The 288358-nt window shown below is 42.2% G+C and overlaps 5 protein-coding genes across 9 annotated transcripts; 2 read left to right on the top strand and 3 right to left on the bottom strand.

Annotated features, from left to right (window-relative positions):
• Nucleotides 1–85686: 85686 nt before the first annotated feature.
• Nucleotides 85687–96349, bottom strand: CDH26 (cadherin 26). The gene is made up of 16 exons (XM_066199148.1): nt 96182–96349; nt 94368–94445; nt 94159–94281; nt 93576–93737; nt 92461–92608; nt 91650–91816; nt 91357–91485; nt 90011–90196; nt 89531–89793; nt 89261–89403; nt 88791–89024; nt 88061–88288; nt 87373–87497; nt 86888–86962; nt 86533–86616; nt 85687–85897 (listed from the first exon to the last, which is right to left on the bottom strand). Exons 1-16 carry the CDS (start codon nt 96347–96349, stop codon nt 85706–85708), a joined length of 2505 nt encoding a protein of 834 aa, XP_066055245.1. The 3' UTR covers nt 85687–85705.
• Nucleotides 96350–98673: 2324 nt separating this feature from the next.
• On the bottom strand, nt 98674–106347 carry FAM217B (family with sequence similarity 217 member B). Of its 2 annotated transcripts, XM_066199098.1 has the most exons (5): nt 106286–106347; nt 105040–105291; nt 103763–103868; nt 103591–103676; nt 98674–103191 (listed from the first exon to the last, which is right to left on the bottom strand). In XM_066199098.1, exons 2-5 carry the CDS (start codon nt 105138–105140, stop codon nt 101748–101750), a joined length of 1737 nt encoding a protein of 578 aa, XP_066055195.1. In that variant the 5' UTR covers nt 105141–105291; nt 106286–106347; the 3' UTR covers nt 98674–101747. The 2 variants fall into 2 exon arrangements, with proteins under 2 accessions (XP_066055195.1, XP_066055196.1); XM_066199099.1 differs by lacking the exon at nt 106286–106347 and having other exon boundaries at nt 105045–105151.
• Nucleotides 106348–106957: 610 nt separating this feature from the next.
• Nucleotides 106958–111013, top strand: PPP1R3D (protein phosphatase 1 regulatory subunit 3D). Its single transcript, XM_066199013.1, has one exon. It carries the CDS (start codon nt 107214–107216, stop codon nt 108132–108134), a length of 921 nt encoding a protein of 306 aa, XP_066055110.1. The 5' UTR covers nt 106958–107213; the 3' UTR covers nt 108135–111013.
• Nucleotides 111014–113884: 2871 nt separating this feature from the next.
• On the top strand, nt 113885–136886 carry SYCP2 (synaptonemal complex protein 2). Its single transcript, XM_066198837.1, has 45 exons — nt 113885–113965; nt 114720–114764; nt 115346–115486; nt 115731–115861; nt 117090–117192; nt 117747–117771; nt 118418–118503; nt 119338–119426; nt 119954–119988; nt 120555–120697; nt 120777–120829; nt 121050–121095; nt 121282–121377; nt 121764–121824; nt 122369–122517; nt 123311–123385; nt 123836–123994; nt 124698–124797; nt 125344–125462; nt 126431–126491; nt 126590–126647; nt 126839–126975; nt 127263–127360; nt 127591–127709; nt 127950–127980; nt 128248–128312; nt 128418–128475; nt 129127–129182; nt 129665–129713; nt 129820–129994; nt 130381–130451; nt 130809–130988; nt 131714–131897; nt 132308–132555; nt 132667–132837; nt 132959–133135; nt 133512–133602; nt 134120–134281; nt 134553–134680; nt 134878–134972; nt 135047–135146; nt 135571–135629; nt 135926–136004; nt 136420–136476; nt 136799–136886. The coding sequence occupies exons 2-45, from the start codon at nt 114741–114743 to the stop codon at nt 136865–136867; spliced, it is 4413 nt and encodes a 1470-aa protein (XP_066054934.1). The 5' UTR covers nt 113885–113965; nt 114720–114740; the 3' UTR covers nt 136868–136886.
• A 2497-nt stretch (nt 136887–139383) lies between these two features.
• On the bottom strand, nt 139384–240296 carry PHACTR3 (phosphatase and actin regulator 3). Of its 4 annotated transcripts, none has more exons than XM_066199023.1 (13): nt 239964–240296; nt 188188–188349; nt 187254–187331; nt 182299–182481; nt 177627–177830; nt 173622–173886; nt 172408–172655; nt 168609–168762; nt 148558–148613; nt 144463–144524; nt 143473–143613; nt 142131–142207; nt 139384–140631 (listed from the first exon to the last, which is right to left on the bottom strand). In XM_066199023.1, the coding sequence occupies exons 1-13, from the start codon at nt 240064–240066 to the stop codon at nt 140616–140618; spliced, it is 1749 nt and encodes a 582-aa protein (XP_066055120.1). In that variant the 5' UTR covers nt 240067–240296; the 3' UTR covers nt 139384–140615. The 4 variants fall into 4 exon arrangements, with proteins under 4 accessions (XP_066055120.1, XP_066055121.1, XP_066055123.1 ...); XM_066199024.1 differs by having other exon boundaries at nt 173622–173883; nt 239964–240295; XM_066199026.1 differs by lacking the exon at nt 239964–240296 and adding an exon at nt 239219–239645.
• Between the last annotated feature and the right edge of the window lie 48062 nt (nt 240297–288358).

Here is a 288358-nt window from a genome sequence, read left to right as displayed (position 1 = left end):
TGTGTCCCACTCAACTCCAGTACAGATAACCAGTATTTCCATGGCTTTGAAGTGACCTTCTGGCCACCTTTTGGTGGCACTGGCCCTATGTGTTGATAAATCCCTCCCAAAAGTCTCCTGTAAAGCAGCAGGTCCAGCGTGAGAGATCAGCTCAGGTCTCTGGTGCTGGTGTCAGATCCATCCAGAGGCGTCACCCACTGCCCTGCCCATGGTGACATCCTGCCCTGGTGTCAGATCCATCCAGAGGTGTCAGCCACTGTCCTGCCCACGGGGACATCCTGCCCTGGTGTCAGATCCATCCAGAGGCGTCACCCACTGCCCTGCCCACGGGGACATCCTGCCCTGGTGTCAGATCCATCCAGAGGCGTCACCCACTGCCCTGCCCACGGTGGCATCCGGCCCTGGTGTCAGATCCATCCAGAGGTGTCACCCACTGCCCTGCCCACGGGGACATCCTGCCCTGGTGTCAGATCCATCCAGAGGTGTCAGCCACTGCCCTGCCCACGGGGACATCCTGCCCTGGTGTCAGATCCATCCAGAGGTGTCAGCCACTGCCCTGCCCACGGGGACATCCTGCCCTTCCTTTGGCACCCTCACCCCTGGGCAAGGGCAGCACTCGCATTTGTCACTGCATTTGTCACTGCATTTGTCACTGCATTTGTCACTGCATTCGCAGCCCAGGCCCGGGCAAACAGAGCGGTTCTCACCCAGCGCTGAGCGTCTGCAGTTACCTGGAGTGCAAATGGGCAGTTAATTAAACCGCCCTCACGGAGCTCTGTAAGGGCTTTGTGAGAAATCTATTAAACAAAGCATTGCTGCTATAAACAAACAAACCCGGGGCACAGCTTCAGCTCTCTGACCCCTTCAGTGGATTTTCTGGTTTTATCTGGAGAGCTTCTTTACATTTTTCCTAATTTGCCACCAATATTTTAAAAGTTGTTTAAAGAAAAAAAAAAAAGAATAATAAAAAAAAAAAAAAGAATAAAGAAGGATAAGATTTGGCACTGATAATTGTAAGTCTGTTCAGAATACAGGAGGAAGGTTAATTAGCTTTTCTGACCTGAAGAGTCTAGGAAAGTATCCCTGGTGACTCACTAATTGCTGCTCAATGCATAATAGTGTCTGTGAAGCAAGGTGCATGAAGGCAGACACTGATAATAATGTTACTTTGATTTAAAATTCTCTACCTGCAAGGACATAATGCTGTTTCAGTACAGCAGGCACTCCACTGATGGATCTAAATATTCCCCAACTATTCATTTATTTTATTGGCAATTCTGGTCACTAATCTTGATTTGGATTTATACCGGGAACCGCTGTGTTTCTCAGATTGAAAGTAAAATGCTGTTTAGGGTATCATTAGAACGTATTCTGGAAGTGTTTTCCCATGTGTGGTAAACAATTCTATTGAGACAGCTATATGTGCTGGAGTTGACTTATTTATTTCATTATGAGGATGTGTCACACAAAGAATTCCATTTTTATAAATATAAACAAAGAATTAGTCCCTGCTCGGAAAAATATTCCTCAACTGTGAGAAACAGAGACATCATGTTATCTTTTATAATTGTGTGTGACAAATAAAGAAGGAGGAATTTTGGGAAACCTATGGAATCGAGCTCTCAGAGTGTCAGAAAGATGTTCAGTGTACACGTCCTTCTTTTGGTATCCATCAACTGACACTCAGTTATAAGGACTTAATAGCGAAATAAGTGTGATTCAGTCAATCAGTAGCTCTCAGCTCTGTGTTTTAAAAGTCCTCCAGAAAACAAAATGCAAAATTTGCCCTTGTTAGGTCTTGTAGTGTTGGTTCCTTGACACCCTTTTGTTAAGAACTAATTTTAAAAGTTTGTTTAGTAACTGCAAACACATTTTTCGTGTTTTTCTCTCTGCTAGTGGTGCAACCTTCTTTAAATAGGTATTCTACAGATCCTCACTGGATCAGTTATAAAACACTTCTTCAGCAATCTGTCCTCCCATTATAGATTCCTGCAGGAACATCATCATCCAAGTCTCATCTGCATTGAGCCTATTGCTCCCAGGACAGTGTTGGGAAAGCAGGAGTGTCATTCACAGCTTTGACTGCAGAAATCTGCTACATCAACAAGCACCATGCACCCAGCCACAAGCCATTGATAACCTTCTAACATATAACCCATATTTTCCTTCTCAGAAGCTTACAGCATAATTTAAGGTTTTGGCTTTTGGGTTTGGTTGTTGTTGTTGTTTTTTTTGTAGTCCTCCTGATGCATCTGGTCAGTTTATTCACCACATTCCTTCCTTGCATCTCTTCTGTCCTGAGCTAGGTGATAAAACTGAAGCAGAGCTGTACTTGATGAGGATGCTGACCCAAAGGTACCCTCAGGCATTGCCAGCACCTCTCCACAGGGGCAGCTGGCAGCAGGGACAGGCCCGCAGATGAAGCAGGAGAGAGGGAATGTCAGTGTTCAGACATTTGTTCTGCTACTTGTCCTATTACTGTTCTACTTGGGAGCTGTAATGATATCAAATCTCTGGGAGGATGGATCTGCCCACTATTGGGTTGCTCACCGTGCCTCTGGCAGGGAGACACTGCAGGGTTTCAGTTTCCTCAGAAGCTCCATCTCTGTCACACAACAAAATACCCACTCTGGGAAGTTTTCTGCTCTGCCTGGGCAGGCTGTGAGCCTCTTGCTGCTGCAAGGACACACATCCCACCACTAACACTCCTGTTCTGCAAGGAGCAGCGCATACTGTGTGCAAGGGAATGGGATGGTGTAGGGTGGGACAAAAGGGGAGCAAACAGCAGGTCAGGGCCCCTCTCCTTTCTGTTCTCTGTGTGTCTGTACCTCGATTCCAGACACAGCCCCTGATGCTGTCTGTCAGCTCCTGACAGCAACAGGAGCAGCACAGGTTTTCTTCTGTGCTTTGGCAGACTTCACCTGCACTCCCACTGCCTTTGCCTGAGCAATCTGCAGGTTGATATTTACTAAATCAGCATTATGGAACTCATATCTTTGTCCTACCCTCCCCTTTTCCCTTTCCTTTCTCTTTCAGCTCAAATATCCAGCAGCTTGACAGATAAGACATTGCCCAAATCACAAAAGACCTTACGTATATCTTGAATTTCCTGATTTAGCTTATTAAGCTGCAATCTGTTGCACAGAATCACACAATAGATGTGTTGGAATGTAACCTGGCATAATAAGTTACTCCCATGATAAAGGACAGAAGACATGCAAAAAGTGGCTGTTTTTCTTATCAGTGGAGCAGCTCCCAAAGCAAACAGATCAAGTCCGTTACATCCAGCATGTGTTTAATTTAACAAAATTTATAGCAGATGTCTACTAATGTATGGGGTATTCTTTTCCTAAAAAGCATTCTTATATGTGTAATATAACCCTTTGTTCATTGCATAATCTTGCTGCTCATTGAATGTGAGGTCCTTTTTTTGCCTAAAATGAAATCCTGAATTCCTGTCCAGGACAAGTTTTCTTTGCTCCTATTCACCTCCTAAACATTGTGCATGATTTGGCACAGCATGACTCTCCTGCCCCTCTGTGTAGGACCTTCACATACACCAGTAAAAGAGCCAAAAAGAAAGAAAATAAGAAAACTTCTTACTGCTGGGGCACTCTGGGCAGGGGCTGAAATCAAAAGTCCCTTTTCTCTGTATCATTTTGGACACATACACTTTATCTACACCCTGTATTTCACTACAGCTTAAATAGTTCGCTAACTGTAACAACTGAACCAAGACTCAAGTCACCAGGAATAAAAGGTAGTGGGTTTTGTGAGATAAATCCTTGTCAGCTCTCAGAGGAGAAGCGTTCTGCTGCTTTGCTGCTGCCAATTTGCCCAGTGCCATTATGGAAATAATGAGGTAAAGAGGTTAAAATAATATTGGCCTGAGACTGCCAGCAATCTCTGTGTTCAAAGGATTTATTTGCCAGTCCTGTCCTGGGAATGTGCTGCATGGATTCCTTGAGATGGAGAGAGAAGTTGGAAGGATGAGGTGGAGCAAGGAGGGTTCCAGCACAGCTTAGGCTCAGGGTGGTTCTGCATCAGCCACGTTGTGAAGGATCCAGCAGCTGCAGCAAAATCCAGAGGTCAGGAGGAGAAAGAACAGGGGAAGCTGCTCTTCCTCACCACTTTCCTATACTGGGGTTTTGAGTCACACGTCGAATCTTCTCTCCCACTCCCGCTGTGAGTGTCCTCGGTGTGTGCCTTGATCCTGGAGTCTCTGGAGCGGACAGATCCTGGATGTGAAACACTGACACAGCTGGAGCTTTTGCCGTGAGCCTCAGCGGGAGTGAATCAAGCTGGGGCAGGAGGAGCTCCGAGCTGCCACCTCGCAGGGATGTTTTAGATTCACTTTCAGAGCTTCTCCAGCCCCACAGGAACTCTGCCCAGACTTCCAGCGGTGCAGGCAACCCAGCAATTCTGGAGGACAAACACAGACTAACAAAAATATATCTTCATAAATATCACTTCATTGTCCACTCCAGTGCGTGAGAAGGGTGGGGGTTGAATTTGCTGGCAGGGTCCTCAAGGGAATGCTGGCCTTCCCTAGAGGAAATTGCGAAGTTTTATCTGCAGTTTATGTGAAATTTCATTTGTTCTCAATCCAGCGTGAGTTGCTTAAATCTGTAAAGCTGGAGCTTTCAGAACTATTCTGTGTCAAGGGCACCTGGGGGAGGCAATTTGGTTCTCTCAGGTTCACTGGGTGGGGGCTCGTGCCAAAGTTGTTTAAATTTTCCAGCTGGAGCCTGTGGGCAACTGTGGGCAACTGAACCTGACAACACCTGGCACAAGGGTTCCACCGGGCATCTCATTCATGGTGGGGAGGCATTTTCATGTCACCTCTCATCACAATGGCTGAGTAATGAGGACACATATCTTCTTTGGGGTTTCTTTTTTGTCTCCTATCGGCCCAAAACACCACCATAATCCTGAGGTAACAACACGGCAGAGGCAAAAGATATGCACTAAAATGAGGTTCTTATCTGCAGTTTTATTATCCCATGCAATATTCTTGCAGAAAATTACTTTCTGAAATGTGCTAAGCTGCTCTTAGGCTCTCCGGGGCTCTATTCACAATTTTCTGTAAGTGATTTTTGTTTAATTTGTAGCAATAGAGGGATAGATATCTTTCACCCTGACTGTTATCAACTTAATTGTAGCTATAGGAAAAGTAAAGGCTAGCTGACTTTTTATTACTGAAAGTGAAATAATGGGCATTGTTTGCTTTTCCCTTTCTGTACAGCACAGTGGCTAAACTCTTACCAAAATTCACATACCTTTGTCCCAAATAAATGCTTCATTTTAGTATAAATTAATTTTTGTCTAGAGGAGGATCATGTCACCTGTAGTTCTTGTCCCTAATTGCTAAGTTGCTGCAGGTAAACCTTTAGCAGGAGGTGAATGAAGGATCTTTGTGGCCATGGAGGCTGCATTTTGCTGCTTTGCTGCCTTTTTAACAAAAATCACAGGGACGGAAAGTGCTCCAGCCCACTCTGAGCTTCTGATGTAGAGACATCCTGTTCTGCTGTGGACAAATGCAGGGTTTTCCCTTGCCTGCTGCATCCTCAAGCCTCTGCTCACAGAGAGGGGAAAAAAAAAATGTTTGTGTGCTCCCAAAAGTGTTTTGATGGAAAGCCCAACTGATTTCACACATTGATACAGCAGCTTTTACTTTAATAAAGCCTCACCCGGGGCAATGTGTTTAACTTGGCCACATCACTTCAAAAGGTAGACAGGCCAGAGAGGAGCAGGAAAAACCAGAAGTGTACAGGAAAAGCTGAAAGGTTTAGTCCAAAAAGTGAAGTTTTAACCTTAACATGATGCCAACAGGAGATAAGTAAATTGTTTTCCAAAGGCGTGTTGGAAATGGCAAGAAATAATGGGTTTAAATTGTAGCACAGAGCAGACATTAGGAAGAACTTTTTCAGTGGTGAGAACAGATAAGCAGTGGCCTCAGTAGGGAGGTTACAAATTCTCTGTCTCTGGCTGCTATTTTTCAAAAATACACTGCACAAGTGTCTCTTGGAAATGCTGTGCCTCGTCTGTGGGAAAGGACGATGTCTGTTCGTGTTTTGCAGTTACTTCACGTCCCATTTTCTTGTCATTTTTGTCTACTCTAATAAAAGGGGAAAGCAGGCACAGAGAAGTTTGTTCTCTGACTGGCAGGCTGGGCTCCCTCCTTGAAAAATCTTCTGCTCTGACCTCCTGTGAGCAGAGCTGCTTTCCACACTTGGGCTTGGGAAAGGAAGACCCTAAAAGAAAACCCTGCTGCCTGATGAGATCCACCATTTCTTCCTTTAGGTATTTAGCAATATGTTCAGGATCTGTCAGTGTCAAAAATGTGAATTCCACTGTCTCAGGATGGTTCTGCAGAGGAAAGGGAAGATGCCTCACCTTTGCCATCTGCCTTGCGTCTGTGGCGTTTTTGGGTAGCATCTTGCAAGGTTTTAATCTCATTTCTTGTGTAGGAAGTTGCTTTTCCTTGTATTGCATCTTTAAGGGTAGATTCTCTGTCACATATAAAGAAGCAAAATCTTCCTGGCTTTTGGAAATGCTCTGCAGTATTTCAAACTAAAATGCTTTTACACAAAGATACTGGCACGTCTGTTTTTCATCAACCCCCAAAAAAAGTACATACTGATACTTCCTGGGTGGATTTTAAAACAAACCTCACTTGGAGCTCCGAAAATGTTCCCTTACATCCAATGAAAAGCTAAAAATACCTATGAATAAGTTAACACCTGAAAATGTAGGTTTCTGCACATGGCTTACATAAACCATAAAAGCAAAATTTTAACTATGTTTGAATTTCATGCATAAATCTCCTTGAGAAAAAGTTCCATCCCAGCGACAGTGAGTTTTAAGCTAAAGTAAACATTTTTTCTTCTGCAAATGGCATATAAAAACCCCAATTCAAAATTACTAGACCAATATACACAGCGGGGTTTTTTTTTTAATTTTTACTCACAGCTAATCTCTTAATTCTCAAGTAGGCCACTGCCAGAAGCTTTTTTGGCAAACAAATTATTTTCTTTGTTTACTTTCATCGTAATTACTTTCAATAAAGCAGCCTAATAGTGGTTGACATAAATGATATTTTTTCCCTCAGGTTTCTTAGTTATTCTCTGATTGATGATATCCAGGGTAAAAAATGAGTAAAATCGTAGCATTCTAAAAATTTATTAAAAGGAAAAGCGAAGGAAAACCAACAAAAAAATACAACCCTCAAACCCCAGAATGTAACGAATAGATGATTTTATTAATGCTTCTAGAATCATTTTACCAAAATCTAACATAAACCAAAACACGTTTAGATATTTTCTGCTTTTCCTCCATGGCAATTCATCATAATGTATTAATATATATCAGCTTTTATACTCTTAAGGCTCCACACTGTGACAAATCTTATTCATTTTTGGCTCCCTGAAGGAGCCATTATATTGTCCTCTGCAAAAGAGCCTTTTATAAACATCTCCACGGGGCAGATTGGCACAAAATGCCCTGATGGCAGCTTGAAAAGTTCTGGAGGGTGCCCTGGGGCTGCGACATTTAATGGCTTATTTATTCTGGGAACCCTGCACGAAATGTGCTGTGCCAAGAATCTGGGCAGTGGCCTTTCCAGGGGACACTGGGGCAGGCTGAGCCAGGAGGTCCTTTGGGACAGCAAAGAATTTCTTTGGAAATTTCAGTGTCCTGGCCATCAGCAGAAGTGGAATGGGAGGGAAAAGGAGCCAAGGGGAAATCCTGCATTCCTCATTGGGAATGATAATGGAGGAGGAACCAGCAGATGCTCCTCTGAATCCTCTGGTGCTCCTTTCTCAGTCCTCTGTGCAAGGACAGCCCAAGTGGAGATCTGCTGGAAGAACCACTTGGGTGGAATGTCTCCCTTCCAAGGAGCTCCTACACCCCGGCACATCACAAGTTCTGAGGCTGCTTTGATCTGCACCAGCCCACGTGTTGGCAGGAAAGGGATGAGAAATTAATGAAAGCTCTCAAGCACCAGGAAATCACAAAACTGTTCCCTATTTTCATAGCTCTTCAGCCCAGAAAAACATTAATATTGACACCTGTCAAAAATGTTGTTGCAGATTTGAATTGTTGAAGACTCCTCTGGAGCATTGTTTGCAGTAAGCCTGAAAATCATCTTCTCGAGCCTGAACCACAGAAAGAAATACATGTAGGGGTCAAATGGCAAAAGGAATTTTAAAAACCCTTACAAACTTCACTAGGGTGAGATCTGTTCTTCTTCTGAATTATTGCTTTCCATTAGTTCCTCATTTTTTTTTTGATAGGTTTATTAAAAAATCCAAGACTCATCTAAGCGAATTTGATTTGGTGTCTAAGCCACTCCAAAATCACATCTTAATTTGATTCTGTTGATTTAATATCTGACCTTGCTAAAGCAGACAGCAGAGCACATAACTTCTGGCATGTTGAAAACATCATTATTTGCCTGTTAACATTATTTCTCTGCAAAGAAAAGGCAGCGGATCAGAGAGTGAAGTTTTTGAGACTGTAACAGGTGAACTTGGAAACCACCACACCTCACCTGACACTCTGGGGAAGAAAACATCAAAATCTTCCAAGTAAAGTCACATTTTCCTGAGTACTCCCATCTCCTGGCACTCTTACAGTCGTTTTTGGAGTAAATGCTCTGCACACACGGAGCACTGACTGTGGAATGAATCTCGGAATAGTCATTGAAGGCTTTTGTCTGTGTTTATGGCTCTTCAGTGAAGCTCCTATTTTTGTCTTCAGTGGTTTTGGTTTTCAGAAGTGTTTCTGCAGAGAATCAAGGGCTGAGTTTCAGACTGAGCTTCCATTTTCAGCTCCCTGTAGGACATCATTCCAAGCCCTGATGAGACTCATAAGTGGTTACATACTACACGTGGTTTTATCTCACATATATGAATCTAAACTGAAATAAGCGAAGAAGAGGAATGAAATGTTATTGCTGTCTACAGCTGCCTGGTGGGAAGGTAGAAGGCAGAATCCTTAAATTATCTTTAAGTTCTGCTGAATAACATAATCAATATTATATTATAACCTCTCCTCACTGAACACCACAGGGAATTTTGCATCCGGAAGTTCACCACCTGAAGTTATCCCAGTCACAACACTAGCAGTTGTGTGAATTCTCTCACATTCTAGCTCTATACAGGATGTGAAAACACAACCTTGCACTGTTTCTTCCGGAAAGAAAACGGATGTATAAATCTTGAAAAAGTGAAATAAGGCTTTAAAAATATTCCTGGACCTAGTCCTCCATCACTAAATTAGATTTCAGTGACTTGCTGGGAAAATGTGCTCTTTTTATGTGCTCCCATAAATTATGCATTTCAGTGCTGTATGTATTTTTTTATTATAGGGAAAGCAAAACAAAAAATAAAATTCAATAATCAGACAGCTCCTAAAAGCTAAGTCTTCCAGACACTAAGGCTGCATCAGGTGTGAAAGTGGAAACTTATTGTGAATTCATAGCTTAATTCTTGTTAAAATTGTTCCTTTACAATGGGTGTGAGCACGTATTAAGAGTATTAACAAAATCCTGATATATCATAACATTGTTTCCTGCAGAAACAAAGCATTACAAGACAAGTAATCATCTTTGACTTGTGTGGTTCTTTGCAGAGTTACTTGCCATAATTCTGAATAATCCACAGGTTTTCAAGATGACTTAGTCACAATCTTTATTTGTAAGTTTCATACCACAAAATGCCATTATTGCAAGACACTCCAGTGCCTTGAACTTACTCATAACTGTCAATGGGTTGAAATTAGGTAATTAGCTGGTTTTGTATAACTCATAGTTTTATAACTGGCTTTCAACCTTACTGGTTTTCTCTGCAGGAGCTGTGAAACTAAATACAGATGAAAATAAATCATCCCCCCACGGCTCCACACAGCAATTCCTCCCAGCACAACGAGCAGGAGCTCTGAACTTTGGGTGACCAACTTTGTCCTTCAGGGGTTTACTCTCATGCAGAAACATCCAGCACCAGGCAGGTCCGATTGGAACTGCCTGTTCCCAAGGAAAGGGCTAAAGTCACTGCCTGGAGGGAAGCGTGTGAAGGGGCTTCCTTTAATCCAGGTACTTCACAGCATCAGAAGGCAGAGGTTCACACGACATCCTGAAATATTTCATCTCATGCCTGCAAGTGCAGTGATGGGTGAGAAGCAGGAGATGAGTCTCAGAGTGGTAGATGAAAGAAGTGGGCAGCAAATTTGAGTGGAATTGTTTGGTAACTGCACTGCAGTCATGGCTGGAAAGTAGGCTGAAATCCTGTTGCTTATTAGGATTTTAAAACTTCGTTGGACAGTTTCTGACGGACTCATATAAAAGTGCAGTCTTTTATCTTTTCCAGCCTCACAACGTTTTCGTGCATAGCAGAACTGTGTGAACAGAAATGCACTTCAAATATTGCACAGGTGAAATGCCTTTTTGGTACTTACACCTCTGTGGAAATGTTAAAATTTTTAATGATGGCACTCACAGAAGTGGTGGTTTGGGAGTTAAATGTGTGAGCAGAGGGGGTGAAGTATTGATAGCTCAGAGTTTTCCGCATGCAGTGATTTGTTCTAGAAGGCCACGTTCCTGTGACAGGTTGTATGGCTCAGTACCTTTTGGTAGCAAAACTATTAAACTTTGCTTTTTTCCCCTGTTGTTCTGTGGTTAAACAAATTACAGTTAAACTATTAATTATGGTAGCTATTTAAGTGTGACAAATTAAGTTGACTCTATGGCAAAGTCACTGAGTACCCTTGAGAAGCCCAGCCTTGATTTCAAGATATTGCTCTGAAAATGGAATGTTTAACAACAAGCTCCATCCCCTGCTTAAACTGTGAATAACCAAATCAGTGCTTCACACAGCGCAGGGCCTGCACATCACCTCTGCCTCCTCTCTGCTCTTCTCACCTCTCCTGGTCCGCATCTTGATGAAGGTTTTGTAAACCTTTCACACTAATGTCTTACGGCTATTTTAAAGGCACAATCATGAGTTCTAATTCTAATCTCAAAGGTTAGCGTACTGAGAAGGTGACAGCCACATGAAAATTACTGGTTTTTAGAACAAAAGCATAATTTCCACATGTGGACAACAGCCGTTTTTCATGTTTTCTTTGCAGGCATTCTGACAATGTTGACAGGTCTCTTCTGTGTTAAGAGCAAAATTGGTAAAAATGGCAAAATGTAACGTTATCAAAGAAACTTTAAAAAATTAGATTTATCTTCATAGCCTTCTAATTAGCTTTTTTAAATAGCCCTTTTCATTTCTGCCTCATTTAAAGTTCAATAAAGCTGTTAAAATAATTTGATTTTGAACCGAAAGCAGGCAGAAGGCTCATACTAGGACAACCATACATCATTCACTAATTGTTACTTTAGTAAAGATGGTGTTTATATGGAACTATGTTACACATTAAAGTCACAGGGAAAAGCAATCTCTTCATAAGTTTGTGAAGAGCTCAAAAAGAAGTCTAATAGACAGCTACAATGTATGTCACATTAGAAATCTGATTTCTTTCTAGAAAATATCTCCTGCAACCATCCTGCTCAAAGTGGGTCAGTTAAGGCCACTCAGAACTGGTGATTCAGTATCCAGGATGGAGACTTCACGACCTCTCCAGGGAAAAATAGGTTTTCCTGTGTTTAAATGGAATTCCCTGCCCTTCAGCTGTGCTCTTGTCCTTGGTGAGGTGAGGGCCAATATTCCCTCTGATCCTTCTCCTTGTACTTCTTGCTTTCTTCCCACCCTCAGCAATCTCCCCTGATCTCCGGAGTTCCATGTCTTCTCTCCTTTGTATCGGCAGCCAGCTTCAGTGTGAGACAATTTCTCCTGATTGATTAAAGCCCTCTGGCACTCCGGGTACTCATCCCTTGCAATCAGGCGGACACTTTGAAATCATAGTTTCGAATTTCAGGAAAATTCATTCTCTCCCTGAACAAGTTGGTCTCGTGTTAGTCTAAATTTGGATTTTGACATCAAAATCTGTTTTCTTTCCTCATCCTTTTGAGGAACTTTGTTCTGAACCCAGAACCGGGGAGATGTTAATGCTGCATTCAGCCAACCATTGTGATTACAAGTGTAATAATGGTTCATCATCCCTCGGAAACCTCTAATACAAACATCTGTCTGCTAATGAATTGTTTGGCTGTGTCACAATGATGTGGAGCCTTTAGTGGTTAGCTGAATAATTCATTCCTTTGTTCACTGCCCATCCCTCACTTAGTTTCTTCACATCCCAAGTCTAAGAAATTCCTGCAAAGAAATGACCTCTCAGAGAATGAGAGGCCTGGTACAAGATGGGAGTGGGATGCAGTATTTGTTGAACCCTGCATAATATTCACAGAAAAAGCAACTAAATAATTAGAGAAAACATTTCCATAAAATAAAAGCAGGAAAGGACGCAGTTTGAGGAGCTGATTGATTGGTGCATGCTTGGGGCAGAGAGGGTGGAGTGACCTGTTCCTTCCCATGGTGGGAGCCACCGTGTGATATGGATTGCAGCAAAACAAAGAAATGCCATCATCTCTTTCTAGACAGTGTTTAGGACTCTTTCTTCAACCCCCCGTAAGAGCAGAGTTTTGGAGGTTTTGGTAACAACAGGGTAGAATCCTTTGTTGGGGTTTCAACAGAATACCCAGAAATGGGTGTAAGGGGGCAGGAGACCATGATGAGATGAAAACAAACACAAAGCGTGTTTGGAAAACAATCAAACAGCAAGTGTGTGATCCTCTGAACGGCAAGGGCTGTGGGAGGCTGTCTGGCAGAGGAATCGTGGCTGGAGCCACACAACGACACATTTCCTGACCCTGTTGGGAAGAAGTGAAGCTTGCCCTGGGTGAAGCTCTGCCTGCCCACACAGCTGGCGCTCGTGCTGCTGCCCTTCACACGAGTGGCACCTTTGATTTACGTGGCACTTTCTGCTTGTACATTCAGCTGAGCCAGGAATAAAGAGTCTGTGTGGCCAGGTTGGGTGTTTACTTCACCTTTCAGGAAACCCCTCTTTACCACCACAGCGTGACAGCCATAACTGCAGTCTTATTCAAAATGCTGCACTGATGAACTTCCGTTGAATAAAATGCTGTTAAACTGAATTTACTTAAATTTGTGAAATAAGTTATTTCAATCAGGTATACATTACTTACTTACTCATCCGTGTGGTTTCATTGAATAACAGTGGATCAAATTATCTTCTTAGAGAAGCAGTAGCAAGTTACAATAACTCCCCTTAAAGCCTAGGAATAAATAAATTTAACATAAATAAATCCCTAGGCCAGAAACACATCTGTGAAACCTGAGCTCATTCTTTCTTTCCCTTGTTCAAAGTAAAATTAAGCAAATGGTTGAATGCCTTTCTAAATCAGGGGAGAAGATTGAAGTCTGATCCGTTTAAGCTACTTCCTTAAGCTGGGGTAGAAGCTTCTTTTTCAAACTGATAACTCTATTAGAAAAGGGAACAAGAGCTTTTTCTTCCTTCTTTTTCCTTCTTAATTCACTGTAGACATTTCCACATAATATATTTTTAGCATAGGTGTATGTACAGAAGTGAATGTTTATATCTGTTTTATCCTGCTTGGTAAGAACGAGCTTTTATTCCTAACCGTGAATTATTCTTGAGGGAACCTGGCATCTTCTAGGAAACCTGACTGGCAAAAGTAATAAGTAGTAATAAAACAGAAGCAATCTTTGTAATCTCAAGATTAATGGATAAAATGTTTATGCTGAGGGGTCTCTTCATCAACAAACTGCTGTTTGCACCTATTTGCATTTTAATGGTTACCCTAGTTCTGAAGTTAAAATTACAGACTTTTCCCAGCTGCTCTTTAAATGCTACATTATAATTTTGAGGAAGCATCATACGTAATTATATTTAATAGACACAGAATTGATTGAAACACTTAACAAAAACAAAAAGCCCAGACCTGATTTTGTAAACATGTTATTGTACAGTAACCCCCAATGATTTTGTTCTTAAATCTCCTAATTAATTTTTAATTAAAAAGCTCAAAGATGCTATTATACTTCTTGTTGTAAATGGCAGCCTTATGTAAGCATAAACGACTTAGCTGCTCAGACAAATATCTCCCATTAAAATCCATGTTAATGAGAACTCCTGAACACAGTATTTCAGAGATTTAAGCGGTGGCAGCACTAAAATAGTCTAAATATCACATAGGAGGTTGTTGTTTTTCATTCCCCCTCTCTATTTTTGTTTTGTGCAGAACACAGTAGGTTTGCAGCTCTCTGAATTTCCACTCAGGTGCATCAACCTCCTCCATTGCTGTTACCAGACTGTTCATAGCATTTCCTAATTAATTATAGGGATGGTCCGGCTCACCTTTACTTATCTGAGGGCCAATGGGCCCAAATTACCAAACTCTGGTGCAGATTTGCTGCATTAAATAGGTGAGCATTCCTCTTGTTAATGAAAAAAGTGACCTACTGAGGAAAAACAACCACGAGCCAGATTTCCAGCCTTACACAGAGGCGCCATCCAGCTCTCCATGGTTTTTAGTCCATCTTCTGGGTAGAAGCAGCCAGAGGATCTGAGGCAGTAGCTGAACACAGCGTGTTGCTGTGGGGATGGGCTGATGTCACACATCGAGGATTATTAATAGCAGAAAAACAGCAAGTGCTCCTTTCAGAGAAGCATCTTTAATAGCAGGGGAAAAACACTTGAGACAAAATCTCATTTGCTGTGTTTTTCTCACATTTTTAACCAAGAAGGGATGGGAGGTGGAAATGCAGTGATTTCTATGGTTTAATTATCTGTCTTCTTTCTGGTTATTAACGCTGCAAGGAGAAGCTGCAGAATTTAGAAGGCTGGAAGTCGTAAGCTCAGTTTTGCAAAGCGGCAGTTTTCATTTTCAAAGATGCAAAGTTTTGGGGTTAAGGTGAAGGATTAAAAATAGTGACGTTTCTTTTTAAAACAAATTTACAGTAGTTTCCCTCTCATAACTTTATCAAGTCCTTGATATTTTAGAAATGGAGGCTGGTACAAAAATCACTCAGCCTATTTAGAACTGTATTTCTTTAACCATACCAGGAATAAATGACAATACATAGCTTCAAACCAAGGTTTGCCTTGAAGAGAGGTTGGCTATGAGACTGTATAGCTCACCACACCCCAAAGTAAAATTTGTCCTCTCTTTTTTCAGAAGTTGCTGCAACAAATGCAAGAAAAGCAGTAGCAACAGTATGCTGGAGCTTGACTACATTTGATATATTCACAAAATAAAATTGAGTTACATAAGACTATTGAAATTTTATCACTTCTTTTTTTATCCTGAGCTTCTACAGTTCTGGAGATTTGTAATTCCCTTCCTTCACAGACCACAGACAAAACTTTTTCTGTCGGCAGAGAGGTGGAACAGGAGTCTCACAGATGCCATGGTCTGTGCTTTCCAAATGTGATGAAATCCATGTTTCCCTTAACACTTCAGTATTATTTAAATGCAGTTTCTCATAGTTCTGCTCTTTCCAGACCACTGACAGCTCTGAAAAAATCAAGGGGGATCTGGGTGGTGTGTTTGGTTTTAGGTGTTTCTGGAGATTTTCTCCTATTTCTTCCAAAAGACAGACTTGTGTCCTTTTCTCAGAAAACCCTTGAATTCCACAGCAAGCCAGTTCCAAAGGCTGCAGTGCCATTGTGTTTTCGATGGTCCCAGGTGAACCTCGTGCACCGTTGTTGTTTGCAGAAGGGATATTGAAGTGTCCAAGGGAAGGCTCTTGTACCTTTGCTGACCGGGAAAAGTTCATCCCATCTTCCCATCAGGGAGGCCAGAAGATGTTGGTGAAAATCACAGCACAGGAGCAGCCAAAATACTTGGACTGTTGTGCATTCACTTGAGAATCTCTTCCTTGCCAGGGCTCAGAGTCTCCCACAAGAACACCAGCTGTGCATCTTGTCCACCCAGCTGATAGCACTTCAAATCTGCTTAGCTTCAGAAATTACTTGCCTGTGTAATCTAATTTTACCCAATGTTCTGTTTAGAAATAAGTCCATTTACCACTCACAGATTGTTAGTTTCCTGATTTAATAGTGAAATGTTGAAGAAAAAGCAGTGTTTCTCCCTCATAACTCATGCTTTCATCCCACTTGTTCATACTCCAGTAATTGAAATTACAGTTTTATAATTGCGCAGACATTGATGATTTTGCAAATGGAGGATTATTAATAGCATAAAAACAAGAAGGACCTCTTCTCAAAATGTTATTCCAGCAAAAAAGAACTAGAAAAATATGCTTGATTATTTCTTCACTTTTTTTGTGCATTCTTCACATTTTAATTTGGCAGAAAAAGTAGATAAGATTTTCTTTCATCAGCATGAATATTGGTGAATCATAGCAGAAAAGAAACTTATGAAACATATTAGAAGTCATAAACTTAGGGAGGGGTTTTTTTTTAATTCTATGGACTTTAAGTTTCAAAAAAACTTTTGCAAAAAGAAGTAGAAACCGGAACTGAAACTTCACTGGTGCTTCAACGTGAATTGCTGGGGGGGAGGTTTTACATTAAGTGCATCTGCATTAAAGGTGCCTCTCCTATTCCTTTGCCAAACCTGACATTCCCTACTTTGCAGCAGACAGGATCTGTTTTGGGATGTTTTGGTCTTTTAGCAACTTACAGGTGTTGCAAACTATAACTTTACATGTAACAGCATTTCAAACTGTTGAAATATTCTGTATTTCCTAACTATTTCAAGACATACTTTCAAATGAAGAGCTGGTTGGGAAAGAACTTTGCACCTTACTTTTTTGGGAGGAGTCTGGGGAGTTTTGGAGTTCCCAGTTCCCAATGGTGCTCCCTGCTGGGGGTCCCGGGCAAGGGTCCCCCCTCTCTGTAGGGAAGAGGTGGAATCACCAAGCCTGGAAGTGTTCAAAAAATTAGTAGATGTTCAATATTCCATGATGTGGTTTGGTGGCTGTGGTTGTCCTCAGTCAAAGGTAGAGACTGATGATCTCTCAGGTCTTTTCCAACCTTTATGACTCTGTGATCTGTAGCACAGGTGATCCTGTGCTTCCTCTCCCTCCCCAGTCCCTGCCAGGGGTGAATCCCATATCCTTGTCCACAGAGGGGTTCAGAGGAGATCCTTTGTGAGAGCACAATGCCTGAAACACCCGTTAGGGGAGGGGGAATAAGGAACAATGAAAGAGACAGGGACAGTGAGATCGCCAGGGTGCAGCCTCAGCAGAAACTGTGGAAGTGTTTCTGACACATTCCATAACTACACTGTGAATTAGCGCAGGACACTTCCCTGAGGATACAGGAATGACATGGATGCAATCTGGGGCTCAGCAAGTTCTGAGCTTGCTGACTCAATTGAGAGAATATCAGGGAAATTACCACTTTTCATACTTGCCACATTTCTTATAATCTTTTCCAGAATATTCATTTGGTTGGGTACCCGATATAGGGAGAAATGAAATCTTTGGCCTCAGTAATTCCATTCTTAGGAATGCAATTTTACTTCTCCATTGTGCTCAGGGTGGTTTTATCTTAGTTTTGTATGTGTATATTTAGCAAAAGCTTTTAAAAAAAACCCAACCGTGCTATGAGCATCTCATTGCTAAGCAACAATGTATTCTTCCCTCCCACGTACCTTCTTGCTGTTCTGCGGAAAATAAGGATAACAAATGTGTAAAAAGCAGGGTGCTTTCCTCCTTGTGGAATAATGCAGCGAGGGGCTCAGCACTGAGCAGCTCTGGTCACTTATTTCTGAGACAAACCATTGCTGCCACCTGCTTACTGACTAAAGCAGTAATGGTCTGCATGCTGCTGCCGCATTCCTGAAAATCCCTGCTGAGATCCCTGCTTGGCACGAGTTCCGCCGCACAGAACATTTTGGTGCCTTCTGTGGTGTTGTCCATGGGCAAGTTGGGATGCTTTGGGATGACCTGATGGCACGGGGTCTGCAGGACGGGCCGCGCACCCCAGGGCAGTGGCAGGTTCTTAGTGAGTTCTTATAATGCTGTGTATTGTTCAGGGCTCTCCTCGGGGAGCGCCACTGCAGGCTGTGTTGTTTTCATGCTGATCAGAAGACAGTAACATTGTGGAGGGGGGAGAATCGTGCTCTGTCAGCTAACTGCACTTCTGGAAAATGTTTGTCAAACCATCTGTTGTTTCAGTATCATCCTGAACTTGAAGCAGTTTTAAAACTCTACAGTTCAACAGCCTTAAATGTGGTTTTTTTGTTTGTTTTCTGTGATGCTGCTCTATTGTCTCAGAGCTCTTGTGAGTGCCTTCGAAAGCTACCGGTGTGTCCCATGAATTATAATTTCACTTTGTAATACCAGCGTTGCCTGAACACCACAGAAACTGCTGCAGCAAGGTCACTTTGCAGAACTAAGTGCTGCCTAAGTGTTAAATATGATCATGCAGTTGTAGAACAGATTGAACTAGAAGTGCTCCATGGCTTACGGTTTGTGCCTGGACTCCTCTGCACATCAGCTTAGGAAAGCTGTGCAGTTCTTGTCAAGGGCCTCACAGCAAACAGGAAATCCAAACAGCCCCTGCTGGGTGACTGTCTCTCTCAGAGCATTGGGGCGCAGATTGATCTAACACCAAGACTATGTTAAGTGTAACTACTTGAATTTTCAGCAGGCACAAGCTTCTTAATTTCCCCTTTATGACAAAGCCATGTAAAGGCTGTGATGTAATTCATTACATTGCAAAGGCTATGTAATTCATTAATGAGTGAATTCTGCTTACCAGTGTGAGAAAGCTGTGAAATGAGCTCGGGTGTGAACTCTAACAAAATATTGTACGCCAAGCCTTGCTGTGGATGTCCTTATTCCTCCTTCAAGGAGAGCCTTTAGGCTGTTAATTAGTGTAGTGGAGGATGGCTATCCCAGACCTCTGTTCCTTTTTAGATTAGTTTTTATAACCTTAGTGTGCAGTTCAACAAACCATTGAAAAGCCCTGTGTTCCCAAAGATGGCAGCAGAGCTACTCTGCAGGTAAAGCTACCTTCCAGAGGATTACCATTCCAGTACTACAAAAATTACCACTGAAACATGTAATATAGAAGTCAGTGGCAAAACAGGGACCTTTTCATGCACTGGGTTCAAATCAGATTGATAAATTACTGCATGTGTGTGAAAATATTGCAATCCCCACACTGTTCTCATGTCCACCTCCTGTGGAGGATGAGGAGCAGGCAGGCAGGGAAGGAGTAGAGAGTTGTAGCTCCACCTGAAGTGCCAGATAACAACTGAGCACAGAGCGGAACTGGCTTGCAGAACAAAAGATACAAAATTCCCTTCCCCTGGAGCAAGGGAGAAGCAGCAGTGACAGTATTGATCTCCTGTTCAGAATTTATTCCCCTGTTGTTTCTCCAGTGCAACAACACGATGCACTTTAATCAGAGCAAATAGTTAAAATTCTGTTTAACCTACAGCAAAGTAAAAAAATAAAAAAAATCCACGTGCCAATGAGGATGCAGTCCATTTACCCAAAAGTCTTCTAACCACACTCTTCTCATTCATTTTTAATGATCATTTTATGTTTTCACCTTATTTCTTCTTCCTGTATTATTATATACACAAGGGGGAAGAATGAACAAAGTTAAATTGTTTCTTGGGTTTTGCTGAGCTGCCTGGTGGGTAGATAAAAATAGCAAGTGCCAGTGGCAAAGTCTCCTGAAAAGTGCTAGCACATTGTGAAAGTGCTAACACATTGTGCTATTGAATCAGCACTGAGAAATCAGATTTTCCTCACAACACTTTCTTTAAACTTAAGGTGACCTTTAGGAATGCATTTGCATCAATGTAGAGAACCTTATTACTTTGTGGTGTGGAAGACTAAGTCGTCCTGAAAAGAGTTCAGCTGTGGGTCCTGGAAATTCCCTTCGTTTTCTCCCAGGCTTGATAGGACATTATTGATTCTGGTACCAGAATAAAGCAGCCCCAAACACACAGCGCTGAGAGGTTTTGTCTTTGGGAAGATGTTATCATACAGTAATTTATAGCTCAGTACTGCAGAAAGTTTCTATTTATTAAAGACTCCATTGTATCACGTCTGAAAACCATTTCTATAGACTCGATAATCCCAGCTGTTTCCCTGAAATTCCACAGAGCCCCAGGTTATCTACAACACAGACACTGATACAGTTTTTAAGCAGGGTTTAGGGCAGCAAAGCTGCCTTGGATATGGCTGTGGTCTCCCACATTGATTATGTAGAAACATTTTGCCTTACGGGGTCAAATTCTTAAGCTCTTACTCGTGGATCAAATAAAGAGAGATTGAGAGCTGCTGTGCCACTTATTGATTTTGAAGTAAGCAAGAATTGCTCAGAACTTCTTACAGTCAGGCCTGAATTGATCAAAGTTCACATGGGTTGAAAGTTATGACTTGTTAAGTTAGTTAAATAATTTTAACCTTACATTATTTTACACATAACCCTAATCCAAAGCCTAGTGAACTCAATCAAAATATTATCTTACACCTCTGTAACTTAGACTGAGGGTTTATTTCAGCAGGTTAGACACGGAAAGGTCATGACCAGTAGAACTGGGAAAATACTTAGAAACTTGGTGCTAAACATAAGAGTATTGAGTCAAACACAGTATCAAAGAATGAAACATTCACAGCAAGATAGAGGAGGCTCTAGACGGGCAGTGACTTTGAAAACAGTGAGGCTTAAGTAGCTGCTTAAATGTGGAATTTAAAGAAGCCAGAAACAAGCTGAAAAAGTGCATTTTCCAGTGCATTGTAACTGGCTTGTCTGTGATCTCTGCAGACCGAGGGCAGCAGGAATATGATTTTCAAAAGGCCAAGACAGGTTTTCAGCACAGCAGGGAATGGTTCAATCCCTGTTGTTACCCGAGGTCTCCACTGCAAAGTACACGTGCTTACAGCATACAGGAAGAGGCACAATAGCATCAAAGATTAGCATAGAAACAGCTACAGTGAGCTGGAATAAAATTTCCTCCAACTTTTATGAGACTCTCCACACAATATTCCGTTACTCAGACTTTTTATTAATATATTTTGGGTTAATACACAGAGCAAAACTCTGCCTGAAAATTCACTGTGAGAGCTGTATATGCAAGTTACTGATTTTATCTCAGTCTGATGTATTAGTTTAAATAACCAAATAATACTTACAGAAGTTTAAAGCAGATGGCACGAACATTTCATCTAATCTGTGGCTACGAGCGACTGTATTTTTCATTCTTATTTAGAATGAAATAATACCATTACTGACTTGTAGGAAATATGGATGTCCACAAATCATTGTTCTTGTTTATCAAGGCATTCATTTGACACTGATCAGGCCTCTTGGTTGATCTTGATTATGTTCTCTCCATTTCCTTTTTTTTTTTTTTTCTTTGGTAGTTTAATTCTAACATTAAAAAATTACTATAATGCAAATCTATTAGTAAGTATTTTTCAGTATCTATAATTTACTCAGGAAAAGGCAGAGGTATTTAACAGGTACTTAGCATCTGATATTTCAAAGTAAAAGGTTTATTATAAATAAGAGTGAAAAGGTTTATTGAAGACAGAGGAGGCATGGATTTTCTGATGATCAGAGCAGGTGATGAATAATTCATTATCCCTCCCGTCTCCACAAGCCAAACTCCTGAGCAGTGGCGACTGTAATTGTGGACACCGGGTGTCACGTTGTTAGGTTATTAATCTGATTATTCAGTGTCATGCCACGTTCTATCACGGCAGCTCTCTGCGTGGCCCAGCTAAATGGGGAGTTTGAAGTGTAGGAACAGCAGGACCGGGACAGAGGTCAAACCCCAGCAGTCCAGGGGATCAGCTGCTCCCAAGGGTGTGCACAGGCTGCCACTGCAGCCACCCCCTGCAACGACACCACTACACAGGAGTGGGATGGGGAGAGCTGTCCCCAGCATCTCCACTAAACCCAGGTGCTTTAGCACATCCCTTAGTAAAGGCCCTGAGCTCCAAGTGACAGAGCACTAAATCCAGCCAACACCCTCTGGAGAGAGTGTGGAGGAGCAATACAGAGGTGTGAGCCTCGATAATTTCATGGGACATTTTCTAATTAGCTCATCCCTGAGAGGTTGACTTGCTCAAGATGATGGAAAACCAGTCAAAGAATAATGGAGTCTGCAGCACCACAAGTGCTGCTTGCCTGACCTTACATGGATTTTACGCTCCTGAAGAAGTGCAGCCTGCCAGTTAAAGAAGGATGCCTTTGCCTGCTCCCCTGGATGGATCAGGAGCTGCTGCTCCAGACACAGCAGCTGAGCAGGGAGGTTGTGCAGGTTGGTGCTGTTAAACCAGAGGAATAAGACAAAACAAAGCCCTGGTTCATCATCTAGCAGGGAAGGCAGAGAAGAGCTCAGGGTGTTATTTGGCTCTGTGCCCCCACAAGCAAAACCAAGCCATCATCAATTAGCACAGATTTGGAATGGGTGACAGGGCTCTGCAATGAGCACACACAAGCAAAACGTAGCTGAGGAGCTGGGTTTAGCTTATACAAGTATATATAATCAACAGGAATTGGAATGGCATTGCCACAGACGTATTTACCTCTAACCTAGCACAGGCCAGATATCACATGTAAATCCTACAACACGGTAAGTTGCAGGTAGGAGTTTCACCCTCAACTCAAATTTTAATGTGTTTTTTTTTTAAATTATTATTTCTTTCGAACAGTAAAGAGATAACGCGCCTTATGTAGAAAGCTTTCAGAACTGAGTGAGAAAATAAAGACTTGGAAAATTGCAAAAAAGTTGTGAGAAAAGTTTATTCATGCTAAGTTTATTGTCATGAGGGAAAGGAGACTTTATTAAAGATTTAAATTTAATAAAGTAATAACTCAAGGAAGAAATAAAAATTTTGATAAAGATGATCCAAAGGAGCCTAACAATAAGAGGACTTAATCTGAAGGCTTACAAAATCAGGAGTCAAATACAAACTCTGCAGAGCTGCTTCATGTAGCAAGTAATGAGCCTGCACCCCTGTGTAACAATGTGAGAGAATATAGTCAAAAAAGCTGAAAGAATTAGATGAGATTCTTGACACCAGGGATTAAGGGTTGTGGCATAAAAATAAGAAAAGGATCTGAATCAGTGAACACGTGTTGTATCTTGAGCCGATGGCTTTCTGTTCTTAAGATTTTATTTGGTTTTTAGTACTCCCTTTCTTGAAGGCACAACACAACTGTGGTTTGTGGCCAGGCTTACCCTGCTGCTTCTTTTGCTGTCTGTCAGTCCGTTTCCCTGATTGTCTGGGGCTGAGTTCACAATTCCGCACCGTGAGATTTCTCTGCTCTTTCAAAGTTACCATTTGGGGAGCTGTCTCTCAGCCTGAGCACACTGGATGACATTTTCATCGCGTCCGGATCCTGTAGGAGCGAGGCATCAGAGCTCCTTTTGCAAAGGAAGGCGCTGACAGCCAGAGATATCTAATTTAAATTTTTTCACACCGAAAATGGTTATTGTGCTACACATTGATGGAGCAGCCCAGGTCCCACTGAGTGTCCATTTCCCTCCTTGCATTTTTCACTGCACTCTTTACGTTTGCCTTGGGAGAGCTCAAGTGGTGAGGCTGAGCCGGCGCTGTTTTCTCCGCGTTCACCTGGGAAAGTTTACAGAAAATACTTGACCTTGAGGTAGGAACGTGTAAAGGGAGTGGATGAACATGATTCACTTTGATTTAGATTACAGTAAAAATTTCAAAGCTTCCCTGACCCTTTTGATTCCTTCTAGTGGCTCTCCCAGCTGGGAAGAGCTGGTCTGCAGGAACCACCTGAGACGTGTGCTCGCTGCTCCATCAAACCACCCTGCAGGCGTGGCAAAGGGCTGGAGCAGCCTGAACCAGGCACAGCCCTTCCTGTGCTGAGTGAGGGTGGGAGTTAATTAAAGCCTGTCTCTCAGTGGGCATCCTTTCAGCGCATTTCTGCTGTCTGTGGGGATGGTGATGGATGAGAACGTAAACCGGGCTGGTTTTACTGCAGGTCATTAACATTCCAGTCCTGGCTGCATCCCCGCTGATCCTGCTCGGCAAAGACCACTCTCCAGTGATGTCACTGCATATTTCTCTGCACAGTCAAGAGTGGTAAAGACTATGATCATTGCAATTACTGCTCTGGTTTGCCCACTCTGCTACCTGAGGTAGTAAAATATAGATGCTTCTTTCGCCTCGTGGCAAATCCTCATTGCCAGGCTGTCAGGAGCAAGGAAGCAATATTTATAGTTGTCTTTAGGGAACTCTATCCCATCGTGCAGTTAATTATGATAAACTGTTTTATTTGTATGAGCTTAAAACTGCTTTGTACGGTGGCAATGCACGGCTATAAAAGAGCTGCCTAATGAGGATGGTCAGAGCAGTAAATGTCTCCTGTAATTTGACAGGAAAAGCAGCAAGATGTGCCTGCCCTGAAAAATAAATGTGTGTTTGTAGCATTGCTCTGATAATGCAGTTGTGTAATGACAAGTGAAGATGAAGGCAGAGCTTTCAGTGTATCAGCACAGGCTCAGGTTATCTCAACACTGTAGGCAAAATTGGATTTTGAGTCCCCAGAGGAAGCAGGGCCCCAGCACGGGTGTCCCATGGGAGAATGGAACACGGGACACTCACCTGACAGGAGCAGCAGGGAGAGGGGAGCCCCATGGAAAGCTCTCTTGCTTGCTTGTGTGGAAATGGCAAGATTTCTGGTGAACTGGCTCCCAGCTCAAGTGGTTTCCCCACAGTCCATATGGACTATACCCCCATCCATTTGGGATTGCCTGGCTTTGTGGGGCTCTAACAGGTAAAATATGCAGCAGCATCCCAGGAATTTTGCTGCCTCCCAACATCCAGCTCTTGCCCTAACCTGGGGATGGCCCTGCAGCTGTGTTAGGTTGGGTGTGCACAGTCCAAGCTGAGCTCCCACCTCCATTTCACCGCAGACCCTCTGCCATTGTCCTGGGCTGGTGTAGAGCCTCACTGCAGGACCAGACACCAGCACGGACTCAGGGCAGGATGATCCAGGTGTCAAGGACTGCTACAGCACCCTCCAAAATCAGTGAGACCTGGTCTTGATTTCGGCAGACCCCAAAATGTTCCGAGATTCAGCGCAGACAAGCAACTGGATAATTTCTGGGTGCTGTGATGGGGGGTCTGGCTGAGGAAGCTGACTGGGGTCTTCCCCTGGAGGAGATTCATTAGCATTTATACAGTAATAGTCGAAAAGCCCCAGCACAGCCTCTGCTAGCCCACATCAGCGTCTTTCATCATGACACTGCAGAAAGGAGGACTAGACAGGCCATCTAAATCAAGGCTGCGTGAGCAAAAATATTCTTTATCTTGGAGAAAGAGAGAAATTATATTAATATATAATGGCCTACATTTAACATTCCCTCAGTACCCTCCCACTTCTGACTTACTGCGCTTGGAGATGTGATCATATATTAAACACTGTGAATTCAAGGCCTTCTTCTTCCTGGCAGTTTGTCTAGAGATACTCTATAGAATGTGTTCAGCTTTTATATTCGTCTCAAAACTGAAATTTATTGGAATGATACATTGGTTAGCATGTCTGGGAACATCTGACAGTATTGTACTTCTACTCTTTTGTGTTTCACACACCTGTCAGAGGAGCACATGCATTTTCCTTTGCAGTCAATAGCGAACTAATTAGAGGATAATTAGAGCAACTATTGCTTTTCATGCATAAAATCATGACGTCTCGACCGTGAGTCACAGGCTGTCTGTAGTGGGAGATGTGCAGGTAGGTTGGCCTGTGGTTACTGGTACCTTTCCTGAAGCTTTAATTAAAGCTTTTTGCTGGCTCAGGGTTTCAGAATTGGGAAAACAGAGGTGGGGGCAGAGGAAATTGTTTTTTCCTGGTCAGCTGCTACATCAGGACAGGGTCACAAACAGGGCTGTGAACTCAAGGAATTCAGCTACAGCCCAGTTTCCTGGCCCTTCAGTTACAGGCAACACAAAATTAAGGAAGTTTATAATGCTGCAAAAGAGGTTTTTTTTTTTACTCAAACAGTTACATTTTCCAAATGCTGCTTACTTCGTAATGCTGATACAAGCTGCTTTGAATCCAAAAACATTTATTAAAAAATAGCTGAAGTGTTTGATTTTAATGGAGAGGTGGATAGACAGTGAAAAGTTTGGGGCTCTTTCCTAGAGCTGTCAAAGTTTTTGAGGCTGTCTGTGTGAGCTGGATGAGATTTGAGGACATGTTACCAAGCTCTCTGTGCAGGACAAAACCTAAAAAAATCCACAGCCAGAACACATTTAGAGGACGTGTCTCTTCAGGTTACAGTGCCAGTCTGGCTCATGATACAGAGGGAGGCAGTGCAAACTCAGGTTAGATCCATGTAGGACAATTTTTCACAAGGCAACCTCTTGCAGGGCTGCAGTGATACAGAAAAAAACCCCACCATGCTGAGGTAGTTCAATTAAAAATTGTCTTATTTATTGAAGACAGAAAAAAAATTATAAATCCAGGGCAAAAGAGGAAGAATAAAGAGCAATTAATTTTTTTAGCTCCATGGTGCTTGAATGTGCTTTGAAGGGCTCTGTGTGCAGAGCAAGAAATAAATCTTACCTGGCAATGAATATTTACAGTATTGGGAACTCCATGCAGGGCCCAGCTTTGCTTTCCTGTGGAGACAGGAACAGAGTTTGCTGTAACAAAATAAACAGTTAAGTTGTTCTGGAGAGGTGTTTCCTTTTGGTTTTATTAAAAGTGGTGTCAGTGAGAGCACAAAGGGGCAGTTTGGGATAAGAGGTGCAGCAGCCCAGCGCTGTGAGCAGCCTGCTGTCCCAGGGGTTTCAGGTTGAGCAGGTTTCAGTCTTTTTTCAGCAAAGATGGATGGAAGAATTTCCTTAACCAGCCGAATGTCTGGGGTTTAGTCACTTGGAATCACCCTTTCATGCAGAAAAGGTGATTTTTAAACACTTGGCTAACGGTGCCTGGGGTAAAACCTCCGTTTGCTCAGTGCTCATTCCATGTTAAATATTAACCTTTGGAAAATGGGTTTAACTTTACAAAAGGGTAAAATAGTGTGCCTTTGATTAAGCAGTGTGCTAATGCTTTTTCGCAGCAGACTTGTGCAGGACTAAAACTTAGCAGATGAGTTTTTGAGCAAAAATTAATATGCACCGAATTGTAAGAAATAAGGCTTTACTTTAGTACTTGATTAAGGAGCTGAGAAAATTATATGCCTTAACCAAATATAGGCATTTCTCTCTTTTTATATATCCCTTGATTTGGGGACAATGAAAATGCACTTATGAATCTGTCTTTTAAATTAAAACACAAATTAAATGCACCCATTAATAGCCAATGTGAAGTTGTTACCTTGTAAAAGTATCATTTGTCATTCCTGTGTCTTCTTTCTGGGTGTGCTTAAATAACCTGATATCATTTCTATGAGCTGGATTTCATTATAGCTGATTTATGGATGCTTGCACACAACCTGACGTGCCCAGGAAAATGACAGGCAAGGGAAAAGCTAGAAATAATTTTTTTTCGTGCTACTAAGCACTAAATAATATTACTTTCTTCAAATGAAGAATTCTCTCCTCCTTTGTTTGTTACCTTCAAAATACCCTCTCACACCAAAAACGTGTTTCCTAATTACAAGCAGAATCAGTTTAGTTATTCATTAACTACTCTGAATCAGCACGCTGGACCTTTCCACTGGAAAGAAAAAAAAATTCTGTTTCTGAACACCTCAAAATTTTTCTTTTCGAAGCTGAGAGATGCCTCTGCAAGGATTTAATTTTTAGAGTTATTTCCAAGACATCACTATCACGAATGCAATTGCACTTTCATGTTACTGTGTAGATCCTTAGAGACACCTCTCTGAGATAATTACAAGATCATTTAATTAACAGCATTATCATATAACCACAATTAAGAGCAAAGATTTTAATACGCAAAATTTTTATCTGGAAGTTTCCAATTCACGACATTATGGGCATGAGCAGCTCTGCAAATTTATTACTTAAACATAAGATTTCTCATTTAATTTTATTTTTATTTTACATGTTTATCAGACGCTGTCTTGACCAGAGTACTTACCACTTTCTGGTAAATCTGGCTCTTTGTTTATTTTAGGATTTCTGCTGATATCTTGTATTTGAACAGTTGTGCAGGTCATGGAATCTTTAGATTCTTTTTATGAGTTACAGAAAGCTCCATTATAGCCCCATAAACCAATGCAGGGTATGCTTCCCCCTCAACTTGCCACGATGAACCCTCACAAAAATTATTATTGCAATCCTTTCAGGCTACAGATAATGAGAAAAGATGCAAAGAGCTCAGCTGGCTGCATCATCTGGGATTCTCAGTCTCCTGGTTTTGGTTCATTTTCTTGTACTTGTTGAAGATGCTTTTGAACCACCCTGAGCTCCAGCCTGCCCAGCTTGCACAGGGGAAGGAGCTGGAGCAAAGGGCACGGCTTTGGGGATGTGCATGGGGCTGAAGCCTCCTCTGGAAATCCCTAATTCCCTTCGCTCTTAGCAGCACAGAAATCCAGTTGGAGAACATGATCTTGGAATGCAGATGTGTTTTTTCCTTTCCATCTTCTTCCAGAGGGATGGATCACATGGTGGGAACCTTTAGAAAAGAGAAGTAAGGATGGAAACAGTGATGCCAAGGCGGGGTCTGGTAGCACGATGCAGTCACCTGAAAACTGTGAGTGTTTCTCTCAGAACTCGTTCTCTCCCAGCTTTTTGTGTGTCATTTCTCAGAGTCTTCTGGAAGGAAAGCTCAGGAGTTTAAATGCTCAGAAACTAAAGCTGGCAGAGGCCAACGTTAAATCCTGCCCCATGCAGGGCACCCTTGGTGCTGCAGAGCAGGACGTGGCTGATTGACCAGCACAGCCGCCAGTGGCTACAGCCAGAGGGCCAGGGAAAGCCCATTTTTGGAACAGCAGTGTTCTAACTGCATACGAGAACAGGAAAACAGTTTGACAAACCAAATGGCACATGGGATGCACCTGGGCTGAAGTCCTGAGCCAGGCTGCCACTGCAGACATGGGAACTGAAAGCATTCTCTGCTTTACAGAACTAGAAGCTGTAGATGGAAATAGCCGCCTTTATGAATAGATGTGTTTTCCTTGGAAACATTTGCTTTTCTACCTGTGCAATCTATGTGCAGCCAAGGCATTTTTGTATGTGTATACCCCCTTCTCACAATGAAAAGACACTCCCTTTTCTTTAAAATCATCTTTACATCTTTCTCTGTTAAAATAATACATCGCTATTCATGTTCAGTTTAATTCTAGAACTGTCTGTTCAGGCTGAATGTGTGTGTCTGGGTATGTATAAGCATATAAATGTACATAAAATTCAGTTTTAGACATTAGGAGAATAAACACAAAATTGGACCACACATTAATCTTTTTTTTTTTTTTTTTTGGTACCCAGTGACTATTTCCGCCTTCATAATCCTCAGTGTAAAGTGTAAGTAAGAGTTTTTCTATCTGTTGTAGCAACCCATAAGCACAAAAGGATTCAGAAAGTAATAACAAAGATAAATAACTTTGCAATAAAATTTCAGCTCCAGTAATTTCCCATTTATATTTTCTCACTGAATCATGTAGTCCCAAGCAATGCACTTTTTTACTTCTGGGCTGCATCATACAAAGTAATTTTATATCTAATACTTCCCAGTGTGTCCAAAATATAACATCACATGCACAATGCATGACAGAGTGGTCGATGAATTATACAGAGCCTTCAAATAACATCACTGGGAATGTGATTTCATGGGCTTTCTAAGGCAATCAATCTTACCATATTACGAGGAATGAATTGTCAGTGAGGGTATTTTTTTATTCTACCAAGAATGTTTCAGAAGCTGTTACTTAGGGCTCTTTATTGTTGAAGGCTGCCTGCTGAAGACGTTTTTCCTGGGTGAAATTACTGGTGTGTTCTGTGTGTCTTAAGAGCCAGATCTCAGTTAGCACAGCATTTTGCCAGAGTGCATTACCTGAGGCTGTAGGAAATGTTATCAAGTGAAAGGAAGTGAAAACTTCAATGCAGGAGAAGGTGGGAATAGTAGGAGCAACAAAAGAATAGCTTTTGTGTATGAAGAGCTTGTCTTTGTCTTATCTAAGTGTAAGCTCTCTCATCTTCCCTCCGTCTCACACGTACTCCCACACACTTATTTAAAACATGATTTGCAATGACAGCTTCGCCATGTCTTCCAAGAGCAAACAGATGAACTTCCCTCTTCTTTCCAAGAGAGTGACTGGGATGTTTCTCCATATTTTAATTTTTTTTTTAAACAGCTGCAGCAAAGAGAAAAAACCACCCTGGCAGAGGAGACGGGGTTTAGTCTTAGTTGGGTTTTTCTCTGGTGTTGCTGCAGCAGGTCCAAGTCATCTGAGTAACTGGTAAGGTACCTGTGGATTCCTGGCAGCCAGGAAGCCTTTTGGGGTTACAACAGCCTCGTTTTCCTTCCCAGAAGTTTTCTGTAGGTGTTTCGAGCTGGGCTTCTCCACTGAGTCACTCCCGACAGACAGCGGAGCAGATGGCTCCGTGTGCCTGGTTATTAACGTGAGCTCAGATCCCCTCGCACGGCTCCGAAGGCAGCCAGACAAACGTGCCAGCCTTCAGATCTTACTGCTCCTACCTCTGCGCATTGACCATCTAAGTCACTTCTCATTCCCCGGCAGTTTTTCACCTGGGAAGGCACCGGGGGCTTCACTGCCCACTGCAAACCCGACAGGCTCGCAGGGAGATGGGAGGGTTCGCTCACCACCGGCTGATTTCAAAACAAGGAGTAAAAGTGACGGAGACGAACCAGCCGGTTCTCTCCCTCATGCCATCCCCTGGAAGCTGATGTTCCAATCTTCCTTTAGATTCTTTCCCTCAATTTAAAATTGATTAGTTAAAGTGGCGTGGGAGAGAGAAAGAGATTGCACAAACAGTCAGGAAACGCTTTAATAAGAATTTTTTTTTCCCAGTGGGGTAAATACAATCTTTAGTTGTATTAACAACCAAATAAGTAAGCTTACAGATTACTAAAACAGATGAATCCTGAGTGTGAAATTCTGCTGAGTATTTACCTAGATGCTGTCATCTTCCTTTTTCTCTAGAGACAAATGCAAATGCGTGCCACAGATTTTAAATATGCCATTAATTACTGCGCACTGCCTCCCCTGCACACAGTCAGTGAATTCCATAAGTTGCTTTCAGTGTAAGGGATATAGAGAAATTGTGCCAGCATTTTTCAGTTTGCAACTTACTGTCATTTCTGGAATCAGCTTGTGACAGCAGATGTTAATTCTCTGCTCAGTAGAAGCCTCAGCACTGGTAAGCAGCAAAGTTAGCAAGAACAGCTGTCACAGTCCAGTGCGATCTTAATGTTTCCTGGACTTTTATATTCCTACTCTACTGTACAGAGGGAAATTTAACCTTGGAAATGGAAAACATGTTGCATCAGCACCAGAGAAACAAAGATAATGTTAATACTGGTGGATGTGTGGCATGCATATGGAATCCAACAAACTGGAATGAATTTTTTTTTAAAAAAGGAAAAGGCCATTCACAAATTCATTTTCTTACATAAAAAACAGGGAGTGCTTCAGATCAGCATACTACTGTAGTATTTATACGTAACATCTTTCAGAAATGCTTTCCCAGCTGCTTTTTATTCTGTTTTAAAGACTTCTCTCTCATCTGCTTCCAAATGTTTGTCTCAAGCTCACAGCATAACACTGTTCAATCACCAAGTATCTCCTATTTCCTGCCAGAGGAATGAACCTTTCCACATGAGGGCTTTGCTTTCAGCTTGCATCTTCTTGGTTGTCACTTCCCCAAACTGGAATTGCCCCAGTGGTTTCAGTCCTTGCACCACATAAGTTGCTTCACTGAACTGGCTGCTGCTGACAATAAAATACGGAATTTGAGATAGGTTCAGAATTTTCCCAGCCTCCAAAGAATGATGTGTTTCACACGAATGGGCCACATCCACGAATCTGTTCAGAAGTGCGGTTCATAAATGAATTCTGCTGTCCCCACCTGCCACATGTTGGTGCAGTTGCAGAGGGGTTCTGAATTCAGAGCAGATTCTTTCCTGAGAAAAATCGATTAGGATCTCTGCCCCTGATGTCCTCAGGCCACCCAGCAGTGAGTGGGGATGCTGAGCCCAAACCAGCACTGGCTCCTCTAGGCAGCTTTGGTGTGTGTGTGTGATGGGCAGGATCCGAAATTCAGACTAAATCCAGTCCAAAGGAAAACCCCAAATTACATGAAACTTCAACAAATCAACCTGGACACTGCCGGCTTCATCCTGCTGATCATTTCCTTCTGTGAGCAGTTTTATTTGTCTAGACCCTTGTAACCAAATAACCTTTAGTGGTGCTAAAGGGGAGGGGATGGGGAATTGCTGCAGGAAATTTGGATTTGCAGCCTGGTCTGCAGAGTCTTGGACCTGAAAAAAATGTCACCCCCTCTAAAAGCTCAGGGGATCCCTCTGATTCCAGGGCAGCAAATGGAAGCCAGGGGAGTTTTCTCCTTTACAGCTGAGATGCAAATGTTCCTCTCTGCAGTGCTTTTTGACATATATGTTGTCATATAAAAAGCTATGTAATGGTATAAAATTGGACGGTATTTTTTCTTTCTTCATGCATTTCCTTTAATCTGATTTATGCAGTTTACTGGCAAGTGTGCATTTTCCCTGGAAAAATGGCACACGGTAGCTCAGCAGGTTTATGTTTAAGACTCCTTGTTAAATAGCCAATATTTGTGAGTGATGTTCTGCCCCTGAAATAATGTTATTTTCCAATGCTTGAGAACAGTACATTTTGCCTTTAGAGTGCACTGTGTGCAAGAGACTTCTGTTTGTGAAGCAAACCAAAAAAAGAAAGAGATCGGATTATTTTGTGCAGAATTAATTTCAGTGGCTGGAAATTGGGACCTCTTTTTTCTCAAAAAGCAGAAATTGTTGTTCATTTCCAGCAGTTACACTGTACACACAAACAGCCAGGAAAACATGCTGTCTGTCATTTGAATTATTTTTCTGCCTCCTCTTGTTAAATAATCTTGCAGATGTGCATACATTGAATTAACACTTGGCTGCTAGAACACAATGAGGAAATATTTAGTGTACGATCTAGTTAGAATTACATAGACTTGAAGCTTTTAATCTTGTGCTATGAATTTATCTCAGGTTTGTAGACTGTATTTTTAAATGCTTAATCTTCTGTGAGGATACATATATTTCCAGGCTTTTTTAAGAGTGGTTCTGATTTTTTTTAATTTTCTTGATCTTTCTTCAAACATTTTGTATTGATCTAACACATTTCTAAATAATTTGCAGTAATCATAGGAACAAATTCACAGTCATGATGTAAGAATATTTACATAAACATCCAGTATATTCCAGTAGCCTATTTCATACTCTTATTATTGGAATAATATTTCCTTCATAGAAATGACCATTCATAACATTTATTTTATAATATATTTTAAGAAATTTTAATATGCACTGGTTTTCTTAAAGCATAAAATAACTTAAAAAATTACTAATTTGAATATCTGGTATGGGAATGAGTACATTCCAAATAATTTAAATTCACTTATTAGAGTAAATATTTAAGTTTTCTTTAGGGAAAAGGGGAGAAAAGGGAGAAAAGGCAACTGTACACCTACAATTAACTATACGTACAACAGTGGTTAATCTTTCCAAAAGAGAGACTATCCATGGCTCAGACACCATTTAGCCCTTTAATAGATATTTTTAAATTTCCATTCCTGCTAAGGGATTACAAATAAAACACCAGAAATCATCTTTGCACGGTGCAGTGGGAGCTTGCATCTCCAAAACCGAGCCCAAGATCCACAAACCGAGACCTGGACTGATCAGATTTGCTCTCACACCCCGGTGGTAACTGGGATTCTCCGACCATCCTTTGTGCAGTTGGGAATGTCCTGGACACCTGGGGGTGTTTTGAAACAGTTGTGCCCAAGCACTGACTCCATCAGCCACCCGACTTTTTCATCAAAAATTGGTCTTTCCTTCTTTGCAGCCATAAAAGAGCCCAGCTCACTGAGCCAGCTGACACTCCATCAGCTGCAATCCATTTTGCTGGAGCTGTTTGCTTGTCAGATTTATTTGTGGCACTATCTCAGGCAGACACCTCGTACAACTGCAGTTTCTTACAGGGACTTTTCAGGAGAGGATGATGAATCTTCACGGCGATTTATATGGATCCAGCTGCTGGGGATTTGCACAGCATGAGGGACAAAGCAGTTCTTCATGGCAACACCTTTTTTAAGAGCACAACTTGTGTGGTTTTTTTCACTGGAGGATGGGGGGGGGGGGGCATTTCTATTTGTCCATTTGCATTGTGGTTTCTCCTCATAAAGTTAGGGAATCCTGAGCTTGCTCCCCATTAGATTGGAATTATTTCTCGATTTCAAACAAAATTCATTACCAGAGATTCCATATGCTAAGACTGATAAAAATGTCAGCAAAGGATACTTACCACTGGATTTTTAAAGTGATGAGCACCACTGAAAATCCGGGGCAAAGTATTTCCTACAGAAACCCCTGCAGACTGCACTGGAGAAAGAGCCCATTTATAAACTACTTCCACTGCAACATCCAGAATTTCACCTTAGTTAATCAAGAATACTTTATACACCTTTGCCCACATGGAAAAATTTGTGTTTATCACCACTTTTTAGACAAAAAGAGATTGGAGTACATGAAGTACATTGGACTTTTATTCCCATTCCGTTATTTACCTCAATTCCAGAGGTGAATCCTAAACTCCAGAAACTGCAGGCTTTGCCCTTCCCAGTCTGCACTGACCAGGCATTCCCTGAGAGCTGGGCATGGCTGCAGGGCCATGGTGTCTCTGGAATATTTGTCTGCACACTGTTGCGATTACTGAACAAACTCATGTCACTTGTGTTCCCTGGATTCCTCGCTCCAAAACCGGAGGTATGGAGTGCAGGATTTGTCAATACTGTGCAAAGCCTTGCTGTCTCACTGTTCTCCAAATTAACTTAAGCACCAGGAGCCTGGTACTTGATGGAGGCTTTGATAAGACAAATTATCCTGCTCCTGACACCAGGAGTTCATGGCTGAGCTGCACTGCTTTTGTAGCTACACCACAATATTCTGCAGGGCAGAGGTTTGTTCTCAGTCCTAATAAAATCAGGTGAGGCTTCACGGGATCTTGCACAAGATGGTGGTTTTGCCAGCACAAAGCATCTTATAACAACCCTTCATTAGTTCAGCAATGAGTCTATTTCAGTTCAAACCCCCAGCTCCTGTCCTGCCCTCTGCCCCCACTCCAGGTTGCTGGGGCTGAGTGGCACAAGCAGTGCCCAGCTCTCTAAGGGTCACTCAGTCCGGAGGAGTGCTGCCCAGCCAATTTATCAACACTTCTTTGCCAGATTATGACAATGCAGACACTTTTGTCCGTTTTTTTTTTTTTTTCCCTAACAAAAAAACATTTTAACCTGAGTCCTGAATACAAAACGTGTTGAAAATGTTTCACCTCCATTACACACAATACCTTCTAAATAATAGTGCCTAGACAGATATTTTTAATGTGATTTTAACTCTGTCCAGCAATTTTACTAGCAGGTATGGTGCAAGAAGGAAACCAGACTAGTTAAAACTACTTCTAAGTAAAAAAAGAGTGGGAAATAGATAAAGCATATTAGAATAGAATTGCTGTTTCCTGCCCTACAAGGAGCGCCAATACACATCATTAACATGAACTGGCAGGACCTTTGCATTGTTTTTATACAATTTTTTTCCTAGATACAGATGAGGCAAGGAGGCACTGAGTAACTATTATGGCATCATTACTGGATTTGCACCAGTTCTGAACTCAGCTTGAAAACACCCCCTATTATGTTTTGGGTTTGCACAGCTCCTAATCAAAACACCCCTGGTATCCCTGTGGACTGTGGTAAACTCCATGGAAACCATATGGATAACACCTGAAGTCCTGGGGCTAATAATTAATAACTTGTGCTACCAAACTAGAATAGTTTATCCTGTGTCCAAAGCAGGTGCTCAGGCATTTACCTTAGGGGCTCTGAGAGAACTGTTTCCCAAAATTTTACATCCCAGGCTACCCTGAGACAGCTCTAGTTTTAGCACTTTCAAGAATCTCTTCAATATTAAGAAGAGAGAAAAAAATTACGCGGTCACTACAGTCCATCAGATTTCACTCTAACTTCATTCGTTTTTAGACTGTTAAAAATTTTGTTCTTCAAGCAGCAGCACGTGGGTGGTATAAAACCACACAGTTTGAGCACTTGAGTGAATTGCTGAAGTGCCCAGAGGTATGTGCATCCAATGTTGAGAACCCAGGAGCAATTCTGACCTTTTTGCCTGGAATTGGGTATTTCTCCAGTAATGGATTTTCCCCCTACTGTTCTTCTCGGCTTTTTATGATAAAGGGAATTCTTTGGCCACACTGGCAAACATTAGTTGCTATAGAAATGTGTAAGTGTTTACAGGTGCAATATTGAATTGCGCTCCCTTCCTGGGACTAACAAGTGACTCGTTTTTATTTGTTATGGCCACAACAGCCTTCAACAGTGAGGGGAACAGGGGCACACAGGTTAGAGGGGCAGAACACCCCAAATCCATTCGCCTGCCTTTGTCTTTAAAGAGAATTCTGTCAGCTGCAGGGTCTCAGACAATTCATTATGAAACTCGGGCTGTAAGCTCTGCTAAAACGAGGGCATTGCACTCATTGATCTGCAGATATGAAGGGAAGAGCACAAACCTTTCTAACATAGATGATATTTGCTGCGTTCCCTGCTCCGCCCATAAGGAGAGTGGGAAGGCTCTGTATGCCGTGGCACATGGGATTGCTGTTCCTTCTGATGTGCACATGTACTCCCGACAGGACACACTGCTCAGACAGATCTTGTGAACAGAATATTCCGAATTTTGTTATAATGGTACCTAAAACATATTCAAAAACCTGTTAGAGTTATGCTTTAAGGCCCAATAATCTGTTTCAGGGGCCCTCATTTGATAGCGAATGCAGTTTTCCGACATGAACACAGGATAAAGGGCACAGAAGGACCTGTTACTTCTGTCTGCCAGAAAACGCAGATTGTTTTCCCACACCTGCCTACTCCATGATGCATTTCAGCTTTAATGACAGTAGCTCACTCTCAAATAAAAAATTACTTTTTTATACACTCATTCTTCTAAGTCCTTAGGCAAAAAAAGGCATTGTTAATTGGCAAAGCCATCCCTTTTACAACACTCTATTTAATATCTTAGGTATATGTTAAAATTATCCAAACCAATCATGTCTAATTCTAGCACAGCGATTTTATAACCAGATTTTTAATAACTTAAATTTTATAAAACTTTGAATTAATCTTTTTACTCCACGGGAGCTGCTTCTTTAAAATAGTATGAAATGAGGCTCCGGTCCTGCAGAGCACTTAATCAGGTATTTAATTTTTGTACACTGAGTTGTAACAAAGAGCTGCTCTCAGCCTGTAAATGCCCCATTAAATCATATTTAGGACAAAAGTAAGAATATGTGAGCAGGAACAATTGTGTCCTCCAAGGATTTCAATACTCTTAACAGATTTATGTGCTTGACTTGGCTGTACAAGGTCACCTCATCACTGAATTCCTTTTTAGGCACAGGCCTCCAACGGTACCTTTTATTGAAAGAGGGATGTCGCAGTAGCTGTACCTGTTCAGGCAGCTTGGCTGAGGTGAGGCGGTTGTGCTGATCAATTCATGCCCACAATTCATCTTTTCTTCTTGGCAAACGAACCCAGCTCGATCAAGGTAACTTCCAGGCAAGGCGCAAGGTCAGATGTTGCCTTCTCAACAAGGAGACAAAGGCGAGGTTTCCCAGGATCTGCTCTGTTTGTTTGCTGTGCCGCTTTTATTCCTGCAAGCCACGGGGCAGAGGGCTGGGTTTGAGCCTTCCTCTTTCTGAGGGAGCAGTTTGGGTTTGGGGACTTTCCCCACCATTGTTATTATCCATCTCTGGCACCTTTCCTTGCCTTCACTGAGCCCGTGAAGGAAATCTGGGAATGAGCAGGGCACTTCCTGGGAATGCCTTGGTCCCACCTCACTCTGAGCAAGGACTTTGCTTTGTAACCGCCTGAGGAGGTGTCAGAGGAGAGTTTCCCACTTTGGGGCAGCTCACAGAACAGGAACCCTCTCTGTTAAGTTTGGGATTTAGGGGTTTTAAGGGCTGAAGTTCTAAGTCTTATTTCTGCATGGCTTTACATCTTCTTCTGTCAGGCACTAAATGACACCACCAAGGTGGGAAGCTTCAGCTCCTGGTGCTCCTGGGTGTCTCATCCTTCGTGTGCTCAGTTGGTGTTGCTCCCAGAATGTAACACTTACATGTCCACTCCCACACATGCACAAAAATAAAATGGAATGTCTAAAGCAGGAGAACAAATGTAACTGGAGTTCTTGGTATTTAAATTCGTCTTTCGAAGTTTTTCTTCCATATAAAAATTAAGGTAGTCATTTTCTAGAAATTCGGTTTCCAAAGAGCCAAATGCCATCGTTTGTTACGCAGACAAATAGAATCTCCTGCTTTTATCTTGGTTTAGGTAGACCAACAGAATTATCTGAGTTTGACAGGAAAAAAAGGTGAGAAGATTTTTAACTTTGGGAGCAAGTTAACATTAAAAATGCTGTAACAGGACAGCTGATGCATAGGTTGATTCCCTTTTTCCCCAGTTAGGAGCTCTGCACTGCCAATCCCCCAGTAAGGACAGAAATGCAACAGTGCCATCTCTAGGACAGACTGACTCCCCTTCCTTGTGGGATGTGTGCAGGAAGTTCAGAACAGGCGATGAGGGTGGATGGGATCCACCCCTGGATGCTCGAGAAAACGGAGGTGACTGCAGCCCAGAAAGGCTCACGTGCTTGGGGGCTCCCCCCGGTTCTGGGATCTGATCAAACTGCTCCAGGCTCCCAAAGCTGGTCTCCCCAGCCCTCTGGGTGAGCCCTCTGCATTCCCTGGGTGTTTTCAGCCGGGAAGAACAGAGCTGCAGCTTCCAGAGCAAATCCTTCCGAGCGTTTCAGGATGCAGCCATGGATGACAAGGAGAGGAAAGCCCAGGGTTATTTTTCACATTCAAATACTTCTAAATCACCACAAATAATGTCTGACTGACATGACTGTATGTCCTTCCCATCCCAGTTTTAGTTTCATTAACCATTCCACACCATTATTTTCTTTGTTCAATTGGAAAAGCCAAATGTTTGCATTATAACATCACAGTATTTGATCAGTTTTGCTAGATTTTTTCAGTTCATTGAATTCTAGTGTGTTTTTAAATTTTTTTTTTACTATTAGTCAAATGTTCTTTTTAAAATCTGAAAAAAAAACCAACAAAATTTAGAGTTATGTAATGATAATTTTTATTAAATTGATGTTTGTAAGTATAATCTAGGACTTGACATATGAAACAGAAATGTTTAAAGAAAAAATAACCCATAAAATTTACTTTAATTCAGTGAATGGAAATATCTGCACCAACTTGATTAGGTTTGGATTTACAGTTTTCTATGGTGTGTACTATACTTCGGGACTTCTGTCAGAGATTTGGGAAATTTTGGACCTTAATTTTCAATGTATGTCCTCAAGTATACTCTCGAAATGCCCTGCCATGTTCTTTATTTAGGAATGGTGTGGATTTCTGCTCGATTCAAAAGGTGCATTTGCTTGAAGATGCAAATGCATACAAAAAGGAGAATTTGTCCCCAGGAAATGTTTTCTACAGAGCAGGCAGATGACAATCCAAATAACCTCTCATTTAATGTTTTTGGGAAGAAACAATCTTTGAGGGAATCCTCTTTGAGTAAGATCATTTCTTACTTGACTCTGTGGGTGAAGAAGTTGCTCTTGGCAGCTTTGCAGACAGTGTGCCCAATGAAATCCTGGAATTCCTCTTTCCCTGCTCTAATCCACATCCAAGAACAATATGTATTCCTCACTGTGCCTCATCTTGTTGTTTTTATTTCCAGAAAGGTCAGGAGAGAAAGATTAATGAGAGGAGTGTTGTCCCAGAGACCCCACAGAGAGAGTGTAGAGTGAGGCAATAGAGGGTGAATCAAAGGGTGAGACCAAAGAATTATTTCATAGCTTCTTTTAAGCTGCAAAATGTCTTAAGAAACAATGAACAGTAAATGTTGCATGAGACATCTGCTATAGTCTTAACATATACAAAATGTGCTTCTGGATCACTCCCATTTCCCTTTCAAATCATGCCAAAGCAACATTTGCTGCCTCTGCTCTTTACAGAAAATTCTGTTAATTTTTTTGAGGAGTAAATATTTTTTACAAATTGAATACGTTTGTTATATAATACTTGGAAAATTTGAGGGCCAAAAGCCTTCCTATTTGAAAGCAAATACTACCACAGTTTATCTGCCTTAATTTCAAACATTTCCTGTTTTAAAAAGAAAACATCTTGGTCATTTCAGCTCATCAGTCCATTATAATTATTTCTCGGTTAAACAAGGACTGTGGAATATTCTTGTAGCTTTTCCTTGAAAATAAGAAGAGATGGAATTGTTAATGCTTCCACCTGAATTTTTCCCGCCCTTTTCCTTTAAAAAACTACAGTATATTGTTTTATCTTCCAAAGTTTCTGATTTTCCTCCCTCCTGTTAAGACTCTCTTCAGTGAAAAGATTTTTTGTTTTCTCCCATCAGCTGACCCAAAGACTACTTCAGTCTTCATTTACCCTTTCATACTGAGCCTAGGGGGTCACACTCCCTTCTCTTTTCTTTTTTCTTTATTTTTTTTCCCCATACAATCCAAAGGGAATACATTGTATTCCTGGTCACTACCAATACCAGATTGTTGGATCAGAGAGCTGAAGCCCCTCATTGACCCATCCCTTGTTTAAAAACACCATAAATGAAAGACGAGGCAGGAAAAGTGCAGTCTTTAATCTTGGATCTTCTTAAGAAGATAGGGAAAGATAATTCAGTGTTATTTTGTTCTAGAGAGTCCTTGTTTCTGGTGTGGTGACTGATGACCACAGCTCAGTGTGACAGAGTTGAGCTACCCAGACAAATCCTGTCTTGTGCCTTCAGCCAGACCTTGATACAGGTCCAGGAGTTTATTGTGGATGTGGAGAACTTGGAGGACTTCAGGCATCAGAAAAGGACAACGCTGATTTCCTCTGCCTGAAGGATTGCATTAATATCTTCTGGCAGGAACAGATTAAAGTGTTGGGAATACAGATGTGCCGTAATGAGCTCAGTAAAACAGAATTATTCTATGCTGTGTTAATATATTAGAATCACTCCTAACTACCATTTTAGTGTTACTCAGGCAATGTGCTGACAAGACTCTTCCACAAAATGGATGAGTTAATTGTTCTTCTAATTGTTTTATTTCTGAGCTGGAGCTCCTTCCAGCCTTCACCACTCTGCCATGACTTTGCTCACAGCCTCGTGCTGACCGATGTGTGTCTTTGGAAGCCTTGTGGTTGATCTCTGTCTGCAATCTCACATCCTTGCAAGCTGACAGCTCTGCTTCCGCTGTGACACTCTGTCCCTTTATTTAAAATCTTTCTGCACAACATCTGTCCCCGTTTTTTTCTTCCATCTTTTACTGCAAACCAAAAGTGCTCGTTTGTCACTTGGTTACGTGCCGTGTTTTCCTATGCATCACAGTGATTAGTGGCGCGTGCAGAGGCAGGAGCACTCAAGTTGTACCTGAAGGAAACATTTGTCCATGTTATTGATGGTGAAATGCTGTTTGGACAGCTCTCCAAATATATTTGTGCTTAATTGCCTTGAGAATTCTATTTGTTCTGTCAGTGGGCACTGGAGGAGCTGCTCAGGGTGGTGGAGCCACCTGAGATTGCAGGTGGGGAGGTGATGTGATGCCTTGGGAAGGCTGACCTGGAAGAGAGACTGGACAGAGCTGGAGAATAAAGTAGATATTTATTGAAAGGCCTCTAGGATCCACCTTGGGCAGGACAGAGCCTGGCCAGGGCTACACCCAAGGTGGATCCAAAATAGTCATGAAATGGCTGACCAGTCATGAAATCTTGTATTTTTATAAGTTTTGGTCCGTTTGCATACTGGGGTTTATTGTCCAGGTACAGCTTCAGGTTGTGAGGTCTCATCCTTCTTATTCCCCCCTTCAGCCCACCCTTGTTTGTGCTTTAGGGCCTGAAAGTTGTCCTTGGTCTCCAGCAGGAAAAGGATTTGTTTTGTCTCCCTGCTCTGTGAACAGAGCTCACCAGCACATAATGTGAAGCTCAGAACTACACCCCTAGGCAGCAGAGAATCTGAAAAACGTGAAAGTTAAAACTTAAGGCCTGAGATGAAGTGAGGGGTGCTGTGCTGAGGGGTTCAGGCTCTGAGCTCTGCACACACCTGGAGCCCCCGAGCTGCCACCTCTGCCCTGGAGGGACTCTGTGTGACACCACAGCACAGTGAGCTCCCTTGCCTTCCCTGGGGACACAGGATTTACAGGGATTTGGGGGCAGGATGGTGCAGGTCCTTTCTGGCTCTGTTGCAGACTGGAGGTATGAACTATGATTTTTAAATATTTTGGTCGTCCACATAGTCTTGAACCTCAGGAAAAGCAGTCAGTGACTGTGACATGTTTGTATAGCATCTGTGGGATGATCCTTTTAAAATTTGTATTTTCATTATCTCCCTCTTCTCCAGGGCTTCCAGGAACTGGTTTGAAGGGCAGTGTACCAATTTAAGGACCTAAACAGTGTCATGTGACAGTTAATTAAAAATTAGCCGTAAATGTTAAGTAGAACACAGAGGAAACGGTGAATTCTGTTCAAATCTCTTATCTCTGTGTGATATTTACAGTATAATATTTGCAAATCTATGTAGTGCTTATCACCCTGCTGTGTCCAGTCAGTCTCTTCTACACAGGAATTTATAGGTTTTTAGCGTATAAAATATTTCTTCGACATCAGGATGTTCTGCTGACATAATGCTGATACTTTCAGGTGAAATACTCATATTCTGTTAGTAATTTGAAAGTATAAAAGAAACACATCTAAAGCATTGCAAATAAAGCTATACCAGTGCATTCTGCTGACATAGATGAATGCAAAACTCAATTTCTTACTCCTTGTCTTGCATGCAGCACATCCTACACTGAATTCCACTATAATATTTCTTGTTGTCAAGTTCTCCCAAGGTCTTGCAGGCCCTTCAAAAAGGAGAGGGAAACATTCTGTACTTGCATTTATATTTTACATGTGGAATATGCCTTCAAAACCTCTACCCTTTAATTCTACAATTTCAATACACATAAGAGACGTCATCCATGAAGGGTATTACGTGTCTTTCAAAAGTGTGAAGGACCCATAACTCCAAAGACCCTCAGGAATAAATGAATTATGAAGGACTTTCTCATGAGTGAAAGAAATGTAATCACTCTTCAGGGATGAGCTATTTTATTAACTCCACAGATATCCATTTTAGTCTCTTTAAAAAACATCAAAAATAATATCTATTTAAATCCTGGTGTGTGTCCTAAGGGGGAAAGGTGAAAAATATGTTAGAATCACCAAAATATCTCTTGGTCCCTTTATTTAATTTTCACTTTCCTGAGCAGCATGATGGAAAGAGTGGATTAACTGTGCTTCTCTACTGAACTGCTAAAAGCCTGGGATGGGCCACTGAGTGACACGGAAAAGAGGAGCTGTGTTTTAAAAATAGCTCTCTGTACCTTGTACCAGGCATGAAATTGTAAGGAAGGTATTGGGCTACTTTCTGAGATGGACTGGAAATTAGCTGTTAGTTGGTCTAGATAAATTTAGAAGCACTGATAAATTTACAATTGATTTGGTTTTATCTTGGCTTGATTGTAATTTCATTTGTTGCAATAATAGGGGGGCATTCAACTCTCTGTAGACCCAAAAAGTTCCCTGACCTTACTGCACTGAAGAGTTTAAACCATGCTTTTAAATGTCATTCTACAGACAGGGAATGTAAAGAACATTTGATTGATGGGAGGTGGATTGGTGTCAGAGTCAGAAATAGATCTCAGGTGTCATGTATCTTCATCCAGGACATCACCCACCAGGCTACACTTTTAGACCTTAAAACTGAGCTTGATTCTTGCAGATATTAAGAATTTTACATAATGTAGTGCATATCCCAGCTTTGACATTAGTAAAAGTTGCCGTTTCTCCGTAGTGGCTGGAACTGATCTTTAACTGGAAAAAAAAAAAAAAAAGAGAGAGAAACAAATGTTTTAAAAAAAAAATGAATGTACCTACAAATGATTTATGAAGGCCGTGAGCTTCATAATCAGAGTCCCAGGAAAGATCTCAAGATCTTAAGGAGTTCTGCTGTTCCACAGTACGTCATAAATCCCAAGGTGTTCTGCAGTTTTGGGAATCAGGCCCTTAAATGTGCATCCACAAGCTGGGAGTAGTTTACCGGCATTAAACTATTTCATCTACACTGTGAGGTGACATCTCCTTCAGGAGTGTTACCAGTCCCGTGAAAAAAATTCATCCTACTCCTTTTTATCCAGCACTTTGTACATCAGCACAAAATAACACAGAGGGAATGTAAATCTCTCAGGCACCTGATCTACAGCTGATTTGCAATAAAAACAAAAACACAACAGAGCAATGAAATCTATGTCAGCTTTCAAAGCTTCCATTCTTCAGCAGACTCAGTGTCCACACTGGGCAGTGCTCACACGTGTTCCTCCTGCCGAGCAGCCAGCTTCTCCTGAATGATGGGTCACAAAATTCCCAGGAAAGGCATTAAGCATCTCTAAATCATCTCTTTATTCTCAGTCTGGCCATGACTGTGCAGCAGCCGTGATTTATAACATTTCGTACAATCTGCGCGGATTAGGAAGAGGAATCTTCATAATTATACAGGCTTGCTGTTATTTAAATATTTACCAACATTAAACACCAAAGGGGCTGCGCAAATGATCCAGGGGATTCGTATTGTTCTAAGCTAATATCCGTTGTACAATATTATGCAAATTGTGTAAACTTTATTCGGTTGCCTGTGCTCTGAGCAGTGTATCCCAAGGCAGCTATTCACTAACTTGAAACAGATAAAGTTTTAATAATAAATAGTGATGATGAATAAGTTAGAAAGTTTGTGCAATGCTAATGTAGTTGTTGGCCCCAGGGTAGTTTATTAGATGAACAAGTAACATTTTATAAGTTGCCTGCACATAAGTGGCTTTTGTTTTCCAGGAAATGTTTGTATGGTAAATTATTTGGAAACATGAGGTGTTAACGAACAAATTGTATTCACTTTCAATTTGCCACCGCTTTCCTGAGACGTGATTTCAACACCAAACTTTTACTTTATCAAAATGACAGTAACTTGAGAAATTAAACTTTGCTTTGGGATGAGGGAGAAACGCTGTATTCCTAAACCAAGGGATAGAGCTGTAGCTCTTTCCATTAGTATTCAGGGCATTTCCAGGACTTCGGCCCTTACAGATGGTAAAAATGAGATAAAACAGTCCAAGTATACAGGAGTCCCAGTACGCCCATGTTATACTTCTGGCCACTTGACAGTACGAACCAGTGGTAGATCAGCTGGAAGCATTTATATGACTGGGAAAGAAATCCTGCCAAACCAAAAGGGAATGAAGCACGAGCAGGTTTATTTAACCAGCACACTGCAGTGAAAAAAACAGCCAAATCTATTAATGACTCTTTCCACTCCATGCAGTGCAGCCCTGACCCATATGAGGCTGTCTTTTTCTAAAGTACATTTGGAGCATCTGCATTGTAGTTCTGTTCAAAATCCCCCCGATGATACATCAGCTCTTAATAAACCCAAATCACCATAATTTGGATCTTTACTGATTCTTTTTTTCTTTTTTTTTTTAAAGAACGTAAATAACAAAACAATTCGATCTCCTTGCAGGGAAAGAACAGATGGTGCACTGCTGAGAAGGGTCTCTCATTACATTTCCCTGGATTTTGCAGCACTGGGCTGTGGCCCGCCTGGTTATTGCTGCACTGCTGTGAGTCACTCACAGAAACATTTGTGGCAAAGGGCATGGCTGCAAGATTTTGGGGAAAATCTGAGTTTCTCTCTGTTTGCTGTCTTGCTCAGCAGCATCAATCACAAATCCCCTTCTTTTTCTCCCATCCCATGGCTGGATGGATTCAGAGTTGCTGCAGAATTGTCAGGAATATAAAACCTCCCAAATAAATAAACAAATAAATCAAAAAACAAATGGTTTGGTATAGGGTTTAATGGTTAGAATTTCACACTACAGGAGACAAGTTTCCCATTTCTGCCTATTTCAGTTTCTTACCACTTGTTAAGATAAGTCACTGGAGTGCTGGTGGGTTCAAATAATTGGGAGTATTTTTAAGAAATATGTAGCAGAAATCACATTTCAATTTTAAAGAAAATGCTTCTAGACTCTTAGATGAGAAGTAACATTGAAAAGCTTTCCTTTGGCTGTACATCACCACACGTGTGCTCAAATTCATCTCAGAAAGAAGAATAAAGATAAGCAAAAAATAAGGTAAAAACACAGATTAAGGTTTAAACAGTCAGAAACTGTTTCAACCTCATAGACATTGGGCATAGTTTTTTAGAACAGTAAAAAGGACCATGGAAAATTTAATGAACTATCTGCTCTCTCTATCCCCAAATTAATTTGATCATTTGATATTTGTTGTATGGGATCCCACATGCAGCCTGCACTCCAACTATGGGTAAAATCTTTTCTCATGCCTCCATTCTGCCCTGAGGTAAAATCTCTGATGTTCAAATTTTTGTATAGAGAGTGATGTTTGCCTTAGAATTTAGCTGTAAGATTTCTATGAAAGTAGGAGCACAAATTGGGATTTGAGGTGGTTTTTTTTTCTTAAAAACCTAAGCAGTTGAGGAACTTCCTGTGAGGTCTTCTAGAATATCACCTGAGTCCTTGTCAGGTCATTCTTCTGTTTGAATTTTCCACGTTAGTGGTTGTTGCTATGATCCATCAAACCCACTGGTAGCAACAGGATTCATTCCATGGGCAGGAGATCACATGGCAAAGACTTATCAGAGCAGGAAATTGGAGAGATGCTGTTCCTGAAAGCCATTAGCATAAGAATGCACTTAAATATAATTTTAAATAATTTAATTTTAGAAAAAAAATAGAAAATATTTTAGATAAAAGTTTAACAAAAACATCCAACTTGTTGTGCTTTTAATATTAGTTGTGGAAACTGACTTTCACGATATTTTTGCAGCAGATGAGCATTAAAAGTTTCTTTTGAAAAGGTTACATATCCAAATTGTTTTAGCTCAGACCTTCTAGAAGCTGAGTATCTGCTCTGATGAAAATGGAAACTAATTATGCACTTCCCCCTACATTCTTGCAACATTAGTCTTTGTTGGTAAAAAACGTATCACTTTCATTCATCCATCTTCCACATCCTCCCAAACACATTAAAATACTCAATTAAAGTCCTTTATTTCTAGAGTGAAAGGTCCATTAGTTTGCAAATTTCTGCAGAACAGCTGAGCATACTTTTGCTTTGACATTTGAGAAAAAGATGTTCTTCAGGAGATAATGAACCAGATCCTCAACAGATATATGTCAAAATAATAGTTTGGGATGAGCAGAAGAGAGAGAGGAGAGGTGACATGGCTTGGCCATTAAAGTGGGGAAAACAGCATTTTTTAGCAAAATTAAAATGGAATTTAAAAGGTTAAACAAACTGAGTGATGAGGTTGCAGCAGAACGAGAAAAAGGTTACTCAAGAGAGGGCCATCCATAACAACCTGAATCTCTACCTCAGAACCCCTGAATTTTACAAAAGATTTGATATTAAGATTTTAGGATATGGTCCCAATGTTTGATTTCTGGTTTGTGATCTCAGTCCTCCACAGTAACACTGTGTGAATTGGATTTATCCAGAACTGCTGTTCTAGGAAACACATTATATGGTAATGTCTAGCAAGGAGTTGATTCATCCCTGAGTCAAACCATAAATCTCATGGTTTGGGAAGCCTTTAATTTCCCAAGAAAAAACATAATTATTTAAACTAAACATACACAGCTTATCCGGGCCATGCCATGACCAGTGTGCTTATAGACACAAGATGAAAGTAACAAAAAACTGCAGAGTTCTGTTTCACAGTAATGGTTCATTAATTCCACTTTCTTCCTGCAGACAACAAAATTGTTTGGTTTTGGGTGGGTTTGTTGGTTGGTTTGTTTGTTTTTAATGTAAAATATTGTATTCTCTCTATGGTCTCAATGGCAGGAGGTTATTCAGACAAATTCCCTGAGCCCTGGTTTGCTGGAGGCTGCTGAGCTGCACCACGAGAAAAGGGAGTTCACAATCTTCTTCAGAGGATTTACTCACTACTCCAGATTTGGGATTAAAATTTTCATTGTTTCCACCAGTGAGGTGCACTCTTGGAATGGCTGATAAAAGATCAGTTAAAGCTGTATTAGCTGTAGTATCTAAATGGAATAAATCCCTTACATAATTGCTCCCTTCTTTCAAACAAAGGGAACATGCACACCCCTCAGCACCCTACACGTGCCTCGAGGCTCTGTTCTAACAGCTTGCCTGTAATTTGCATCTAGTAAGCATCAGTTACCACAGGTTTTGTATTTGGAAATACCCCAAGCACACTGGATAAAAGATCCAAGCTAGGGTAGCACCTCTCACCAATGGCACTGCAAGAAAATCTGCACTGAGGAACTAACCTACAGCAAAAGCATTTAAAACTATTTGATCAGGTACAGATGCTTGACTTTCTGCTCAAATCCTTGTTTTCTGGGGTTTATAGATGCAATGTAACGGAATAGATCAGTGCATGAAGCTTGTTTCACAGCTGCTTTCGTAGAGTCCCTGCTGCAGAGGAAGAAATTCCGTAATTTTTGACTGGGATCTCTCTCAAAATACACTGGCCACTCCAAACATGCCTGCACGCTCATGGAGGGAGAAACTCAAAAGGCAATGTTTTGTAAGAGAGCCTGCTGAAGTTGTGTTTAGAAAGGTTGAAGAGGAAAAAAAAAAAATTGTAAACCTTACACGGAATTAAATATTGGTCATACATCTTTTATGAGTGTTTCATTAACGCTTCTTATCTACGAATAATTCTTTTTCTTCGAAAACCCCTTTTTTCCCTTTGGAAGGTACATGTGCTTTATTCTTCCTCCAATACTCATTCTTCCGCTCCCATGGTTTGCATGAGGCCAGTGGCCTGGTACTTGTAGAATGCTCTTGTGACAGCTCTGGAAAAGCCCAGAAGGGCCCCACAGCTGTATTCCCCACCAACAGATCATCCATGAGTAGATTAAAATGAAAATTAGTCCATTACGAAATTATAATGTCATGGTGGGAGCAACATCCTTTTGTGCACAATGAGCTTAGAGCGTGTATCTGATGTGGAAGCTGCCAGCCAGGGACAATCAGAGCAGAAATCTGTGGTGAATATTAACCAAGCCCAACTGCTTCCTCCTGGGCTATGTGTAAATAAATGATCACAGTATTAGGCTTCAAACAATCCGGCTTTAGAGAAGAGAAAATAAAGGCCGTGTAATGCTGACACACAAACATTACAAAAGGCTCTTGGCTCAGCTCAGATGCAGCCTTTTTGCTATTAAACCAAAATAACTCACAAAAAAAAAAATCGTTAGCGGAGCACTGGTCCCTGGTGGCTTCAGTAAGGCTCTTAGGGCTCTCTGAATAATTGATTTTTTTTTTTCTTTTTTTTCGGTTCAGCTGCCAAACTGAGGGAAAAATAAATTCTGCTTGAATTGAGCCTAAATAAAACTTTTTTTTTCAGTATTCCATGTTAACAAAAAAAAAAAAAAAGTTTTATAGTTTTATTTCCACTCGTGAATGTTCTTTCAAGACTACTTGAGCCCAGATTTTCAGTGCTTTAGTCTCTACTCTGCTTCCAGAGCTGAGAATGGGGCAGGACTCTTAAAAGTGGACAAGAGGGGGATAAGGACCATGTCAAGAGGATTCTGGAATGATGAGAAATGTGAGTGTAGGCAGGAAGATGGGAGGAGGTGACCTATGAGACTACAGACAAAGACTGAGCTGCACAGACGATCAGCTTAATATTGCACTATTTTCTTCTGTACTTTGGTGTTATTTTTTATCTTTTGAAAAGCATGAATCACCTTCAGAAGAGGCTGCTTCATTTTTCGGATGTTGTAGCAGTTTGTTCTCAATATTAACTGACTAATGCTTGCTGCTGTATTGATCCTGGACCTGAGCTGATCCTGGGCTCTAACACTCCGGCCACTAAAGAACTGTCATTGCCAAAAGTGATGCTTTTTGTGTAGTCAGAGCTAATGGCACTGATTATAACCTGAAAATGTCAGTGCAACATTGCTGTGGAGCAGAGGACTGCAATCAAGTTATTGATTAATTTGCTGTATAATTTTGAAGCCAATTCTGAATGGATTTGTTCAGTTCATTATTTCAGGTACAAACTATGACGAGAGTATCAATTAGGTCTAGATGTGATTGATTTCTGAAAACTCCTCTATTGAGCACCCAAGGTAGCCCATTACAATGACAAGCTGTTTTCTAGGGGTGTCTAAATAGCAGAAATGATGGCACTAACAGGATATCTTTATTTCTTACAATAGCTTCATGATATAACATTTGCTCCCAGATAGTTTCTTTTAAGCAGGTGATCAGAAATTCATGGCCTTTGGTGTAGATTGTGAAAATGATAATAAACACAATCACCTCTATCAGAGGATTGCATGTCCTCATGGCCATATTTTCATTTTGATGGTACTGGAACAAAGCAGAGACAGAGAGGTGACCAGAGGGAGGTTAAAGTGGCACTGGTTTGGGGCTCAGATTGATCAGAGACACGTGGCAGCTCCTACCTGCAAGGCTCTTCTGTCCCCAGCTCTTTATCCTTCAAAGTGTTGATCTTCTGAAAAAGAGACTCTGTAGGGAAAACTCTACCTTCTTGTTTGAGGAGTCCTGAAACTAGCTGAAAGGCAAAACATCTCTGTCCTTCCTTTTCAATATCAGGTTTGAGAGAACATTACGTGGGAAAATGCACATTTCTGAGCCAGCAAACAGAGAAAGGCAGATTGTCACGCTGGCCTGGTTTGATCCGAGTCATGAAACTGAGAGTTGAGAATGACTTGCTGCTCACTTGCCTGGCAGTGTTTACCTAATAATATTTGCATGGCTAGGGAGTTACAGATTAATATCAAGCCTATTAGGGGATTTTATAGCACAGCCCTGCCTCCCTCTCCCCCTCCTTACCTCCCACTGCTGACTCTTATAGTCCGGATAACTTCCAGTCACTCCTCCCTCTAGATCCAGATAGGATCCCCACTCTTATTCCCATACCTGGTGGGGCACACCCCCCTGTGTGCCTGGTTGATTCCTGGATGATTCCTGTCACGGTTTGTGTTCCTTATCCGTGCATTCCTCTGCCCTTGATCACACACACACTTTCTGCCTGCTGGGGAGCACTGTCACGTCAGTATCACCACCTGAACCAGATCAGCTGGGAGCGGCAAAATGAAAAATGGGTGGGAATGATGGAGTGGCCCCAAAAAGAAATTTAATAAGTGTGCTGGAGGTTTGTGCACAAACGGGACGGGGCCACTGTGAGACGTTCCTTGAGCCTTTATTGCGACATCAATTGCTAATTCTAAATTCTTCTGCTCTTTCTGCTCCTGGGGCCTGCTTTCACAGCTTTCTGAAAGCCTTCTTACCTTTAATATTTCCCACAAATAAGTAGCTGGAGCCAACAAAAGAACAAAATCCGAACGCAATACGGGGCGACCTCAATAGACAGAACAATGGGGCAAACATAACAATGTATGCAGTGTGATCTGAGGGCAGGGAACCAATGAACAACAAGAACTCACAGCATCGCCCGATATGTAAAGTCCTGTCAACCAATCATGAACAAGAGCTCATACCATAACCTTATTTGGCATGAATGTATTTACATAACCTTTCCCATGATTCCATTCTTCTCCCCATAACCTGACTAGACGTTTCCTTTCCTGACATCCCATTTCCCATGGCCTCAGATTGATGCTGACCTCATTGCTGGCCAAGGCCAGCTCACTGTCCACCCCAGCCAGTCCAGCTCCCACAGGGCACTGCCACAGAATGTTCTCACCAGCACCAGAATGCTCCTTCTGCGCTGTGACATTGCCTCTCCCGCCTTTCTGCCCTGCACATCCTGGGGGCTCTCACCCTCTCACCTCGGAGGCTTTGCAGGCTCTGCCCCTCTCCTGTTCCTGGGGGGAAGCCTGTACAGAGCTGGGGAATTCCATGTGCAGAGATGCATTTCTCTGGGTCGGATGCAGAGAAGCTGACAAAGTCTTACTGATACTGATTTTGGCAGACAGGGAAGAATTCTCAAGCTGGAAGAGCAAACCAGACCAACAGATCAGCAGCAGCCTCGTTCCAGATACATCAACACTCTAATTCTTTTTAGGGTTATCTGCAAGCTGGTGTTTTAAACAGCAGATAAGCCTTTCCCAAGGGGTGTGTTAGAGGGGAATCTTCCTGTGGCCAAGCACTGTCACAGTGAACACTTCCATGAATATTGCATGTTGTTGCTTTTAAATAACAACATGCAAGGTTTAAAGATTCTCCTCAGCAAAACGCTGCTGTTTCCCAACATCCTGCTCTTCCTCACTTCCCCACTCACTCTCACCTTCTTCTTTCATACAGAGAAACAAGAAAATGAGGAAAACCACAGCATTTAAGTGAGACTGAGACAAATCTTCGTACTTATTTGGCTTATTCCAGATCTCTCACGCAGACGAAACGGCTTTTTGGAAGGTATCTATAAAACAATCACTTTTTCTTCTCTTGCAAGATTTCACTTGAACAAAACTAGAACTAAACGTAACATTGAAACACAAATAAACTGGAGGGAAAGATGTAGCTGAGAACGGAAACAGGAGCTGGAGATTTAGACCAGAGTCTAAGTTTGTAAGCTGTCATTCTTTTTTTCCCAACCAGCTCAAAGTAAATGTTACAACGTTCACGTGGCTGCCCAAGAAAAGCAAATATCAAGAGAGAGTGGAGGGAAGGGAGAGGCGAAGGCAAACCCAGCCTTTGATTATGTTCAGGCTCCTTGGACATGGGTGGGTTTTTCTACACTCACACAGCAACTCGTGTGATAATGTTGGAGCTACCTAAAATGTCCCCACCCCAGCACAGCACAGATTGTAAAAAAGTATTTTCACCAAAATTTTTACCCCACGTGGGATTCTCTTTTAGTTTCCTTGAAAGCCAAATTTTACTTATCACTTCCCAGACTGTAACATCCACAGCAGGAACTGAGCATCAGCCAGTCCTAATTTCTAAATTTACTTTTCGTTCAGCTGGTATAAAGTTTTTCATGGTGGCCTTTCCGTGTCATAAATATTAAATGTTAATGTGCAAGCTCCATCTGGAAGACTCTTCATTCTCAAATTCTCAGCTCTGTTTCCTCACATAACAACCAATAACAGAGATCATTAAATAAGATTTTTATTTAGGAATGAAACCTAGAGTAGGAGCAATATGCAAAAAATTAAAAAGTAATGTTTTATTGACCATTTTTTCTTTATTGCTGCTTATCTGTGAAGAAATGAGAAGACTAAATCAGTCAAGTAGTAAAACAACTTCCACATCAAGTGTACTGCTGTAAAACAATTTACTTTTTTTGTGTGCTTAAAGTATAATAAGGAAAATATGGATATAAAACGTTTCCTACCATCTTCTCCAGAGTTGCTTACTGTAATATGGAGCTTTCCGTTTCTTATGGTGCTGTTTGACACTGATTATTCCCCTCAGAATGTTCCATTATGCTCAGTTTTCTTTACAAGCATGAAAGAGATGTAAAGTCTGTTGTTGTTCGCTGTAAATTTTATTCAAATTCAGCAGCATCCATTTATAATCACATTTACAGAATGACTTTCATTCTGGGCAATCCAAATGTGCTTTCCAGATTTTTCTGTCAAGAAATACAGAATGCAGCCACCTTCCCATGGCTTGTGGGACTGTTTGGTAACATCCAGCAGAGTCACACGTGTCCAGTGCTGTGTCCTGGGAGGTTTTGGGGGGTGGATTTGGTGCCTCATCACATCCAAGAAAATGCTTTTTCTAATAGAGGCATTAACAAATCTTTAGTTGTGATGGCACTGGGGGTGGGACTTCACAGCAAGGTCCGAGCTCCCACAAGCCACTCCCATGTAGAGATGATCATACTCTGATTATCAACGGCAATTTTTTTTTGTTTTGTTTTGTGAAGGGGTTTGGGAGATATTAACAGTGATATTGTTTCCCTATTGTCTATAAAAATATTATATCTATCATTCTAGTGGATTCCTCCAAGCGGTCTTTCAAAATATCTGAATGTACAAAATATTGGTTGCATACAAGCCTATACAATCCTTTTGAAATAATGGGGCTAAATACAGGCGTATGTTGGCTGTGGTAACTGCTGTGGTGTGGAACCCAGTCCTACCATCAGGTTTTTTTTTAATTCCTACATCTCTCATCTATTACTGGTTACATTTTTTCTAAATATTTTCTGTTCCTCCCTGGACCATCTGTTGGGTTTAAGTTAAATCCCATTTCCATTAAGCAGGACACGTAACTGTGGCAAACCACAGTGCACCCATCAAGCTGATGTTTACCTGTGAATAGATTTTGTCAAGATCCAAAGTAATTACTTTGTAAAGTCCATTTCCCACCCCGCATCTCTTTTCTGCTGAATAAATATTGCAAGAGGATGAAATATGGAGGGGTTGTTTATATCCATCACTTTTAAATATTAGTGCTGGGCTTATGCAGCTCTTTGTTGTGTAAAAAAATCATTTGGATACATTATTCCAAGTTGAATAACAGAGTATTTAAGATTAAGAACTAAAGGAAGACTCTTTTTGTCATCTTGTATTGAATAAAGCAAAGGGAAGGGACAGGGCTAATATATCTTCCCTCTAAATGGCTACACCTTGTAAACATTTTTGTTAACAAATATTATTAAATTGCATATCTGATTCAAACCCCTATTATGCTTTATTAAAGTAAATACACTAAATTACCAGCAAGAGTACATAACAACACATTATTTCAGTCAAGTCAGAGCTATTTTGAAATTACATTCCCTTCCCATTTAAAGACTACTTTGGGAATGTTACTGTCCTCCAAATTTTTCGGTGTGATTTCATTTTTGAAGGCACATGAAGGCATCTATGAGCAGTGTCCAGTGAATTTTTCTTTGTTCCATATTATGGAAAAGCAGAGAGAGAGAGGATGGGGGAAGTTTAATCACAGCAACTTCTTTCCGTCTTTTTGAAGTTTAAGTCAAGTGGAAAAGTCTCTCAAGAGGAAAATGATCAGAGATTATGTGGTAGAAAAACTTTCTCACAAAACATTAAGGATCAAATTCATTGGGCTGTTGTTTCGTTTCCTCCAACTACTCTTATTCTGGTAAGTTTGGAGTTGACCTACTCTTCTCCATGGAGTAGTGTTTTTATGCATTTGGAAAAGGAAAGTGACATATCTGCTTCTTCTTTTCTTTTTTTTTTTCTTTTTTTTTTTTTTAAGCAGAATTCCAACATGATTTCTTTTCATTTTAATTGAGCTCTAAATGAATGTGCCGCAGTAAAGCTGATCCTACAGAGCTTGTAATGAGTTGTCCTTTCTTTCCTTCCCTCCAAGCTAGATTTTGGTGTCTAGGGTAAAAACACAAATGCCATTGGGTGAGGGCCAGGAGGATCTTTTATATATGAAATTGCTTCATAAACAGTCTCAGAGATTTTCAAAAACCCCAAATCATGGAGGATTTTGCACGTGTCCTCTCTTATAACGAAAGGTTCATCCGTAACATTTGTTAACCTAGGCTGTGTGACAAATTCAAAGTGCTTGAAAGTCTCTCAGGACAGTTCTTTAAAGTGTGTTTTGCTCTCTTTTTCATTAAAGAACCAGGCTTGTGTTTGAAGATGAATCCTCAGCTGGAAAGTTGCTTTCAGTTTTAAATGGAGAATTGACACTTTTTCTACAATTAGGTTTTGGCTGCAATCCATCCTTGTCTATCAGCCTTTCCAGAACTCTGGTTGCCTCATCTCTTATCCTTTTCTTTTTGAAGACAAGGGTTTTAAATTAAATAAATAATGCATGACATTCAGGAAAAGGTAGAGTAATGTAAATTTTACAGCAAAGAGGGAGACTTTTTTAATTGGAAAGTGAAGAGTGCGGAGGAACGGTCTGTTAGAGCACTCTGTGCTTTCAGTCAAAATATCCTCGGGGAAATTTGGAGCCTTGCCACGTTAGATATCCATATCCAGAAATACAATTTTGTTTGCACAAGCATTAATTAGCAATTTTGGTAATGCTTTCAACAAGGCCAAGGATTGACTGGAGCACTGAATTTATCCCTTCCCATGAAGTGCTCTGTTTAGGGAAAGGAAGCACAATATACACACTTTTTACCAAGTCAGGCAGGAACCCAAAAAAGGCTTAGCCTTCAGTGGACCCTCAGCTCAAGGTGGGTCGGATCTGATAGGTTGTGGTGGGACTTTCCAAGAAATGAGGTATCGGGCAACAACAAACTTCCAAATTTGTAGGAATTCAGCTCAAGCTCTAAGTGCCTCAGGCAGCCATTTCCTGCAACTAAAGGTGTGGAAAGAACAGTTATCAGATTGCCAGGAGCATCTGGGTCCTTCTTCAGCAAAATTTTTGTCCTTCATTGTCTTTGTCTTTCATGTGCACAAGCACTTCTCTAGAGATTAGGAGCAGCGCAAAGCTAAAAGTGCCAACTCCATGGAATCCTCTCCTTTATTGTTAAACGATTCTGGAGCTCCTCGGATCGTGCAGTTTTGGCTGCACTCTCATTCAGAGAGTTCCTCACCTCAGCTGCCTCACTCACTGTGTATTCATCCATCACCTGCTGCGTTTTCTGCTGACATATTCATCTGTCCAGCCTCAAATGGAATGGTTTATCTTTCCTCATTACCAGGATTCTTATGGCAATAACATTCAGAGGAGTCTTTTACTGGGAAATAAAATGTAGGCTAAAATGTCACAGAACTTTATTAGACAATCTAAACTTAATTGAAGATGAGTTGATGCACTCATAAAAGGTGATGCAATGTTTCTATTAACTCCAACATATGGTAACTACTCATGGGAGGACAGCAAATAGAGATATCACTAAATGTTTCTCTAAAATGGTCAAATTAGGAAGCTGAGTATTTTTTTTAATAGTAACTTCAAATGTGCTACTAACTAGTGAGAGTTTACCTAACATTAGAAGTATTCAGAGGACATTGCTTATATAAAACTGTGGAAGGAATTTGATTATGCCCGTGAAGGGACTTTGTTATTTAGAATATTTCCCCAAGCTCTGTGATGGAAATGGACAAAGAGCTCTGCTTCCCTGAAGAGCTGCAGGTCTTGAACATATTTCCCTGCTTTCATGTGAGGTTTATTTAAATAACTAATTCTACAGTAAGTGATACTTGCTGGTAGAAGATATTGCAGATAGCACAGCTTAATTATTTGAGCCATTACCGTCCCTATCTTTAGAAATTTCAGTGATAAGCCCTAATAATTATATGATCTGTATTAATTACAGTACAAACTCTATTCCATCCTGCTCTCATGCTGAGGAGTTCTGTACCCTCCCACTTTGCCCTGATGTGCAGTTTAGACGCGCCAGGGTGCCAGGTTCACTCAGGAGCTGCTCCCAGTTAATCACAGCCTGCTGGAGACCCCTGCACACAGACACGTCCTGTGCTGCCACTTCCAACAAGGCACAGACAACTGGATTTTGTGTTTGTGTCTCTCAGCTAAGATATTGACTGAATAACAAGCACGAAAGCCAGCTCCAAAGGCTGCAATCACTAAATGGTTAAGTAATTTCAGGGTTTTTCCTTCATTGCCAAAAATCAAGATGGTTTCTGAAGACATTTGAAGTCTATAAAGACTTGGCTAAATTACAGTTGTTCTACAGCGAGTGTGACACGCAGGGGAGGACTGGAAGGGATCCAGGGAGCTTGTTTTCACACCAGAGATCCTTTCTAGGAGATGAAATCATGCTGGAAGGGCAGCGTGCCCTGGAGGATCAGACACCCTGGTGTGAGTTCATATCTGACTCTGTGATTAGTTTGACGTTGCATAACATTTACATAGGCACCTCTTTAGGAGCTCTGATTAAAGCTCTCCAAGTACATAATTGATGTATTCAGCAGAGCTGAATATCCCCAGTCTGAACAGATTGTGACCACGACACACTTCCAGTTCTCTCTTTGCTTACCCAAGTAGCCAAAGGACACCTTTAAAAGGTTTAATAGAGAACACAAGTAATGTCACTATGGAAACATAATGTTTTAGAAATTGCTGCATTAACAAAGCACCATCTTCCCTCACACAGTCAGAATTCACAAGGCTTGGCTGCAAATCTCCTGTAGTGTCAGTGAAAAGTGTAGGATTCAGGACTGTCATAACCTTACAGAGCAGGTCAAGCTCCAGAAACAGGTCATTAGTGAAAAAGAGTACTAAAGAATGTTGTTTGTAGCTGAATTACCAGGTTGGTAAAAACAATAATGACAATAACTTTTAAAAAGTGACTTACTAACGGTAGAGGAGTGGGAGTTGATACAAAACAACCATTTCAAAAAGCAAAAGATAAAAAAAAAAATACAAGTTAATGGATGGTGCAGGAAAAATATCTTGAAAACTTGTGCTGAGAAAGGGGATTGCACTCCCTGAGGCAGATGGGCAGCGCGGAGGACAAAGCCTCTGGCAGTTGCTACCTGAAAGATTTATGCCCTTCGCTCCACAGGTATCATTCTCTTGCTGCCAGGGGCCAAGAATCCAATATCCACTTCCAAAGCATGTTTGTGCTGTCCCATGTTTGTTCTAGTAGCGCTATTTATCATGTTATTTATCATGTCATCCCTCTCAAGAAATACAGTACTTGGAAAGTTGGTGTAGCTCTTGAAAAGCACTTTCTGGACTACATATTTTTTAATTACTACAAATAAACCTCCTCAGTGTTCTGTGTTGCTGTGGGAAAAGATTAGAATTTTGTAGCCACTCTTTAAAAGTATTACCTTGAAGTTTATAAAACAGTGCCCTCTGTGTAATGTATGATAAGATATTATGTGACCTGGTGTATAAAGCTTGGAGATTCTACTTTAATTCACACGTTAGGACAGGTGAGGCTGTTCCTTCTGCTTCTGACTTTGTGCAAAGGTCCTGGGAAGGAGCTCAGCTGCATTGGAATGAGCCAGGCCAGGTCTGCTCTGCTCTGTGTGAGAGGCTGGGGAGTTGTGCTTAATGAGGCTCCGCTTCATAAACCCACCTCAGGTCAATCAATGCGAGTCGAAAGCACTCAGGTTGTGTTAGCTGGGAACCACATCAGGAGCTGGAGCTGTGCTCACTTCAGTTCACTCAGCACTGCAGACAAACTCCGGAGCTCCTGTGAAAAAAAAACAGCCCAGCAACAGCAAACTCATTCAGACAGGGGAGTCACTTGAGACTGATCCTTATGAATAACAAGCAATTTTCCTCCTGGTGCAGCTGCATCCCTTCCAAGCAGTTGTTTCTTATCTCGTGTGCTCCTGGGGCGTGAAACTGTGCATCACCACCACTCAGAGCACACCAGGTTAAGCTGCTGCCCCAAATTCTCAAACAAGTACCTGCAAACAGTTTGCTTGAAACAGGGTGTTCAGCTGCTCAGAAAAAAAAACAGTGACACACATACAACTTGGTGACAAGTGATTAAAATCAGTGAAGCAAAGGAAAGGGAAGAAAAAAAAATCAAGCTGTTATTAATTTAAAGTGACTTCAAAAAGCAGTTGCTAAGTCTCTAGTGATTTTTTTTGATACCTGTCCAGGCTACAGGTGGTTGGTAAGTGCTTAATAAAGCACCTGCTCATCAACTCAGTTCCTCATGATTTTAACTAAAAAATAAATTACTGCAATAATTTAAAAATAGCAACTTACTTTGTTAAAATGTTGTCCTGGTTTCAGCTGCGATGGAGTCACTTTTCCTCCCACTGTGATTTGGATTTGGGGTGACAACAGTGTTGATAACACCCTGATGGTTGAGTGATTAATATTATTATCCCTTTCTTTTCCATTCTATTAAACTCATAGTCTCCATCTCAACCCATGAATTCTAGTTTTTTCCCCTAATTCTCTCCCCATCCCAAGAGGCAGGGAGGGAGCTGTGTGGTGTTCAGCTTTCTGTAGGTTAAACCATGACAAGTGTCCTGCCAGGTGTTGCTGCACAGTGATGCCCAACTGCACAGAGACTATAACAAGCAAATGTTCATAGTTTTCAGCCGAATTGTTTCATTAATTGATTCATCATTACAGACCTGGGGTACTGTGAGAAAGCAAAAAGAATAATGGATCTTGATGTTCCTCTGTGAGACAGGTTCAGGGCTGTCTCTGCCTGATATGCAAAGCAGTGCCAGCAGGATGAACACCTAGAAAAGTGTCTCATTAATATAAAATGTTTAATTAGAGTTGGTCCATTTATTTCAGGGGAAAAAAAAAAAAAAAACTTTGCTCCTAACAAAACCATATATTGCAGAAACATTTTTTAGTCAGATTGTTGAAATTAGCAAAATAAAGCCTAGGAAACCTCCTAATTACTTCCCGTGTTTGCCTGCTTTCCACTGTGAAAATGCATAAACCAACAATGGAACCAACAAATGGAATCAACAATTTTCATATCATCTGTAAAAATAACGTGAAGTTTCAAATGAAACAAAATCGCGGTTGTTTAAAAGATAATTACAGAGGAAAGATATTCCAGAAGTTTTTCTCAGCATTAGTGCCAGACTGCCTCTAAAATAAACCTTCTCTGATCCTGCTTTATATCCAAAGGGTAGAACACCCTGGCAGCCTCTGCTTGCTGAAGAAATAAGAGTTTACTTAGAAGAACAAGAGTTCCTCAGGAGGAAGAAAAATGGAACAAATTATGGCACAATCATTCAGTGCATTCTCCTTTTCTCCTGGGCAGAACCATCTACTTGCTGACCTGTGCTTTAGCCTTGTTTGTATTTATGCTGCAGGAGTCAGCAAAGCCTTCCTAGGGGCAGGGTCACGTCCTCAATCCAAATTCAAATGTCACTCATCAATGGAAAGGGCATTTCACTGCAATGGAACTAGGAAATGGTGGAGAAGGAGGTAAAAACAAGAGGAAAATGGAGGTCAGGAAACACCAACTATTACAGCTTTAATATTGTGCCAAGATGGGAAATCGGTGTCTACATGACTATTTAAGAAATCACCAAGTAGAGATTAATTAAGATGCCAGAGCTAAAGGCAGTAGTGAGAGTCCTGATAATTGCTTTTATTGTCCTCCTTCTCAGTCGTGCCTGAGCCAAACCTACATTCAGTAGAGCAGCAGGAGACATAACCTGGTGTGGATAAATAGACTTGCAATGAGCACACGTGCACCTGCTGAGCATTTTCCATAATTGTTTGTAAATGTTGCTAAGTCACTGTGTGTAGTTGCCAAGTGTGGCCCTTTTGTTTAATCCTGTTGTGCTCTAAAGATATCGTTATGTCGTTAAATTGACATTTCTTTGACTTACTGGTAGAACACAATGATTATACTCTTCCTTGTGAATTGGGTGTTTTCTAACTAGAGATAAAACGTAGCCTCCCATCCTGGCTCTGCAGGCAAGCACAGTGATCAAATACAGTGGATTTGAAGGTTTCGGGGAAGTGAACATTTGAGTGGAGAAGATGAGTTAGAACCTTGAGGTCCTGGTGGTTTGTGACATAGCTCCACCACCCGAACATCTTGCTCTTTCATCACCTCTCCTGTACAATGGAGTCTCTGGCATGTCTTTTATTAAGGCTTTAGAGATCTGTACAGTTTTTATTTGGTGTTGCTCTTCTGCCCTTCACTTCTGTTATCTTTTGCTGTATTTTAGAGCAGAAACATTAGACCTGTGCCACTCAAATATCCACAACTTGTAAAGGGTCCTTCACTTGCTGTTGGTAATAAAAAGGGAAGCAGTGGATATTTTGATTCTGTTCTGTCTTGATAAGGTGGCTGTGATGGGGGAGTTAATACAAAATAAGTAGAGCAGATGTAGTAATAAATTACTACCTTGGCAGATTTGACGTATCTCCACCCATGTACTGAGGATGAGTTGAGAGATGTGTGTATGATTAACGTTGCTTAAATGGGTGGTGTCTGAATTAGCATTTTGTGCTGTAGGCGCTGGAAGCTTCTATATTTTGTACCAATGCTTAGCAATTAAATTGCACTTTACATCATCAAAGTACTTGGAACACGAGAGATTATGTTCCATTAAAAGCAGGGATAGGTTTTCTTTACAAGGGAGACAGGGAAAATGCCAGATGTGACCATGAGCATGGAAGTGTCAGTGGCAGAGCTGCCAGAAAGACACTGCAGTTCAATATTTTATCATAAGGTATTTTTGATAATGAATATTGTTACCTAAGAGTTGCCCTGGCTGAGAACTTGAATGTACTGGAGGAAGAGCGGCTTATTCTGTCAAGTCCAAGGACAAGTTTCTGCAAACATTTAGGTTTGTACCTGGCTTAACTTTAAGCAGAGGACTACTTCCACTTGATTCCCACAAATATGAACATGGATCAGAGGCAGAAAAAAATGCGGGTTTTCTTTCCCCTTGATATGAGCACTAAATGTGACACATGCAACTAGTCCTAACACAGTCTGACAATAATTTTTCAGCTCATCTTGATTTTCTTTGGTATGCACTGTTCTTATTGTTTAAGTTTGTTTGGTTAGGGGTTTTTCTTTGCAAAATCTGTATTTCTTAATCATTTCTTCATGTGGTCTCACCCAGTTTATTGATCTGTGAGAACAGGACTCCGAGTGTTCTGTCAGGTTTTGCAGCAGCCATGCCCCGGGGAGGAGAAACCACATTTTGGGAAATTTAAATGGTAAATCTGAATGCAAACTGATAGACCAGGGAAGTGATAAGGAGAGAAAGCAGAAAAAGTGAGAGTGTAAAAGGGATTTCAGATCCTTTCCCTCCCTTTGGATTCCCTTTGTCTTTTTAACTGAACAACGCTGAGTGATGTGATGCTGTTGGTGTGAGGCTGTGTCTGTGCTGCTGTTCCTGTGCCAGCAGAGGGGATGTGGCAGCACAGGCCAGCACCAAGTGCTGTCAGAGGTACAGAGTCAGCTGAAAGGCACAGCAGAGAGGTTCCCCTTTTTCTCTCTCATTTAAGGTAGATACTCTTTGTTACCATATCAGATTTATTATTTTTTTAATAACTGCCACTTTAATAATTTCTGCTTGTTTTGAAATACTTCATATTGGCAAGCATAACCTCAAAACAAAATATCGTGTGACATTAACCCTGAACAAATGAATCAGTGGACAAATCTTGAGTAATTCTAAATATTTGCTAAGAATCAGCAACTCTGAGTGCACACAGTAGCATTGCAGGAGCTCAGCTCTTCATTCTGTTGAAGATCAGCTGCCTTTAAGCCAGACCTATTTCTGACACAGTTTAATAGCAATAGTTACTCTAATGGAAGAATGTGATGCATTCTTTTTTACTTTACCATTGTTTCCTCTTTTTTCTTCAAAGAAATCTTCATTTTTAGATTTACAAGAGAGAAAGTGAAGTCCTTTGATCTCTACAATGTATGTACTATTTATACCAGAGATGAGGAAACTGCTTTTGTCTAATTATTTTTGACATCTTGCAAATATTCACAAAATTCTTCATGGGGATTAAAAAGATCCACAGAGTCCAATCTCTTTCTGACAAAGAAATGTTGTTCTCAAAAGACAAAACAATTGTTTGTTTGTTTTCTCTTAGAGAGATCCTAGACATTCATCTTCCAACATGACGTATTTTATCTGAGAAAGCACAGGAACACATCCCATTTTTAGAATATCAGTAAGTTTCCAGAAATAGATCTGTACCTTAAAAAATCCAAATAAAATAGTGATAAAAATGAAGTGCATTTGAAAAGCATCAATTCCACTTTTTCTGAATGTTAGACTCCAGCTTTACAGAAACTGTTCTCTGCAGAAGCTCCCATTTTAGGGTGTGATTTCTATTAAGTTACTTATTAGAACAAAGTTTGTGATGTGGCCACTGCTGCACTTCCCTCCATTGTCTTACAGGCCATCTATTAATTTACATGTCTTTATTTATTTATTATGCAAAATAAGTGTCATGTAATTACACTTCTACTACAAAAGAACAGCCAGGGCTACCAACTCGCACAAAGACAGACTCATCATTTTGTTTCTCTGGGTTTTTACAGTGTCAAATAAATCAAATTAATAGGAGTCAAGTGAATGGGAATTGACCAATTTTCACCAGAAAATTCACAGTTTCAGAATCTGGCCCCATATTTCAAGAATATGGGAAAAAAAAAAAAAAAAAGAGAGAGAGAGAGAAGCTGAAGTTCATTATTTAAAGCTCATTTTTATTTCCTGATGGAATATGTAATATTTGGGATAAACACTAATTATGAAGTCCACAGAAATCCCCTAAGAATTAGCAGGAGGGAAGGAATCAAATGAGTGGTCCCAGTCAGGGAGCACCACCAATGCCAGCCAGCGGATTCTGTCTTGGTTGAGAAATGAGAAAAATTCAACCATTTTGGAGACTTCTGAACATTTTCTCAAGTGAAAATGGAAAATTCCTGCGTACAGCTATGCTCTTTGTTGAGTTTTCTGAGAGTTTTTGTCCACTTACACAAATGTGCACAGACAGATCAGAATAAAACTGGGGACAGAGTCTCAACCTGCATCAAGGGAAATATAGGTTGGATATTAGGGAAAAGTTTTTCACAGAAAGAGTGATAAAGTATTGGAATGATCTGCCCAGGGAGGTGGTGGAGTCACCATCCCTGGATGTGTTTAAAAAAAGCCTGGATGTGGCACTCAGTGCCATGGTTTAGTTGAGGTGTTTGGGCTGTGTTGGGCTAGATGATCTTGAAGGTCTCTTCCAACCCAATAATTCTGTGAATTCTGTGAGTTCCATGAAAATAATAACATAAAGTCTCCCATTATTGCCAAAATTTTGCTCCTTCAACAAGCGCACAAAAAGCACGGAAAAACAGAGTCATAAACTTTTTTTGTACTACAGAGCAGATATTTTGCTCCCTTTTTAAAATGTATTTTGAACATGGAACCGAGAAGGAGCGCTATAAAATTGAGATACGTAATGTCTTCAATAACACAGACACAATATTTCCTCAGTAAATCTTCTGGGTCTCTTGGAGGAGTTGTATTTCTCAGACATGACACGAGTCAGACGCCGCGAGCGCCGCGGCGAATTCCAGGCAATCCATTAAGGATGTCACACCCCGTTCTTCACTCCGTGTCCTTCCCAAGGTGAACACCAGTGTCATCAGCAAGTGGTTTGTGAAGGTGTCTGGGAGTGCTGGCAGGTAAATAATTTTTTTTAAAGCCAAGTTAACAGTCCATGTAATCATGAGCATCAATCTGACTTGTGGAGAGGCAGCTGCTCCGCTCAGCGTGCTCTGGTGAGGAGTTCAGGATGGGCAGGACAGATGGGAGCACGAGGCTGACAAAGGGGCACAGAAGCAGGAAGGAGAGTTTACAAACCCCCAAAGTGTGAGAGGCAGAGGAGCTATGCTGGCCCTGTGCAGAAGGAACGGAAGTTATCACAGGTTTGTAGGTGGCTGTTAAGATAATTCTTCTAAAATTGCTGGAAAAGCTATAACGCTCATTTCAGAGAGAAAACAAACAGCAAAATATCTGAGATGCTGAAGCTGTGTGTAAGAGATCTGTGTAGCTGCAAATGCCTTTCAACCTTCTGATGATATTTGCATCAGCTGCTTCCTCTGGGCCTGGAGAGGTGTTAGGTGCTAATGGTTGTGAGGCAAGCAGAGCCTGATCCTGCAGAACAATCTCAGTTCTTTTCTGTTTGAAAGGGTTCTTATGAGCGTCAATCACCAAAGAATGAATCTTCCTGGATGTTTCAGAAGGCCTGGCATAAACCACACAGCAAACACTGATATTTCTGTTACAGGGAGATGCTGTGCCACATCTCTCTAACAAAGGCCAGCTTGAAAAGTCCACCATCCCTCCTACAAGAGGTTCCTTGAGGACCAGACTGAGTGCTCAGCGTTATGTTCTGTGATCAGGTAGGCCCAAGTGGCAGCCCATGGCTATGGATAGGTTCATTAGGTCTTCCGGTGTGTTTTTACAATAAATAGTATTTTAAACCATCCAATTTTATATCTCCCACTGAACCCTGATACATTGCACTAGGAGCCACTCATTTAATCAAGCTCCTTTTACTCCTCTGCGCTACCTTTGAGCAGCAGAGTCCTACTGTGTCTAGGCCAAAGAAACCATGAGCTCCTCGTGTCCTTTTGGGGGACTTGGACATCCCCCACACCTTCTTCCAGCACTCTGAATGAAGACTTGAACCCCCTCACACTGCTTCGAACGTCCATCCCTCTGCACTCCAGGCGGCTTTTCACTGCTCTGCCTTCAGCAGGACTGCAGAGCTCCCATCTCCTCTTGCAGCCTGTCAGAGCTGCAGCTTGTGTGGCTTTTCCAAGCGAGTGATGGCCCAGTGCTGTCACTCTAAGGACATATTACTCACTCAGGGTATTTGCATCTTGAGCTCGACTGACAAGAAGATGAAAAGGAGGCTTGGTTGTGTGGCCAGCTTTTGTTTAATAAATTAAAAGTGGTTTTGTATTCCTGCATAGCATCCCTCTTTCAGAGTGTCTCTATTTCATCCAGAAGCTGAAAAAATTTACAGCTCCCAGGTCCAACATTTTCTTTAAAATACTGCATGATAACCACAATCGGGACACTGATGAAGAGTAATTAAAAATCTATATCTTACTGGCCGTTTGTAGTTTAAAACTATTTCAGCAGTAGGATAAACCAAGCATGTGGAAAATAGAAGACAAATTAACTTTGCCACTTCAACTGCAAGTCCTGTAGGTCAAATATTTCACAAAATGTCAGAAGGAAGTAAAATTTTTCACAGATGCTACTGTTTTCTGCTTGGAAGACAGGTACCTAAAACCAGTCCAGATTCATGTTTGGAGAAATCCAGCGACTTCAGCATCAAGAGCTTAGAGGTGATTGAGGCCATTTTGAAAGGCATTGGTTTAGTTTTAATAAACTGTGAAGAAACCCCTATAGTCAGTCTTTCCTTGTCCTGCAGAACTCCAAGGGTCTGCTAGTGCTGTGAGTACACAGGGAAAATGTGATCCATACCAAAAAAAAAAAAAAAAAAAAAAAAAAAAAAAAAAAAGGTTGATGTAAATTAAATAACAAAACTTCTCACTTTCTGCAATGTTCTATCAGCAACTTGCACATTTTTGCAGATGCTCCCCCAAAGTCTCCTTGGCACAGAGCACACAAACACAGGGAGCAGCAGACGGCACCAGCAGGTGTCTGCATGAAATCCTGCTCCTGGAGAGATTCCCAAAAGCAATTGCACCGCCATACCTTTGATCTTTTCCCCAACCAAAAGCATGTTTGTTTTGTTTTGATTTTTTTTTTTCTTTCTCTTGCAATCCATTCCACAGCCACAAATGCATTTTACAGAATTTCTGCCCTGCATGTTTTTCAGCTGCCATGAGGCATTTGAAACCTGACTGGCAAAGTTAAATATCTTCCACTTTTGTCTATACAACAATTATTTAAAGGAATCTTTCATTCTTCAAGTTGCATCGCATATCTGAGTTATAACACAAGATCTCAAACACCTCATCAGCCTCCTGTAGCAGAGTAGCAGAGTAGCAGAGCTAACTTTCATTTAAGCCTTTAAAAATCAGGTAGACATTTGGAATTTAGAAATTTTGTCTCATAAATTGACATGGATGCCATGCCAGATCATCAGTTGACCAATATAGATATGTGGGTTCTACTAATAAAAGACAAATACACATTCCTGCATACTGAAAACCCTCAAGTACTTACATAAAAACATATGTCGCGTGGTACACTTTAGGTGTGCCATCTGTACTGCTACCTTGTTAGCAAATACAAAGAAAGATGCAATATCTGCTGAAAAACATTTACCAGCTGAAGTGAATAAAGGAATTGTGGTGATACTGGGGAAGAGACGTTTGTCCACACGTAAGAAAAATCAGGTTGTGAGCACAGGGAATGACAGTGTTCCTGCTGTGTCATGCGAGGGCAACCTTCCTGCCCATGTTTCCAGAATAAACTCAGAGAGAAGAACAGGGCTTCAGTGCCCAGCACTGAGGTTTGTGTTGACATTGAGTTGTTACAGAGGTTCTTAAAGCCTTGTTCTTGGTGATGGTATTATTTCATTTGTTTCTGTGCTTTTGTATTTGTCATGGCAATGAAGAGTCCATTTTTTGAACTGGCACAACTGGATTTGAAGAGGGAACTTGTGGGCTGCCTTTTGGCTGCTGCTGTAACTGCCAGAAGGATCTGGATAATGTCTTCCCAAGAGGAAGGCACAATGCAGTCCATGATGGGATAAAGAAAGAAAGAAAGTAGTGGTCCATCAGAAGGTTTTCGAGCAAGAACAGAGCCATGGTATGAAAAATGTGACAGCACCCAGGATGGAAAGGGAGGTAACGTTCCAGATGGCAGGGCATGCAAATAAGTTTCTCATGCTTGTAGGCACCACAGTAATTCTCATTTTTTAATCCAAAAAAGAATAGTCACATCATTTCCTTCCGCGGCAAAAGGCTGACTTGACAAGGCGACCTTGAGCTGCTGCTCAGGAGGGTCACACACTCACACAGGCGTGTCTTTTGTCTCTTGTTCAGCCCTCCTGCCATGCCCTTTTCCCATCAGCAGCAGTCCAGTTCACTTTTCCAAGTCCCTTCCCTCCCCTGAGCTGCCCGGGGAGCCGTGGGCTGCTGCTCCTGCTTCCCCCAATTAGTGCCTCTCCTGCAGCATCTCCTGTCAGTCACTGCCCTGCCAGTGGTGTGCCTCCCAGCAATGCCAGCCCAACAAAGAGGAGACAAGCAGCCTAATGGTTGCCAGCAGCTGGAGTGAGGCTGAGGCAGAGCAACTCTTTCAAGTGTTTGAGGCATTTCTGAAAAATTCACACACGCAAGAACAAACGACTACACGTGTACGCGAGCGGCACGGCGACCTGTGAGCCTCCCTCTCTGGTACCAGCTGTAGTTCATCCGTGTTGCCAGTGGCAGGGATGTTCACTAATTGAATGGAAGGCTTTGGGGCTTCCCTGGGCATCCTCTCCTGCTTGGCAAGCAGTCAGCCAAGCACATTCCCACTGCACGGCCCTTCCCAGCTCCTCAGAGTCAGCACAGGAGGAGCCACCGCTGCCCGCCCAGCCCGGAGTCTGCAGGGCCCCATCCCTGCCGTGGTGTCATTGCAAAAGAGGGGAAACAGCTGGGCTTTTTTCCAGGAAAAAACCTTTTGTAAGAGGCAGGAACTTAAGAGGCAGGGGTTAATCATTCTTGGAAGGGAGGGAAAACAAAAGCGTCTCTGAAGAGCCCCACCTGCAGACTCTGCCAAGAGCTCCTCACAGGTTCTCCTCCACAGCAGCCTCTGCCACAAGGGAGATGTTCCCTCCCCGTTCCTGCTGCTGCAGCTCAACAGCATTTTTAACTTGTCAATTTACAGCTGCAGCACCGACTTTTGATTTAATTTTCTCAGAAGTGCCGGATGAGAAAAAAGTGTCTCCTACCTTACCAAGACTGACTTTGACTCTCTAACCTGATATTAAGGGCTGACACATTCATTTCTTCCTACATTGTTTAGAATTTCCTGATCATAGACTCCCTAACTAGAACATAAATTCTGGAGATGGGGTGGTGGTGTTGTACATCACACGCTGTTTAACACTGACACGAAATCCTTCATCTTCAGGAATGCAAATTTCCTGCAGATATATGATCCAGTTTATGTGTGTGCATACTAAAACCACACAAAATAGTTGAGTCGTTGCTTCTAAAATCCATTCCAAAAGTTAAAAAAATTTAATCTCTATTGCCAGTTTCCTGTCCTTACAAACATTTCCAATTCCTAATATTCATTAAATGTTATAGTTATAGTGTTATAGTACAGTGTTTTAAATGTATATGTGAATCTGTGTTCCAGTATATAAAGTTATAGTTATATAAATTTATATAGTTAGAAAAATATATCTATATATATATTATAACTATTATATATAGTTATATAATATATATTATATAATATAGAAAACTATATAAAATTTTATATAATGTTACATTATATAACTATATATATATGATATATGGTTATACATGAATTCTACTACCCATAAAAAAATCTTTGCACTAAAGGACATCAAAAAGTCCTCTTCACTCTGCGATTCCACATTTCCTTTAAGCCACTTGCAGTGGCCTTGCAGATCACAGCTGGGTGACAGTGTGGGAACCTTTATCTAGTCCGTTCTCCTCTTGATTATCAGGGATATTTTTACCAGTTTTACCACATGTGTTTTAAATTATTCAGTGATGATTCTACTGCATCCTTAGGCAATCTGATCCCTTACCAACATTACAAAACTTACTCTTTTCATTTTCACTTCATAAAGGTGAAATGCTGCATTTCTTGTCGTGGTCTCTCTACACGGGGAGAACCATTTGAGGATGACATATCTGAAGTATCTTGTAGTCCTCATTTCTCCCTCAGTGTTGTCTTTGCTTCAGCAGAGCAGTCCAGGTGTTTTGTTCACATCTGCTGCCATTTTAGTCCCTCTTCTCTGACTTCATTTTCTCAACAACTTTCCCAAAACATGAATTTCACATCCAGAGATAATTTACTTCTGCTGAAGCAAACAAAAAAATTACTGCCTGTATATTACCAAGACTGGACTTATTTTACATTTTTCTTCAATAAATGGCCTTTTTGACTGCCACAGAGTTTATGGTGACAGTCAATATACAGAGAGCATCCATTACAGCTCCCACAAAACTCCTGCATTATGATGCAAGTTACATACTTTTCTGCCTACGGTATTTAGCAATTATTCAAGTGGATTTCATCTTGAATTTGTCTTGTATCTGGTTGGCCAATCATTCACAGAAAACCTCAGCCACATGATGGAAAGGGGTAGGATATATAACATCTCCAGTGATCAGGTTTGCTGAGGAGAAGAAATGGGTTCTGGAATGCTGCACCTGACGTGAAAGGCTTTGGATTTGCATTCCAGACCTCTTAGTAGTTTCCTATTAGAATAATACTTGAAATGAAGGAAACAATAAATGTTAAATGCTAACAGAAAGTGTTGCAAATTATTTGGGGAAATGTGGCTCCTAGACCTGGTTAGATTTACAGCAATGTCAATATGTGAGGGATTTTAAAGCATCATTATATACTGTATTCCTGTTGATGCTTCTCCACTTATTGCTGTGGTAATACATTTGGCACAAGGGACATATATAATGCTAACATTTCTATGATATACATACCCAATAAAAGCTTTTTCAATTTCATTATTTTGACAGGCAGATTCCATTAATACATCCACAACAATAATGTTCCTTTTCTTCAGGATCTAAGAGAAGAGAATTATTAAAAATTACAGACAATGCCCCTATACATTTAATCTCTCCAAATTCATTTTACAATTGCTGTCAACATCAATAATATCAGCCAGTATAATCAGGTTTCTATAAAACATCAGAACTTGTATATTTTTCAAATGGGATTTGTTTCCCCATCTACCAGTGCAGGTGTCTTGGTTTGGGGCTTTTTTTGTGGTTTGTTTTTATGTCAGAGAATGATGTTCCCAAATGCTTGTGGAGAATACAAGAGACACCAAGTTGCAGCTCCTTCATCTCACCCCATTCTCCATCCTGTACCCTTGGCCCACCTTCCAATTTCAAAATCCATGTCATAAATAAGGAGAGGAGCAGGGAGAGGTGGAATCCAGGAATCCATGTCCCTTCCTCAGCTGTCCCAGGCTGCACGTGAGTAGCCAGAAGCACAAGAAATTTCCCACAAGCCAGTGGGCAAATTGCCACAGAGTTTCCTGAGAACTCATTTGTTTGTACCACTTTTTTCACTCCTCGGTGTAAAATGGAAGTTAAAATAATTTCTGTGGCCAAATAATTTTCTGTGGCCAATAATTGGCAAGCAATTTCCCCCTGGTTTAGTGTGGATTTCAAAGGATGTTTGTTGGCTTGTTAGTGGGCTTGGTATTTCCAGCGCATGAGAAAAATTCTCTTAACTGACAAGACAAGGATGCTGCAGGTCCAGCTGCTCTGGTAGAATTCTGAAACACAGCTACAGCTTGGGAAATTCAGCTCCTACTAATTCCAATACATGGAGTAATTGAATCCTTTTGAAATCCACATTTTCATTAAGACATTCTGGAAAAAAAAAATCACATTATCTTCATGTGCATTGCTCTTAAATCAAACTATGCCTAGTGATTTAATCTTTATTTCTGCTGATATTACCTTTTCAATATTAGCATCCACTCCCATTGTGACCAACCTTGTACGTAACATTTCTAAAATCAGCTTCTCTCACGCCTTTGAACAAAACAACTCTGTGCGACCCCTTTCATGCCAGACTTATCAGCTAATCTATCAAACAAAATACAATTTATTTTTTCCATTAGGTTCTTGTAAAGTCAAGCTAAGTGAGAGCAACAGGAATTTGTTGCTGGACCCTGATATGTTTTTCCAAGAATCTAGGAGTTGTCAGGCAACGATTGCTAAGATACAGGGGCATTTGTATCTTAAATCTGAAGTGGTTGGAACGTGGAAGTGTCTTACACACTGCTGAATGTTGTCTGTACAACAGGTTTCCACCAGCCTGTTGTTAATGGGGATTGCTTATCAGCACCCACTTTAGATGGAACAAAGGGCTTTTTATTCTTTTACATTCGGGTGCTGTCTAAATTTATTGCGAGTATCTCTGACCGGGAGGGAAATAACAGAGAACGACGCCAGTGTTGGGGCAATAACACGTGGATGTTTGATGGGCTTCACGGCCACGGTGAGCCCTGCTCCCAGCACAGCCAGGGCTCCACTCGCAGCCTGATTCCTCCTTTTTAACGTTTGTAAACCCAGAGACAGACCCGTCAGAGACGTGTGCGGGGATATAGATCAAGAGGGCGGCTGCACCCGATGACAGGACAGTAAGGAAATTGATCCGCGGTTAGTGATTACATATTCCGGGCGGTTAATTCTCCACGTGGTGAGCTTGGCTGCCTTCTGGCCCCTGGTTAAAGAGGCTCCATCACCTCTGCCTGCCCCAGACAACGAATGCCACCTGCTGAGCACCCACAGCTGCCAGGAATCCCTGCCTTAACGTGGGGGGCACCTCAGCAGGCACAACCAGCACCTCTAAAACATGCAGAACACCTCTCAGAATGGATGGAAAGCAGACTGAAATCTCCATGCAGGTTGTTTGGTTAAGCAGTGGTTCTTCCCTCAGCTGTCCTGCGTGGTCTTGAAATTGTTTTAATAAATAGAGGTTCAGGGAATCTAAAAGGCACTTGGTATTTTGTTAAAGGTTCCAGAGGTATTTTCTGGTCAAATCTTGATTAAGATCAGAAGCTAAAAGTAGTGAAGCGGTTGAATGTGTTGATATTTAGCAAAACAAAACCTTTTTAACTGTCTGATAATCATCTCAGTAAACCAAAGCAAGAAAAAGAGAAAAAGCACCTCAAAATTTTCTTACCGAGAGAAACTTTGTGCTCAGTTCTCTGAAAATGTGCTTTGTGGGGGTTCAGCAAACCCTTGAGTGATAAATACCAGAAGAACTCTGTCAGAAATAGCTGGATTTAATAATGTATTTAATATTCTATCATACGCCAGACAAAGCTATCATTTTGCATCCTTAGAAACTGCACCGTTCTCTCAGCGAGACAGAGAACAATACAGAAATAACAGTGAGAGGGATCCTTGACAAACTCTTACCAAAGAGGTTATGCAAATGCACAGTGTGCTGCATGCAGTTCCTTTCTTCACAGCAAAATGGCATCTCCGTGCCAAAAGGAGCTGGGCATGACCTCTCTGATGGGTGGGACAAGACAAAGAGATTCCAGTCAAAAGGTAGAAATGCTGAAGTCTCACTAAAAGCAAAACAAATTCAAGACAGGAATCCTACTCAGTCCATTGTGCTTCGAGTTTCACTCCAGCAGCAGATTAGAGGCTGAAAATGTGCTTCAAATGACTACACAGAAAACTTTGCAACTGTTCGGCAAGAGGGATTTGCCTGTAGGGAAAAAGATACGGATTTGCCCACCTTGCTGAGAGCCAGTGAACATAGAATTCATAATAGGACTTTTCTTACTTCAGAGAGCTTCGATTCAGGTAGTTGGCAACAAAAAAATTAAGCAAGTAAAATGAAGAAGTAAAAACAGTTCAAGGTCAAAAGGTTTTGCAAGTGATGGGCTGACACTGGAGTTATGTATATTGATCAGCATCTCATGAACAAAGGATTTCGGCTGGATCTATACTTTATTGCAAACCTTCCTTTCAAACTATTAGATTTTTCTGTTTATAGACCAGATTTGTAATTTAAGGGAAGGATTTAGGAGCCTAAAGGATGTAAGCACTCAGCTGTTTATGAAGTTCAATGGCATTTGAGTGTCTGACTCCCTCAGGCTCTAGCCTGAATTCGTAACTTATTGACAATAGTTTTTCAGCTCAGGAATCACAAAATGGTTGCCCTTTACAGTAACAGAATATTTGCTTCATAGCCATAACAATAACCTAGTCTGACTTCCAGGGACTGTTTTGTGGTCACAGTCAGTATGACCGACAGAAATGTTTCTCAATCGAAAATTCAGTTCTGTGGATATGGGAACGATGACTTTAATACAGATTTACAATCACAACTTTCTGCCTAAAGGACAGTATCACCCCCTCCAGCTTCTCACACCCAAAGAAACCTTTTTACTCTTGTCTGCTCCCTGGCCACATCTCTTCAGCAGACCTCCAGCCCAGGCCAGAAATGCTGCCTCAGCATCTCTAACCTGGGCCTGATCCAAGGCTTCATTCCCAGCTCTCTCTCCCCAGGAGTTGGTATGATTCCATCATCCCAGTGCTGCTGTCCAGCTGTGAGAGCCTAAATTACCCCTCAGGACATAAACCCAAGGGTTGGGCATGATGTAGAGGGATCTGCAGTGCCGGGTGAAGATTCAGTTTGATTTGTGGGCTTTACAGGCAGATGTTGCAGGAGTAAATTCCAATAAATATCTGCACGTGCACAAAAGGCTCTGTCCCTCTGCAAGGGAGCTCACTTGGTGTGAGGTCTGGAGAACAAACAAGGCTCTGAGACTCATCCTGCTGCCCTGAGAGCTGGGCTGGCCATGAGGAGGGAACTAATGCCTGGTTTATGGCTCTTCATGTTAGATAAATGATATTAAAGTTCATAGCTGTCACTGCATAACATCCCTTGACTGCTAAAATATCTGTTATTAAGTGCAAAGAGACAGCAGGGAAACGGGAAGGCTTTGCAATGGGGCCAAAATAGGGATGGATGTAGCTCTGATGAGAGCATTTAATAACGTGTCTGAGCTGCTCTTTCAACACAATGCCCACAAACATTGATTACTGCTTGTCTGAGGGTGTGAGGAGGGAAATTCTTAGGCAAAGTTAATTTACATCTTAAAACAGTTTCCTCTTTAAAGACACACCATGGTAACAAAATTTCAGTGCTGTAATGATTAATGTCGCCACATTGCACTGACTCTACTGCCTCATAATTAAATGGAAGGTATTCAGTTGTATAGCACTTGAATATGATAATGGTTTATGTATTAACTCGTTCACCTTGCAATTTCTTGACCTATTTGTCATTTTTAGAGGCAGGTAATGATGGAATGTATACAGTAGCACAAACTGAAAACAGTCCCTGAGTTGTCCTGGGGGAAGGAGAGACACTGTTGCTACTGGCTTTGCATAAACCTTTCTTGAGCCTCAAAAAAAAAAAATCCCAATAATGATGTTCCTCCGCCAGGTTAAAACCACCTACGTTGAAACATCTTGGGATTTTAAATCAGTAGACGTGTGTGTTTGGGTTTCTCACCTGTCTCTGTGAATGTCTCACTCTGATGTTTGCCAAGTATCTTGCGCAAACTATTTGAATGCCTAAAGTTACCCATCCAACTTCAACAAGATACTGAAATAAACCTCGATTTTTCAACTCCCACACTCTCCATTCAAGTCAAGCACAGGATTGTTTCACCCCCACCATGGTCTTTTTAGCAAATACCAGCAACCTCATGGCAGGGTGTCACTTTTCCTCCTCATTTCTCATAGAACTGGCTTCTCTACATGAAAGAACAGACTATAAATAATATTGGCTCTTTAGCTTAAAAAATGCATATCCTGATGAATATCCTGATGAATATTTATTCAGCACATTAAAAATACCATCCATGCCTGGCTTTCATTTGGCTCATAAACCTGAATATTGCAAAAAACCTAAAGACAATATTTATTCAGCACATCAGCACAGCATCAGCTGAGGAAACTTCCTATTTCTGTTTAGGATACCTGCACACTTCCCATTACTGCCCTGTCACAACACTTCAGAATCTCTGGAGGTGTTTCTTTGAGACAGGAAGGACGGTTCCCATTTCACAGCTGGAGAGGTGTAATAGACAGATTTATGACATTTAATTTCCACTAATTCCAGTAGAGGTAGATGCTGAATAGTTTATTTAAACCTGGCTGCACGTCACTTGCCCAGGGTCACAGAGGAGTCTCACAAAGGCTGATTTTCAGAGCTGGGGATCGGCAGTGAACCTGCTGGAACACAAACCTTCCTGATTTTCCCCTCATGCTGAGGGCACTTTATTTTAAATACCATGACCAGGTGTACACAGCAGCATTAGCTTAGGCTTTCAGTTCAGTCTTGAGTCAAACCTTGCCCAGTATCCATCATATCAGGGTGGTATTTGCTCTCTCACTCTGTTTTAGAGCCACCTGGATCTTCAAGCAAGAAAACTGAAATAATTTCGTAATTACTGGCCTTGGCAGTGCTTCCCAGCTCCTCTGATGGATGCATGCTCCACTTACCTTTTCCTGTTCTCTTGGAACAAGATGTAAACACAGTCTCCTGCACACGAGATCCTGATTTTCTTGGGAGGAGCCACTGCTGTGTCTGGAAAGAGATTCTACAGTTTTACTCTTCATGCATGAGGCAGTGATGTCTGTGTTTGCAGTTCCAGCCTGCCCATGCCAGGGCTCTGCTAACAAGCATTAACCCTCTTCAGTTTTAGTGTTGAGTCATTCCAGAATTCCTTTTCCTTGTTTTTCCTTGTTTTACCCAGATCCTGCAGTCCAGACTTTCCCATCCTCCAAGATCACTGGGAAAGATAAGCTTGTTTTTTTCTCAATTCCATGCGTCTCCTTTTGAATATAAACTTTTCAAAACATCCTCTCTTCAACAAGACGTGGTTCCTACTGTGTCCTGCAGGCATCAGTGACTAGAATGTCCTGGTCACAGTCAGGGATCCTCTGACCAAGAAACGTGTGAGGCCCCATCCCCTCCATTTGCTTTATTCCATCACTGTGGCTTTGCCAGAATCATCCCCGATTTTCCCTAAAATAACAAAAAGAAGAATCAGCCATTGGAGTGGGAAATTCTTTCCACTGTAGAGGGAAATAGGACTTCACTTGTCACTACTGCTTTCAAATGAATTTCTAGATGAAAAAGTCTTTTACACTGTCAGTACTGAAACATGGGGATGACAGGTTCTGTTGGTTTTCCATCAGTTACAGCCTGTGTCAGCAGCTTTTGCAGGATCCAGGATACACTCCAGTTTCTACACTAAAAGCCATTTCTTGATGTTGCCTTTCTGCTAGGAGCAACTGTGAGTGCCAGTGCCTTATAATATGTTTGATATTATTTCTTTCCATATAAAATTCTGCAACGCGTTCTTTACAAGATTTGTTGGTGCAGCTTCCACAATCACCTTGTATTCTTTACCTGATCTCTCCCAAATGCAACTCAATTAAGTAGTTTGATGGTGTTTGTATTAATCTAAGCAGCATTCTTGGCAAGGTGACAAGCTGAACTGGACTGAGATTTTGTGGGTTTATGGTAGTCCTGGCTATAGCTGATGGTTTTTAAACAAAATGTTTGAAAACAAAAACTCAGACGCTTTTAAACATGAGATTCCTATCTCAGTCTATTCTGGGCAAGAAGCAAATATTACAGGACAAAAAAACCCCATAAAAACCCAAAAAAAACCCCACCCCACCCTTTCACAGATATCCTGCAAAATATGTCAAAAAAAAAAAATCAAAAGCATGAGCACACATAGTTCTGTGTCTATCTGTTACTGCTTTTCTTTCAGAAGCCCTAATTCAGGACCAAAATCTCTTCTTTCAGGCTCTGCCAAGGACTAAAAGATGCCACCTGCCCACACAACCCATGGATAAGATTCTCTGATGTTTGATGGAGATCAGGAAGGCCGGTGAACTGGTGATCTACACTTCTGAAAGAAATAGGCAAGTTTAGTAATTTTTCTTCTCTTTTATATTAATGTGGTCATCGCCCCTAATCCTAGGCATGGTACCTGTATGGCTTTTCTGTAAGTAAGTCAGAATCTAGAACTGTGGTGATTGCCTTGTCAGCTGTTTACAAAACCCCCTACATGACTGAGCTGCTGCATCACTGAGCTGATTTGCAAGGGCTCCTCCAACTCAGCTCTTGCCCTTTCATCAGGGGAGGTTTCAACTGTGACATTCTGTGGCACCTGCCAAATGCCATGGGGAGAAAAGAGGAAAGTGAGTGCAGAGTCTGTTGAGATCACTTTCGGCATCTGCATATGCAGGGTTTGACCCCAGGTGCAAGGAAGAGTTTCTTGTTTGATTGCATTTCTCTGTGGTTTCACTTCTGGACAATCACCTCAGTGTGACAGGCTGCAGACTTCAAGTTAGGAAATCTCACACTAACCCCAAGTACATTTATATCATCAGGAACTGCAGTCTGACACTATCAAATGTCTCCCTGAGCCACGAATGAGGCATTTGGAAACACTGAACGGAGAGAGGGAAACTGATCTCGAATTTTTGTTTCTTTTTTCGAAGTATCCATTACCACAGTGTGCAGAGCATCCATTCTGTTTATGGGATTGATAGGTTTGAATAGTGAAAATATTGATCAGAATATGTAAAATGCTCTTATAGAAAGTTACTTATTGAAGGTCAGATGCAAACATTCATTCCTTTTCTGTGCTTAAAAGTGTTCATTTGCTGGTTTAAATGGATTCTACCACGTCCTCTATACTTCTAGAAGTTCTTTGAATAAAACCCTTAGGAAAAGCAAACAGGATGCAATGAGGTAGACAGAGGACAATGCAGATATATTTCTTACCCGTCATTGCTGCTGTCTCTTCTTCATAAAAAACCAGTGGACAAGTAGAAAGTTTTATATATAAAGGACATAGCTCAAGGGAAAAAATCAGAATATCTGCTTAAGATTTTCCTATTGGCCTCCTCACATCCCTTTTCCTCAGTGCTGCTGTAAAGCTGTTAAGTGACCCTTTCCTTGTGTGATGTTGATGAGGAAAGGGCTTTTTCTTGAGGAAAAAAACCCTCCTCTCCACCGACCATATCAAAATATACATTTTGTAAGCGTATTTGTTTTCAAATAGGGTATTAATAATCCTTCCTTGGTTTAACTCCTTGGTACTGAGAGGTCGATAACTGGCCTACTTATGCCATCTCCTGGGTAATTACAGAACTGTCTCTACACAGGGAAAGCCTCTATCAAGCAGCATTAATAATTATCAGTGCCTTGAAATAATTTGCTAATTGAATCCCTGAAGTAATTTTTTAATAGAATTTAGAACAATTCAAAAACTGCAGAATTATGATAACATATCATATTCAACTATTATAAATAATCAGTAGATTGTACCAAAAAGATCTTTATAACTGCAGTCCCCACAATACTGATATGTTTAGTAAAGATTTTATGTTTTACAAAAAGAAACTCACTTTTTTGTACTGATATTTTGCTAATGGGAGCTCCATTTGCTCAAAAGGCTCAGGTTTAATCTCTTGGGGAATGATCAGAAAGAAGGAACAGATGTTAGCTGTGTCACAAAATATTTTACTGGAGATGACTGCCGTGGGACACTCCATTTCTGATGCAAGTAGTAGAAGAACTGACAAAGAGCAGATGATGTTGTATTTGAGCTTTGCCGTTCTATCCATTTATTCCATCACTCCTGCCAAGTCTCACATTGGGCAATCACACCTGTCTAGGGGACAGGGGAAAAGGTTGAAGGGCCTTCACTTTCTTCTGAAACCACATTTTGCTGCATTTTCCATAGAACAGAACAGTTTTCTTGCAAACTGGGTTTTACTGCAGCATCCTCAGTGGGAGAGGCGGCACAGGCAGAGCAGAGAAAATCGTGGGGATTTATCCTTCAGAGTAAAAAATACTTTGTGAATCTGAGTTTCAATTCACACCTCACGGAGTTACTGGGAACAGCTGATTCCTACCACAAGTGTTAGGGAAAACAAAGTGGGCATCTGAAATACCGAATATTCACGTTTCTCCAGTGCCTTCTGTTTTTTTGAGAAATGTCCAGTCCCGAAGAACTGTGTATTCAGGATAGAATTGAGTCATTACAGTAGACATTGAGAGTTATGTTATTCCAGGCATCGAGGAGGGTCCTGGGCAGGCCCAGGTCAATGGGCCATGCTTCTCTAACAGGAGCAGATGTTTCCATTGTGAAGGTTCCTCGCCACTTTTGAAAAGTATGAAATAATGGGAGTGCAAAGAGCAGAAGCAGCACAAGGAAGGGATGCTCAGCACCTGCTTGACTGTGCTTTGCATGTGCCTTCCCTCAATTTTCCCCGATCACCAGTTTTCTGTCCAAGTGCTATTACAGGCTGAAAAGGAAAGCCATTGTCATGGCATAAATCTCTCATTTTTCTCAGCTGTCAGCATCAGCACATGTTAAAAAAGGAAAAGCCTGTTTCCAGTTTCTTTGAAGGTGCTCGTGGCCTTTGAACTCACTTGGGAAACTCTGCCACTCCCACACGTGCTGCGATGTCTGTTCCCTGCTTGCTCCCAGAAAAGCTTGAGAGAAGCGTCCCCCTTGGACTGTGGGGGTTTTTTAAACACTAATCCAACCCTCAGCTCCTAAGTGTCTAATTATTAGGACTGTGAAATACAACAACACCTAAGGCATTAATAGAAGGAACTAATTATAACCCTCTCAGCATGTGGTTTCCCCTTCACTTACAAAATCTCTTGTCATTTATCTGTCCTTTAAGTGACTTCTTGTAATGCCTTAATCAGGACAAATGGATCTTTCAGAGGGAAGAAAATGACCCCAAACTGGCACAGAAAGATTTGATTAAAACTCATACTCCTTCTGTGGCAGCCCAAAGATCCCAGGGGATCCCATCGCTCGGCAGAGTAGAGGAAAGAGCAGACAGGGAAAAGCTTTCTGTCTGAGACAAAAAGACTTTATCGCTGGCGTGTTGACATCCCCTCTCTGAAGGGCCAGCCCGCGACCAGCGTCTCTTGTTTCCTTTAAAACCCAGCGCCGGAACTTCGGTTCCAGCGTGATTAATTTCCCCTTTACTGATTGTGTGTCATTTGCTTTAAAGCGAGATCTTTATAAACGAGGCAAAACAAAGCGAGAGGTGAAGATTGTGCGGAGATAAACATTTGTGCTGCTGGGACTCCCACTGGCTTGGGCACAGCAGGGGCCGGGAGTAATGGGGGCTCGCAGGAATCCTGATTAGAGCTCTCACTGTGAACAGGTAATTGAAACACCGCAGCAGTGGGAAAACAGCAAGCCACGGAGGTTCTCGGTTTAGAGCACAGGCTGCACACACTCCCTGTGCCAGTGGGAACGAGCCGAGCCGGGGCTGAGGCCGTGGATAACACACATCTCTCTCACAGCCTTCTGACCAAGTGAAGTTCAGAATGTGTGGGGATAAACATACACGTAGCGCTTTGTCAGCCTTGCTGTGAGAACGATTATTCGCTTTTCTTCACGGTGAAGACTGCATGAAAGAAAAATTTCAGCTAAAAACTTATTTTCCCCAAGGTATTTGTCTGGAAAAAACAACAAAGCATGCCTGGCGCGACTTTTGGGGGAGTTCCTCTAACTGGTCAGCATCCTCTAGTGAGGAACATCGGTGGTTTAACTGAACCATTCTTTACAAAAGACTGAATATCAGTGATGGAGGAGGGTGGAGACACATGAATATGTGGAAATTTCGCGTTGAAACGTATTTGATGGCTGCACAGGGAGCCCTCAGGGCTGCTCCTGGCTGATCCTGGGGGCACTGCTCGAGTTCTCTGCCTGGCTTGGGGATCGAAAGCTCAAGCAGAGGGGCCTTGGGGAGAAATGTGGCACTTGCCTGTGCTAAAGGTCAAATGCACAGCCCAGGTTTGCAGGGAGGCAGTGCGGGGATGGTGTGCATCCAGCAGGAGCAGAGCCCCAACCTCCAGGTGCCGCTCTGGAAGCTCCCTCGGTCACACTGATGGCTCGGTGACACTGATGGCTAGGTGGCACTGATGGCTTTGCCTCACACCCCGTGTGTTGGATCTAATCACCACAAACAGGACAGGGCGACACAGAGGCATTCCACGAGTTTTTTATTTCATTACCAGTCTCGGTGAAGGTAGAGACATAAAAGATAGCCGAACTCACGCCATAACAACAGCAGCCCAAGTTCTCTTTGTCCCAAGGCCCTTTAAAGGTTTTTTAGCCAACAGGCTGATGCTAAAAGCTTACAAGCATCTACTTAAGCCAATCACTAAACACCACACCTACACCTTACAGCATGCAATAGGTGCTTGTTCTATATGTTTTACAGCTCAGAAACTTTCTATGCCCCAAATATTTCAAGGCCTAAAATTCAGCTGTTCCAAACCTCTATGAAAGCTTATTGCAACGCTGTGAAAGTCCTCTGCTTTTTCAGTTCCCGCACCCGTGGAGACAGCGCAGCAGCAGCTGAGAGGCCCAAACTGAGCAGCTCGGGGCACCATGGCAATGCTCAGTGTCAGGTGTGGCCAAGGAAACCTGCTGCCTCCAGCTTTGCCCTCTTGGTTTGTCTCCTGGTGTTGCCTCACGCGGTGGAGAGCTGAGCAGCTGTCGGCAATAGTGCCTTAAAGGTGTCAAAATGTGTGATGTAGAGGAGAAATGCACTGATTTTCACTTCTTAGGAATCATTGTTCCTCATGGGAGCCTCTAAATAAACCTTTTTGATTGTAGTAATTAGTTAGAGAAGCTGTTCCTCATCAGCCTGGGCCTCCCTTCTGCCAAACTCCTCTAAAAACTTACTGGTGTCTCAAGCAGAAGTTTCCAATTTTCAAAACAATGGGAGATTAATAATCTAATTTAGGTTTCCTTCACTCCCCTTTGAGGAAAAAAATGTCAACTCAAACCTAATGCACAGAAGGAGAAAGAATTGTCATATGGAGCTGACACACATACCTACAACCCAGACTTAGTGCTGGAGTTCTGCTGTGTTCCAGATCCCCCCCGTTGATGTATGACAGATTTCCTGTCCCTCTGTTGGCAACAGGATTCATAACAGCTTTCAGCAGTGCGAGTGGTTATTTGGGTGTTTGTAGCATGTTTTGTCATTCCTACATAAAAGTATCACTAACAGGAGTTCAAGTGTCAAATCACCAAATTACTGACTGCAAATGCTTAGTGAGAAAAAAGAGGAATATTTTTGGCCAGGTATAAATGACAGGGCTTGGTGGGAATTATGAGTATGATGATACTTCAGTTATTACAGCGACAAAAGAGGATTTTGAACATCTAGATCCATTCTACAAGTCTCTTCTTGATTACAGGAGCTGACTTAGAACTGCTGTGCATCTGTCCCTTATCTGTAAAATGAAGGTTTTAATTATTTGTTGGTTCCATCACCCCCAGACTGCAGAGATTTTGTACTGGTTTGATGCCACGACAGCAGAGCACATTTCCCTCAGGTTGCTCAAAAGGAATGGGCTAAAAGCTGCTGCAAAGGGCAACATCGTTGGGTGAAAGGCAAAATACTGGCGCAGCACCATTGCTAAGTGCCACTCCTTAGTTTGCCACAGCTCTCTGTGTGCCTGTGGCCACAGAGCAGCTCCTTCAGCCTAAATTTCTGCTCTTTGAAGTGCAAACGTTGCATCTTTATCTCGAAATGGTTCTGGGAAGCTGTATTAGCTTAGTCTGTGCAAGTCTTCAAATCCCCGAGGAAAATGAAATACTGAGTGTTACCACCTGTGTGGGCAATTGTGAGAACCTCCAGGGAACATTCTCATTTCCCAAAAATAGGGTTTCATTAAAACAGGTCTTTTTTGTCCCATGCAAGAGAGAACTTTACCAACGTTACCAGCCAGGGGTCTGATCACATCTCGTGTTTGGGTGACTGCAGGCATGGCGTGCTCCAAACCCACCACGAGTTTACACCAGCAATAAACACACAGGGCACTTCCATGATTATTTTCAGGAGAAACAGCAAAGCACAGCACAACTCTAATCTCCCCAATATGGTTATCATCTGCAATAAAACTGTCACCTCAGGTATTAGCAGCGTTGCTAAATCACTGGCCTGGCTTGAAGTCTTCCATCTGGAGTTGTAAGTTAAGGACAGTTTATCACAGGAGTGATTTATTGTGTAAACAGATCTTGCTGCTGGCATTTAGGAGGACGTGGCTGCCTGCCACTCAGCCAAATTCTATTATCACACTTGACTGAAGTTCCCAGCCTTGAATTATTAGTTAATAATATCCGAGCGAAAGCATAATTTATGGTTTAAGTAAACTTTGAAACACAAAAACAGTGTCTTAGCTCCCAGACATAGTGCTTGCCTTAGGCAAAGCATTTTTCTTTCAGCACAAAATTGTAATAGAACAGGAGTAAGATTTGTAACTAATTCCAACTCTTCCTGCATAACTTACCTAATGGCAGAACACAACCTCCTGAGCTGTTCTTTCCTCATTTCTGTATTGCAAGACCAACATGCCATAACTGATCAGAGGTCAATCACACACTCAGACATGTCCAAACCACAAAATTTAAAAGCAACACATCTGTGGTTTCCTGATAGGGAAATTTGATACCATCCCTTTTTTATCATTTCATCTATTTTATCAGTAGTGCTTGAGGAAACCCACGAGTTTCCCCATCAGAGGCACTTGTGGCTAATTTAGAGCAGGAAGTTATTTCATTGAAAGGAATAACCTTGTCTGACAAGAGTTTCTTAGCATTTATGGTATTATTTACAGCAGTGCCATGATACCAACAGCCAGCAGATGCCAGCACACACACGAGCACCAAAAGCGCCTCTTCCACGCTAAAGGAGGGATGGTGCAGAGCTGTCCCAGGTGGTGAACCTGGAGGAGAAGTGACCTTTCTCTTCGACGTTTCATTGTCATGTATAAAGGATGTAAAATATGGCATTGTTCTAAACTTAATCCTGGATTTAAAGAGGCCACTTACTGGAGAAAGGATTATACACTTTGTCTAGCAGGTAACTGCCTTCTCTCTTCAAAACTGGCTTATTTCTATATGGAACTCTGCCTGGAATTTCAGGCCTAGTTGATCTAGGCTTTTTTTTCCCCTTTGCATACTGAATTGAGGATCCTTAATATCAGATTGTCTGTTTGTGTCAGTGTGCACAAATATGCCAAAATCCCCCCATCACCTCTGCACAGGGAACCCTCGAGACACGCCAGGTTTTTGGCTGCCCACATGAAACAGTGCAGGCAGGAAGAACGAAAGGCCAGGTGCTCATGCTGCAAACACTGCAATGCCTTCAAGATGGTCCTTTTTTTTCTGAATTTTTTTCCTGAAATTTCTGAAAAAGGCCAGAAGCCTTTGCAGCACCACAGTCACAGCCTTCTGACATTAACTGAGTGATGGAGATCACTTCTGACAGATCTCTTCCAGAGCAGAAAACATGGGTCCCAGAGTGTTCAAAAAATCATCAGGCAAGTCCTCACTGCCAATGGAGATGGAGCAGAGGGAGTTACTGGGCTCTAATTCTCCTTCCTCAGTGTATCTGCAAGGTTCACAGATGTCCCCATAATCCTCCAGTGTGCTCTGGTTAAACACTTTCTGAAGAAGGGAAGAAACAATGCAAGTCAGCACAAAAGCTCCTACTGCCCTTTTGAAAATTAAAGGAAATTATGGCAAGCAAATGAGGCAGGATTTTACAGGGAAGAATATGAGTCTTTATCTGACAAGGAAAGGTTCTACAGAAAGTCTCAGTTGCATAACTTCCAGAGTCTGAACTTTCCCCAGGGTACAAGTAGGGCAGGAAAGGGCATTTGATCTGTCCTGGACCAGAGAGCTGGCAAGTGACCTTGCCTGGGAGGGTCTGCAGTCTGGCCAAGAAGGGCAAAGGACAGGACTGTAAACATGCAAGGTCAGACAGGGCAAGGCAAGAGGAATTTGAATTTCCCTGGCAGCACAGAAGTGCAAGAGCAGGTGACAAAACTTCAACCCTGCTCAGGCACAGAAAGAATTTCAGCCCCACTTCTCCAACCTGAAGGACAATTCAGTCAAGGAAAAAACGGTTTTTTCAAATTCTTAAATGTTTTCCCATCAAATATATCCCTTTCTTTCAACTGCAGTGCTTCTGAGATGTGGGCTCAGAGCAGCTGGAGCCAGAGCAGCTGTCCAATGTTGCAAGGCCTTTCTCCTGTGCTTACAAAACTTGGCACAGGAGGAGTTCAACACTCATTTCTTACCTGAGCCAGTGTTCTGTCCACTGTCTGTATGAAGCAATCCAGGTGTCTTGCTTGGGATGTCTTGTAACCAGTGAAACAGCCATTCTGGAAGACAGACACACTATGTCAGGTGTGACCAGCATAAAGCCACCTTCTGACATTTCTTTCACTCACCAATAACTCCAATTATCTTTCTCTCTGTTACATCCTTTTCTTTTGTGCTTCCTTCTCCAGTCACACCAACAAGTGACAGTTATTTTCTAATTGCATGATATCGCATTATTCTCCCCACTGTTATTAACACCAGACCTAATTCGCAGGATACCACTTCCCTTGGTATAAAAAAGGACATTTTCATCAAGAGCCAAGCAGTTACCTCAACAATCACTTCTTTTCCAGCTTTCACAGACACAGGTGTTGGAGTAGCACTGTGTGTAATATCCAGCCCAGCCTGCACACAGGGAGAGGGATGGCGTTAATAAGGAACTGAACTAAGTGTGAAGGATCACACCTCTGCAGACTGATCCATTTTCCACTCTCATTTACTCCCTTGTTGCACACGCCAGGATGTGTGTGCAGTAGAGTGACAGGAGCTGCTGTGCTTCCTCCCCTGTTGGATTCACCAGCAGGATGAGGCACCTTGGAAAGGTCCTGCTGATACTGAAAAAGGGTAGGAGTGATAACAGTCTGTCACCAGAGTAGCATTATCCAGCCCATGCAGAGCACAGCTCCCCAGACACGCTCAGTGGCAAACTTTGCTCAGTACCAAAACCAGAGGAAACATAATTAAAGAGATTACCAGTAGCACATTCAGCCACACAGCACTGGTGGGGTAGTGTGGATATATGCTGTCACACTCACCTCAGAAAAAGAACTTCTGCTCTCTTCATTGTAGTTGATTAAAGTCTGTTCACCTTCCTGGGGTGGAGCAACGGCTTTGCTTTTAGCCCCTGACCTGTAACACTGGCAAAGCATGATGCTGGAGACTGTAAAGGAGAAAGGGAAAGGTGAAATAGGTACTGGGAATAGCTGGGTTTGGCTCAACACAGTGAGGGGACAGGTGTCCCCAGCCCACTTCCAAAGGAGCTCCCTTGGGAAACCCCAGCAATGCAGCTGTGCAGATGGAATTCTTGGTTGGACGGGTGAGACTGAGCAGGCAGACACAACAGATCATGCACAGGTAACCACAGGAACAGTGCTCAGATTATTAATTTTTCTTCAGATAAAGAATCAGCAGTTCTCTCCAGCATTAACCAACATGAGCTTGCACAGAGGAACCGGCTCTGGAACAAGTTTAACCTCCATGGGAGAATTTCATTACTTTCAGTTTGCCAGGACACAGAAAATGCCAAAAAAGTCCAGTATCCAATTGTATTCAATGCAAATAAAAATACTTGCTATGTTGTATTAGAGTTTAGCTCAATAACAATTTACCAGTCATCCTCTAGATGCAAAAGAATCATGATTTGAGCTCAAAAACTGCAATTGCAACAAGACCCAGTGGTCAGATGACAAAGAACCTGCATGTCTAACTTAGGAGGTTGCTTACCCAGTAGTAATAAGAAAGCCACCAGTATTATCACAATAGCACCACTTCCGAGTCCCACTGCTGCTGGTAGAACTGGTGGATTTTTACATGTGTGTCCATCTGGGCAAAAGCAGAGCCTGATGTGCTGGTCCTGCCTTGTGGAAAATCCTTGCCTGTCCTGAATGATGATGGGCACCAAGTAGCTGCCTTGTGGGAGGCTTCTTAACATCAGAAGTTCAACTGACTGCCCTAGAAGGTGAAGTCAAAAAGACAAGTGAATCATTTCAAGACTCACAGAAAGAAGTCGAATATTGTCCAGTCCCTTGTGTGATAAAGGAAACTCATTTGCCCCCCAATTTCAAATATTTTTTTCCAACCTTAATGAACCATAGTAAATAGGACTAAATTCATCCCACTTCATCAGCTCACTGAGCCTTCTGGGCAGAGACCTGTCTCAGCCTGGCTGCAGTCTGGCACAGCTCTCTGAGAACTCTGGAACTCCTTAGGTAGTTAACCAAGTGAAGAAGTGGTTCCTCAGCTGTCTTATCCCCCTTTCTGCAGTTTGAGCACATTTCTGCTGGTCCTGTCCTCAGCAGAGATGAGGAGCAATGTCACTTTTCACAGATTACCGTAACTTCATATTTGGAAGGCTCTTCTTCAGTAACAAACCATAAAGGAAAGAGACAGTGAAATAACCAGAGGGGCCATAACTGACAATAAACTCAGGAGGAACACGAAAAGAAGAACTCACCAAAGTTCCTTCCTAAAGTCCAGTTGTGCTTCACATCTTCAGAGTCCTCAGCCAGCTCAAATGTAAATGGCCCTGAATGTGAATGGACCAGAGCAGACTTGGCTTCTATAACGAGAGATGTCCCTTCTTTTTTGTGGCACACATCTAAAGCAGGAGCCACCAATGATGGCATACGATCATTAATGTCAGACAAGTAAAGCAGGATGGTGCCAGTCCCAGTCTGTGGTGGCTTGCCTGGGTAGGAGCAAAAGAAACAGAAAAACACTCAAGCTGGGCATTGACAAATGCCAGTCCAGTGGCAGGATCTGTCTGGTTTATCCTCCCACTCACACATAGCACAAGTTATAAACATTAGGTGGTTTTATTATCTATTAACCACTTACATCCTCAGTCTTGCTATCTTTATATGTTCAACATGCACCTCATTTCACAGTCCAAACTGCTTGAATATTCTGTGTCTGGCTGCTTACCATGATCAGTGGCATGAACAATAATGGTGTACAGGCTGTTGTTCAAAAAGGGCGATTCTTGATCAAATTCTTTTGCCACAGTAAGAGCACCAGAGTTCTCATCCACACTCAGCCAACCATCTGGGTCGTGGGCTAGTTCATATCTGAGAAAGAAAGGGGAAAATTACAAGTTATTATTTTAAATGGATTTTGGGTACCAAACTACACTTGCAAACCTCTTAATATTCCTAAGCTATTTTTTATTCTAAGAGTTGGAGCATCACCACTTACTTTATCTTATTTGGCACATCATCTGGATATGTGGCAGGATACTTTCTAAATACACTCCCAGGCTTCATTGAATCTTCCTTTTGGACAGTAAGTACAGGAGGATGAAACCTTGGAGCACGTTGTAAGACCTTGATGTTCACAGCTGTGTTTGTGGATTCCAGATCTGAGATCATCACAATGCCATTTTTACACCAGAAGAAAGGTTCTTCATTTGCTACAGAAATGATGAGTCTCATCTCAGAATCACCTTCATAGCTGAGAGGCTGAAAACCCCGGAAAAAAAAAACCAGTTTAATTAGGATATATGCCCTTTTAACAGTTTATTAGCAGTTATGACCTTTCTTTTGGCAGTCACGCCTGTTACTTGGAAGTGAGATGAGCTCACCCAACTCAGCTGACTCTGAATCTCAGGATCAGACAGGCCATGTGACATTGCCATGCTCAGCTTATCTATTGCTCCTCTATCTATTATCTCCTCACCTTGATAACACTCAAAATGCCTTCATTTGTGGCTGGATCTGTCTCAATGGTGAACTTCTCCTTCTCATTGCCCTTTGTTATTTTGTATTTTGCTCTCCACGCTGGAGCGTTGGGAGAGTCTTTGTCTTCCACTTGGAGCCTTAGCACAGCTGGATGTTCTTCTCCTGCTGAAATCTGCAGGTGGTACTGGGAAGGAAAAGGAAGGAAATAAGGATGTTATCTATCTATCTATCTATCTATCTATCTATCTATCTATCTATCTATCTATCATCTATCTATTTTATGTAATCTCTTCACAATGGCTTTATTTTTGAGGGTGCAATGTGGCCACCAGCTTGCCTAACACTCCATAGACAGGCTGAGAAATGCCAATTAAATCACCTAAGGAGTGATGAGGTAGCAACAACATGTAATTTTTTTGCCTTTATTTCTTGTAATAATTTGGTCACTGGCTGAGAGCTGAAAATTCAGACTCTTGCCTTCTATTATGCAAACAGCACTGTCCTTGCATCATGACTTTTAAAAATGCAATAAGGGTGATACTCAGAGAGAGGGAAAAAATCATAGCTGTGAGAAGGGTCAGAATTTCACTAGACAGGAGTTGATGACAAAGCACAGGCTCCTTGTGTAAACTCGTTTTTGCAGATGATATAACATTATTCCCTCAGGTCTTTCAAACACCAGGTAGGAGACACTGGTGAAGGAGTTTGTTTTTGTAGGTGACTTTGTACACACTGTTGTAACCCTATTTTATCTCTTGCAGCTCTTTACAACCTCAAGTATTTACACAGACCAGCACCTGACATGACTCAGCACTCTGAATACATGTGCTGGGTTTGGCTGGGATGGTTTATTTCGGTGGATTGTAAAATAAAGAGCAGATTGTAGTCATAGAGTGGTTTGGGTAGGAAGGGACCCTAAAGGTCACCTAGTTCCAGCCCTTGCCATGGGCAGGGACACCTCTCACGAGGCCAGGTGGTTCAGAGCCCAGCCCAGCCTGGTCTGGAACACTTCCAGGAGTGGAACATCCACCACTTCCCTGGGCAATCAGCACCTCAGCTGCTCAGATGTCAGAATAAACTGGTCTGTCAACTTCCTTATGCTTCCAGTGACACAACTTCCTTATGCTTCCAGTGACACAAAAACCTTCTGGTGATGTACACAGAAAATTAACAAAGTTTAGCGCTTTAAGAGGTGTTTTATCTGACAGATCTCATTTGCACAGGTCTTGCCCTGATTCTGCAAGGGTCTGAGGGTTCCCATTTCCACTGCTGAGTGCATTTAGCAGTTGGAAGGACTGAACTGTGCTTAGAAAGGCTCCGTGAAGTAATAATGTTTTCCCTTACGTTATCACTAGTAAATACAGGGAGGTGGTTGTTTGCATCTTCAACAGTGACAGTCACTGTTGCAGTAGATGACAGCTGGGGACTTCCATGGTCACTGGCTTTAATCAGAAGGTTGAAAGAATTGGCAATCTGAAAAACAGAAACAAGGAAGTTCCTGAAACTTGTTTGAGAAGCGGTTCCCACACTTTGCCAGCCACAGCTGGATGTGAGACTCTCCCTCCCCTTGTACCTGGTAACGGTGTAGTGAACATGCATCATGCATTAATGATGAGAAGATGCTAAATATACCTCACCTGATAATCCAGGCATCCTGACAGGAATATTGATCCTGTGGTGGGGTCAATGTTAAATGTGAGTCCATCTGGAGAGGGCATTTGCATATGTATAGAATAGGACACCTGTGAGTTCACAGTGCCCACTTCGTCTTTGTCCAGGGCTGTGACTTGGATAACTGGCTCATCTAGGATAAAGAATTAATGAGATATTAACGGGAGTGTTTTGTTTCAGTGGGGAGTTCTCAGACCTCTCTGCAGGCTCTTAAACACACAACTCCTAAGAAAACCTGCAACTTTTCCCGTGGCCATGGTTATCCCTGCACAGACTGGCCACTAATTCATTTGGGTGCTAAATCTGCCTAAAGAACTGTCAGACTACAGAATTACCACACTCCTGGCTTTACTTCACCAAAAACATGCACTATTCTTTCATGCCAGCTCCTGAGGGGTTGACGCCACATGTGTGCACACCCAGGCTCAGTCTTGGTGTTTCTGAGTAGTGTCTAACCTTCTCCTGTGAAGCTGGGTGCACGTGCAGCTCCCAGACCCACAGCTGAGATCAGCGTGCTACAGGCTTGGCTTGTAGTTTAGAAAAAACATCTTTGAAGTTTTTCCAGAATGTCTCCAATGACACTCTAATGTACGTTGAGGTTAATCAGACAAGAGTTTGAAATGTAGGAAACAGGGAAATGTCCCTGAGCTCATGAATGTTAAGTAAAAGGTCAAGAGAGGAACAGATGTAGTAGGAAAGGGACAATTACAATGAAGGGATTAGGATGAGAACAGTCATACACAAACCAGCAGTAATGCTTGTTTGGGTGGCCCTTACCTTCACTGTGGTTCTCTCTTATTGTGGTGCCATATTCTTCCATGGAAAACTCAGGTGCGTTGTCATTGATGTCTTTAACCTTTATCTTGAAAAATATAGGGCGGTCCAACAGCTCACCAGATTTTCTGTTCTCAATATCAAAACGAATCTAAAAGAGTAGCAGCACAGGCATCAGAATGAAGTGAACAGCACCATTTAGATATCAGAATAGAACAAAAAACCTTCAGTTTGGAAGCTGCTTTAGTCAAATTTGGTTAGCATTGGCTTTCAATCACATGGTTAAGTCATTAGGTCACCTTACAAAAGTAGTAGATTTGTAATGGTCATCCTGAGCCTTAAATAGCATTTTTAAAAGTAAAAAAAAAAAAAGATTTTTACCAAAAATTGATTATTTGAAATGGCTGCCTAAAAGGCAAGATGTTGCACAGAAAACCACATGGAAAACTATAATTTGGGTACAGTTAATTCACAGAAACCCAAATAGAAATCATTACAGAATAAACATAAGGAGACCACGACTGAAAATTTTTTTTTCGGGAGGAAAACAAACCCACACTCCCATATTTCATTCATAAACTTGTTATCACATTTCTTTCATTGCACTTCCTGCTTGTGAACATTTTTCTGCTTTTTAAGGAGAAACATATGCTTCCTCTTATGTAAAGTAACAGTAATAGAGCTTTGCAGCTCCTCCAGGATTACCCAGTTTTTGTAACACATGACTATCTGCTTGCATTCTCCTGATTGGGAGGTTGTGTTTACAACTCAGCGTTCTGGCCACTAGAGCTGTAACAGATTTTGAATTTCAGGACAGCCTTTTAAGTTTCTAGGTCATGATCAGGGGTCAACCCAGAAACAAGATCTAAAAGAAGTGTGCAGATATTTGTGGAAGTTCAGACAAGCCACGGAGATTTCTAATGAATTGTGATGTAGAAGTTAATTGGTCACTGCTGAGCCAAGCAATTTAGCAGTTATTGCTAAAGATAAGAAAAGTGGGTCATGAAAATACCCATTCAACATTATTATAGGTGTGTCTCTTTCCTGTGAAGAATTTAGCCAGGAGACAACAATTAACCTTTGCAGACAGCTGGACTTGTCCTGTCCAGGTGTGTTACCTGGAAAGCTGGGGTCCTCTCCCTGTCGATGGTGCGATGGACGTACACGTGGCCATTGGCATCATCTTCAATGGAAAACAATCCCACCTCTGGAGCCTCATCCACCCCAGGTCCACTGATCAAATACTTCAGTGAGGTGTTGTATGATCTGTTATTGAACAGCTTTGGAAGAGAGAAGCAGGACAGTGCAACGTGAGCAGGGAGGATGGAACGGAAATAAAAATAATTGAGATCAGTTCTCTTCCTGCCCCTCTCCCCTTTGCAGAGGGGGCCTCTCCTGGTCTCAGCCAACCCCACAACTCCCTTCCTGCAGCACCACTGCACTCTTACCACGCCCACTCCATCATCTTTCCCCGAGTGTCCTTACAGCTTCCCACTGAAAGGACCAGTAAATGCCTCCCACCTCACAGTTCTACCCACCTCTGTGGAAATTAGACAAGTTTGGATGAGTAAGTTTTTTAAAAGTTGCTTTTAAATGCACACTTCTTGCCCTCTGCACCCTGTGGTATTTTATTGTACAGCCTGAGGTGATGAATGCCTTGCTGAGCTTCAGGCAGAACTTTTCCTGCAAGGTGGCTTGTACCTGTCCAGCATATTTGGGGAATGGTCCTTTGTCCTCCTCCTGAACATCAATGGTGGTGATAATCCAGGTCCTTTTTGTTCGCTTCAGAGGTGGCAGACTGTCTGGCTGATAAGAATCCATCCACTATTGGATAAAAAAACAGGGGTTAGTGTCACAGTTTGCACAGTTAGCTGCTGTGTATCTGTTATTGTATAATATTGACTACAAACCTGAATACTCTTCCTTCTGATGGCTTGTCTTAAACTGAAATTTTCAATTTCATGAGAAAAACTGTCAGCAGCAGCAACCTTATGAAAAGAAGAAAAGTGATTGTGACAAGTGTGGGTCACTAGAAAATCTTGATGTGTTGTCCAGGAGGAATTTGCCTTCACAGAAACATATTGATCCAGTTCTGACAGTACTGTATTGAATTGCATCTAACCCTTAACTCCACAAATATCATCACAAATATCATCCATCTCGTTCCAAATGAATGCCATGAGAACCGTGGGAGCAATTCCTGTGGTCGGGTGATACCAGACCCCATAAAAATGCTGTGTCCATGCAGATACCAGTCTTTGGCATCATCTCTATGGCTTTTCCTGAATCAAGTATCTCCAGTTTTTAAATATTCACCCCTGTCTCTCTGTGTCCAGTGCTCCTTTAGAGGTTGTCTGGTGTTGACAGGATGTAAACTGACTTTTGCAAAAAAGAGTCAACTCTTGGGAGAACTTCAGAGTCTCTGGGGCTCTGTGGCGTGACTTGAAGTGCTCCAAATACAGCCGATTTACCTAAGGTGATTGCTGGACCAAAATCTCTAACTCAGATGAGTAAAATCAATGCGAATGGTAGCTACACCCAAATTGCCACAATTTGCCTTCTCATATAAATCCAAGCTTCCTGCCCAGGCTTCAAACTCTACTCTTTACCAGAAATCATTCACCTCAAAGGATTATGACAGTGCTCAAATTAAAACATTGCCATTAGCTCACAGGTAACTTGGACACCTTTCTCCTACTTCTCAACAATTTCCTTGGGAATCTGGAGGTTTATTACAGAGAAACATTATCTAATGTTTACAAAAACGGAACAGATCTCTGCCTGCCCAGACATGACCAAAGGCTTTTACCCTGTGACTTTATTCTGAAGAAACTAAATACGTGTAAAATTGTTGTGGTTATAAACCTGCTGAGCAATGAATGGGGTTCACCAGTAATGCCTTGGAGCTGTAAAGCTGTTTACACTCAGGGAAAAGCTCTGTGACGTGGAAACAGCAAGCAAGGCTGCAATTGGGCACTTAAGAGTTGTCTTTGTTGGATTTGCTCCAGGTTCAGCCCTGCTGGACCCCCAGAACAAGCTCTTTTCCCCTTTTCTATGTGTAGCTTCTTTGGAAGCTTTAACTGTGCATTTTTTGGCTTCCCCATTCCTCTTGTTCACCTGCACGGCCATGGCTCAGGGTAGAGCTGTCTCCATTCCAGCCAGGGGCACTGCTAGAAAGGAATAACCCAGTACAGGACCATGAATCCCACAGAAACACTCCTGGAAACTCCACTGAATTCCCGGGGGGAGTGGGTGATGGTTAACGTGGCAGGGTCACCACCAGGCACCAGCGTGCTCTCCAGGTGTGAGCACTCCAGTATTCCCAGCAGGATGAGCAGAGGGTCCCCAGCCCTGCAAAGCCCTTCCCAGAGACCTGAGCCCAGGGGCTGGAGCAGAGGAACAGCCTGAGGGCTGTTCACAGAGGGGTTAAGGTGGGAAGGGACCACTGGAGATCAGCTGGTGCAGCCTCCCTGCTCCAGCAGGTTTCCTCAGGATTGTGTCCACATGGATTCTGCGTGTCTCCAGGAAGGAGACTCCATCACCTCTCCAAACAGCCTGTTCCAGGCCCCAGCCACCCACACAGAAGTTCTCCTCATGTTCAGGTAGAATGTTCTGTTGCCATCTCCTGCCCGTTGCCTCTCATCTTACTGCTCAGCACCCCGAGGAGCTTCTGGCTCCATCCTCCTGCTGTGTCCCCCCTGCCCACATCCCAGCCCACACCCACCTGCAGCAGCAGCAGCAGGATGATGAGCAGCTCCAAGGGGTGCCGTAGGACCATGGGGGACCTGAGAAGATCCTGCTGTGGGAGGTGAGAGCATCCAGGTGCAGCAGCGCCGGGTCTGCGGAACGTTGTGTGATGGCTCCCTGCAGCCCAGGGCTTTTCCTCCAGCATTTCCACCTGGGTGCAGCCCTGTGGGCAGCCCCAGAGGACCACCAGGTATTTTCACCCCCTCAGACAAAGTGAAAAAACCTGAACTGTCGTTTCTGTGAAACTGAACTGGCTCCAAGCAAAGCTGACTCCTCCTGTGGTGTTGGGTTGCTTCAGTCAGTCTGCACCTGCCACTTCCACGCACAATAAATGGGCCACGATTGCGATTTTATTGCTATTTTACAACACGTGTCTTGATGCAACAGTTCCTTGGAAATGCCGTTTCCTAATAAGTTCACCGTTGTTTGCTAAGAATAAACACACAACTTTACTTTCAATAGGAGCTGGGTTTAGCTGGGTTTATGCCCAGGAAAGCTGCTTGTCTATGATTTCAGACTTGGAAAGGAAATCAAGGTCTGTCAAAGCTTATCTGAAAGCTGATATGTCCTGTTCCACCCAAAGGCCACCAAGCAAGGATGAACTTGTATATCTGGAGATGAACGTCCCACACAGGGTGGGAAAAATACGTTTTACACAGAACTACAGCAAGGAAGCAGGAAATTAAAAATTAAGAAGCAGTGGCAGAGAGCAAGGGGAAGGTTCTGGCTTCTGTGAAAACACTTCTCACAGCATTTTCCATTCTCCGGATTTGCTCTTAACTGTGCACAAGGTCGATTCTCATTTAAATAATTTCATGTTCTGGAAGTTGTGAAAGGAAGAATTATGGAAGAACTCATCTCCTGTTCAGGTGAGAAGAAAAGCAATAGATTGTGTCAGATAGGCCACACTCAGGTAGGCAGGAAGGCAGAAGGGATCTTCCAAAACTCACAAATAACAGCAATAGGTTAAATAGCAGGGCAGGACAGGACGGCTTGGGCAGCAGGAAAACCTCAAATAGCAAGAACATTCTGACTGTAAAATTGTTGTGTGATACCTCACAAAGGAACTCTGTAAAGCTTACAATAAATATTACAGAAATAGCAAAACAAAGGCATTTGTCAGCTTGAGAAAATAAAACATTTCAATCTCCCTCACTTTATTTTCCTCTGGATTAAGCTCAGCTGAATGGATGAACATACTGTGTGTGAAACCAAGTTTAACCCATTCCCTACTGCGGGAAAAATCCAGTCCGGGTTTTGATCCATTTTGTACTCTGGAGTAAAATCCAGTCCGGGTTTTTCCTCCAACCGAGTCCATTCCAAACTCCTGGAGAAAATTAGTCCGGGTTTTCCCTCCAACCGAGTCCATTCCAGACTCCTGGAGAAATCCGGTCCCGGTTTTCACTCCAACCGAGTTCATTCCTGTGTTCTGGAGGAATCCAGTCTGGGATTTCCCTCCAACCGAGTCCATTCAGAACCCCAGGCAAAATCCGGTCCGGGTTTTCCCGCACGCCGGATCCCGGATGGAATTCCCCAAGGATGAAGGAAAATTCCGGTTTTTTATGGCTTCCCTTGGCCAGCTGGAGCCGGGATGCGCTGAGCTACCCCCTCCACCCGACACTGCAACACTGGGATTTTCTCCACGGAAATTCAGTGGTGCCATCTTGAGAAGAAAATACAACTCAGCAACAAACAGGGCGGTATCTCACTTTTATTGTAGCAAATATACGGTACCTTTGAATGACAAGATCACTTTCCCATGGAATTACTAGCAAAAATATCCACAAAAAATTCAAATAAATAAGAATACATGAATACCAACATCAAAAGCTGGGCTGCAAATCCTCAGTTCAGTCCTTACAGTGTGGTCTGTTTATTTTTCAGATGAAAAACCACTAATGCAATGGGAGCAACAAAGGCTCAATACCTTTAAAATAAGGCAAAAAATAGTACATTCTAGGCAATTTCATACTGTCGAAATTTAAAGTATCAGCTCCAAAAAAAGCCCATACCAGCTGAAAAAAACCTGTCAAAATTCTCAGAATTCTAACAGGATCCTTTAAATAGCAAATACAAAAGTTACCTCAAAGAACAATGAGAGAAACACAGAACAGACACGAACAGTGACAGGATGAGGGCAGATCTCAGAGTCTGGAGTCAAGCAGGGCAGTTTAGGCTGATGGAATCAGCACAACCCTCCCGGCAGCATTATCCTGCTGTATCCAACTGAAAACAAGGTGGGAAAACATTACCACCCTCAGTAGGAGATGCCAGCAATGGAGAAAAAAGGAACATGGCAAGAGAAGAAAAAACAGTATTGCTTTAAATATCTTCACATGATGCACTAAAAATACATTAGCATTACTAAGGAAAACAGTTTCTACATATTGGAGTGAAATTCTGTCTCTTCACATCTTCTAACAGGGTCATTTCACTGAAAAGAACTGAGTCGTTCAAAGTTTATACTCATTTAACTGAAGCAGAGTCTGGCTGTTTATTTAAAATACAACCTGAGCATATTTGTTCTGTAGGTAATACTGCAGAACACGAAACCTCTACATTCTCTAGCAAAAAAAATAAATCACTCTGTTTAAATATCTCACATCACAGTAACCTCTTCTTCAAGAAGCATCACCAGTGCTAGGCTTACATCCACATGATCATATTGCTAAACCTTGTAAAAAAAAAAAGGCTAATAGCCACACAAACACGGTGCTGTGGAAGTATCTTGGGTAATTAATTTTAAACTGAATGTGTCCGATGGCATTAATTTTTGTGTTCTGTTCAAAAGTGTTTCTAAAGACAACATCCAGCAATACAAAATGAAAGAAATATAAACCACAGTCCTCTAGATAAAAAGAGCTCTTTTCATCTGTAGGCCCAGAACATGGTGAAGTTAAAATGGAAATGGGATAAAACCCAGTCCCTGCAGGTCTGCTCAGGCCAGGAGCTGCTTGTTGAGGCAAACACAGAATTTCTGTTTCTGTGTGTGAACAAACATAAACATGTCAGAAGTATCAAACCAATGACAGAAATTAGACTGGTGTGATTATCACGCGAGACAAACTCACTTGGCCAGATCCCACACAGAGCCCAGTGGCATCACCACCTGCACCTGCTTCACTTTTTAGTCTCCAATGACAGACTGGTGTCCATAAAATGAAAAACACTACATGAAAACTTTCTCACTTCTGTGACAAAATACTTTCCCCAGTGCAAATCACCTTTGCTCTGGTCACAGCTGATTGAAGTGGAGTTTATTTATTCCTAAAGAAGTGATCATGCAAAATGATCCTGTATCTACATGCCCTCCTTACAACCCAGGAAAGCTTCCATTTAGAAAATTGAGCATCCAGCAATATTCAATGCTAGAACAACATGCTAAATTATTTACTGCATCTAACAGAATTTGTTTTTAAAAGACTGCTATTCTGATTATTGCTCGGATCCTGCTCACCTCAGGTTCGGTGCTTGTAACAGTGATTTAGAACAGTGCATTAAATCCTGATCACTGGCAAAGCAGCTCTCCAGTTTTTCATTACTATTCATGTGAATCAGGAAAACTTGGCTACGGCAGGCTTGCAGGATTTGGCCAGAGTGTGAAACACTAGCACTGGGGGCAGGAACCTTTCATCTCTAAAAGCTGAAATACATGAGGCTGGACCAAAACAAAAGGGTGAAACATCAACACTGGGATGTGCTGGTCCTCTGCAGCTGCTGGTGTTCAGTCCCATCCTGAGTGCCACCACACCTCTGACACAGCCAACTTCTCTGGTCTTCGAGCATCTCAGATTAAGTTTCACTTGAATTGCACAGAGCTGAATGTACATGCAACTACAATTCATATTAACTGTAACTTTACAAATGCCGATTCTGGAAATGTAATACTGTCTATTACATTCGTTTCCTTTACCGATTCAAAATTTCACATTTGGTCTCCAGTAGACTTAGGAAAAAAACACTAAAAATATTTCTTAGACTATTCCTGAGCAATGTTTTTATGTACTGTAAAATACTCTACTTTATTACTACATTTCTTAATATTCTCACTTTTCAAACTACAAATAAATTCATGCTTTGAAATTTTACAAAGCTGAAGATCTGGTAGGCACAATGAAAGATAGAAACAGCTAAGCATCTTAAAACCAAGATGAGCTCACCAAGAGAAGTGCAATTGAGCTATATACATAATGTACTCTTCAGTGTTTGCTACTTTTTCATCTTCTGTCACAATGTCAAGGACCCACTTGCAGAATCTGGTCCATCAGACCTCAGCTCACTTCTCATGAAGATTGGGACTGGTGGCTGAGGAGGAAAATACACTGACCAGGATTTGAAAGTGAAAGTAAAAAACATTCTTTAGCATTTCATCTTAACAAGATCCTGTCCCCAGCTGCTGTGATGGATTTGAAATTGTAACAGACCAAGTGACACTTGAATATTCTCTGAACTGTCCTTTGTATTCTCCTTTGTATTTCACAGACACAAGAGAAGACAGAAGGCCTAAGGACAGGACCCAATCCTGGTTGTACAATTTATTTCTGTAGGACATTTCCCCATCTCACCTCTCTAAACCTTAAGAAGCCAAGCTAGACTGGACCACAGGATAAATAAGAGTCATCTTAGGTGACTAAAAATAGGAATCTTCTGTATCAAAATATATCTTTACTTCAACTTACAACACCTTTTAAATTCTTCCCCTAAGAGTCTTTTTATGTTTTGAGAGACTACCAGTTCTGAAAGCCAGGCCATATAGTCTCCGCTAAAAGCCTTAGTTTGCATTACTCAAATATATCCATGTGCAATTTCAAATTTGGTCATTTCCCCTAAATGACAAAAAGCATCAAGGCCTACAAAATGAACTTCCAGGAAAGCAGTCTGTAAACACAGTGAAGATTCCAGGGTATAAAAATACACATTCCATTTTCTTGATCTGTCATTATTGAAGCTGTCTGGTCCCTAACACTTTGTCTTAAAAAGAATTCTTTCTGCATTAAAATATTTCAAAACATTATCTCCATTCTTCTTCTTCTTCTCAAAAAAATAATATCTATTTCATCAAAAGAAAAATCCAATTCATCATCTTCTGTGAAGAATTAGAGTTGACTTTGCATAGGTAACAGGCTCCATTGTTTTATAAAAACACCACAATCAAACCTGTCTTACAAAAGCACATCTGGGCAAGGAGAAAGAGCATGGACCCTATTCCCTCACACCCAGCAGGGTAAGTACAAGGAACACTCAGACCTCAGCTGGTGCAGACAGGACATTCTACACTTCTCTAAACTTCACACTGTGCTATTGTTATCTTCATTGAGCCATCATAAATATTTTTGAGGAAAGACCAATGGAAGACACTTGCCTTCAGGGAAAACATTTCCTGCTGGCTCAAGGTCACATCTATAGAAATGAACAGTGCTGACTCAGAACCATGTGCCAAGAACATTTTTCTCAGGATCTTCCTATGAAGAAAAGATTCTTCTGCACTGGCCAGATGCTTTCTAGCAGTCAAGAAGCATCAACATTCACTAATGAGTTTTCCCTCACTGAAATTTACGTGGCGTTTGCTTTGTGCCATTTGTTTTTATTTTCCTGTCCGCTGTTGGTTTTTTAGGAGGAACATAATTGCCGGCATTGCCATTTTTCTTTGGATTTGTACTCGTGTATGTTTTTAAGCCTTTGACGGGAGCAGCTGCACCGTGGAATGCTGGGGTTTGCTTAGGGGGTCTGATGTTACCAACACTTTGGATTTTAGAGCTGCTCTCGGGGGGCTGCAGACCGAGAAGCTGCTGCTTTGCAGCTGGTTTCTTCTTCAGTTCACTCCTTCCATCAGCAGCTTGCCTCTGAGAGGATGCTGCACATCCCATTCTCTCAGGAAGCTTCAGGCGACCCGGGTGGGAACGCACCTGGCGAGTCTCCTCAGAGCACGGCTCTGCCCTGTGCCCCAAACAGCTCCTGGGCAGCCTGCTGACACCTTCCTGGGGCACTGCCTGCCTGGGGGGCACAGGGCTGAGCAAGGCTTTGCCTTTCCCGGGGCTCTTGAGGGCACGGGCAGGACCGGGGGCGGTCTGGGGCCGACCTTTGGTGGCCCTGCCCTTCTCGCCCTGCACCGTCTGCATCTGCAGCCACTCCAGCTGCACCAGGCGCTCGATGTACCTCTCCAGGGACCCCGTGGGCCTGGGGCGAAAATCGCTTTTCCCTTCCACGTGCACAAACACGGCCAGCTGCTTCAAGTCCCACGAGTTGAAAGGGGGTGGGAGGAAGTCGGGGTAGTAATATTCGGATTCTTTAAATCCCATTTCAGGGATGTGTTCCAAACAAACCGGGTCGATTTCTTCAGCTCTGAGGATGAGTTCTGGTGGCGTGCAGGGAGAGGGGGGAATGGGAATCCTCTCTGAGTCAGAGAGGTCACTGGCACTATCATCTTCAGCATCTTCTTTAATAATCTGTACCGATTCAAAATCAAGAAACATTTCACCTACAGATGCTTCTTGCCATTTCGAAGAGCCTGGACTGGCTTCAGCGATGTATTCTCCGTGATTCTTTCCCAGCTGTTCCTTTTTACTGCAATAAACATGCTGCACTGGGACATCTTTAGCCCTACAGTAGTTTTCTTGTGTGCTGCCCTTTGTGCCAGGGGGACTCCTGTGCAGGAAGGATTCATTTTGCCTTCTTTCTGGAGAACTCCTGTGCAGGAAGGATTCATTTTGCCTTCTTTCTGGAGAACTCCTGTGCAGGAATGATTCATTTTGCCTTCTTTCTGGAGAACTCCTGTGCAGGAAGGATTCATTTTGCCTTCTTTCTGGAGAACTCCTGTGCAGGAAGGATTCATTTTGCCTTCTTTCTGGAGGACTCCTGTGCAGGAAGGATTCATTTTGCCTTCTTTCTGGAGGACTCCTGTGCAGGAAGGATTCATTTTGCCTTCTTTCTGGGGGACTCCTCTTTGGTCCTTGTGCACTGTGCAGTGAACTGCAGACACTTGTGATCCTAAAGGAAAAGGAAGTTCATATCCTGTTAGAATGGCCAATGCCTTTGAACAGCAGCTTACAAAAGTCTTGCCACCCCTTCAAGGACAGGGATCTCCACGACTGAAGCTAAAACTGGCACGGAAACTTGGTAATGAGGCAAGATCAATAATTGCTGATGGAGATAACATCATCCACTACTGATTTTTTGTTGGTGTTATTTTTATTATGGTTTTGCCTGAGAACTCACTGAAGCAGGGTAGAAAGTTTCCATTTTGATAACTTAAATTAGATGTTCTCAAAAATGCTGAACTCTGAGTCAGTGAAGTCAAATGCAAAACACAGCAGCTACAATTTCATTGCAAGCATTTTGTATACCAGTTTGAAATGACTACAAATTAAACAGATGACATAAAATTACCTTTTGGACTGATTACTGCTGTCCAGCTGGTTCCTTCCCTTCTTAAAAACACTTGGTTGGTGACCATCTTGAGTGTCATGGGAAATCTGAAGGGATATGAAAGTTTGTGATGTTATTGAGAAGCTGACTTAGAGCAGGTAGCCTTTTTAAGTCAGAAAAGAGGATTGTTTACCTTTTCAATGGCACTTGGTACATTTTTGCCTGATCTTCCAGGAGGAGATTTCGCATAAGAAATTGGTTTATTTAGTCCTTTGGTGCTTGGATGGCTTTTTCCATTACTGTAACCACAAAGGATTGAACACAATATCAGATATAAACAGCTGCATATATGAGTGTCAGAATGGAGGTACAATAAAAGCTTAGAGTGAAACTGAGTTTAAAAAAGGGTTGATTGCAGTTATTCCTAAAGTTCACCAGAACTATGTCATGGCCACTTTTTACTTTTTATACTACAAATGCACTGCTGTACTTTTAATATTATTAATGCAAAACCAGTAATTCTATCAGATAACATAAAAATAGAATGTAGCCCTTTTATTGAATCCTCTGTCAGAGGATCCCAAAGCTCCTTTGGAGATAATAAAAATTACAGACTAGATATATAACTACTGATTTTTCTAGTACCTGGTAGGTGCTGCAATTGCAATTTACCACAATTAATTATGAAGTACAATACGAAGGTCACTGCAAGTCAAATCTTGCTTCTCTTTCCCATTTGCATAATATCAACAAAATTTAAAGGATTGTTCCTTTGAAGATAAGGAATAGAAGTGAACAGGGAGCATAAGGTCTCTTCTGATATTAGTACAAACTATTTCACAATGAAGGCATAAGAAAATTCCCCATTTCATATTATAATGGGGTTGTGAAAACATTATCAAGAGAAAAAGCTCATATGAAAGCAAAAGGAATTACTGATCTGGGCAGCTTAGAACTAAAACATGCTGCCTTAATTAAACCAGCTACATTTCTGTGTAAGCACACAGAATAAATAAATCAGCATATTGTGCATGAATAAGAACAGTGTTTGCTCTACAAACAAGAAATATTACTGATTTCCAAATGGAAAGCTTTAAAATACCATTTCAGAACACAAATAATCAAACTGTACCCTCCTGTCTAATCTAGCATTACTGCAGGTCAGTTAAATTGCCAGGCTGTACATCTTGTTCTCAGTTTTTATGTCAGTATAGTCAGATTTTGTTTTTAAAAACACACGATTTCACAAATTCAAGAGCTTATAAAAGAATGAAACTAAGTCCTGTGCCTCCAGCATTGCTGCAGTCACCTCTGTGACCTTGTGACCTGCACGATCATCCTGCACAATCATTTCTGTGCCTGGGCTCAGGGGAGAGGATGGCAGTGGGAACAGGACAGCCAGGCACTTCATAACTAAGCGCAGTGTGTTGACATTCCAGTAACTACGAAAAGAGAAATTAATTTCCTTACTTTACCATTCCTTTGTGGTTTTCATTGGTGGGGCTGTGGCTTTCCTTCAGCTGTGTCTCTCTGTGCAGTAATAAGGGATATTCCTGAATGCCTGGTCCCATTATTCCTCTTTCCAAAGGCTATCTGCACCTTTTCTGTTACATAATTTTCAAACGGCTCCAGTCTTTCGGCTTTGCAAGACACAGCGTATCCAATGCAGACATCCCCACGTCCCGGAGATGCTGGCGATAACAAAATCCTCCCGCTGCGATTCTATTTTTAAAGCAGTAAGATAAACATAATCAGCTACCAAACTGCACAGGAAAACAGTCCCCTTCCCCAGCACTCGCTTAGTGGGAAGCAGCATCGTTCAATTTACTATTGCCAATGCATGGAAATACCTGAGGGTACGGCCGTGCTCCCAGAGCTCCCGTGCAGTGTCATGTGCTCATCCCCATCGCGCAGCCTGCGCAGTTCTAAGCCTGGGCGTCACAGCCCAACGGGGTGCCTGTTCCTGCTCCCAATTTATGGAGAGCAGATGATCAACCCCCTGCGTGCTCTGCGAGCTGAGCTGTCTTTTTTGTGTCACAAAATGCGCTCTTCCGATATGCATATATGCAAATTTTGTATCCGATACTTGTTTCTTTTTCCAAAACAAATGTCTCATCAGCTCCTACTAAAAATACTCCGAGCAAGATCCGCTGCTTTCTTTTACTTCCGAGGAACCGCAATCCCGTACCAGGGAATTGCACGGTTCCAGGGGTTCACAATGGTCTGCAAATGTGACAGGTGACAAACAGCTCTCCCGACCCACCTTTACTTCTGTTGCAGTGATGTTTATGTGTTTACAGTCATATTCACGTCCGTATCTATTTACACTTGATCCCGTCCTATCCCTCAAACGCCTTCCCGCATCCTGTCCCGGCCGCGCTCAGCAGAGCCGAGCCCCGGAGCGCCGCACCCGGACGGGGCAGAGCAGCGGCCGCGAGGGGCCAGCGCCCGGGATGGTGGCAGCGCCCGGGATGGTGGCAGCGCCCGGGGTGGTGGCAGCGCCCGGGATGGTGGCAGGCTGTGCCCGCGGCGGATGGCAGCAGTGCCAGCAGGCGCAGACGGTGCCCGCAGCGATGGCAGCTGTGCCCGCAGCGCCCGCCGAGCCGGGCCCGCTCCGCTCCCTCCCGCCGCCGCTATCACCGCGCTCCGCAAGGGCCGCTCCTTCTCCCAGGGGCTGCCCCGCATTCCCCGGCGATCCTCGCCCCCGGCCTGGTACCTGCCCTTCCTCCTCGTCCGTGGCCAGCGGCAGCGGCAGCGCCGCCCGAGCGCAGAGCGTGGGGGCCGGGCCGGGCCGGGCGGGGCGGGGGAAGGGGCCCAGCGCCTGCGCTCCGGGTGCCGAGCAGAGCGGCCGCGGTGCCGGCCGGGGAGCCGGGGCTGATCCGCGCCCGGGCTGCAGGGGACGGGCGCTGCGCCGCCCATGGGCGCTGTGGCGGCCCCGAACGCGGATCCGTCCCCCGCCAGCCACGACACCGAGCCTGGCGCCGCGGCCGCGCCCGACAGCCCTCGCCCGCCTTCCAGCCTCTGCAGCAGCCCCAGCTCTCTCCCGCCCGACAGCCTCCAAGCCTTTCCCGGCCTCGACTCGCCCAGCATCCAGTGTGACAGCCTGGAGTGTCCCCCCTGCTCGTGCTGCTGCTGCCGCCGCCGGAGCGCGGGCTCGCCCGGAGCCAGCGAGGACAGCCTGCAGGCCCCTCTCGCCCGGGGCTCCGGCACACGGTGCTTCGGCGCGCACCGCGCCTCCAGCGACCTCTCCGACAGCCTGGAGTCCTTCATCCAGCACGACAGCCTCCAGTCGCTCTCCAGCCTGGGTGTGAGCTCCTCCAGTATCAGCGGTGATAGCCTTGAATCCCTTTCCAGCCTGAGCCTGGGGACCAGCAGCCAGCACAGCGATCTCGAGTTCCTCGGCCACTGAGTCTGCCTTCAGCTTCCCGCACAACGCCTTACTGCCGGCGCTCTGCCAGCTGCCGTCAGAGCTGCCAGCCTTCTGCCCTTCGTTCGAAGGTGACGTTGTTCCAGGTGATCCCTGCTGCATCCAGTGCAGTAACCTCAGATCTTCTGTGGCTGCCATTCCCGAATTAAGTGCTTCAGCGGGGCAGTGCTCATCATTACCTGGAGTGTTAAGGCAGATTTTTTGTCACCAGTTAAGAATGGAAGTGCGTGGTCCTCAGAGGAATCCCAGCTACCTCTCAGATCTCTACGAGAACATGTTAAGGGCTGAAGGAGCAGTGGGACGAGGACAGCAGCAGCCCCCAGCAGTCCATACAAGTGGCAGCAAGACTTTTCGGAGCAGTGCCCCAGCCAAGGAGAGTCCCCAGGCAAATCATCATGCGAGCAGCACCACCTCCAGCTGTGACCCAGCCCTGCGGCCCATCATCCGCCGCCGAGCGAGGTCCCTGCCGACATCACCCGAGAGGAGGAGAGCAGCAGTGCAGTGTCAGGAGCCCGGCTGCCAGAGCCGCAGGAACCGGGTCAGGTTTGCTGATGCTTTAGGCTTGGAGCTCACTGAAGTGAAAGTCTTCCAGACCGGGGAGGATCCATCCATCCCTTTGCATGTCCTTTCCAGGCTCTCCATAAACTCAGACCTCTGGTACAGCAGCTTGAACTTGGAGTTTACTATGCAATGCTTGGTCCCTGACTTCCAGCAGCCTGCAGATTGTCTGGATTTCTCATCCCGACTCCAGGAGCAGCAGGTGTGTCTGGAACGGGTGACCAGCTCAGATCTGGGGCTCAGTGGCACCATCCACGTTCGGAATGTTGCTTTTGAGAAGCAGGTGTCCGTGCGCTACACCTTCAACCAGTGGGAAAGCGTCCACGAGGTGTGTGCTCGCTGGGACTGCAGCATCCCAGAGAAAAACGGGCAGCATCAGGTCGATGTGTTCACTTTCTTCCTTCCTGTGCCTCCTTTCCTCCTTCAGCTGAGCACTCTCGTCCAGTTTGCAGCAAGGTACCAAGTCAACGGCCAGGAGTACTGGGATAACAACAGGGGCAAGAACTACACCCTCAGGTGCTGGACTCACCCCCTGAAGCTGCCGAGGGAATGTGAGGAGAGCTGGATCCACTTCATCTGAACAAAGGGAGTGGTGCTGAGCAGCTGTCAGTGGTCTCGGTGGCACTCGGTGCCATGCCTCTCTGCTCCTATGGCAACAGTCTTTTTTTTGAAAGCTGCCAAACCAAGTGTCAAGGCCAAGTGTCCCAGGGCTGGGAAGCAGCCAGTGACCTGTACAAACTGCTCTAAACCTCTGGGAAAGTTAAAAGGGCCAAAATCTGCAGTGATACACAATCATAGAAAGGCCATGTGGGTTTTTTGAGTGCATGAGTCATTGCAGAACGGTTCCCAGGAATGCTGTGAGGCCACCAGAGAGCAAAACAACAGTTTTCTTGTTGCTAGTAATACTCTTGGTTGCATAGAATGTTTCTAACCGATCTCTCTTACCATTTTCTACTGTTTGTTTTCTAAGTGGACAGTGTGGCTTTACTGGTTTTGTTTCTAATTTTGTTTATATTACTTCGCCAGGTCAGGGCACTATTCCATTTATGCATAATTTGGATGACAGACAGTGTAAGGGAGTATTTGTATTTATGTACATGTTATTAAGGCTGTAACCATGTTAAATATTTCCATTAATATCTGAGTCGAAAATTAAATGCTACTATGAGCAAAACATACATGAAAATGTGCCATCAGCCCCTCTGTTTCCCTTGGGAAAAAAACAAAAGGTGCCTTTTCTTATCTTCTCCTTGCAGCAGGAGTGATTTTTACAAAGTGTGTGTATAAGGCAGACCTGCCTGGGGAAATTCTCACCTTGGTCAAGTGATGCCCAAGTAGGTTTGTCTTTTCCTGGTGCACCTGCTTTTACTAAGGGAAACAAGACCAATTTTGGACCTGTGTTGCAAATGCAGTTGAAGATATCAAAGCATGGATGCTCATGATTTTATCATGATTTTATCAGTGTTACTGGTAAAATTACAGATCAAGAAATGGATATGATATATATATATGAGGAAATAGTGGAGGGAGCAGTGTACAGGGGTTTGGAATAGCATTTCAGAACCCTGAATCATAGTTGTTCCCCAATGTTCCAGAACTACTGCAGAACTAGCTTTGACTTCTTTATTTAACTGCTTGCCATTGTAAAATAGTTGAACTCCCAAGACTGCAGCCTTTGTAACACAAGCAGGAACTTGAAAGCACTTAATTTGGTAAACTGCTACTTCCACAGACCCGTAAACAGAATCCCTTGTGCTGCAGGGAGAGCACAGGAAAACTGTAAGACCATCTTCTGGTGCTTCTTGCTCTGTTATTTTCATTCTGTGGTTTTAGTGTGGTTTAAGATTTGCAACAGGCTTAAATTTATTAAGTGAAAGCTTGTCCATAATCGTTCCCATACATAATCATTACTGCATGGAAAGTTTAGCTTTGTATGTGTAGCATAGACTTTGAGAGCTGGCTGGCTGGAGATACTAGAAGAGCTGTGTTTTAGGACTATGCTATGAAAGTCAGGCCACTTACTTGGGCATCTTATTTTGGATTGATGCGTATTTATCGAAATCTTAAGTTGTTTGTAAAATCACAGTTGTAAGCAACTCATCGCTAATTTTGTATATATACTAGTCTGAAAAGTCCACTGTGTAATTCTGGAAGTGCAGAAACCCCAAGGAAATTAATTTTTCTGGCAAGTTAATGCTGCTTCTTTGTTGTGATGCCCATTTAGCAAAGCTGGCCTTTCAAATGAGGAAGCTGCCTCATTCTATTGGTCTTTGGCTTTCAGAGGAGCCAAAGTCAGGAATGAGGATTCTGTGAGCTGCTGAGCACCTTTTGCAGAGTACTCAGCAAGCTCAATCCTATCTGAACATGCACACACATGCACAGAAGTACTTGTGCTGAATAAAAGGCACTATTTTCAAGCATTGTTCTCCCCTCTTTTTCCCTTCCACATTACTGTTGTTCTTCCATCAGCAAACACAGCACACCATAAAAAGCCCTGTCTTACAGAGACCATTTCACAGTGGGTGCTGGAGCTCAGAGCAATACTTGCTTTCGTGCCAGAAGGATGTTGTCTTCTGGGACGGACTGTCATGTGCTAGCAAATGTCAGACCTCAGTGTTCCCTTGGCCAGGTCAGATTTTATAAAGCTGAGGCTGTCAGGAGAAAGGTTCATGCCAGGTGTAGCACAGTGTGAGAGAGGTGAAGATAAAAATGTTTCAGCAGTCTGAGTTGGGCTTCTGTTGTCTTCCTTCCACAACCTCTCAGGGTATTGCTGTGTGCAAGGTCTTGAATACTAAATACTGAAGCATTATTCCAAGTTTCCTTTTGCTCTCTGTGCTGGTCTGCACTGCTGGAGAAGGGCTGACAGTTCAGTTCCTGCCAGTGAAGTTCTCTGGCACTGCTGGCTCAGTGGAGCTGAGAGCCATCTCCAGGTTAAGCTGCTAAACCTTCACACCAGTGCTGGCACCTGTCACAGCAGAGCTGATATTTGCACTTAGGTTTCCTTGCCACACTCAATGATGATCAAATGGCTTCTGGTTGACAAAAATGGGATTAAGCCATTTAATGCTAATATGCACTTGTCGTGAAGGTAAACTGACACCACGTTTAGATCTTCTCAGGACAACTTGACTGCTTGCACTGTGTTCAAATTGAGCACTTCCCTTATAATGAGGATTTTGTAAAAGGGAATTCTTCACAAGGATTATCACCATATGATGCACTTTTAAAACATGTATTTATTATTGTCATACAGTAAATGAAAGTCTAGTCCACAGTTTCAAGATTCTTTCAAGCATGTTTTTTAAAGAAATATGAAATCCATGTAAAGAAAAGGGGTTTGTACATTACACAGCATATCAGTGAACGCATATGCTGGGCAAAAAGTCCAGCAGTTGTACAAGCAATAATAAAAATATGGCTATTGTAATACAGAAGATTGAAATAAAAGCTTTTCACAATTTTCTGTTGTTTCTGTTCAATGATAGTCGTGTTAAGAAAGCACATGGTGAAATTGAATGTTGCGTTGTCACTTGCAGAGTAACATACTCTGGAAAGTAAAGGTGGGTTTGAGTTGCTAAACAATGAACAGCACATGATAAAGATACAGTGATCAGTGTATCTATCTGCAAAGATGATCGGGCTGCCACTTCCTACATGGGATCTGTTGTCCTTTCTCCTCAATTCTGTGCCTGCAGCACCTGCAGGATTGAAACCCAGTTTTGGAAAAAGGGGCTTGCTGCCACTTGATTCTAATACAGCTTCATGGAAGAGAAGAAGGGGCTGTTCCTCAAATTGCACTTTCCAAATCTGTGCTAGACTGTACTTAACACACTCATTTCGGGGCCTCACAACTGTGTTATTATTTGTTCTATTTCTTTTCTTTCAGTTCTCCTTGCTGTAGCCTTTCCTCCCAAACCAGGTTCTTTCCCCTGACAGGTTTCATGAGAATCTATCTATCTACCTGTGCTATGTTAAGAGTGTCCCTATGCAGTGCCTGATTTATCCTCCAGGTGAAATGCAGCTCCATTGGGGTCAGTCTTGATAGAGTTGAAGATTGGAATTATCTGTTGCCAGGTTTCTCCTAAAGCAAAATGTAGACATGTAACTAGCGAACATAATTATAAATTATAATTATAAAATTAAAAATATATATTACCAGTTACTTTTTAATCAGTGCTAATTATTGCAAATCAGCTTAAATACATGGGCATGTCTGTATTAAATTGTTCAAAAATGAAAGATTATTTAAGAAAATGATAGGTTTTTTCTGCAAATATCCAACTATGAGGTTTGTCTTACAGGTTGTTGGTGTTGCTTTTAATATAGGTGGCATTTTTACATTTAGTTTTAAATTCATAGTTTATTTGTATTTATTTTACAAAGAAAAAAATTAAATTGCAAATTGTAATCAGTAATGTGCATCTACAGTCAGTACCTACAGCACTTAATGTAGTGTATCATCAGTGCTCAGTTGTGTTTACAGCTGGTAAAGACTTAGAACTGCAAGTCTGAGTGATTATTCATTTGGCTACAGGAGTGTAACATTAGTACTGACTTCTTGGCCATCTTCTCTCTCCCTGTGATGTCAGATCTGCAAGTATTTCAGCTGACACTTGATATTCAGACTGTTGGTATCAACACTTTTGACCCTTCACAAACACCAGCTGTGCCAAAGGTTGAAAATACCTTGGCCAGCACATTGTCTTCCATCAACTGTAATAAGGATAAATATTTCTGCTACTGTAGTGAATAGGAGTCCCTACAAAGAGTGCTACTCTACCCTAAAGAGTTTTGGTCCCCTTTTTTCTGATGTTTTCACATGTGCCTGAAATTACTGTGGCCAAATAATTTCACTGTTGGTTCTGGTCTGTTTAATGCGTGACTCAGTGAAACTTCTCTGTGACTTCCTTTCTGCTAAACCAAACAAAACAGACTAATGTTACAGAATGAGGAAGTAATGCTGAAGTAATCTCAGTGTAGATTGCAGGAAGGAAAGTGTGTGATCCACTTCTGGACTTTCTCGCTTCTCTTTTGCTATAGAACGAGTAAGGCTGGACAGGCTCAGCCTCTGTGTTTGTTCATGTGACTGGTCAGGGAAAGCATCGACTTCAAACTGGCTTGGATTATTTCTGCTTCATGTGGGTAAAGTACAATTCAGGATTCGGTTTCCATGGAAAACTTCTGACGTTCCAAGTTCCTCATGCAAAGTTTTGTCTTTAGGAGGTTTCTCAGTAAAGCTGTTTTACAAATCTGCTTCAGCACTGCTCGCTCCCAGCCCCTCAGTGCAGATACTCCGCTTCTCACACCACTTGTCATTTTCTTGCATTACAGTGACATCTCGTGGTATTTAAAATACTTTCTGTGCAGGTTTTGTGTGTGTGTGTGTGTGGGGGGGGTGTTTTGTTGTTTTGGGGGGTTTTTTCCTTCTTTTATAGTATTGAGTTACCTTTCTCATTTCAGGGCATCAGCAGTATTATTTTATTTACAATTGCTGCAGGTTTACCTGCTGTGAAAGGTGACTTCTCTCCTACATACTCCACTATTGCTTCTTATTCTAGGTATGAACGGAGACACTTCTCGATACTCTTTTGGAGTACGTGAGATTCATGATCAGTTTCAACATCTGCATTCGTGAGACGGCAATAGACAGACCAGTACCACAGCAGTACAGGTAAAGCCCCCTTTTGGCACCGTGGATTCCATTTAAACACATTACCCACTACTGCAGGACTCCATTTAAGCACATTATCCCGTGCACTGCTGGATTCCACTTAAGCACATTATCCAGTTCCCCTGCATAATAAAGACCACAGACGTCGGTGGAAGCCGTTTGCCCACAGCAGGTCTGTAACCGAGCGTGCCTTTGCACCTACTCGGGCAGTGAGAGCCTTTCTAAATTAAGCACAGGAATGGATTACACTGGTTTAGCAAGTCATGCCCAGTAATTTCTGTGTGTGGTTTAGCAAGTCATGCCCAGTAATTTCTGTGTGTGCACGGATAATCGGCTCTAAACAGCAGCCGCAGAAGAAGACAACTGGCAGAGCAGCAGCCCCGCGCTGAGGGAACGCTCCCGCCGGCCGCGCTGAGGGCCCGCAGTGCCCGCCCCCCGGCCCTCGCCATTGGCCCGCGGCCGCGCTGCCGGGCGCTGATTGGCCGGCGGGGCTGGCGGGGGTGTGGGGCGGGGCTCGGCCCGCGCTGAGGGCGGGTGGCTGAGGGCGCGCGGCCAGCGCGGTGCGGCCGGCGCGGTGCGGCCGCGCCGGGCTCGAGATCCAGCGCGGCCTGGGCGTCTCCTTCATCGAAAAAGGAGTTTGGTCTCCTCCTCAGGCCTTTCTCACCGGGCCGGAGACAGGAGAGCTGTGAGGTGCCAGCCCGGGCCTCAGTGGAGGCCGTTGTGTTCATGTGGTGGAAAAAGTAATTAAAAATCACCCTGTATTTGTTATTTCTGTATTATTTAATACAGGAATAGCTAGGCTGTGTTCCCAGTTGATGTTCTACAGAAGTCATTCCCTATCTTTAATCACTATTTGTTTAGCCTGTATAAGGTGTGGGATAGGGAGACCAAAGGTGCAGGTTGTTGACTGGGCGTGGTTTGGTTGGTGTGAAATAATTTATACAAAGCATGAACAGATTCATTGCTTTACTTAAATGTTCGACAAAGGAAATATTTTGCCTGCCCTTGAGTATTAAGACATTATTTTCAGAAACCTCTGTTACCCAGATCTCACTTCTATCTGGTGGCAGTCACTTTGGAGCCCGTCACTGTATGTATAACCAAGAAGTCTTTTTCTCTGCATCATATACCATATTTGTGTTAAATGATTTAATTTCCCATTTTATGGGGAGGCCTTTATGGCTCTTTTTTTGACTCTCCTGTCCTGAATAATCTGGTATTGACCTCCTGTGCTCTTTCCTTGCTGGGAAATCCTGAGGGTCCTCTCAGGCCCCTCTGTGCCTCCAGCTACAAAACTGATCATTCCTGCTTTCCTTTACTTTAAGCAATTGTTTATCCATGCAAGAAAAGTTTCCTTATATCCCCAGGTGCTTGAATAGCATTTATATACTATTTATACACTGACAAACTTTGGAGTTTGTAATGTATTTTGACTGGTTCCCAATGTGTTTGCAAAACCTCTTTGAAGTGTGATGATTGTTTCCTTTTATGCAGCTGAGTTGGTGAATTGCAACAATGCCAGCCAGGAATGAGATGCAGGTATGTGCTGATGGAGCAGGATATGAGTATTGATTGTTTTAATTCCCAGCGTTTAATTGTAAGGGAAGTCTTCAGTGCGGTAGGAGGAAATTTTCTTTTGACGTGGCTTAGTGCAAAGTAGCTGGGTGGAGAAAGCAAGAGGAACTGGAAGTTGGTACTGATGAAAATAAATCGTATGTGTTTGGCAGAGGTTAATCAACTGAGGTGATACTTAAGATCAAAATGTTGAAATCCAGTTGTAATTGATGTAGAAATAAAGGGACAGAATGGATAAGGTGACTCAGAAGTGTAAAATACTAAATATATAAAAGTAAGGGGCATTGATACAACAAACGCTCCTGTAGGAATTTAGTTGTGAGATGAGGAAACAAAAGCCAGTTAAGGCGATAATTAAAGTCTCAGTGCATAAGTGTTTGCAGGATTAATGTATTAGATAAGGTGCTCCATACTTAAGGCTTTACACTAAATTATTTTGTGATTCAGAATATTGTGTAAAACTTGCACCAAATCTGTGTTAATTAGATGTGTTAAATCAGTGTTAAGCATACAGTAATACAGTTGCTTTGCTATTCTGCATACAGTTTGAAAAGTTAATTGATGAAGCTGCAGGAAAAAAGGATTTCCAATCCTTGGCAAAATTTCTGGCCACAGAAGAATGTGAAAATGTGTCTCACAAATGCAGCAAACAGTTTGTCAACAAGCTGGACAAGCTTCTGTGTTGGGTAATGTAATCTTTGCATCAAAATCATCTACACCATCTTTGGAAGAGGGTGAAAAAGATTTTTTTTCATTTGGCTTGGTTGACACTAGGAGTGATTTAAGAACCCAAAATAAATTTTCTGAGTGAAATTTCTCCTTCAAGCTGCAGTTAAGGTGGCTTTTGAGAACAAAAAAGGCATCTGGTTAATTAAATACGGGTTCTTGTGGGACTTCACACTAAAGCTTATTTTGTAATTTCTATTTCAGGCACTTGACAAACAAGAAGTCAAAAGCATTTCTACTTTACTAAATGCTGTCCAGAAATGTGGGAGGAAAATCAGCATAGCAGGAGAAGATGGGCTGCCAGCAATGATAAAACACGGCCTTGTTGGAAGGATAAGTAAAACCATAAAGCCTCTGTGAACTCCTAAATAAATACAGAAACATGAATAAAGTGGAAAAGCGGTGCTGAGCAGCTCAGTGTTTGATTTGGTCCTTAATTGGATCAGAATTTAGAATTTCCCATAAATTTGCAACAAATTGTTCATATTTAAATGTTCTTTGTCAAGTGACCCCTTATTAAGGGATGCTGCTCTATCCTAGTGAGAGTTTTGCAAATCATACAATATATAATTAATTTAGGTATGCTTACAGCAATTGAAACAAGATTTCCACAATATTTCCATGTGCTTTGTTCTATTGCTTTTGACTCAGGAATTAGAATTTCCTGATGCCATCTAATTTTTTTCTTTGTTTGGTGGCGTTTTTTGTTTGTTTGTTTTTTCTTTGTTTGTTTGTTTTTGGGGGGTTTTTTTGTTAATTCCCACAGCAGTGATTATGGACCTGCTCTTCCAACAGATTTTAGTGCTATTCTGATTATTTGGTGTTATTTTAACCTGCATATTAGATCCATTAATCATTTGTAACTCAGCAAAAACTGAACAGACACCACTTCCTTTCTGCTTTCACCAGAGATTTCACTCTGAAATTATTGAGTGAAAATTAATGGCAATGTCAGATAAGAGTGACTCAATTGCCTTCTCAGCTGCTTAAATAATAAACAAATAATAAATAAGCAAAATAATAATAAGAAATCTACAAATAAGAAGCAACTGTTTAACAACTGTTCCCATTAAAACTAATGTAATTTATTGAAATTGAGGATGTTTTAGTAAGATAAATGCCACCTAAAATCATATAAAAATTCTCTTTTCTTGTTTTGCAGCTACTGAAGGCTGTTGCTTTCTTCAGTGGTATGAAACACATTACAAGGGCCCAAAACAATAAACAAAATTTAATAATAAACAAAACATAACTTTATGCTTGTATTCACACCTTCAAACAACACTCTCTCATTCAGCCTTTATCAATTTTCAGCTGTTTTGTCTGTGGTGGCAGATGTCAAAGTAGATCTACAGGTTTTCTGTTAAAAAGTCCTTAGAATCACCTAATCGTGTTTAGCCTGAGTGAAGAAATCCAGTCTGGGGTAACACCTGCTCAGCAGAGTGGGGATGCTGTTGTTGTTTTAATCATTATAGAGTTTGTAGAGTTTTACTTAAGTAAAATACAAACCATTGTCCTTTTCCAGGCTATTAAAATAGATTTACCTTTGTTTTCCCTTTACATGGTCAATTGGTTTGAAAAGTTAAAAGGAATTTTGGTCCTCAGAGGAAATGAAAAGAATGAAATGCTTACAAGTCTGGCTGAAGATTTCTTCATCATGTTGCTGGTAAAAATACATCAATAATAAAATCTGTCAAAGTAATTGTTACTGGTTTAGCAATAAATGGGCTTTAAATATGTTTCTATTTAATATCTTCCTGAAGTTAACATCACAATGACTTCTGAAATAGATTATAAATCGTTTGGGTTAAACAGTTTGCTGTTTTCATACTAATTTCTGTTCATGGCTGCCATCATGAAATGAAGTTAAAAAAACCAGTGACAGTAAATGCTCAATGAACAAAAAAAAACGTTCATCCTGATCAAATTTTTATTACACTCATTACTGGTATGTTAACTCAGTTTATAAGATCTGTGAGTTTTCTTCTCTTCCTAAAAATTTTTGTCATTAGTGAAATAATTTCAGTAAATTGAACAGAAATATAAGTTTGGGAAAACACACTTGTTAGTAGAGATCTCTTAGATTCTTTGTTAAGGACAAAATAATTTCAAAATCTTAAATGCTTTTTGATTACTTCTTCAGGTACATGTTGCCTGATTTTTTTTAATGCTGTAATATTTTCTTTACTAAAATTATTTGTTTTGTTTTATTTATTGCAGGTTTTGTGTGATAGCAGACCTGAAGGTGAGCTTATAAAAGCAGAAATGAGAGTTTACAATGTCTCTTTCAGAACACACAGAGGACCCCATTTCTCATTCCTGCGATGTCAGCTTTAGTTTGAGGTTTCTTTATGGACAGATTTCCTTTTAACTTGCTGTTGTCAGTAATAAAAAAGCACAATAAGTCTCAGAGATGGCAAATGAACTGAGTTATTCCTGACAAAAGTTGTTTCTCAGCACAGCCCACGGATCCTTCCTTATTGACCTTGTCCTTGGGAATGTCTCCCTGCCCTCACCTCTCACTGTGGAATCCCTACAGACTGCTTGGTGTCATGATCAAAGTGAAGGATTCATTTCCTTGGCCCTGGGGAGATAAATTCCAGCACCTGAGTTGTATCTCAGCTGAGTTACAGGATTGACCAATCACATTTAAAAATTAATAATAAATTAAAAATTCCCAGGGAAATTGCACAGTGATGCACAGGAACAGAAATATGGTTACTATAAATTGAAGTAACTATTCTGTTTTGCATATCACTAATCCTTTATAAAAGATCAGACAGGCTGTGTTTTATTTCTAAATGAAAATGAATCCTTTCCCAAATGTTTATGAGGGGGCAGTCTAATGCACTCTTGACAACTCCTTGATTTCTTTCTTTCCTGTTTGTTAGGTAAAATGCAGATACTAGACAACTTTGTTCTGAGAACATGTTCCCTCATCACCGATGCAAGAATTAATATTTATGTTCAGCAGGAGGTAAAACATGCTTCTTTCTAAGCAGCAGTTTCCTGGGCAGGGTGTTCACAGACTTTGTGGAGACAGCTATTTAACTGTGCAGATGCTACAAAAAAGAGAATATTGTAGTGCTCTAAGATCAGAAGGATTGTGTAATGTTTCTCTGGGAAGGTTTGTTGTTGTTTATATGTTGAGGCTGTTTCACATTACTGACCTGTGGGTGGTGGGGCTTGTTTGTTTGTTTGTTTAAATTACAGAATGGTGATATTGAAGTTCTGGTGAGGAAGCTGTATTAAAGCATAGGAAAAAATGTACTCTACAAGTGCCAGAAATTGGATTAAGGTTGTTGGTTGTAAATTCTTTAGTCGCTTGCAGGAAATTTGCATTCCTGTCAGTACACTCCAAATCTCTCCTGTTTGTTTTAATAACCTCAGGTTGTCAGGGGATTTTCCCTCTAAAGAAAGGGAAAGTTACAAAAAAAAGTCTTCTATAAAGGCTGTATCCCCAAAGGAAAGGCTTTTTAATGCTAATTTAAGGTACACTTTAGCTCAGCAATCAGCTGCAGACAGAACTCTGGCTTTGGAAGATCTTCTGTATTTAAACCTGCAAATAAGAAACAAATATTGAACTACTGTTCCCATTGAGGTAATTTATTGAAGTTGAGGTTGTTTCAGTAAGATGAATATCATTTAAAGTCATGTAGAACTCATTGTCTTTTCTTGTTTTGCATTTACTTAAGCTTGTTGCTTTCTTCACTGGTATGAAATGCATTACAAGGGCCCAAAATAAGAATATCTCAAAGTTTAACAAACTTACTTTTATTTAACCTTGCTCCCTTTTTTCCACTCTTCTTAGGTAATAAAAAAACTGAATTTATTGCTTGGCAAGATCCCTCGAGATGCCAGGAGAAAGATGCTTTCTACGAAGGAGATGTTACTTGTCATGTAAATGATCTTCAGTATAGTTTTTATATCATTCCATCAATTGCAGGGTTGGGAGATGGTTTTTGCTAAGCTGTTGTGCAGATTGGTCCCTGTTTAACTCAACTCCTGCACTTGCTGTTGAATTCTCAGCTGTGGACAGGTATTCTCATGGGATATTCTCCATTAGAAGCCTGAATTTTCCTCTTTTCCAGTCTGAATCAGGCTTCTCTCTGTCCCAGTTGTCATAAAATAATGAAATTTCTATTTGTAAGGATGTGCTTGAAGCACAGTGAATCACTCACTGGAAGGTTGGGCTGCTCACACTGGAAATCATTCTACAGCACTTCAGAAAAGCAAATGAAATCAAAATTGTATCTGTCAGGTGATTCAGGTGCCCAGGCAGTGCTCCCAGAGGTATTTAACCCCTGGAAGTCTTACAGTTCCACGGAATCAGGGATTTGTCTCATACATTGAAAGTTTATAATAAACCTTGCCTCTGGGCCTTGTGTTGCTGTCACATGTTGATGAAATGTTCCTTTGTTTGGCAGGAGTGAAATGGGGAGGACAATTCTGGATGCTGGAGGTGAGCAGAGGGCTTAATTTAGTATTGAGCTTCTTAAAAATTAGATGCAGACCCATTAAGAAACCAGAGAAGCCATTTGGAAGCTGCAGAAAAATATCTGGAAACAGTCTGCAAGCTGGAATGTTTCTGTGTGTTTATAGAAAACTCATAGAAGTTTTTGGTTTTCTCTAGAATAAAAGTTTTCAAATAGGAAAAATGATAAGTCAATCTTTGAGGCTGTGAGCTATGACCATGGGTAGTAGTAGATTCCCTCAGGGATAACTTTGGTATCCAGCAATTTCCCAGCTCAGAGAGATTAAATTTGAAAACTTCTCTCTCTTGTTTAAACACCTGGTGTGTCTCTGACAGTCCTGGAAAGTTTGGTTGGTTTTTCATTTTGAAAAACACCTCATTTAGTCATCATAATTCCCATACTTTTTTTTTCTAATTACCCTTTATGGGTTACATATTTGGATCTAATGGGATCTAGGTTATGTTCAGCACTGCTTACCCGAGTTTCCTGACGATATTTTCCACCTCAGTAGTTATTTAAATCTGGTCTTGCTGTGAATTGTGTTGTGCTGCAGACTATGACACACAAGTGGCCATCACAGAAGCTCTGTGCAGGATGGTGTCAGAGAAGCAAAGGGAAGCTCTGGCCTCCCAGTGGTTTCCCATGGAGTTTGTGTCTGCTGCATTTAAAGGAATTAAAGATTCAGAGTTTGAGACAGTAAGTCACATGAAGAATATTTCCAGGGAGGGAAACTTCCATTTTACAATTCTTTTAAGAAGTTTCTATGTTTTAATAGGATTGCAGAAAATTTCTTAACCAGGTGAATGGCATGCTTGGAGACAAAAGGAGGTAAAACTGATTTTTTTTTTAATGCTAATATATTTTCTTTTTTTTGGATTAAATGTTGTGATTAAAGCTCATGTTACCTCCCTGGGGTAAAAATTGCTTTGATTGCTGGGATCTCTAAATCTCTAAAGTTTGTGAAAACAAAATCCATTTGCTATGTTCATATCTGCAAAATTTATTTACAGCATTGTAGAATACTTGAAAAAATATCCTTTTCTTACAGGGTTTTTACATTCCCATGTTTATTAGCAGCTCTTGATAAGTATGAGGTAAGGTTTTCTGCCTTCTAATTAAGAAAAAAAATAGAGATAAAATAAGATAATTACTTTTTTTGAGAAGTATACAAATAGACATGGGCTGAAAGTTTGTCAGGGTTCAGACCAGCATGAATCTTCTTAGCTGGTAGTCATCAATGTCTCTGCTCTTACTGTTTTATCTTATTCTTTTTATTTTAGCTCAAGATACCATTGGACGAAAACCTGGAAGAGTTTTGGATTGATTTCAACGTTGGCAGCAGAAGTATTTCCTTCTATGTGGCAGCAGAGGATGAAGTAAGCTGAGTTTTGTCTCCCACTGGGTTGTCCTGAGGCAGCATATCCACATTCCTTGGAGTGGGTCAGATTTTATTTCCCCACGTTTATTTCAACATGTTGAACTTAGGTGTGCATCCCAGTGTTGATGGGGCTAAAAAAAAAAAAAATCCAGGTTTTGTTGATATTTAGATCAAATAATTTCACAGTAATGACTTCCTAATGTTGTTTGGGAATAGTTTACCATGTGCATGGTGAGCAATAGTGAAGGACAAGTTCCTGTCTTACACTCTGTGTAACAGAGGTTTAAAAAGTTGGAAATCTGTCCTCACTGATTGACTTTGATCACTGGATTTCTTGTAATTGTAATCTAATTTCTGTTTTTCTAAATGTATTTTTCATGTAAGGATCATCAGTGGGAAACAGTCATTATACAAGAGGAAGATGTCAACATGTACAACCTGGAAGGTATTTGAACTCAAAAATGGGACTTTTTTATTGTATTCTAACTTGGATTTTCAGTCTAATTTCAAATTGATTCAAGTACTGAATTCTAGCAAAGCAGAATTCTCACTTAAAATATTGTAGGAACTGTTTTTATCAGGGACAAAATTGCACTGCAGTCACATCTGCACTTTGGGGATGCTGGTGTGATTTTAGGAAAAGAATTTAATAATCATGTCTTGGAGTTATTTCAATACAAAGTAAGGCATAAGACAATGACAGGTAACAATATTCCTTTTGAACTTGTTAGAACAATAAATACCTGTATTTGTTTGCAGCTATAGTAAGTAACCTTCAAAGAAAATTCTGTGGAATAATATACAGATTGTTTTTCTAAAAAATTAAAATTTGAATTGTCTTATTAATAAAATTATTGTAGATTAGGGGGAACTAAATAAAATATTAATCTTAGTACCCAAACTGAAGAATGTGTCATGTGTTGACAAAGATTATATGAGATGCTGTTGAATTGAAATGAAACTACTTTTCAAATTTTGTTTTTGCCCAGAAAAAGATTCAAAGAAATTATTAACAATAGATCTAAAAAGCCCCATGAGTGTGGGCGCTCTTGAAGGAGAGAAATTTCTTTTATGTTTTGATTCTATCTTGGAAATCAAAGAGGCGACCATAAAGATTTATGGATTTCATAAATGTAAGGTAAGATTTAAACACCTTTTTGAATAATTATTAATTGATTCAAACTCAATGTCTCATTGCCATATGAATGTGATTATTGGTATCTCTCCATACCAAGAGTTTCTCATCAACATCTCTGCTACAGAACAGCAGAAAATGTTAAGCTTTGGGAAAGATGCTTAATAAGGACAAGAGGAAATGGCCTCAAGTTGCACCAGGGGAGGTTAAGGTTGGATTTGAGGAAAATCTTTCCACTGGAAGGGTTGTCAAGGTCTGGCACAGGCAGAGCAGTGGTGGAGTCCCCATCACTGGGGTTGGGACACATGGGGATGTGGCACCTGGGGACATGGGCTAGTGATGGGCTTGGCAGTGCTGGACTCAGTCACCTGGAATGGCTCTTTCATTCCAAGATTGAAAATGAACTGCAACAAAAATGAACTGGCTGGGAAGAGAATATCGTATTTTAATGTCAAATTCTGCAGGTTTAATTTTCCAGAAACACAACCTGGTTGCTTACAAATACTTTCAGAAACTATGCACGAGCTGTCTTGTTTGCAGTGCAATTAACATTCACGAATTTACTCATTTAGTAAAACATTTTTAGCAGGCCACACCTTACTCCTTGCTGCCTGTGACAAACTGCTTTGTCCTGAAGCCTGACTGGGGAACTCGTGAGGGATGGCACTGCTGTGAATTTGTAGAATCTGTTCTCCCCTGTAATCTGTTTTCAGACACTTATGATCTATCACTTAAATATTTGGGGTTTTTGTTTAAAAAAAGAGCAAAGCGTCCATTTTGACATATCCTTTTCCAGGATTTCATCAAGAAGCAGTCTGCATCAGTAGCCAAAACAACTGTGCACATTGTCTTTGATGAAAGTGGATCACAGGTATTCTACCTCCGTGTGCTGGGAGGGTTTCTTGGGTTTGTTTAATTATTCTGATTGTTCATAATTTATTATCATTCACAGTAAAAACAAAAACTTTAAAATATCAATAAGTATAGGTAAGTCTAAATCCAGGCAAGTGGTGTCTAGTATGTATGTATGTATTGGGTTTTTTGGGGAGATATTATTATCCAAATCATAAAATAAAACTAACAAATATACACAGGATAAGTTCTTTTATGTGCATTGTTACTTGAAAACCCATCCTTGTAACAAAATTAGCAATTAAGTGGGAAGTTTTTCAAACTAAAAGTCTGTTACCTCTGAAGTTTATCAGAATCTCCAGTGGGGGATGTGTTACTTAGGGTAAAGAATTTACTCTGTGTGTTTGTGTGGAAATAAAACATAAAATCCAAATATTTAAAAATTAAAAGAAATTAAAATATCATATAGGTTCTGGTGCCAGAAAGTCAGTTGTCACCAGGTTTGAGAGAAAAAGCTGGAGGAGAGGAGGAGAAACTCAGTAAATACAAAACTCAGCAACCTCCTGGAAGTTTGAGGACTCAGGGTAAAAATAACAGTCAAGAAAAACTCAGGGATGATTCCTCCAAGGTAAGTAGGATTGTCAAAACAAAAAGGAGTAGAGAGAAAATGCAAGACAGTTTAAATATTTGTAATAGTCTAAACCCCTTCTTATTTGACAGTTGGAATACAGTTAGTACTGTAGTAAGGGTTTGATTGTTTTTCTTATGACTTGACACTAAGCTATAAAAATCCTTTTGCTAAAAAATTTGTTAGTATTTTGAAACTGCATGTAATGGGACAGAAATAAAAAGGAATTGTTAAAGATCTTTAGACCATGATGCTCTGAGAATTCTCTCTAAAGAGAAGTTTTTGAGGATATGCTCAGTTGTCCCAGTATCAAAAAGTCAAGTTTGGCCTCAGAGTCTGCTGGAGAGGGGCTAAAACCTGAAACAGTTACTGTGTCTTCATGGTGCCCCCTGGGTGTCTTGCAGTAGTAGTTTATAAACCTGTTTCTGCTTAGTTTGTAGCTTTGCAGGATCTCCAGGGAATCCCTTGGTGAGCAAGGGTCATTGAATTAATTTAGAAAACAAAACCCATGAATCTCAGTTTAAAAAATATTTTGTTGAAATATAGCTGCATAAAAATCACGTTACCTTGATGTCTGCAGCAGCAGCAATTGACCCTCCAATAATGGAAAGTGTCAAGAGGCTCTTGGCAATAAATTCTCTGAATTCCTGTGCTGTCATCCTTAAATCAGTGTATTATGGTCAAGTTCTTTCTGTTTCTCCAGATAACTCCATCCCGTAAGAGGAAAGTGTCTGAAGCATCTGTGCTTATTCCTGGAAATACAAGTGTGTCCACCAGGAGTCCCCTGTCGTTTGTCAGCACATGTAAGTCTGCAGCTGCTTTCAGGGTAAAAATACACTATAAATGGACTTTGGAACTCAGGCATGAACTGTGATCCTTGGCAGGGCTGGAAATGAAAAGGAGAAATGACAAAATCTCCTGAGCAGATGCTTTAAACTCGGGATGTTTAAGGGCTGCTTGCTCCTGGTCCATGGACAGAGTGTGGGCCAGGGGCTGCACTGCCTTCCCAGCAGCTCAGGGTCCCCTGGCACTTCTGCTGGTGCTGGAGCCAGCTGAGAGCTCTGTAAAAATATATCACAGTGAAGTATTTAAATAGAAATCAGATATTTTCTACCAAAGCCAGCCTGCAACAAGCTTTGCTTTTGCTTCTAGACATCCACTGTCTGTGGGCTTTTAATCTCCACATAACAGAGTCAGAATTAATGGAATTATTCAAGGTCCATGAGGGGCTGGTAACAAAACTGACCAGCTTTTTTGGAGTTTATGGAATAGCTGTGATCGTGGGCAAAGCTCTTCCTGTTGTAATGGGACAACTGGTAGAGTTCTAACACATCTCTCTTTTGTTTCAGCCACTCCTTTTAAAGGGAGATTTAAATTGCCTTTGGAAATGACCAGCTCTACCAAGAGATCTGACAGTGGTACAATAAATGAGAGCAGAACAAAGAATTTCTATCAGGAGCCTGCTGGAGTATGCATGTCCTCTGTAGCTAAGTCTTTTTCTTAGAATAACATTAACTTCTATTCTAATTTGTTCCTAATTCATATTTTAAAGAGCTAGAGTTTTACAGTCAGCAGGTCACTTTTAGAAAATAGTATCTTTTACTTTATTGCATTATGTTTTCTTGCCCTCTGGATTTCAGGTTTAAAATGTTTGAAATCAGACTGAACTCCAACAAAATTAGGCCCTATTTGCACTCACTCATCATTTCTGACTCCAGAATTAACTTCCTTTTTCTGGAACCTCAGTTCTTCCTTTGTCTATAGCAGGAGAAAGGTGCATGCAATAATTTCTAATTGATTTTGCAGTGGTGAAATAGTCATAAAACACAGAGTACATTCAGCTGTGCTTGTGAAATGTTGATGTCTTCAGCTTGCAGCATTTAAAGCATTGGGTTTTTTAGTGCATTTTTGATCAGGCATTCACTACTATAAAACAAAATCACATAGGCGTCACTGACCTGCAGTTTAAGTATATTTTTGAGTATTTTTTCTTCCTGTTGAACAGTGACTATAAAATAATGTTTTTATGTTCTTTCTGGTTGTGAATGTCTGCCTTGCTCAGATTCAGGTCAAGCCCCAGACTGTGGGACTCTGAAGCATTTTTTGATACAGCCATGGTTTGGAAAAGGCTTTCATGTACAGAATGTTTTGTTTAAAGCATTTCTTTGGCTTTTCTGGGCTGTAACTGGCAGTGTTACTTACTGTGCTTTTTAGAGTGGGCAGAGATGCACAGTAGACAACGAATTTTGTGAAACAGAGCAGATCAGGAAGTCAGATACCAGGAATGAGGCAAAAATACATGGGAAGGTACTGGAACAGCACTTCCATGAAATGGAAAAAGAAGTTCATGTTTTATTAGAGAAAGCACAAGTTTATGAGGTTGTACTGCTTATGGTCCTACACTAATATTTCCCTTTGGGTGTCATTCCACTATAGAAAATGTGTTCTGAAGAAGTCTCAAAAATTGCACAAGAGGCCACAGAAAAGCAAACTTTAGGCAAGTAATTTTACAAGCATTGATAGTCCTTACTTTTAAAATTATTTTATTTTTTTCTTTTGCCATAATAATTAACACCAAATTAATGTCTCATTTAGATGAAGTGTTAGATATTATTCCTGATTCTCAGACAGTTGGGAGAAGCAACAAACCTTTGTAAGTACTGGAAAAGAATTCCAAGTCATTGTTGTCACTCACTTTGAAGGGAGAATGTTCAAGCATTACCAGAATTGCTATTTTGTTCCAATGTAAAATGTTTTTTTGATATCTATAAGAAATAATAATTTTCCTATTTTATGATAATTAAGACTCAAGTTCTGACAGTAGGATGGTGTTGTCTTTGTTAGGCTGCCTGGTCTTTTGGAGACTTCTTTTGATAAAACTGAGACATGGAAAAAAAGAACATTCCATCTTCCTGAGAAGAATATAACAACTGGGGACAAGCAAAATCCAAATCCATCACTGGCACATGCATCCCATGCAGGTGATGGTCACACTTGGTCAGCTTTCAGAGAAAATTAATTTGCAGTGATGCTTGTTTTTCCCTTTATTACTCTTGGTAGTGAAAGAGCTGAGAAACAAAAAGCATTTATTCAGCTTTTTGAAGTACCTCTCCAGATAAACAAATCAATAAAACAGAACCAAGAGAATTAAATTGAGACCATCCTCATTGGGGAGTCAGTGTTGATCATTTGGAACAGAAGCTGTTAAATACAGAAGGGAAAAATACTGGAGCTCCTACTAAACCCTGGTTTAAAACATTTCTTTCAGTCAGAGTGTCTGAAACGTCTTTGCATTCTGATCCTGCACGAGAGGACCCAGATGTTCTCCTCAGAAAAGAGCCTGCAAATCCAAAACAGTCAAAGACAGTGAGAGTTTCTTACCTTTGTTTCTTCCACTTGCAATTAAGAGAATTGTCCAATTTTCAGTGTTTCAAAATTGGTGGATTTGCTGTCGTGCAAGGGAAAATGGTTCTCAAATATATGTAATTTAATCCATTAGGAGACATTTAATGAAGTTTAGCGAGTCTTAGGAACCTGAAGTTCTGTTTGCAGCTTTGTTCTTCTGTTGGGTGTTGAGTCTTGAACTGTTTTTATAGAAACCAAAGTCTAAAGAAATGGCAGACACAGCCAAATCACTGATCAGTAAAATCAGTGACAGATACAGAGACAAGAGTGATGAGAAGAGCAAGGCAAGAGATTCCCTGGGCTTTAACAGGTATGATGTGAACTCTTCCTTTTGTGCTGAGTCTTTGTGTGCCTCTGGCTGTCTCTGTGATGTGCCCATGACTGCTGATAAATGAAAGGGGCTGAACTCATTTAATCCATTTTTTAATTGATGTTGTATTTAAATGCCTGAATAAATTTACTGAGTTTGATAAGGGTTTTTTTTAATGCAGGCAGTATTCTAATGCATATATTCTAATTAGTATTTAACAAAATGTATCTTTATTTTTAGGACACATTTAAATAAATCCTGGATCTCCAAGGTAACACATTAGTGCTTTTATTGGAATTGTTTTTAATATGTGGAAGTCAGTAGGTATAAAGGGAAAGTTCATAAATGCCATTGAATATTAAGTATCTGTAGACATTGATATTAATTATGCATTGACTGCAGATATGTTTTGCCATATTGAACTGTTGCTAATCAAACTGATTATCTTCATGATGAAGAAGTTGCTTTTTGAGATGACAGTGTCTATGAATGCACAGTGCAAATTTCACAGAGGAGCTAACTTTTCATTTATTAATAGGATGAAGTTCATGACAGGACCCTAAAAACGGCATCTTTTCTCAATATAACTGCTGGTCATGTTCTGTAAGTAGTTACCACATTTTAAAACACAATTTCTGATTACCTACACTTGACTCTGAAATATTCATTAAATCAGTCATAAAATTGATCTCTGTGTCTGTTTGACAGGGATGATGTCTACAACTTTAACATCAGCGGGTTGGATGAGCCTACAATCAAGCTGGGAGTAAGAAATAACTGAAATTTATGTGTTATGAATAGAATAGAAAGGAAATCAGTCAAATATTTTCTACTGAAAGTATCATTAAGATCTGAAAATTGAAATCCTATCAGTGAACTAAGAAGGGGAGAAAGTTTGCCGTGCAAATACCTCCAGCATTCTCAAATATTGAACAATATCCTCTGTCTTAAGATTCTGGCCAGTTCAGGCTGTGATGGTGTTTTTCCTGAATTGAGAATTAAACAGTGTGTTAGGAGTATCATTATCTTAAATTATCCTGAAAATGTTATTGGCATCCTTCTAATCCCCAGTTTAAAGACATCTTTGTCCAGATGTTTGAGCAAAAAGAAAATCTGATGATGAAAGACAGTTTTGCTTCTTGTGGCTCAGAAGAGTGAATTGGGAAAGGTTGTGAAGCAGCTGGGTGGGAACTCTTGTATTGCTTTGAGATACTGGAAGCTTTAGCAGTTGTTGGTTTTAACTGTCAGCTCTAGTAAATAAATTCTAAGATAGAAATTAATTTCCCTTAATTACTGAGTGTAAAAACTAAAAAAAAACACCTCCTTAGCAGTTACTGGCTGGTGGCCTGTTTAATTTTGTACAGATTCTATAACCAAAGAGAACCTTCATTTGTCTCTTCTCTATTTGCATTTTTAGGTCCAAGAATTGCGTGTGACAGAACTGAGTGTTCACACAGAGACAAACAAAAAGGGGTAGGATGTTCTGTTTTGGTTGCTGATTATCCTGGCACAGCCTGCACTCTCCAGCAGGCAGTCAGAGTATCCCAGGGAGTGTTGCAGGACAAGAATATCTTTGCAATAAACATTGCTGTGTTCTCCTAGCTGTTCCATGATTGTCCTCTGGGAAGGTGATAAAAAGGAAAGGATGTGTTCCATGAAGGAAATAGTTCTCCTCATGGAATACTACAGGGAGAGAAACTCCTGAGTAGAGAGGATTGGTTTTAATGATCCTCCTGGAAGGAGCTGTGCTGTTACTGTGTGCTCCTACTGATAACTGGGACACAAACACAGCCTTTCAGGTTTCAAGTGACCAGGTAATTCCAGAATAATGTGGAAACAAAAGTAGGTATTTTTGTTTGAATCCTTAATCCAGATATCATGGGAATAGTAGAAAGCTTTAGAACAGCTATTTTGAAATGTATTGTTTAAAGGTGGGTTTTATTTCTCTGATTAAGGAACACAGCCATCAGTAAATCCAGCACAGAAAGGAAAGAAGGAAAAAAGGTAAGGCTCAGATTTTTATGGATCAGCACAGATGTCCTTCTGCCTTTAAATACCAATTCTGTAAGCAGACTGTATAAAAATTAATCAACTTTTCCGGGTTTTGTAGACTAGAAACAATCGAGACAAGAAGCATCTCTTTAGTGACTCAGACACAGAAAACAAAGGGGATGACAGCAAGACAGAGATTAGTTGGCTGCAGGAATCCAAGAGGAAACCTAAAGCCCAGATAATTGATTACAGTAGAAGCAAAAAATCAGGGAAACCAATGAACACAGACAAAAGTAAGAATTTTTTTTTCATATTTCTGAAGAATGCTGCAGTAAGTTTGTCCATAGATACGAAGTGCACAGCGTGGCGTGTGCTGTGTTGCAAACATTATATATTTTTGTTGCCTGGTTTCCAAGCATAAAAAAATTTCAAATTAGTTCTAATAATTTATAAAGATCAATTTACATAAATTCTATATTTTAATGTGGAAAACTATGGGAGGATGAGACAGCTACAAGTTGCTGTCAATTAAAAAAAAGTCTTTTTCAAAATAATGGGCTGAAAGCAGTTACTGACTCAATCAGTTTGTGGGTGTGAAAGTGATTCTGTTATTTTACAGCTAAAACTGATGTCAAACATCTGAATATTTTCCTGATTTTTTAACTTTTTTGTATTGTAGCAGCAGATAAATCCCCTGAACCTGCTTACCACATGGATAAAGCTAAAGGCAAAAACACAAATAAGAAAAAGGTAAATGTAAATTTGTAACTAGAATTTTAATATAGATTAAAAATCTCTTAGTTCCCCCCAGAAATTGTTTTAAAATAATTTTTCATACATATGTGACGTTTCTCCCAGATCATTTATTAAATACAAATTTATTCTTTTCAGGTACTGTATTCTTTTCATATAATATTTAGCAGGTTTTTCAGTCCTGAGTTAGGATGATTTTGTACATTGGGTGCTGTTTTTAGTAGTTGGATTCTCTGTGCTTTGGTCAAGTTAAACCTTTTTAGTTTCAAGTAATTAAACCAAGTTATCTGCCATTCTGTCTTATGTATATATTAATGATTCTTCTTAACCGAAGGTTGTTTTATTCTTCCAAAGGTAAACAAATGTAAACCCCAAAATTCAAAACCGAGTGAAATGAAAGTAAAACCCTCCAGAGAAAAACTCCCTCGAAGAGCAGCAACAACAAAAAATTACAAAGAGCCCTCCAGTTCTGAGTCTGAGAGTGAAAATCAGATTCCAACATGCACCTCTAAAGAGGAGAAATCCAAAATACAGGTGTGCAGTCCCACTAGATTATTAAAAACCCATTCCTGCCATGTTTTTCAAAGTAAACTCTTTGCTTTGTACTTGGTACTCCTGAATTATAGGTACCCAACAGAAGCAAATTGAAGTTAATTTTATTATTATTAATATTTCCCCTTTTTTAATGATGAGTATTGAGCTGCTAAGAAAATCAGTCCTAAATAATCTTCTTAGTCATAATAGATTTTGGTTTCTATTTATGAGATTTATTCTGCTGCAAAGAACTACTGTGTGCTGTATTTTGAAAATGTGACCATATTTTGAAAATGTCCTTCAACGGGAGGGTTTAGTGAGCCAAATCTTGAGTTGATGTGATGCTGGTAATGTTGTGTGCATACATTTGCTCAATATCCAAATGGAATTTTAGTAAAGGAAGACTGGCTGCTTAAACATTTTCCTTTTCTTAGCATAACATGTCAATATCTATGGAAAGGTTTCTAAACTTCATTCATTAAATCCTGAAACATCAGTAATTGCCTCCAGTAGTTAAGTAGTTCATAAGAACAGACATTTATGTGTTGAGTTAAAGAAATTCAGTGTTTATTGGAAAACCTGATCTGCTTATGAATTTAAGTACTTCTGATGATGGTCCTTGTGCTTGATCAATGGTATCTAAATAATAAATCTACATCTCTCTTTATCAGCTTTATGGACGCTGTAGTTACAAAGATGTTTACACAACTTTTATATTTTAATAGAAATATATGAATGGGGCAAACAAGGATTACAAGCAGCCAAAGGTCCTGCAGATTGTACCTGTGGAGCCAAAGAGAGTGGATAGCTATGTGCAGAAAGCTCTGCTCAAGTCCAGGAGTTCTGCAGAGCAGAAGGAAGTGGAAATGCCTTCACCTGAGAGCCCTGCCTCCCTTGAGACAATGAGGTGTAGGTATTTTCACTTTTAATTTCTAGCAGTACTGCATCAAGAGGTGGAGGTCAATTGAGGGTTATCAGAGCAGTACAATTTTACATTCATTTCATGCTTTTAAAATGAGAACTCAAAATTCCAATTGTTCCACATAATTTAAGGAATTGTATTAGTATGTCACTGACTCTTCTGTAGGTTGGTGCAGTTATTTGACATCAGGGTGATACAGAAACACATCATGTCAGTGTTAGAACAAATCTGGTACTGCTGGAACAGTGGCAGAGGGAGAAAGGGCAAGGCCTGTGCCAGATTCCACACACACCCAGGACTTGGAAATGCCCAGGGCTGGAGCAGGAGCAGTGTGGGGCTTTGGCTGGCCTCATGTAACTCCCAGTGTGGTGCTGACAGTGCAGGAACTGTTCCCCAGGTGCTGAGGGAGTGTCAGGAGGTGTCAGTCCAGAGCACAGCTCCAGTGAGAGGTCCCTTGGTCTGCAGGAGTCAACACCAGAGGACAGGGAAGTGCTAAACTCTGAGAGAGGAACCTCTCCCAGTAATTTCTGTCCACAAAACAAGAGTATGGAAAGTCTGGCTGTAGCTCGGTCCCCTGAGACAGCAGTTCCAAAGTTGACATTTGGAAGGAAAAGCTTCTCACCAGTTTTAACTGAAGCATCTTTGGTAAGAACATTAACCTTTCTATGGAGTTGTTTGAACTGAAATTGTTCCATTTGGCTGCCAACTGTTTTATGCTTCTCCTCTCAATGTTTGGGGTTTTTTGTTCGTGTGCAGCTCAGCTTAACCACATACAAAGCTGTCAGTGGTAGAAGTTCCAAGGGAGCTGCAGCCGAAACCTGGAAGAATAATGAAGATTCAAATTTCCAACATTGCTTTTTAGACACAGTTTCTGTTAAAGGAAAGCTTCAGGATATCACTAAACCTATCCCCAAAAATAAGGAAGAGGTATGTTCCTAAATTCTTTGCTCCTCAGAGACCTTTAGCTCTTTGCTTTATCAGTTCACAGGTGGTGAGCTTTAAGGGACATCTCCTTTCAGTAGTGATTTTTTTTTTCCTTCATGTGTAGATCAGCTTAACAACTGAAAAACTGTATAAAACTGACAGTGGAAAACGTGCAAAGGGAGCTGTGCTGGAAACAGGGAGTAACAATGAGGATTCAAGTCCCCAGTCTTGCTTTTCAGACACACTTTGTGCTAAAAACAAACTCCAGGACCCCACCAAACCTCTCAATAAAAGTAAAGAGGTGAGTTAGTACATGCCTGGCTCTGCAGAAGAGACCTGCAGCTTGGCATCTCTGTCATCTCCTTTCCAGGTGCTGGGGTTTAAGGGAAATACATCTCAGTATTTAACACAGATTTTGGCACCTGCTAATAGTTAATTTTCAAATACTGGAGATAAATCAGATAATTGTTTATCATATGGCTGAAATGAAAGAATTATATCCTAACAAGATCAGTTACAATTCATATTAAAAAAAAAATAACAGGGAGTAAATATTTTCTTAGTGACTTCCAATAAAAAAAATCATTTTTTACAACATAGATGTGAGTTTCTGATGGAGACTTCTAAAAGCAATTTAATTTGGAAGCCAATAAATAAATCAGTGACTTTTCTTTTAGGATTGTGTAGCACCATCCCCATTGTCTGCTTCCAGCAGGGATAGAGTACAGCCTTGGATTAGAGAACCTTTTTCCCCCATGAATGAGTCAGGTACAGACATTTCCTTTAAAGCAAAAGACTTCCTATGTGTCTCCATAAGGGTTAAGAAAAATGTTTTATTTGGCATAATAATATGGCCAAAGTTTTTAAATCTTCTTGTATTTCATATATTTTCAGTATTATTCCATTTTTTTTTCTTTTCCTCATTCTCTCTGCTGTTTTAATTATCCCAAAAAAACCTGAAAATCAGGCTCCAAAATGCAGCTTTAATAAAGAGTTAGTTGTGCTCCAAATAAAATGTTACAGGAATTCCTACTGATACTGGGAAAAAATTGGGATTGTGGTTTTATCAGAAAAATTCCCAGACTTGCTCATTAATCAAAGTTCAGTTGAATATGCCGTCTATAAATGTAATGGTCATTAATTTCTGTATAATTCTCATGTTTTAAAGCCAAGATACATCCTCCTAGAGTTTGCATCCAGCGTGTCAATAAAATCTTCTTCATCCTCCCATCTCATTGTTCTAAACAATAATAAAAATCCAGCATTGTTTCCATGTTTATTGAAGGGCCAAGTGTACAGACATTCCTCAAACGAACTTACCACAGTTCCACGGAAGGCAGCTCTGATGAGGCAGAAACAAGCAAAGATGATGAAAAGACAGGAAAGAGAAGAATAAGTTTAAAGCCCAAAAAATTATTTAAAACAGATGATGCTGCTACTTACAGAGGTTGGTCATGGACTGAAAGTGCAAAGTTTTAAAATAATGTGATAAATTCAAGTTTTAACAATGAAATAGAATATCCATAAAAAGGCATTTTACATGTTAAAGCAAAGAATAAAAAATACTAAATATTTAGAGACTGGATCCATATAAAAAGTCTGATACGCAAATAGAAACTGCCATCTGATTGGTGACATTAATATTTGTATAGAACAAAAGCTGTCCTAGGCCCTGTGCTAACTTCAGATTGGGGACTTGATGTTTTTGTTCTCTTCAGTGTCTGAAAGTGTCTCCACTCGATCTGTAAACGACCTCTCTGGTTTGGATGGGGAATTCTGGGGGCCTGATTCCTCAACCATCAGCATTTGTCAGCAGCTCCAGAAAGAATTTACCAAGAAAATTGAGGCAAGACCCTTCGTGTGTATCACTTGGGGAGTACAGGAGCACGGGGTGACAGCTTGGCTTGCACCACACAATTACATTTTTAAAAAGGGGTTTGTTGTGATATTAAGCAGTTACAGTACCGAACATATTACAGGGTTGGGTTTTTTTTCCCCCTAAAGTGCAAATAATCTGAATTTCATGTTAAAACATCCTCTCAGAACCGCTCGCGGAAAATGGATAATTTCAGTAAGCAAACACTGAGAGCTGCCCAGCAGCATTTGACAACAATGAGTTACCAGCTCCATGAGTGCAGGTCAGTAATTTCTGTTAAAACATCCTTAAAATGCAGTGAATACCTTCTGCAAGTAACCTGGTTTGTTTTGGTAGGATCAGGCAGTTGGACAAATTTCATTTTACTCTCACTGAGGAACTGGAGAAATTTGAGAAGGACTCTCAGTCCCTGAAAACCATGGAAAAAGAATTCTCGGTTTGTATTTTAGTTGTTTGATGGTGGGTAAAAGGGAATTCTCCTGGAATCTGTAGATCATTCACATCATCTTTAACTTAATATCATTAATTTTGATTTTCAAAGCCCCTACCTTTTTGCTTCTAGTTGGGTCAAATTTCAAATAATGCATTTGGGGTGTCAGGATTCTCTTAGAATCCAATGGTCACTGTGTTTTCCTGCATGTATCCACTGTATGAATTCCTGAATGTTTTTCCTCCTACAATAAACTCCTACAGGTACTTTAATGGGCTGAGTTTTTCCAGCTCCTGTGGGGGCTGAGTCAACTCCTGCCCTTTCTGTGTTGAGTCTGTGGTTGTCATTTTGTTCATATTAGAAATTAATGACTTTTAGTTTGGAAAATCAGTTCCCATTTATTAGCATCTCTTAATATTTTTGTTTCCAGACCTTTTGGAAAAAGCATTCCCACACTTACAGCACATACATGAAAAACGAGCAGCAGAGGTCAGTAGGGTTCACTAATCCTGGGATGAGGTTTGTATTCTGTTCACTTGAGGGAGATCAGCACAACTCCTTCCATAAAAGGGAGATGGTTTATGAGAAAATGAGATTAAAATGTTCCTGGAATTATTCTCCAGCTGACTTTCTCCACATACCTGAGGGGCTGTTCAGCAGTAACAAGGTGGGGATATTTATCCATGCCTGAAATGGAAATAGACTCCCAACAATGCGATATATTTGTGCTCTGTGTGGGAAGTCCTTGTGTAGCAATGCTGTTTGAACTGCCTTTATTTCTTCAGAATTCAGATTCTCAAAACTTCCTTTGAAAAGAATATCTACCATTCTGTTGGCTGTGAAGAAAATGTTTTTACTTCAGAGGTATGATGAACTTCTGTTTTGCTCATTTTAATAATTCCTTAATTGTATCCACAGATTCCAGTACTGACTTTTTTTCCCTGAAGATTTCATTCTCAACATTATATTAATGATACATAATATTTTTTTAGCTTTTGCCTTAAAATGTCCCTTAATTTCACACTATTCAGTGTTTATGCCTAGATTTCACCCATTGCAAGGTGTGTGCACTTGTCGGGACTTATTCTGGATTCTGTGACTTTGTTTATTGGTGTTACTCATCCAAGAAAGAAAAAATTTAAAACATCCTTTTCCATAGGCACGTGGCTGCATGTGCATCTGTATCTGTTGGTTGTGACACGATTAGGGATATCACTGTTTGCTTGAAAATGTGGTGGCAGTTGTGAGCAGAGGAGATGCATTCAGTGTCTTTTTGTAGATGCATCTGTTGAAAGAAGACCTAAAAAGACTCCAAGAGAAATTTCTAAAAGAAATGGTAAATAAATTTATCTTTTCCCCATTTTTTTTGTGGTTTGAACACTAAATTACTAAAATTTTGATTTCTAGCCCTCTATCAAAAATAAAAATCAGTCATAATTCAAATGTTACTACTTTATTATATTTAAAACCTTACCTGGGTGATGGGAGCCACAGGGAGATGAATGGACTCGTTTAGTTCTGAGCCTTAATGTTGAAAAGTATCAAAGATGATACAGTGCACCAGGATTGCAATACATTAAATAAAACCTGCCTTTTTTCATAAGCATGTGATAAATGTGCTCGGTGATAAAAGTGATAAATGTACGTTTTTTGTCCAGCAAGAAGAGGAGCTGTGTAACGTTCGCAGGGGATTGCAGACCTTGTTTCAATCAAAGGCAGAATTCTGAAGTGATGCTTCAGATTCCTTCCTGAAATTCAAGGTGAATATAAACACTTTTGTAATGGAAAATTTGGTAACTTTTTCTTCTTTCTCTTTTTTTTTTTTTTTTTTTTGGTCACACTCAAGGAAACTACTGTAATGAAAGCACGTTTTCCTTAAAAATACTAAAATCTGTGTGGATAGGACTTACCCACTCACCTGTGAGATTTGGAATTATTTTACTGAGTCTGCTAAAATGTAATATGCCATTTTATTTTTACCACATGCTACTTTTAAATAAGCCTTTAACAATTTTTATAGGTTACTTAACTGACTTGCAGAGAAATCACTTTGAATTGCACTTTGAATCTACATGTTGGGTCTGATCCAGAATACAAGTGAGGAATTATTTAGGCACCAAACCACTTGACTTGTTCTTAGTCCTGTTTGTCTGTGGTGTTGGACTTCAGGAGGATTTTCTGAGAGAAAACACTCTAAACACTTGTGTTGGAACTGTGTTGCAAATAGTTCTGTTAAACAAGTTAAGTCAAGAAAAACAGATTATGTCTGTTGGGGTTTTTACTCAATGCCATTGTTATTTTGCTTTAAATCAGTAAGAAGTCACATAAAGCTGCTGTGCCAATATTTTGGGTAAGAATTTTAAAACCACAAGGCTGTGTTGTCTCTGGAAATAATTACACTGAAATTTCCAGTAAATATTTTGGTCCACTCATCCCGTTTACATCAGTGTACAAATGTTTTCTGAGCTGCTGGTTTTTGTGTGGTTTGGGTTTTGTTGTTTTGGGTTTTTTTTAAGCCTGTACTCACTGTGATCTCCACTAGATGGACTCCATGAGATGTTAAACTTGTCTTTCCACTGAAATGAATTTTATCTGAATGAAACAGGACTTTTCTCTAAACTGTACAAGGTTTTAAAAGTGCGCTGCAAGGCCCAAATTCTTTCCTATAATGAGGCCACGTGTGAAAAATAATACTGCTGCCTTGTTTTAGTTAGTGACAGGACCTGTGCACTGCAGGCCTGTTTCCCTTTCCCATTGGGAGAGCCCAGCCCAGGAACAGCCTCCCTGAGCCAGATCTGCCCTCTGAGGTCTGATCCCAAATTCCAGCAGGAACTGAGACAATCCATGGCCCAGGGAGTGTCCAAACACCTCCACAGACCACCCCCCCCCAGCAGCAGGAGGGCAGGGACAGGGGACGGGGGCTCTGGATTGTCACGGGCAGTGCCAGGGGTCAGGGGCTCTGGATTGTCACAGGCAGTGCCCAGTGCCAGGGGACAGGGGCTCTGGATTGTCACAGGCAGTGCCCAGTGCCAGGGGACAGGGGCTCTGGATTGTCACAGGCAGTGCCAGGGGACAGGGGCTCTGGATTGTCACAGGCAGTGCCCAGTGCCAGGGGACAGGGGCTCTGGATTGTCACAGGCAGTGCCAGGGGACAGGGGCTCTGGATTGTCACAGGCAGTGCCCAGTGCCAGGGGACAGGGGCTCTGGATTGTCACAGGCAGTGCCCAGTGCCAGGGGACAGGGGCTCTGGATTGTCACAGGCAGTGCCCAGTGCCAGGGGACAGGGGCTCTGGATTGTCACAGGTTGTGCTCAGTGCCAGGGGACAGGGGCTCTGGATTGTCACAGGCAGTGCCAGGGGACAGGGGACGGGGGCTCTGGATTGTCACAGGCAGTGCCCAGTGCCAGGGGACAGTGGCTCTGGAATTGTCACAGGTTGTCCCTCCCCCAGGGCAGAGCAGAGGCCGGGCTGGCTGAGGAAGGATCAGAGCATGGGAAGGATGGAGCCACCCACAGCTACCCCAGGGTCCAGGTGCAGCAGTGACACAGCTCAGGGGCACTGTTTGGCATTTAAAAGCTGCTCTAAGTTACCCTAACAGTATTTTTCTTTTTATTATGTTTTTCAACATAATTTTAATGTGTTTTGTATCATATTTATTGCCAGTGGAAGTGTGCATCCCTGCTAAACAGGACATACTGTACATGGATTATGAGCCAAGTTTAGTTTACAGTGGCTCACCTGCTCTGCTCAACCTGAAAATGCTTCTTCTACTGAAGAAACTTTGCTCTCCTTTGTGTTTAGCCTTTTTGTATATTTCACCTGGACCTGTTGTTGAGGATTACTCCTATATTATTAATAATAAAATGACAGATGTATGTATGTTAAAAGGCTAGTTACAATGTTACATATTTCTGTGAAAGGCCAGCAAGTTAAAAAATAACAATAAAGATGAAAAAACACATATTTTGGATCAAGTGATGGGGTCATTCAAGTCTTCAGCTGATAGTCAAGTAAGACAAGCATTAAAATGTTGACACCACCTCTCCCAGGAGTCTTTAGTTCCTTCTCCCATTGCAGTGACACACAGTTGTGTTGCAGTGTGTGTCCTTACCTTCCATTCCTGCCTGACAGTTTTTCCAGGAGCAGCTCCAGCTCCAGCTCCTGAGGTTCCATCCCCAGCTGGGCCAGAACTGACCCCACCTCACAGCAATTCAGTAGTACTCTATACAAGCACTTTGACAGACTGCATTTTATTGTTTTCACACTTCATGGGGATCATCTCAATGAAGCTACAGGACCAAGAATGCCTTTTTCAGGTTTTTAACATTGAATGACTCCCTAGAATGGCAGCACTTCAGAGTCTTGCAGAGAAATGTTTGTTTTGGGAGTGGTTTCACCTTTTTGTTCTGTCTCATCACGTGTGGTTTCCAGCTATCAATGTGTTATTTTTCTCACAAGTATTTTTTTAGTAGTATTGAGTAAATCCTCAGGTGCTTCTTCATTTTAGGCATTATTAAAATGTCTGGCTTTACATTTTTCTCAACCAGTTCTATTTGTTTCATTATTAGCATTTACTAACTTTTTCCTTCTTACTGTCAAGAAAGCATTAAAACCGTTTGTTTGCTAAACATCAAAGTACATTGTTACATTTCTGCCTCCAGTTGTCCAATTTAGTAATTTTTAATAACAGTGAACCAAATTGTCATTTTTAGAGGGTCAGAGCCTCAAGTGGTGTAGAGTGACAATCAGCTTATGCTATTCCACAGGATGGAAGATCTTAGTTGAGATCATCCTTTTGCAGACTCTGTGTTGATGGAGAAGTCAAATGGTTTGGTGCATAATAATTATAATCTCTTCCCAACTGTCCCTGGGACAAAAAAGAGCTTTAGGAAACATGTTCATTTCCTGCAATAAGTAGTCATTTAATTAAAGAACAAAAGTAACAGGAATCAAAAATGCTTGCAGCTGTGATTCTGTTAGACAGTATATAAAAAAGAATGAAATTATAATACATTAAATTAGTTTTTAGAACATGAACTTAGGTGTTTTACAAACTAATTGTGGTAAGTTCAAAATGTCTTGTCAACATAATACTGGATGACAGAGTGTCATGTCCGTTTATGTCAGAGGCCTTGGAATGGTAAAGCCTGTACATGCACAACATCTCCTTTTCCAAGGCAGGCTGCAAACCAGTTCCACACAGCTGGGAAAGGAGAGGAGGAGGCTCTTCCAAGTGGCTTCACTTCAGTCTTTTCCAGCAGCTTGTCCCACTCCACAGGCCAGACTCTTCTGCCTCCAGAGCTCGGGGCTGGCGTCCTGTCCCCAAGTGCTGCAGAGGCTTCACTGCAGAGTCCTTCTGTCACATCAACGTCCAGGGAGCCTGCACTGACCCTCAGGGGAGGACTGCACTGTTCCCTGATGTGTGTTCAGCAGCAATATCAAAAAGTAAAGACAGATTCTTCTCAGAAGAAAATTTCTATGGCCTGTGAAATCTAGAAGAAAAGAGACACATTTTTCAAACCGCTTTGCAATAGAACTAAATTATTTTTTATTCAATTATTTTATGTTGGATTAACAACATTTTTAAAAGCTGACAAAAGTATTCATTCTGTTTAAAGGTACAGTGACAGTGCTGAAGAATATCAGCAGCTTTTCATTTTCCCCAGCACATTCCCACCCCTGTGCCACAACTGTAGTGCAGGTACAGTCCTCAGGGGCCACTGGACCTTGTTTACATTTCTTTGGGAATGCAATTGCAAATACAGGTATATTGTTGATGTGGGTTTTTTCTTTTAGTAAATGAAGCCACAGTTTGTCATGGGTGGCAATACTATTCATTGTGCAGTGATCTTGTTCTTTTTTAAGAGTTCAGCAATGTTGAAATGCTTTGTAAAGTATGAGGAGATACTGTTGGTGAAACGTTTGATATTCTTGTGAGTCTGGAATAAATATTCTTCTTGCTCTCTAGGTTTGTTCTTTTGGCTGAGATCTGTAATTAAAGCCCCAATCATTTGTAATGCCCGAGCACTAATTGTAAATTGGAAGCGTGTTTACTCCTAATATCCTGAACAAATTTCAAAATCTCTCATTACCATCTACTCAAACTCCCCAGGCAGCTCCAATTAGGAGATGTATAGCTCACTTCCAGACCGAAACTGCAGCCATCCCTCTTCCCTCCCCACGTTTCATCCCATCAATGCACTGAAGCTCCTTTGCCCTTAATGATGCCTTTCTGCAAGTATCAGTGGCTGTGGAATCAGCCTCTCATATTGTTTCTCCACTTAAAGAAGAGAAATAAATGTTTTTATGTGTGTTTAAAGACAGTCCTGTCACCAGTGCTGGCACATGGAGCAGGCACTGCCCTGCCCGGGTTCCCAGTGGCCCAATCACGTGGGGAGTGACAACAGCCCAGAGCTGTTCTCTCTCCTGACCTCCTCCTGACAGGGAGTTAAGTGTCATTACGTTACCTGGGCCCCTTGCTCCTTCCAATAGCAGCTGCACTGACAGGGAATACTGAAATCCCCAGGCATTTAGGACAAATCCAATTAGAACAAAGGCATTACCCCTGGGCCTGTTACGTGTTGTGTTTCTGAGCAGGGAATTTCCAGTGTTTGTGATAAGGCTGCAGACTCAAGTACATTTAATTCAGAGATCTTTATGCAATGTATTAAACTGTTCTACTTTTAAAAATCATATTGTTTGCTGTGTTGCATACTTTTTTTTTGTCCTGTCTTTGAGTCTTTGGTGCAAGGAATGCCAGCTGAGTGATGCTGTGGAGAATGTCTGCAGGTTTCTTGGTATGTGCTAATAAAAGCCCCCCAAAAATCAGAAAATTGGGTTCTCTTCAGGAAGAGAAACGCTCCACTTTCTTTTAATATTATCCTCCCTTTGCATATTCTCCCACATCCAGCATGTAACAGTAAAATTCACAGGTTCAGGACTCAAGAAGAGTTTTTAGCAGGCAGCAGAAATAACCAGCTGGAAGACTGACCTTGTCAAATGTTTGCTCGATGCATGAACCTCCATTTCATTACTTTTGTATTCATTCAGCTCTTTCCGAATTGCTGCCTAGGAATTGGAAAAAAAAAAAAAAAAAAAAAAAACAAAAAAACATGAACAAATAATTTTGTGTTTGTGAGCAAAATCCCAGACCTGCCGAGCAGAATAGTTTTCTGGGGTAGAACCAGGCATTGGGTACATAAATATATATAGCAGAGCACGCTGTGCTGGTAGAAAAGCTGAATATTTGGGTTGTATGGATTGGTGACACAACACTTCTCATTTGTTATTGATTGCTGACAGGGTCACTGCTGTCTAGAAGCAATTCTGACAGAATAACACCTCAGGGCTGGTTGTCTCACATTTAATAAGATTCCAGTTAACATTTATTAAAGATTAAGAGAAGTTGCCAAGAAATTGATCCATTTTTCAGTCACAAATGCAGAGGTACAGCTCTGACCCTGACTTCCTGATGTGTGCCACCAGTATGTGCAGAACTCACTTTCTTAAACCTGCCTTGTTAATTGAAACATGAACATTGAAACAGTAAAACCAGGAAAAGTCTGATTTTAATAAAAGTACATACAAGGAAAATATAAAATCCTTATTTCATTGATTACTACGGAATAGTTTATTCACCATTTTAAAGAGCTTGGGAGAGCGGCTACTGGAGTAGAAGTGCTCTGTTCCTTTTCTGTGAGTCCCCTAACCCATTTGTCCCTTACTGGGGAGACACTGGGATGGAAACCAAAGTGTTTGATACCCACATCTCAGCACAAAGCCACATTAACAGTCCTGTGTTTGCCATTTTGCCAGTAATTGTCTCAGCGTCCTGATCCTTCTGCTTCCTGCAGCCCTGAAACTTCCCAGCTCTTCTGGCTGGAGTCATGGTGAAATATTCTTACTACCCAAACATCTAAATGTGACACTTAAATGGGGATATAAATCAGCTACCTGGCAGGTATAGGATGGGACAAGATGAGAGTTCATGCTCAGGAGAATGTAGGTCCAGTGACTCCTTGAGCATTCACAGGAAACAGGAAATCTTTGCATGTTTGGGACAAAACTTCCAGTCTGAGAATAAAAGTTAATACTCTACTGGCTGGAAATGGTTTTGAGTTGGAGCCCAAAAACTTGTATCCACCTTTTTGGGTGGCTGGATAAAAGCCTTTCGAGTACTAAATAGACTTTTTAATGACATTGGTATGATTTCATCATAAAAAACCCTGGTAAAGTTTACAGAGATGAAATATTGCAGAGGTTAAATTCTGTTGAGAATGTGATGTATCATTACAAAGGAAGGAGAAAGCAGAACCTTGTGGCTGTGTCAGTACCTTGTCTGCTGCTGACAGTCGTGTCCATGGTTTGTCTGCTCTCCTGTCATAGTCCTGTGCTTTTGCCACTTCCACATAATCACTGAATCGAATCAGGATCTTTCTGTCTCTCAGTTCATCAACTGTAGGTCTCTGGTTAAGCTGTAGTCAGGAGTTTTGTGAAAGAAAACCAGGGTTAATAAATTAATCAGTAAAAAAGGCAATATTTGCTTCTTTTCATCTGATCTCAGTGTGCATTTACACATATGGAAAACCACCCAACCCTTGGAAACTCCAGGGAAATATTTCATCATTTGGAGCACTAGGAGAGCAATAATGGTTTAAATGGAGTGTGGGCTACAGCACAGTGCCTTTATAATGGACAAAAGAAGAAAATATTTTAACCCAGGTATTGATAAAATATATTTTCAAAATGTGAAGGACTCATGATGCCTTTTTATGGTCTCTGGATGATTCTGGATGCTGTAGGATGTTCTGCTACAGGCGGAGGCAGATTGTCTGTGTGAGGTTCTCAGCACTAGACTCACTGTAATGATTTCAGTCTAACTTTAACAAGTTATCAGCATATTTGGTCTGTAATTCCATTAGGGATTTCCAGGAACAGAACAACAAGATCTCGTTCTTATTCTGAGAATATTTCAAATGCAAAAAGAAATGTCGTACGAAAGCAGACCTGGTGTTCAGCAGGGAATCAGCTCTGCTCCAAAGAATGAAAAAGTCCTTTTCCAGCAATGGAGCTGACAAATACGCAGTGTGCAAACAAATACCCATTTTCTGAGTAAGTTTGTATGTGTATATTCTACTAAATCTCATCTAGCTGAGATAAGGTAGGTGTGTCTATAATTCATATTACCAGACACTGCTGTCAGACACTCCTGAGGAGGATGCATATTAAGGGAGGTTCTGTGTAATAACAACCTCTATGGCTGGTTGATACAGTAATTTTGCTAAATTTCTAAAAAGCTAATAGCAGGTATTGCAAGATTTTACCTTTCTCGTCAGTCTCTGCTTGATTTCCCTCCTCTCCTCCTGTTCCGTCTGGTCATTTCGTTCTGCAGAGAATATAAAGAAGAAGATGACTTTCCTCATGAGGAAGTTTGGTGTTTTCCCGAGTTCCAGGCAATAATGAGCACAGCCAAACCAGCAGCTCGTGGTTGTGTGTTTTGGCAATTCAGTGCATCTCTGGTGTGTGCTGGAGCACGTTGTCACCTCTCTGTGAGGACACCGTGCTGGTGCCAATGTCAGCTCTGAACTCCACGGGGATTTAATGAAACAACTGCAGCCACACCAGCGCTCCACTCGGATAAACTTCAGAAGGAAAATCAAAACGCTCCATAGCTGATCAATCATCGTTTTTTACTCTGCACATTGCTGGAGCCATTCATGCTGTGGGATGCTGAGGAGCCTCATTGCAGCAGCTCCAGGGAGAGCCAGTTCTGTCCTCAGTCCTGTTCTCTCAGTCTCATCACTCTTGGCACTGACCTGCACCTTGGCTTCCCCTGACATGAGACCCCTTTGTGCTGCCGGGGTTCCTGTGCAGAGCTCTGCTCGGAGCTCAGCCCCCTTGTCTTTGTGTGTTGTGCCTATTAACATTCGAGCCGTGAGAACTCCTACACACTGGCTCTAAAAATAGCCCCGAGTGCTGTAACGCTGTGAAATAGATCCCCTGCCTTAGGAAACGAGTTAATGGCGTTTCTATTCCCAGTACTATCTGTTACTAAATTAAGGCGTGAGCCCGTGACCTGAACAAAGCTGCAGAGCCAGAGGAAAAGGTTTAACCATTCAGGGATTCTCTGGGTACTACTGTGAGGATTATTATACCACTTGCATTAGATATTCTCAGTGTTAAAGCACACGTGATTTCTACTATGCCTCCAAAACCCACTAGCACTGCAGATGGATTTCCAAGATATTTTTAACAATGAAGCATTTTTATCCCTGATTTTTGCACTCATTAGATGACACTGAGATGCAATCAAATCTATTTAAAATAACATAGTGGTGCACAGCTCCACATGGCTAGGGTAGAAATGTAAATCAAGTGAATTTAAAACGCTGTAATGTGCTGCATTACAGTTCAGTGGCAAGGCACAAAACGTAAAGAGAACAGGTCAGCTAAAATTAGTGCTGTGTCAGGGATGAGCAGCTATTTCAGTCTGCAACGTGTAGAAGGAGAACAGGCTTTCAGAAGTACAGGGTATTCTTAGATATAGAGATACCTGCAAGAAGTTATTCATTCAGCTTTAATTCACCCATTTTAGAGGAGATATTCCTGTTTTGTACTTTTTTTTTAAATTAAAAATAGATAATTTTCTGTGGTGTAGTGCCTTTTAATGATATGATGTGATGTGCAGTGAGAGAACTGCCCAGAGAAGCTGTGGCTGCTCCATCCCTGGAAGCCTTCAAGGCAGATTGGACAGGGCTTGGAGCAGCCTGGTCCAGTGGAAAGTGTCCCTGCCCATGGCAGAGGCTGCAACAAGATGACCTTTAAGGTCTCTTCCAACCCAAACCCTTCTATGATTCTAGGATTCTAATTCCCAAAGAGAAGCCAAAAATACACACTTCTGATCAAAAAAAAACCAAACCAACTTTTCCAAATATACTAAATGTGTAGTAACCTATTTCTATTCACTTGGGTTCAGTGCCTATTTCCAGATCCAAGAAAAAAAAAAAAGAAATTGTTCTTTTAAAAAAAAAACCAAAAAACTGAGATTTGATATGAAATGCTGGCAAGGGATTCTAGAATAACTCAGGCATTATTACTCAGACAGCCCAGAGAGGCTTTCCCCATCACCATCATTCTGCCCACACAGCTCCATTCATTGCTGAGGGCTGGTTTTGTAAATCTCAGCAGAGATGCTCCCAGTTCTGAGGGGGCCTGTGCAGAGCTGGAACTCCTTCTGAGCTCTGCCAGTTCCTCAGGGAGCTCCCAGCTCTGTGGGACACTAAAGCATCTCCTTGGGTTCACAGTGAAGATTGTACAGTGGGGTTCAGGAGATGCCTTCTTGGCTCCGAGTTCAGCTTTCTGTTGGGTACAGCAAGGACACATCTGACACCTGGGCTGTCAGATTTTAGTTCTTCTGCTTTTCATGCTTGGTGGGGAGCCAGCAGTGTTTCTGTGGTTAAAGAACTTGGAAGATCAACAAAATTGTAAGAAAGTGCTGGCTTTAAGTTTGCTTTTTAAGTATTACTTTTATCTCAGAACTACTCCCTAAAGGAGACAAGAAATCACTTTTTGAAATCTTGCTGAGATTTGCTTTAAAGTGACAGTAGTTGTACTTTGCAATACGCTTCTCTTTTTACCAGAGTTGTACAAATGTGAATTCTGAGTCCATAAAAGAACTTCTGTCAGCAGTACCAATTATGAGCATCAAAGATGTTGGGCAATTCACAAGTTAAAACTGCACAAACCCTTACTACACCTGGAGGAGGTTGTAGAGATTTCACTGAAGGGCTTTTATACTGCTACAGCTACACAGGATACTCAACTTTTTATATAATGGCAGAGGTAAATAAAATGGAAGTGGTTCTGATCCCAGCTGAACCTGTATAAAGCATGAGCAACTCAACAGAAGTCAATAAATTTGCTCCATGCTGGGAGCTCTTTAAATGAGATACAAATCTAGACCAGTATGTTCAGCTGGTATTCAGGAAGTATCTTTAATTCTGCTTTATCTTCTTTCTGCTTTATCTCTCTCTAAGCTCATTATGTGAATGTATTCAAACTTTTTTATTATTAAAACTGGTCAGTTTTACCCAGATTAAGGATGTAACCAGCACACTTCAAAAAAGCAAACATAAAGGAACAGATTTTTTCAGTGGAGATCAGCTTTTCCTTAGCCAGGAAAAAAACCCAAAGACACAGATTTTCAGAGATCTTGGTTACTGACTCTTGAAAATCTGTCCCCACATAGCTCAGGATCTCAGGTCACTGCATTTTCCTGCCTCTCTGGTAGATGACAGGTGAAGTTTGGCCAAGTTCACCCACTCATGTTGCAAAGAGGGTTTCCTTTTCCTCCTCAAGCTGTGCACATGCAAAATAGAGCTCATTTTACTGTGTGTGATCTGTGCATTGGAGTTGCACAGAAAGTACTGCTAAATATATGTTATACTGTGGCAACCCTTTGTGTGAAAACTGAAATGAAGTGCCAGATAATTTCAATGGCAAGAGCATAAGGTTTTTTCCCTAGGAACCACTAAGAAAGTTCTGAGATATGTAATTTTAGGTAACACATTGCTGATGACTTTTTTTCCTAGTGAATTACAATCACGTGATTAAATAGAAATTAAACAGTGTAGGCAGCACTGCTTGTGTGACAGATTTCTGTGGCTTTACGGTTTATGCTTGTTTTATGAGAACCTATAGCTCACATCATTCTGGGTGATTTTGTCTTTCAACGCTAAAGAGACTAAATAGCAGATGGATCCCCCCTTTTGAGACCCACAGTGGAGACTACTTCAAAGCTGTCTCTCACCTTCCCCTAATTCAGCAGTTTTAAGGGAAGGGATTATGGTCATCACTTGTTTGATCCGTTGGAAACATTTAGAAAAAGACTTGCAAGTTTTGCCTTGTGAATTTGGGAGATGCTGAGAACACTCCCCTGTGGCAGCGCCTGTAGCAGGCCTGGGACTGTCCCTGTAATAATTCTGATATCTCAGACTGATCTTTGGCTTGGCTTTGGGAAGATCTCCAGTGACATGAACAAATGGAGCTGTGGAGAATCACATCTCTGCAAGGGTGCTTCCCCCTTCCACTGTATAGCCAGTGCTATTCAGTGTTTGCCTTGAAAATCCATGTCTTGGAAAATGTCCCTCCAATTCTCATGGCACTGTGACACCCGGATTGTACTCCCCTCTTGGACACCAGTAAGAGTGGAATCAAAAGGAAAATTATTTGAAAGCCTGAACCTGAACGGTTCTTTTTCCCCTAATTTGCAAGTTTTCGTGAAAAATTAAAACTTTCAGGTACAGAAAATTATCCCAGTGAATTAATTGTCTATTTAAAAATAATACATTCTGGAAATGCAATCACTGAATTCAACAAACACACATAAAATACTTTAGGAAAAGAAAAAAAGTACTTACGTTTCAGTATATTCCTTCTTTCTAGCTCCTCAACAGCGGGTCTTTGGCTGAGTCGCCTGCGGAAAAACACCAAAATGACATTTTGTACCATGCCTGTTCTTTGGAAAGTCTGTAGAATTCTGACTTCTGGTTGGTGTTTTCCTCAGGAGGGGAAAATCCCTCTCCAAGAGTAGTGAAAAAGGAAGAAATTTAAAAAAAAAAAAATGTCCTGACAGAGAATTCTTTCTTATATTATTTTTCCCAAATGCCAGTAATGCAGGTAAAAGTTCTCCTTAGTTTGCTCTGCTGTCAGTGAAACGCTTCCTCGGAATGTACATCCTTTTCATCCCACTTTCCAGACAGTCAGCTGGAACCAGCACTCTCCAGAGGTAAAATTCACCCTCAAGGTGGTTTTCAAAGGAGTTTCACAGCGATCTTCTGCCTCTATCACTGCCTTCACCTATTTAGTCACACGTAGCAGCGCGTTCCCTTGTCTCTACTCACAGCAGCCGTGCATCCTGACAAAAGGCAGACTGGGCAGGAATAAAGCTTTCCTGTGGTTTCCCCAGTGCACAGCCCGATCCCCCGGCTCCGCTCCTGCCTGCCGAGTGCAATTCGTGTGCTGCTCACAGCCTCGCTCTGTCTGGGCGAGTGTCTTGGTTCCACCTCCCCTTTTCTCAGTAGTGCTGCCTCAGGATTGAGTCTTCAAATCATATGATCGGTGCCACAGCGATTTTTATTGCGCATACTAAATGAGACTCCCCCACGAGGCACCGTGGTTTCTGCAGAGGACCTCAGGTAATTGGAGCCCTCCCCGCACACACACACACACGCACAGAGACAGAGGCTGCATTTGCTGGCTTTCATGCCATAATCCAGCCAGCAGATCGGAAAGAGTTTCCGATGCTTCCTGGCCTGCGTTCTGGCAGCGCTGAGGATTCTCATCGCCTGCTCTCGGCAGATGTTGCCAAGCCGGAGATGAAGTTACAGAGACAAAGAAACACTCAGAGCAGGGACCACACTGCAAACTGCTGCAGTTATTCCTCTGCTGGGCATAGGGGATAAATGAATAATTATAAAGACATGCTGTAACAGGACCTACGTTTTATGAAATATACAGCAGATGGAAAAGTGAAGTAATTGTTAACACGCTGCAAAAAAAAAAAAAAACACACAACCAACAAACCAGTAAAATCCCCTAATTCTAATTTTTCCTTGTTTTGTAAGCCTTACCCAATATACATTCCAAATCAACTCTGTGGTCATATGTTATCAGACCAACAACTCCTTACCCCTTTTTAATTCAACTCTCTGAAAAAACTCTCATCTCTAGCAACAGGAAGCAGCACAAATACTGCACCAAATTCACACCAAGAGAAAACTTAGATAGACGAGCTCTTGTGCAGAAACACCTACAGCTTGACTCTCACTCTTCCTGCCCGAGGCTTTGTATCACTGAGGCTTTTCTCCTGACCTCTGTGTTCTCTTTGGAGTAATAAATCAGATACTCCAGCAGCAGAGGTTGCAATAATCCCAACTGAAACAGGAATGATGCTGAAACTGAAGGCTTTAAACACATATTTTTAATTCCTGTTACCCTTGGACTCCTCCCTCATTTCCCTACATGTCTCAGAAATTACACAAGTCTGGCTAGGTTTTGTTTGAAACACATAAAGTGCATTTTACAATATAAATCAGGGAAGAATGACTTACTTGGAGAGCTCATCTGCAAATGAAAGGTCCACCCAACCTGCTGCTCATATGCCTCTCTCTCAGCCATTCTTAATTGCAGCCCTGGCATGTGAGATTGATAGATTCTCCAAAATCTGTACATTAGATTTCACAAGCCCCTTTTAAACTGGGAGATTAAAAGCCTAACAGAATAATCAGAGCAGTATGAGAATGCAAATGTACATGAATATTCTGTGATTCTGTGTGAATGCTCTGTTTTTATATATAATATGTATGATGGTTGATCATTTAAACCCGGGTTCCTTTTTGGTTTTGATAAATACATGTAAGTGCCCATTTTTCTGTGCGTACCTTCAGCTTTACCTGAAGTAGAAGGAAAATATACAGACACACGATTCTGTGCACATGAGAGCATTGCAGGAGTTTCTCCTGAATTTTTCAGACATACAGACCACACTTCCAAACTTTGTGTCACAGTCACAAGAATAGACATGGACTTTGGTTAAAATAAATTTCTAACAGGGTTTCAGGAAGGTTTGGATTTTGGGATAGAGTGAAAACACCAAGTACAGCAAGAGACACAAATGAGAAGTAGCAAAAACCTCTGACCTTGTTGCTATCAAGGTCTGGGCAGATTTCGGGTCTAGTTGTTATTTCTGCTCTTCAGGAGAAGCCTCTCTGTGCCCAGAAACAACTTTCGCTTCCTTTCTGAGCTGGGGCTGGGGAGCTGGTGAAGGGGAAGGGCTCCAGATGCCCTGACAGTGACAGGGCCACAGGGGCTGGAGCACAGCCTGCGGCCACTGAGCTGCCTTTGGGTGACTCAGGGCTCCAGGGCCCCTTTCTGCAGGACTTTTCCACCTGAAAAGTGAATCCTCCGCCTTGTCTGATCACCCCTCAGAGCGATCTGTGGCTGTGGGGCAGAGCCCACCCTGCTCCAGCTGCCCCAGGGGATGGTGGAGCTGCTGGGTCTGGAGCCCCAGCCACAGCTCCAGCCAGCCAGGGCAAGGCAAGGACAGACGTCATCTCCTGAGGGCTCCTGGCAGGGCACAGGTTCCCCCTGTCAAAATCCCCATCCCTCCTGAAGGAGCTTTAATGTAAGAAACCATTTGAGGTGACTTTGTGCCTCTGCTTGGGTGAGGCATCCTCTGGGTGCGGCAGGCTCTGAGCAACAGGTGCTTTGTTCTGGCTGTTTATTATTTATTTCATGTTCTCCCTGAAGCTGATACGTGTGAAATCCTGCCTCTGTGCGCCGAGCTCAGTGAGTTTCCTCGGCGGGGACCGTCCGTCCCTGAGGAGAGCCGGTGCCTTGGCCTCGGGAACGCCGCCACGCCTCGGGGACACCTGGCCTGGGGACACGGCCCCGGTGTCCCTCACAGCACGGGGAGCACAGCCACGAACAGGGCATGGAGAGACCCAGGAGCCACAGAGGGCATGCTCAGATCTCATGTTTAAAGGAAACAAACTCCAGCTGAATAACGATTATCAGCAGACTGCAGAGCGGGGGCGAATCACGCCGGTGCGTGATTCCGGAGGACGGAACAGGCCCCTGCCATGAAGGGGGCTTTGTGAGGGCCAAAGCCTGAGCCCTCAGGGGCTGTGGATGGTCTCCACAGGCTTTGCAGAGAGAGGATTTTGTATGAGGCGGGTGCAGGTGATTGTGAGTCGGAGTCCTGGCTGGTTTCCTGTGGATCCTGGGGAGTCCCTGCCCCTGAGGGAGGAGGTTGTGGGGCCCACCCAGGCCCGGCGTGGCTGTTGTGCTGTTCAGCAGCCGTGGCTGGAGGTGCCATTTGGAGGTCTGAGGTGGACAGGAGGCTCCAGCACTGCTGCCACACAGAATGGTCATGGCTGGGTGAGTCTTGGGCTTTCCATTTCTGCTCTTTTTTCACCCAGAGACTCACAGCCCCACGTGGACTCACCTCAGCAAGGTGACACGAGCTCCATGGGGAGCACTCACGTAGTCCACCACTTCTGTTGTGTCACAGTAATGATTTCCTTTCGGCTGATTTCCATATCTGTTTCTTGCTTCTGGGAAAAACAGCCAATTAATGCTCCTGTGTTCTTGGGTGTTATGAAAACCTAGGTTTGGGTATTTTTGGGCTGCCTGGTGAGGGAGGAGAGCTCCCTCTGAGCACCAGTGGGGCCAGTTCTTTTGGGAGAAGCCTTGAACCTTTCTTGAAAATGCTTGAGTAACTCGCAGGCTGGTCCTACCTCTGTCCAGGCTGGTCCTACCCCTGTCCAGACTCCCCCACAAGGTCACTGGAATTGCACTAAGAGTGCCCAGTCCAGGATTTTGCTTCTCTGTCAGTTTGAACCAAGGGATGCCAAGAGCAGCAGTAAGTGGAGCTGAATTGCAGCACCTCAGAGGTGAGTGCAGCTGCCTCTGGGAAACTGAGCACAACTGGAGGCACCAGAGTCGCTTTGCTGGAAGTGGTGTCTGGATACAGTTTAGAGATTGCTGCACGTGTGTCAGAGATGGTCCAAGTTTGGAGAGACAGCAGCATTTTCTCACAATACTAAAGTAGTCCCTGTAAGTGTGTGGATGGACACGCAGCACTTCATGTGCAGCTATTTCTCATGTTCAGAAAACCTGCCAAGATTTTGTGTTACTGTTGTTCTGTGCAAAGTCAGCATAAACCCTCAAGCAGCAGGTGTTCTTCAGTCTGAAACTTGGTGAGTGTCCTGGGTGTACTGTCAGACTACCTTTAGAACGTTTTCTCTGGTAATTTGGCCTCACAGAGATGATAACATGTATTTATTATAATCTCTCAGAAGCCAAAGACTCTGCTTGCTCCCATCTTCTCCCAGTGTTACTCCTGTGGGTGAGAGGAGCTGGTCATTCCAAGTTAGCTCTGTCGCCTGTGGCTCTCCCCAGAACACCCTGCAGGTCCTGCCAGCCGCTCTGGCTCTCAAGGCACCTCAAATGCTCAGAGTTTGCACATGGCCTCGAGGTGTTTGTTTTCCCTGTGCAACGTGCACACGGGAATCCTCTGACGTCCATGAGCGCTCCCTCAGCTCTCAGAGGGGCAGGGGAGCTGTGGTGCCTGGCTTTTTCCCTTGCTGAGCATCTGTGGTGTGTAATTGCAGCAAAACAGGCTTCCCTCTGCCATCAGAGCCCCGCCACCGTGGTGCCGGACACGAGCACAGGTGCAGATGTGGATTTGGAGGGTGGGGAAAGCCACAAAGGGCTCGTCCCCTCTGGAGCAAGGTCACATGTTTGTGAGCCCAGCGAGTGGCACATGTGCCTCTGACTGCCGATCAGGAGATCAATGTTTGCTTCACACTGCCACATTGTCCCCTTCCCACTGAAGGGAATGAATGTCTTGGGACCACTGTTACACAAGGATTGATCATGTTGGGCAGTTACAGGTGACTGAGTGCTCAGCAGGCTGAGGATCATGTCACCAGCACCCAGGGGCTGCAGTCTGACAGGCGTCAATGTGTCCTGTGAGCAGGAGCTGCTGCCAAGTCCTCTGCCCTCACGACTACCCTCAGCAGGCTCCGTTTGGGCCCTGGTGGGAGCTGCATCCCAGCAAAGCCACACAAAGCTGAGGGCTTGCAGGTGTGGGCACAGAATGGCTGATGAGAGACAAGTTTGGAACAGGTAGAGACCCCTGTGTGCATGTGCTGACTTCCCACACCTCAGGCAGTCCTTCCTTCCTCTCCTCTTATTAGTCTGTATCTCACCTTCCTGGCAGACTCAAGCAAGCATTCAAGCAGAATCCAGTGAAAAACAGCTCAGATTTGTGTGGTTTCTTATCTGTCCCCAAAAATGTGTTCCTGTTTCCCAGGTCTACTTTTTTCATAGAATCTGTTGCACAGCATCTGTGTGTGTGATTGCCACAAAACTCAATTTCTCTCAGATTTGTAGCTGAAGCCAAAAGTTACACTTTGGAATCCTGTTGCTGGTGTTAGTAAGATCCATGTGATTCTGATGATCTCCTCCAAAGGGAGGAGTGAACTGTACACGTGCATGTGCCTGTGGACCCTGGACTGACAAATGAGCAATCAATCCAGCCATCAGTAAATGAGCTGTAGCCAGCAGCAATTGCATTGATTGTTCCTCATGTCAGGTGGTTTTGCAGATGAGTCGGGAAGGGAGGTGGTGGGAAGGATCCCTCTCACAGCCCAGGCAAAGGGAGGAGAAATGGGAGTGCCCTGGTTTTGCCTCTCATAAAGCTGCTTGTGTCTGCTGCCCATCAGGAGGCAGAGGCTCTGCCTCCTAAATTGGTATCTCTGTTGCCAGAACATCATGTTCAATTCAACAAGAAATTTATTTTCATCTTTCCTATAAGTAGCTGTGAAGAGGATGTGTGCCAGGGCTTTGAGTCACCCACGCACTGCACCGTGCCTGCTTGCAATGTACAATTATGGGTAGTAGTAAATCCGTGGTGGGAGGGACTTCTCTGTTACTGTCTGTACAAAATTAGAAGGCAGACACTGAGACACAGACTTGTTTTTACCCCAAGGTAATTCTGGATCATGTAAAAAGTGGGAAATGATTTGCCAGCATTTCCCATAACAGGAAAATCATAGAATCGGGAGAGTTTGAGGTGGATAGAACCTCTGAAGGCATCTTGTCCAACGCCCCTGCGATGAGCAGGGACATCTTCAAGTAGATCAGGTTGTTCAGAGCCTCATCCAAGCTGACACTGAATGTTTCCAGGAATGGGACATCCACCACCTCTCTGAGTAACCTGTTCTAGTGCTTTACCACCCTCACTGTAAAAATATTCTTTCTCTTATCTAATCTAACCTGACCTTCCTTCAGTTTAAAACCATTCCCCCTTGGCCTATCTCTATCTGCCCATGTAAAAGGTTGCTCTCCCTGTTTTGTTATACCTCCTTTAATCCCTGGAAGGCCCCAACATTGTCTCCTTAGAAGCTTCTTATCCCTAGGCTGAACAATCCCAAAGCAGAGGTTCTCCAGCCCTTGGAGCATCCCAGAGTTTCATTCCGAGAGCAGTTGCTGACCTTCTCCGACAGTAGGGAGCTCAGAGCAGTGTGAAAAGGGTGAGCTGGTTTGGTAAATGCTGTGAGTTGCATTCTTTAAAATCACCTGGTATTTGTGTCTCTGTGCCATTGTGAACTATTTTTTGCATCCAAATAAGAAAACTGCTGATAAACACAGAGGCTATAAATGTTGCCTTAATTACATGTGTTATTTATTTGTTTGGCCTTTAGTTCTGTCTGGATTTTCAAAGCTGCAAATCAGCACGAGTTCAGTTATTTATGTTGTCACTCGTCTACCAGGCAATTAGAGTTGTCCATCATTATCATTTCTGTGATAGGAGCCCTGCAAAGAGCTCAGATTTCAGCTGAAATAGAAACCACACACTTGCCCAGCATGACCCTTGTATCATAGCCCACTGTCCCTGAAGGACCTGCCCTGGGACAGGTTTGTTATTGCACAGGGCTGAAACACCACCACAGCCAGGATCTAATTGTGTCGGAGGATTCAAGTGGAGAAGGCTTGAGGGTAATCACAGTTCTCACCACCTGTGAAAGCCCTGCTGCATTTGACCTTTGGGTGCCTGATTCTCCCAAGGTGTGAAGAAGAAAGGCCAGGCACAGCTGGGAGCAGATCAGGACCCAGTTCAAAGACCCGCTGCAAAGCTCAGTGCAGATGCTGAGCATCCTTCCACCACCTTCAGGAGGCTTTTGCTTTCATACCTCTCTGCACACTCAGATAAGGACTCTTGGAGGATGCTGCTGCACCAACATAACATAGCAGCTTTAATCTTCATCTGAGTTATTAGTTAATATGCAAGAATAGCATGCTGACAAGGGGTTCAAATGTAATAACTGCTTATTTCAGAGCAGCAGCTTCCTCCTCTCCCTTCCACCTGCTTCCCCACTGTGATTTAACAGAGCTGCTGGAGAGTGGATCTGTCCTGTTTGTGACAGAATTACAATATTTAGTCATTTGGGTGACAAAAGTACAACGGGTTGTTCAGCCAAAGACATGTTCCCTGTCTGTAGTTTGATGAGTGTCTCGTTCAGCAGCAATGTCAGTGTGAGCAGCACTGTTCTCATGAACAGCAGCTTGTTCTCACTTCTGCTCTGCCTTGCAGCTGGGCAAAGAGCTGGTTTGGGGAATACTTTCAAGCTAAAAAATAGCTCAGCAAGGCAAAGTGCTGAAAGAACACACTCTTCAAATAACAGGGCGAGTGGTGCAGCTCCCCCCACCTCTCCTCTGCTGAAGGCTGAGGAGAGCTTCAGGGTGGGTATAAAATGGGTGTTGAAGGTTCTTCCAGCAGAAACCAAGTGCTGGGTTCGACCTGGTCACACTGTGCAGGTCACTGAAAAGGCTTAATAACATTTCATTGTAAAGCAATAGATTTTCTTTCTTTTTCTTTCCCTTTATTTTTTCCTCCAAGTTTGGAATAAAACTCTGGAGCCTTGTGTTCCTGCAGAATGAAAAAGCAAAAAGCAATGCTGCATATCTCAGACTTGGGCAAATTGAGAACATTGTGGGTTTGATGCTTCAGGACAGGCAAACAAAAGCAATCATATAAATCCCAGAGTTTTAGTTCTATCCCATTATGTGTTTATTACCATGATATCATTTTAAATAAAGACATCTGCCACTGCTGAAATGATGCTAAAATCAGCTCTGATAGCAACTGCATGAGCAGCAGGAGGGAGTCTGAAATAACCAGCAGACAGAGGCAAATCTCAGCCCAGTGGTGGGGACTGCAACTGACCTGAGCCTTTCCTGTCCTAGTGGCAGTTGCATACTCCTGGGTGCTTACTGGGTTATGATAAAAATATAAGAAAAGGCGGGGGAAAGGTAAGAAAAGAAAAAAGCTGGGTTTTAACTTCACTGTATGAACAATCCCTAATAGAATGTTTGTGCCTGTTCTCCTCCAGGGAGGCTGAGGCTGGCTTGTCAGCCACCTTTGTGCCCTGCACAAAATGAAATGTCTGTAGGCTCGTGACTCAATTTCCTGGGAAGCCAGGAGTGCAATTTCGGCCATGGCAGCCAGTGAGGACAGGGACAGGATGAGAGAGAGACATGTCAGTTCCATCTGTAGCTCCAGCTCCATTTCAGAGGGCAACAAACTGAGACCTTGTCCATGGATGGAAGTGTCCCAGAATGTCCTGGCCTCAGCTGGGATGCTCAGGGCTGCACTAAGATCCTGCAGGACTGTGCACTTAATCCAGAAACAGTTGCCCCTACAACAGATGCCACTGCAATGTGCAACTGTGGGATTTGGGTCACTGGAAGAAACCACAGCTGGATTTGCAGAGAGCAGACAAAGTACTGGTGTGTGTGGGCAGCCAGCTGTGTGTCAATTCTCCTCCTCCCCCTCACTCTGTGCAAAACGATTTGAGAAGAGCCCCTCTTGCCGTGGGTGTGAGCTGCTGGGAATTTCCCCAGAAGCTGTGAGTTCTGGAGAACATCCTTCCCTGTCACCTGGAGGTGTACACCAAGGACCCCTTGGCAATCTGCAAAGTCTGGGAGGTGGCAAATAAACCTCTGCAAGGAGCAGTGAGGATTGACCCCAGAGCTGGGGGTATCAAGCTGTGTGAGCTGTGAACCTCCTAACCCAGGAGCTCCAAGCAGGAGGGAACATGCTGTGGCACTTTTTGCAAACACCTTGTAGTGTCAGGCTTGATGCCAAGGAGCAGCTTTCTTAATTACTGAAGTAAATCAAGGCAAACGCGGCACTCTCCGAGTACTTTGTGTAATCCCTGAAGGAAAAACCTAAACGACAGCAATTTCTGAAGCTGCAAATGCTGCTGGGACAGGCGGGCCCTGCTGGGGCCGTGTGTGTGGCTGCACACCTGCTCCCAGACTGCAGGAATCTCTCTGGGAACGCTCCCCCTGGCAAGGCAAGTGCTTTCTAGTTCTCGCCTGTCACTCACCCACACAGCCTCTGCAAAAGGATGGGATATCCCTGCCTTCACACAGCATCTCACCATCTGCTGTACTATTTTCTGTTCCTCTTGTGCACACTAATGTTGGCCCAGCGTTTTCCAGGGCAGGGTTAGACCAACAGCCTGGCCTCACACTGTCACTAACCTTGGCTGGCCAGAGCCACAGCAGGCTCCGAATCCTGCTTTTTATTGCACTCCCATTCATTTGCTTTTAATATTTTGCTTCTTTCAAAATTTCTCTCGAGGTTATCTGCTGATTTTTCAATACAAAGAGTGTTCCTGCTCTCAGTGCAGAGTGAAATGAGAAATTCCATTGACAGCTCAAAGACGTGGCCCAAAACATCTGTAGGAGTGTGAGTCCCCTCAATAATCATCAATTTTGTAGCTCTTTCACCAGCAGCTCTCACAGTGCTCTGAAAAGCTGGTCTACGTGGTTATCTCTGTTGCACAGAATAGGAGAGTGTGGCAAACTGTTGTGTCTGAAAAACCAGATTTGCAGCCCCTCTGGGAAATTATTCACTTCCTTCTGCAAGTGGTATTCCAGTAATTCTGTTTTTCTTTGCTTTTTAAATTGGACAGGGTGAGGAGTATGACTGGTCACTCGATGCCACTAAGCGTGACACTGAGCACTGCAGACAGGCTAACTTACTGGAAAATTTGCAGGATTTGAGTTTTAAATGTCATCCTCATATTCTGTCTGCTCTTCCCCAGAGCTTTCTGGGACTCTCCTTAACTTTGTTTAGGATCCTGTTTTTAGTTATGGTCACGAAAATCCAAATAGAATTTGCTGGCAAATTTCACATAGAACAGAATAATCTGATCTTCTGACATCCAGGTTCCTCAACTGAATAAAATGTAAGAATTCAATTATGTAACATCATGTTTGGACGTTAGAGCCGTGGTTTGTTGTGGTACAACACGCACCGTCTCTCACTGACAAAGCTCAAGGCTGCCTCACAAAACCTTTGTGGGGAAGGATCCCATTGTGCCACCTCCGTGATTGTCCTCAGAGCTGTTCCCTGCCTGAGGAGGGTCTGCAGGCTGAGGAAGGCCAGGCAGAGCTGTGGAAGCTGCAGTGACCCTCAGAGCTCAAACAGGCCTTGGCTCTGTGCACGCTCCCTCCCTCAGACCCCGACTTTCCTGCCTTTTGCAGCTGTTCTGTCACTGCAGCTGATGCACGGCAGGTCACAGCATTGCAGTGCTGGGCCTCTCCTCCAGCAAAACTCCCTGCAAACCCTGAGCCTCCTGCTCCCTTCACCCCTGTAGACCTAAGCTTGGCATTTCCACACACATCATTCCCTGTCACCTTTTTCTTTTATGGTGTAAACAGGCTGATAAAGGGATTTCTGTGAGCTTAACTGCACAACGCCCATAAATATAACCTCTCTTACCACATCACTCCTAGTTTGTTTAACCTTTTCTTGAGAAGGAGGATATTTTCCCCAGCTGGGTGGTATTTGGATGAGCTGCAGCTACTCCCAGGGATGATTATAACAAGGCTGCAGTGTAGCCTGGCCAGAGTGTGGCTTTTGCAGATACCCTCAAATTAGACTGATCTCTGTGCAACAGGCCAGCTGCTTTCTGCAGAGACTGCTGAGAGGGCCTGGCTTTAATTTTTTTTTTTTTAACAAAATTTCTGAGAAACTAATGAAGTATTAATTCATTCAGAATTTAATTTGCTTAATGAATATGATCGTCTCAAGCAAATGACACTGGTGGTTCATCTGTGAGCCATGTAGTCTTGGTTTGGAGAGGGTTTTTTCTGCAGTGAGGCACTCCGGTTTTATTCTGTTCTTTGTTTCTTGCCTGAGCAGCATTCTGTATAGCTTTAAGAAAACAAAATAACTGGCACATCTTTGCAGAACAATGGACTAATTAGATTGCAGTACCTGTTTCTAATGTGATTTAAGACTCAGATTTTGCCAAATTGCTGGTTCTTGTTTCCCAGTTGCCTTGATATCCTCTGCATAAGTGGACTTTCAACATGAGGAAGTCTTCAACCTCCAAAGGTGTGGTCCATTTCTCCTTAATTTCACCGGATAAAGCCATGAGCATGGATTGATAAACCTGAAAGTCCTTGTTTTTGTTTGTTTGTTTTCTGGTGTGTTACGTGTGAGAGCTAAAGGAAAAGATAGAAATGAAGAGTGCTTTCCATGAAAAAAAAACACTCTCCAGAGTCTGCAGAGGTCAAGGAACTCTGCTGGCCGCTTGGATGAGTTAATTATCCTGAAAAACGGACACTGAAGGAAACTTGCAGTACTCTGGCTGACTCAAGTAGCTCCCAAGACCTGATTGTGGAGCTGCAGCTTGCCAGGTGGGCACAGGCAATGGGATCAGAAAGACTTGTCCGGAGCCATGTTTTAATAATTGATACACTTGCACATCATCTATTGAGCACTGGTTGACGAAAATCGGTGACCTTCTATTGTGACCTGTTTTCTCTCCTTCTCCCACCTCCTATTTTCTAAATGTTTATTTCTTTCATTTTTCTCCTCCCTCACCTCCTCTGAAGTAATTTCAAAAACATAGAAACTGTGTTAGACTGACCCAGTTTTTTCTATATGAAAGCAGCAAGCCCAAGCCTTTGATTCCTGGAGGAATTGAGCTCCTGAATGAACCAGGCTACAGAAGTTGTGCTCAGAGCTGCAGGAGGAGGGAACTGTAGTAACTCACAGAATTTGGTGAACCAGAAACTGCAGGGTATGAATTACAGTTTCCTTGGATCACATGTACTGAGACACAGTTTTCTTGGAAAAGAGCCCAAAAATATGATCAAGTTCTTCATGGGAAAGTACAGGTGATTCATCTGAGAACCCTCCCCATAAAGCAGGGATAATTCAGTGTTGTGCCCCCAGGGACAGTGTGTGCAGCTGTGGCTCTGCACAGTAAGGAGGTTTTTTCTTCTCCAAACCAAGCCACATTTCAGATTTTGTGGGAGAAGTGACCATTTAGGTATTCTGCAGGCAATTCACTGCTACAGTCACGGTGACACTCATTGATATCCAGTCTGTCTATAAATTTGGTTAGGTTTAAAAGGCAGCTGGGAGGAGAACCAGCACAACATACAAATTTTACCCCTCTCTTTTGTTCTCAATTGCTTTCAAGTGGCTCATCTGAAATGGATGTGTTAAAAAACTTGCAGCCAAACCCTTTTCTGGCTGAGACTGTGCTTATGCAGTTCACAGCCTTTCACATACACACTGTCCATCCCATCTGGCTTCTCTTCCAACTCAGTGAAGTAAGTGCTTGGCTTTAAGTGCAGAAAACATTTTCCCTGAATTTCATTAATAGACCTAACACAAAAAACCATAATCCTAAATCCTCTCAGTGACACAGTAACATGCCTATACAAAGTGAGGGCTGGCACTGTGAATGCCTGAATCCCTCCCTGCCCAGCCCTTGGGTTATCAGGAGCTCACAATTGTTACAGCACCTTGTTCTGGTCAGCTTTTCATCCCACAACAGCACAAATCACTGTGACAACCAGAGCAGCTTACTTTGGTCTCTATCGATTAAGCTCTGCAAATTAAATTAAAGTAATTTCTTTCGGTAATTACTTGTGCTGCAGACCCACACGAGCTCAAGGACCTGAATCATAATCCGGTGTAAGGTGAAGCATTACAGAGTATTACTGGCATTTTATGCATTTCCTCTTTGGTCTATGACTGCTTGTCTCAGCACTGGGGTAGAGCCCACATCTTCAGGCGTGTGGAGGTGCCCAATTTCTGGGAAGGGATCTGAGCTGAGCATGTGCTGCTGTTAGTGGGCGGCTTGGCAGGGCAAAACAAGTGCACTGTTTTCTTCCCAAAAAGGCTTTCTTCCTTACTCAATGACACTTGCTTAAGCAGTTTTCCTGCAAGTTTATTTATGTGGTTATGCTCCCCTGTGATACTTACGGCTTTCTGCACTCTGATTTTTTTATTTCTAGTCTCTCTTGTGCCACTTATGCCACATCTATTCGAGGAATTGACTGTGTGTCCCAGAAAAGGCCCTGGATATTCCTATCTGTGTTTCCACCTGCTGCTCTGCCCTTCCCTTACCTGCTGTGCTCTGACCTGCTGCCCTTGCCTTCGCTGTGCTGTAGAAAACAGGTTTGATTAGGAATTCCCAGCACTGGAGCCAGGCAAGTAGAACAGAGCAGTGTAAGGTGATAGTGTCTTCCCAGAAGACAATCTTTAATCAGCTGTGCCCTGGGAATTTGGAACTTTACGTTGTTGCCTGGCAGAATTTATTGCCTCTGCAGTGACAATGCCTCATGTTTGCACAAATACCCCCCGTTTTCAGCAGGAGGTGAATGTTGAGTCCGCAGTAATACAGTCCTGCACTGAGAGCAGCTCTGGGTTGTGTGCATGTGTTCAAACCAGAAAATAACACAGGACTAAGGCAACCCTGTTTCAAGCCTTTATAAATAAATTAGCCTGTTCAAAAATGCCTGCCAGACAAGCTGTGGGCTGGTCTGAGACAGCAAATTGCTCATTCTGGTTCAGCTGCAGATCATGGCTCTTGCCCAGAGCTGACTGGGTGCTCCATAATTAATTGTGCAAGTGCTGCTTAAGCAAGGAAGCACCTCTGGTTCAAGAACTTCTGTCCAGAGGGCCTGGGATGATCACAGACTCAGGGAGATCAGGTTCACCTGCTGACCAGGGATTGGTGTTAGTGAGGTTCATTCTATTCTTGGGGTTTAATACCTGAAAGGGAACAAACCTTTCTCAGTCCTTTGGACAAGGGGACAGTGTAGTCAAGGTACAGCATGTACAGATGCACTTTAACCCTCTCTGATGCTTTATTTGAATTGCATTGCAGCTCCCTTGGACTTGAAAAGCCATGTAAACAGGAGGCTGAATTTATTCATTACTTGGAGACCTTAATGACACTTGAGTCTTCTCCCTTTCCTCCTGATTTTTGCCACTGAAGGCTGTCTCAGGAGCTCTGGTAGCAAGCACTAGCCCCCAGCCCCTTGCCAGACCAGTGCTGTCTGTCACTGTGTTCACAGCAGGGTCTCCAGCTGTGTGCCACTGCCTGACACCAAGGAAGAGCATAGGAAAGAGTAATGCCTTGGGATCTGGACTTCTTAATCCTGGGGACAGCACCAAAAAAAAAAAAAAAAAACCAGCTTCACTTGCACCTCCTCCATTCTTCCTACTGCTCCCCCCTCCATCCCTTACAATATCTTTCTTTTCTATAGCCTGAAAAGCAGAAGCCATAACTGAAAAGGGGCAAACCATTTTAAAAAAATCCCAAATCCTCACTGAGCACATGGGTGCCATGCAAGCTCCTAATAAAATCCTGCAGCCATGAGCAGGTCTGACAGCAGCCCCCAGCTGCTCCCCCTGCCAGCATCACATCCTGCTGGAGCAGAGTGAGGAGACGGGAGACTCCCTCGGCTCCCACACGCCCACAGAATTAAATTGTGGCTCTATATTTAGCTCTCCTGTCTGGTGTGAGGAGCTGAGCCTTGCACACACGCCCACGCTGCGCTCGCTGGGGTTATTTTTAGCATCAGCGACATGGTTACCTGGATGGTTCCTGCCCAGTAATGAAATGCATTAAATTGTACACAGCTAATTAGTGCTGACAGCTGATCTGTTCTTTGTACCTGCCCCCCTGCCTTTCTGTCTCTGCAATGAATCTGAGTCAAGTCTTCCCAGCCTTCTGAAATTAGGGCAGTTCGCTGGTTTTTAGTCCAGTGACCGGGAGTCGGAGCACAGTTAGAGATTCACCCCAAGAAACCTCTTGCTAATCTCCCCATGTGAGCTTAGGCTGGGCTCATTCAGCATCTCCTAAACTTCTGCATTAGGACTACCAGTAGTTTGTACATGTACCCACACAGCACTTTTTTGGGTGTATCTAAACAGAATGTTCCCCCAAGTTCTGTGCATTCAGCCCAGTTCCCTGCTGAATGTCTCAGTCTGAGGGGCTGATGCCTTTTCAGTGAGCAAAGCTGCCCTGAGAGGTTTCTGTGGAGAAGTGGCACTGGATGTGCTGTCCTTGGGAAATATGGTACAGCTTTTGTGCTGTCAGTAGGTGAAATTGTCCTTGTGAGTGCTCTTTGCTCAGCTGTGGTGCTGTTTTGCTTTTAGGCTGCCAGTCTGAAGTGCTTTTTGCTTGGTATTGTTCTGTCTCCAGCAGCACTGTGAACTTCACACTCTGTTACCTGAGGGACAAACCAGGGTCTCATCTGGGTGAGCTTTTAGCTACTTCTGCAGTTCCTGGGTGAGTCAACTCGAAAATGCTTCTCCAGGAACCTCCGGGCAGCACCGGAGCCACAGATTCCAGATGTGGTAACCACTGAATAAAGATGCCTCCTCTTCACTTTTTGTTGCCAGGAAACCTCGCCCCAGCATCATCCACTTGCCCAAGCCAATGTTTTCAATGTGGCAAAGATCAGCTAGAGGTGCCCAAGTTTTGGTTCCTCTCTGTGCACACAAACCCTTTGTTCTTCCTGTCTGATTCCTCTGCCCACGTTTCTGTGTTTAATTCCTCTCCCCATCAACTTTTAAGTGCCACTTCACACGCATTGTGTGTACTTGTACAAATACCAGGGGAGGTGAAGCAGCACATGAAATGAATATTACAAGTATAACCTTTTCCAGGAAGTTGTGTTTTCATTGAGACATTAAGTTATACCGGAGTGTCTTTAACTGTGGTTATATTCTCACAAGAGGCACGAGCCACCCAAGCACTTCAAACATCAAGTTTCTAAACAGTCAGATATCAAATTTGATTAAACAACCTTTTCCTGAGTCACCCTTCAGTCTAGCAAGTCTTCTACTCCCCCAGGTTTCAGCTGAAACCCCTTCTAGAACAAAGCCTGTCTGTGAGACAGGAAGCAGATATTGCAGACACTCGTGCTTGCAAATGTCTTTTCTGCCTCGTGACACAAACAGCTCTCAATCCACTGAATTCCATCAGGGGCTTATTATCTGTGCTCTGAACACAGAATAATGCAACCAAGACCTGTTGGGAGCCCTGCTGCCTAATGCACAGTAGACTATTCCAAGTGTACACCATGCCCTGGGGCACTGGGGATGCATGGATTAGTACAAGCAGCACTACAGCATAGGGAAAACCGGAATGCTGCCGTTTTGGAGGGAGGAGGAGGAAAAAGTCCATGTTTCCACGGCAACAGGTGGTAGATTAAATTGGCTGGGAGCATGAAATACAGGATATGCACTTTTCAGAAGCAGCGATGCACATAAATGAATCCTGGAATCTCTCCTCATGCTGCTGTCAATCAATAATAAATCTGAAGTCAGTGGATTTGCACTGCTCTAGAAGTAGAATTTGTCTCAAAATACAGAATTTCCCAATCTCTCTTTTGAGATGGAACGAGTGAGAAAGTGAAGGAAAATAGGGGTTTCAGCTTTGACTTCATAAACGCCCATCAGAGTGATAGCAGAGAGTTGCTTTTTCTCAGCAGGTTCACAGCTACTGTTGAAATGTGTTACAACCAGAACCACTCAAATAATACAGCGGTTTTGAGAGGATGCTGTTCTTTTGTCTCCCCATTTTTAAAGCTATATAAACACCATTATTTGGTGTATTTTGCACATTACCTATGTCAGTACATCTTTCCCTCCGGAGTACAGAGCGAGGCTGTGGCAGCTGTGGGGCTGAGGCAATTTGCTAGACAGCTCCAGACCATCAAACCCCTGCAATTGTGCTGAAAAATATCGACCCTGTTAACAACTGCCTGGTTATGTGCCATTCTTATGCACTCAGCCATTGAATAACTACTTGCTAATCTGCCCACAGATCATTCTTTGATCTAACTAAGCACGGATCTATGGCCTGATGGTGCACATGGATTCGTGATTTGCTCTTATCTAAGTGTTACTATTACAGCAGCAGCAGCAGCAGCAACGTGCTGTTCTTTTCTGCCCAGGTAGTGGCAAAGCCCTGCAGAGAACAGACATTTCTGCTGGATCCCATCTCCCAGGCAGCACTTCCCACCCCAGCACCACGTTCCTTAGCTGTAAACCTCCAAGTTGTCACACAGAGACCCTGCTGCACAAGTACCAGTGAAATGAATGAGTGCAAACACCTCAAAAGCTCATCCAAGAATTTCAGTCCTCCCAGTTTGCTTTTATTTCCACACCACAGCCAGGCTCTGCTCTGAGTGTGGGCTCTGGAGTGGCCTGGGTTTTGTGGGGTGAGTCCTAGTCAGAAACTCCAAAGGGATATCTCTAGGGCTTTGGCTCTTTGGCCTTGGCCAGAATTCATTTTTACTTTGTTGGTTGGCTGTTGGGTTTTTTGGACACCCACTAGCTTTTTCCTGGTGTTGTAAATATTTTCCTGCATTCATCCACCACCTGAGCTTGTTTGCACGGTCATGTTCTATTCTGGTGGATGAGTTAAGAGCTGAGCTGAGCTCTGCCAGCACATATGTGCTGGAAGTTGTGTGGGAGACTGCTCCCAATCTGTTTTGCCTTTCCTGGCTATTCCAGCAATCTCTGTGCCGTCTGTTCCCCGAAATGCGCTCAGTCTTCCGAGTTCCAGGAAGAAGGAACCAAATTAAGGCCTGACTTCCAACACTTGGAACAAAGATGGCTTTTAGCCATCCTCTAGACATCACCAGTGGCACTGATGGGCTGCACCCCAGATTGCTGCATGAGATCACAGCGGGCAGGGGAGGCTCCCTTAGCTGCATTCACCTACACACAGCAAATTTCCTTCCTCCTGGTGGTGACCAGCCCCTTCCACCTGTCCAGCAGTGTCCTCTGCAAGTCCTTGTACTGACATTTGACTCTGGGGATGCATCCCTTGCAGTAGTTCTTTAGGCTCAGTATTGAGCGAGACAAATGGTAAAGGAAAATAAAGGGATATAGGGTGTAGTTACAGCACCTGAAGCTGCAATTCCATTAGACCTTTCGTGGTCTGACAGGGCTGAAAAGAGTGCCTAGAGTGACCTTCCAAGCGTTCCAGCAAAATGAGATGGGGCTGGATATGACAATCTTCTCATTCAGTGAATAGTTTGTGATGGTTGAACTTGGCTTTAGAGATGCAGTGAATAGGGAAACTATTTTTTGTGTATTTTAAAGCAATTAAACTAGGCTCTTGTTATGTGAAAAGATCTCATGAGTTATCAAATGGCCAAAATAATGGAATTAATGATTGGGGTGCAATGTGAAGTGTTTCCCTGAAACTCATGCACAAGGCTTGCAAGGTCAGGATGATCACGGCTCATCTTTGCTTCCTGAGGTGATTAAAGGGACACACCTATGATCTGCTCTGTCTGTAACTCTTGGAACTCGATGTACATTGCAGGGGGATCTTTTCTGCTTGTCTGGATGCACATGTTTTCTGTGGCAGGATCTGCCACCTGCACTGCTCCCCTTTGGGTGCAAAGTCCTGCTGTGCAGTCACCCAGACTGGAGGGACCGTAACTCCATCTCTGCTGTTGCAGGGGCACCATGAAGGGCACCCAAAACCTCCTGTGTTCCCTCAGCAGCTCATTCCTTAGCTGAGGGCAGGAGCGGTGAAGGCAGAGATGTTCTCCTCCATAAACTCTGGTCCATTAGGACTTGTGCTCTGATCCACACATTTGTTCTCCTTCCCTGTCCCCGGAGGTAAAGTTTAATCAAAAGCATGCACATGAATGAGTTAGTCTAAATATCAATAAATGTTTCTTTCAGAGAGGCTTGAGATATTTAATATTTAATAAGCCTTGAAAATGAGCTTCTACCCTTGTTTCCCAATTTGATTCCAAGCATTCTGTCAGGGAGCAGCGCTCGCTGTCCCCGTGTGGGCAGCACAGCACAGATTATTTAACAATCCACTTTGTCTCCTCTAAAATATTCATGTTTGCAGATATTCAAATGCAGCTCTTAAAAAAGCACACACAAAACCCAAATGGTGCAGTCTGAGCCTCTCGGTTACCTTCAATCTTTGCTTTAGGCTGCACACCACAGTGATGCTGTTTCTGTCACAGCTCTCCCCTGTTTCCCTGGTTACTGATCAAAACCAGAGCATCCCTGCTGTGCCTGCAGCTGGACTTACACAGGCACCTTCCCCAGGTGAGGCCAATGCTGCTTCTGCCTTAAGGCAGCAGTGCAGCCACCAGCACAGCAGCTTTCCCTTGGGCAGTAAATATGCAGCTCTAAAAATTGCCTTTATCCTCACATCCAGCTAGAGCTGACAAAGCCAAATCCCGTTGATAAATTATTATACTACTATTTTTGTTACAGCACTGGGTTTTCTGGAGGACCTCCAAATCTTGATTGCAGCAGCAGAGCTGCAGGTAGATTTGGCAGGATTTTGTCTCCCAAATTGACTTCTGTCTTGTTTTCCCTTGAAATCAAGGCAATCCTGACTGAAGAGGGAGTTAAGACTTTTTCCCCTGTGGCTGACAGACAGCTGAGAATGTGCTGTGTTGGTTTGTGGATGGTTCCCTGCAGGCAGTGGACCCGGGGGTGGGTGGCAGTGCCCCATCTGACGGGGCTCAGAGGATGATCCATTGTAAAGGGAGGCTCCTCCCTCTTCTCATTCACAGCACTTACTTTGAGAGTTTCATTTCAATTTGCTGCCGGATTTCCTGTCTTTCCTCATCTGTTCTCCGTGGGAAAATATTCCTGTCTTCCAGCTCCTGCTTACTTGGTCTGTTCCGTAGTTTTACTGCCAGCAGTTCTTTCTTGCATTTTCTTGGCAAAGTACCTGGGACATGCATTGAAAGGAAAGTTATTAGAAAGGCGGCTCCTGGGGATGAAACAGGAACTTCTGGAGGGCAGGAATGGCACAGGGTGACAGTGATCTGTGTGGTGCTGTGCAAGGAGCAATTGTGCACACTAATGCCAGAAAGCAGCACTACAGCTGAGCAGGGCTCGGACACAAACCCACTGCAAATGCGGAGAGAACATATTCCTCAGGGCATGCAGGAACTGCAGTTAAATCTTTGTTTCATCTTGGGAGCACGGTCTGTAATAGGAGGTTAATTTGGTTTGGCTCCTTTTTGCTTTAAAGGGTTTGGGTTATTTTCATTTAATGCTTCACCTTTTCTAGAGAAGGTCACCTCATTTTTAAAGAAAATGACATTTAATTGGTATTTTTGTTTGGCATTTGAGATAGGATTAAAGTCTATTTTTAAAAGGATGCTAAAGATTCAAAATTCTATATAGGTTCTCATTCTCAAATACTGTGGTTTTATTTGCTAGGGATCTGTGGACCTCCATTATTATTATCACCACTGATCTCAAGTTTCTTTATGCAGAGGGAGGAGTCTGTACAACCTCCTTTCCCACATTTACCTGTTGGAAAGAGTGGGGCAGAGTAATTTTAGTCTCTCTTTGTGAGCAGAAAAAAAATCTCTTGGTAGTTGCATTGGTCTAAAGTTAAACTTTTCAGAAACCATAATCAGCTCAAAACCCTTTTCTGGAGCCTAAAAGCTGTGCCCTTATTTAGCACCTTCCTTGAAATGCTCTCACAGTCTGTTGCAAGCATTAATTAAATTAAACCACACAGCCCTGTCTGAAGTAGCAGATATACATTTAACAGATGGATAGGGAAGTTAAACGATTTGGCTACTGCCGCACGGAGCCTTCTGCTAACTGAATATCTGACTCCATCAGAAGCATTTGGCTCACAAAGCCACAGACGTGGGACTCTGACAGGGTTTCTCAAGCCTCCACCACGCTGGGAGTGGGTGCAGGGGAGGAACCAACAGAATTCCTGTCGGAAACAACCTGAAGGAAGGGCTAAAAAAACTCCTGGGTATCCCTGCACACGTTCCCAGTTTTACCTGAGTATTTTAAGGAGGTCGTAAGAGGAATTTGGCCATGTCAGGAGGTTTCTGCACATGGACAAGGAGCTCTGTGTGTTCACGGGAGCTGCAGCACTGGCCAGTGCAGAGTGTCCCAGGGCAGGGCACCTTGGGGGCATGGAAAGTGATATAATCTATCGGATTTTTGTCATTGACTTTAAAGGAATTCGGGTCAAAATCCTAATTAACAGTGTCAGCTCCCCCTGTCAATCAAAGGTGGACTGTTCATAATGAAACATAATTTACCAGAACAGGTTAAAATGCAAGTATACATGCAAAATCTAAACATTAAAAGAGAATAAGTGCACATGAATAAAACAAAACTAGAGAACAAAGAGGAAATAAAGCCCCAAGGTATTCTTCCCCACATCAATTTTCAGAACCCTGAGGCAAATTCCTTCCTGATCACCACCTCAGTAAAAACTGAACCCGCAAATACCCTTATTTAAGTATTCTTTTTCTAAGGGTTCTTTTTCTTGGTCAGTCTTGCACATTCAGTGCCAGCCTGCCCCCTGACCATCTATCTCAGGCAGGATCTTGGCTGGATTGTTTGTGATTTATCACACCTCAGCTAGGTCAACAAGAAATGCTGGGGAAATTCACACCCTTTTCATGTTCGGACTGCAGGTTCCTGCAAAAACTTCCTGGTTTAATTCAGTCGAATCGTGACATTTAATTTCCTGTATGTTTCCTGTTCTTTTTATCATCATTTTAGTCACTTCTGTAGTCACCGTTCTGTCAATCAAAAAGCAAATCCTAACATGCCTGATGCTGGGTAGACCTCGATTGCACCAGTTATCAGTTGTGGGTGACATTCTAATAACTTTGGGTTTTAAGCTCTTCTTGCCTTGCGTTTTCAGAGGTTTCAACTAATGATTTATTGAGTAGGAATGGAAAAACCAAGGCACAATTCCTGGCTTTTTCCAGAGTTCTGTGACCTGTGTGTACCTCCCTGTAGCCACAGGGCTGTGGCACTGTGCCCTGCCGTGGTGGCAGTGGCAGAGCAGGTGACTTCCTAAGGCAGCACAGGGATTGTAAAGCAGCTGGGGATTAATGGATAGTTTTACTCCCCGACTTGGAAACCAGCCCAGATTTCCTCAAAGTAGAAGGAATCTGGAGATGTTCAGGGAATTGTTCTGGTGCTGTTCCTGTCCCTACTGCACCTCTGGAATGTGCAGGGTGCACTTGAGGGAATTCTGGCACTGGCAGTGCCTCCACACCAGGAATGCCTTGGGAATATCCCAGCTTGCTCTAACTGGACTTCAGTCTCAGAGCTCAGCACCCTCTGTGCCCAGCAGCGCTGTCGCTGCAGCCACAATAATGCCAAAGTATCTTTACAACAGGTCTGTTTTTTCTCAGTTGGCCTCAGCCCTCCTCAGTACACCGCCACTGTCCTTCAACTGCAGGAACTTTCCAAAACTCAAGCACTTATTGTGGAAAGCCCAGAGCTGCTTCTAGATATCACTTGTACAATAACCAGCGCCCTCCTATCATCATAATAATGAATAATTATTTGTTAAATATGGAGAGATTCACGTTCAATAGTTAAATATTCAATTTTGGTTTTGCTTGTAGGGAATAATGTGTTTTTTTTGTCTGGCTGCCTCTAGCTCTTAGAATTTTTATCATAAGAGGCCACTTTTACAAACATTGCCAGAAAAAAAAAAATAGACCTTTAAGGGTGTTTTTTGTGTTTTAAGCTATCCTTAAATGCACAGCAGTTAGGCAAGGCACTCTTTTCTCTTGCCTTACCTCAGGAGTCTGTTCTGTTACTTGGTGTCTTAAGACACAGCAGCAGAACTCATGTCCTGTCTGCTGGCTCATGCTTCCAAAGACACCTTTTAAAATTCATCTTTCATCTGCTATAACAATTATTTCTTGATAAATTGTTCTCTGCCTTCCTTCTTTTAATGCATTCATGAGGAGAGTGAAGGATTCATTTCAGATTGAATCTGTCTTGCTAACATGGAAAACATTAAAACCTTGAATGACAAATTTTCTAATGAGAGCTGAATATTTTGCCAAAGCTCACTTGAATAATTGCACAGGATTATAAAATGCATTCCCCATATGTCTCAAGAAGAGGTAAAATGGGCCAAACGGAGAGAAACTTTATTCTTTAAGATATTTTCTCTCCATGTTTGTCCTTCCTAGATTGGTTGGTCTGTCACTTTTCCATGTTCAATCACCACATGGAAAAATAGCCCTGAAATTCCAAAACACAGCCAGCATTGGCCCTGGGTGTACAGAAGGCTCTGGCTGCTCACAGTGGGATGTCTGGGAGTGCTGCTGTTCATACAGAGCAGCCCAAGGGTGCACCAGTAACTGAGAGGGGAAAGCACAGTGACACATCTCCGTGTGCACTGCCTGGAGGACAATCACCATCACTGTGATTCCAATTTAACTTCAGCTTTTCACCAGGGTTCCTTCAAAAAGCTGGTGTGACAGTAGAGGAATTTATCCTCCTCAATATTCTCTGCTGCCTTTAGAGCATTCCCTTCGGTTGTGAGAGACTATCTTTGTCATACAGTGACTTTGCTTACCAGAAATAACAGAATCATTCAAAACTTCCTCATCCTGATAAAAAACAGACTCTTCCTTGAGCTCTGAGTTCATGATCATGTTTTCTTTGTTCTCATCTGACTCTTTAACTGAGTTCCTCTTGTTTTCTGAGTCACTGCCATAACCCAGCGAGTTCTCCTTCTCTTTGTTGCGCTCCATGCTCGACGTTCTCGAGGGACGGACATCCACTCTTTTTTTTGGAGAGCCTTTGCTTTCTCTTCCGTGGAAGCTGTGGGTGGAAGATGCACAGTCCAGATTTTACAAAGACTGTTTTATTGCTGCAGTAGAAAATTGCATGAGAATGAGAAAAACGTCCTGTAGCTTATAAAGGGCAGGGCAGGGAGTTCAGCATGGACCAGCACAGGATGGCATTTTCAAGTGGAGCATGGCTAATGTGGATCTACTTTCCTGTCTCTGCCATCAAAATAAGACATGGAGGGGTGGTGAATAATGTTTTTCTTTGATTTATGGTCACGAGATACACTGCAGTGATTAGAAACCCCCACAACAACACGTCCTTGTAATGTAAAACATGCATGGCATGAAATATGACCATTCATATGATATTGCATGATCATGACAAAGGTTTAACAGGGCCTGGAAATGACATGTGAATCTGTTCCCTGGGGCAGTAGTTGTCAGAGAACTGAGAAATGATCCCAACTTCAGTCCAAAGCTCTGGGATGGCAAAGGTTATCTCTGTCCCCCTCTGATACACAGGAGGGCTTATAATGAAACCCGGATAAAGCACCCAAAGTACTCTCAGAAAAACATTTGTATTAAAAACGGATCTTGTATGCGCTCCTGTGTCAGCCAAGGGACACAGAAATTGCAGCATTTCTCATGTGTAGAGTACTTGGAGCAGGATGTGCCTTTGCTACTCTAAGTTGGTATCTTGTGGGGAAGATTTACTTTTGCAGTAGATCAAGGACTGTCACCCGATTCTACCCGTTTGAAAACCTACTCGTGTGCCACAGCAGCCTCCTCAGAAAGGAAGAACATACAACAAAGTAGCTGCCAAATCAAGCACTTTAACCAGGGATGTTTGTTCCAAGCAGTGACATCACGAGGAAGGCCAACCCAAGCTGTAGCAGCAATTAAAGCTCTAACAACAGGATAGGAACATTTTCCAAGAAGAATGATGTGGTGGGATGAGTGTCCTCATGCAGCCCTGGAGCCTGGAGGCTGTAGGTACCTGTCCTGCCGGTGTTTGGTGGCCAGAGCCCTGTGGAGTTCTTCAATGACTCTGCTGGGAGGTAAAGGCAGATGAACGGCAGCCAGGTGAGGGGAACCGGTGGGCGTTGTTACCTGGCCTCTCCCATGGGGCTCTGAGCTTTTCTGGCCAGAGGGGTGGAAGTGGGCAGCTTGTCCTGAGATTTGGGAGGAACCGACAATGACATAGTTCTTCAGGATGGTGGAAGGAGGAGATTTCATGGCTGGATCGTCCATTTCACTTCCTGCTGTCAAAACACAAGAGGGGAAGGGGTTGTGCAATGCTGTTTGTTTGTTTGTTTTGTTTTTTGTTTTGTTTCGTTTTGTTTTGTTTTGTGCACAGAGTCTGCACTGAAATTAATTTGTTGTATTGAACAGAGGATAAATGGTGGTGTTTTGCTCCTGCTGTGAGGTAACTGGCTGAGTAACTGAGTTCAAAAGGCTTTTGCTGCACCGCTCCAGATCTTCAATCTAGCAAAACAGATGCCTCTCTCACTTCCCCTCTTCCTCACAGGATCAGATTCTCCTTTTTCCCAGCCCACCACTGCATTTGTGCTTGCGCACACTGTTGCTCCTAAGCACCAAAGGCTTGGGCTGTGGTGGCTTTCCAATCCAGCGTTTTCTCTGCTGGACTCTGCAGACTGTATTAAAATTTATGCCCTGTGGTTCTGAGTCTGGACAAAATGTACCAGTGTCTATTAGCTGCTCCTCTGTGATTGCTGCACAGCCCAGACCTCTGTCTTTCATATGCCCGTGGAGAAAATGCCAAAACCATTATAATATGAGGATAATGTTTGCATAACAAAACTTGCCAAATGACATCCAAATGAAAGATGGGGCACTAACAAGAAAAGTAGGGTTGGGCAATCTAATCTCTTTTTAGCCCCAGATCCAGCTATTTTCTATGCAATATAGACCTTTTACCTGAAATCAGAGTTATGCTTTTAGACTGGTTTATACATTTCCTAGCACTGGAGTCTGAAGCACAGTGGACATTTCCCTGGTTGCAAATTTGGTGGCTTCACACAATATCCTTTAGCATAACTGAACATCTGACCTGAAAAAGATGCTGATTAGTTTTTCTCTTCTGCGGTCCTCTTCCCCTTTCCCTGTCTCCTATATCCCAAGCCTCTGACATATGGAATTGTTTACACCAGCAGCTCGGGCTGGGTGGATAAAGGCGTTGCGAGTGCCTCATCCCAGAGTATTTCTTGTCCCTTGTTGCCACCTAGTGCTTCACACAGGAATTTAAACTGGCACAGCTGGCGCAGCTTTGGTACAAACATGTTGCCACAGGTAATTTTTCCTTTCTTTTCTCTTACATTTGAGATAAATCCTTCAATTCATAGCAGAGAAAAACTTTTGCTTAGGCCAGGATTAGCCTGAAGTAGTCCTGTAACAAGGATCTGGTTCCAGTTAGCAAGGTAACTTGGTAGAAAACTGGAGAGGGCAAAAAATATGAACTTCAGCTATGAAATATCTCCTCTCAGCATCCTGCATAGGGGTTACCAAAAACATGTGCTTTCTTAAGTTTATTTAAGAAGAACTCCTGAAATCGTAAGCACTGAAAATCTGAGTGTGGCAACACAAAGCCTGGTCCCTTTTTGTGTTAGTGGGGTGACAAGGAGAGCATCCTTCAATGAGGAGAGCTGCATCCACAACAAAATCTCTCTTTTTCTAAGGAAGGTCTAACATTACTTTTTTCATCTCTGGAGGGTGTTTGTGCATATTTGTGTCCCTCCAGGCCAGAACCCTTAGCAATGGCTTTGTTCATTTCTATGCAGACAGGAGACAGGGTTCAAGCTGGCCCAGAACTTACCCTGTTTAAAATCTGGAAAGTCTGAAAGCTCAGAGGCATTGCTCCAAGAGTCAGAGTGCCTGATGTGCAATGTCTGAGACATCTTCCCATCCTGCAGCTGCTCCTGCACTGATCAGAGTGGCTGCTCCAGCCAGGAGACAGCCAGGCTCTGCTGAGCAAAGATGGGGTTTGGTACCCAGGGGTGGTTTGATTCTGTGCTGCTGTGGAGATGGACAGAGCACATTCATGATCAGTTGTTGCCCACTGACTCATGGCCTGAGGGGATGGACAGAACCACCTCCTGAGCCAATTTATCCTCTGCACAGGGAGACAGTGTCTGTTTCCTCAGAGCAAGAGCCAGGGTTCAGCTCAACCCTAAAGCAGGAAAACAGAAGACTGTGTTTTGTCTTTACACCAGCTTGTTCCTGGAACGGGTCAAGGGCCAATTTCATCCTCATTGCAGCTTTGGACAATATTGAGAATTTCCTAAGATCACACCTTCCTGTCCTAATGACAGATGTTCAGTGAATAATCTTGCAAAGTGATGTCTTGGCACCTTGCCCTGTTCCTCCTCTCTCTGATTAATCGGTGCTTGAGTTACTCCTCACTCCTCTGCTGACAGCATCCCTGGCATTGTTAAGGGGCGGGGAACTAAACACAAAAGAGCTTTTCAACCTCTTCATCTTCCTTTTCTTTCATAATCGCCCTTTCTCTCTCCCTACACTTTTGTATTTCCTCTCACTCACTGATGGTATTTGTTTAATTTTAACTTAGCACTGCCCCCACATCCCCACAAAAATAAATATGTATAATCACTACTGGAAAAGGGTCTAGAGTTACTGGAGTCATTGAGAAAATTGAAAGTTGTTCTTTGTGGAAGATGTGAATGAGAATTAAATGCCAAAACTCAAAATATCTCAGATGCTTCAGGAAATACTTGGGTTAAGCAGCAAAATATCTGAACTTTGAATGCTCTGAAGTGCTTGGTGGAGGTGAAATCTCTATACCCTGGGTGGGTCAGGTTTCCAAATAGATCTTGTGCCAAGCAGGGCCTTCTCCTCAGCTGAGCAAAGGCACAGGGGGCTGCCTGGTCCTGTTGCAGGGTGGAAGGGGAGGCTCGAGCCTCACCCATAGCACAGGACAGTGAGATAACCTGAACAGCTGCTCCTGAGGAGCCCTAAAACACCAGTTTGAATCCAGCTCCCACTTGAGTTATTACCGCTTTTAAGCACAGACAAAGTATGAATTGTTTCCATGGGAAACAAATACTTGTAATTTTCTTCAAAGAGACTGAAAACCTTTATATTTTCTATAAGCCCCAGTGGTCAGGTCACAGAGCCCCTCTGATGTTTTGTTTCCTGGTGACTTTGAAAACCCTGCTCATTGTGCCAGATGATGAGTGTGGATGCAAATCAGGGCTCACATAATGGCTGTCATTTAAAAGTCTAAATATCCAACAGGTCTGACATTTAGACGTCAGGACTTGATTCTCATTTGCAATAAGGCCCTTTAAACTGCTTTTACCATATGTATAGGCCCTGAAATTGGAATCAGCTAAAATCATTCTCATTTTAGCACCCTTTCTGCAGTGCCAGAATGTTGAGAAATGTAACAACATTGGCAATACATTAGAAAATCAGGCCCAGGGGAATTGCTTTTGGAAACGTTCAGTGAAGTCTGGCACAGAGGATTGCCAGGTGTATCACTTGTGTGTTCTGTTAACCAGAGCAGATTTCAGAGCTCTAGGTTAGACCCGCCCTAGAGAGCAAACCCTTCAGACAGAAACCTCTGCAGAACCTTTGACCTGAACCAGATTTTGGCTGCTGTCCTGCTCTCTAGTGGGAGTCCAGGTAATGAAAACATTTAAATCTTCCTTGTGTTTTATGGCATTTCGATATGAGCATGGGATTCAGCAGATGTTTGCAGTCGCTTTGATTTGTTTTACGTGTGTTTAGTGCTATAGACTCACAACAAATAATCCCCTGAGAGGTTCAGATAAATATGTGAAGTACAAAGATCAGTGCGTTATTATCAGGCAACCAGACATGGTTACTGCTCACTCAGTATAACTGGCCTGATTCTCAGCAGTTTGGGGCTTAAAACCAGACATGAGAAAAGGGTTTGATAGTGCTGTGGAGGTGAACAACACATCAAGGATGGGGGAATCTTTACTGAGCAGTGATGACTGACCTGTTATGCTCTTGGTGATTTTGGAGATTGCCTTAGGTGGTGGAGCTGGGAGCAATGGAGGGCTGGGAAGCTGTGCTGGGTTTCTTTCTGTCTGCTTCTGGGGGGAATCTGTGGATTCAGGTACAAGTAAGGCTTGTGGACTGTCTTCAGATGCTGGCAGGCTGGCATCCTCCAATTCTTCCGTGGGTGCTGAAGGTTTCTTGGCTAGTCGAAAGATAAGTAAAATTAATGGAACATGAAGTTAATAATGATAGGCCAGGGGACAATGCCAGGAACATTCAGAAAAACTGAACACATGGCATACTGCTAGAAATGCTTCTTTTCCATAGTGAAAGGACTCTGTGAAACAACCAACCAGCCAGGGCAGGTGAAGAATAAAACAACGTTCGAGGATATTGAGGAACTGTTAGTTTTGTTGTTCCTGAGAAAACTGCTGAGCTTCCTTTACTTCCCTAAAGCTTTTTTTTCCTTTTTTTTTAATAATGAGAATAGCAAGGCAAAGCAACTTTTGAGAACTGCAATGAATTTTCTCAGAGCACACAGCTGTGGTGGCACAGTTCCTGGGTGAGTACTCTTCTGTCTAGGAATGCACAGCCAAAGGGCAAAGAATATCGAACCCAGAATATTACCTAAAAACTGACTTTCCAATAGTTGATGTGGGTGTTTATTTTCCCAATGTGATTTTTATCTCATTTAATACATGATTTCAACTTGCTTCCTGAGTCTTCTTTTACTGTACCTGACTCCAGAGCTGTTGAGCATTTCCTGAGGTTAAAGTTGATAACCAAAAAGAACCTGCCACAAAAAAGCTTTGCTGTTGGATCTGAGCAGTTAGAGTGGAACGGGGAATTGGTGAAGCACTTAAGAAAAGAAATCAGTCTCCAAAGCCCTAGTTTGAGCTGGTGAAGCACTGCTCATTTCAGGATTGTCTCTGCAAGGATGGCAAAAGCACTTAGCTGTGAAAGTTAGTGCAGGCTGAATCACTGAGCAGTTCATCAAATTGACCAGGCTGTGATGAGGGCACAGGGGAATAGAGCCAGAAAGGCGTGAAGCTGAAGCAGGACACAGGTGGATTTTCAGTGATGAAGTCCAAAATTAGCATCCTTGAATTCTGCTCAGATACAGCTGCCCTGGCAGTGCCCAGACTCACACAGGGCCTCACTGCTGGGCTTTCACTCTGTTACATGTCCTGATCTCTGCCTTGGCAGGTGTGGGCACCCACAGAGAGCCTTGAGCCTGACTCTGATCCCAGCCATGGCCAGGCTCCCTCCAAAATACATTTCCAGCCACTCTGGGCTCAGCAGTAGCCATGAGGGTTGTTTTTCCTACCCCAGAGGGAGGGAAGCACTCATCCAAATGGGGAGATCAGTGTTTAAATCTCTCCTAAGCACAGAATAATAGAATAAATTGTGTTGGAAGGGACCTTTAAAGGTGTTTAGTCCAGTCCCCTGAAATAAGCGGGGACATTTTCAACGAGATCAAATTGCTCAGAGTCCCATCCAACCTGACCTTGAATGTTTCCAGGGACGAAGCATCCACTGCCTCTCTGGGCAGTGTGTTCCAGTGTTTCACCACCCTCACTGTAAAAAGACTCTTCCTTGTATTTAGCCGAAATCTTCCTTCTTTCAGTTTAAAAACGTTGCCCCATGTTCTATCACAACAGATGCTACCAAAAAGTTCATCCCCATCTTTTCTATAAGCTCCCTTTAAGTACTGAAAGGCTGCAACAAGATCTCCCTAGAGCCTTCTTTTCTCAGTCTGGATGACCCCAGCTCTCTCAGCTGCCCTCTCAGGAGAGGTGCTCCATCCCTCTGATCCTTTTGGTGGCCCTCTGGACCTCCAACAGGTCCATGTCTTCCTGTGCTGAGGATCCAGAACTGGGGTCATGCAGAACATGAGAGAGGTCCAAACTCCTGAGGAAATCCCACTCCTTTTGTCACTCTGGATTGTCTAAGCAGAGTTCCTTTCCCTCTAAACCATTCTAGGGCATCTCCTAAAATCCCACTGCAGTGGCACACGCAGCTGCTGCCTCATGAATCTTTTCTTGGCTCAGTTTTGTGTCTCGTTGGGAATTCAAACTCTCTGTATTAATGAACATTCAGCAGCTTCATGCTCACAGTGCGTGGGGAGGCACCAAGGCACTCAGGCAGTTGGAAACAATAGCATTGGCACGATAATGGCATTTAATTTGTTGACAAACAGATTAATGAGTGTGCCTAGAAGGGGAGGGATGAGTATTTATCATTCAAAAGAGACAGGAAAGAATAAATATGCATCATTAACAGGAGTTCTTGTGAAATTCGTCATGACAGGAAAGCTGCGGTATGGGAGAGTTATGTGAATTATAGAAGGAAATACATATTTTTTTAAATGTACTTCTAGGGAAATGCTTTGTTCCAGGGTGACATCACTTGGGTGTTTGTGCACAGGAAGGGAGGAAGGGAAAAATAGATCACTAATGGGTTACATTATAGAAAGATCAAGAGCCCCAGTAGATGTTGGGTGCTTGAGAGGGAAATCAGTGAGATTGGATTGCATTCCCCTGAGAGGAGCAATGCTTTCTCTGGTAGTAGCTCCCCTGGAATCAGTGGCTGTCCCTGGGACAGGAAGGGCTGCTTGGCACAGCAGAGGAGCAGCCACAGTGGCACCTCTGCTACAGAGAAGGTGGATCCCAAATGCTCCCAGCCCCAGCCAGACTTTTTTGGTCCTGAACTCCACCCTGCCCTGGGAGTGGTGTCAGGCAGACCTGAGTCTTGAGCACACAAACCCATTAACAGATTTCATACTGCAGAGTGATTATCCTGCTGAAAGTATTCCAAGTGCTCAGCACTAGACTCCTGCTGAAGCAGAGAATTATTCATGGAGTGCCACTTGTCAAAATGCCATCTCATTACCAGGTAGAAATCCTCCCCTTGGGACTGTCCCCAAGCCCACTGGCGAGGTTAGGTGGGAAAAACTGCCCTCTTTGTGCCCTGGCTGTTCTTTTTCTGTGTATTAACATGAACATGAAGTCTGCAAATTATGTTTTCTCCTCTTCCCCTCCTTGGCCTTTATCCCACATCCTCAGGATGACATAGAACACATTGGATCTAAAGCAAATCCATTAATTTTGTCTCTAGCTGGTCACTTATTCATATGAATTTCTGGAAAGACACCCACTGCATTAGGTCTTGATTGAGCCCAAGGGCAAATGTTATAAAAAACTCAACATTATCATAAACTTTGCAGCACACTCTGACAATTTTGAAGAGCTTTCCCACCCAATTAATTACTTTAGGTGCGCTCACTAGAGACAGGAATGCTGGGACATACAGACAGGGATAAATAAGCACATAAAGACTAGATCAACAATCATTATTTTGAAAGCCAGAGGCCACCAATAGGGGAGGTAGAAAGACTTCCTACAAATTGGAGTCTCTCAAACTAGGGAGACAGGAGAATGTAATCCCACTGTTATTTTTTGTGGAACCTGGGAAAATGTCACCTCAAAAAATGGAGGAAAAGAAATACAGAAGACAGGAAAGATTGTTTCAGGGAGACAATAAAAGGAACTAGGATTAGGGAAAGAGACCTAAGAAATTTGGATGATCTTGAAAGCTTCAATACATGATATTGAATACATTGTAAGGTAAATTTTAAATCACACTATGAGTTTATGCAGAGCCATAAGGTCAAATACATGACACTTTATTAGTGCTATCTTTCCATGATAGCGTGTCCCAATGGTAAGAATTAAAAGTTCAGAAAGAAATTTCATTGGTGATACAGAATTAAATGCTCTAGACTAGAGAAAGAAGAAAATAAATCTGTAATCTGGTCAAGATTCGATTTGGTTGTTGTAAGAGCAAGGAGATGAATGGGTTTTGCCTTAGATGATGATGATTTCCATTCTGAGGGTGGAAGCAGGCAGGGTGGGCTTGGGGAAAGCAGCCAGGGGCTGGGACCCCCAAGAAAGCAGGGCCTGAAGGGGTGGGACAGAGAAAAAAGGCAACCAGGGCAGATGGAGAAGATGTAAAGATTGACCAGAGGCCAGGAAGATCCATAATCACTACATGACAGCCCTCACAAACCAGGCTAAAGCATTATCTCTGCAACTTCGCATTTCTTGGTTGTCAGGAAGTGAATGGAGCCCTCCAGCTGCTGGGCTGTGCCTGGCTGCTCCAGGCCCTGGGAAGGGCTGTTGTCAAGGATGAGCTCACCGGAGGAGAGCTGCATGAAAGGAGCTTGGTTTAGCTGATCCTGGTATCGAGCCTCACTGGTGTTCGCAGCATTCTGGCGACAGAGTGATGGTATGGACAGTGCGGGCTGTGTATTGACATTGTTCTCCTGAGCCAGGATTAATAAATTCAGGCTTGGCACAGAAGTTTAAAAAAATCTTTTTAAGAGAAGCTAATTTCATCTTCACAGCAGCCACTACTGATACCAAAGGGGCACCATGCCAAGACTGGATCATCTCATAATTCAACTAATCCCATCATGCCAAGCTTTGTGTAGTTCCTCAGCTTGGTAGAAGTCTCAAAAATCACTGCTCTTAAGTACCAATTGCTAATCTTGTGTGGCGCTGAGCTGAACAAGGTGCTTTGACCCTCTAATGCCCTGACATACTCGACTCCTCAGCAGAAATACTTTTATAACACTTCATAGTTTTATGAAAACGTTTTATATCCAGTACCTGCATCTTCTTTCAGCTCATCCAGGTGCAGCTCCTCACCAAAGGAGGTCACATTGGTTGTGGCTGCTGCTGTGTTCTCCTGCTGCTCCTCCTCTGAGGGGAGTGCCTGGCACACGGCTGCCGGCGCCTCGCTCTGCGCCGCCCTCGTGGCATCGTCACCAGTGCAGGCTTTGCCTTCAGCATCTGAAACAACAAAGCCTTTCATCTGAGCTAAACCACGAGCAGTGAAAGCTGAGGCCCTCCTGCTATCCTCTTGAGAAGAGAGAGTCCCAAAGCTCCTCATGCTCAGGGGACTGAGACTTCTCTTAGAGCAGCACCTGATCTCTGTGGTAACCACCTGTAACGTAAATCCTGTGGACACCAGCCCACCTGGACACAAAAACTTACTCAGTTTTCTCAAGGAAGCACCCATTTCTGTGGGCATCCAGCTGCCTCAGCAAATGGCCGCTGTGCTCTGGAAGCAGCTGCCGCATGGGAGATGAGCAATGGGCAATCAGAAGTCTCTGGGAGAAGGCAGTTCCTTCCTTGCATGAGCAGAGCCCGTGGTGCAGCGCGTTCCCAGGTTGGTCTGACATGTCTGTGTTGTGTCAGGCTCTGTACACGACTCGCTGCCACCCAGCAATGCCAGAGGAAGGAAAGGCTGCTCATATTCCCTACCATGCTGCAGGTTTTTAGCACAGTTTTAGTTACTCAGCTTTGAAAAGTGTGTCCTGTGTGATTGAACTGATCAGAAATTCAAATCCCTCCTCATGCAGACACAGAAACTGCTCCCTTTGCTTACGCTGAAAGATTTTTGTGCCAGTGATCCCTGCAGCTGTATGCATCTTGATGACTGAAGCTTTTCTAGTATTCTCCTATTCAGGAAAGAGTCCTCAGAATACAAACTACCCTTTTACTCCCTCAGAATTTACAAGATCTGCATCACTGTTGCAAACCACAGAAAGCAATCACTTCCCTCCCTGGGCAGCTCTCTTGCTGATGGATGCTCCTGCTGTCCACCCTTCACCTCTCAGCTTGTATTTCTCAGCCCTGAACACTCCTTTCTGGAAGCTCCTGACAGGGCTGTGTTTTCTTGCAATGGTATCATTACAAGTTCCTTGAACACTGATTTAAAATAGCGAGATTCACAGTTACCTCTTTTTGATGCTATTTGGACAATCTGCAGGGTAATTTCTTGTGCTTTTGGGTGAGGGTATCAGCTTTTGGCCCAGAGATGCTGCGGAAGGGATGCAGTATTTTTGCACACTGAGCTCACTCAGTCTGCCTCATAATCACGTTTGGTGAAAAGTTACTGTTCTTAAAATAGCCCTTGCAGTAGCACAGTTGCTATGATACAGGGGAAGGGGAGGAGGAAAAAGTTCATTGCCTACATTTCAGCTCATTGTGAAGGCAGCCTGTACATTATCATCGGTGTATGAACCACTGCCCGCCTTGTTTGACAGGCAGCCCTTGCCCAGAGCTGTAAGTACAGATGAACCTGGTCACAAAGGGGAGAAACATCGAGGGGGGAGCTCCCTAAATGTGTTCAAGGTAACTCTGCTCTGCACATTTCTCACATCCTCAGGAAAGGCTGTGCCACAATGGAGCTGCAGCCAGAGGCAGGGCTCCTTCAGATCCCGGCCTGTGGAAGGGCAGTGACTAATGGAGGGGTGACAGGCAGGAGATGTTCCTGCTGGAGGACTCCTGAGACTCACAACAGCCGTGATCTTGGGCAGGAATGATCAGCTCGTGCTTAGATCAAAGTGGGTGTGCTGCTTTGGGTGCCAGTGGCCCCAACACTGTATTGTAGACATGGTCTGGGGACAGGACCTTAGATCCACAGGGAAGGAAAACACCAGTCCTCAGCATTCTGAGGAGCAGGGCTGTGATTTTGCTGGGAATTAACCCTGCTGTGTTCCAGACCTGCAGCATGGAATCTCTCGGGATTAGGCTGGTTTCTCAGAGTGAAGCTGCATTTCAGGAGTTTTCCAGGAGCAGGTTGGCATCTGCCCTGTGTGAGCAGAGCCAGAGAGGACAAAAGGGGACAGACATGGCTCAGGCCACGCGGTGAATGGCAGCCAGGACTGGGGGTTGTGTGAGGAGAAAGGGCGACGTGACCTGCCAGGGTGACACATCACCCACAAAAGAACAGTGCAACTCCACGCTGGGCTGCTTCCAGAGCTCTGCAGATCCTGCCTCAGCCCTGTGGAGAGCTCAGAGCCACTACCAGAGCCACTGCCAGGGCCACTGCCAGGGCCACTGCCAAGGGCACTGCCAGGGACACTGCCAAGGGCACTGCCAGGGACACTGCCAGGGCCACTGCCAGGGACACTGCCAAGGGCACTGCCAGGGACACTGCCAAGGGCACTGCCAGGGACACTGCCAGGGCCACTGCCAGGGACACTGCCAAGGGCACTGCCAGGGACACTGCCAGGGCCACTGCCAGGGACACCGCCAGGGACACTGCCAGGGACACTGCCAGGGACACTGCCAGGGACAGTGCCAGGGACACTGCCAGGGACACTGCCAAGGGCACTGCCAGGGACACTGCCAGGGACAGTGCCAGGGACACTGCCAAGGACACTGCCAGGGACACTGCCAGGGACACTGCCAGGGACACTGCCAGGGCCACTGCCAGGGACACTGCCAAGGGCACTGCCAAGGGCACTGCCAGGGACACTGCCAGGGCCACTGCCAGGGACACTGCCAAGGGCACTGCCAAGGGCACTGCCAGGGACACTGCCAAGGGCACTGCCAGGGACACTGCCAGGGACACTGCCAGGGACACTGCCAGGGACACTGCCAGGGCCACTGCCAGGGACACTGCCAAGGGCACTGCCAAGGGCACTGCCAGGGACACTGCCAAGGGCACTGCCAGGGACACTGCCAGGGCCACTGCCAGGGCCACTGCCAGGGACACTGCCAGGGACACTGCCAGGGACACTGCCAGGGCCACTGCCAGGGACACTGCCAGGGACACTGCCAGTCACTGCTGACAGGCCTTGTTCTGGCTCTGAGTGGCACCTACTGCAAATGCATGAGGCTTCTCAGGCTGCAGCATCATTCCAGCTGGGTTATTTATGAAAGTGAGCAGGATTCAGCTTCCTGGAAGTGGAGAAGAGCCTGATGGAATAGAGGGATTTGAGGATTTACTGTAGTCTTTTAGCAGAGTGTTGCTGCTTTGACAATTGCAACTTAACTGCGTGAACGAGGACTTAGCCTTGAAACTGCTGCCACTTCAGCTCAGTCCAAGTAGGGCACTAATCATTTACTGGGAATTATTTGGGTCAATTTTTTTTATTCCAGTTAATAAGCTGCTTCTACTAATATAATAAAATAACCCTGGAGATTCACAACACTCTGCAAAGAAAAATAACTTGCAGGCAGCTGCAATGTCCTTCAGCTGACTGTGATCCATTCTTCCCTTTCTGGACACAGGGAGGCACTGGCAATTTGTGTGATGTCTATAGGAGCTCCAGGCAACTTTCCTGCAGACGGGTAAGCAGTCTTTGCAGCTGTCTAGTTAAAAGCACAGCTTGTCCTCACACCTCACAGGACTATATTTATTTAAATGATTTTAATTTTGTTAAAATGATCTTGCTACTTGGCATCACCTTTTCCTCCCAACCGTTCTTTATGTGTGCAAGACGTTTATTGATGCTTCATTATTACCTCTTAATGTGCTCTACAGAAGTTCTATTTTACTGTTTTTTTGCAGAGCTGGGGAAATGCATGTCTTCAAATTAACGGATTATAGGGAACTTTTCTGCTCCTAGAGACCATGTATATACAGTAATGCTAATGCTAATAGGGCAATTAATTATCTAGAATAAGGAGAGAAACAAAGACTTCAATGGACAGGAATTAAAAATGAGCTTTCTAAGAACTTCCATTTTAGAATAAATAGATGATTTGATAGATTATTTAATATAAAACTAAAAATATATCCAGCAGAATAATATTAATATTGCTTTACTCCCATGGGGGGAAAAATCTGGTTTAAAATGCTCTTTTCCTGACTCTTCAGTTGCTCAGTTTCACTCCAGCATGGCATTACTGAGTATTGTCCCAGGGGTTATTTACAGGCATGGCATTTGTTTTATACAAAAGAAACTCAATTACTACTTTCAAAGAACATAACTTCTATCTGTGAGATTAATCAAACTCAAAAGGCCAGTCCTCTTTCATGACAGTTCTTTCTGCTATGATGTTTTCAAAGTAAAGATGGATTTGCGGGGTTTATCTCTGTTTGGGTGGAAATGGCAATTGGGATGTTGTCCATAACATTGGGAGCTCAGTTAATCTCACAAAACAGTCACCCAGATCTGTGTCTCCCTTGAGCATCTGTCTGGGCTTTGGAGCCCAAGAACCATGTCGTTTGTGAGTGTTTCTGACTCTTTATCATCTTTCCTTCCATGACTTCTGGTTTGTACTCGGGAAAGCTTTAAAATGACTCTATAAATTCTACACTTTTCCGTGGGAATGAAAAGCAGGCACACTGGTAACATGTTACATCACAAACTTGGTTTACTGGAAAAGCAGCTGAAAACATCAGATTAGGATCATTTGATGGGATTTGGATCCATAGGTTGTTCATGTTAGCTGACTGCATCTGTATGTTGAAGTTTATATTTATCCAGCTTGAGCTGGATTTCTTGGCAGAAGGACTTAGCTGGGTTTAGAGCAATTACATAAAACATACGTACCAGTTCAGGCTGCAGCACGTGTAAACCAAGGGAAGACAGAGCTGCATTCAAGATGGGAGAGCATCAAACACTAAACTACATGGATTGATTGCAGCAGGGAGGAGCCTGAAGGACAACAAGCCTTAAATTCAGACACTGAGTTTTCCTCTCTATTTGGATTGAAGGTTTTTTATTCATTTGCATGTTCACTCTGCTTTTTAAAATATCTGTTTCCTACTGTTCTGAAAGAGCCTCTGATAAAAAAAAAAAAATTAGAGAATTTTTACTTACCTTGTTCCATCATCTCCAGAAGGCCTTTCTTAATGAGTTCATCCCGTCCTTGCCGTGCTGTCATCTTCTTGTCCAGCACTGCACAAAGTAGTGACACGACACAGCACCAGTTACCAACAGAGCAGTCATGTAATGGGGTGAGAAATCAACATGGAAATTCCCTCCAGTCTCAGCTCCTGTGTGTCTGGAAAGGACTGCAAGGATTTTGTTTTGGGGAGCGTGGATTGCTCGGCTGTTTGTGCCTCTTCCTTTGTTAAAATCACCACATGTAAAGCTGAGGTTTATGATGTGAGGTGCTGTCAGATCACTCTGAGTGCAGTGTCACAGGGATTTCAGAGCCTTCCTGCTGTTTAATGTGGCACCTTGGAGCTGCCTTGGACAGTGCCCTTCACTGGGACACTCCCACAGGATACAGGAGCAAGTGGAGGGAACTGCACCATCCCATCTTAGGAAAATGCAAGTGAGCTTGTCTCCGTGCTGATCTCCTGGAACATCCCTGGAGACCAGTGAGAGGATGCTGTGCTGTGTGCTGGGCTCCTTCCCCTCAGAGACAGCTGCTTGAGGGAAGGCATTTCACATGCTGCAGCTCCCTCCTGTCACTTCTCATAACATTACTGTGACCTGTATAAACTTCACCCCAAATAAAAGGGGTGACAATACTTGGGGCCATAACTGTAGCCTGTGTGGAGAAGGGACAGCTCATGGAAAGCAGTCTGGGGGCAAGGCTTGTGCTTCACTCTCATTGTTTGACCTTTTCTGCTAAATGTAATATATTGTGTTATATGGGAAGTCAGCCTTTATGGGCCCCTCCTAGCCTTAAACATTATTAATCTGTTGAATGCTGGAATCTCTGAATTGGGTTGGGCTCAGGTCACCTTTAACATGTTCCAGGAAAGCTTGGCTGTGCAGCATCCCTCTCTTGTTCTCAGCCTACCTGCAGATGTCTGCTTTAGCTTCTCATTTTTCTTTTTTCGCCACTTCCACGGTTTGAAGATCCTGCCCAGTGTGGCCAGTTTGCTGTTCCTCCTCACTGGTGGAGTTCGAATCCCTGAGACCAAGTAGTCAGAACGCACTGCAGGGGACTGCTCCATCTCATCTGAGAGGGGAAGAGAGGAAAAAGCTGTGAGACAAAACCCCACAGAGACTGGCAAAGGGCAGGCAAAGGTGCTCAGCAAGGCAGGGGTGTCACTGTCCCCCCAAAAGCTGCAGGGAGCTGTCACAGCCTCCTGAAACGTGGAGAGCTGAGAGCTCCCCATGGCTTTAACAAGAGCAGTGGAAGTTTAACACATCTGTAAATCAGGCTCACATTGTCTCCAGTTAATCACATAAATGTAATGCTCATTTAGAAAAATGCAGACCCTTATGAAAAGCTGAGAGGAAGCGTGAGAGAGCTCAGATCCCTTCGGAATCCCCAGCTGCCAGTTCTGCTCCTGGGTCACAGGATATTGCTGCCTTTTAAATGAACTCTTCTCATGAGCTAACACAGAACACGCTGACTTTGGTGAGTTAATGCAAATCTTATGTAAAAGAAGAGTTTCTTTGATATGTGCTATGTAGGTAAAATCTCAGAACTACTATGAAAATTTATTCCTTGAGAAGGCTAAGGGGAAAATTCTTTCCCTTTTGTCCAGCCAAGCCACAGGAATTCAGAGATAATGCTTCAGCTGGAAAATCATTTTAGGTACTTTTAATAATTTTCTTTGAAAATGCACCCTGAGTTTTGCTCATAGACAAGTGTTGCATGAATCAATATCCACTGAGTATTCACAGTTGTGTGCCAGCCAGTGCCATGGAGGACAGTGGGACAGTCCCCTAAATGGGGTTATTGATGTCTTTACTGAGAATTGTATTAAAGCACCAGTACAGTAATTGTTGAAAGAGAAGCTGCCATCAGACCTGTTACAGAAATAAAAACTGAGCAACAATTTGTATTTTTTTTTTCACAACAACCAGTTACGATTTAAATCAGGAATGTGAAGCTGTGAACATGTGTACATTTCCAAGTAATTTTTCTCTGGAACAACAACATTTATCATAAATTGCTTTATGCCTGCAAGATCATACATATCCAGCATCTTCTAGGCTTGGTTTCCAAGTTAACAGGATGAAAATGCCTAAATCACAGCATGGAGGTGGGGATTTCCAAGTAAACAGGAAACAATTTTTGGAAGATTATTAAACACAGCAGGCGAATGAACACATTCCTCCTCTTCCATTTAATTTTGAAAATACTGGTAATAGAGATGAATCATTCAGCGGAGACAAACTAAAAACTTGGCTATGTGAACCATCAGAGCAGAGAAAAGCTGTAACAATTCCCCACACACATCATGCGTGCCCAGTGAAATTCTCTTTCTTTGTACTGATTTTAGAGCACCCTTTTTCTCATTCCACTGAGTTTATCTGGGGGTTTAATTTACAAGCGATTTAAAGTAATTTTTTTTTTTTTTGCCTTTGAACGTGTGGTTCCTACCCAAGGTGATATTTATAATTTACAATTTAGAGGTCAGTATTAAGCTGAGAGCAGAAAATAGCAAAGAGCCTTGCACAGAAGGAAGGCAGTAGCCTACAGACCACAGCTGGAGTGCCAAGATATTCTGCTCCTTCCCTAGCAGCGTATTCAAAAATGAGAAGTGCCACAGAAATAAGCCTTGAAGAATTAGAGCTGCTCTTGATTACAGCAATAGCAACGAGAATGGAAAATGGCAGAGTAGATCTCCTATTAATTTGCTATTATGATCACTTTAAAGCTGTAATAGAAGCCTCAGGAAATAGCATTTGGTCATTTCTTGTGACACCTCTTGAGTGGAAATAGAAATGTTCGTGAAATTAGCTCATCTCAAAAGAGCTGTAGATGAGGGTGTGAATCAGAGCCCTGTCCCTGGGAGCTGCAGTGGGGTGAGACAAGCTCAGCTCAGCTCAGCTGTCCCTGCTCCTTGCTTGTGAGACTGCACTGCTGCTCCTCCCAGGCCAGCAGTTTCTCAAGCATGGAAGTGAAGATTAAACAAGAAGCTGATTTACTGACTCTGCCATGTTCCCTTCAGGATGTAGGTCTCTGCAAAGTGGGTTAGACGTCCCCCACATGTTTTGTTTAATACTGGTAGCATGAGGTCATTTTAAGTTTTTGCCAGATAGGGGATATACAAAGAACCAGGAAATCGTTTGACCCCAAACCAGCAATGCTTATGGTCCCAGACATTCCCCTAAGAAGGAGAGATATCACAAGGACACTGAGGTTTCCCTGAGTGCCCTGTAGGAATCAGTGCTTCTGTGGTTTCCACCAGCCCTGCCAGCTGGGTTTCTTCCCTCCCTTTCTGCCCTCTTGGTTGTGGAAATGCAAGGATTTTGTGCCTTAGACTTTGGTTGCAGTTGAAACACAGGTAGAAATCCAGTGTCAAAGAAGGAATAGCATCTAAAATACATGTTCCAGAGGAGATTTCTGTGGGCTTTTTAACTTTATTAACATTTCTCATATGGTACAAGCAGTCCTCACCATATGCAGTTTCTATACTGTGCACTGGGAGAGATGGACACAAATGAAAATAGATAGAGACACAGCAAGACAGATGTCCTGAAGTCATAAATAACAAGGAAGTGGTCTCACTGGCAATGAGAATCACCGGAGAGCCCTTGGAGCACCTCATTTCCAGTCAGTTCATTTTCTCCCGGTTGTGGGTTGGCTGCTTGGGAGCTCAGAAGTTGGCAGCCCAAAAAGCAGTTCCCACACGCAGCAGTGACTACTGGAGGAGAAGGCACTCCTAAATATCAGCCAGTTCCTGCAGCCAACAAGCTGCCAAGGCTTGCCAACCCTCCAACCACTCTGTGAAACATTCAGCACATTTTTTTAATCTGCAGTCAATATTTTAATTATGCTAACTGTTCTGTGGGATAATGTGGTTATTTCTCCCAGAGCCTGACAGCCTGGGGCCAGGCCATGCAATTACACAGGGGATGTCTGCAAAATATAAACAGCCAAGAGCCAAACCATGACTCTCCGAATCAGCAGGGGGAAGCCAGCAGCAGCTTAACTCACTGTGGGATGTGGAAGGATGAGGGACAGTTGCTATCAGGGTGCACAGAGCACCAGGTTAACCCCCAGCACAGCCTGGCCCTCACTGCCCCACAAGCAGGCAATCCTCAGCCCTGTGGGACCACAGGATTTTGCTCTGGCTGAAGCTTATTGGCGGTTTATGCCAAAATCTCTTTAAATTCCTTGCCATACCCATTTGAGGGCAAAGATTTCTGTGCTGGAGCTTCAGCCCCAAAACAAACCCCTCACGTGTCACAAACTCATCACCTGCTCCGTGTGAGCCAAAGGGGTGGAAAGAGGTCGCTGTGCCCCTGATGCTGGGCAAGTTCTTCTTGCAGTGCCAGCCGGGGTAATTTCTAGTGCTCCCAAGAGTGGTGCAGTGTGAGTGGGTTAATGTCTGAGACATCCCCAGTCAGAGGAGGGGAGAGGTTCCAAAGTGACGGGCACTGCTCCGCAGTGCAGCCCTGGGCTGCAGAATCAACCAGGCAACAAAGGAGAAGCAAACAAACCATAATATTCATTACATTTGGCTCCAGGGTCTGACCCCTCAGAAAGTCTGAGCATCTGCAGCTTCTGTTTACATCAGCAGCAGTTGAGGTGAAAAACACCCCCTTGCTTTCTTCCTTAAAACATTGTGGTGCCATAAATAGAGCACTCTTCCTGCAATTCCCCTCTCTGTGGGAATTGTGCAATGATTGTGAAGGTTTTCTCCTCACAGAAGCTCTCCCATTTACACATGTCAGACCCTGCCTCCATCTCAGCCAGCCTCCCACAGAAGTGGGGCAGGTTTGCTGGGAGTTCAGTGAATTGTGTGCTGGGAGAGTGCCCTGAGCTGCCCGGAGCCCTCATTCGTACAGCAGCTGGGTCTGGTGCCGAGGTGATAACGTCTGGGTGATAACAGCACTGGGCTCTGTGAGTTGGGCTCATCTTCTCGGGTTTTTCCAGATGAGCCGGAGCCTGTAGCTGGGTGTCTGGGCTGCTGATCACAGCAACCGCAGGATGCATTCCACAGGCTGAGGAAGGGCAGCTGGGAACATCAGGGATGCAGGGCTGAGTTACACTGACCTTGCCACGCAGACGGGCTGCAGGAGACACGGGATGTCCTCCTGTGAATGCAGCAAGAAGTTTGTGGGAAAATGAAGGATGCGGAGTTGTAATGTGCTGGGAATTTTGGTAACTTAAATTCAAGGTAATGAAAGTTGTGCCTTGCGAAATCCCGTGTGTACATTGGTAGGAGAAGGACCACTGAAAAATCTGCAACCTGCAGGCAGTTTAAAAATAACACAGCAGACAAGAGCTGCAGGCAAATTTGTAAGGCAGGCGTGCTCTGTTTGCTGATGAATTGGTTTGTGATGCAGCTCTGCATGTTTTCCCCTTTACTGTCATTGCATCTCTCTCTGCAACTCACATATTGAGCTAGAAAAGGAAATAAAGGTTCCCCTTAGGTCCACTGCAGAGGGTAGAGACAGTGAGCGGAATCAAAATGACCTTTCTGGCTTTTGGGATAGAGGTGCCTTTACCACCAATAACTTTCAGTGCTGCCTGGAATTCAGGACTGCCTCTAAAACGGAGGTGAGGGAGCGGGGAGCTGAGCTTTTAAAGGGCTCCTGTGTCCCCCTGGTCACTCCCAAACCGAGTCAGCGCTTCCCTCAAGGTGCTCCTCGTCATCCAGTGAGAGGAGCCTGCAGGGCAGGGAAGGCAGAAAGGTGGTCTTGGTTTCCGAGTAAAGCTTATCCTGAGTGTTGTGAAAGGATTCGCAGCAGGAACAATCCCCCTTTTCCTTAGTTTAGCATCCTAAAAATGAAATAACTGACCACATTGCCTGAGCATGCAGGGTAGGGGTAAGTTGCTCATGTCTGGAAACCTTTGAATGCTTCTGCCTTGTGTTCCAGAGAAGCAGAATTCAAACTGAAGAACTTTTTTATCGCACCAGTTAGATGGTTCCTGTGATGGAGCTCTTCCTTGTTCTAAAAATGTTTTCTGTCACCTGCATATCTGCAGACATGCTCTCTTTCTTGACTCTCTTTGAAAGAGAACTGCAGCAGAATGTTCCAGTTTGAAGTTTCCATTTCAGTTTTTTGAACATAGAGTATTTTGATTTTTGCAATTTTGAATGACTGTTAAAAATTAGAACTGAAAATTATAAAGGAAAAAAAAAAGCTTTTTATGAACCTGAATTTTTTTTAATTTTTCAAAGACTTTGTATTTGAAGCTGGGACTGTTCCAGTATTGTTTGGGGTTGGTTTGGCAAAAACTTACACAGAATCTTTTGTAAAAGAGAAAACCTAATTCTTAACAGTTTAGATATTTAGAAAGGCAAGGTACCTGTAGTAACTGTTGAATGTAATCATGAGTTGATTTTGGGTGCACAGCTGCTTATGTGGCATGGATTGTTGCTCTGACACATCATATTTGTCACACCAATAAAACACTGAAATAAAGTAGGGGAAATTACAGGTTTGAGGTGCAAATTCAGGCATCTAACTTATCCAAATTTTTAGGCTTTATATGGTCAACGGTGTAAGAGAAAAAATGGCTTGAATTCTTCTCTCTTATTGCAGCCCTTTCTGTTCATGATTTCCCGCCGTGGATTTCATCTTTCCGAGTTTAACCTCCCAAGGAGCAGATGGAGAGTGGGCCAGGTTTATCCACATGGCATCTACGTCATTCCCTGAGTACCTTGGGGGGAAAATCTGGCACAGTAAATTTGTGCAGGCTGCAGACTCACTGAGATCCACAAAAGCAGGGTGAAAATGCAAAGATAAATAGCAGGGAAATACAGAGACAGCTCTGGGTTCAGCTTCCCCTCAGCAAAGGCTGTGCTTGGGCTCAAGTACTTTTCTTTTTGCTGGGTGATAGAAATCCTGATTCAGTTTTTATACTTCTGTGCATGAAAATGCAAGTTTGCTATGTGGTCTCCGATGTCTGAGCTTCCATTTTAACTTCAGACTCAAAGGTTTGCCATTTGTCCTTGTTCTATAATTTCCACTGCTCTTTAGTATGTTAAATTATGATTTAACATTTTTCTCTAATTGAAGGAAATAAAATAAAAACCCAAAACATAACTTGTGGGTGGTGGGTGGGGGCTGTGCTTGCCAGGGAAGTTTATTTCCATTTTGTCATGCTGAGCCTCCTTCAAAGTATTTGGATTTTAAAACCAGGTTTCCCTGACACGAATGGGGAAACAGATTATGCTTATCAAAGGAAAAAGAGCAGGGAAGTGGCAACTCCAGCTAAATCTCTTAGATAAAAATATGCTTTGTATGCTTGAGGTTTGTGATTTCTCCCATAAAATGTTCCTTTGCAAAGTTGACATATCACCTACCGGCATTACCACCAAGTGAGCCAAGGTGTAAAGAAATTAATCAGGAACCTTTCATGCTTTTGGATCATTGTGTCAAGTTCCAGCACCACTTGCTGTGATTTACAATGCACGGTGTGACATTAACAGTTCATTAGCAAAATAGGTTTGTCAGTGTTTGCATAAAGGAACCCACAACACGCCTTACCTGGGTAAGAAAGAGCACAGTAACAATAAGAAAACGAGGCTGATGAGGGATTGCTGTGTAATCACGGTTAATTCAGGTACCTAAGCCTGTACGAGGTCTTTGGAGAGAGGAAAGCTGCTTTTTGCAAGCCTCTCCCCCAGTGAGAGCTGGCTCAGGCAGCAGAGCAGCATCTCCCCAGACCCACAAAAAATCCATTCAAATAAAATACAAATCCTTTCAAAAGGGCACTGCCTCTGCAGAGGGCCGGGAGCCAGCCTGTGCCAAGTGTGTCCCTCCTGCAGCTGCAGGGGCTTTGTGCCACACGCGGTACAAATCCCCAGGGCTGGGTGGTTTCCCCCAGGCTCCTGGAGAAGATGCTGAGCTGCAGGACACGGGGAGCCAGGCCCAGCAAGCGCAGGGATGTTTTGGATGAGGCTTGCCATGCCCTCAGAGCAGCAAAGCTGTTGTCTGCACTGCAGGACCAGCCTTTCATCACCTGCAGTTGTTTAATTAGCTGTAGCCTTGCTGCAAACCTGTTGAAAGGATGTTTTTTATAGCATCCTCAGGGAGTCTGCAGACTGAAACACACCCTGGGCTGTCTCCAAGAGGCACCTTCAAATCCCTTCCTCTGCAGTTATCCCTGACAGCAGCTGCCTTTACAGGGACATGGAACACCCAGGGAAGCCAGTGGTGTAAGGGCACCGTGTTTGCCAGCAGGGACCCATCCGCTGCTTTTCCTGGGATTCATGGCCCAGCACTGACTTGTTCACAGTTTCCCCAGTTTATGGGAGTCTGTGTCTGTCAGACACACAGTCAGCTCTCACTTTACATCTATCCCAAACTTGTCTACTCAAGAATTAATCAAATCCTCATGTCCTATGCACTTTCATGCCCTTGTAATTCCATGCATAATTTCCTTCTTTGCTCAAACACATCGCAGCTCTCAGTTGGTGCTGTCACTGTTCAGTGCCACTGCTGCAGATGGAAAACACTCTTTGTGCTCTGTGAAATGCAAGAGCGTCTCCTTTTGTTTTGTTTTCTCCTTTTGTTTTCTCCTTTATCACTTCTGCTGCTTCAAACTCTTGCTTTCCTCACACCCACTGGCAACAAATACACTTCAGTCACGAGTCTCTGGTGCTCACTCCAGGCTTGCTCTTCAGAGCAGGACAGGGATTTGGGAGAAGGAATACTCAGGCAACAAAAATCTGACATAAACCAGAGTAGGGAAAGGTGGATAGAAAACAGGCACAGCGACCAAATTCAACTTTTGTCTAAGGTTGTGCATCCAATGTGGCTCCTCGTAAAACTGTTCTAAAGCTCCCAGTGATTTATGCCCTTGGTTGGTATGGAAATTGTAATGAAACCCTTCTTGGGAGGTCATTTCACCCCCATGAATGGTTAAATACTTTCTAGGGACAATTTGCTCTGCTGAATGTAACATTCTATAAATATGAGATACATGTAGGAAATACTTAAAGGGGAACATTGGTTTTAAAAAATCATTTAGTCCACTGTCTACTGGTACTTCTCAACAAGGCAATTATACTAAATACCCAGCAGTTCTCCAAAGCCATGTACCACAAACCCCCAGCACCTTTGAAAAGACACATCTGTGCTTAAACACAGAGCAGAGTCAGATGCTGCCAAGTCCCCAAGGGTGATGGCACTGCTCACCTGTTAAATCCTGCATTAAACATCATCCTTAGCATGGAACTTTCTCAAAGCTCAGATAAGGGTTTTAAAGCACTGGTCTGACCTTCTAAAATTCAATTCTTCACTGGTCGAGGGCCAAGAGAAATAATTGCTTATCAAATTTACCGTAGTGATTATCACTGTTTGCCTGAACCAAGACCACAATCTAGTCCTAATGGGAATGGCAGGATCTTCAGAGCAAGAATAAACACAGAAATTACTTTAAATATATGAAGCTGTCTCCTTTGCAGCTCTTGGAATGACTCCATTCCAGGTTGTTTCCTTCTTCTATTCTCGGAACTAGGAAAAACAAACTACTGAGTTGTAGTCCTTGGCCTGTGTAAGAAACAGAAAAATAGAGAGACAATGTCCCACATGGCAACAACAAAACGAGAATTTGGCAGGAGAGCAGCAATGTCTGTCCATTAACTCTCTGTGTCACTGAGCAGCCAGGCAGGGAGAACTATGGAAGTAACTAATTCCTCTTGCTAATGTGATTTATTGGCTGTGTCTGCATTAGCAAGAAATGCAGTGTTAGAAGTGGGGCTGTGAGCAGCTGGTGCTGAGGACTCAACACCTTCTGGCTGCATTTGTTAAGCAGCAGTGGTGTGATCTTGTGACTCCAACTTGACAGCGAACGCGCTCTTTCCTCACAAAGTGCAAAGGAAACAAGATTCTTCTGAATAATAAAAATGCCAGCCAAACTAAACCAGCATCCTTCCAAAAATAAACCAAGAATGCCTGTGTTTTCTTCCCAGAGGATGGAGAAAGATCATTATTTGTCTTACTAAACTGCAAGATTCAAAAGCCCCCTAACCGCACGTGCAAATTTATATGACTTGTTGGTATCAAAGTTCACCAACTTTCATCAAGACATTGGCTCCTAAATTTTTGGTAAAGTAAAAGTTCCCTCGTATTACATTTCCCCCTATATTAGAGCTTATCTGAAGTGTCCTTATATTGCATTTTTCCATTGTGAATACCTGTGTCCAGAGTGGCAGGTGCCTTCCCGGGGCCTTCCGGCAACACAATTTAGCATTAATGAAGTTGCTATGCATAAATTAACAATGGCAATTTCAAAATTCCTAGAATGATGCTGAGGTCATGACAGAAAAAGCAAATTTAATGTGCAGATGGAGTTTCTTTCTGCTTTTTTTCTAATTGAAGAAGAATTTAGTGAAGAAATTTCTGAGTTTAGCAGAGAAAGAACCCTGCATTTAACAAGAGCTGTACTGGTTTTATTAACTGGAGTCAGTCTTCTTGCTGTACAGTGTAACAACTGAGCTTTGTATTCATTTTTTAGTTCATAAACCATTCTTTCCATGAAAACTAGAGAATTGTTGCTAAAAAACAATTTAGAAAAGACATCATCACCATTTATTGAAATGGTTGGATTTGAAAGAACAGGAGAGCGTTCTTGTAAAGACCATTTTAAATTCAAGTGGTTTTCATGGAGAAAACTTGGGTTGGTGAGGCTGTACTGCTTCCAACAACTGCAACAGCCACGGAATAAACCTCAGCAATATGTCTGGAGATGATTAAAATCTCTAGGAATATTAGGCAATAGTTTGGACTAGTAGGATTTTTAATGACTGCAGTGGTTGCACCTCAAATGGAAATACACAGAGGAAGAAACATATTCAAAGCAGGGTCAAAGAATGCCAGGAGCCAAACTAAAATGTAAATGATAACTGCTGAAAAATGGTTTTTTTATAGATATACTTTAGAAATCTACTGGTAGAAGTTCTGCACAGCTCCCTTTAAGTGCTGGCAGGTTCCCCTGAGTGTCACCCTGTGGCTGATGGACCAGGAGTTGTCCTGCTCCTCCTGGACCAGTCTGTGGGTCAAACAGGAGGGGATGCAGCAACTCTGAGCTGCCCAAGATTTTCCTACTCAGAATTTCCCCATGGCTTTGTCAAGGGAACTCAGGGGCTGGGGCCAGCAGGGTGGAGGTGGAGCAGCCTCAATGTGCCCTGGGATACCAAACCCTCTCTGCAGCGTGTCCAGACATTGCTGAGCAAAGTCCTGCCGTGCACATTCTGTCTGAACAGGTAAGATTGCTCCAGTTCTATGTTTAGAGACTTAGCTTATAATGGCATGGTGTTTAAAAAAAAAAAAAAAAAAAAAAAAAGTGGAGAATCTACAATTTTGAGAAGTGTCCAGGGTGATTGCACTTCTGTTCTGCTGGGCTGGTCAGGGCTTATGCAAAAGGACCATTTCCCAAACTAAAGCATGGGAGGAGGCTCTCTCTTTGTACAGAGAAATTTTGTTAATTTTACTGGCCACAAGTTTTAAATTCACATTTATTTAAACGAACAGTCCCAGACAGCTCCTTGGTCTCCAGCTCTTGATTTTCATTTGGGACATGTTTTTGAGACAGAAACCTCTAATGAGTGTTTTTCTAACATTTGCCTTTCATCAGCAAGAATATTTGACTTTCTTTTCATGTTTTCTTCTCCAATTCTTTTAATTTTTAATTTATTACTCTTTACACAAAGGGGATAACCAGCTTTGTGACAAAACTATTATTTTATAACCACCACAGAATATGAACCGAATTTCTGTTTCAATGCGTGAGGTTCTTATGAAACAATAATAGTCTTGTCCATTTCAGCCATATCCTGGGCCTGTTTTTATGTCTCACAAAGCCCAAACAGCTTGGAAAGAAAACCAGCATGGAATATTTTTACCCTGTCTGACCTAAATTTATGTATGTTTTAGTTCTTCCAAGAGAAAGAGAAGTGGAATAACTACTCCCTCTTCTCGGTTTCTTTTCAGCACTCATATTTTAACTGTGTTCTCAGCTGCCTGCATGAGTCATGGAGAGCTGGAAACAAGAACCCCCCACAATATTGTAATAACTGCTTCCTCAGGAGGGAGCCTCTCTGTGTTTTGAGGGATGCCACTAAAAAGCCACAAAAATCTCCTGAAAGTTTCCTTGTGTCATAAAGCTCCATGGGAACTAATAGAGGAAGTGACAATATCTTAGCTGCAAAAAGAGATTATTTGTGAGTGTAATAATAACAAAGATACCTGAAGATTTCCATACAACTGTCTTGAAATTCATGTAATTGTTCTCCAGCATTTGCAGAGATTTCAGACTGCTGTTGACTTTGTGGATTGTTTTGTGTAATGATAGTGTTGAATTTCACTGGTCTAGGCATAGTTTGGATTTGGTTCTGTGATGTTCCAAGAAACTCTGAAATCCACAGGCTTTTATAAGAACTGGGAAGGGTGTTCAGTGCTTGCCAGGCTGATCCACACTATTCCAAGATAAAAAGTTCATCCAGTGCCTGTCCCTTCCTGTACAGTGTAAGTTACACCCAGACTAAATCTGCTCGAAGCTGCCTATGAAATATTTAGAAACAATGGGGGAAGCTCATGGCAGAAAACCCTCCTTCATCCTGAAATGCCATGACTTACTGAGAGCGAGCCAGACCCCTTTTCCTTTGATTCATGTCTGGACTGAGCAGGGCACAGCAAACCAGGTCAAGGATCTTGTGCAGTGAGAGGAAAAAGAAAAAAAAAAAAAAAGGTTAACTTAATCATAAACCAAAATCACTGAGGGGTCAAATGGATTCAAAGAGCAAACACACAACAGTAAAAAGATGTTGTGGAACATTAGCAGAGGCTCTTGATATCAAAGGTGCCCATCAGTTCTCCAGCATTTATAGGCCTGTGTGATTATGTCCTAGCATGCCCTGCCTTAGTCCTGCTGGCTGGAGCTTATCTGCCCCTAACACAGAGATTCAGTCCTAAATTCCTGCCCATGAGGTCAGACAAGGAGTTGGTCACACTGAAATCACATCTCCCTGAGACCCTTCCCTCTTTCACTGGGCTGCCCTTCCCCTTCTCTGCACCCATTCTGCTCTCACAGGGCTGCTTTTGCTGTCATTTCACCTCGGCACAGGTCTGACTGTTCACCCTGCAGCCTCCCCGCCCTGCTCCGTGCAGTTTGCTGAGCCTCTGCACAGGAACAGCCTGACTTTAATCACAACTGTGCAGGGAAAGCCTTTCCTCTCTGAGAAAGCTTTTAGACATTACAAGTATTCAGGGTTCATTTACAACATTGGGTAATGAAGCAGAGCTAAAAATACCATATGTTCCTTTGACATTGCCCATTCATTGCTACAAATGACTGGAATTTCGGTGGCTGCAGAACAAAACATGTTTTATGTTTTTGCTTTTAAGTGAAGCTGTGTATAAAGCTTTTTGCCACTTGGTGGAATATCCCAGTGTTTTACATAAGAGGATAAAAAAGTTTATTTGGATAAAGCAACCAAGCCTGCAGCTTGTTTCCCTCTCATTTTCTTTAATGAATGAGGAGAGATCTGAGAATGTGTGATCACAGGAGTGGAACTGGCTACATTTTTTCAGTTATGAGAAAATACAGTGAGGAATTTATTGAGTCTGCCCCCCAGAACATCACCTCTGATTGGCAATTCAGTGCACTGGATAAGCAGAAGTCTTTTCAATCGGCTTCAAGCCTCCTCTGCAATCTGTGTAAATCTATTTCAACAACAGAATGAGATTATCAAAGCATGAGAGAGAACTGACACATAGGGCCAGATTGTTTGAAGATGTTTATTTTAAGTCATTTCACATAATCTTATTCACTATATTTGTTTTTTGAACTTGGAGAAAGGGAAATTTTTTTCCCCTAGTAATTAAAACTCTGAAGGCGGACACTCTTGCCTGCACAATAAAAGAACTTATAATATTTTAGAAAGTATTAAAAAAAAACCCCTATGAAAACCCTCAACTAATTTCTTCCTTTCAAGTGCTGAAATGATCTAATGCTATTAATAGAAGATTCTTTCTCTGTGGAAAATTTATTCTTCTATTTAAAGCTACTGGGGAAAAGCTTGAAAGAACAAAAAATTATGATTCTGCCATCTGGCTATCAGTATAGCCTTCAGATGATGAGTTCAGATAGTGGCTTTAGAATGCACACATTTATCTGGAAAGGAGGCAGGATGATAGACAAGACATCATTTCTCCACACAGCTGCACCCCATGGCTACACCCCTGCTAAAATCCCAGCTGGTCCCTTAGTGCTGGGGAAAGCAAACTGGGGGATCTCAGACTGACAGCCCTGAAAACCACACGTTTCCTTCATGCCCAAGACCAGGCAGAGCTAATGCAGCAGCAGAACCTCCCCAGGTGCTGCTCAGCCAAGCCTGAGCCTAACCCAGCTGCCCCAAGATTAGCAGAGCAGGTGTTGCTGTGTCCCCATGATCTCCCTGCAGAGGGATGAAATTGATACCAGAGCTGGGATGACATTTCACGTGGGCAAAGGATGAGAATTCCTGTCACAATAAATCAGCAAACAGAACACCTCCCCGGGAGTTTAAAGGGACATTTTATACTGACTAGCTCATATCCTGCTTCCAGGCACCTGATCCGTTAGGCTTCACTTCCTTGACATGTGCTGGCACTTGGTAATTTTCTTCACATGCTGACCCTGCACCCAGGTGCCATTCTAGGGATTCACTCCAGGGTTATGGGAGTTATGTGTCTTGTGCATTCCTGATGGGATCATGCAGAGATCATATTCACAAAAACATAGGGGCGTGTTGCCCAAAACATGTGATTCACAGTAAACACAGTGAAACCTGAATAGAAGGCTTAAAGCTGAAAATCAAATACTTCTTTGGATTTTGTTTTTGGTTTAATAAGGAAATGGAGGCAAAGTATTTGTAAAGTGAACACTGTGCTAGAAATCTCCGAGTAACCCGAACCCAATTCTATCTCTGCAGCATCTGCATGGCTGTGAGCTCTAAAATGGAGAGCTAAGCAGCATTCCCCATTAGCAGGGTGTTGGATGGGAGGAATTATGTATTTCCATGATATATGCATGGCATGGAATCAGATACAGCAGCTCAGACCCCCTAACACAACTTTTTTTCCACAAGAAGATGTATCTTTTTCCCTTAGAAGATAGACGTGCCAAGCAGGTCTTGGTTTACAAACTCTTGGGCTGGTCTCCAATAAATTGAGTTTTTGGGCATTCAGTAACAGATCAAAATGACCACAATCCCACTGGTACAAAGCGCAGATCCAGTAGAAATTCATTCTGCCCTCTCAGATTGTTTAAAATACATTGGTTAGTCCACACTGCTCCCGCAAGCTTTTTCCCGGATCAGGTATCATCTCTCTGCACCACTTGTACTTTGTGCCGTATCAAGAATTGTCTGTCATCCCCCAGTTGGCATCAATCTGGCACAAAAGCACAGAGCTGGCATGAAGTGTGTCACAGCTCTGGCTGATTTGACAGAAATATGGTCATTTGCCCATGGCTGCTCTGCAGAAAACCTGTCCTGCTGTTAAAAGCCCTCGTGCCCAGATCTGGTGTCGACATCAGCCTCTTGTACGATGGCAGAGCCTGGTGGTGCCACAAGATGAGGGGAAACTGATGGAACATCCCTGCCTGTGCCCCAGCCCTGAGCTCGGGATGGAAAAAATGAGACATTTCATGGTGGCTCCAGCCCCTGTGCACTTCACTGTGCTCAGTGACCCCAACTCTCAGCAGCAGCTCCTGTGGCAACTCTCCTGCCACAAGAACAGCGAGGAGAGGATTTTTTCAGGGCGTGAGCCTGTGCTGTGCAGCTGCAGCCAGCAAGGGGGATGCAGAACAGCTCTGTTTTCAGAGCAAAACAGACACCCTTTCCCTCATGTCTGCTCTTCTTGGCTTTGGGCTTTTGGCTTATGCACCACAAATTCAGTAGTTATTCTGTAGTCTGAATCTATATAATTTATCGATACCATGTATAGGTATGCAGGCAGCATTACACATTGTATTACGTAATTACATTTTCAAAATCTAAGAAAACAACATCAAGGAGTCTGCTGATAATATGGATTCGATCACAAAATAGCTGCTTCCGTAGAGGTCAGGGTCAGAGAGGGTTTGGGAGCTTGGTTTTAGAGTGGCACAGTCAGCACCAGAGATCTTGTAAAGCCAACCCAGCTCCCCAGCAGAACCCAGTGCTCAGCCTGCCTCGCTGAGCCAGGCTGTTCCTAACCCCTCCTCAATAATGCATCTCATTCATCCCAGTAGCATACACCATGACTTTCAAATAAAACAAGATAATGCATGAGTTAGAAGTTGGATTTTGGCATCTATTACAGTGCTGTCTTACACGTTCATATTTATAATGCTCGAGTGCCTAAATGCACAGTGAAGGGGCTGTAAACAAGAGTTAACTGCAGCTCCCATTAAAGGGTTCTTTGGGTCTCCTCATCTCTCCTGGTTATTCTTTCCTCCGGTTCCTTTTTTTCCTCTTTTTTTTTTTCTGTTTCCCCACCCCAGAGCTGGCAGAAGGGCAAGGGGAGAAGGGCAGTGCTACTTTGTACCTAGGCAAGATTAAAAGTGAAAAGCTTTGACATCTCCGAAGCCAAAGCTGGCAAAGCCAGCTGAAAAAACCAAACCTTCATTCTCCAAATTGCAAACTTTTCTTATTCGTTGAAAGCATTCCAGTGTGGCTTCAGGATACGCTGAGCCAGCCTAAAGGCAGGTTTCACTTATGTTTTGACCGTTTAAGAAGGAAAACAACTCTCATCTTCCATGATGCTCTTTGGCAGTCAGTAAATATATTTTACCATGGTAACTGTAAAGCCACTTGAGGCTTGAAGACACAAATTCTTAATTAAAGTGGTCCTCGACATCCTGTTCTACTGACTAACCTGGGCACTCCACAGTCATTAAGAATAAAAAGCCCACATGAAGTAGCTTAGTATCATGTATTAGTGTCATGTTTTCCAGTTGTTACTTCAACAGAACAGCTGAGTATTACATAATCCTGTTTTGTAATTATATACCCAAGTGCTTTACAGAGGAAGAAAGCTAAAATGTGAAGAGGGACCTGAGTCAGGTTGATCCAGTGCTGGAAAGAGAAACTTCACCTCTGAATGTTGTTCCAGAACTCTGCCTTTTAGCTGCTTTAGCTAAATCCTTTAGCCCAGCAAATTCTGTCTGGTTGCAGGTTGAGGAAGGTCCCCAGAGGTGCCCTGTGATATGATACCTTATCTTGCTCTGAACATGCTAGAATTCAGAGATTGTGAGGTCTGAGGGTGCACAAATGGATAATGTAATTAGTTTTTTTGTTGGGTTTTTTTACCAAACCTGAATGCTGTGCAGAATGACTGCACTGACTGCCACAGAAGAATACTTTCAGTGATGGTAGCATGCAGCTGTACACAAAGTATGTGCATATTTAGACCTAATTTGAGATATAGCTGCCACAGCTGGAGGTATGAATCACATAATGGCAGCGGGTTTGGGCTGTTCTGATGTGGAACCACTCAGCTCCCCGTGCAAAGCCAGGGATTGCCAATCCAAGCCTTCCTGCAGGCTCAGTTCATCATCCCCTCCTCGGCACCGTGCCCTCACCTTCCGTGCAGACAGAAGGAAAACTTCTCAGGGCTCACAATTTCCACAACCAGACCTCGCTGCACAAGCAGAATTTCTTGCCACGATTCTTCTCAAAATAGATTAATCTTTGTAGAAAATGAGAGCAGAGGCTAATGAGGGTTGAGGCACAGATGGGATGGCACCAGCAGCTACTTCCTACAAACACAGCAAAGTAATAGTTTGTAGCACGACATTTAATAAAACCAAGCCCTACCAGGATGCACAGCTCCAGGGGAATTTAGTTTGAAGTAAGATCTGATGCTGTCTGGCTTTCTTCAGTGAAATGCATGACACCTGGTCTCCTTATCTCACCTTATCAATTTCGTCACATTTTTAATGAGCAGAAATATAAAAAGTAAACGGTTCCTTTCTCTACTTACAATACCAATTTTATTTCTATGACACTTACTTTGAATAACCAGAGTTCATTTTTAGACCCCTGTTCAATATTTCATTCGGAAGATTTCACAAGCATCTTTGAAATGCTATTTTGAATCTTCAGCAATGTTCATTGCAAATTTCCTGGGATTTTCCCCCCCACACTCAAACTGGGCTCTGTCTTTCAGAGTGAGGGAAGAGCAGTTTCAGGGTTTGCTTATGAATCCAGCTCCATTCCCAACTGAGAGAGAAGTGAGGACCCTGTAGACCAGGATACAGATGAACTGTGGGTATTTTCTGTATTAGCCCCCTCTCTGTGGATGGTCCCTAAAAATCTAAATGTTGTTCAGGGGTGTGTCACTTTCTATTATGAATTCTGAATAAGGAATCATGAACTAATCCCAGAAAAGAGTAGCCCAGTGGGATAAGCATCAAACAGAGTTTCAGCAGTTATGGAATGACAGATATATTTGTGTCTTGATACATGTGCAAGTAACAGTAACTGGCATTGATAACAGCATTTGGGAAGTTGCTGTGCAGTTTTGCACTCCGAAGAAAATAATCTGATGTGTCATTTGGCATAAATTGCCTCCTCTGGATTTGCAGATCACTGCAGTTCTGTCCCATTTTAATTGGGTTTCACTGTGCTAATTTCTCTGGATTGTTGCATTTATCACCTTCCAGATGATTTTTAAATCCTGTATTGAAAATGAATTATCACCTATCTTTCATCTTCCAGATAGGAAAAAATAAGAAAAATTGGGGAAAGTTCTCATTATCTGGAGTAAAGGGAGAGGTGAGAGGATCCTGCTGCTTTTCTCTAATTTGGGCAGTGTTTTTAGCTGACTTCCAGTGGCAGTGCAGGTGTAACACACCAGGGAAAGTCTCCATGGGGCACTGTGCCTGTGCCATAAAATAGGCCCAGCTTTATTTTCCCGGCACTGAAAACAAGGGAAAAGACTTGTTACCTGCAGACATGGGGAGAGAAACAGTCCTTTGGCTTTATTATCATTGCCATGTGTGTGAATTACATCCCCTTGAAGATCGCATACATCCCCCCTCCCCCCTTTTTTTTTTTTTTATTTTTACATTGGGAGAGGGGCAAGAGAAAGGGGTGGATCCCCTTGGCTGTCTGGTTTTTGCGCCTGTAGAGTGCATGTCGATCAAATTTTCAAGGTTTATTCCCCAAAAGTGAGAATCAGAAATTTACATTCTGAAAGTTTGATACTTGGATGTATTTGTCCATCTTCCCAAGTGGCGCTGAGGTGGTGGCGCCTGGTGATCATGCCTGGAGAATCTCACAAGAGACTGAGATCTAATTTTGGCAAAAAAAAATACAGTGCTGCAAAAATAACATTAAAGGTCTGTTAGCTCAGTTTTCTGTGAGTGACAGAGCTTATTTCTTCTTGAAAAGCATTAATAGATTTTTGCAGATAGACAATAGAAATTAATTAAATTTTCTGGCCCACGTGGTTATTCAGCAGAGCTTGGTGGAGTGACTCATAAGGGCTCAGTAGCCCATGATTTAATTTAAGTTACATGACTTCTAAGAAAATCTGGAGATTTTGGGGGAGGGAGAAGAACTTTTTATAGAAAGAATTAAAGAACAAGGAAGGACCGGGGAATAAATTTGAAGGAATCTGGTGCACAAAGCTGGAGAAGGTTGGCACTAGCAGCCTCAGTGGAAGATGGGATGGACAGACCCATCCTTCATGTGTAGTAATCCTGACCTTTGCTTTAAAGGAATACTTGGTAGCCAAAATATATATATATATATATAAAATATATATAATATAGATTAACCAGAAGGAGAAGGTTGAGACAGGGGTGGCTGAATTAAATATTACAATAACTAATCAGATTAGTCACATGTGGCATTCTCCTCTTCAAGCACTGCACAAGGGGTGAAGTCAGGAATTTGCTGTACTATTAACAAATCATGGGATATTCAAACAAATCAACGCTTTCATCAGCTTCTACCATTTCATCACTTTACTTCTGAAATTGATTTTATATTTTAGGTCTATATATTCCCTGAAATACATTTCTCTGCATATGTGGAGCATGAAAAATTAATCCATTAACAGGTATTCTTTAACTAGGTCTCGAGAGCACTGTGAGCCTGAATTATGCTGCATTTTCCAGTATCCTTTTAATTTTGCATGTTCTAGATAAAAAACAGTTTCCTTTAAAAATCGTTGCTCTCTTCTCTGTAATGGTGACAGGAGGGGAAGAGGATATTGAAAAGTTCCTCATCAGCATAAATAAATTAAAGTCCCCACTTCAGAGAAGCCAAGAGGAATGAAGTTCCATTAAATGTTTTAAGAGGAAGCTGGAGGCAGAGATGACCCACGTGAAGCTCCCCAGTCTAAATGTATTAGCAACTTTCTCCACACTTGGATTTTTAAATAATCTATTTCACATAATCTATTAAAACTGAAACATCTCTGAAGGTAGTGCAGTTAGAGGAGGGATTGTGGTACCACATATTTAAATAATGGGGTATCACTTTTGCAGTTTTAAAGCTGCATTTGCAGGTTTAAATCCAGCTTTCTGTTAATAGGGCCAGTCTGGTATTTCTGTCTTTCCCCAAGCTCCTCCTCTCTTTGTCATCCCTTTCTCTGCTGCCTGGTGATGCCTCCTTTTGCAGGATTTCAAAGATTTGCAAAAATTTCACAGCAGTAATCCTGTCATCCAGCCAGGGAGATCTATGTACACTATTTATAAAGTGAAACAGTTCCATTCGCTGCACAACAGCAAATTCATGATTAATTAGGTATTATTTTAGAGAGCTTCTCACACAGCCAGTGTTGTCAGCTCAGGATTCAACCCCAAGTTTTATGGTATTTATGCTTCAGTGTGGTTTTTTCAGGCAGATATCGATAAATCGGACACTATTTGCATTTCTTACCGTCACTTTTCATAAGGAACGCCTTGTGCATGGGTCAGGATATCCCAAACCTGGAAGATCTGTTGTTTTTTCCTTTGTACAGTCCTGTACCACTGACTTGCCTGGTGGCCTTGAGCTACCTTTCCCTTCCCTCTGGGTTCTTTTTTTCCTCTTTGAGTAAAAGGGATACAAGGAATTTAATTTCCTTTGAAAGGTATGATTACCACTTGCAATGTCCGCTGGAGTCTTGGGATAATGGATGGATGTGTGTTTAATAGAGAGGACATTCCTGGCAGCTGCTTTGGCAGGAGGATCCTTCCCTGTGACAGCAGCACCATTTTAGTGCTTGGGAGGGGAAAAGGAGAAATATGCCCAGAGTTTCTAAGGCGATCCTGCTCCATTCATCCTGGCAAACTTTAATTTTTGAATACCCACCTTTTCCCTGCTGAATCTCCTTAATTTTTCCACTGCCATTCATTGTGTTTTATGACAGTTTTATCTTGAGTTATGGGCATATTTTTCATCTGGGTTTCAAACATAGTATGTTTTTGTCAGCTTGAAGTCATCTTGTAGGCATCTTGCTTTCTGGGCTGTTTATTTTAAGGTTTTCTTTTTTTTCCTGAACATCTCATTTTTACATGGGCCCTTTCTTAGAAATGAAGCACCTGAATGCACTGGGCCTCCTATCCCCCCCCAAAATAAAACTGTATTTTGGCCCTTTCTCCTTCAACCCTTTGGAACTGAGCCCTGAGCACCAGTTAAGATGAAATTCAGAATTTATTTATTGTGGGTCCAAAAATTCTTTTTGATAAAGCAGTTGTTTACTGGGTCCAAAATTATTTATCCCACTTGTCTTGAAGAGAAAAGGATGCAGGCTGTAAGAGGGGAACCTTCTACCATTGTTACTACTCTGCAATTTATAGCTTTTCCTTCTAATCTTTTTTTTTCCACTAAAAATTGAAAGTTCCAAAGTCCCATTTAAGTCTCTTTAATTCACTTGACATATTTTTTTTTCACTGAGATGCTTTTGCAAATATTAACAACCTCCGTAAACAAGACCAAACCACACAGGGGAAACTCCTCCTTAACCTGGTCCCTGAAGAGCCATTTGGAACAAATGGCTTTGCATAATCCAGCTTTTTTCTAATTAGCATCTCTGGCAATAAGCCACTTGGGTATATTTGATATGCTTTTATCTTAAGATTAAATTTACATTTGCTGCTAGGTAGCTCTGACATCTTCATTCTTGTCTTAGATCTCTGTCATGACATGATTGTTGTGTGATCACCATTCCCAGCAAAGGAGCCCCTGTTTGTAAATGGCTCAGGCTCATCCGCAGGGATGGGCTCTACAGTCCTGCCAAAGAAGAATTTGGGGGAGTTTTTTGTAACTTGCCTCTTAGAATTCAAAAAATATTGCTGTAAAAGCTGCAGGGCAGGTTTAGAGTATTTTGGGAGTCATGTAACAATTCCAAGAACTAAGATGGAAAACCAACCAAGAAAATAATTGATAAATAAGAATATTTTTTTGAAGAGACTGCAATTTAACCTCTAAAGGAGGTTACTCCAGCTTTACAAGACAGACTATGGCACAGATTTTAATGAATTTTCCAAAGTTTTGAAGAACTGAATAAAGAACAGATCCTTTCCTTAATCCAGTTTTCTAACCACAAAACTTTTCCCTAACACAGACCACTAAGCACTTTCAAATAGAATTTTTCAAGGGCAGATTGACTATCGGTGCTATAAATCATTCCAGCTCTTATGAAATCAGTTGATCTATTACTGATTATATCAGCTGAGGATCTGCCACAGGACTCTCCAGTACAAAATAAGTTAAACAATACAAATCAAAGGAAAGTGCTTTCACAAACACTAGAAATACTAACAAAATTTCTTGTGCCATGAAAAAAATAAATAACTTTTAAAAAAATTGCATTTAAATAGATTTTTTTAATGCTTGGAAACAATGAGAAAGTTCTCTGGTCACAGTAGGAAATGTGTAAATCAGATCAGTCATTCAGCTAATTCATTTTAAAAAGTTTCCACTATTAGGTTCACCACAGCTGCTTTAGTGAGAGTCTTTACTGCAAAGTGCCAAAAAGGATGGCAAAAATCCTACCATGCAAAGTTACCTCTCCTAGACATCCCCTTCTGAGATTAGAAACATAAAAATCAAACTGCAGTGCAAAGCTAAAGTGATTGCTATAAATCAAACAGGAATCTAATTCCATTCGCCACACAAGCCTTTGGGATTTTCACCATTTCTGTGCTTAATCAGATTTCATTTGATGGCCATTCATTAAGGAAAACATTCCTATTTCCCCAGGTAAGCAGATTTCTTCCTGCAAACAGCTTTGTACTCCACTCTCACTTTACCACACGAGTCTGTTGAGTGTTCAGGCCAAAACCACAGAGCAGGAAAATACTAATGCAGAACTGGAAATCCTTTACTTGTTCTCATCTGAGGTTTGTTCGTCTCAAACACCACCGGGAGAGTAAGGAAAAGTGCTCCAGTCACACAAGTCTGAAATTGTATTGGGCATTTTTCACTAAGACCATGCTGAAATAAATACCCTAACGCTACCCCTTGAGGTCTACTATAAATCTGCTCCTTTTCAACCCATTAAAAGCTACATAAATCACATTCTCTTAGCTCAGGGTTGCTTTATAATTGCATAATAGTGCCAGATTTCCAGCAGAAACAAGGGCTTGGTGGTGGACATGTAAATCTTCAGGTAGTTGAGAATCCACAACAGAATTTAGTAAGACATTACTCTCTAAGCATGTAAAGAGCTGCTTTATCTAATGGGTCTGGAAAATCAAAGGTGATTTTTCACCTCTCAAGTGAGACAGTCAAAATTAGCATTTTCAAATCCCTCTGTGATGCTCTGCACACCCGTCAGATCTGAGGTGGAGACTCCAGCCCCACACTGCTCAAAGCTTTTGTGCAGCAGGTACTGTAGTGACAGGCACTACATAAAAGCTTCTGAATATATTAATAACTTCTGCCCTTACAGATTACTGGAGAAAAATGTTTGTGATGTGCACTTTAAGGCTGCATCACGATGCGTATGCTCATGAAACCAAGTGAAGATTGCAGAGGCAACCATAATTCTGGCACTTCCTAAGTTTTTAGTGCCTGCCTTTAAAATCTTTGTAATGTGCTTTTAACATGGAGGCTTTCTGGTATATAACATGTGATTATCTGAAATTACATATACATTTTCACGGTATCTGGAGAACATTTTGTTTTGTGCTTTAGAAGGATTCCGAAAATAATCGTTATTTAACTAAAACATCTTTGGCTTTCTTTTCCTTTTGCTTTTGTGTGGAAGCCACAGAAAAGCTTTTCACATGCCAGATGAATAATGTGTAGGAAGAGTGAGAGAGGAAGGGAATTGATGGCTTCTTTTTAAATATGTGAATTTAATTTCACCAGGCACTTTATTTTAATCATAATGCAGATCCAAATTTATAGGGGAAAAGAAAAAAAGAATCTCCTGGACGCTCCTATATGTTAGTTCATATACATTACTGAAAAAGTTCATATTCTATAAAAGAACATATTTCTTTTCTGATTTTTTCAACTGTTGTTTGAAAATGAATATACATCGATATCTAAAGTACTAGGTAGCATAAAAACATTCTGCCTCTTCAAACTACAGCAAACTGCAGTCAGAGGCTTGCTGGACAACTGTTAGATTACCTGACCAGATTTAGAGGTTTCACAGACAGAAATCTTCTTGCACTGTTTGATTTTTTTAGCAAAACTTTTTCTCATCAGTGCCAAGAAGAAAAAATATGAGCTATCCAACACACTCCGAAACTCAGAAGTACTATGGCACTTGCAGTGAGAAAAATTCCTGATTTCCTGCCCCCATTCCCTCCAGCTTCTCTGCAACATAACTGCAGACATAAATCCCTCTCCCTATTGGAAAAGTGTATCTATTGATCCTGAAATAAGCACGTGTAGCAGTTATGCAATTGATCTGCCAGCACCATCCCCAGTTCCCAGTTTGGGAGGAACACGTTCCTGGTTATGAAATGGATCATTTTCAGAGCCCAAAGCATGAAAGAACAATCCTACTTGCTTAGGTAAAAGACAGCCAATGGAATTTTTTCTTCTATTCCTAATGATCACAGAAATAACACATTCTTGCATATTTTATCACAAGCAAAATATCCGAGAAGTCCCAATTCCTTCCTGTTAAAAGCTCGCAGCATTCCCTCAATACACAACCTCAGAAATAGATTGAAAACATCCAAAGCTTTAATGCCCACCCACCTCAGCTAAAACTCCCAGTAAACAGATGAATTTATAAAAATAAGGTATCTGTAGCAGGAAGAAAGTATTTATCCATCTTTCTATTCATTTCTTTTATCCCTTGCTACTCACCTCCAAGAGCTGCTGCTGCTCGGAGCACACAGAAGGCAGCAGCTCGATCCCAGGAAGAAAAAGGTTGTTTCTTTTCACCCTCTGTTACTGCTCTCCCTTGAAACTCCTTCACTTTCTCTCTCAAGTTGCACAGGAACACAAGGATGGACCCTTTGGGCTCTCTCCAGGTCTGTGTATATTATGTAAAACAGATGAATGCATTTCCTCTTTTAACCACGAAAATCATGTCTGCACTGACAGGCGCCGGGATCATTAATGGTGCGCTCTGTGCAACAGTGCAAGCCCACAGAATGCTCGGAACTGGGCTCAGCCCTCTAAATGCAGGACCAGATGAAAATCCGCAAATCAACTTCTCTTTGTTGCAAAAGTTTTTCTTTTTCTCTCCCACAGCAGAAGCTGGAAATCGCTGTTTAACCAGGACATTTCATTGGAAATGCTGGAGCAGAGCCCTAGACTTGGTGTAACACCAGAAACAAACACACCGGAGATGTTTTGGCCGTTAAAATGCCTCTAACCCCAGTGTAACTTTCGGTCAGCTACCACATCAAACCTGTGATTCCTTTCTCCCAAGACAATTTTGTCTTGTAGCACTGTCAGCAAACTGCTCCAGCACTGCTTGAAAAGATTCCAGCCCAAATTACAGTACTGAAAGCCTGTTCTGGCCTCTTCCCTTACTATTTTTTTTTCTAGAATATTTACATTTCATAGTATTCCCCACCCAGTCTTAGCCATAGTTCCCAGAATGCAGGAAAACAGTCTTTCCTTCCTGCCATCCTAAATGCCTTCATTAGGGAGACTTAACATTGAAGTGTTTTGGAAGGCAGATGCTCTGGATTTAAAAGAAACAGGAGAGGACTCAGCGAACAGCTGCATTGCTCTCAGCTTCCAGAGAGCCGTATTTCAGAATGGTTTTCTACATTATTTTGTCAGTGGGAACATATTATTACCATCTATATTTAAAAATACTGGCTTTCCTGCACGAAGGCAACAGCAGACTTAAAACCACAATGACTGCTCTGTGCAAGTATTCTGTGCCAATGGTGCAGAAAATGAGATCCAAGTGAAAAACAAAGTGGTTTAGAAGGTCTTTGCTTGCAAGGTGTCTGTACGGAACCGGCCAAAAACTACCAGTACAGGAATTTTTGTACACTGTAATCAATATTCACAGTTCCTTGTTGAAATTTCACTGAGCGCTCAGTAAAACCTTGTTCTTACTAATGAGCACTATTGTATTACATCTGTAGTACATTGTAAGGCCGGAAATTAAACCCGTGTTCCAGAGTTAAAATTTTTCTGTTCTAAAAGAAAATATTTTTCAAGTAAATTGAACACTGTCTGTTTCTGTAGATATTAGATCATGCAATTTCTGAAAGAGTCTGGCAGACAATTCCACTTTGGAGCCCTGAGCATGCCTCCTAGTAGACAACTGCCAAAACCCAGGGAGAAAATCTAAACACATTTTCGATAAAATCGTATAAATTTAAAGTAAATCACAGTCCTTTTTTCCCCCCCAGGAAATAGATATTAACAGTCTTTTCTCTTATTGAGTCTTCTTATGCATCATCTACAACCACCCACATTTATTTTTCAGAATAGTTTAGGCAGTGACTAAAGGATCCACTGCAGCTCAGGTAAATTGCTTCTTCTGAAAAAATGCATTAATCATGCGGATAATATAAAATTGATTTGGTTTAATTCAATGAACATATGCAAAACAGAGACTTTCAGTCATTAATAGGACTTCAGTGGACAGCCCACTCTTTATCCCCTAAGGGATTCTTTAGGGGATAAGTTTAATGAAGCACTGTTTCAACAACTTATTATCTTTGGGAGACTTTTAATTAATGTGAGTGGCAGATAATTAAAAAAAAATACAATGTCCATCTCTTACCATTCTGTGCAGAGAAATCATTCCCTTCTGCTTACTGAAGTTCTGGGAAAAGCCATGAAAACCAAAGGCCTAACATCAAATGTAAATAAAAATATTAAGCAAAATCTCTATTAAAAATTAAAGACTCTTAAAGCAAAGTTCCCAAACATGTGCCTAAATCCAAGAACTTAGTCTTCACAAGGTTAATAGGATTCATCTGTCAGGGAGATGCCTTATGCCAAACAGGCTTCTTTGAGTTTTAAACCCATGTTTGCTAAGCTTCTAAATACTTGAAATTTAGGCACACAAGTTTAAAAATCTGGCAAAAGCTTCTTAAATGCAAGTGAAAAATAAACAAGTTTCTATGAATCATCACTCTTCAGGCCCAGAGAAGTTACTCAATGCAGGAGCTGTGTCACGGCCACAGCAGCAACCAAAGCAGGAGGAAACTTGGGGTAGAGAACTAACAAATGAATAAACATCTTGAGGAGGCTGATGCTTTGTACTCCTGCTAATGGGCAAAATTCCCCAAGAGCCTAGAACAGCTTAACTTCAGATTTTTCAATGCCATAAATAAAACTTTGCCTCCTTAACAGGACTCAGACTTAATCTTCCCTTTTTACATGAGACTCAGGACTCTCATTTTTACACTTCCATATATGAAGCACCTCTGGCTACTTCCACAGCAGGGATAAATCATCTCTACTGTGAACACAGGCCTTTTTAAGGTATCTCTTTGAGAACCGGAGCTTCATCCATGCACTTTGTATTCTCCATGGAATGGAATTCTCCATTTCTTAGTGGGAACTAAGTTTTAGTCAAGATTTTGTTAGCAAACATGCTTCAAGTATGTGAATTTCATAACATCCCAAATGTCTCATGTAAAATTCTGTGGATGTGGCAATAGTTTTGGATAATAGTTAACATTTCAGCTGCCAATATATTTCTGTGTTAGAAGACATTCATTTATTTATGAGATTCATAGATCTTTGGATTATAGCTAAAATTTAAGACAGTCTTTGCTGGTAATAAATTGTGACTCCTTTCACTGAAGCTGGCCAACATTCCATCTTCCAATGCCTTATTGTGCAGCTTCTTTAAAAGTCTTCCAGTAAAAAGAGATTAAATTGTCAAAGTTACCAAGTAATGGCTTGGGCAGTTGACAGAGCACAAACTTGGCACACAAAGAATATGTGGATATTGAAAATCTTGTTTCCTCACTGAGGAAGGGGTCACTGGGTGCAAACTGGGTAGGTTACCTCTGGAAAATCCAAGGTGTTTTGCTTTTGATTCCTGTTTTCCAAGAAAAAAAATGACATTGAGAAAATCTGTCTGTGTATCAGAATGCTGAGTGCTAATTTTAGAACTCTTCAAATAGAATCAGAAGACTCTCTGAGACACTCACAATGAAGAAAAATTGGCATTTGAGGAATCCTTCTTAACAGGTTTTAAATTAGGTGAAATTAGGACTACAACATTCAGTATTTCTTAAGCACTCATAAATTATGTTTGGACCCAGTTTTCAGACTTTTTTTCTATCAGATTTAATGAATACCTATAGAAGAGGCATACTCATAAAAATTGGAAACAGCCACTTTTTAAAGCAAAAACTTTAAGATTAGATTTAGAAATACTGTAGAATGAGGCATTTGTTCTCTTGTTGCCATGAACCCAAAGAAATCTCTCTTATTTAAAAGTCTTTTTCATTTGAATACACTTAACATGCTTGGAGTTTTGTTACTACTGCAGTAATTAACATTTGTAACCTTTGCTGATTTGGAATTAATGTTATATTTAGTAGAAAAAGAGAGAGCAGAGATTCCAATATATTCCTGGAAGTATCTTTAAAATCTCCCAACAATTATACTCAAAAGCTAGAAAATTCATATACTGCTATCACTGTGTGTCTTGCTCCACCCTAATTAGGATATTTGGGGGCCTAAAATGTGGCAATAAGTTCCTTTCATTTTCTCAATAAGGTCTTTTTTTTCAATTTTTATTTTCATCATCTGTCACAGAAATTTGTTGTATGTGTAAGCAATTTAATGGTTCACTGAAAGGTTGTTATGCAACTGAGTTGTATAAAACCCTGTCCAAGCCCAGAAATTACTGTAAGGGGGAAACACCGAAATGGTGAAGGGCTGAGAATTTAAGATGTTTTCTGTTGGTATTTCTGTCTTTTGTCAGTGGGTTTGTAGAGCTTCTATGAGGGCAAGAGATTACCTAATGTTGGGATATCAGGGATAAAAAGCTGCTGCCCAAGCAAGAGTCTGGAGCCATAATTTAGCCAATGGGGAGTCTGTAGTGCCGTATCTGCTTTGCACAGGTCTGAAGCAATTATTCCAACACAGAGTTTTCCAAACAGAAGCCACTCAGTGCAATGCTGAGCTATTATTAAAATCATTAAGCCTGGATTTATCAGTGTAGGTGATGAATGATTAAATGCATCATTCCAACTGCCCCAGGGTCAGGACTCGAGGGCTTTCTATCAATACATGTTCATAATCCTGTACATGAGTACAGTGGATGGGAAGTATTATCAGTTGGTGAAGATGCCACTGACGCAGTTTCTGAGCCCTGTGCCAGCATGTACGGCTATTTCCAGGGCGAGGATCAAGGTGCAATTAATGCAAATGGCAGATCCTGCCAGCATCCCTCAGGTCACTAAATCAGGTGGATTCCTGTTGAACACTGCTGTGATTATCCACAGGGCACAGCACTGCTCTGTGAGTGAGGGATGCAGAATGGGACCCTAAACTGATTACACCTAAGTACTACTCCAGAAGCAGTGAAAGACCCAACACTGCAGTTTTTATTTCACTGACACTGATTTCGACAGGAATAAGAGCTCTTCTTAAGGTACATGACAGAACAAAGAAATATCATCATGCTGTACCCTTGTTTCTGCAAAAATAAGATATAACTTCACCATTCCGTTTATTTTCCAACCACAACATCCGCTGAGAAACTAGAAACTCTTCTTTGCAAAGAACCTTTGTATTGGACTGGATGATCTTCTGTGATCCCTGCCAGCCTGAATCACTCTGTGATCCTGTGATCTGTTTATGTAACCCCTACAAAAAAATACATGTCCACATCCATCAATTATTTACCAATATTTCTACAGATGTCCCAAATATATGTTTTTGACCTTCAGGCAGAAACGCTGAAGCACAGTAGAAAATTCCACTTGGCCAAAGCTGGAAAGGCTTAGCAGCCTGTAAATTATCCACTCTTCTAGACTGTAAGAGTAACTTTAGTAAAGCAAGAAACAGTAAATCGGGTTCATTTTGTACAAAAAATACAAAAGCAAACCAGCTGTTGAAAACCAGCACCACTCCTTGGGGTGAATTTATCTATTTGCAATTGAAATGCCCTGTTTGAGCACTAAATAAATTTTTAAGGGAAACTTTATGGACATTACCTAACATCACACACAACATGTATTTCTCTTCCCACTTGTTAAAAGAAGATTTTTGTAGCTTCTAACATTTGTCACACAGAGCATATCATTTGAAACAGGGATGACCATTTTTTCACCAGCCAACATAAAATAAAGTGAAAAGAGTGATGTTAAAAAGCAGTAGCACTCAACTGTAATCCCTGTAGGATTTTCTCTTATCACTTCCCACATTCTGTGAGCATTCTTCACAATTTCTCCTGCCTTTTCACTTGAAGATGAGATGGTCTTTCCAGAGAATAATCAGTGAGAAAGCAATTTCTGCACTGTGTAAAAGTACATCGTTTGTTTCTAGTCTGTTCTGAAAACACAGATTTCTGTCCTTCCTATAGGGGCTAAATCATGAAACGACTGAGTATGAAGACAGTGTAGGTGGCACGGGCCATAGCCTTAAACCCATATTTCCCTTCCTTGGAGGATTAAAACTGGATAAAGTTTTCATCCATAGATCCAAATCAGCATGCCAGGAATTGTTGATTTTCCTGTCAGGTAATGCTTCCATGGACTGTCGTTTTGGGCCTCTCTTCATCAGCCTCCCTCCAAAATTGAGACTGGCTCTGCATTAATCAGCTAATAGGAGTAGGATATCCCAACATGTTATTTATCCTCATAAACTCACAACTCTCTCTCACCCTGGGAGCTCCAAGGATGTGGGAATGTGGACCAGGGAGGACTACGCCCACATTCAGCACCAAGGTCAGCTCAGGGCTATGCACGGCCAATACAAAATGCACTAAAAAGTCAAAACTCCCATCAAAAACACAGAGAAATCTCAACGCTTGTTGAACAGAGATAGAGAAATTTTTTTAATCTAAAACTTATATCTTATTCATTAATGGCATTCTTTATGGGCTATTCTGTGTGGAATATAATGCAAATAGCAGAAAGATAACTTTGTAACACTATCTACTTTCAGAAATGCACAATGCAGCTGTAGTGGAAGAAAAGGCAGATGAATTGAGCACTTGCACTTGCATGTACTTTTCTTTGAACTTTTTATGTGCAATATATGGGCTAAATCGTGCCTTTAGGCACAGGCTTGAACAAAGATCATAAATTGAACAAAAATCTCCAAAGACATAATATCGTAGCATAACTCCCTCTTGGCTTCATGATAGGCCAGCCACAAATGCGCTTTTTCCAGAGCATTCAACAGCATGTGAGCAACATCCTGGACACACTCACCCACCAGGGCAGGGCACTGTCCTCTGAAAAACCTACTGCTCTCTACACTTCTGGTCTGCTCCTCAGCTACATCCCCCCAAAAAAGAGAAATGTGGGCCCCATGTATTCAGGGAGAGAGACACACACTTTCAGTCCCTTCAGTGGATGGATGGATCTAGAGATTGGTTCTGTGCAGGTTTAGCTGATTTTTATTCCCTCTGAGTGTGGAAAACATGGGCATACACTGGGTAGATTGAGAATTTTCTGTTCCTGACTTAAACTGGGCTAGATGCGTGTGAGATGCTAATTCAGAAGGCATCTCAATATATTTTATACATGTAAAAAGGCAAAGGAGGTCCTACTGGATTTATTATGTATCAAGCTAATGAGAGCTTTAATATTTAGAGAAAGGGTTGTCGTAGGTTCTGAACAAGTTCTTTGACAATTTACTACTGACAACAAAGCTGGCCTGGAAGTCTAAAATTTCCACAACTTCCGAGTGTTGTGGGTGTAGACAATTTTGCTACATAGTTCATAAAACCCAAACTGCAGTACAGTTAGAAAATCTTCCCAATGAAGTAACCCGGTATGTGTACAGCACTAGAGAGAACATGGCAAAAATGCACATGGGAAATCCCAGAACAAAGAGAAAAATCAATCACTTCTTGTTTACTTAAGAGGCCAGACTGACACATTACTGCACACAGAGACATTTCAGCCCAAGAGTTGTCCTTTCCATGAGTCCTACAGGCTTTTTTACACGGAAATGCTTACAAAAAATCTAATCCAATTTACCTAAGTGTGCGTGCTTCGAAGTAGCTTAATTAAACCACAGTAAATTTGCATGAATACTTTCTCCCAGAATTAAAGTAATCTTAATTCAATTTAGGTTCATTTACTTTGGAACAGAATAAAGCTAAATTAAATTGAGTTCGCTTTAATTCTCAACATGAGCGTCCACACAGATTTTAATAGTTAATTAATCCACTGTACTTTCATAAGTGAACCTGCATGGATTTTCATAGGCTGTGTTTATGTAAACAAGCTCTAAACACACTCTTATTTTATTTCAAGACTGTTTTATTTTCTGTTACACTCCATATGGGCTAATTTAACAGTCACTAGGAGGAGCCAAGTATTAGCAGATTCTTCTTAACCAAGACTGTATTTTCCATCACTGGATATAAAGGACAATTTTTTATATGTTCTCTGAATTACAATCCTCAATGCAGCACTTTAGGCCTTGAAGTCTACTGATGACAAACAAAAGAAGATATGGTTTGATTTCTTAGAAAAAGTCTTTAAATTCCATGTCTAAAAATTATATATTTAGAGATGTTCCATTGCAAAATAGATTATAGCATAGAAATGGATTTTCTAGATAACAGATGCACTAAAACCACAATTTCAAACAATTTTTGGACTCTGTCCCAGCACAAATCAATCATATGGATTCTGAAAATGCTAAGACAGATCTTGAAATGGTAATTAATTTGACATCACAATTTTGATGTCAAAGAAGAAACTCTGATTTATGGCTGTAAAGGCTCTAACTCAGCAACTATAAACACTGTTTTTCTAAGTTTCACTCCTTCCAAAGTTGTTGGGTCCCCTCATTAGTTTAAGTTTTTAAAATGTTCTCCTGTTCATGGGGTGAGAAACTCTATCTTTGGCTGCAAATCCTTTCAAATCACAGCTTGCTGGGCAAGGCTCATGTTAGCTGTGATTGCAGTTGGCAGGGCACTAGATTAGCTGTTGACATCAAGCCAACATTTAATTTTGTTTTCTTGAGTCATCTGTTGCCAGTTCCCATGACAACTGCTCTTCTAGCCTTCAGATTTACTAGAGAAAACTATTAAAATGGCCAGGAGTACAGAAAGAGATCCTTTGATGTAGATGGAAGTTCAACTGTTTCCTTCAATGGAAACGGAAAGATCTTTTCGGTTATTGCTTTACACCACATAACTTCCGTTCAGGAAAACACAGATGTTCTTGTATTAGAAAACAAGAGTGAACAGTAGTTTTTAACAAGAAACCTGCTTTAGCATCTTTCTACTACAGAATGAAGGTCTTTGTGTCTAAAAAATTATGTCCTGCAGAGGACAGGAAAAAAAAATTCTATTCTTGCATAGTAGTAATGAAAGATGAAATTTAAGATATGGATTCTTTTGATCTTCACTAGAGTCCCTGTACATTTCCCTTTCTTGTTTCACAAATGTGTCACTTAGGTAAAGGATGTATCTCAGGAAAACATTACTGTGCTGAGTCAGCCCAGAGGTTGAACCAGACCAAAGGAAAAGGCCAGTTCCAATCCTGTGGGAGCATCTGGGATCAAAAATAACTTTAGCTAAAAATACCTGTCAGTGTATATAAAATATGTACAACCCATAAACCCCCTGGTTATGAAAGCATAAGAAGAAATGGAATACCATACTGGATTACAAGCAGTCCTTGTAGTAGAATGTGAACACTCAGGGGTTATTTCTAAGCCCATCTCCTGTTGACTTTCACAGGTCCTTCCAAGGTCTGAATTCCACATTCCCCTTATTCACTGCGTTCAAAGCACTGTGAAGAACTAAGCACCCCCAAATCCCTTTGAAAGGAAAGGAAGCACAAATAGAATAGAAAAAGGTGCACAACTAGTTGCAACACAGACAAAATCCCAGGTAGCCTCTGTATCTCTTCATTAGGTAAACCTTTTACCTCTAGTATATGGACAAACAAGCAGCTACACAACCTTTTCATGGGTATTTCCCACTGCCCAGGAGCTTGTTCTAACAAGAATTATTTGCAGGAGGATGTCCAATTCCCCCAGACCTGCACAGAAAGGGCAGCACAAGGCAGCACTTGCAAGCGCAGGAGAGGATCCAATACTCATGACCGTGCCCCAAGAATTAATGGCCCTCTGCTAAGGCAATACCCTAGAGATTTTTATGCACCCCATTTAGTTTACGTTTCATTATGCACATCTGGATGACTCTTCCAGGCTGGTTCTTCAACAGCAATTCAAGATTGCTTTCCCAAATGTGAGGATACCTAAGCCTACCCTCTTGATTAAAACAGAGAGAACAAGGTGATTACTCTGACAGAAACCTACCTTGCCTCTCTTCTCCTCCTCTGCCCAGTAGAGAAGCCTTTTAAAACATTTTGAAGATAAATGGGGGTGTATGTGGGAGAAAGTGAAAGATAAGGAGAGAGAACACACCAGTTCCCTAGCTTGAGTTAACTCTCCCTATCCCACTGGAGAATCATCTTCCACCAGTTGGAAATCCAGAGATCTCAGGAGGTCAGGTGTGTTTGTTACCAGTCACACTGCAGGGCCTGAGTGTCTGTCCCCCAGTTTGGGTACAAAGCCACCCTTGGCACTGGAGTGTTGGGACTGGTGTGAATCAGTGACAAAAGGAAGCGCCGTGCCCGGGACGTGTGACTCTCCTGCCAGTGCTACACTGGAGATTAAACAGCCACATCCACCAAAGCTGTCAGTGTTTATGTGATGGTTTGGGCTGTGAATTCAGGCTCTGTGTGATTGTTTCAGAATGCACTTGGCTCGTGGAGGCCATTGATGCAGACACCTGCATACGTTCAAAATGCTGCGTTTCATGTTTTGCTTTTATCTTTAAATATATTTGAGTAGGTTTTTCTCTCTTCTAAAACAGCTCACATAATAGGTAGAACTAAAAATGATCTAATAGCTTCAGTGCCTTAGAGCTACTGCCATGCATGAAATTCAAACTGTGACTATAAAAAGAAGCAAGGACTTTCTCTCCAATTCGCATTTTTAGCTGCTTCTCTATTTTTTGAGAAGGACAGAACTTGTTCATGTTTCAAGTCAGAATCAGTTAAATAAAATGCAGTCTGAAAGTTATTACAGACCATCTGGGGACCTGGAGGAAAAAGTCTAAGGGGTTTTGACTGGTTGAGAAGGCAATAAGCTTAGTAAGATTGGTAGTTACTAAGGTGGTAGCGTGACCCAAATTTGCTTTCACAGCCCTTACTGATTTAGTCAGATGCAATGACATCCATTAGAGCTGAGCAAATAGTTCCTGATGAGTAATGTATTTGCACCTCCACACTTTCTATCTGCATATTCCCTTGATTGTGTCACAGTTTTCCTGTCACCATCACCAGCTTGTATGTGCTAGATTATTTCTGCAGTGTTTGAAATGTGTATTGTCTGCGCTCAGCAGCCAAATACAAGTGGCACTGCTCAGTCCTAGTCCAATACCTTATGTCAGTTCACTCTGTGACTGAGTGCAACTCTTAATTAAGTTTATTTGCATGTGTGCAAAACATATGCTTGGCTATTCAAACCTTGCTTTGCACAGATGCTGCCTAATTTTGTTAAATGGGAGAGACCACTATAATTTTTAGGAGAAATTAGCCAAATTAGAGTAGATTGAACCATTTGACTGTGTTCCCAGACCAACATGACTATTTGGTACCTTGCTTGTCAGAATTTAAACATTATCTGTTTCCAAATGCTCTGAAATAAGAACTGGTGATTTTATTAGGCATGGGTGACTGTTCCTGGGTTTTACTTGGAGCCTCACTCCAGCACAGGCTGAGACTCGGTGAGTTCTGAGCCATAAGCACACTGAGACTCTCCTGCAGGGCGTATATTGAGACACTCCTAGAGACTGATTTTAGGTTGAATCATAACCCTGATGACTTTGGACGAGCCCACTGAGGAATCTCACTGTGGGGAGCTGGTCTGTCTGCTGGAGCATGCATTAATTGTGCCATCAGAGCCTAGGGTCATACTGTGAAGAGGTAGACAATGTCATATCCTCTGAACATGTTCTATCCACTCAGGCATTTAATCAGAGACTGACATATTTATTATGAATAAAAGGAACAAGAGGATACCATGAATTTCTTTAGAGCCACTTAATTGACAGTGCATTGGGTAATGAATGACCAATTAATAAAATGAAAGCAGAATATAATGGATTTGTACTTTGTTTGTACACAACACGCATCATTAAGACTCTTCAGCCATCATTAGCTCTGTCTCCTCTGCACTGAGTCATTCTGCTCCCTGGAAGAAGCCTGGGCTGCATTACAGAACTACCAAACCGTTCCACTGATGGAGCTACAGCTTTCTGGATCGTCCTCCTGTGCAAGCTGCTTCCCTGAATTTAGGGGATTCTTTCCCATCTCTTTTTTTTACCATTTTGTGATGAAATGGATTATGCTGATAGCTCAAGGCTAATCTCACCAGAATTTTCCAAAAGCAAAGATGTGCAAAGAAAAACCCTTACTCTACCAAAAATGGAGCCTCGGCTCTTGGAGGACTCTGCTTGAGTCACCTGGAAAGGATCTGAGTGTGGAGAAACCAGGAGCAAGTAAAAGTGTATCAGCTTCCTGGCTTGTAGTAGCATGACTTTTTCAGTCTCAAAAAAACAAAAAAGAAATATTGAAGTAATGAAACAAAACCAAAGAAAGAAGAGCAGTCTGGCAAATTCTGGCCTCTGTGCGATCAACTCTTGTTAAGTTCTTCCACTGGTAGATTCTCAAGAAAATCCCCAAAAGGATTTTCTCAAAGTTCAGTTAAAATTTTTGTATTTCTAGTAAAAAATACAGTCCTTGATCTACCAGAGAACTAGACAAACACAAAGGAATCAACCTTTGATTAAAAAAGAAGCATTATTCATGCAATCTGGTTAAGCAGTCAGTCAATTATAACACACTGATCAGTGGTAGCTGTGTGCTTGAATTCTTTGAATGTTCAGTTTATTATCCTGTGCTAAATGAAATAGGCATGGCAACAACATATAAAAGAGTTCTTTTACATACAATGAAGAAAATTTGTACAAAATATACGAATGATTTGCATGCACAAAAATCCCATGAGTGCATATGCAAAACACTTCATTATGCCTGTTAGCTATTGTAATTGCCATTACCTTGTGCAATTACTTGCTCTGCATCACAATTCCAGGTGAATGGTTAAATCAGCTTCAAAATTATGAATAGCTGAAAAATCCCATTTCAAACCCCAAGCCATTTCATTAAATCTCTTCTTGTATAGTAAACAAAGTGCATATCATGAACTAACAAATTGCAAGCTGTGTTATTTCCTGAAGTGACTGCAGTATTCCCAGGAGAACTGAGGTGGTTGTTTATGGAACAAGAATTCCCCATGCAACAGCAGTGAAATTGTTCCCCCTATCAGGACTCAGCCACCTCATCAGGATGGGTTATTTGGGCCCTGACAAATCTTGGCTGTTCTGCTAAGGGCTGTTAAATGCTTTTTTTAATGCTGTGATCTGAGTATTTGAACACTTTCTGCACAAACCATTAGCAAGAACTTAGTTACAGACATACATAATTGCCTGGCTTCTCCCTTTTTAAGGCGATCAAACGTTGGGTGGGGTTGGGTTTTCTGGAGTCTTTTTCAAGGAGAGGAGGACTGGAATATTACAGCAGTAAATGTAATTTTTGGTGGGAAAAATTGGAAAATGAGGATAGTTCTGTAGTACTTCTTTAGAGCTATAAGAGTAGATTTGTCCAAGCACTCCTACAGGACTGTTCCACACTTAAATCCTCTTGGATCTAAAAGCTTTGTTCTCATTTCTTTTGATGACTAAATGCCTTAATATTTGGCTCTCCATTTTCTGTGAGAAAGAGCTCTTATAGTGATATTTCATCAGCTGAAATTCAGTCCTAAATATAGCTGAAGTTTGAGCAACCTCCTCTGTATGGATATTCAGGGCAGAATTGATGCTTGAGGTTGGCCTCTTGTAAGCTCACTCCAGGCTACTGTGAGGCTGTGACTGCAGGCCTGATGGATTTATAGTGGCAGGAGCCATGAAGAAAGAAAATGTCAGAAACCCAGATACCCTTGGGTTGTGCTTTTCACACAATATGTTCACAGGAAAACCCAAAAAATATGAAGGTAAATGGGTGATAGCTGCCATCCCCCTCCTTACCTCTCCTTTCCCGTTCCCCTCCAGCAATGAAAGCTGCAATTGTTTGGGTTTTTTTTCATCAATTATGATGAAAAACAAAAACCTGATAGCTACTCTATGTCATCCTGGAGATTATCCTAGAGCCCGACCATAGCTGCAGTGCAGAAAAATCTGGGCACATATTTTTAAAATTCAGATTTGAGCAGCAACATCAACAGCAGCAAATCCCCAAACCCCACCCCCTTGCCCCCTGCCAGGACCTGGACCACACGTGGACTGTAATTATCAGAGTTATTGCTGAGGAGAGAACATCCAGAATGCAATTATGCTATTAGAGCAGGGTAATCAGAATAACTTGCTTATTAGAGAAAACCATATACTTGTCCTACGTTGTTATTTTCACTTCGGTAAAATGGCCTCCTTAGGAGATATGACAATTAAACAGTGATTATGCATGTCAAATCAATTTTCAATGGATATGGATTATATGATAGCACAGGACCTGAAAGGGAATCACAGTTTAGTGTCCAGGCATTGAAATTGTGCAAATAGTTTTACAGTGAGGCGCTGGTTTAGATGTGCAACTGTGAGTTCCCATTATCCTCAGTCCAGCAAACTGATGGTCAGTGGTGTCAGACACAGATGTGAAATGCCCAGTAAAAATGCACTAAAACTGCTAAATTTCAGACAAAACCCTAAATATATATATATATATATATATATATATATATAATTACTATTCAAACATCAGTGTTATTGGAATCTGATGCTTGAGCCACTTGGAATTTGCTGATTTGAATGTGATACTTGGGACCCCAAAGCTGCCGACAATTTATGAAAATTATGCTTTCTACATCTTTGGGATACAATTTCTGTAAATAATCCATCTGACACAGGAAACATCCTAAATAACCAGGCTGCCACCTCAAGCAGACGTAGATGGCAGTGGAATAGATAAGGCCTTCTTCACATCTCAGAATGCAGAGTGCGTTTTGGGCAGAAAATGGATGAAATAAAACAGTTTCTTAAAACCACTCCAGACCCACTATTCTGACTTGGAAGTCACACCTTCTGAAAGGCACCAAAATGACCAGATGAGAGCAGGAGCACTGGGTCAGTCAGGCTTGCTGCACTGGTAAGATGCCTGCAATGGAATCTCTGTGCTTTTTCTGGAGGTTACAAAACATCCGAGCTAGCAATGGTTTTGGTTCCAAGGGAAATGAGTGAACAAAGATTTGGGCTTTAGAAGGTGTAATTAAAATTTTCACAGCAACAGTCGTGAATCTAAAGTTTGGAACACGTCTTGGATGTTTAATGAAGTGGAAGAACCTCATTTTTGTGGTTGCCCTGAAAATAAGATTGCTGATTTCTAGTGTAGAGGGACTGTAAGATCTGACTTGAGGCTGTAAGGCAGGAAATCAGCGCTGCCATGACAGATTCTGCAGATATCAGCATGTAACAGTTGTTATTCTCAGGAGAATCTTGCAGAACCAGTTTTCTGACCACTTCTTCACAAATTCCCTTATCTGCAAGACCTGAGCATGCCTGATCTTTGGCTCTCTAGCCCTTGCCCTTGCTCTGAGCTTATCAGAGTCTGCCTGTGTTATCAGCTGAGGGACTCCCAGTGCTCTGACGCTGCAAGAGACATGAGCCCTTGGAGCAGCCACCCAACACGTTCATGACTCGAAGCCAACACCTGTAGGGCTCCTTGGAAAAGCTTTCCAGAGCTGCCATAACAGAAAAGCAGGATTGATGGGGTAAAACAGCTTCCAAAAAGCTGCCGACCACAGCAAAGTGAAACGAAAAGGCAGCCACTCACTCCAGCTATATAAACCTTGCCTGTAGGCCTGCTTTCAACAACTCAAGATGTAATTACACATCTATTCACCACCAGTGCAGGTGCAAGCTGAGCAACAGCATGAGTATAAACGTGTGTGGGTGTGCAAATGCCTCATTAGGGTGATTTGTTAGGATGCTTTGTGTCTGATGAATGTGTAAATTAGGTGCTTAGCTTACTTGAGTGAAAAAACGTTTAACTTTGCCTCCCTGACCCATCTCTCTCCACAGACACTGGAAAAGGAAGTAGTTTGATTCCTTGTCAAAGTAGCAGCTTCCATCTAAAATCTAACCCAGCTCTCTTGTGCTGTCCTCGGGTTTCTAACAATGAAGAGAAGTGAATCTTGAGGAATTAGTCGTGTTGAATCGTATCTTAATCACATGCATGATATGGTCTTATGCAGCATTAGAGTAAGAGGCGTCACATCTTGTGTTGTCATTTCTGGGACAGAAAACTGGGGCTGTTGGCTGGGTTTAAATCATTTCTGGCATTAACGAGATTCTGACCAGAGGCTTTATTTCATGTTCAGGATCTGCGCTGCATTATTTCCTATTATATCACAACACGTTGCAAAGGAATAGCTAAGTTACCAAGACTAATCCTTTAAGTCTTTCTTTCTTTACAATGTCAGACAAAATACGACTATGCCATATTTCTGTAATCTCCCTTGTATTATGAGAATATTATGATCTATAACAACAAAATCTCTAAACTGCACGATTCCTGTCGGCTCTGATATGCTTAGTCTTGTCCCTTTCTGTCAGAAAAGATATTTCTAAGTCTCTGTGATTTCATTTTAACATACCATATCTGGTTAGAAATCAGATTATTAATGTAGAGCAGGAAAAAGTAGTTTCCTTGTGTTTAAAAAAATGAGTATTTCTGAAGAACCAAAATGTAATACCCAAAGTTCTCCTCCTTCTTCAAAAAACTACTTAAAATGAAAGTTAGTTTTGAAGCTACTGCCACTTTTTCCCTACTTGGATATGTACATTTAGATTAATCTGTTGAAAAGTGGATTTTGTTCCCAGACAACTTTACAGCAGCTACCAGGATCTAAAAAAGATTTCTGCAATGCTCTGCTGGCAAATTGCAGGGGAATTTCTTGAGAGAGGGAGGGGAATTTGAATTTAAAACTAATTAATTAAACCCACCAGAATTAGCTTTCCATTTCTTTTAATAGGATGAGAAAATAAATTTTAAAATATATCTGAAGCGTATCCTCCTTCTGAGAGATCTGTCCTTTTGGATAGAGTGAAAATATCATTCCATATTGTCTATTCAGAAAGTTTGGGTTTATTTCTCTGCTGGTAGTTTATGATGTCTAAGCCACTATATATTCAGTAACTTAACTCTTTTTTAATTATTTCATTTGAGCAGCCAAGCAAATCATGGTCTGAAAATTCATAAGCTCATGGCAGTGCCAAGTGTTTGGGTTGGAGAGGTGGGGGGTTTTTTACTGTTGGGTTTTTTACAGAAGTTATTGCAAAAAATGTCTAAAATCCTAAAAAAAATAGGTGAATCAAAGAATATTAAATTCCAGGGTGCAAAGCAGAATAGATTTTCTGCAGGTGCAGGACACAAATAGCTGATTATATAAAATATCATCTCCCAAATAAGAGAGATGAGTAATGCCCCAGGTCAGAGTGCAGCTTTTTTAGAGAAGGTTGGTAGAACTCGAGACCCTTGATGTGTTGGAATAAAGCCTAGAAGTTGTGTTGTGAGAGCAGGAGTGAGAAAAATATAAATGGAACAAGTTATTGGAAACAGCTTCTCCTGGTTTTTTGCTCCTGGGCTCTTCTTTCACAAACAAGGGTTGTTTAACCCCTTCATCTCCTGTCACCCACAATAACTTTGGAGCTCACTGGCAACTTTCAGCCAAGGATGGAGTTGATGAAAGAGGACACCAGTGACCCTCTGAAGTGCTGCTTGTAGGAAGAGCCCAGGTGTGAGGTCAGGTTTGGTTCCTCACCCACAGGAGAGCTGCTGTGTGAGGCCCTAAAGGGGAGAGGCTTCACTCAGGCTGACTCTTCATTAGACAACAGAGGAGCCAATCTGAAGTCCCCAGTCATAAATGAGATTTTTAGCAGTTTAAGATCAAACTGAGGACTGAAAATGCTGGATTTGGAGGGAGGCAGGCTTTGTTGGCTTCTCTGTTGTTACAGCAGTAACACCCACTCTACTTCCACAAGAATCATTTGGGAGAAAGGCCTCTGGAGCAGGAGCTGCTGAATTTGCTCAGGCAGAAGAGCTAGCTACTAGAATGAACTCAGACTAGATGGCAGAAAAGTCAAAAAACCATAGAGAAAACAGACTGAGAAGTAAAAGGAGTTGCAACAAGCTCTACCCTGTCACATGAGAACAAGAGAATGGAAGGAAGCACCAACCCAGTGAGCCAGAAGGAATGCCAGTCTTCAGACCAGCCTGTGCTGCCTTCAGTGATACTTCCTTGGACTAGAGAAGGGAGATAAAGGAAAAATTTCTATTAGTTAGGTTCCTTCTTAAAACATCTTCATTCATGCACGAAGGATGCTCCTTTGTACTTCTACATGTTAAAATTATCTTTTCTTTGGCTTCCTTTGAGTTTATTCTTCTGGTTGAATTACAGCAGCAAATGTACACCATAACACTAAGGAGTCCCTCTGCTATCCATCTTGACAGCTGCAATTCACATTCCCTATGTTTGCCTTAAGAAAATCCACATCTGATCATGTCATCTGTTAAGTTCACCACTGCTGCAAGGGTTCAAGGCAGCAGCCTCGGGCAGTGGCTGATATTTGCTCCCACTGCAGATCAAACAGAATCAAGGGTTTAGTGAGGATACACGGTTTTTGTATTCACGCCATTCCATCCTGAGCTGGTATCAGGAGTTTACAGTAAAATCGCACATTCTCAGGAACCTCTGGTGTGTTCCTCAATGCAGGGGATTCCCAGGTGGCAGTTCACTTATGTTCCTCACTTGCAGGAAGATGTGTTATTAAGTTCTCTGCAGTTACGTATCTCCTGTGAAATCTGATGTGATACTCACAACGTAGCTCAGTTCTGATTTTTCCATTAATTTTCTTGAGGCAAACAAGAAACAAGGCATTTAAAACTTATGTTGGGCAAGTGGAGAATTTGGATGAGTCCAAGACTCCATTTTCTTCTTTCTAGAGCTTTCTCTGCATAGTTGGTAGTCTAATGTGAGTACATATTCTGTCCTTCGAGGCACTGTAACATGGAGCAAAGTCAAATGAGCAACTGTCATGGAAGGAAACGTTTAAGCTGAAGTTAAGTTAAGTGCTGTATCTGAAAATAGGATGTTTTTCTCCTTGAAACCTCTGCAGTCTCAGAAAGCTGCTACCCAGTCTACAGAACTGCTCTAATTTAAAAAAAAAAAAAAAAATTTCTTCTATCCTAAATGCAGAGCTCACAAAATTACAGAAGTCCCATCTGCAAAGCACAAACTTCAGAGAAACCCAATTAAGTCAGTGTTGCATACACGATCATGTTCGCTCTATTTAAATATTCCACACAGATTCATCTCATTCATGATGGAACAATTACAAACGAACTTGCAGGAGCCAAGAAACTCTCTTGGAGGCTGATTTCCACTCAGGTTCTGTCTGAGCTCCCCAAGACAGCAGGACTGGTTTGAGATGCTGAGCGGACCTGCCCAAAGCATCAGCCCCTGTGGCTGTTATTTGAAGGCAGCACAGGAGACTGACCCCGATGATTTCATATGGAATTCACGTGTATTCCTTCAGCCACCCTTCCCTTTGCTCCCATCCTGTCCCAAGCTTCCAGCCCCTGTCAAGAACACTGTCCTAGGCTGGACACACCTCAGTCCTGACCCAATGCAGCATTCCTTGTGTTCTTTTAAGGATAAAAACCCAAGTCTTGGTGCAGTCCGTTTAGCTGAGAAATGAGATACAGAGTTCTGAGAGCAACTGAATGAAAAGTGACAGCCATTCCCAGCAGATCAATATGGACAAGGCACAGAGAAGACTGTGTGGCCTGAGGAATGAAGCAGCCCTCAGAACACAGTGAAGGCTTCACTGGTTTGATGTAATGCAGTAATCTGCGTCCACTTGCTGCTTATGCAGCAGCTGAACAGTTTGAGGATGTTAAAAAAAAAATAGATTAAGGAAATTAACACACAAACTGTCTCTTCATTATATGACCAATTCTGAAGTGCTTTATGCATAAGGACAAGCCTTCCTTCAGCTGCAACCACAGGTCCACATTCCTGACCCAAAATATCAGTGTACTACAGAAAGCAAGATAAGATCCCCTTTGATTCAGATCATCTCACTGAAATATTTATGCAGACTCAAGCACGGAGCTATTGACCTGCGTCAAGTCCCTATATGAGGTTCTCTCTGGGGCATGTATAAATTGTGTATTTGTTAGGCCATAAATCAACCTGAATTTCAAACAAAAGCATGGGATTTAATGGGCACAAAGAATCTATTGTATTAGCATCCAAACTGGCTACATTTTGAAGCAAAAGGAAGGTATATTTCGTTTTACTTACTCTTAGTATTTATAGACTTGACCTGCTTAGGGAAGTAAGGGCAATTAATTCTACATAATAAATTTTTAAAATACAAAGCCATAAATTTGGTTTTAAAACTCCATTTTATAAATAAGTAAATGGTGTAGCCCATTCATTAGAGCACGACTTGGGCAGTCTTGACAGAGAATTCCCAAATTAAAGATTTTGGGGAAAATTTACACTGTTATTTAACTACTCACTAAAATATACAACATGACTCCCAGCATTATGTAACTCATTCCATTCTCAAAGTGTGGTGCAAACATGAACTGAATGAATAATCTTAAACCACCTTCATTCATAGCTACAGTGTGAAGATCTTTTATTATTTAACAGACACGAGTTCCTCTTATTTGCACAGAGAAGCAAATACTTGTGTGCACAAGTTATTAGGTGTGTAAATTAGGTCTGAGTCCTTTTACTTAAGGCATGTAATCAAATTTGGGGTTTACTTTTATTTTAAAAGAAAGCCTGAATTAAAGAGACAAAGGTAAACATAAAAAACCATCAGGTATTTCCAATCTGATGACCTCACTTTCATAAATCCAGTCTAGGTTTTGACGGCGTAAAAATCGGTATTTCCACTTCTTGGATAAAGAGGTTTAAATAGTTTAAGTGTCTTTTCAGCAACATTCAGACTACCTGCCAACTTGGGATTTAGAAGAAAAGAACTTTAAAACACTTTTCTCCCCATTAAAGCTCTGTATTTCCTTTACAGAACTCTAAAGTTTGGCTAAATACAAATCTCCAAACACTGGGAACACTCAAGCTCTGGAAAAGCCTAAAACCTACCCTCATCATGAATAGCATACTTATTAACTGACCTCATTTAATTTCTGCAAAAGTAGCATTAAAACATAACTTCACCAAGCTCTCCCTTGATTCCCAAAAAATAAACTGAGTATCAGTAAGTAAAACACTCAGGCAACAGCAGAAAGCAGTTTGTGTTAAGTGTGCATCGTGTTGAGCAGTGTAATGATACCCCACCACTGGCACAAATTATATGTGCAGGGCCAAAATTATGCATTTGGAGCAAGAGGATCCACGCCCAGGAAGTGCCACCTCTGCAGCTTCCCGAGCACACTGTGCCCATCCTCCTCTCCAGGGATGGAGAGATCATCCACCCCTCCTGGAAAATGCTGGAGCACAGCTGCCATGTGTGAGATGAGTCGTGCCAGCGACAAGGGCTGCTGGGGAAAGAGGAGATTCTCTGCTGCAGGACACAGGAGAAAAGGGAGTTCTGTGCTTCCAGTGAAGTTTCCCTGCATCACAGGGACCATCTCTTAAAATATAACTCCCAGTGTAGTACTTGGTAACATGGTGATGATTTTTCAGGTGCTATGTCAGAAAAAGACTCTAACTCTACATTCACACAAATGGGAAATGTTTTGGGAAGCTTTATAGGACTCAATCTGGATTCCAACGGAAAGGAAAATAGGATATTAACTAATAAGCTGAATGTTTCAAGTCACTACTGAGAATTCTTGCATACAGCCCCCATTAGGTGTGGAATAGTAACTTTCAGCAGGGAGCCCTTTTGTTAGGAATAAGAACTTCTGAGTGAGAGAATATCACTAAGTTTCAGATGTAAAAAAAATAGGGCTCAGTTATAAACTGGAGCAAAAGCACTGATTAGCTAATTTTGTCCATAAATTATTAAAGGAAAGGATGTAGGAGACCTGGTAAAATTCTGTTTCAGAAAAAATATAATGCAGGTGAAACAAACTCTGTTAACAGGACAGAGTTGTTGACAGAGAAAGATGAAATGGAAACCAAAATCTATCTGGTGAAAAAAACCCCAAAAAATCCCCAAACAACTTTTTATAGTTGTTTGCCTGGCTCAAGCATTAGGGTCAAATTTGAAAATTCATGCAACAACTAAAGACATCGCAGATAAGCCTTTAAGTCCCTGGTTAAGTTGCAGTGATCCAAACGACTGCAGAAGGATGAAGCAGCAGCCCAGCTGACAGGCAGGGCACCCACAGCGTCTCTCTGTCCTCCCTCTGCTATCCATTTCCTTCCATCTTAAGCACATGTTGGAAGTTAAGCACACACTTAGAAGATTTTCTGAATGATGGGCCTGGCTTGAACAGATTTGCAGCAGAAATGGCTCGAGCAGATTCAGAGAGCTGGCACCAATCTCTGTGCACTCCAGTGGAATTCCTGTTTGTCTTTGCCTTCCCTTTGCTCCACACCAGCACCTGCAGCCCAAACCGACCACACTTCACTTTCAATCTGCTTTTGAGTTCCCAAACATCCCCTGCCAGCAGCTTCCAACATCACTGAGGTTTCCAGTGCCCTGTTAAGGGGGAAAGGACAGTTTTCCAGTGGCTCAAGGCTCCCTACCACTGCTCAAGACTCAGACTGAGCAATCTTCTTCAAGGAACAAACACAGCAGTCACAGGAGTCAATTAAAATCTTTGGCAGCTAAATCAATCCAAAAATGTTACTAGAAGACAATGATAGATACGAAGTGGCACAGTCCATCCAGGGGAGGTTACAGCTTCAAAACAGAAGATGAGAAAGAAAAAGCCGTGTTAGAGAGTATTCCTGTACCTGCTGTTTATTGCGTCACAACTGATGTCCTTCCTCACACTGCCTGTGAGGCTCTGCTGGGTTTCAGCTCAGCCTCCAGCCCAAAGAGAGATGATGTAAAAGGAACATAACACCTCAATGCTCATCTCAGCATCTCTTCTTAGCCTCCTAGAAGAATACTTACAAGAATGCTGCCAGGTACGGAACTTTTGAATTACGAAAACTAGAAAGAGTGGTGGAGGACCTTCTAAGTCTTATGCAGTCTCCCCTGGAGTTAATTCAGAGCGCAGTGCTGCTGATTACACGTGGTATTCAATAGAAATTAAAAGGGAATTGGTGTCTGGCCTAGACATAATCATGTATCTCTGGAACAGCTACTTTGCAGTAGCTTTAACTTGTCAGGTCTTGAAGCACACCACACCAGAGGAGAGGCTGAGGAGCCCCCCTTCATAAGGCAGAAAGAAATTATGATGACAGAACTGTTAACAACATCTAACACCACGGCCTGCACCACAGCAGCTCCTTGCCTCCCTCCACATCCTTCACTGGAGGACAGGGAACACATGGTGGACCACTGGCAAGGTCTGCTGGAGAGCTCAGTAATGTCCACCCTGGAGATTTTCTTTAATTGTGTGGTGCCAGGAAGGAAAGGCAGCAGCACAGAGAGCAAAATGTGATGGCATCAATGTGTACTTACAGAAATTCAAATGGATTATCCCAAAATTAAGGAGGGGGGGAGGGGGATGACATTTTCACACATTGTCATGGTTGTCTGTATCTCCTCAAGTAATACAGAGTTTTGACATAGTGTGTTCTTCTTCAGTCTGTGCGCCCCTCCCTTTCATGATACAAATCAAATGAGATTGTCAATCTTCCCTCTGCCCTGTGACTGCTGGAAGGATATAATGAGAGCAATATTTTGGCTTCCTGCAACTGTCTCTCAATTAGATGGTGATACTGAAATCTGTTCTCTTCAGACTCTCCTTTCTCTCTTGATCCTTATCTGGAAAGGTGGAGGAAGGGAAAGACAAGTAAGATAAGGAAATTCTTGACATCCCTGGAAGTGTTCAAGGCCAGCTTGGATGGGGCTTGGAGCAACCTGATCTATTCAGGTTAGGAAGGTGCCCATGCCTGTGGCAGAGAGTTGGAACCAGATGAATCTGTAAGGGACCTTCCAACCCAAATCATTCTATGATTCTGTGAATAAGAAAGAAATTCACTTTCTTAACAACAGCCTGGCCTAGAGACAGTCTGCAGTTAAGCAAGACACGAGTATTTTGATGTCTGTTTCCCAAAGTAAGGACATCCTCCTTTTTCAAGGCTTGCTCAGTCAATGTGACAGCGAGCTTCAACAGACTCAGACATGAAGCCCAGTGTTTGTTGTACTACAGCAATTCTCATAAAATACTGCTCAGTCCGTGGCCATTAAATAGTTCACTTTAATACAGGCTGAAATGCATGATTTTATCTTAAAGGAGAAAAAAAATAACTGATCCAATTAAAGCAAAGAAACACTCACTCCTTCTTATCTTTCTCATATGATTTCCAGTATTCTCTGCATTACCAATAGGACCCCTATGAACCATGCAAATGCTGAAGTAAATCACCTTTTTGTCAGTAGAGCCTGAACTAAAGTCCATCTTATCTTCTCAGACCGTGATTGTGACATCTTTACTGATCACTGTGAGGAGCTGCCGTTCAAATAAAGTTGCACATGAAGAATCTAAATCAGTGAATTTGTATCTCTGTTTTGGAATAAATAGTTATTAACTGCCCCTAGTCTAGTTTACTGAACACCTTGTTTATCTGTTTTATTGTAGGAATATTTGTAAGGTTTTAGTGGAATGTGGTAATTTTGTAAGTTTTTTACATGTGATAAAATTCACTATAGCCTGTAAAGATTGCAGCTCTTCTAAATCAAGGTTATAAAATAGCTTTTCATTTCTACAGTGAATGCTTTGTGAGGAAAAGCACACTAGATAAGAAGAGGCTTTATCACGAAGCCTTTATTGTTCAAGGCTTGGAGTAATTGCAGTTTCTGCTGGCAATTTAGTCAGGACTGTGAGTGTGCAGGACTTCTCAAAAATCAGCATCTAAGGCTATTTGAACCAGCCAGCTACTGAGTTATTCCACGCTCTTGCCGGATGAAAACACAGTCCTCTTCAAAAATGAACAAAACACAACAAAAACCTCACAAACCAACAAACTTCAGCTCTCCTCTCACATGGGGAAACTCCCTTTGACATTTCACCCGAGCAAATAGTTCATCAAAAAAATTGCAGATGAAGCACTGGGAAGGTGAACCAACCCTCACCATCTGCAGCATCCTCATCCCGAGTTCCTTGGATCTAATGTTTACATTGCTCAGGGCCAGCTAAAAAGGGATGATTTGGTCCAGGGAGAGCAGATTCTGAGACAGCCAGTGAGGCTCAAACCCCGCTGTGATGGGTCAGTTTTACTGGTTAAACTGGTGTTTCTGGAAGGAAAGGAAAATCAAGCACTGCATCACAGGATTTCCTTTGGGAAATACATGAAACTCTTTATGCTGTCAGCTCTACACTCTCAGCTATGGCACTGAAACTTCCTACATAAAGCTGGGCTAAACAAACAAACAAACCAAAAAAAAAGCTGTAATTGTACAAGTCAGGAAGATAAATATAAATATGTCTTTAAACCAAAAATCCACCAGGAAATTTTTGAGAGTCGAGGCTGCCTTCATCTGTTACATTTCCTACCTCAATATACTTTCCTCAGTAGGCACAGGCAAATGAGTTGGTGCAGAATAATCCCTGACCACGTCATACAGCCAAAAACTGTTCCAAAACAAGAATGCATCTCCAGCAGGGATATGGCATCACTCAAAGCCAGGTAAAAGTAGGAATGGTTTTGGTAGGGATTCTACAGTTACACCCATACATTGGTATAATTTTGGTCTGTTTGTCTGTAATTTAAACACGTAACTTAAATGTTAATAAAAATTAATTTAATTATTAGATTAATGAAGAATCTTGCATGTTCACACTTCTCTACATGGTTTGTCTGCGAGCAGGGTTGGGATGTAAACACAAACTTTGGACATATCATTTCCCACTCCTAAGACTGTCTTTTGACTCAGAGTCCATAGATGATTACGCTGCTATAATGATAATGATAAAATTATTTTCCAGGACAGTAAAATAAGATAAACTGCAATTATGTCATCTAGAATTCATAATTCCTAATATAAATTGTATTCCAGATTTTTAAGTAGCCAAATTTATGAAAATGCTCATAATGATTACTCACAACACTGTAAGGTAAAATTTCATTTAAATTAAGCAATTTAGGTTCATTTTATTATCATCTGGAAGCATACAGATGTTGAATACTATTTGATGAACAAATTTAAAACCTGAAAATCTTTCCAAACATGCTAATTCTACCACTGACTATTCATGCCTACCTGGACAAAAACCATATGCATTTGTTGTTTCTCTCCACATATTGCACGAATAACAGAACACATACAAGACACCTTCTCTTGCATTTTAGAAGAGCTTTTGCCATGCAATGGGACACTGGTTTGTCTGATGGAGTCTGTATTAGGGGAAAAAAAATGCTCCTTGGTATCGACAGTTCCTTCTCCTAACAAAAAGCACAATAATGTTTATATCTTTGTCTGTTTGTCGGACATGTTGCGTACTTTCTTTGTTGTGTATCTCACAAAGGCCAAAAGAATTAATTAGCGGAAAACAATCTAGAGGAATTAAAACCGAGGTTGCACACGCCTTCCTTTCATTAGTCACTTCTGCTTCCAGAAATCAAATGGCAGGAACATACATCCCTCTTTCAGTCAAGATTGCCCCTTTGGGAGTGAGTCGAGCAGTTCATGTTAGAAGAGTCCTTTGTTCCCTTCACTTAGGGTATCGGAGCAGTTGGTAATCAGGGATAAATCATCCACTGTTTGCCTTAATTCAATTTGTATCTCACTCCAGACCAGTGTCCTCACCATTGCTTGATAAGGCAAATAAATAGAAGAACTTAAATTAGATACAAATATTAATATCCTCATCGGCTCAGAAGGAAGCAATACAGCAGGTGAATGAATAGAGCCTAGAATATTTTATTTACTCAGTAATCTGAGAAAGGGGAGCAAAGTTCAACCCGAAATTGCATCCAGGGACTGTCTCCTGCAGGCTGATAGTGCCTGACCCAACCCCTAAACCCGTTTCTAGGCTTAGAAGTCAGGAGCGGGTAGTGATGATCAACACCCCATTCATTGTCTTTACGCTGTTTTGATTACTTCTCTTCTCATAAAGAAACCTGACAGCTCTTGTGTGACCACCATCTATTCAGGGAAACGGAGAGTAAACTGCCTCTTACCCTTTGCTTCCAGCTTGTTGTTGTGCCTTTCCGGTCAATCACATCACATCAAAGTGATGTAGCTATTTGTTTCTTTTTTTTTTTTTTCCCCTAAAGGTCTCAACACTGCTTAGATTCTGACGATGTGAAATTACTGAGTCACCACCAACAGACATTTAGAATTACTCCTCAAAGTGAAGATGAAAACCTCATTAGCCATTGTTCAAAAAAAAAAAAAAAACCAAAAAAACTCTAATGACAATATTCTATTTATACACTAACGATTGGGCTGTGTCCCCTCAGCACCACCCTCTGTGCCCACACTTCATAAGGAGATTACGCTTCTCCCCATGAAGTGAAAATTACCTTCTTGTGGGCAGAAAGCGTTTAATTATGACTCTGCTTGCCTTGTCTCCATGGCGATCCCATGCAAACAGCCTGCTTTATTAGCGCTCATTTCCCCCTCCCCACCAAAGTCATAAATGAGCTCTGCTAGAGCCGGGGTCGAGCGCTGCCCGCGGCCCCGGGGACCCCCGGCCGGCCGGGACCGAGCGCCGGCCGCGCCCCCCGCGCTCACCGGGCGATGCCAAAGCCGCGGGACGCGCTCGCTCTAATCCCCTTTGGAGCTCAGCCGCTGCACCATTTCGGCACTTACTGCAGGAAATATGTTCCCAATTCCTGCCCGCCCGCGGCGAACGGGCTCCCTTACAAATTAGCGGATGCTCCCGGCGCGCCCCGAGCGCCGCCGGCGGGAGCGGGGCCGTACCTGGGTGCTCCCCGGGTCCCGCGGGGTCCGTCAGGATGCTGGGGTCACTCTGCGACCTGCCTCGCGGGAGAAAGCAGCCGGTCCCTTCTTCCGATGCAGCCATGAGGTGGAGGGCGGGAAGCTCAGAGGAGGAGGGAGGAGGAGGCGCTCATGGAGCCGGAGGCGGCCGGGGGACAATGGGGACGGGGGTGCGGCGGCGGCGGCGGGGCGTCAGCCGGGCAGGACCAGGCGCGGCAGCATCTTCCCCGGCGCCCTCGGCAGGCAGGGCTGCGGCGCGGCGCTCCGCCGGCTCCGGGCGCTCAGGGGGCAGCTCCGGGCGCCTCAGGGGGGTGGGCCATGCCGCCTGGCGGGGTGGGGAAGAGCCGGGGCTCGGGCCGCCGGCCCGGCCCCCCGCCGCCGCCGCCGCCCCCCTCCCGGGACACCCCCCCCCGAGCGCCGCTGCCGGAGTCGCCTCAAGCCGCCGCGCTGCTGAGCGCATCCGTTGGAAAACATTGGGATTCTCCCATCGTGCCCCGCGAGCGCCCGCCTGACGTCACGGCGGGGGGGGTGCGGGGGGGTGGGGTGCGGTGGGCGCCGCACCTGCACTGCACAAAGGCGGGGGCTCCGCAGGTGCGCGGGGTCCCGCCCGCCCAGCGCGTCACGGCCCGCGGGGAGGGGCCGCTCCGCCCCGTCCCCGCTGTGCGGGACCCGCCCGTGTCCCCCGAACCGTCCCGGTGCTTGTCCCGTCCCGTCCGTCCGGGCGCTTTGCCCCGCGGGAGGGACCGGCGCCACCGCCAGGCACCGGGGCGGCCGCGGGGCTCGGTGTCCGCCGCTCGCCATCCCCGGGGCTGGCGGGTCAGGGTGTCCCGCGGGGGTTCCCCTCTGCCCGGCCAGCGGGGAATCGCTCCGCACCCGCCGGGAGCCCCGCGCAGCTCGGCCGGAGCACCCGCGGAGCCGGCGGGGCCGGGCTGGGGCGGGGGCATCGAGGCAAAGGTGTCCCACGGGGACCCCGCAAAAACGGGATGCCCCGACTCGGGCTGAATAGCTTGGTTTGGGAATTTGTTTAAAGATGAAAACTGCTTTTATGGATTGTTTTTTGCTCCTCCCCGTCCTGCGCAGGGTGCCGGCAGAGGGGCTGCTGGTCTGTAGACGGTGATGCAGGTCAGGTCTTCCTGAAGTTTTGCCCTGTAAAAACCAGGGATGCTTTCTAATCACTCTCCCAGTAAAGTCCTGTGCTCGGTCAGCTCTTGCTGGGATTGTGAGGGTTCTAATCTCGTGTCTGCCTAAAAGTCTGCTTTTGTCTCTGCATGGAACTAATGCTGAGGAATACACTCACCTACAAGCAGATTTCTTGGGCTGACTCAAAGAGCTGCGGTTATACGTGCAGCTGACCAAGTTCCTGTTGTGAGACAGGTGCAAGTTTGCAAAGTTTTAGGGCTGAACCTTTGTATCAGAGAATTTCCCATCAATGCAGTGGGTGGGGCGTTCATTCCCGTACACAGAAGCACAGGGTCAGGCTGGAAGGAACCACAGTGGGGTCACCTGCTCCAACCTCCCTGCCCAGGCAGGGTCATCCCAGAGCAGAGGGCACAGGATTGTGTCCAGACAGGTCTGGAATATTTCCAGTGGAGGGAAACTCCACAGCTTCACCTGCATAGGAAAGTTCTTCCTCATGTTCAGGTGGAACTTCCTAAGCATCAGTTTTTCACACTGCCCCTTCTTCTATTACTTGGCACCACTGAGGAGAGCCTGGCTCTGTTTTTACACAAATATGTGGAAAACATTTTGCTACTCTTAAATAAAGAAAATGGGGTTTGGCCATTTCTGAAAGCAGGGGCAAACAAAGTAGTTATGTGGGGTTATGTCTTTGTGGTTTGGGAGGATTTAACCCAAATTTATCACATCTGTCACACTGAGGCGTGTTCTTGCTGTTTTTCTTTAAGCAGGAATTAAGTTGCATGTGCATACATCAAATTTGGGAGCCACTTTTGGGCTGTGTGTCCCTGAGATTCAGTTTACTTACCTTTGGGGGGAAAGAAAAAAGTCTGTGGGTGTGGGTTTAATGGTGAAGCTTGATAAGAAAATGCATCCAAGATTCCATTTGAGGGAGGCCTGATTGTGGCTGTTGAGGTGACACCTGCCCGTGGCTGGGGTGAGCTGCTGCATCCAACAGCAAGTGGGAATATTGTCCTGAGAACAGAACCCACAAAAGGGGTTTAAAGTAAAATATCAAAGAGTTTCTTATTCAATGAGCACTGTCCCTTCTTGCTGTGTGTAAGGTAGACCCTAAGGAGAAAGAAACATGTGAAGGTTTAATCTAAGTTGTGTCATCGTGCCATGGAATACATTAAGGTGCCAAGTGAGCTAATGAGCCAAATCTATTTTTAGTCCTAAAAGGAGAGGAAGTAGCAAGTTTTAAATGGTTTGTCTCTATATAGCTTTTAGGTCATGCTGGAAAACGCTGATGGTTTCTAGTGAATTCTGTGAAAGTCTGTTTGCGCTAATCAATAGCTGCTTTCTGAGATGAAGAATGATACTGATTTTGTGTTTAAAATGTGGGGTTGAGAAGTTTCATATCAGATTTAAGCATTGGATAAGACCGAATATATTAAAATATTTTCAACCCAAGAAAATATCTCCAAGACATCTTTAGTAGCTATAGAAGCACAGAGGATGAGAGGGATGTATTTTTAACCAGCTCCCATACTGGTTGCCTCTGTGGATGACATTTTATAAGATTCGTTTGGATTTAAAATATTGTCTGGTAGAAAACAGTCAAACAGGGCTGGAATCTGCCTTGCTGCTTTCACTTTGTTGAAGAGCATTTTCTCTCATCCCTGATTCAAACCAAGCATCAGGAGGCTCCGTCTAGGGATAAACCCCTGGTGTGGTTTGTGCCAGCTGATGGAACTGCCCCTGGACTTTGTTCTTTCCAAAATGAACCATCATCATGTTTGGGGGAGGAGGTACCAAAAAAGAAAAAAATTGCGTTGAATTATTCAAACTTACGTTGCTAAATAATGTCCCTTGTGTTAAATATAGGATTGTCTGCACGCCTTTTGCTTTCAAATTTCAGAGGTGGTGATGATGATGGCACTTTGTACTTCCTTAAAGCAGGCTCTGTCTTCCTTCTGGGGCAGGGCTTTAGAGAGGGAAAAATAAATGTGAGGCAAAGTCTTGTCTTCATGTTGAAAGACCAACAGCAAACAAGAATGGAGCCTTTCCACAGAAGTAAACAGAAGCTGATGGAGGCAGGCACTAACTAATATATTCCAAGTATATTGATTTGTAAATCCCTCTGAAATTGGAATGAAACCAAGCCTGGTTCTACCTGTGGGTACAAAGCACCTGAAAATTTGTCCTCAAGTTTCCATTTACTACTTCCTGAGATTCTGTAAGTGTCACAAAACTATTTGCAGGATCAGAATGGCTATTAGTAGAAACATGACTCTCCTTTTGTTTGGTTTATTTTCTCACTATAGGAGTCTTGTGGTAAACAAGTTTTCAGCATTTTCCCAGAAAGTCCAATGATCTGATCTGTCTAGTTCTCTCTCAGAGGATTTCTAGCCTTTTATATTTATGATGAAAAGTTATAATGAATTTTTTCTAGCTTAATAGCAAAGATCTCTGCAACTGGAATCCATTCAGTTGCAAGAAAATACTTCTTGAAATGAAATATCCACACAAGGAACACAGAAGAGAAAATATATTTTTTATATAATTTTATTTATTTTGATGCATAGTCCACAGCCAGACCAGTGCATGTCCATTTGATATGACTGTCCTTGATAACTATTTTTTTTAAATGCAACAATATAAACGGTATGGACGATTTGATGAGTTTGTTTTCTCTCGGACAGACGGATGAATGCCTGTTGTATGAGCTGGTTATATAAAGAGAAAGCCAAACGTGTTACAAAGGAATGATTCTCTGGGGAGAAAGAAAAGAGGTGAGTCATGTCAGCGCTGTTTCTCTCGAATCAGCAGAATATTAAACAACCTCATTTTCTTTAATCTGAAGCCTACATGTGATCTCTGAGCACCACTGAAGTGGGGGTTTGTGTTGTTATTTAGAAAAATGAATGCAGGGTACATTTGGATTGACAGTATCAGCTTTCACGTTCAAATTGTTCTGATGACCAAGGCACAGAGAGCCTTGCTAGGAGCAGTTTTCTTAGATGCAGCAACAGAAAGCATTTGTTCTGCTGCTCGTGAGCCTTAACCTAGTTTTTGAGATTTTCATGCCAGCTTGTTGTAGCTCAGCGTGCTCACCACAACAGAGATGAGCATTCCCATACTCCGGCAGCTCTTGTCTGTATTTACTTTGTTGGGGGTTTTTCCCCTCAGATGCTTTCTTTGTAAAGAGGACACACAGCCTATTTTGAGCCTTTGTTTGTCAAGACCATAAATGCATGTCACCGAGAAGAAATAAAATATCACCCAGCAGTCACAACTTTGTAAGTACAAAGACTTGTAACACGTCTTCTCCAAAGTACTACTAGAGAAAGCAAATAAAAAATGAATAAGCATCAGGGGCTTGTTTATTGGGGGCCTCATGTGCACATGGAGAATCTCTGATACTCAGGAGCTATTCTGGCGATGGCCCATCTGATTTTCATGTTTGCTTTCGTTCGCAGCTCCACCGCTCACTCCCATTTTACAGGTGAAGGAACAGGAGAAGAGGCTGGGAAAAATGTAAAGGAGGACCCTCAGCTCAACTCCCTGCCCTGACACACAGCTCTGCTCACATCCTTCTATGCTGTGATGATGAGAAGGGGAGCTTCTACTTTTATTTTAAATTGTGCAGCTTATAATAGTAACAGCCCCACGTGTGGGGAGGGAACTTATGTCTGCAACACGCCCGGGCCAGCAGAGAGCTCCAGGACGTGGTCACGGAGCTCTGTCATTGTGCATGAGGAGCAGGGAGGAGGCAGGTCCTGGGGAATCCTGGAGGACTCCTGAGGCGCTGTCGAATTGCCACAGAAATGTTGTTTGTGCCACTTTGAAGGGATGGATCTCATTATCCTCTCTGTTGTTTTGTTCCCCTTAGACCTCAAGGATGCCTGAGGAGAAGGGATGTACGTATAAATTCCATTGCAGGTCCAAATCTCCCTCCTTCCCATTTTTTTGGAGGATGAATATTCTTGTATATGGAATATCTTGGTTTTTTACAGGCACTGTGTTCTTAAGAAGGCACATGGCTGGAAGTTCCTTATTCTCACTTCCATCCTCAAAGTATTCCATGATCTCAAATACCCAAAACTACAAAAAAGCTGCAGATATCTGGGGGCTCTGAAAGCCATTTTTTTGGTGTAAATGAGACCCTGCAACCTCTATGAATTAATACAGAAAAAAACCCAGTGAACTGTTTCTTGTTACATTTGTAACAACAGTCCTGCAGGTTCTACAATTCAGGATAGCAGAAATAACTCCAAGAAACTGGTGTTGGTTGTAAATATAAAAGAATACAGTGTAGGATCCAAGACTTTTTAAATAACTATTTGGAGCACTTAAATTCCATTTGGAAACAAAATACCTCTGAAAAAGAAAAACCTCGGATTTGCTTGTGCTTTGCAAGTCTTTGTATTTTAAAAGCAATGCAGCTCATTTTTGCCTCAGAGATGAGTTTGGATAACTTGTAACCTGATCAGAGATGTCATTTCTTCTTATTATGTATTGCATTCAGACAGTACATTCTGATTCAGATCTCATCCTGTTGCCAAATCTGGAATAATTTTGACGTATACATTTTTCAAATTAATTGGAACACTGAAGATCATTCAGTTGTCAGCAGAAGTGGAAAGGGAAAAGTGATGCTCTGGGCTAATTAGATGAGAGCTGACGAGCCTTTGATGTAGAGTTGCAGGACAAAATCCCGATTCCACTCATGTTAGTACCTTTCAACATTTACTTCAATGGCACTTTGTTATTGTCACTTCATTTCTTGTGTAATGCAGGACTCCTGGTGGTAATTTCACACTCCGACCTCAACACACAAGAAATTCAGCTGTTGGAGAGTTAAAATACTTTAGGGGCCAGTGATACATGAAACAAGTGACAGAGCTTGCTTCAGTAGGTCACAGTTTGCAGCTGTTTGGGTCTTAAAATCCAATGAAGCCCATAATAATCAGGATTTATGAGCATCTCTCAGAAGATACCACTTCAGTTGGGCTCCAATTCATGGAAGGAAATATAGGAATTCTAGAGCTGATCAGCAGCTGAAGACGAGAGAATGAAAGATCAAATTGATTGGGATTCCCAGTAAGCAAGGTCCAGGTTAGCAGAGCTGTTTCTGTTCTGGGACTGAAGCTGTGCATTTTTTGCACGAGAGCCCAGAAGTCATGGCCAGACCATCCAGGACTCAAACTCAGGGAGCTGCACTGTGAGAACTGATTTAAAGTTTGAGGTTTGAGCTTTCCCAGGCAGAAATGCAGTGGTGACTTTATGCTACACCTTCATTCTTCTCTGAGTGTGTTGGGTTTATAGCTGTCTGGCATTATCTTTGGGCTGGTTCCATCTATTCAATTTCCTGCTCACCAACTCCTGAAGCAAGACTTGAGAAGGGAAGCAGAACAACTACCGATAAATTTCTGGAATTTCTGGTTTAATTTTAAGGAAAACTAGGACTTCATACCATTCCTACACAGTAAAGTTACTGCTTCCTCAGAGCTGAAGGGTTTAGGCAGGAGTTTGCATCCTCATTTAGGAAGAACGTGGATGTGCAGCTGGGGATGTGCAGCAAGATCACTGCTGGCGAGGTTGTGCTTTGCTGTTTTGCAGATGCAGTGAGTCATCTGAGAAACCATTCCTCAGCAAAACCCAGCTAACTTGGTTTACTTTTGAAATATCGGGGGGTTTTCGGACAGTTGTCGCCGTTGCCTTGGCAGCAGGAGATCGTGGGCCACCCCTCCCCTCTGGGCTGCAGCTCAGTGTGCTGTTTTAATGCCATCTTGCTGTGAGCTTTGGAAGGCCAGGCTGCTCAGCAGCTCCATCACAACTCCCTCCATGGACAGAGGCAGTGGTTGTTTTTCTGGGATCAGCCCTAACAGCAAACGTTTAACCTGCGGCATTAGCCCAGGACAGAACTGGATCTTCTGTTCCATGACTTCAGGGCTGGAGATGGATGTTGTCATAAGCAAAGTCAGAACAACGTAATCATGGAATTTTCTGTGCTGTTCTATTGTGAAAAACACTCCCTGCCAGCCTCGCTTCCAACCATCCTAGACTGTAAAGAGAGCAACACCTCCAGACCCTGCAGCTGGGTTCCCAAGTATTTCGGACATAAATCCTTTAACATCTTTATCCAACAAGGAAAGTGCAGACTTTTCCTGGTAAATTCTTCCAGTCAAGTCAAAAATCGGGTGGTTGCCACAAAGAGTCCCTTTGTTCATGCTTGTCCCTAATATGTGCCTCTCATTGTTATACAAATGTATCCTTTTAGGTCTAGATGCAAAAAATGCTTTGCAAGGGAATTCCCAACATCAGTTTAATACAATCTCTGAACCACACAGATACTTTAAACCTCTCTGTCCTGCAAATTAATTCTGCAAGACCGGGTCCTTCAAGCTTTAAGGTTCAGCTGCAGAACTAGATTTTTTAAAATAATTATTTTTAACATGTAGTCTAAAAATGTTTTATTCTAATCCAATGTGAAATACAGAGATTGGAGCACAAATTTTTGCTAAATATGCAATTAATTGTGTATATGAATGACTGCTTAGATATCTTGCTTGTCATTCGTAAGCCTGTGGGGTGTATGGAGATGGACGTTCACGCAGCTAAGGATTATATGACCCGTGGTTGTTATAATTAGGTAATTATATCCTTGCTTAATGAACTAGCAAACCAGGGTTTTTTTTGTTGTTGTTGTTGGGGTTTTTTTGGGTTTTTTTGTTTTTTGGGTTTTTTTTAACTGATGTTGCTTCCCCCCCTCTCCTAGAAAGTGGACATAAATCCAATTAGATCAGTCAAGGAAGATGCCAGTAGGTTTGCTTCTTCCAAATCATTCAGAAGTCATGAATCATTTTAACATTTAGTCTTCTTTCTCCCTTGGCTTCGTGGCTGTTACAAAAATTCTGTTTATTAATGCAAGCTGTCCAAATCAATCTCTGTCTCCATTTGTAAGGATGTTCTAGATGTGCAGCTGAAGGGTACAGTATGTACCTCTGAAATTTTCATGTGGGCTCTGACCGGATTTCCTGAGTAGAGGATCAGCTGACACCACAGGAATGTCACAGCCTGTGCATTCTACCCAGGGCAAGTGTCATTTACATGCTGTTCACAGAGATATTTCCAGTTCTGGAAAATGCAGTTACTGGCGCCAGGTTTGGATCCATTTTCTATTACTCTTGTGTTTTAACCTGCATTTTCCTATCCAGGGCAATGAGGAGTTCTGCTAGGCTCGTAGGGAGCTCTATTTAATTATAATTGGCAGCCTGCAATCCTTTGTGCTGTCAAGGAAATCCTAGAGCTAATGGATCATCCTGCAAAGCCTTGGTAGTTGTTTTACACTCAGCAATTTGTTCTTTATTTAGCTGAATAAATGTCTGATGGAGCTGAGGGAATCCACTGAGGAAACGCTGTTGGACAGGAAATTCTTGGTGTACCAACCCTAGGAATTAATTTATTGTCTTTAAGGTAATTTTGCCATCTAGGCTTTATCTATGCATCTGAAGCAATAAATATCAGTTTATTAGTAATAAGACAATTTACAAGAGCAGTGTAACCTGACAATGGTTATGAAATGTGTCACTAACTGTGGGCAGAGGAAAATTGTCTCTGCTCAGATGGTTTTATACAGGACTGATGGCCTCAGGCTTGGTTTATGAATTGTCTTTTAAGCACAGTGAGAGAGTTTTAATAGCCCAAAATAGGCACCCATTTTGCAAGGTGGCTGTCTCACCTGCAAAGCCCAGATCAAGCCGAAGGGAATGGTTTTCCCTTCACCATCTGTAGGATCAGGAAGAAATCTGGCACAGCTGGAGTTTGTTGGAGAGTCAAAAGGCGCCACGTTTAAATACCAGCTTGTGAGACACCTCATACTCTTCATCATCATCATCATCAAATGTCTTCAATTTGCTCTGTGTAATTTCAGGCACATCAACATTTGCAGTTCTGCTGTGGAATTGAGTCCTGGAGGAAGAGCAAGCCCCGGGCAGTGCAGAGCACTGATGCAAACGCAGGTGCCCGCTCTCTCCCTGGGCAGTCGTGGCTGACTACAGGGGCAACCGAATATTCCGATAATTCGGTGTATTTTCAGGCTTGGCAGCGCGGCCTGACGGGTTTTTTTGGACTGGCAGCCACTAGAGAGCACTACGGGATTGTCTCTTTTCCAAAGCAGGGCGTGGTGAACTACAGCGAGAAACGCCTTTCTTTCACGTTTCTGAAGAGTCCTATTGTGTTCTGTACAAAATAGAGGACGTAAAACCAAGATTTTAGCACCTCTTGCATTTTGCTTTACACAATTATTATTCACGGTGGCTTTTTTCATCAACGTGTAATTCTCACTCAGCAGAGTTTCACTGAGTCCCCTGTAGTAATTAATGTGCAGGCTATTTTTATGGTAAGGCTGAATGATGATGCTTTGCTGCCTGCTGCACAGATAACCTTGAGAGAATCTAGCTCTGCTTTAGCTTATCCTTAGAAAGAACCCCTTCTGCCTCAAATCGTTCTCAAATCAGCAAACAGTGAATGGAGTGTATCTATGTAAAACAGATAAACTCAGAGAAATGGTGATTTAAAGGGAAAATGCTGTGTGAATTAACCTCTTAGTCTCTCCTGATCCAAGTTTTTGATGTTTCCTTATCTGACTGACACTGCATTTTTTTAGATCTCGTGGCCTATCTTTCATATTCCCCCAGGAAAAAAAAAGAAAGAAAGAAAGAAAGAAAGAAAAAGTGTTATTTTCATTAGAAGTACCTGTGCCTTGAGATTTTTTTTTCTCTTTTCATACATCGTTCTGAAATCAGCTGGACTTTTAATGTTTTCACTTCACCCTTTTAAAGCTCCCGTGTGCTTTTGGGGAGGACTTCCTCATTGAAATCACTGGTATCTTTCAGCTTATTTTATGAGCAGAAGGTTATACCTTAAAACTTGATAGGGCCTGTGGAAGAAAACACCTTCTCAGAAGGTAATGAGGAGCCCAAAAGTCCAAAGTTTTCCTCCCCAGGCCTGCACCTCTACTTCCAGAGAATGGTGAGCACAGCTGTGGTCAGCAAAGGAATTGTCACAGGATGCAGTTTCCTTCCTTCCTTCAGAAATTGGTGCTGAGGGGCACAACCACTTGTTCTACTGGAGCGAAATTTTTCTGTCAGCATTATTGAGTCAGAGCAGCTGGAGGGGGAATGAACTGGATTCTGGAGAGATTAAATGTTGGGGCCAGCTGTGTAAATGGAATATTTGGTGATGAGAAAGACCCCTCTCATAACAACGTTGGTATTCATCACATCATCCTAAATCGACCAGACCTAGAAAATAATCTCCCCTGAGCTGCAGATCCCCAAATTAGTTTGCCAATCTGTTTATGTCAGTGTTAAACTTGAAGTCCTAATTAGCAGGATTGGTTTGAAGTACTTGGTGACAAAGCCCACATTGCTTCTCTGTCAGTTGAAACAAACTGCTAAAAATAATAACTCACAGGTGTCCCTGTACATTTGGTGGGTTTGTTTGGGGCTTTTTTTGTAGTTCTTCTTCACAAATAATGAAGAAACTTCATAAGAGAGACTCCAATTCTATTCACCTTTCCAGTTCCAGAATGCTCAGCTGGGGAGTGATTTGACCATATGGAAAGTGTTACTGGCTTTAAATCAAGTGATGAAATGTAAAAGTTACTCAAACAATTTGTTTAAACAGCTTAGAATAAACAACATTCAGGGTATGGTATTTTTAAAAATTCTGACATCTATCAACTTTTTAGGAATATTTGTGGCTTTTTAGGAGTTTTCCTGGACATCCTGGACCAAGATCCTTCCCAGGAATATCTGGATTGAGACCTCTGTTATGATTTACTGTACTGAGAAATTTTCAAAGAATTTCCTATCACTTTCTGGGAATTAATTGATCTAAATCTTTTCTAGTTTTCCTGGGCTTAGCAAGTATTCCTGAATGTGTGATCTCTCCAGGAATTCCTGGACAGAGACCTTTTTAGAGTTTCTGGATCTACAACCTTCCTTTGCATTTTCTCACTTTTTATAGGGATTCCTGGATCTAGAACCTGAAGTAGTCCCTGTGCTGTTCAATGAATTTCCCATCCTAGATTTAGACCCTTCCTGAGAATTTTCCCAGGTTTTCTAGGAAATCCTGGATCTAAACTCTTTCCAGGGATTTCCTTCAAAAGTCCTGACAGGAACTGCAGTAGCTCCTCTCATCCCATATGCCCTGATTTTGTTTCAAGGTCTGGAAATAGCTGTTACCATTTTTTTTGCTGTCAGAGATAAGCATCAGTCTGTGCAGAGCTGAGGTGCTGGAGGCATCCTGCAAAGAAACTATTTGAATTCCTGTTTTAAAATCGGCTACTACAAAAGTGATTTTTTTTTTCTCTCTCTCCAAAAAACGCACTACTGAACACACTGCCCCCAGGAGTGATGATAAAACAGCTTTGAGTGCAATCTACATTCCCTCCATTCTCTGATTCCTCTGTTCCTCTCACAAAATCAAAAATTACTCACAGGGACCTTGTTAGTTAATACATTAAATCCTCACAGCACCATCCATGCAAAGGCAAGTCATAAAATGTTTACTCTTCTCCTTCTGCCAAATGCTCAGAGCCAAAGCCTTAATTGGACTTGAAAAATATGTTTATATATTTTCCTTTAGGGCACTGGAGTCTTAAACTACTGTCTGGCTGTTGTCCTCAGTCCTGAGGTAATTTTCATGGTCTAGGTGAAAGTAAATCCAGTCTTCCCTGAATGGTGTGTTGCAAAGGTGATTTTGTTTTTCTGAGGAGGAGAAACACAGGGACAGTGTGGTGATGTCAAGGAACTCTGATCTCTCAGAGCTTCCTGAAAACATCTAATCTTGTTGGCTTTAACACAAAAAAAAAAAAAAAAAAGAAAAAAATCGTAAATAAGTAGATGCTTCCTTGCAAGTCTCTTCCTGAGTAAGGTGTGACCTCTAGCTACACGTGTTCAGCACCAGGAGGTGCCAGTCCCTTATGAGCCCAGTCAAAAAGGCACAGAGCTGCTCTAAAGTGTCACTTTAAATTCTATTTATTAGAGCTGACACTATAAGGAAAGAGTAGCACAGATAATCTTATGTCCCCAAAGAGACACGAACTGGGGCTTGAATTTTTGTGGATTCAGAAACAAAATTAAAAGTTGTAGTTTCTCCATTCCCTTCCTTCCTTTTTCACATCCCTTTGTTTTGCATCAGTTTAGGAAAATGAGCCAAAGCACCCATTTCTGTACCATCACTGAAACGAAGCAGGTGTGGAACCATTTGTTATTTTGTCACTCTTGGAATAGAACTTGTATTTTTGGAAGTGACACCAGAGAGAACAGTTTACATGAGCCAGTTGTTAAAGCTCCATCCTGTTGTGAATTCAGTTTGAGTCATGCATTTTTCAGTCCTAATGTTGTGTTGAACTTACCTTGCTTTCCACCAAGCATGAATCATTCCCCTTGATTAATCCTGATAATAAAATTACATACTGGAAGCCCTGTAGGATGAGAAATAATTACTGAGGCACTGTAGGAATGAGGGAGTCAGCTGCCCTCGTAGAGTACCCTTTAAAAACTCCAAAATGCCTCTTTCATAATCATTGCACAATATGAGTTGCCAAAAAGCAGCGTTTGAGAAGAGCTTGAACTGCAAAACTGGCATGACAAGTTAGAGAAACCACTTTTCTGTGCCTCCTGGTGTAATGTTACACTGAATGGCTGCTGTGTCAAGAGAATTACTACAATCAGAAACATGAAGAATTTAAAATTAAGAACTAAACGACACTGACTTTATAATGCCTGTAAATGATGTGGCTCAAAGTAGCTGGCTTTTATCAAAGCTGGAGTTAATTTGGTCAAATTACCAACACATTTCTTTTCACTGCTTCTTTCAAACCAGCTCTAATTATAACCTTAAAATAGCATCTTTACTGGAAAAAAAAAAAAAGTCCCAAGAGATGGGTCAGCAATCTATTTCCCTTAGCTCAGATATCTTATTTAAATTTTTTGTCTTTATTTTTCCCCATGAAAAGCACACGTTAGCTGAAGTAGGTTTTTCAAAGGGGTGCTTTTCAAATGGGAGCTTTTTGCAACTTCTCTGGGTTAAAATATAAAAGTTACAGTACATTTAAAAAACAGCTATTTTTCCTTTTTTTCTCCCTGTTTTTTCATCTAGTTTTCTCATTTACTTGTTGAAATCAGGCAATATCTAGCAGCAAGCTGGCAATTAAGATTTTAGAACTCTCCTTCTTGCTTTACAGGAGCTGTTGGGACACGTCCTGAAGTAAACAAGTAAAACTAAAAGGCCAAGCAAAACCTCTAAAAGAAAGGCTACAGAAAGTTATCTGCCCATGCATATTACAAAGGGTGGAAATATTAAAACTGGATAGTCCTCTCCTCTTTTTGATGTGGAATTTTTAAGCAAACGCTAATGGTGCTGGGAATTCCATATTGCAACTGATGAGTCCAGCTGTTCCCCTCGGCTCTGGAGTATCTGGTAGAGCATCACTCTCCTTGCAAGCATTGTATTTCTCATCTTCAGAGCTGACACAGATGGTTTCCAGAATGCACTTGGGAAAATACTCTTTGGGACAGAGTTTTTCACTTAGGAATGACCAATGGCTACTTTTCCCAGTACATGGAACGAGGGTTTTGCTTTGAGTTGCACTTTTGTTCTCTCTCCGGTACGAGGTGCCGGAACACCAAAGGAATAAAAATCATGCTCAGAGCTTTGCTTCTCTGGGCAGCCTGTTCCAGGGCCTCAGCACCCTCTGAGGGAGGAATTCCTTCCCAATATCCCATCCATCCCTGCCCTCAGGCAGTGGGAAGCCATTCCCTGTGTTCTATCCCCACATCCCCTGTCCCCAGTCCCTCTCCGGCTCTCCTGGAGCCCCTTTAGGCGCTAGAAAAGGCTGTGAACTCTCTCTGGATCCTTCTCCTCTCCAGGTGAGCATCCCCAACTCTCCCAGCCTGGCTCCACATGGATGCACAGATCTGTCCTGGCTTTGTCCCTGAGCTGGGGTTACTCCCTTTGGTCAGGGACACCTAGACAAGTTATTTCAGGGCATAAATAGTTCAAACCATTGTGTGAACTTGAAATGCATCAGCTTCTTGGCGGGGTTGCCAAATCGACTTTCTTACCCCAGGACAAACTAATCTACCTCCCATTCACCTCCTGAGGTAAGACAAGAATTTATCCTCTTTTGAAATAACTGCTTTTTAGGGTAAGGATGTATCTATTTCTCATGGAATAACTGGAGCTCTTCAGGTTTATCCCCTTGTTTGCCCTGCAGAAACTTCTTTGTGTATTCCAGTCCTCTGCATCTTTTTTTGTGGGCATAAAGGAGAAATAATGTTTTTAATAGTTCTGTTGGGTAGTGTAAGATCTCCAGATAAAAGTGTAATACTTCCTATTTTACATATGTTATAAATTATTTGACCAAGGATTAGGAATCAAAACAGCACAGTAGGTTGGCTTATTTATAGGCTTGGGTTTTTTAACTAAGGCTGTGGGAATGGAAAGATCAGAAATCAAAACTACCCTGTTTCCAGTTTGCTTCCATTAAAGACCCCTACATATTTTTTCCATAAATTGCTGTGCAAATTTACTCCTGAAAGTAATTTTTCTAAAAACCGGTTTCAACGGCACTTCAAAATATAAATTTTTCCCTCACATAATTTCCTCAGATGAGTGCAGATTCTTCAATAATTCAGTGAACTGAACTTCATTACCTCATTCTATTCTATTTCAGAAGGTGAAGATTAGCTCTTTTGGCTGAAACTAGGTGTTAATTGATGTAGCAGTGTCACGGAACTGCACCTCCAGTTTCTCCAATCGAGAGAAAAAATGCATTATTTAAAGTCTGAGATTCCTTTTATGAAGCATATTTGTAGACTGAATACCTTCTGCTCATTCTAACCCAGGCACAGACACCCTTTACAGATAAGTGCAGATGTAAACGATGACCTGAGAATTTGAGGTTCAAATTCTACATGAAAGCTGAATATTAAAGGCTTTGTATAGAATTTGGTGCTTATTTCTCCAACGGCTAAAATGCCAAGCAGGCTTGCAAAACATCCTGGTGCAAGAATTGATGCAGCCACATCCACCCAGCAACCTCTGTGCCTTTACTGATACTTGCTTTAGTCGTGTTCTCAGAGAGCCTTTGGTGGTTTGGTGCTGTCATTTGGGTGAATTTCTGGAGAAAGTGTTAATGGAAGATCCCAGGAGTCATCCCTGTTTATACCAAGGGGGAATCCACTGCCCTTCAGTGGCCCTGGCCTGGAGCCTGGCAGGGCTCTGTAGCCTTGAGGTCTGGGGATTACTAAGAGTAGGAACATTCCCATGTCTGCTCCATGGAAACGTGTCTTTTGGGCGAAAATTCCATGTCTGGCCCTTTCAAAATTTGCTGCTACATTAAAACAGTCTCCTGCACCAAGTACACATGATGCAGATATGTAAATGAAGATAAAATCTAAACTGACCTGGTAGGGTTTGGATACCATGGAAAAGCTGCATGGTGCCACCAGCACAAAGTTATCTTTTCCTCTGCGTGAAATAATGTGTCTAATCATTTTAATCCTTTCAGTCTACACAGAAATGGAGGAAAATATGTTTTCAGCAGGGTAAAGCTGTTAACCCGCTCAGATTTCATGTTACACCTGACTATTGATTGCTTGGCTTAACATATCTTGTCTTGCTGGGTCTTCACAACTTTCTCCCTGTGTTTTCTTTCCAGGGAAAAGAAGGTTACGTTCCTGAGGACACCAGCGGCAGAGCCTGAACTCTGTTCTGGTCTTAATTAGTTATTTTCTGCAAAAGGGAGAAGCTGCAAAGCAGAAAATCAGTGGAAACGTCTAAGATGTTTCTACAAGCATAAATCTTCCTTGGTTGCCTGGCTTGGTTTTAAAGACATGTAAATTTTCACCTTACCCAAGGATCTCACAGAAAACCTACTTCCTGAAGTTTCTTTTTTCTCCCGGTTTTTTCAGCCACATTCTAAGTACAGAGTAGATGTATTGATATTCTTCAAGAGTATCATGGACAAACAGTAGCTTTGTTGTTTGTGCTCATTCTAGCGGAGCAGCAAGAAAACAATTTCACCTGCGCAGGCAAAAGTGAATTTTGCAATCCAAAGCTTGAAGGCACAACTAATTAACCTGGGGGGTCGGGCTTGCTAGGGCAGCCTGAGTAAATTGGGGTGCTGAAAGAAATTGGGGGGGGAAAAAGGAGTTGCTTCTCTTTTTTTTCTTCCTCCTGGCCACTGCCTCTGGTGTGCTTGGAGCCCTTCCTCAGTGACAAAAGTTGCCCTCCAGGTTCTGCAGGAATCTGGTCCAAGGGAGGTGGGACAGCCCCTTCCAGGGCCTGTTTGGGTGTCTCAGGCAGGAGATGTTGCTCCTGTACCGAGAGCCCTACCTGGCTCATGGACATGTAAACGGTGAGGAGTTGGCAAACCTGTGGCAGAAAACCAAGCTGGCAGGGAGAGGTTTTGCTTGAGCCTGCCATGGCATGGCTGCTCCTAATTCTTGAGGCAGGGAAAGGGACAACAAGCAGTTTCTTTATCATAACCTTACAGCAGTGACTCCATGCCAAGCTAGAAACTGCTGTCACAGTGTAAAGGGCTTGGGGTGATCCATGTGAAAATAGAAGTATGAGGGCCATCATTCCATCTAAATGCTTCACCAAATGCTAAAAGTTCTGAAATCTTAAATTTAAGGCAGATCAAGATTATTTTTCAGTGAGATTTTAAACGAGGATCGATCCCAGTGCTTGTTAACCCCACTGTGAATGTGACCAGCTGTCTTTCTTCCCATGACCAGCTCAGCGGTTTTGTTCCAGTGGCACCTGGAGCCAGCAATTAAACCCTTCATACCAAGCCCCTGGGCACACTGTACACATTTAAAACGGGGGAGGAGGAAATGAGGAGAGTGTCCTGCAAAGCCAGCTTGAAAATGAGTTGGAAGTGAGCTCTAAAGAAAGATTTAATGACAAACCTAAAACAAGCCCCTACCTGAGCAGCAGAGGTGGCTCTGCTGGCACCAGGGGTGGCTGGTGCCAGCATTTCCTTCCAGAATTTCCCTCCAGCCCAGCTCCGGGGTGAGTTGATGTGAGGCCCAGCTAAGCTCCACACAAAGCTTGGAAAAGATTCTGAGGTATTGTGATTTGTTTTTTAATATGTTTTCACTTCATTGTAGTTGGTGTTTTTTGTGCTCGCCTTTTGATTCTCTGCATGATTAAGCACCTAAATGCTCGCTGTCTTTGTGGGTTGTTTGTTCCATTTGAAGTTTATTTTGCTTGTTTGGGTTTGGTTTCCATTTGTACCAAATGAAAATTAATAATTATATGCTTGTAAATAAACAGGGCAAGATTTAAAACCAAAAAAAAAAAAAAAAAAAAAAAGAGGAGAGATTTTCTTTCTGCTTCTATATGTCCCGTTCCTTTAGGAGATTTTATTTTCTATTATAAATTCTCAGCACTTTTTTGTAATTTGGACGCTCTGACTTAGTAAGGTTGACTGCCCAGAAATCAATCTGCCTATGCAGAAGTAGAGTTTGGCAGAATCAGTAGTTTCCAGTTACTGTTAAAAGGTATATCTTTGCCAAAGAAACTGTGGTGGTTTCTCTTAAAGTTAAAAGAAAAAAATGGGGTATTTTGGTTTTTTTCATTTAATCCAGCCTTACTTTATTTGTTCCTGTCTACGTTATCAAGTCTTCATTGCTATGACTGAGACAGCAGCAGAAATTATCCCTAAATTGGATTATCTTTTGAGGGCAACTAAAAATTAAATCTCCTGCAGCCTGTTCTGTTTGTAGGCAATAGAAGTAGTTACTAATTTTGAAAAAATATACTAATTTGGAAAGTGTTTGAAAGTGTCTCAAATATAATGGAGTTACAAGCCAGCAAGGGGTTATTGGTCTAGACAACATAACCATGGCATTTCATTTAGCTCCACAAACTGTTTAGATTACTGTCTGAGGAGGGCTTCTGTTCATCACTTTTTAATTTGATTCTACTGTACAGCAAAACTGGCATTTTTAGCTTGTTTTTTTAAGTTGCCATTGTCAAGGTTATGAACTTGGTTACCACCCTTAGCTTAGACGGGAATTTTTTAGAAGGAATGTTTATCAAAGTTTTTCTTTCCCTTGGTGTCCAGAATTATTCGATAGAAGTGGAATTTTTCCTTCTCTGTATTTTTTTCCTTAAGTCATATTTTCTGGCTTGTTCCGTGATATTCCCTTACCCAACTGGTAAAGGTCCAGTTCTGTTCTCATCTGTCTCTATATGTCCTTCTTAAAACAATAAAATTCTCACTGTGAAAGACTTCCTATTTGAAGTGGGATGGCAACGTTCATTTTTAATGTCTGCTCTCTGTGTTCCAACATGGCTTGCCTCTGGCTGGAGTTCTCGCATGTCTCCAAGGATATTACTAATTCACTTTGGAAAAGAATGGAAAATCTGTTTTACAAAGGTTTTAAGTCTTTTAAACTGCTTTTGTTTCAAAATGAGTCCACTCCTTCCAAATTTAAATTCTTTCTTGAAAGAAAATATTTTTGTTTTTCTACAGAAAAACTACAGAATAAAATCCATATCAAGATTAATGGTGATATTCTTAATTATTTTTGAATGAAACAAGATTGTTTTTAATCGTACTGGAATTAGTAGTAGGATTATGTTTTCCCCACTTGGAAAAGTGAGATGAGAGAAGACAGTAACGTTATGTCTATTACTTTAAATTTAGCAAAATTACAGGAATTACTGAAGAATTAGTCCAAGTGGGTTATTTAACCTTGGTTTGGTTGCCCAACACTTTTTCTCATTTGTTATCCAGTTATATACTTGAAATGTTATTCTACTTCATTCCAGCCCACTCTAAGCCACTTCATTGCATCTTTTTTCAAAACACAACATTTTTCATGTGTGCCTCAGTGTGACTAAATTTTTATAGCTTTTTCTACTTGGTTGAGAAACAGTTTTCTCTTTTCTTTGTTGTTTGTTTGTTTGTTTTTTGTTTTCTTCCTTCCCCCCCCCCCCCCCGCCCCTCCCATATTTTCTAGTATGAAAGCCATATAGATTGGATCTTAACCCTCAAGGAAAATATTCCAGATTCTTCCTCCTAGGTATACCTGTCAGTGGCTCGTCTGCTTTATCCTTGAAATAAATGCCTTGGAGGAGGAAGAAATGCATCAAAATAATTTCTTGAATTGTGACACTGCAGTGATCTGTATTGGCTAATGATCCATCCCCAAATGTGTGGTGTGAATTTGCTCTTTCCCTTTCAGTCTTGGAACATTAAACTTGCTTTATTTTGAGGCAATTCCTGTATATTCTTCTTATTTAAATGCATATGTATTTATATGAGTGAGGAATGTTCCCTCTTCACTTTTAGGCAGAGGTGGAGATCTCTTTATTTACAGTAACTGATTGGTCTTAATTACTTTTGGAGACGGTTTCCCTGAATCACTGAGGTTCAGATTTTTGCAGACTCTCCCAGGAGGTTCCTTCTGTGCTTTCCTGTTCCGCCCACCAGACACGGGAGCCAGGGGAAGAGGGCACATTGCATGCGCCCCTTCTTGAATTTTCTTCCCTCTGCTTTGTAGAGGGAAGAAAATAAATTAGGATTCCCATGATTTGATATGATGCTGGATCTCCTCTACGTTAATGAGAAAGAAGGAAAGGCTGAGCTACTGAAAACAGAGCACTGAAATAAATTCTGGCCCTGCTGCAGCCACTGCCTGAAGTTCATCCTGATTTCCCCATGTCCGGAGGGAACACTTTGCATGTTACATGTTCTGCAATGTTCACTCTTTGTAGCTGAGCCTGGACACGTTGGCTGTCCCTAATTAAAGTAATCTAGGAAATTTAAACAGCTGAGCTTAAAAGTTAGCCTTGAAATGTGCGTTGTATTCATACAACAAATCTCCTGGAATACTGAATTAAATGTTTGCTAAGAGTGCTGTCTGAAACCATTTGAAGAATATATTCTCCTCTTAAGACCATAGACTTTCTTGTCCGTTTTTTTTTTTTTTTTCAAAATGAAAACTATTGCACATAGTCTTCCATAAAGTAAAACCCTATCTCTTATTTCTCATTTACCAGCTCTCCAGGGGTGGAATATAAGTTAATTGTTCTGGAGAGAATGGGCAGAGCTCGTGGGGTAAAGGAACTATTGCCTATATAAGAGAAAATTTCTTCTTCTCTGAGACAAGAGCGGGAGTTCTGTCCTTTTGCCTTGAGTGGAAGAAGGTGACAGTGAAACAGAAATATTGTTCAAGTAATAACGGGACTTCCTTTTAGTGAAAGAGGCAAGAGGGCTATGGGTAACATGCATGGTTTTTCTGGAGAAACACAGATTCTTTTAGACAGGCTTGGTGATAAAGGGCAAAACAGTCTAAAATCTATGGTTAAAAAAATTATAAAGACAGTAACATCATTATTTTTTCACTCTTGGATATGCTACTTGCTACAGTGCAGAAAGCAATTAATATTTCATAACAGTGTGAAATTGTATCACGCAGGTGTCATCAAATGCAATAATTAAACCCCAGGAGAGTGGTTCAAACATGCTGTTACTGGCGTGACCAGTCAGTGCTGGGAGGGATGGGGGATGGAGGCTGCCGGGGGCGCCCGGAGGCAACCGGGGCTAAAAGGCCAATGTCAGCAGCACCTTAACGAGCTGAGAAAAGGCTCCGTGCCCAACATGCTGCTTCTTGTGCTGTAATAACTGCTCATTCCTGATACTCCTCCCTCTGACAACCAAACCTGTATAAAGGTGAAGAAACACGAACTGGGAGTAGCATACCTGAGCCACATTTTGGGAGGTTTCTCCTCTTGCTTTTAGAGGCTGGTGATAAAATCATGGCGACATCACTGAGCTACAGAGGACCAGGATGGACCCCTTGTGAAAGAATACTGGTTTCATAACATGCATTCCTTTCTCGTAGGGAGCATCCAAGAACAGTTATTCAACTCAAAAGATTAAAAAGCCAAGTTTTATCCTCTCTGAGCTTGTGAGAATCTGTCTCATCTTAAAATCAGTGGCAACACTTATCTGTAAGAAGAGAGTATGTGTGAATGCTGAGCCATGATTGCAGACTTTGGATTCAGGAGACAGGCAAAAGTGATATTTGAACACTTGAAGATTCAAATTTATACTGGATATCAGGAGCTCATCTTAAGAATTTCTCAACTATCACCCCTAGATATGAAGGACTGAATTGTACTCTTTAAACACTTACTTGATTTTTATTGTGCACAGTCTTCCAGAATAACCATTTAAATCAAGTCTTACTAATTTGGCTAGAGTGGGAAAATAAAAGCAAAGAAACACCCTCAAAACAAAATCTAAAAATTAAGATGCTGCTGGGTAGAGAATGGTAAACCGAAAAAGATTGCTTCTGAATTGGCAAGGGAATTTATATATTACGCCAGGTATCTTCTCTTGTGAGATGAGTTTAGATCTGGAGAATAGAAGCTGAGAGCCTTAGGACAGACTGGAATATGGAGAGCAAGGCAGCTGGGAATTTTGGAGGGCTCCTGTTTCAGGAGGAAGGTGTTGTCTATAAAATGCAAGTGAAGCCTCACAGGTGAGGGAGGCAGCGAACATCTGGCAGAGCACAGCACTCGAAGTGGGCAAAATTAGAGAACAGGCTGAGGGTGACCACTGGGAAATTCCTCTGAGCCTCTGTAGAGTTTCTGTTCCCATTTGTGGGGAGGTGCCATCATCTGTTTTGTGACACTTGGAGAAAATACTTCCTGCCTGTAAGTAACATTTGGATTTAGATTCGTCATGTGTGAATGTATCAGTGCCGTTTCTCTGGAAAATACCTGGGCCAGCTGAGTTCTCACTGGGAATCCAGCTCAGTGGGAGACGATGTGGAACTGCAGGAATCTTTCTGTGGGAGAGTTGGAAGCAAAGACACTTGTGACACAGCAGGATTGTGATATTCTGAGTAGGTAGCCTGGAAATGTTTAAATCAAAGACTGGGATTTTATTTGAAAAATTCTGTCTTGGTGAAGCAAAATTGTACCAATTCCAGCACACTTCCTGACAGATATGTGACTGATCATTAGTGAAACCTGTGGTTGGCTCATAGGGTGCAAAAAATCAGAGATTTTCAGTATTTGTGGCTTCTTGGCCAGAGCAGTGAAACTATTCCATAATCCTGCTTCTGAAATGGAAATCAGAGAGCAAATAACCCATCCTAAGTGAAGGCCCTGCTGGTGCCCTGCCAGGCATTCCAAGCACTGATAAGTTTGCTTGGCCTGGCACCTTCAGGATGGGGATGTTGGGACTTTGTGCTCCCTGATAGCACTTGTCCTACGTTTAGGAGGGCTTTATGGAATGCCCTTATCTTTCCTGGAGCAGCTGAGGCTGTTGCCAGAACTAGCACTGGCACATGCAGTTGCTTGGAGCCAGAGCAGTTTCTGTCTGCTTTTATTTTGGGAAAAAAAAAAAAAGGTGATTTAAAATATTTACTTTTTTTTTTTAACTGTATTTCTCATGTTGGATGATTTTTTTTTCTTGAATGTTTGTGGGGTGTACTGTCTCAGAGAGGGATGATCCTGCCGATTCAACTTTCTTTCATAATGGAAGTTACAAGTTTACTGAACATTCCTGACTATTAAGACAGAATTGTGCATCTAAAGTTGATGGGGTTTCCTCAAGCCACCAGACAACCACTGCTGCCTTCTAGTGCTTCTTGATTATTCAGTAAGAATGTAAGGACAAATGCAAAAATGTTGCTAAATATATCCCAGTGGAACTTGGTTTTTGTTGTGGCCGAACCTGGTGCAGTCTGTGCTGTGATTACTGGTGCTTCACCAGAACAGTGTGTGCTATTACCTGTTTTATTAATTACGTTGTTTTCCAGCTGCTGCTTTTGATTTGTTTGAAATCTCTGCTCAATCATCTGCAACTCTGCTCCTTTTTAGAAAGCAGCAAATCCCTGTGAGCTGTTCTTTGGATGGAATTAGTCCTGTTCCATGTGTAGCTGACAGGCTGAACTGTCATGTTGCGATATTTAAATAAACATCTTTGATTTCCATCAGTTTCTCATAAATCTTATACTTATGTAACTACATGTTTTATTTGGGACAATGACCTCTTGGTAAGCAATGTTGGCTTAGTTGATTTTTGTGGCACAGTCACAGGACCTAAATATGCAAACAGTGAGGTTTTTTGGGTTCAGATCCCATAGAACAGAAATACAGGAGGCTCGACTTTAAATCATGAAATTGAGCAACTCTTCTTTTATCTTGTATACAACAGAGTTAGAGGTTGTTAATTCGATGGCTTCTGGAAAAATCACAATACAACAATATTTTAGCTTGTGAATTGCTCTGCAAATGTAATTATGTAGATGTAACATATTGTGGATTTTTTTTCCCTGGCTCTGATACTTGGGGCTGGGTTGCTGCCTTTATATTTGGTTCACGCTTTCTGTCCTGTCAATAATATATAATTCAGTATTTATTAAGGCTTTATGTGCAATGGCATCTTTCCACAGTCCAAGCTTCCTTTGTGGTAGTTGTTTTGGATAAAATATAATTGTACAGTAAATTAATTGTGGTTCAATACAGAAATGCTGCTAGGAAAAAATTGCAAACATCTACTGACCTGTCCAGTCTCTCCTCCCTCTTAAGACTATCTAAGACAGGAGACATGAAAAGCCAAACTGTCCCCATGCCAGTTGCATTAGAAGCTGACAAAATATTTAGAAAAGCTTGTTCCTAAGCAAACACATACACTAGGAAATCAGATGGATGTGTGATGGATCTGATCGTGAACACAAATTAAGACCCCAAATTGCTGAAGGCAGTTAAACAACCTTGGTGCCAAATGAGCTGCAGCATGTTTGGACACACTGGATTGAAATTGTTTGGAGTCTTTTCTCCCAACACACCTTTCAACCACACAGGCTGAACTGTGACTGGGGCCACTCATCCATTCCCTGTAAATCAAAGGTTTCTGTATTTTCTGCTGTTAGCACTCATGGCAAAAGAATTCTTCTTGATTCTATCTTAATATTGCTTTGCCTTCTAGAGATTTTATTCTTGTCTTTAGAAAGAGGTGAAGGTGCCAAATATCCTGTATTCTCACATCTCTTTTGTGAGATTTTTTCCATATACACTGAGAAATGAAATAAGCAATCAGCTTTAAAAAGGAAGTTTATCTATGTTGAATTTTTTTCAGTGTTCTCATTACCATCAGTGTAAGAATTTCCCAAAAACTTCATTTTCCTCACTGGTAAAATGCAATTCACTTTTCTCTGGGGAGACAAAGATGAATGATAGAAGTGACTCAGAGAAGGCAGAGATGAGAAGAGAGATTAAAAACAATAATGCAAGGAGGAATAGGTTGCTAGCATTATCTTGGGTTTGATGGTGTGACTCAGTCATAAAATGTTAGTTGGCTATTGCCATTCCTGTAGAACTGAGAAAAAGATCAAAGAAGACCCCCTACATCTACATGGAAATGCCTGGAGGGGCTGCAGAGTATTGCCAAGGTGAATCCTCTAGGGAGTAATGAAATTGGAATTGCTTTAACCACAGTTGAAAGGTTAATGTTCTTGTGATGAATGATATGACAGCATATCAATTACTCTGCTTACTTCTCACTGTTGGGTGTTTTGTTGTCTAAATTAGCCATCCAGCACTTTTTTTTGTTTGGTTGGTTGGTTTTGGTTTTTTTGGGTTTTTTGTTTTTTGTTTACTGGTAAATGCAGAACTGTTTGGATCTCTGTTGACAATGCCTAGGTCTGGCCTTAGTGTGTGTTGAAAAAAAGCAAGACAAACAAAAAAAACCAACCAAACAAAAGCAACCCACAAATTACAAACCTGCATAATGAAAAGCAAGAAAATACTAATGTCTTACCTGAATTTGAAAGTGTAAGGTTTAATTTAATGAGCTATGCACAGGTAATAGACTTGCTTTGTAAAACTCAGAATTTCTTTGCTAAAGTTGCAAAGAGATCTGGAAGGCTTTATCAGTCAGTGACCTTCGTTTCTCTATCACATCTCCAGTTCTGGACATTAGACCTTCTGCTTGCAGGACTGATTTTCCTTGCTCTGGTGGCATTTGCCCGGTTTGCAGCTCGGATCGCAGAGAGTGAACACGAGCAGTGAATTGCTCCCAGAACAGCAGCATTGCTTCAGCCCAGGGTCTTGCAGGATTTCACTCCATTTCCATAAGTGCACTCCTGGCATTACCCAGTCTCTGACCTCATTATCAAATGCTTTTTGCTTCAGTGACCAAACCTCTCCTTTTTTTCCTTGCTTACCCACAAAATATCCCCACTCTATCCACAACTCCCTCTCGAATTCCCAAACCAACAGTTGGGCAATAGGCACTGACTGCTCTGTTGCATTCCACACTGCTTTTAGTCTGACTGAGCTGTAGATGCTGAAGTGTTCCTCTTCAGGCCAAGATAGCACCAGTTTCTGGCACCTATGATCAGTTCTATAACCTTTAGAAACAAATATTTTAAAAAAATAATAATTCTCTAGCACTTTATTAATTTGACTGAAGTTGGCCAGAAAAATCAAAGGTTGTTTGTGATGCGTATGGACGGCAGGATTGGGTAACATTTTCAAAAGCAGCCTCAAGTTTGTTTCATTCTATTTAAACTTTACAACAGTGTCTGGCAATGAGTTCCCTCTAATAAAGAATCTTGTCAGTGTTGTGGTTGTTTTGAGTTAACAATATGATCTGTCTCCCTTAGCCTTTCCAACGCTCCATCTTTTAGCTCTGACATTCCCTGCTGTGTTCTCTACTATTGAGTGTTTATCCCCTTCTCTGCTCACACAGTGGGATTTCCCCAATTTGTTTGGCCTGCCCGGAGGCAGGTTTTTGTTAGGTGAGAGAGTGGCTTTGTGAAGTGCATCTCAGTGTTCTTTTCTATGCCGGTTCCATCTGGGCAGTAAGAAAGCAGTCCCCGGAATAAAGTGACACTAACACTTAGTGACTCTCTCAAAGCAGGGGACACTTAACCATGTTTATATATCCTGCAAAAAAAATTATCTGAAAAAGTTTATCTGTGAAGTTGAGCTATTTTTTTTTTTAAATAGGAGTTTTTGTTTGGTTTCAGTCTTTTGGTTATGACGAACGGTACAGAAAGTTTCCAGTGTTATGTATGTGCTTCACCATGGTGCTAAATTACCATGTTACTGTCATGTCCCAGAATGGAGAAACATCTTTATTAGCAGTGCTTTTAGCAGTGTTTTTTGGCACAGTAACCATCCAAATCTTACTGATTTCCTGTGTTACGTACCAGCAATAACCCTTTAAGTTCTGATTACCTAACCACAGCTACTTACCTCATGCAGAGAAAACACTTGAGTTTGGGAACCAAAGTGCAATGAAAATAAACCTGTTAAACTAACGGGCTTTGTGTAGTAGCTCAGTCTCAGCAGGTCGTTGACCTGATGAATGTCAACATTGGAAATGGACTGATGAGTAACGAGATTGGCTTTTGGACAAATTTGTCAGAGTTTGTGTGGAAAACAGCGACACGTTAGGACATTAATTTTAAAAAAATCCTTTAAATTTGCTGTCAGAAACTGAGCTTAGGTCATTTTTAGTTATGAAGAAATCTAGAACACTGATGCCTTCTGCTCTTGTGTAGTGACTTTCTCTACTAATGCACTGTGCCCTGAAAACTCACAGGACACAATGCATAAGTGTGGAACAGTAAAGAAACTAAATGCTCTGCAGGTTTTCTACATGTAACTGCAATCCAATTTTTCCATTGTTAGTGCAAAAGAGAAGAGGGAGAATGTGTTGTGGATTCAGTCTGCATGCCTGGTGTTTGCAGTAGCTCCCTTGTCCTGATAAGAAATAGAATATACTCTTTTCTCCATGCCCAGATTATAAATCACTGTTTGCGTGTGGCCAAGAACCTCAGTGTTTGTCCATCCTGGACAATGCTGCCACCTCTACATGGAACTGCCAGAACATCCTCCATCCCTAAAATGACAATAAGCCAGGCTTTGAAACAATACTATCAATTACGTAAAGGAAAGGTTAAGAGGTGACCTGTCATTCCTTATTCTTAAAATATGCTGTGTTTTGAAAGAATTTTGGTGATTATTTACCTATAAAGAAGTATGCTTGGTCAGACTAAGTTCACAGACGGCAAAGGGCTCTGTGTTTTAATTGGCTCTCATTAGTTCTCTGAAACGTAAAAGCAGCAATGTTATGATTGCGTTTCAAGGATCTCTTGTATATATTTTTTTTTAATTTAAATCTAATCTCTTTTTAGAAATCACAGAACCCTAAAAACATTTAGGCTGGAAGGGATTTGTGGAGGTTATCCAGGCCTTGATCTTCCTGCTCAAAGCAGGGCCCTCTTGTAAGTTAAATCAGGTTACTCGGGACTGTGTTCAGTCATGTTTCGAAAATCTCTGAGGATGGAGATTCCAGTCTCCTGAGCAACTTGCTTCAGTGCTTAATCAGTTTACTTCTGAACATTTTTTTTAATATATATATAACTAATCAAATTTTCCCTTACTGTGACCCTTGTCCTATCCTTTCCCCATGGACCTATAAAAAACAGTTTAGCTCCAGCTTCTCTGTACCCTGCTTCAGGCAGGGAAAGACACCAATCGTTCTTCAGTCTCCCCTGTCCCAGGCTGACTGGAGCCACTTCCATGGCCTTGGTGTGCTCCAGTCCCCTCACCATGTGGTGGCCTCTGCTGCTCTGGCTGAGTTCAGGATCTCTGGCTCCTCCTGGGTGTTCCAAGCCTGGACACACTATTCCAGAAGCAGAGGAGCCTCACGTGTGCCAAGCAGAGGGGAGCAGCGGTTTCCCCAGAGCTGCTGCTCTGTGTGTATGGGTGCAGTTGTCCTTTGCCCCTGTGCAAGGGCTCCCTGCTGCCTCCAGTTCCACTGGGACCCAAAACTCCTGTGCAGAGCTGCTGCTGGGCCGTTCAGTGCCCAGCCTGTCCTTAAACTGTTCCTGCAGTTCCAAAATCCCCTTCTCAGAGTGCTCTTGCATTTCACTGAAATCAGCATTGAGGGGTGAAGGTCAGCTTTTTGAAAAAGGCTGCTGGAAAAAGATATTCCCTGTAATTGGGGCCAAATATCCATTGAGCATGGGGTGCCACTGGTGGTGGAGCAGCAAAACCAGAGCTTGTCATGTGCACCATGACTTTGTTCCTTCCCTGCTCAGCCTGTGGATTTCAGCTCTGATGTTATGGTCTGTGCCAAGAAAATGCGCAAGCACCAAGACAGTGGTTTTACTTTCAAGTCTTTGATTAATCCAAATATCTTTAGAGTTACAGCTTTTCTCAAACACAGGCAAAGAGGCTTTTTCTAATGGATGCAGGGTTTTAGTGCAAAGGACACCAAGTTTAGTGTGTGTTTAGTTTTCTTCATTTTATGTGCTGTATTAAGAATACTGAAGCACCAGAAATAACAGTAAAATAAAAGCAAATGTTAATATCCTACTAGCTTTAACAACCGAAACCCTGATCTTTTTATTACCAGATGGACTCCAGACTCTGTGCATTAAGTATTTTAAAAGTCGTTTGACATTTAAACAGCAAATGGATCACTTCAAAGAATACACACAAGATACGAGGGCTTCAAGCATAATTATCTTTTAGGTGATGAAGAGCTTTTCAGCCTGATGTACAGCTAATGTAACTTCAATCCATCCTTAGGTAGAAAATAAAAACACCCACCAATTGGAGATTATGTCCTACATAGGTCTCAAAGTGTTTTGTCATGTTGTCATGTCAGCATCCCCTTTTTGGCTGGAATAACTGTGAAATAACCTTCCCAATGTTCTCCAGCAGGAGAATATTGATTACAAAATATACAGCCCTGTGTAGTATTGTAATGTAGCTGACGTTAGCTAGATAAAATTGCTAAGTGTTAAATGCATCCCCTCTTCATCTATTTAGAAATTAACATAAACCAATGCCTCTGAAGCAATTAGGATCCCAATGTAAGAACAGTGACGGTGAAAAAATACTGATTTTAAATACAAACCAGCAAGGTATTTGTAGGAGCTGAAAAGTGGCTGAAACCCTTTGTCCATGTGTTTCATTCTTAAAAAAAAAAAAAAAAAAAGAACCAAACACAAACCCCTACAAAATAAAACCCCTCTAATTTTTCCATTTACTCCCAAAATGCAGTTCGCTGTCTGGTAAGTTCAGTCCTCAGCAAAAATCCTTTGCTGGTTTTGGACTGAGTTTATTTATATTTGTTTTATACATGTTTATCCTTGGGGTGAGCCTGGCAGTGATGAGAATTCCAGACTTTGTGGAACAAAATGCATTTCATAACTGGACAAAGCAAAGCCAGGAAGAGAAGGGGCTGCTCGCATGCAATTTTAAGCACCCTGGTACACATTTGTTCAAAGCCCTCATGATCTTTGATATATTTGTCATCCTTAGTGTTAAGCCCTCCATTCTGAGGCCATGAAGATGTGAATAACAGAAATGAGTGCACTGAATTATTTGGGGTCTTGACCACTGTGGGCTCGCTGCCCAAAAAGAAGAGATGAGTTTGTTTATTCCATAGCCAGGGAGAAAACCTTTCATAAGAATTGTTGAGAATTTAATAAGAAATTCTTCCATAATTTTGGTAAACTACATGGTTATTTTATGCCATTTTCATGAGTAAATCCTTTAGAGTCAAATACAACAAAAGATATTGTGAATAGTCATTATGTCATATGTAAATTACTATATACATGTGCCAAGAATGTTGTATTACACAATTTCTGTGCCGCTCAGCACACAAGCCATCCAGTCACTACATTTAGCAAAGTACCAATCTATGCAGAAAGAAGGGGATGGTATTAAATTTTGGCTTAGCTTTTAAAGAGGTTAAATCATACACATTAATCAGTAACAACTCCCGATGCATCTTACATATTATGTTGGCATTTAAAAACAAACGTTTTCAAACATCCTCCACAACTTCTGTGTGTTACAATGGTAAAATGGTAAATAATTAGGGAGCACCTCACAGTTATGCAAGGCTATTGGGTTTCCTATTAAAAATGTTTTTAGGAATGATTTTTAAAGTCCATATATAGAGAATGGAGAGTTGAATTCAGAGAAGAAAAGACTATAAAGTGCTTGATTAGATGTAACTTTTAGGCTTAAAAATCATGAAAAAAATGGAAATTCATTATCAAACATGGTTGTCTGTAACACTCAAGCTTGCAGCAGCCTTCAGTGTGTTAATCCAAAGTTCCAGGAATGCTGAAAAATAAGGATCAGTGGTGGCCTTACTGTGGAAAAGTCAGCAGTTACAGTCTGTAACACAGACAGAGAAAAAGCCATTCTAAGCCAAAGAAGGTCTATCACGAGCTGTTGTTATTGGCATTCAGTTGCTCTCAGGCTTAACTGAGAATACTCAAAGTTCTTCTTGCTCCACTATGTTCCCAAATTAATCCAGACTTTGGTAATCAAGGTGATGGCTGAGGGTGTGATTTGTTATAGATGGGGCTCTGCTCTTTTCTCCCTTCTCTTTACAAGCTGAAGAAAATTTTATACTGAAATTTACTTACAGAGCTGAAAAGCTTTCAGTGTCAAGCAAGGTGTTCTGCTGCTTTTTAAACTTTAGAAATGAAAATGAGAGATTGGAGGAGAGCCGAGATTTCAGAAAAGGAGACAGGAGCTCCGAAATACAAATGTATATACGTTATTTTTTGTCCAATTTTATGATTTTCTGTTTCCTATTCATTTCACATCAGCTTAGTTTTGGAAGGCCCAGAAATCTCCCTTTGCTCTGTCCATTCTCCCTGGCTGCAGTAATGAAAATGTGACTTCAAGCAGGTTTTCTTCTTGGGGAAGGAAAGAGCAAGCGGCCTTGCACCGCACAGAGCTGCTGATATGCAATGGTATGAATTTTGTGTTGGACTACGTGATAAATTTGTGATTTTGCATTAGAATTTTACTATGCCAAGATTACAGCCCAGTCAGAAGACTGCGTGTTTCTAATCTGGCTTTGTAATCTTATTTACATTTACTTGTGCTCATGAGTAATCTCTCTGAAGTCAATGGTATGAATCCAGTCATAATGAAATCATTTGTTGTTTATTTTTTCTCCTCTGGTAATTATACTTTGCTATCTGATTGTTTTGTGACCCTTGAAGCAAAAGATTCAAGAACAGAAATAAAGATCTTCTTAGCTTCTGCACTGGAGCCAGTTCTGAAAAAATAAAAAGTTCTTACATTCTACTCTCAAAAGCAACACACAATCTGGCAAGGAGTGTTCGTACAGTTTTAGGAAGGTGGCTGATATATTTCAAGTTTTTAAATATAGATGAGACTGTGAGATAAAGCTCTTTGGGACAAAAGATAAGGATCTAAAATTAAAACCAGTTGCATCCGCAGTAAGCCTGAAAGAATCTTTGTTCAATGGAGTTATCACACACACAAAAATACAAGATCAATAGCAAAACCAGGCAGCTACTATTCAGATCTAGGAATAAAGCACAAGAACAGTTACATTTTGTAAGTGTGAAATATACAATATTTATAATGTATTTTACTCTTGCTACTCAAAAGCAGTAAGTCAACTTTGAAATAATTTAATCAACAGAAATTAAATCAGCATGGGGAAAAAAATTGTGAATTTTTAAGCATAGATTTCCTTTGTCCAGAACTGCCTCTTCACATTCTGTATGAAATTTCACAGAGGATTTAAATAAAGTTTATTTTCTGAGGCACAAGAAGTGGTCTGCCCTCTTCCCATCCTACTAATATTATTGCAAATTTTACACAATGTTTTTTGTTTTGTGCCAGTGATCAGAAAATAAGTTCTGATGTTTTCCACATTTTTCAAACTGCCTTTTCATACTTAGTTGTGCAAAGTACTTTTCTCAAGCTGTTTCAAAAGCCAAAGTTAAACTTCGTTTAAATAATTTCATAAAATTAAATAATTTCTGCAGTCATGACATTAAAGAATGATTTGTATAGTCATTTTACTCAGTTCTTTGTCCATCCAGCCTAGTATAAAATGCTTGTTTCTGATTGAAGCTTAAATTAGAGGACAAAAAAAACCTCCAGGAACATTATAATAGAATTTTTTGTGGTTTCCCCCTATGGGGTTTGTTCAGTGATGTTTGAACAGTTCTGTGTTGGACGTTTTGTTGGGAATTTGGGGGCGTTTATTGTTTGATTTGGTTTTTAATCTTTGCTATGAAAGAATTGTGAGAGGTTTGGTCAGTTCTTGTCCTGCAGACCAAGCAGTGCCTATTGTTTGTGCTATTAATCTGTGGCATTTGGAGTAGTTTGTTTTTAAATGATCCTGAACTATGCAGTAGCCCAGAATACTTTATTGTAGGTGATATAGAGAATTTGGAGTGTTTTTCACTTGAGCACATTATATCAAAGTTCTATAATTCAAAATTCTAATAAAATGTAACAAACTTTAAAAAGAAAGAAGTTTTTAAATTTTTAAATGCTGCATGCAGGGAAAAAAAAGTGCATCCAGATAATTCCCTTACACTTAAGATGTGACCTGTATCTCTTCCTGGTCCATGATAAGTTTGTTCCGCAGATGGATGAGACTGATACTTTTATCACATTGGGATTAATATTTATTAAGCTTTTCTTTAAAGATCTCCAAGTGGGAATGCTGATTTGTGGAATGGAAGCTGTCTTCAAGTCTTCCGATTTTTGTCTTTTGTCACACACCAAACTAAGTATTGAGTCAGATATTTACAACCAATGCAGATTGCCTCTGTAGCATTTTGCTGATTTTCAAAAGAAGGTTGATGGAGATATTTTTGTCAACCCATTTAAGATGTTACAGCTAGTGTGCTGAATTAATTGCATCAAAGGCATTGACAGTGAACCATAGAATCATGGATCTCAGACTGAATCAAAGTTATTGCGTCACATGTGGCAACAGGCTGAGCAAAATAACTGTATGGGCACACTGAAGGGGTTCTAGTGGAGCTCTGGTAAAAATGTAGGTGTGAAGAGTAGTTTTGGGAACCAGAGCCATTCTGAGCAGCCTTCATGTCTTGGCTGGGCTGCAGAATGTCTCATTTCTGTGCAGTGATTCTAGGGGAGGAAATGGACCTCAAACGTCTTAGTTCTGAGAAATGTTTGTCTTCTCCATGGAGATTTTGTAACACATATAACGAGTGCCCTTCCATGTGATGCTACACAACGGGAAGGGAACAATCCCTGATTTCCTCCTGCTTCCCGCCAGCAGATATTTTTGCCCAGAAGCAGACCCTGGCTCGACCACCCAGCTCAGGGAGGCTTCTGTGGGAATTGCACACTCGTATGTGACGCTAAAGCCGGGTTTCCTTTATTCAGGGCGGGCATCCCATGGAAGGGCCGATGTCCCTTTCCCGGGGCTTGTCCCCGAGGGTTCCCGGGACTGTCCCCGAGGGTTCCGAGGACTGTCCCCGAGGGTTCCCGGGATTGTCCCCGCGGGCTCCGAGGACTGTCCCCGAGGGTTCCCGGGACTGTCCCCGAGGGTTCCCGGGATTGTCCCCGCGGGTTCCCGGGACTGTCCCCGAGGGTTCCCGGGATTGTCCCCGCGGGCTCCGAGGATTGTCCCCGAGGGTTCCCGGGACTGTCCCCGAGGGTTCCCGGGATTGTCCCCGAGGGTTCCGGGGACTGTCCCCGAGGGTTCCGGGGACTGTCCCCGAGGGTTCCCGGGACTGTCCCCGAGGGTTCCCGGGATTGTCCCCGAGGGTTCCGGGGACTGTCCCCGAGGGTTCCCGGGACTGTCCCCGAGGGTTCCCGGGATTGTCCCCGAGGGTTCCGGGGACTGTCCCCGAGGGTTCCCGGGACTGTCCCCGAGGGTTCCCGGGACTGTCCCCGAGGGTTCCGGGGACTGTCCCCGCGGGTTCCCGGGACTCTCCCCGAGGGTTCCGGGGACTGTCCCCGAGGGTTCCCGGGACTGTCCCCGAGGGTTCCGGGGACTGTCCCCGAGGGTTCCCGGGACTGTCCCCGAGGGTTCCGGGGACTGTCCCCGCGGGTTCCCGGGATTGTCCCCGAGGGTTCCCGGGACTGTCCCCGCGGGCCCCGGGCGCGGTTCGGGTCCCTCGGGGGCGGCCCCGCGCCGCCAGGTGGCGCTGTGGGGTCGCGTTCTCCCACAGAGGAATGGCGCGGGAATGGTTCGGGGTGCCAGGATGGATTAAACCCTTTCTGTCCTTAATAAGTAGGTTTTTAAAAAATGTTTTTGCCATTCCAGTACTGACAGATTCCCACCTTGCCCTGAGGGGGCATCTTTCTTTTACTGGGGACGTGCCCCGGTGTGTTCTGATCGCTCAGGTCCTCAAGAGCTGCCGAGTTGTTTTGAGGTCAGGTCATCACCGGTAACAAAGTCAGCGCTGGGAAAGCTAAACTCACACTTTAAAACGCTGTGATGAGTTGAGCTGTAAATCCTGGTCTAAACTCTTGTAGAGCCGCCCATTGATTTAACTGAGTTTGGGCAGTTCCTTAATCGGGCGGCACCTTTGGCTGCAGTGATCCGTCCGAGGTCTGGGGAGCCCCCTTTCTGAGGAAGGGCTGAGAGAGCAGGGGTGGTAAAAAGGCCGATAGGACACCTTATCATGGTCTAGTATTTAAAGGGTGGCTAAACAGAGGATGGAGACTCCCTTTTTTACCAGGAGTCATGTGGAGAAGACGAGCAGAAATGAGTACACATGACTTCTGAGGAGATTTCAGCTGGAAACAAGAGTACAAATTTCCACAAGGAGGACAACAAGCCACTGGAATATTTTCAATTCTCAATCGAATTCTCAATTCAATTCCTATTTTCAATCACACTTGACTTTTGCCTCAGTGCCCCTTCTTGGCCAGCAGGTCATTTTCAGGAGACACTGATGACTTTCTTCAGGGTTCTTCCCACGGCCACGGAGCAGCTGGAGCTGTTTCGTGGTTCTGGAGGTAACTGCTGGGTGACAGGCAGAGTTTAACATGTCTGAACTGCCTGAAGGGATGAGCTGAGAAGAACTGCAAAAGTTACAAAACTCAATGAGCAAACAGGGCCTGGCCTCCAGCCTACATTTCAAAGAGGTGTTGTGACCCATCAGCCAGAGCAAGGATCCAGCCTGGAAATTCCTGGATTTCACAAAAGGGCAGAATTAAGAAGGCAAGCATCCAGTGAGGATACCCAGAGGGCACACACTTATTGCAGAAACTCCATGTAACATCATAAAAATATGGGAAAAAACCAACTGGCTGTTTTCCTGGGCACCTGGCAGCCAGGTACGCAGAAAGGTGGGAACTCCTTTAATGAATAATGAATTGTGTGTGCTAAAAGCACTGCAAACACATGGTACCTTTGGCCTGGGTTGAGGACATGGGGGTGTCTGCCCAGACCAACACAATGCACAAGAGGAGGGTGTGAAATCACTCACAACCTGCAGCTTTTATTTGCCACAGAGGCTGCTCATCCAGGCTTTGCGCTGTGGCCACATCCGTTCACTGCAGAAATCCATCAGAGCGAGAAGAATGATATTCCAGGAAAGAGTTGGGCCTGAAGAAAGTAAACAAGGAGGTTTGTTATTAAAATTAAGGGAAGAGGATTTAAAAATAAATATCAGAATGCTCTGGAAACATATTTCCCAGAGCAACAAGCTTTGTAGGGCAACTCGCACAAGCCTCTGCCCCCAGCTACTGTTTCTGTGCTGCAAACCCCATCCTCTCTAGGCAGATTTCTTTCTTACAGGTATGGATTGCCAAAGGTAAAACAGCAGGGATATTTCCAGCACTGGCATAATTTAGAGCATTTACCTTCAAAGAAAATACTTTATTCAGATGTCACAAATCTCATTATCTGAGCAGAGTGGGAAAAAAAGAAGAAAAAATTTCAGGCTAATGAACTGTGAATATTTCATTAGTCATGAAGAATTTTTCTTAGGACTTTTTAAAGAAATAGCTGAAGAAAATAGCAGGATGAGAAATGGTGAGAAAAGATAATACAATTAACAGGCTTGGCCAAAAGAAGGCTGAATTAAAGATATTAAACTTGCAAGAAATTCCTTTTCCAGACTTGTTCCACCACAAAAAAAAAAAAAAAAAAAAAAAAAAAAAAAAAAAAAAAAAAAAAAAAAGAGAGAGAGAGAGATTTTCCCTAAAAGCCAGATATGAGATCCAGGAATGGACAAGAAACTGTTAGGACTTGGTTGGAATGATAGCTGACTTTTTTCTTTTTTAATATTTATAATTGCTATCCTCACAAAAGACTGAAGCACAGATTTTTTAATAAAATTGATTTAAGCTAAGCACAATAAACACCAACTAATTTCCCCTTCCTCTCTACCACTATAATCTACTGAAGGATTTTTTTGGGTGAGGCGCTCATTCCATATTCTCAAAGGAAAATTTTTGTGGATTGCCCAATTTTTGGGTCACTGTCCAGATGCTGTAGAAAATTCTGATGAGTGTTGTATGGACATCATTTTTGGTTAAGGTGAGCGGAGTCTATCCAAGGCTTCTCAGAGAGATTGAGAAGCTAGTTGAATTCTCTAGCACCGATTCTGAATTTTCAGTTTTAATCAGATTTGTCTGCCCAATTGTTTCTCCTTGAATCCCCCTGCCAAGTGTTAGCCTGCATCGAGTCCATCATTCTTAAATATTCCCACAGCATAAACCAAACATATTTAGTTTAAATGCAAATAAGCCACTGGATTTCATTAGGTAACAAATTTTGCCTTGAAGTTGTGTGTAGTCTTTGAAAGTGACTGTAATGTATTCCCAGCTTTTAATATTCCTGTCAAATGTTTCTTTTTGTTATTATACTCTCTTTTTATTTGTCTGAAGAGATTATCTGTACTCTTAACGTAACGCTCCACAGTATCCCACTATACAAAGGTTATGGGACTGAGCCCTGGTTTCTCTACAAAATAAATAACTTCTGAACAAAAGGCCCCACTATGTGTCAGCCAGAGCCTCCTTCCCTGCGCTGCTGCTAAGCTGCAGTGGGTAACGTTACCCTCAGTAGCCACAGAGGAGGAGGCAGCTGCAGACACAGCCAAAAGTATCAGAATTAGGAAACTAAAAATTCTGCACTTGGCTAAGCAAATTATTTTCTCGTAGCAGTGGGAACAGCAGCTCTCTCAGAGAGAGGTGGCTCCCAAAGCTTTGGCAAAGTTAGGATTCTGAAAGCATTTACAGAGCAGGTTCCAAGAGCAGCGTGAGTCAGGATCTCTGTAAGGATGGAAGTTCTGTTTAAATGTGGCAGCCTCATGAAAGGACTTTTTGGTTTTGATTTCCCAGTAAATTCACTGATAAACTCCTTGAGTGTTTGTTTAGGTCCCATCTGTAAAAATAACTTAATTGGGGTGTAGCTTACAGGACAGCACCCTCTTTTATTGTTCTATTATAATTTTCTGACCCTAATTTCCTGCTTTGCCATTTGGTTTGAATTGGACCAGTCATGAGAAAAACCTTCCCCATAAGGCATAAGTTCTGTGTGTGGGAGAATTCTTTGTAGATATTTGTTCTGTGAATTGGAATAATAAAGTATTATAAGATTACTATGGATTTGGAAGCTACTCTGGCCGGTGGCAGCACATTTGAAACTTTAATTCCTTATCATTCATTTCTCAGTTAATCCCACTGAGCAGTTTCAGCTCATCCGTTTGCTCTTTTTCCTTTGCAAAAATGCAAAACCCACGTGCACATTCTGGACTTGTGTTACTGCCATGACTGGGCTTTAATTGCAGCTCTGAATGAGCGTTTTTATAACACACCATGAATGATTCAGACATGATATTAAATAAATATATTTAGACATTATGAAACAGATTCATCTGGGTCTTGAATCAGTGCTTCCTGTGTCTCACAGAGACTCAGAGGTGCTGGATTCGTACAGATGTGCTTTGGTAGGGTCCATTCAGGCTGTCACTGGTACTGCTGGATGTACTTGGTGATATTTTGTAATGTTTTCTTCTGAAGGGGTTGTATTTACTTTTGGATTGGTTTGTTTTTTGTTGTTTGGGTTTTTTTTCTCATTAGGCTAAGGAGTTTGCCATTTCCAGCACCAAGAGCATGTTCTTCCCAAATCCACAATTGCAAATTTGTTCACATTTTAGCTTTCTGAAATCCTTTGCAATGTTTTTTAAAAGTTTTCCAGTTTGCAGCTTTTAAGATTATGACTAAATGACATTTTAAATTGCCTTTGAATGCTGATTGGACTCTCTTGCTCTCAAACCAGCAGCAGTTACGTTGGACAATGTATGTCCACGCTTCTTGACATAAGCTGTGTTTATTGAGTGAACATATATTGTAAATACTAGAAGAAAAAAATCTAACTGCAGCTGCTTTTGTGGCACAGCAGTTTTTTTAAGGCTACTTCCGAAGCAGTGCTGGGGAATCAGGCAGTGCCTTATTTATGATGTTAATGTTGTAGGAACATTGGCTTCAGGGGAGGGTCTTTTCAAAGCTTCCAGCTGTTAACAGCATGAGGAATGTGTGCTCCCAAGCTTTGTTAGCTACCTTTGAAAATCCCATCACATGGATCAGCCTATTTGCAAGGATAGATACTTGCTTGGGCTACATTTGGATTAAATGGATGCCTTAGAGCAGAAGAGAAAAAACAAAATACAGAAAAATTCTGGAATTAAATTTAAAACGTTGACTAGGATCTGCTAATATAGATGGATATCCCGAGAGGGAAATATTTTTGGATCTGGGTGAAGATTCCTTAACAAACTCATAAACAATGGTTTTTGAACTGTGAGTTTTCTTGAAGAGAATTTAGTTTTTAGATTCTGATCTGAAGCCCAGTGAAAGAGAAGGAACTTTGACTCGGGAGAGTGAAATGCTTGGAGTCATTTCTGAGAGCCTTCCTTTCACTGAATAACTCAAGGAGTTTCAACAAAGTCTGTAAAATTAGTCATTTAGTGCCTCTAGGGATGCACTAATGAAAAACATCCTGACAAAGTAAACTAAATCTTCTTCTCCGTGGTGCCAAGTAATAAGACAAGAGGCAAGGGGCAGAAAGTGATGCCCAGGAAGTTCCACCTGAACATGAGGAAGAATTTCTGTCTTGTCCAGGTGACTGAGCACTGGACACACTGCCCGGACAGGGCTTGGATATGATCTGGAGGGAGTTTTCTGAGTGTCTGTTCCTGAAAATTAGTCAAAGCCAGTCAAAATATTTCAGAACCAAGTGTTGGAAAATGTATTTCATTTTGTATTCATCCACACATGAGCACTTTTCCCAGTGCCTGTGTTTGTTAGTGGTTCTCAGTAAAATAATCTGAAATCAGGCTCTAAGTATGAAAGAGCAAGACCTTGTTAGGCATTTGGAAAAATAACAAAAAAAAAATTTTCAAGAGACTTGTAAAATTGTTATATAAATTGGTCCTTTTCCATCATTACACTACATTACAGCTAATCTTCTGTAAGGGTTCTTGCTTATTGCTTTTTTAATGAACGCCCTTCTCAGTTCTGAGTTAGGCTTTGTCTTCTGGTTTTAGGAGGGGCAGGTATTGTTACAAACACAGATGGTTTTGGTTTGTTTCCAAAGTTAAAACTATTAACTGAGTGTTGGCGGCTGCATTTACCATTTTATATATATATTTAAATCCGTTTTATGGTAAGAGTTGTTTGTCCTAGATATATGGGTGGGAAGTGCATCTGTACCTTGTAACCTCATCAACCTTTTGGAGTTCAGTGGCAACCAAGGCCTGGAAAGAATATTCTGAGAGCAAAGGGATTCTCCTGTGGAGAGATTCCCCTGACAACAATGGCTTGAAATTGATATAATGCCAATACAAGTGTGGAAAGTCTTTATTTACTTGATTTTCCATAAAACTGCTTTTTGTGGCCCCTATAGACAGGCTGTGGAGGGCAGTCCCTGCTGGAGGAGCATCTCCAAATGTTAGTTGCTCTGCTTGAGGGATTTTGAATTGCCAAACTCGTGGTGATTCCACTCTCCCCCCTGACAAACACTGCTCAGGAGTGTGACAATTCCTAAACAAATTGCCTCACTGCCCCTGCTCCTGGGCTGCTTTGGGGTGCCCCATTTAGGCCTCCAGCCGTCCCTTTCCGTGGTGCAGCATTCCCAGCCCGCTCATTCCCATCGGAGCCCTCAGGCACTAAACCTCTGCTCACTGACATCACCTCCCACAGGTCAGGTCAACACCTGCAGCATCAGAGTCCAAATCTTGGTTTTTAAAATAACATGTTGTTGAAAATTAAACGCTTCAGAGAAAGCAATATTGAAAAACGCCATCAGCCTTTTGTGTCTCCATGTCCACTGTTCTGGTGTCAGGGTTGTCCCTGTGTAGATTTGCAGTCCTGGCCTATGTCAGGTGTTTTGAACAAGGTAAAATCACTCCTTCAACTCTCCTGATTGGGGATGAAAGGCTGAAAGACTCGACTCTCTCTTTTGTTGTTATCACCACGCTTTAAATATCTTGAATTTCTTCGTTTCCTGAAGAAGCCTTTCTTTACCTGTTTGGGAAACAAATAAAAATACAATGCATGTTCCTGTATCATTCTTAGAAACATCCTGAGGGGAGAGATGTGGCTCTAAGGTCTTCCTGTGCCCTCCAATAATTTAATTTGGTTTATGCAGAGATCAGGAAGGAACTTCATTATTCAAGATGCTAATACACTTGTATGCTTAAAACAATTTTAAATGGGAGAGATAATGTACTAGCAAAAAAATCAATAGACTCTGCATTGCTAATGTATTTGAAGTTGTGTGAGGTTTACCTCTCTCTAGCATCATTTTTCAATTAATGTCTTCTAGTATTTAGGAATGAACAGACAACGTGACTTGTTGATTGGTTCTGAAATTCTCTCTAAATTACAGTCTCATAAATCAATTCTATTTATTTGAAGCTTGTTATGAACACTGTTTCTTCTGTTACCCATTTTTTAAAGCTTGCATTTTTTTAAAGTTGTTTTTTGCTTTGCTACAGACATGTTACAGAGCTGGTTTTAAGTGTCCTTTATTATGTTTTGACAATTTATATGAATGCTGAAGTGAGATAATGTATTCAGTGGTTTCTCCTAATTTAAAAAATGGCAGCATGGTATAAGAACAAAATACCAGAACTGTAACCAGAGGTTTTGCTTTAAAGAACCTTTTAAGTGTTCATCACTTTATGATCTTCTTTTCTGAAAAGTTAAATGATGATGCTTCTGCAATTAACCTCCAGCCTCTAAAGCCAGCCTCCCAGTGGCTTTAGAGAAGGATGAATTCACAAGTATCTCCTTCAGCAGATTGCATTTATCAGTTTCTGCATCTCTCTTCAAGATGAAAGGTGAAACAGTCTGACTTGACACAAAGAAATAAGTCCTATCTTGTCTTTGAGTGGTTTGCCAAGGAAGTAATGGGCTTATGGGGTTTACCTGTGCAATGCTGGGTTTTGCTGAGAACAGCAGCTTTCCACGAAGCTCACAGAAATATTTGAAATTTAGACACATCTTGGTATTGCAGGGAGGGAAAGGATTTTTTTAATTCTGAAACGTCTTCTGCAAACACATCCTTAAGATGCACAGCAAACAGTGCCCCGTTTTTTCAGGTGTCCCATCAGGACTCGGGTCCCCCACTGTCACAGGAGAGTCCCCCTGCAGCTGCTGTGAGCCAGGAGTGTAAACAAAGACCCTTTTTCACGGCAGTTTTAATTAGTTCTTCAGTCTGCCATCCAATCTTCTACAACAGGTAGACTTAGCACTGAATGGCTCATCCCTAAACCATCTGACTTCTCGTGGAAGACTGTTGAGGTGTCTCTAAATTTCTGGTGGTTTAAATGCTCCTAATTTAGGCTGCTCCATCATTAACAAGCTTGTTGTGATTAGCCAAAATCTGAAACCTTTGTTCCTTTTGCATGTATGAATGGAAAGGCCTCGTGCAAGGGGGAAGCACAACAACATGGGTATCTTCAGATTTCCTAATCCATGTCAGAAATCCTGTGAATCAAAAGCTGTTTGTAAACTCGTGGGTGTGAGAAGCATTCTGACATATGGTGGCCACATTCGGTTTTTAGACCCAGAGAGAGCAGAATGCAGTGAAGCTGTACCAGAAAGTGTGTTTCTTACAGCATCACTGGGATTCTGTTGTCTTCATCCTCCTGAGTTTCATTTTCCTTGCTCACTTTCTTATGGACATCAAGTTCATCAGAAGAAAACCTTGAAGCAGTGTTTGGCTTGAGTGACATTTTTTGTAATTTGAGGCTATTCAAGTAGCCAAGAGAGAAAACAATTACTGCCTTTCTTTTTGCACTTTAAACACAGCTGACGACTGTTGCCCTTGTGTGTCCTCCCCCACTGTCTGTTCTTTACATTAAACCAGCTTTCCTCTGCCTGCAGAAGTGTTTGAAATAATTGTGTAGACAATTATTTTTTAAACCACATATGCACATATTCATGCAAGTGCAGCAAAAAGTAGCGAAGAGTGTTTATTAAATTTAAATTAATTAAATGTTAGTATAATTTTAATTTGATTGAAAGAGGAGCCTAGCATGGGAGAATTGCAAAATAAATCAAAAAATATCTGTGTAAGGACTAGAAAATGTGGAAAACCATGGGCAGAAAATTTCATATTTTGACTCTGCCTCTCACAAGCACATTTTTGAGATGTTTCACCGTCTTTATTGTTCTTCTGGGCTCTTTCCTTATTTGCTGAGCATTCTTTTTAGGCATGGTACAGCAGAAGAAAAAGAGGGATTACTTCCCATGTGTTTCATGCAATACTGTTCCTCAAACCCATTAATGCTCTTGCTGCTGTTCTGGTGCCAGTGTGGTGTTGTGTGTCCCAGGTTCAGCTTGTGGTCAGGCACAGTCCCAGCCTCTGCACCGTAGTTATGCCAATGTGCCCAGTTATTTCCCACCCTGTGAGATGGCAGCAACACAAAGAACTGCAGAATTCCATTCTATCCCTTCTACAGGGCTTTCATATCCCTAGGGAAAAATCCACCCCCTTTTGGGGAAGTAGGATTTGTGATTAAGAGAAGATTGATGGTTCATTTTGACACATTTTGATCAAAGCACTTATAAAGTACTTTTTTGCTTTGATGCACCTTGTTCTGAGTTAAAGGTGTTCATGCAGATAAGCCCCAGGCATGAAGGATTTGGCCCTAGTGATGATCTCAATGAACACTGGGTAAAGGCAGGAAAGATTCTGTTATTTTTCACTAAGTTTTGAATAAAGTCTCAGTGGAAACTTACGTTCTAGGCATCCCTACACTTGTGAATTTGGCTGCTCCTTCCTTTCTGTCAATGGAGCCAAATGCTCTCTGCACGGAGAAAGCTGCCAGGGGGGCAAGGAAGTGGTTGTAGCCTGTATTCACTTGTGAGATCATGTTTTGGGGCTTGAGAGGGAGCCAAACTCGAAAAAGTTACTGCTGAACTCATACAGAGTTCCAGGTACTGCTCAGGGCCCTGAGGTGCTGAACAAACCTGAGTCAGAGCCTGAGAGAGCCACGTTTGTCCAGCCTGGGGCAGAGGCTGCAGGGACTGTCCAGTGGCCTTATGCCTGGCCATGGGCTGGGGTGGCTCTTGGAGGCCCATCAATGACCAGCGACAGGTTACAGCAGAGAAAATTCTTTCAGGTGAGGATGGTCAGTCACAGGACTTAGAACCTGAGAGGAGCTGTGGAAATTTTCAAAATGTAATAGGGCAAGGTCCTGAGCAACCTGATCACAACTTGAAATTTTCTCTAGCTTTGAAGGTAGCTTCGAAATTGGATCAGATGATTTTCAAAGGTTTCCTCTAAAATCTTAATTATTTTGTAATTCTAACATGATACAGCATTGTTAGAAAGATGTTTTTCCTTTTACCTGTCTGGTTCACCATGCAGTCCCAGAAATGGCTATTTAAGCACGTGTGGACAGTAACTGTGGCATGAAAAATAATAATATGGAAAGAGAAAATAGCAGCAGCCAAAGGAATCCTCCTGGATAGGCTTGGGTGCTGAGCATATGGAAAACTGGGGTGTGACCCCAGGCACACACCATTGTCCTTTGGTTTGTGCCAAGAGCACCACCACAGCACTAAGAGTGTGTGGATCCCTTTTCTCATGGGCACCATACAGGAACAGGGGATCAGACCAAGATCATGCTCTGCAGCACTAATTGCTTAAATCTGCCAGGGATTGGGAGCTCTGTATGGGAAGTCAGGAATGGTGTCACAGATCCGTGCCATGTACAAAGACCAGGGTGGATCAACATCAAAACTCCACATCCCAGCTTTGGTACAAAAAACTATCAAAATCTTAATCCTGGCTTGTGATAAATGTTTCCTTGTTATGGCTCTATCCATCACACCCGTCTGTACATCTTAATTAAAGCCCAGCAATGTGTAATCCTATAGCTCTGTATCTGAAAGACAGAGAGAAAGAGAAAAAATACTGCACTAATCACATTGGAGAAGGGAAAGAAGCACATATGGAATGCACATGTAGGTAAGTATGTGGGGAGGCATATTGAGAATCCTGCAGAAATAAGGCAATAGCTAAAAAAACTGTTGTAAGTACTAAAAGCTAACAATTCCCAATATGAATCCTAATTATTTTTTTAAAGGCAATAAATCAAGGGTGTATGTTCAATCTTTAGGTCTTTCTTGGACTTTAATAAACTCGGGTTCAAAGCAGGACATATGGATTCTTCTTGTATGTAATAACAGGACTCACTACAAAGCCTACACAGTGACTGAAAATCATAATTTCTGAACTATTCTATTCCAGATGTCCTTACTGGTATGCCCATGAGCACAAACCAGTACTGGGACGTTGTCTGCCTGCGCTTTTGTCTGCTACAAGAGCAAATGTTTGCATCTGGACTAAGTCTGCTCCACTGCTGCACCTTAGGGAGGAAAGCAGGATTTCTCCTGGCTTCACTATTAAAAAATTACTTTTTTTTTCTTAATTGCAACACTTTATAGTCATTTAAAAGTGTATGATGAACTTTTTTTTTTCTCTTCCTTTTCCCCATTTTTCTCATCGCTCTCATCTTCACCGTTAAAGGGAGGCCAAAAGGAGAGTGGCTCAGAAGAGCAGATGAAGTGGCTGTTTCCTGAGGGGTTTTTTTTCTATTTTGAAAAAACCCAAACCCTCAGACTACTGGCAGTGTGAGGCCTGGGAGCATTACACTTTTGAGTGGAAGAGCTGCTTTGCCGCACTAGAACAAAACCATTGTGGACGTGTTGTGATCTGCGACTGGGGTCGATGCTGTCCCTAGAATTAATTCTGCAAGAGGTGATGCTTCCAGGAATTCAGCCAGGAATTCTGTAATTGGCTGAATAATAATGGCTGGAAAATGCAACTAAAGGGTTGTTTATGTTCGTGTGCTGTCAAAGGTAGATAATTCCTTATTACTCCCCCAAAGCAGACGGGAAGAGGATGAGTAGGTGGGAACAGGAATGACAGAGTTGGAGCGTGATGAGTGTTCTCCACCGTAAAACTTTGCCTGCAGTCTGTCCCCCACACGACTGACACAGCAATTGAAGTCTCTGCTGCTTCCAGAGGGCACAGGGAAAGTGGGGTGGCTGAAGGAGGAGGGAATGTCACTACCAAGTTGCAGGATCCAAATAGGAATTTGCTTTTGGCTGTAGTAGTTTTGTTTCCGGTAATTCATGCTCTGGACACCCGGTTGGGCCCATCCCTCTGTGTGTCTTTCCTGCTCCACTCTCTTGTTTATTGGATACTAAACACCAAAGATTTTCTCAGAACGTGTGTGTGTGTGTGTGTGTGTCTGTGTGTTGGGAACAGCCTGGATGCCCCAGTAACATGATTGAGAATGGGATGATGAGCACTTTTCCCCTTTCCCATTTCCATGTTAGTAACTAAGCCAACACTTTTTTTTGTTTGTTTGGGTTTTTTTGACATAAAGCTGGAATGGCAATGCTGGCTTCTTTTCACATTCCTAAAAAAACCCCCAAGCTTGTAGATAACAATTCTATATAAAAACTGAATTTGTAGTCTTTTAGCTTCCTAGGTAGAAAAAGAGGAAGAAACTGAAGGTTTGGGCTTCGATAATCCATTTTTTGGGAAATGCATAATATGCAGTCCTTGCCAGGTTATGGAGTCTTGGGGTTTTTTCCTCCTTTATCCTAATTATAATTGCATTTCTATTTTGCCTGGTAATCCCCAAGTCTGGACTGAACCTGAACATACATTTTCGTACTCAAATGTGTAAGGGGTGCAAGCAATTTCAGCTGCTTAATTTCAGACATACTCTTCCAGAAAGGTCATCTCACTCCTACTGAATGTCAGAGATGTATTTGTTTTATCAAGAGTGCTTATAAACATAGGTCCTCCCTTCCACTTGAGGTTGCTCAGGAAATTAGTTAATTAGTGATGCCTAATCTTACTTTGTTCAGTGAAAACACTACAAGGTTCTGTGTCTGGCCTTGGAAATTGTTATTTAAGATTGAGGGAACTACATATGGTAGATACAGGCTGATATTTCCTGGAGTGGGAAAGATTAATTCATGGAAATCACTAATAAGGTAAAATTGCCTGAACAACATGAATAGAAGTTACTGATGGCACTGACCCAGGATAAATTCCTGCTTTGCTCAGGTTTGCTCCTCCTGCCGAGCTCCCATGTAACCCCATCCCTGTGGAAGTGTTGTCAGTACAGAACCCACCAGCTCTTTGCCTAAGGGACGTTTACAGGCATAAAATTCTGTTCTGGAAGTTAACAAAGCTCCTCAGGACAGCTACTTCCCTTTGTCCACTGCTTCTGCAGATGAGTAATGACAGGCTCTTGTTTATTCTTCTGAATGTGCACTTCTCGAGAGCTGCATTTTTCCCATGCCTTGACAGCCTTTGTGGGTCTTTCCTAACTGCATTCAAGAGAGGCTGAATACATACACAAATATTGCAAGCTGAACTTGAATTCTGCAAGATATTACATAATAAACATCCCCACAAACACACACACACACACCCAAAAAACCCCAAAAACTAGAAAGATAAATCTGATCCCCAGAAAGCTGCAATTGCCTCAGAGACGGAACAGTTTTGTGGGGAGAGGGGTTGGTTTGCAGCTGATGAACCTGGGGAAAGCTTTGCCTATTTCACAGGCTCTGTTGGTTGTTGGTGAAACAGAGGTGATGACACTGATTTGTGTGCATTGCTTTGAGAGCTGTGAATAAACTCTGGGATGTAAGAGTGAGATAATCCTGTTCTCCCAGGCTGTACAGTAGAATCTCTGCAGTTTCCGAGGGAGCTAAATAGGTTCACTCCTGGCAGCATTTCAAAAATAAACAGCCATTTCTGCTTTCCTCTGTGTATCTTTGTCTGCTAGAAAAGGTATTTAAGTACTGGAGGAGTGCCATTGTTTCCAATAGATGTTATGGTTAGCACTGAGTTTTCTGAGGGTGAGGTGTGCTACAAAAACGTTAAGGTCTGGACAGACCATACAACTGTAACTGTGGATAATTGCTCTTCATAGAAAAACGAAATGCAGTCATGACTTTTGTCCTGTTCTACAGGATAAAAGTACTGATGATAAAGGTAATTCGGGTATTTAACATCCCTGCCCAGTTTCTCAAATTTCCACTTAAAACTTCAAGAATTACAAAAGTTGGATTTAAAAAAAAAAAAATAAAAAAAAAAAAATAAAAAAAAAAGTCGCAAATTTTAAATTAATGTCATTAGATGAAAAAGATACAACTGTGGAAGGCAACACAGCCAGAAACTTCAGTGTACCAAATTTTTTAATATAAAATCAAGACTTCAGATTACTGAGAAGCTTTTATTACTAGACAGCTACAGATCATGACTTGCCTGTCAGGTATTATAGTTTAAATCCAACTGATTTTGCATTGTCTTCAGTGATTTTGCATGCAAAAACTGTAGCAAAACGTGTGAAGTGGTATGTAACAGTGTGTGGAAGTAACTTACACAAGCATTTGGATAGTTGTGCAGATATTCTTGGACCAACTTCTAAATCTGTTAAGTCCAGATCCGGTCATTCATGAATCACAAATCATTCCCATATGAGGATTTCTCCACGAGTACGATAAATAAATCACCATAATCAAAGCCAGGACTGCCACTTGCCTGCAGTGCTGGTGTCAGAGGAAAGGGACAAAGGAGCACAGAAATGAATTTCTATTCACATGAATTGTTCTTTCAGATGAAACACTTTGGGGCAGCAAAGGCTCCCTGCAATATTTCTACTATTGCTGCTGCCACATGGAGGGATTTTTGTTGTCAATGAGGAGTCAAGTCTCCCATGGGATTCCATTTCACCCTGGGGTGGGGCTTTGCCTGACCTCCAAGAGAGAGAGTGCCAGAGTGTAGATGTGGGAAGGTAGAGAGTGAAAATGCCAAGACACATGGTCAAACAGTGACAGTGGCA

The sequence above is a fragment of the Chamaea fasciata genome, unplaced genomic scaffold, assembly GCF_029207755.1.
Source record: "Chamaea fasciata isolate MVZ Bird 193981 ecotype frontalis unplaced genomic scaffold, bChaFas1.0.hap1 SCAF_17, whole genome shotgun sequence".
In the NCBI taxonomy this organism is placed as follows: Eukaryota; Metazoa; Chordata; class Aves; order Passeriformes; family Sylviidae; genus Chamaea; species Chamaea fasciata.
This window is presented reverse-complemented; position numbering and strand designations above follow the sequence as displayed.

Bases quoted from the DNA above. Each gene is read 5' to 3' on its own strand.
- FAM217B (XM_066199098.1), bottom strand. From the start codon at position 105,140: ATGGGACCAGGCATTCAGGAATATCCCTTATTACTGCACAGAGAGACA. The intron at 103,869-105,039 runs GTAAGGAAATTA...TTGTGGTTACAG, and splicing joins AACCACAAAGGAATGGTAAA to TAATGGAAAAAGCCATCCAA. The intron at 103,192-103,590 runs GTAATTTTATGT...CTTTTCCTTTAG, and splicing joins AGCAGTAATCAGTCCAAAAG to GATCACAAGTGTCTGCAGTT.
- PHACTR3 (XM_066199023.1), bottom strand. From the start codon at position 240,066: ATGGCTGCATCGGAAGAAGGGACCGGCTGCTTTCTCCCGCGAGGCAGG. The intron at 188,350-239,963 runs GTACGGCCCCGC...TTCCCCTCTCAG, and splicing joins GGGACCCGGGGAGCACCCAG to ATGAGATGGAGCAGTCCCCT. The intron at 182,482-187,253 runs GTAAGTAAAAAT...TTGTTGTTTCAG, and splicing joins TCTGGAGATGATGGAACAAG to ATGCTGAAGGCAAAGCCTGC.
- PPP1R3D (XM_066199013.1), top strand. From the start codon at position 107,214: ATGGAAGTGCGTGGTCCTCAGAGGAATCCCAGCTACCTCTCAGATCTC.
- SYCP2 (XM_066198837.1), top strand. From the start codon at position 114,741: ATGCCAGCCAGGAATGAGATGCAG. The intron at 130,452-130,808 runs GTAAATGTAAAT...ATTCTTCCAAAG, and splicing joins AAAACACAAATAAGAAAAAG to GTAAACAAATGTAAACCCCA. The intron at 134,973-135,046 runs GTCAGTAATTTC...TTGTTTTGGTAG, and splicing joins TACCAGCTCCATGAGTGCAG to GATCAGGCAGTTGGACAAAT.
- CDH26 (XM_066199148.1), bottom strand. From the start codon at position 96,349: ATGCTGGAGGAAAAGCCCTGGGCTGCAGGGAGCCATCACACAACGTTC. The intron at 94,446-96,181 runs GTGGGTGTGGGC...TCTTTTCATAAG, and splicing joins TCCTGCTGCTGCTGCTGCAG to GTTGCTGCTGCTGACAGTTT. The intron at 87,498-88,060 runs GTAAGCAACCTC...TCTCCTTTACAG, and splicing joins GGCTTTCTTATTACTACTGG to TCTCCAGCATCATGCTTTGC.